This window comes from Bos indicus, chromosome 3, assembly GCF_029378745.1.
Source record: "Bos indicus isolate NIAB-ARS_2022 breed Sahiwal x Tharparkar chromosome 3, NIAB-ARS_B.indTharparkar_mat_pri_1.0, whole genome shotgun sequence".
Taxonomy (NCBI): Eukaryota; Metazoa; Chordata; class Mammalia; order Artiodactyla; family Bovidae; genus Bos; species Bos indicus.
In genome coordinates this window covers 113,320,670-113,546,356 of record NC_091762.1, presented here as the reverse complement: position 1 = coordinate 113,546,356, position 225,687 = coordinate 113,320,670, and the positions used below count along the sequence as shown (strand labels likewise).

The 225,687-nt window shown below is 46.2% G+C and overlaps 3 protein-coding genes and 1 pseudogene across 19 annotated transcripts; 1 reads left to right on the top strand and 3 right to left on the bottom strand.

The window, feature by feature from the left end:
• Positions 1-12,667: 12,667 nt before the first annotated feature.
• LOC109556924 (UDP-glucuronosyltransferase 1A9-like) lies at positions 12,668-14,302 on the bottom strand. The gene is made up of 2 exons (XM_070781983.1): positions 13,333-14,302; positions 12,668-12,676 (listed from the first exon to the last, which is right to left on the bottom strand). The coding sequence occupies exons 1-2, from the start codon at positions 14,191-14,193 to the stop codon at positions 12,668-12,670; spliced, it is 870 nt and encodes a 289-aa protein (XP_070638084.1). The 5' UTR covers positions 14,194-14,302.
• A 15,761-nt stretch (positions 14,303-30,063) lies between these two features.
• On the top strand, positions 30,064-119,582 carry USP40 (ubiquitin specific peptidase 40). 10 transcript variants are annotated; one of them, XR_011565946.1, is made up of 33 exons: positions 30,064-30,184; positions 31,273-31,487; positions 34,570-34,637; positions 36,064-36,177; positions 38,776-38,940; positions 40,643-40,789; positions 43,292-43,435; positions 45,932-46,060; positions 51,535-51,630; positions 53,527-53,634; positions 60,775-61,075; positions 63,918-63,999; positions 66,293-66,464; positions 69,545-69,629; positions 70,442-70,512; positions 71,184-71,503; positions 74,161-74,284; positions 75,622-75,679; positions 81,200-81,253; positions 82,022-82,110; positions 83,391-83,477; positions 89,326-89,362; positions 91,367-91,431; positions 95,091-95,165; positions 97,541-97,667; positions 98,338-98,432; positions 99,729-99,844; positions 103,895-103,960; positions 106,453-106,663; positions 106,811-106,906; positions 110,350-110,444; positions 110,668-111,067; positions 112,097-112,230. XR_011565946.1 is itself a non-coding variant. In XM_019957933.2 (32 exons), the coding sequence occupies exons 2-32, from the start codon at positions 31,292-31,294 to the stop codon at positions 119,030-119,032; spliced, it is 3,867 nt and encodes a 1,288-aa protein (XP_019813492.2). In that variant the 5' UTR covers positions 30,064-30,184; positions 31,273-31,291; the 3' UTR covers positions 119,033-119,582. The 10 variants fall into 10 exon arrangements, 5 of the variants coding, with proteins under 5 accessions (XP_019813492.2, XP_070643014.1, XP_019813493.2 ...); XM_019957933.2 differs by lacking the exons at positions 110,668-111,067; positions 112,097-112,230 and adding an exon at positions 118,759-119,582; XM_070786913.1 differs by lacking the exon at positions 110,668-111,067 and having other exon boundaries at positions 112,097-112,545.
• On the bottom strand, positions 55,611-55,698 carry LOC139182399 (small nucleolar RNA SNORA11; annotated as a pseudogene).
• On the bottom strand, positions 114,820-225,038 carry DGKD (diacylglycerol kinase delta). Of its 8 annotated transcripts, none has more exons than XM_070786916.1 (30): positions 224,853-225,038; positions 194,270-194,380; positions 192,369-192,449; positions 148,341-148,445; positions 146,406-146,538; positions 145,525-145,631; positions 145,041-145,166; positions 144,850-144,952; positions 144,055-144,217; positions 142,734-142,842; positions 138,960-139,099; positions 138,073-138,157; positions 137,000-137,094; positions 136,825-136,924; positions 136,459-136,738; positions 135,180-135,326; positions 134,436-134,564; positions 133,116-133,215; positions 131,731-131,841; positions 130,122-130,218; positions 129,881-129,988; positions 128,805-128,918; positions 127,819-127,953; positions 127,436-127,587; positions 126,508-126,619; positions 126,334-126,426; positions 125,380-125,499; positions 117,995-118,112; positions 116,905-117,035; positions 114,820-116,187 (listed from the first exon to the last, which is right to left on the bottom strand). In XM_070786916.1, exons 1-30 carry the CDS (start codon positions 225,006-225,008, stop codon positions 116,098-116,100), a joined length of 3,651 nt encoding a protein of 1,216 aa, XP_070643017.1. In that variant the 5' UTR covers positions 225,009-225,038; the 3' UTR covers positions 114,820-116,097. The 8 variants fall into 8 exon arrangements, 7 of the variants coding, with proteins under 7 accessions (XP_070643017.1, XP_070643018.1, XP_070643019.1 ...); XM_070786917.1 differs by having other exon boundaries at positions 133,116-133,212; XM_070786918.1 differs by lacking the exon at positions 224,853-225,038 and adding an exon at positions 196,258-196,403.
• Positions 225,039-225,687: the final 649 nt, after the last annotated feature.

The window sequence follows — 225,687 nt, the reverse complement described above, 5'->3', positions numbered from 1 at the left end:
CCTCTCTCTTTGGGGACCCCTAGACTCCCTATCAACCTGCCTAGGAAATGACTCTCTCATTCCCCCCTTTTCTTTTAGGAGAATTATGTTGCCTAGGGAAAAGGGGCGTCGTTCTCGTTCCATAACTGCTTCCAAGCTGATAAGGGGCGCTGTCCCTAAATTGGTGAGGCAACATATTCTCCTAATCCTCATATTGAGGATATCTGATCCAGGGGCCCCAAATAGTAGCTGGAGGAAGCTACAGCAGTAGCAGGAGTTTGAGCAACCATTTGTAACTTAAAAGCTTTCATGCGGCTAGAAACAAATCCAGTTATACAATTACAGATGCAGGGAGCAAACAGCAAGAACAAAACAACCGGAATTATTGTAATTAAGATAGTTGTCCACCGTGGGGAATTAGTTAACGTTTTCCAAAGTGAAGCAATTGAGGCTTCAGGAGTGTCCATGGCCCTAATCATCTTGTTCGTGTGGTTAGTAAAATGAGTGACATTCGTGCTCATATCAGGTATATATGTACAGCACTGGGTATGAATAATGGCACAAGTTCCTCCTTGTGCAGCTGTCAGAATATCTAGAGCCAATCTGTTTTGTAAAACCACCTTTCTAATTTGTGCTTGTTCAGCATTAAGAGCTGAAATAGCCTTTTGAGAATCTTGTAATGCCTGTTGAGTAAAATTAGTCAAAGCATCCACTCATAACATAACATCTGTAGTTCCCAAAGAGGGAACAAACGCTGCAGCCAAATAATCATACCAATAAAATACAGACCTTGCCCACCGAGTTCTAAGGTGGGGTAAATTAGCAGGCTTTTCTGGAAGCTCTGAAAATATAAAGCCATGAGTAAAGGCTAGACCCAGGGTGCATCTCCCTATCCAACCAGGGGGGAGCCATGCCCATAGGTAAGAGCCACATATCTAGTAAGTCCCGTTTGGAGCAAGCCAGCGCGACTGAGATATCCAGTCCCAATTCGTGCCTGGCCAGACAAAGGGAGAACCGGAACTGGGATTGGAAAACACGGGAATGATTACATTGCATGTTTCCTGAGACAAATATCCCATTTGTTTCCAATCATTGTAATTAAGTTGTTGGCTAACTTTTGGGGACGGCTCTGTTTGTTCCCAGCATATAGAGGCAGTAGATATTAAATGTCCTTTTTCAGGAGTTAGCCATGTAACCTCATCCCATATTTGATAAATGTCAGGTAAAAAACCATTAGATCTAGACCTATTTTCCTTATATGTAGCAAAATAGTCATTGAACCGAGACAATGTATAATCAAAATTAAAAGTCACATTATGTCCATAGTTAGAGTACAAAGTGTTGCACCAGTCCATTTTAGGGTTGGTAGATGTCATCAGATGAAGAAGAGGCATCGCACGTGATTGTTGTCGAAGGTATTCACAGACTTGGAGAAAGTCTTTATCTTGAAGTGGGGATGTCCACCACAGGAAGCCTTCCACTGATGAAGAGGGGAGCTCTCCGCAGACCCAGCAGTTAGACCGATTGTGGAATGCAGCATAAGAGTGAGCCCAGGACAGGAAGACATTGTCTTGAGGATCAAACTGCAGACTCAGGATTTTTGGAGTCAGCAGAAGTAGACTCACATAGATTATCAGGCCCATCCGCTGCCCTTTGTTTAACTCTAGAGCTCGGGTCAGAGCCACAAGCTCCGCTAACAGAGCACTGGTTCCCTAGGGGAGAGATTTTGCTTTCAAAACCTGTTCAGCAGTCACCACGGCGTAACCTGCTTTACGCTTTCCATCCTGAACAAAAGAACTGCCATCTGTAAATATTTCCATGTCAGGATTGTCTAATGGGGTATCCTTTAGATCTCCCGAGCTGCATAGTTTAAAGTTAGGAATTGAGAACAATCGTGATCAGGTGTTTCATTTTCCTTCTCAAGAAGGAAAGTGGCAGGATTTAAATTTCCACAAACTTTAAGCTTAGTTACTGGTCCTTCTAACAACAATGACTGATACTTAAGAAGCCTACTGTCTGTCATCCAAATATTAACCTTAGAATTTAAGATTCCACTCACATCATGAGAAGTCAGTACAGTAAGGTTTCGTCCATTAATTATTTTTAAAGCTTCAGGTGCTAATAAAGCCGCTGCCCCAATTACTCTTAGGCAGTGGGGCCACCCACAAGAAACTACATCTAATTCTCTGCTTAGATAAGCAATAGGTTGCTGGTGAGGCCCTCGGGGTTATGTCAAAACTCCCAATGCCACACCTTTTCTTTCAGTGACAAACAAATTAAATTCTGACCCTGTGGGCAAGCTCAGAGCTGGAGCTTGCAGGAGAGCAGTCTGAAGAACCTTAAAAGCCTTTTGAGTTTCTGGAGACCAAACCAGTTTGTCAGTTTGGGCCTGCTGAGTTTCAGCTATAAGTTTATATAAAGGCCAAGCAAGTTCCCCATAACCCGGAATCCAAATGCGACAGTAACCTGTGATTTCCAAAAATCCTCTCAATTGTCTTAAAGTCATAGGTAGGGGGTGATTTAGTATAGGTTTAATTCTCTCAGGGCCTATGGCCCCAGTCCCTTCTGATATGATTAGGCCCAGATATCTAACCGATTGTTGACAAAGCTGAGCCTTTTCTCTTGATGCCTTGTAACCACAGTCTGCCAGAAAGTTTAAGAAATCTTCTGAGGCTCGCGAACAAGCTTCCTCTGTCTCAGCACAGAGCAAAATATCATCTACATATTGTAACACCACTGCTTCAGAGCTATTAAAGTTTTGTAAATCTCGTGACAAACTTTGTCCGAATAAGTGAGGACTGTCACGAAATCCCTGGGGCAAAACTGTCCAGGTTAACTGAGAAGCTGGCTGCGTAGGGTCTTCAAAGGCAAATAGGAATTGACTTTCTTCCGCCAAAGGCACTGAATAGAAGGCATCCTTTAAATCAATTACTGAGAAATATTTGGCCCGTTCAGGAATTTCAGACAATAGTGTATAAGGCTTAGGCACCACGGGGTGTAAAGGAACTACAGCCTCATTTATTATTCGTAAGTCTTGAACTAGTCTCCATTTACCATTCGATTTCTTTATACCCAAAATAGGAGTGTTGCAAGGACTGTTACAGGGAATTAATAGTCTCTGCTCCTTTAAATTTTCGATGATGGGTTTTAACCCTTCCTTAACTTCAGGTTTCAGTGGATACTGCTTCTTATGTGGAAATACGTGTGGGTCTTTGAGCTTAACAACTACAGGAATAGCATTTTGTGCTCGACCCACAGATTTTCCATCAGCCCATACTCTAGGATTTACATTTTGTTCAACTAAAGGGAGAGAAAGGGAGGGCTCCATATTCATGAAAACAGAGGCATGGACCTTGCTCAGTATATCCCTTCCCAAAAGGGGTGAAGGAGATTCTGGCACAATCAGAAACTCGTGTGAAAACAGCACAGAATCCCAGATGCAAGATAAAGAATAACTGAAATAATACCTTTTGGCTTGTCCAGACAGTCCCATTACGGAAGCGGATCGGGAAGAAAGTGGGCCAGGGGCTTCAGTAAGCACAGAATAAGTTGCCCCAGTATCGAAAAGGAAATCGACGGATTGGCCCCCCACAACTATTAATACCCGGGGTTCCTCAGGTGTAATTAGGACGGGAGCTTGTGTGGGGACCCCCGGGCACCTTCAGTCCTGATTGTCTTGAAAGTCCGACCCAGGAGACCTACACCTCTGGGGGCATTCTCTCTTCCAGTGTGGTCCTTTGCAGACCGGACATGGAGCCGGGGGCGGCTTAGATGCCTGAGGGCAATCCCGCTTGAGGTGCCCCTCCTTTCCACAGCAGTAGCAAGCCCATCCCTTTTCACCTGGGCCCCTCTGGGCATTTTTCTCAGGCTGTTTAAGAACGTTTTTCATAGCCATGGCGAAGGCTTCTGCCTTTTCCTTTGTCTTTTTTTGCCTTTCTTTCTTTTCCTCATATTCCCTACCATAATAGACTGTCTGAGCCAGTTGTAACAGAGTGTCTAAAGACTGATTTGGTCCATACGCCTGCTTTAATAGCTTACGGCAGATATCTGGAGCCGACTGAGTGAGAAATCTATCCTTTAAGATCACTTTTCCCTCTTCACTTTCGGGATCAATCTCAGTGAATCTGCGAAGGCCTTCTCTCAGTCTATCTAGGAATTTACCAGGAGCTTCTTTTTCCTCCTGTTCTGTATCTGCCAATTTGCCATAGTTTAAAGGCTTAGAACGCGCCTGCCTAAGTCCCTCAAGAATACATCTAACAAAATGACTGATCCCATCTTCCTTTAGCTGTGTTGTAGTCCCAGTCTGGTTCTATAGTTGGGACCGCCTGATGCCCAGTGGGGAGGGCCGCTATCTTGTTCTCCCTCTTCCCTACTGATTCATTACCAAGCCACTCATCTCCATAAGCAACCGCTTTTCCCAAAATTCGAGTCTTTGACTCAGGAGTCAGCGTTTGTCCCAAGATATACATCACATCCTTCCAAGTGAGGTCATAAAGCAAAGTAACACCTTTAAAAGCTCTAATATATTTTTCTGGGTCCTCTAAATAGTCTCCCAGATCCTCCTTGATTCTTTGTATTTCTTGATAAGAAAAAGGCTTATTAACTCTCACAGACTATTTCTCCTGGTGGGTGTTTCATAAAGAGACAACAGCTTGTGTGGCTGTTCCTCAGTCTCTCTGGCTGCTCTGCGCATATGATCCCAGGGATAGATTGGAGAAACCTGTTTTTCCTCTTCTCTTTGTCTCCTGTCCTCCATCTCATCTCTTACTTCGATGGTCTGAGTTTCTACTGAAACCAGAGTAGTCTGAGGTCGTACTGAGACAGGAGTTGTTTGGACCTCCATGTGGGCAGTTTGAATCCCAGTTTGGAGTCCCAGGTATGGGGGCAAAGTAAGAGGACAGGAGGGAGCTGAAGGTTTCACGCCCAAATCTATACGCTTAGGACATAAGTCTGGCATATTTCGCAGACAGAAAAAGGGCAACACATATGCTACTTCTACCCATTTCCCTTGTTCCTTACAGAACCGGTCTAATTGTAGAACAGTATTATGCTTAAGAGACCCTCCAACTGGCCACCGTTCGCCGTCCTCCAATGGATACCGTGGCCATGCAGTATCACATAGGAAGACCAGGTGTGTCTTCTTTAAGCCCTGGGGATCAAATCTATCCCAGTTTTTCAGGATACAGTTCAAAGGAGTGAGGCTGGAATTGTTAGCTCCCATCTGTAAGAGAGAAAAAAGCGACCAGCGCCATTTTTCTACCGGAGGCGTCCCTCCCTGCTCTAGATGGGGGTGTAGACAGACGTTACACCAAAAGCTTTTCCTTCCTGGTCGGACTTAGTATGTCCCTTACCGACGCAGGCGCCGTACTCGTCCCTCCCGGTTCTACCACCGAGACGGGGTGGGGATGTACCAGGGGTAGACCTGATAGCATCCCTACTTGACGTCCAGCTCTTCACCCTTAACCTTGCTTGTCTCTGATGTCACCCGGGGTGAATCAGAGTAACCTTCCGGAATGCCTCCCAAGCTAAGACCGCTGTAGGAAACATTCGTTACCTGAGTGCCTGTGCACGACCCTGAGTATTTCCTGACCACAATAAGACCGACGCGAACATAAAACTGAGATGTTCTTTCCAAGCATCACCACACCAGTATAACAGCCTCTTCTGATCCACTAAGAGCTGGCATTACCAAAGGAAAAAAACCCATCGCAGTCCCAATCTGAGTAACCTTTAACCTCAGAGATGTTCTGGGAGCTAGAGCTCCATCTAGCTTCCGAACTTTCGATTCCTAGCGAGGCTAGACACTTTCTTGACTACCAATCCAAGTTTGGGACCTAAGCCACAGTACACAGTAACAGTATATATCACAAGTCCCTTGAAAGTCTATGATCCGATAGATTAGGTTAGTACTTCTAATTCCCAAGGAGTTATGAAATGGTCAAAGAGACCGAAAAGTTTGACCGAGAAAGGAGAGTTCGGTCCACACGCTTTGCCCATTTCTGGTCGGTTCCCGAAGGAGACATTGGGTGCCTCTTGGCATTGGCAGGTCGGTATAACACCCCGACAGGTTTCTGCCATAAGCCCTATGAGATCACCGTGGAACCGCAGAGCAGAGCTCCTTACTTGTTTCACGCAGGGCATGCCATTCATTCACACAAGCACACGGTAGAGTTAGTAAAGCACAGCAGAAAACGTGTTCACCAAGAGAACAAAGAACTAAAGCTCCAAGCATCCTTACCTTGTCCTGAAGGATCCCGGACGAGCCCCCAAGATGAAAGGTTGTTGTTGAATCACGCGAATACACCGGGATTCTTGGCCCCCGGAGGAGAAGAATTCAATCCGGGGCCAGAGATGAGCCTTGATCGCTCAGAGCTTTTGTGTAGTAAAGTTTTATTAAAGTATAAAGGAGATAGAGAAAGCTTCTGACATAGGCATCAGAAGGGGGCAGAAAGAGTACCCGCTTGCTAGTGTTAATAATGAGGTTATATAATCCAAAGAATGTCTGGAGGTTGTAAAGACCTCCTCCGACCTACTCCCATAATTTACATTTTAAGATAACACTGTCCTCAGGCAAGATACATCCTTGTAAAGACCAGGTCTACTCCCATAATTAACTTTTTAAAATAACAGAAGGTTGAATCCAAAGACTGTCCTTAGGCAGGATACATTATTGGTATATAATCCTAAGGAATGTGGAGAAAGAAAAAAAGTTTGTCCTTTTTTCCTCCTTGAGAATTCCAGACCCCTCTCTCTTTGGGGACCCCTAGACTCCCTATCAACTTGCCTAGGAAATGACTCTCTCAGCGACCCTGTGGACTGCAGCCTACCAGGCTCCTCCTTCCGTGGGATTTTCCAGGCAAGAGTACTGCAGTGGGGTGCCATTGCCTTCTCCGGGACTACAGTCCATAGCGTGGCAAATATTGGACACAACTGAGCGTCTAAGCACAGCATGATACAGCATCCCTGGGGAGAAGGGGGCAGATCCTGGGATGGAAGCTGAGATGTCCCTAAAATTAAATGGAGGACACCTGGCATTTTGAGTAGAGAGGAGGTGAAAAGGTCTCTGTATGTGGAGGTGGCAATGTCATGATAGAAGGAAGATGATTAGAAAGGTTGACCCTTGAATTACCTGCAGCTCATGATAAAGACGGGTTGGATCTATAAGATTTTAAAGGCCCTGCCAAGTGTTTGAGGCCTGAAAAAGACATTTACTAAGTCCAGAATCTAAAAAGTACAAAATCAAATTAATAAAAAGCTATAAAAATATAACCTCAGGTCAGTTGGTCCACTGTGTTTCAACTCATCAAGCGACATTGACAGAATATGTGATGCGGGATATGGGGGGCAATTTAATCCATTTGCTAGGCTGTGGGGTGGGGACCCCTGAAGTCAGAGTGCTGTGGGCCCAGGTCTTGGCACAGGTCCCAAAGGGTCAAGTCTGAATCACCCATGGATAGGCCGGCCTGATGTCTCTGGTGGTCACATATCTTACCATAGGGACCTTGTCTGTGACTTCCGGGGTGGGGGTGCGGGGAGTGTGTGTGGCATCAATGTGGGTGGTGGCCCCAGGAGCCAGCAGTAGTGAGGAGGGGGAGAGGGCACAGGTCACTCAGCAGCCATGACAGAGGACCACTCCGAAGAGACAGGAAACTGGACTTCCACTTCCTGCATCTGCTAGAGTAAGGAGACCTCAAAGACATGGGTGAAGGGGGAAGAACGTGCCTGGGTTTCAGCGTGAGATGCCTCATGATATTTGGGTTTGGGCTGCGGGGCTTGGCACAATCTCTCCCCACCTCTTCCTAAGGTCACTCATCCGGCAAGATCCCCCAGAGTCAGTTCTCTTTGTACCCTCTGCTCTTCAGGTGATTTTCATCATTTGTAACTGATCTATACCTGCTCCCCATTGGACAGCAGCTTCCAGCAGGCAGTCATGTTCATTTGTTGGTGCCACATCCCCAGCTCTTAACCAGGCACATAGAAGACTCTCAATCCATATCTGTTCAATGAAGGATCTTTTATGAAACCAAAAAAGTGCCAACTGCATGTTATTATGTAATACCAAAAAGCCAACAAACATCATGTCCACTGTGAGATTAGAGAGCCATGAGGGTTAAATAATCCATAGATGGTTCCCAACAAGAGGAGAACATTGGCATCTGATCATGTTTCAAAAAAAATCATTGTCCTGGGAAATACCTAGCATAACCCGTTTTGGGGTTACAGCTGTCACCAATTCTTTGCCACACACTAGGCACTCTACATGCATTATCATATTTGATCTGGAAGAGAATTCTGTGTGCTGGTGCTATTTTATCCGTGTGCGTGCGTGTGTGCTAAGTCAATTCTGTTGTATCTGACTTTTTGCGACCCTATGGACTGTAGCCCACAGGCTGCTCTGTCCATGGGATTCCCCAGGCAAGAGTACTGGAGTGGGTTGCCATTTCCTCCTCCACGGGATCTTCCCAACCCAGGGATCGAACCCATGTCTCTTACATCTCTTGCGTTGGCAGGCGGGTTCTTTACAGCTAGTATCACCTGGGAACCACAACTTACTGAGCAGGTGCAACACATACTCAGCAGCAGCTCTTCATTACCCTGAGGGCAGGGAAGAACACTGGTTTATAGCTACAGAGAAGACGGTGTGAGAGAGGGCCAGGGGAACCTGGGCTCTCCAACCACATCCTCTGTGTTCCCAGCTCTTGTTCTATGTACCTCTGGGCAAAGCTTTACTGCCTCTCTTTACTGAAAGCACCATGTCTGAGTCAGACTTTGGGATGCCCTTTCTTGTTGCCCACTGTGTGGCAGGATTCGTGATGAGAAAGTGATACAGGAAAACATGGGTGGAAGGGAGGTAGAGAAGATGGATGTAACAGAGATAGGAAGAAACAGGGTGCTGCAGGGAAGAGGGAGGCAGGAGACGGTAAAGGAGAAAGTGTTGCAGGGAAGAAGTCAGTTCCAACTGCATGTTGGAGCTGTTTCTTGGACTTGCTTTTCATTGCTTTTGTTATTATAATCATACTTCATAGCTTGCCTCAGAGAATCCTGCCCCTCTGCCTGACTGTCAAGCTAAAGTGCCTTGGTTCACCTGTCCACCTATGGATGGCAGGAAGGGGGAAATGAACACATCCCCTGCCTGAGGCTTGCCATTCTAGGAGATGTTTGCAAGATTAATGGCCTTTTTGCTTTGCTTCCTTGCCTTCCCCCCATCTCTGATCTGTAAGAGAAACTAGCATCCAGACCCTGATAAGACAGTTATTTTGAGGTGCTAGTCTGCCATCTTCTCAGCCAGCTGGCTTTCCAAATAGTCTCTTCCTTGCTGCAAACCTCATCTCTCGGATTCATTGGCCTACCGTGCAGTGATGAGCAGGGTGAGCTCAGATTCAGGAACCAGAGGGATCGTGAGTGACATCTTGAGTCACGCCTACATATCTATCAGCTGACCTCAGCTGAAGTTCTCGTGCTCTTGAAGATCTGCATTGAGTCCAACAACCACTCAGCCTTCTGCTGAGAGCCCCTGGCCCTTCCCAAGCAGAGTGCTGCCTCCCGTCTCCAGTTTGCAGCTTCTGGACTTGCCTTAAGTCTTCAGGATATTCCTTTATTTCAGATCAGACATAGGATCCCATTCCTTGGTGCCACTCACCCCACCGGAGCAACTCTAAATGCCAGGCTGTTTCATGTACCAAAACATCTATGAAGGCCAAGGGTCTCTAAGGTAGAGCTTAGGGGTCAACACAGCACAAAGAAAACCAGGCCACATAGAAAACCCTCTTGATACTGAAAGTTCTCTCAGCCACTGGCGAGCTCTCACTTGTCACATAACCCTTGACTAGTCTCCTCCGTCCCCTTTGCTAACACTGAGAAGCCTAGAAGAGTAGATGTGAATTTTTTCAGCGTTGTTTTTTTTTTTGCCTATGCTGCACAGCATGTGGAATCTTAGCTCCTGGACCAGGGATCAAACCTGTGCCCCTGCATTGGAAGCTCAGAGTCTTAACCACTGAACCACCAGCGAAGTCCATAGATTTCCATTTCTGAAAAGCAGTTTGATGGAAACCTGGGATACAGGCAAGCATTTTCACTTATCCTGTCCTGCAAGGCTCAATGTACTCGTAATGGGAGTGGCAAAAGCCTCAGGCTGACATGAAACAAGTGCCTTTCTTCCTCTTAACATAACTTTCTGGGACATTTTCACATCCTTCTACTCCAACTGTGTTTTAATTCAACCAGCAAATTTGCTCCCGGTACCAGACCAGATGCTAGAGATATAGCAACAGGAAAGGCAAATATGGTTCCTGCCTGGAGCTTACAGCACAGGGAGGTGTAACAGACGCTACAGGATTGCCAGAAAACTCATTAATTGCCGTTGGATTACCAATTTTTTAAGGGTGGTATCTGGCCCCATGAGAGCCTATAACTAGAGTGTATGACCTTACATGGGGATCATGGAGTTTCCCCCAAAAAACATCATTGAAACCAAACAAAAAAAGGCTAAGAATTTAGCTTGGCTGTGAATGGGAGAAAGAGGATTCCAGAGAGAGGAAGAGCAGGTATGAGGGCCCCAAAGTGGAATGATGTGAAAGGCTGGAAGCAGGCAGTGGGGTTGGAACATAAAAGAGGAGAAGGATATGGCTGGCAGGGCGGGCAGGGACTAGAAGACACAGAGCTTTGTCAGCTGCACCAGGGATGTCTCAGGTCCACGATTTTGAGCCAAAAGACTGGAGGTGAAAACTTGTCCAACTTCATCCCTACTTGTCACCTGGTCCAAGTTCCCTCAGGACCTTGGAAAGCCACCGCAGACACGGGAGAGCATGACTCTGCATTCAGACCAAAGTCAAAATCACTCAAAGTAGAGCAGTCAGATGGCAGTAGGCTGCCATCTGCAGTGATGCAATACCAACCACACAGTGCTACAGATGCCGTGTGCTTGTCCAAAAAGGGGAACTTGGATCGATCAAACCTACACTAAATTCCAGTTTACAGGAACGCGTTAATCACGACCACAAGACAGCCATCAGACAAACCAGAACGTGAAACATTCTACAGGACACTGATCCAGTTACTACAACAAGCAATTGCTAAACGGAAGGGGACAGTTACAGATAGTTAGAAGAAATGATCCAATGCGGGAAACACGTTTGTATCCTGATTCAAACCAATCCGCAGTTAAAAGACATTTTTTTTCCACTTTAAAAAATTCACCATCTTAATCATTTCAAAGTGCACAGGAAAAATACATGATGTCCATAAGTCTTTTCATGAAAATTTGCTTTTGTAGTTTTGCTATATCCAAGGATCTTGGTTAAAGGGTCTTCTCTGAGGTCAGAATTCTCTCTGATAATTATGCTTACTTTATGTTTGTACTTAAAAAATATATATGTTTTTAATTTATATGTACCATATTATATAGAATTTATATAATGTAAATAAATTTACAATGTATTAATTTTAAAATATCTATATATTGCCTTTCAGATATGTAAAACCTTTCAAATACATGTAATCCTTTAATAGATATAGAAAACCATTTATTTTATAGATGTATTGAGTTGGCCAAAAAGTTTATTTTGAGTTTTTTAGAAAAAGACTTTATAGAAAAACCCAAATGAACTTTTGGCCAACCCAGTATAGACATATGTAACCAAACATATAAACCCTTATATGGTTCAACATGTTTTATAATTCTTTATCTGTAATAGGTAGATATAAAATCCATATGGCTTTACATATCTCTACACCCCTCTGGGTGACCTATGAACCACAATGGACTGGGCAAGGTTTTGGGATGGTGCAGTACCCCACCCTCAGATAAAGGGTGCAGATGGTGCTGGGTGGTGCCTGGGATTGCCACAGAAGCTGGGCAAAGGGGAAAGGCCCAGCCTCTCAGAATCCTGCAGTTTGGGCCCATGGCTGACGAGAAGGACTCAGGTTATCTCCCTAATGTTTTAAATTTAAATGGATTACTACTCTGAGTAACCTTGCCTTGTACCAGTAGCATCTACTTACTCTAATATATTTCTTATTAACAAGTGATGCAGTGTTGTTTGGAGGGTGAGGAGAGCATTATAACATATTTAAAACTCACATTTTCCTGCTAGACTCCCCTCTTCTTCCTCATTTGTCTCACGGCTGACTTCACCCTGGGGAGCCCAGCAATCTTGTCTCCCACTTCAAAAGATACTGAAAAATCTGATTTTTTCAGTATCTGATTTTGTATGGCCCATGAACTAAGAATGGTTGTTACTTTTTTAAAGAGTTATAAATAATCAAAGAAGGAAGTCCTTGGCTGTCCAGTTGTTAGGACACTGAGTTTTTACTGCCAAGAGCCCTAGTCAGGGAACTAAGATCCCACAAGCTGCCCAGGCAAGAAAACAAAGACTCTGGCTTACGGAGATAAGAGCAAGAAGTCAGAAATATATGCAGGTAAAGAAATTAAGGATGTTTAATACAGTTTTGCTTATAAAAGAAAAAGTAGGGAAAACCATCAATATCTACCCGTATTGGTTAGCTGAATAAACTATGATGCATTCAAAGTAAAGAATTTTATGCGACTATTTAAAAGAGTGTGACAGGGACTTCCCTCGTGGTCCAGTGGTTAAGAATCCGCCTTTCAATGCAGGGGATGCGTGTTCCACCCCTGGTTTGGGAACTAAGATCCCACACACAGCAGAGGAACTAAGCCAGCATGCCACAACTACTTAGCCTGCGAGCCACAGACAGAGAGCCCTTGAGCGGTAATTCAAGATCCTGCATGACGCATCGAAAATACCACATGCTGCAGCTAAGACCCGATGCAGCAAAATAATAAATAAATATTTTAAAAAATAAAAAGGATGACACATTTGCGTATATACTGACTGAGAAGATGTACACAATTGGTAAGTGAAAAAAGGAAGATAAGGAATTATATGTCCTGTCTGATAGTATATTGTATTTTAATAAATGTCTATGATAAGTTACATGAGATTCATGCACTTATATAAAATAATTTCAGAAAAACTGGAAGAGATGCATACAAAACTGCTAAAAGCATTTTCCTATAGGAGGTAGCACTGGGTCAACAAAAGGGAAGTTTCATTTCTTACTGGATTTTTTTAGCATTTTTTTCAAAAACAGTATTTACAAATGCAGCCTAGAAATTATAAACAATCACATCAATCATATACACATACTTAGCAAAGAAGGAGCTTTGTAAAATTTGATAATGCACAAATAAATGAACTGGCACAAAATACTTTGTTCAACCGGAACGAAATTACAAATGCTAAGGATGTAAATGACAAACCAGTTTACTAAGGCATCTTTTTTTAAAATGTCCAAAGCCACATTAATCGTCAATATGCTAAAGAAGTAACTTACCTCTGACAGTGGCTTTTGATTCAACTGCTGACAGTTGATGCCACCAATGAAGACCATGTTGGGCATCACTGGTCTGGGATAGTCCAAAACAAAGTCATTTCGTAACAACCAAATTGATGGTTGACTGAAGAGCTCAGATGCTGTGACAGGCGTCTGGAGAATCTCAGAGGCAATTTCTTCAACATTTTTGTAAAAATAGCGGCAAAATAAACGTTCCTCTAAGTACCGGATAAGATTCCACACTCTCTGCTCAAAAGTCATGGCATCAGAGAATGCCAAAATAGCTCTCGGAACATAAGAAAGGGCCATGGGACTCTGAGTGCCTTCTTCAAAATAATGGCAGAAAACTCCCCTGGTGAAGATCACAGGTGGAAGTGAGAGATACTTGGCTATAATCAAACCACACATATCAAAAGGATCTAGAAACACTGCATCAAAAGAACTCTCTTCTAAGTATTTTACTAATTTCTTGTCCTCAAACAAGCTCTTACAACGTGAAAAAAAGTAATCAAAAATTGTGTTGGCTGAACCCATTAACATAGGAAGTAGACTCTGTGGCCGAACTTTCCACTGAAAATCAGAGAATTTCCGGAACTCAGCGTTCAAATCCTCCAGAGTGTAAGCCGTGTGATAAGTCTTTACCGTAATATTGGATGAATTGCTCAGGTGCCAATTCACCTCTGGTATGACTAGGACCACCTCATGCCCCCTTTGGGAGAGTTTCTCCACCACTGAACGCATGGTAAACCAGTGGCTCCCATCCATGGGTACCACCAGCAGCTTGCCTGCCTCGGCGAAGCCTGGTGCCAGCAGCAGACACACACACAGAGGAAAGAAGCCCGTTAACACTGCAGGAGCCATCGGGTAACTGCAGCCCAGACCAATCCAGCTGCCTGGCTTCTAAGCTCAGGTAGCATGAGCAGCAGAAGTTCAGGAATAAAAGCCGTCTCAAGAGAGGGCGTGCATTTAGACATTCATTAAAAAAAAAAAAAAAAAAAAAGTGACATTCATTGCCAATGATTTACTCAGAAGAAAGATAGTGAGTGCGGAGCATTTGCTGAAACGAAACAGGTAGTAGTATGCTTTCCAGATGAGGTAGCTTTTGATCTTTGCCATGGGCAGCAGCATTGTCCTGCAATTCCCTTTCAGAAACAGAATTCTTAAGCAATGCTTTTGGAATCTGATGACTCAGAAAGGCAAAAGGAAAGTAAATTTCAATCAAGTTGGTTTTTCAATTGGTCCCAAAGGAAAATTTGGATTTTTATCTTCAGATTACCAAAGATTCTTTGCCCAGAAAGTGATTGGCATCCCAGATTCCAAGGAAAGATCTGAAGCCCCTTGCCACTGACCTCCTCACTGGCAGTGAACTTGAGGTTGACAGGAGTCTCTACTATGACTGATGTTACTGAAATCAACTTAAAAACACAATTAAATTTATATACACATATTCGTCTGGCTAAAATTATGAACACTGACCATACTACATGTTGGTGAACACACGGAAAAGCTGGACCTCTCATAGACTGCTGGCGAGACTATACAGTATTTTGGCAGATTCTTAAAAAGATAAATATATCGAACGCCATATAACCCAGCAGATAAATATATTCAATGCCATATAACCTATCATTCATAGGTATTTATCCATGAGAAAAGAAGGCATACCATTACCAGTAAAACTGGGTGTGCCTCCTGGTAAGCGTTGAGCCAAAAGATACAACCAGGCCAAGATCATAAGAAAGAAGGATTTATTACTTGCAGCAAGTAATGAGAAAACTGGAGATTTTGCCCCAAACCGTGTCTCCCCAACAGCCAAACTGGGGAAGCTTCAAGCTAAAGGTACATGCATATTCACAAAGGGGCACGAGCAGAGAATTTAGCATAGAATTGAAGCCAAGGTCAACACTCTGAGTTGACTGATGTCAGAAGAGGTCAACATGGTTATTCCTTACTCCACGTGGTGGGGACCTTGGCTCCTTCAGAACTCAGAGATAAGTATCAGAATGTTCTGTCTACCCCTTGAGGAGGAACACGGAGTGTTTTATGGTTAAACTATTATATCTTGGCTGCTTTTCCTTTGCGCCTTCATCCCTACACTTCCCTTAATTCATTATTGACTGGGGCATTTTTGCAGAAACTAATGCCTGCGGCCAGTGATTTGTTATGTAACTGACATTGATACGTCTCTGGTCATTAATGTTCCATAACAGAAAACAAAATTCTCCAAGCCAGGCTTCAGCATTACGTGAACCATGAAATTCCAGATGTTCAAACTGGTTTTAAAAAAGGCAGAGGAAACAGAGATCAAATTTCCAACATCCGCTGGATCATTTAAAAAGCAAGAGAGTTTCAGGAAAACATCTATTTCTGCTTCATTGACTACGCCAAAGCCTCTGACCCTGTGGATCACAATAAACTGTGAAAAATTCTGAAGGAGATGGGAATACCAGACCACCTGACCTGCCTCTTGAGAAACCTATATGCAGGTCAGGAAGCAACAGTTAGAACTGGATACAGAACAACAGACTGGTTCCAAATAGGAAAAGGAGTACGTCAAGGCTGTATATTGTCACCTTGCTTATTTAACTTATATGCAGAGTACATCATGAGAAATGCTGGGCTGGAGGAAGCATAAGCTGGAATCAAGATTCCCGGGAGAAATATCAATAACCTCAGATATGCAGATGACACCACCCTTATGGCAGAAAGGGAAGAAGAACTAAAGAGCCTCTTGATGAAAGTGAAAGAGGAGAGTGAAAAAGTTGGTTTAAAGCTCAATATTCGGAAAACTAAGATCATGGCATCCAGTCCCATCACTTCATGGCAAATAGATGGGGAAACAGTGGAAACAGTGGCTGACTTTATTTTTGGTGGCTCCAAAATCACTGCAGATGGTGACTGCAGCCATGAAATTAAAAGACGCTTACTCCTTGGAAGGAAAGTTATGACCAACCTAGATAGCATATTCAAAAGCAGAGACGTTACTTTGTCAACAAAGGTACATCTAGTCAAGGCTATGGTTTTTCCAGTAGTCATGTATGGATGTGAGAGTTGGACTATAAAGAAAGCTGAGCACCGAAGAATTGATGCTTTTGAACTGTGGTGTTGGAGAAGACTCTTGAGAGTCCCTTGGACTGCAAGGAGATCCAACCAGTCCATCCTAAAGGAGATCAGTCCTGGGTGTTCATTGGAAGGACTGATGTTGAAGCTGAAATTCCAATACTTTGGCCACCTGATGCGAAGAGCTGACTCACTGGAAAAGCCCCTAATGCTGGGAAAGATTGAGGGCAGGAGGAAAAGGGGACGACAGAGGGTGAGATGGTTGGATGCCATCACTGACTCAATGGACATGAGTTTGGGTAAACTCCAGGAGTTGGTGATGGACAGGGAGGCCTGGCATGTGGTTCATGGGGTAACACAGAGTTGGACATGACTGAGCGAATGAACTGAACTGAACTGAACAGAAAACATATTACTTTGTCTCCTGTTAATCAAGTGTTTATTAATTACTGGGCTATCAATAATCATGTGTTTATTAATCAGGGCTTCCCCAATGGCTCAGACAGTAAAGAATCTGCTGGCAGTGTGCAAGACCCAGGTTCAATCCCTGGGTTGGGAAGATCCCTGGAGAAGGGAATGGCAACTGTAAGGTAAAGGAACTAGAGAAGATGAGGTTCAGAAAAAGAAGAACACTGGCACTTTACAGAAACACATCACCTTTAATGAGGCGAGAAGGGGCAGCAGTCAGATTAGTGAGCTGCTGCGCTAAGTCAAGAGAGTAGATATATATAGAAAACATATACATGTGGAGATACATCATTTTGAGGGGGTCTGTTTTTCCTCATGATTATTTTTGATTGGTTAGCTTTCAACAACTGGGGCAAGAAATTCCTGAGACCGACTGAAGACTGGGATCGGCTGGAAGCTGAATGTAATCAATCTTAACGTCCATTCCTTTCTTCAGGGGAAAAAGTTCTTTATTCTGTATAGAATGGTGGGGAGGACCTGGAGGGGAGTTTTTTACTCCAGGCTATTTTGAGAGGCAGAGACATTACTTTGCCAACAAAGGTCCATCTAGTCAAGGCTATGGTTTTTCCAGTGGCCACGTATGGATGTGAGAGTTGGACTGTGAAGAAAGCTGAGCGCCGAAGAATTGATGCTTTTGAACTGTGGTGTTGGAGAAGACTCTTGAGAGTCCCTTGGACTGCAAGGAGATCCAACCAGTCCATCCTAAAGGAGATCAGTCCTGGGTGTTCTTTGGAAGGAATGATGCTAAAGCTGAAACTCCAGTACTTTGGCCACCTCATGCAAAGAGTTGACTCGTTGGAGAAGACTCGGATGCTGGGAGGGATTGGGGGCAGGAGGAGAAGGGGACGACAGAGGATGAGATGGCTGGATGGCATCACTGACTCCATGGACGTGAGTTTGAGTGAACTCCAGGAGTTGGTGATGGACAGGGAGGCCTGGCGTGCTGCGATTCATGGGGTCGCAAAGAGTCGGACACAACTGAGCGACTGAACTGAACTGAACTGATTTTGAGCCTTGTAGCTTTCCTTCATTCCAGACCCTAAGGAATATATAAAAAGAGAAAGAGGGATAGGCGTTGTCAATGTTCAGGGCTTCTTCGTGCTGGTAAATGAGGGTCGGGGGTTAGTGGTCTGGGAGGAAGGAAGGAAGGCCTGTAGTGTTGATTTTCTATCCTAGCTGCCAGGGTCTCAAGCAGAAGAACAGTCTTGACTTGATCTTGAGAAATGGCTTGGATTCGGTTCTGGAGGAATCTCTGGAAAAGATTAAACAAACAAGGTCCAAATGTGAATAGGAGGATAATAAATATGAATGGTCTGAGAAGGGGCAAAACCCAAGGCATCCAGTTCCAATCCATCAACCATGACTGCCAGGAGTTGCTTAATCTCTGGCCAAATCGAGAGGTTTGATCTGTAAGGTTTTTTTGCAGCTCCCTGGACAACACCCAACTGGTTAACATAGAAGCAGCAAGATTTGTCCAGAAAAAGGCACAAACCTCCCTTTTCTTTAGTTAGTAGATCTAATCCCCTTCTATTTTGTAACACTACAGCCGTCAAGGAATCGAGTTGATTTTGGATAGTTATTAGACCTTGGGCTATTTCCTGGAGGCTGTCTGATAGGTCTTTAGATAGTGCCTGGTAGTTTTGGAGAAGGAAATGGCAACCCACTCTGGTGTTCTTGCCTGGAGAATCCCAGGGATGGGGGAGCTGGTGGGCTGCCGTCTATGGGGTCGCACAGAGTCGGACACAACTGAAGTGACTTAGCAATAGCAGCAGTTTTGGATGGAGGTATTTTGGCCGGCAGTTCCTGTTCCAAGTCCAGCCACTATTCCTAGTCCCACTAAGAGGGGAATGAAATGAATGGCTCATTTCATTTGCTTGCAAATGAGAGGAATAGGTAGGGGTTGATCATTGGGGGCTATAAAAATGTTCGGACTGGAATATACCAGGGTGCAGATTCTCGTCCAATTAGTAGGTAAACAGAGGTATGTAAACATCCCACACAAGAAAAACAGGCCAGGTGTCACAATACAACAGCTGAAGTTGATGGCAAAGAGGAGTCGGGGCAGGGGATGGGGTTGATCGTTCATTCAAGAATGGTCAGGGACCCTGCTAAGGTGGCCCCAGTGATGGAAGATGTGGAGGAGTGTGCTTTGGGAAACCATCCTGTAAAGGTAAAAGAGTGTCCTGTAGGACCAGAAACATTATATACAGCTTTTCCAGTGGCAAAGAGTAAAGTGGAGGTATGGTTACACATGGGTTCAGGGATTATGCCCACAGGTTGGTCATATGAACTGTTTCAGGAATTTCTAGATACACAAAAAGGAGCTGGTTGTAATAGTGTTACTCTCAGCAATAGGGCCTCTTATTGGAGGTTTTCTGTTGTAGGAGGGAAGGTCAGTGAGTAAAGATTCTAAGAGTTTGTCCAAATTCCAGATTTGGTCATTAGTGTGAAGATATTTAAGATATGGGACAAATAAAGGCTTCCCATGGTATGAGTGGTATACAGATATGTTACCAGTGGTCCAGTCAAGGATGGATGTGGGGTGGGCTGAATCTCCCAGAGATTCCAGATATGTCTCCCAGACATATCCAGCAGTCTTTAGCCAATTGTGGGTTAGAAGCATTAAGGAGAGTTGCGTTAAATTAAGGGTCCGGAATAGATAGTTGAGGTTAGGGTTTTGAAAAAGTTCTTGGGTTAGAGGAAAGAAAGAAGATAAGAAGATGTTAACCAACATTTGGGGAAGTGATTATAAGATAGACTACTATGGAGAAGAATTGGATTTCAAAAGGGTAAAAGTTATCAAAGGTTCCCTGCAGCCACAGGGTGAAGATGTAATCTTCAACGTGTTTGAATGTGGATCCTCGAGGACTCTCAGCACAGATATCAGCCAGGAGTTGTTTCAGAAATAATCGTAGCGTGAAACCAATAGATTCATCCATCGTCAGCTGGGATTGGTGGGAGCTGTGAGAATTTTAGAGTTGTAGGGCCCGTGTGAGAAACTTGATAAGGATTAGTCTGGTAAGCATTCTCATCATTGGGCTGCATAACCTTTTTCAGTTGAGTAATGTGCACCCAGGGGGTGATTTCTTTTAATTTTGCAGTGGTAAGGGTCAGCAGAATTACCATGTAGGGGGATCCTTGCCATTTAGGGGTTAGACCTGAGTGGGACTGAACTGTCATACAGACTGTCTCCTATTTGGAGGGATGAGTATGGGAGATCGGGATCTGGTTGAGGGAGTCGGTTTTTCATATGTTGCCAAAGGGCATCTCGTATCTGGGCAAGTAAGGGAAAAGGAAGGTAGGATGGCAGTTTGGGGCTGTCATGGGAGAGGGTGAGTCCTAAGGGCATTATGGGCCTCCCGTACATGGCCTCGAATGGACTGATATTTAGAGGGTTTTTTGGTAAGGCCCGGACTTTTAAGAGGGCTAAAGGGAGGAGTTTAATCCAACCTTGATGAAGTTCAATTGTTAATTTGGTCGGAGTTTCTTTTAGGACTCGGTTGGCTCTCTCAACCTTACTGGAGGACCAGGGGTGATAAGGAACGTGAAACTTCCAAGGAATTTGAAGGGTTCATGTTGTTGTCAGACTGGAGGGAGGAAGGCATTCCAAACCTGGTGAGGATTTCAGTAAGATTAAGGCGAGCCACAGTAGGGGCTCATTTGTTAGTAGTTGGGAAGTTTCAATACATCCATAAAATGTATCTACGAAGACTAGGAGGAATTTAACCCTTTTTATGGGTGGCATGTGGGTGAAATCTACCTGCCAGTCTTGTGTGGGAAGATGTCCGCGAATTTGGTGGGTGGGGAAAGGAGGGGGGCGAATGTTAGAATTAGGGTTTGTCCACTGACAAGTGGTACAAATTTGGGTCAGATTATTTAAATAAGTCACATCGTTCTTTGCTCAATAAAGTTCTGAAGGAAAGTCTTAAGTACTTTTGCAGAGGGGTGGAAAGGAGAATGTAAATGTGAAAGTAATGTGTGGGTGTTAGGCTCGTCAATCTGGGCTACAGTAAAGATAGGACTAACAGGCGGCCTGCCGCTCTGCCTGTGATCTGCTATGTTGTTATAAAAGGAGATAGGGCCATGTTACTGATGTCCCTGGCAATGTATTACAGCAGCTTGTTTTGGGAGCTGAGCCACATGGAGGAGTTCAGAAATAATGGAAGCACTGAGAATAGGTGTGCCCTTCTGAGTTAGGAATCCCTTCTCCCTCCAGATTATAATGTTAGAATGTAATATGTTATAGACCTATTTGGAGTCCCTGTAAATGTTTACCTTTTGGTCTTTGGCTAAGGTCAAAGCTTGTGTAAGAGCTATCAGTTCAGCCTACTGTGAGGATGTGTGAGCTGGGAGTGCGGCTTTGATGAGGCGGGGGGGTATAACTTTGTCAGGCTGTCCCTGGACTATAGTGTGAAAGAAAAGTGAAAGTGAAGTTGCTCAGTCGTGTCCAACTCTTTGCGACCCGTGGACTGTAGCCCACCAAACTCCTCCATCCATGGGATTCTCCAGGCAAGAATACTGGAGTGGGTTGCCATTTCCTTCTCCAGGGGATCTTCCCAACCCAGGGGTCGAACCTAGGTCTCCCACATTGCAGGCAGACTTTAACTTCTGCACCACCAGGGAAGCTGGACTATAGTGTATCCAGCCCCAAATGGGGCTTCTTTCTGGGAACTGCCATCTGTGAACCAGGGTGGGACTGTGGGGTCAACCATAGGCTGATTGGTTATATGCTCAAAGGGATTAAGTGTCATATCTAAGGTCTGAACACAGTCATGAGATAGGCGTTCTGCTTCTGGATCTGGTGTAGGGAGTAAGCTAGCAGGATTAAGAGATTTACAAGGCATAAAAGAAAAGGATGGGTCGAGGAGGTGTGCATGGAGGATCTGTAGTCCAGCAGGGGGCAGAGAAAGGAAAGCCCGGTGAGAGAGTAAATCTTTGAAGGAATGAGGAGAGTATACCTTTAAAGGAGTGTTTCGAGTTAGTTTTTGGGCTTCAGGTATTAAGAAGGTAGTTGCAGCTAAGGCCTGGAGACGAGGTGGCCATCCGAACGTGATGAGATCAAGTTGTTTGAATAAGTAAGTTAAAGGTCCCCACATGTCCCCTCGTTTTTGGCACAGAATCCCTAAGGCGTGTCCTTGTTGAGAATGTACCAAAAGGAAAAAGGCCGGAGGGTTCCCTGGGAACCCAGAAAGGACGATAGTCTATGGTGCCCTAGAGTACAGTCTGAGCTTACCTGGGCTACTGGGTCAGTGAGAATTCGTGGTGGATGGAGGGAGATCGAATGGCAAAAGGCCTCTGTCCTGGAGCTGGTTGGTCTCGCGAAAAAGAGAGTGGAAAGAAAAGAGGAAGAGAGAGAAAGAGAGAGAGAGGCCAATATTCCTCGGGGTACATGGAAAACCAATAAAGTCCTTACACAGGGCTTGTACCGCTCACGAGGGCGCAGGGGTCCTCTCGAGGAGGTCTTGAAAGCCCGGTGGCAAAGTGAGCTCAGCAGGTTTCCACGCTCAGAAGAGCTGGCCGTGGAGAATGAGAACGAGAAGGAACCCCAGGCTCCTGGGTTTCGGCACCAAAAATGTAAGGTAAGGGAACTAGAGAAGGCGAGGTTCAGAAAAAGAATGAGACCAGCACTTTACAGGAACGCATCATCTTTAATGAGGTGAGAAGGGGCAGCAGTCAGATTAGTGAGCTGCTGCGCTAAGTCAAGAGAGTAGATATATATAGAAAACAGGTATATGCAGAGATACATCGTTTTGAGGGGGTCTATTTTTCCTCATGATTATTTTTGATTAGTTAGCTTTCAACAACTGGGGCAAGGAATTCCTGAGACCGGTCAGAAACTGAGATCGTCTGGGAGCTGAACGTAATCAATCTTAATATCCATTCCTTTCTTCGGGGGAGAAAGTTCTTCATTCTGTATAGAATGGTGGGGAGGACCCGGAGGGGAGTTTTTTACTCCAGGCTATTTTGAGCCGTGTAGCTTTCCTTCAGCAACCCACTCCCTATTCCTGCCTGGAGAATCCCATGGACAGAAGAACCTGGTGGGCTACAGCCCATGGGGTTGCAAAGAGTCAGAAAAGACTGAGCAACTAACACACACATTAAATACTGAGACCTGTTCAAGTGAGACAAACATTGTAGCCAGGTTTAAGGCCAAAAATGGCTCTTCTTATGTCAAGAAAGCCATGCCTTGTTCCCTCTTTCTGGGGACGCCCTACCCTATCTACATGCAATGCTTCCTGTATTTTTAATTTTCTGTATATTATGATGTTTGGGCATCTTGAAAACCCTTCTGGCTGAGGAGAAACTACCCCCCCATGGGCTGGTCAATTCTCAGACAGCATAAGGCCCAGCTGGGAGCATGCCTTTGATATGCAGAAACAAACCAATCCAGAGCCATAAGCGGCACCATTTCCCTGCCTTCACCATCCTAGGAACAAGGACCAGGCAACCAGAGACCATCCTTATAACATAGAGCCTGTAAAAATCATTCAGATTTGCCAGTCCTAATCTGTTTGCCCTTCCCTGTCTTGTCTTTCCACAAAAACTCCAGTAATGGCCATGGCCTCCTGACCAAACCTGGTGCTTCTCCATATGGCCCTGCATGGGGTGCCATGGCCGTGTCTCTAGGACCTAAGTACAATAAACTTTGTCTGCCTGAGCCTCTCCTTATGCCTGCTAGTGGGGGCGGTGGTGGGTTTAGTCCCTAAGTCACATCGACTCTTTTGCAACCCCACAGACTGTAGCCCTAGACTCCTCAAATTCTGAGAGCCACATTTGTGCACTTTATCATGGGCCAATTTACCTCAATAAGGCTGTTAGGCATCAAGAAATTAACATGAATAGAAGCTCTACGCTCCTATTCTCGTATTTCGAAATAGTTCTGTTCTTCCTACTTGGAGCCCGCGGTGGGCAAAGTTTGACTGTGTTACAGAGGCTGCTGCATGGTCTGTAGGTGGTTGAAGACAGTGACTCTTAAACAACTTAGGTCAGGATCCCCAGCGATATTTTACATAAACACTGCAACTCAGAACAGAAGTCCCCAGTTACTTGTGGGTTTGCTGAAAATACTACATGGAAAATTCCCGAAATAAACAATTCCTAAGTTTTCAACTGCGCACCAATCTGAGCAGTGTGATGAAATCTTGTACCATCCCACTCTGTCCTGCTGGGGGATAAATCATCTGGTCAGAGAATCCATGCTGTACACACGTGTATACACTACCTGCCTATCAGTCACCTAGCAGCCAGTTTGGGTTATCAGATACACCATTGTTGTTCTGCAGTATTTATTTTCAAATAACCTTTGTGTAATAATGGCTCCAAAGTGCAAGAATAGTGATGCTGACCATTTGGATATTCTCTAACCGTGCCTCATTTACAAATAAACTTTATCATAGATACATACACAGAGGAAAGAACATCGTTCAGGGTTCCGTGCTATCCACAGTGTTAGGCACCCACTGGGGATCTTGGAACATATACTCCCCAGACAAGGGAGAACCTGCTTATTTAACTTATATGCAGAGTTCATCATGAGAAATGCTGGGCTGGAGGAAGCACAAGCTGGAATCAAGATTGCTGGGAGAAATATCAATAACCTCAGACATGCAGATGATACCACCCTTATGGCAGAAAGCAAAGAACTAAAGAGCCTCTTAATGAAAGTGAAAGAGGAGAGTGAAAAAGTTGGCTTAAAGCCCAACATTCAGAAAACTAAGATCATAGCATCTGGTCCCATCACTTCATGGCAAATAGATGGGGAGACAGTGGAAACAGTGGCTGACTTTATTTTTGGTGGCTCCAAAATCACTGCAGATGGTGACTGCAGCCATGAAATTAAAGGACGCTTACTCCTTGGAAGGAAAATTATGACCAACCTAGACAGCATATTCAAAAGCAGAGACATTACTTTGTCCACAAAGGTCCTTCTAGTTGAGGCTATGGTTTTTCCAGTGGTCATGTATGGATGTGAGAGTTGAACTATAAAGAAAGCTGAGCACCAAAGCATTGATGCTTTTGAACTGTGGTGTTGGAGAAGACTCTTGAGAGTCCCTTTGACTGCAAGGAGATCCAACTAATCCATCCTAAAGGAAATCAGTCCTGGGTGTTCATTGGTAGGACTGATGTTCAAACTGAAATTCCAATATTTTGGCCACCTGATGTGAAGAGCTGACTCATTTGAAAAGCCCCTGATGCTGGGAAAGATTGAAGGTGGGAGGAGAAGGGGACAACGGAGGATGAGATGGTTGGATGGCATCACCGACTCAATGGACATAGGTCTGGGGGACTCCGGGAGATGGTGATGGACAGGGAGGCCTGGCAGGCTGCAGTTCATGGGGTCACAAACAGTCGGACACTACTGAGTGACTGAACCGAACTGACTACACAATGGTGCATCTATGTTTCAGAAACAAAAGTTCAGCATAACAACCTTTACTCTTACTACTCTGATTTTTTTTTATTCAATCCAATCCTATCTCTTCTACATTTCTGTTTTTAAACATTCATTAATATATGGCTGCAAGTGGACTTTCTCTGGTTGCGGCAGGTGGGGGTTACTCTTCATTGCCGTGTGCGGGCTTCTCACAGAGGTGGCTTCTCTTGCGGAGAACAGGCTCCAGGTGCACAGACCGCACTGGACGTGGCTTGCAGGCAGGTTCTGTAGCTGTGGCTCCCAGGATTAACTGCTCCAGCTGCTCCGGGGCATGTGGAATCTTTCTGGACCAGGGATCAAACCCACGTTGCCTGCACTGGCAGTCAGATTCTTGACCACTGGATCACCAGGGGAGTCCTTTCTCTCTCTTTAAACGCTGATCACAATCCCCTCTGAATAGATTTTATAACTCACTAATAAGACATAAGCTTTAGTATGAAAGATTCTGGCTTATAGTATTGGGTATAGATCAATATAGTAAATATATCAAGTAACACAACGTATACAGGGAAACAAAGAATACTGATAAATAAAACTGCAAGTTTTTCAGGCCAGGGTCCTGGTTTTTTCCCTCCCTTCAACCATTTGTGGCAAAAATCCCAAAGAATGTGCAAAAGTAACCATGAGCCTCAGAATAGTTGGCCCCCAAAAATGAACGCTTTCATAAGTGAGTCCCCAAACATCTGTGGGATCTCTGGGGGACTTCTGGCTGGGGTGGGCCTCTGGGTGTGATGTCTGCATCAGCAGGCCCTGCTCACGATGCCCATGGGCAGCACCAAGGGGAAAGTGGATAGCAGAAGAGAAACTTTCACCAGGCCCAGAATCAGGAACCTTAGAGCTAGAGTTTTGAGGTCAGCTAACCTTTCAAATTGTGGTGCTGGAGAAAACTCTTGAGAGTCCCTTGGACTTCCAGGAGATCAAACCAGTCAATCCTAAATAAAGGAAATCAACCCTGAATACTCATTGGAAGCTCCTATACTGAGGCTACACGATGGGAAAAGCCAACTCATTGGAAAAGACCCTGATGCTGGGAAAGATTGAAGGCAAAAGGAGAAGGGGGTGACAGAGAATGAGATGGCATCACCGACTCAATGGACAGGAGTTTGAGCAAACTCTAGGAGATAGTGAAGGAGAAGGAAGCCCGGTGTGCTGCAGTCCAGGGAGTCACACAGAGTCGGACATGACTTCGCAACTGAACACACACAACACAACCTGGTGGGCTCCAATCCATGGACTAAAAACTCCTCACCTTCTCTCACCTGGGTCCCTCCCTCAGCTGACCAAGGAGGAAACACAGCGGTTTAGCGCCTCAGAAACTGTGCCCTGTCATGAGGAATCTGAGGGATCATATATTAATAGAATGTTGCATTCTTCTTCCTCTTGCATTGTCTCAAAAACAGTCATAACTGCTGTCAGGTAGCCTGGTAATTGGGTCTGTTTGTTTCTGGTTTATTGCACTGCCATCTCCTTTCTGAAATGCAAAAAGCTACCAATGGTGGTCTGAAGAGAGCATAGTGAAGGACAAGATGTATTTAGCATGGAGTAAGAGGGTAGTAAGTGCAGGATGTAGTTTTGAGGAAAGCAAATTAGTTACCGATTATAAATTAGGAACACTTAAAGTAAAAACTAGGAATAATCAGGTCTGCTCAAGGTTCTTTTAGTCTTCTTTGTTCTGAAGAAAGGGAAAGAAAAGAAAAATTCATTACTCTTTTTTTCCTTTTCACTGTTATAGGATCAGTGGTTAAGAGCACAGCTCCTAGAGCCAGATCAACAGGGTTCAAGTCTTGGTTTGAGATTTACTTGCTGTGTCACTTTGCAGAAACTATTTACCTCTCAGTACCTCAGTTTCCTTATCCATAAAATGGGAATGACATCACTACCCATCTCATGGGAATGTTATGAGAATTAAATGAGATAGTGTTTGGAAACCCTTTGCACCTGCCTGGCACAGAATAAATGCTCACACTTTAAAAAAGCATCATTAATCTTCCTTGAGCAGCACTTTACCTGCTAAAAACACTTGGGTGAAACTTTTATGGCCCAGAGTCTAGTCAACGGCTTTAAAGATCCAACTTCAATTCTCTGTCGAGCAAATAAAAGATTTAAATTTTCACCATAAACTAAAAAGCCACATTGTTGTTCAGTCGCTAAGTCATGTCTGACTCTCTGTAACCCCATGGACTGCAGCATGCCAGGCTTCCAAGTCCTTCACTCTCTCCCAGAGCTTGCTCAAACTCATGTCCATTGAATCGGTGATGGTATCCAACCATCTTATCCTCTGTCGTCCCATTCTCCTCCTGCCTTCAATCTTTCCCAGCATCAGGGTCTTTTTCAATGAATCGCCTCTTCGCATCAGGTGGCCAAAGTATTGGAGCTTCAGCTTCAGCATTAGTCCTTCCAATGAATATTCAGGGTTGACTTCCTTTAGGATTGACTGGTTTGATCTCCATATGTTAGTGTTATTAATGAAAATGCAACTAATATTTTTAGTGTGGACTGCTGCAGGGGCTACAGGGCAGATAGGGTTCAATCTCTGTCTTGGAGATACTGACAAAAAGAGCGTATCTGACTTTGTCAGAGACACGGGTTACAAGAGAGGAGCATATCATCCTGAAGCCTGAATGAAAGGGAAGGTCATACCTTGTTTAGAGAGCTCTGAAAATTTTAAGATGGAAATTTCAGATGGATGATTTAGAGCTTGAGATGGACTTATAATGAAGGAGGGATTTCCCGGTAGCTCAGCTGATAAAGAATCCGCCTGCAATGAGGAAGACCTGGTTTCGATCTCTGGGTTGGGAAGATCCCCTGCAGAAGAGAAAGGCTACCCACTCCAGTATTCTGGCCTGGAGAATTCCACAGACTGTATAGTCCATGGGGTCGCAAAGAGTCAGACACAACTGAGCGACTTTCACTTTCACCTTATAATGAATGGAGTGACAAGGATCTGGGAGGGTGGATGTCCCTTTCAGTGAGGACACAATTCAGGTCACAGCAGCAGAAAGGCATATGGCATATTTGGAAGCACTTTAACTGGAGAATAGTTGAGTCATAAGAAATACAGTATGAAGAGTGTTTGGACCTGGAGGAGTTTCTGCAGTAGATACCAAGGAATCACCAAAGCCTCTTTGGTAAAGAAACATAAGCTTGGGGTGAGCTTCCGATGATCTCATAGTGACATGCAGGATGGGCTGGATAAAGCAGCAGTCCACCCTAAGAGGTTGTCATCCTCAAGTGGATGAGACTTAATGAGAAAGGATCTGACAGGAAGAGAGGGAACCATGGAACAAGCATTGCCCAGGCAATACTCTGAGTCACAAATGATTTGCTTCATGCGGAAAAGATGAAATTTCAAATACAGCTCCAAGACCTGGAAATGACAGTGGTGTTAATAAACCATTCATTCATTTAACACATATCTATTAAGATCATATACTGAGCCAGTCACTGTTGAGATGGCAGGGATAGAGCTGGGCACAAGGGTGAGCTTGTATCCTCAGGAGCTAATCTTCCAGGGCTCATTCTTGAACTGAGAATGGAAATTTGAGGAATATTTACTCAAATTTGAGGAAAAGGGAAATGAAGCACAGAAGGCAAAGAAGAAACGACCAAAAGGCAGTAAGGGAAATGGCAGAATAGAGTGCCTCAGAGCCAGGGAGGACAGTCACAAAGAGGAGGCTGCCAAGAGAAATGAGACTTGAGAACCAGCAATTCCCACTGTGGTTTCCTGGGCTAGACCTTCAGCCTGCTAGCTGGTTCTCTTCCTCCAGTGCTTTCCCTCTTGACCATCCTGAACATGGCAACCACGGAAATGTCCCTCCTGTGTTCCAAACACAAATCCCTCAGGCTGGCATTCACTTCGATTCCTGCCTTGTGACTTTGTCTATCACTATTGCTGTTCTCAATCTCTGAAACCTTTAGCTTAAGTCAAAATGATTTTCTCTCCGTCTGCCTCATTCGTTCTTGGATGGAAGCTGGATCTGACAGGAGATGCCAGAAGAGCCAAAAAAAACCCAACAACAACCCTATCAAAATAGCCCACCAAACATGCTCAAGCGGGCAAAAAAGCATGATTTTGAGGTATTTTTAGTGTACCTTTGGGTATGAGGGTCTTCCCTGGTGACTCAGACAGTAAAGAATCTGCCCACAGTGCAGGAGACCCGGGTTCCATCCCTGGGTTGGGAAGATCCTCTAGAGAGGGGAATGGCAACCCAGTCCAGTATTCTTGCCTGGAGAATTCTATGGACAGAGAAGCCTAGAGGGCTGCAGTCCGTAGGCAAATAGGGTCCGACACAAAAGTTGGACACGACGGAGCGACTAACACTTTCCTCTTTCCTTTCTTGGATATGAGAGTTGGTGCAGACAAAACAAATATTGAGGACGTTATAAAGGATCAAAGTTATGTGGAACACTTTTCACTGGAGATACACTTGTAAAATGTCTTTGAAAGTACACTGCACCCTTGAAGCTCTACACAAGTATTTCCAAGGTTGAAGTAACCTAGCATTAGCCAAGCCAAAAGACAAGCGATCTTTGTATTCTCTAACTAATATGAGTTACGAACAGCAATAAATATAAAACTTTTAAAAAGCGAATGAATGAGTGGCCGCCTGATCCAGCGAACCCGCGAAACCGCCAGTAGGCTAGAAGCGAACACCGTCCATCATACCAGACGGCCGAAATCTCGGCGCAAAAGGACTACATTACCCACGAGATCCTGCGCGGCGGGCCAGCTGTCCCGCAGGGCATCCTGGGAGAAGTAGTCCCCGCGTTCCATAAATTGCCCACGCACGGAGCGGCGGGAGAACTGCATACGCCATCATGGTGGCGCCCCGTTGCTGCGCGTTGTTTCGCTTCCAGTTTTGTCCGGGGCGGGGGTCTGGGCTTTAGGCTGTAAGTGGGGTCGACGGCCGGGGGTCTCGGGAGGGACGAGGCGGGCGTAGGGACTGTGTGGGCGGCACGGCCTGAGGGGGGCGAGGCGAGAGGGTGCTCGGGCCGGCCCCGAGATGGGGTGTCCTCCTGGCGTGGGGATCTGCGGTTCCGCGCCGCGGGGACCTCTTCCGTCTCGCGCCCGTAGGCTCCGCGGTGGCTTGGAAGGACTTGAGGGCCTGGCCTCGGCTGTGGCGTGGGGGAGACCGGAATCCAGACCACGCGCTCGAGGCCACACTTTCACGTTCCATTTTTTTTGTGTGCTTTTTTTTCTGAGGAACGGATTGAAAAGAAAAATAATTTTATTTCAGCGTTTCCTGTCACTTTGGGCTAGGCCCTTTGCGTTTCTCATCTTCCAAGGAACCCTTCTCCACACTCGATGTGAGTGAGACCTTGAGCGGATGCTTGACGTCCCAGGAGCGAATATCGAGATCACTCGATAAATATTGTGAGCCTTTGAGGCCCGACGACTGAAATGGCATTTTTTTCCCCCAGTGAAACTCCGGGCTGTCCAGCTTTGGGGCCGGTATTAAATTCCTGTAGGGATTAATTTGTTCCATTTAACTTTTTTAGCTGACCCAATCTGGTACAAGGAGTGTGAGAAGCAGAGATTTGGGGAAGTGATTCACAGTCCCCAGGCTCTTGTCAACGCTCAGAATCTAGGATTGACTTTGCCACCTCAGCGGATTAGGTGTATTGATGGTTTTTTTTTTTTTCTTTTTTCACTAGTGATATCAGTATGCCTTAAAAAAAAATAGCCGTCATTTATTGTGGGCTAAACCCTATAGACTAAATGCCTTTCTTTCATTATTTGATTTTTTTTTTTAAATGACCCTGCATGACAGTTATCCCATTTTTGCATGGAACGCAGGTTAAGGAACTCACCCAAGGTCACACAGGTAGTGTGGAACTGGGATGAAAAAAATTCAGGTCTTGCTGCCTCCAAAGCCCAGACTTCTTAAGGAGCAACTTAAAATCTCCCAAGGGGGAGATGTGGGGAAATTCTGTTTTAAAAATAAAGACATTTATATAACATGTCATATTTTTTTAAGGGTAGTATTTAGTTTCACAATGTTTGGGGACCTATTTGAAGAAGATTATTCCAGTGTGTCAAATAATAATGGAAAAGGGAAGAGATTAAAGACCAAAGCTTTGGAGCCACCTGCTCCTAGAGAATTCACCAATTTAAGTGGAATCAGAAATCAGGGTGGAACCTGTTACCTCAATTCCCTTCTTCAGACTCTTCATTTCACACCTGAATTCAGAGGTATGATATGTTACATGCATTTGGCTAGTAATATGTACCCTCATCTCGACATGTAATTAATCATGCAGAATCACAAGTAGATGAATTATTTTAAATGTGTATTCCACAGTATGTGTTCATTGTTCCTATGAGGGACATAAATTGGTAATTCTCTGCAGAGTAATGTGAAGCTTAGATTATGAATATTTTCTGTATGATCACAGTAATGTTCAGTAACAAACTAAAAAGCAATGTATTTCTTTTGTAACTCCTTCCTGTAATTTAGAATATGGGGTTTCCCTGGTGGCTCAGGCGTAGAGAATCTGCCTCCCAGTGCAGGAGATGCAGGTTTGATCCCTAGCTGGGGAAGATCCCCTAGAGAAGGAAGTGGCAACTCATTCCAGTATTTTTGCCTGAGAAGTTCCATGGACAGAGGAGCCTGGGGGGCTACAGCCCATGGGGTGGCAAGAGGGTTGGACCCGACTTAGAGACTAAATAGCGTAATTTAAAATACAACGTTAAAGACAGTTTTGTCATGAGGGCCAGTCTTCATTATTGTTTCAGTATTTGTATTTTTTTATCTTCTCAAAGTAATAAACACTTAAACCACAGTTACTCAATGCAGTTATATGCTTCTCTTTGGAGTGGGGAGGTGTCATATTAATTCATACAAACTACAGTCATTTATCTGCAATTCTGAAATCCAGAAAATTCTGACAGCGTAATCTAATAATCTGAACCTGTTTGGCCTCAGACCTTGACCTGATGTGAAACTGTTTCTAGTCTTAATTATCTCACGTGGGCCATACATTTGTTACAGGAATATTAAGGTTAACATTGGTTAATAGATACTATTAGTCCCACACTCTCCTGGGGATGTAATGTTAACATACATAACCCTTTGTTCATAATAACTTTCTAAAATCTGGAAATTCTGAATTCCAGAGATACAGGGTGTTAGATTACACACCATGTGCAAGGAATAGAAACCCAGTCAAAATAGTTCAATTAACAGATTTTCTTTAAGAATCTAGGGGGAATCTCCTGGAAACCACCTATAGGAAGCTACCTTACCTCCTTGGACCCTTGATTCCTTGCCCCTGTTTTTCTCCACATGTTTGTCCCCAAATCCCTTTGCCAACTAGCTTCCTCTGTAGCGATGTCAGTCTTAACGTTCTTCTACCTTCACATGGCCTTGGAGGGTCCCAGCTACAAAGCTCCATGACTGTAGCTTAGCTCCTCACATGTCTCCGTATTCTGAGGATAGACATCCTGGCTTGTATTCCTATCTCACCCTCTTCCCACCACTACCGAATGTAGCAAAGTTTTGTGATGTTTTTTGTTGTTTCTAAGCTTACAAAGACTTCCTGCCTTCAGAGATTTAGTGTGTAATTATCATCAACCCCTTCCTAGGCCCTTCTAATGGTTTGAATTGAATTTGGGATTTAAGAGTGTCGGTTCTCATCTTGGACTCCATCCACTCCATCAGAATATCCCCCCCAATGCATTCAGTAATTCCACCGTTAAAAGTTTGCAAGATGAATAAGCAGATTCTTACAGAGGTTAAGTCTTTCCTAAGTTTTAGTATAATTGAAATTAAAAGAGCAACTTGAAGTAGATAATTAGCCTTTAAAAGAGACTATATAATTGATTAACTTTGCTGTACTGCAGAAACTAACACAACATTGTTATATAGTTGTATATAAATCAACTATACTCAATAAAAATATAAAAATAAAAAATATTTTCATAAATAATCCAAAAAGCCTGAGAAAGATGATTGTTTTGGAAGGCAAGCAGGTCGCTGAGAGTACCGCTAAGCAAGGATAGGACTGAAAACCCCAGGCTCTCCTCCAGCAAAGCAGGTGGCTGGCCAAGCACATGGGTTGACATGTGAGTGTGACTTGTGCACTTGTAAGGCTTAGCATGAATCCTGATGCTCATTGATGGGGAAGTGTAATTTGGAAAAGGGTAAGGACTGACAGAATGAAGGGAAACTTTGGAATCCTTTTTAAAGGAGCAGAACTAGCTTTGGTTCCCCTGTACTCCCAGGTCAGTGTAGCTGGGAATAGTAGGAGATGATTGTAAAAGTCTCTCTATGGTTTTTATGATTTAACATTTGTGTATACAACCTTCATATTTTTTTCTTTTCCAATTCCTGCTGGGAACTCAGGGAGAATGTAACAGTAATCAATAAGGCAGTAGTGGTTTTCAGTGCAAGACAATATCTGTTCCATCCCTTCTCCCTCAAGTAAATCAGAGTCTCCCAGTAGGAGTTCCTGTCTGAATACAGACTTCCCAACGATTCAAATGTGCCGCATTGGATGGCATTCCTAGATACTGAATTAAAAGAAAATGCTGGAGACCAGCAGTGGGTTACCAACTTTTCTTTTCCAGGTAAGCTCACTGCCATCTGCTATTACCCCTGATGCAGAAAAGATATTTTCTTACCAAAAAAGAGAAAGGCATAATCTCAGAGTTAAAGGTGCTCCTCCTTATGAAAGAATGGTTGGCATTCTCACTTGTGTCTTGTAAGTGTTGTAATCCTATTAAATATTTCCTAATTCTACTCTTGTGGCCTTTGGAACCCATTGCCATAGGCAGTCGGAAGCCACCAAAGATTTATGGTGTTGCAGGGTTTTTAATTGTATGATTTTCCTTTTACAGCTCTCTCATATTGAAACCTTAGCTTCCACTTTATAGTCCATGGTTAAAAGTAGTGTTGCTGTTGTTTAGTCACTAAGTCCTGTCCTACTCCTTCACAGCCCCGTGGACAGTAGCCCACAGGCTTCTCTGTCCATGGGATTTCCCAGGCAAGAATACTGTAGTGGGTTGCCGTTTCCTTCTCCAGGGAATCTTCCTGACCCAGGATCAAACCTGCATTTCCTGCATTGGCAGGCAGATTCTTTACCACTGAGCCACCAGGGAAGCCCCAAAATAAAGCTACCAGAAAGCAAAATGTGTGGTCTAGGGATATAAATATTGTCATAATCTTATTTCTGAATCTTTAGCTGATTTTAACTGGTTGCCTTGGCTTTCTAAAACAGTTTTCAAAAAATGAAATAATGTCATTTACATCTCTTGATTCTGCTTTTTTGTTTAGAAGCGTTATTCTCTCTTGGCCTGGAAGAGCTTGGTTCGTTAGAGGACAAGGATAAACCTGATGCAAAGGTATTAAATCCATGATTTACAGGGGATTTTTGAAATATTAAGGAGATGGTTTAAGGAAAGAATTAAATTCCTTATTCATAGAAATCAGTAATTTTATTAATTACCAAATTATAATCTTTATTTTAGAAAGCACTTTGCCCTGTACCTTACTGGTAAGGGAATTTCCCTTCCAGAGAATTGCTTTCCAATTGTAATGCTGCTATTGTTTTATAGACAGCCTCACTCTCCCCTGAGGAGATACTTGCAAATCATCCACACCAAAAACCAAAAACCACTACCAAAAAACCCACTTAATGCACTTACGTGTAGCAAGAACAAAAACAGAGACCAGTATTCTCTCAGTCTGGTATTCTGGAGATAAACTGAGGAATTGGCTTACTATAAGTGCATATCTTGGAGAAGGCAATGGCACCCCACTCCAGTCCTCTTGCCTGGAAAATCCCATGGACGGAGGAGCCTGGTAGGCTGCAGTCCATGGGGTTGCTAAGAGTCAGACACGACTGAGCGACTTCACTTTCACTTTTCACTTTCATCCATTGGAGAAGGAAATGGCAACCCGCTCCAGTGTTCTTGCCTGGAGAATCTCAGGGACGGGAGAGCCTGGTGGGCTGTCATCTCTGGGGTCGCACAGAGTCAGACATGACTGAAGCAACTCAGCAGCAGCAGCAGCAAATGAATATCTAATCATGTTCCTCCCTTGCTTAAATATCATTCAGAAATTTATCACCCCCAGACTACACTCTGTACTTATCTTAGTAAGAGTTTCATGATCAGCCCAGTGTCTCTCAAACTCTGTGTATGGCAAAGAGCCTGGTTTTTTGTTTTGTTTTGTTTTTTTCTCAATCTGTTGCAGATCAGACTTTTGTTATAAAGAAATGTTATGACAATGCAAAATTGCTGTAAAGTATCTGGCATATTCTCACTTTAGATATTAAATCCAGTCTTCAGAGCAGACTCTGAGCAGCATTCTCAGTGTCCCAGCACACACCACAGGGGCAGAATGGGTGTGGTGCCGGCAGGAAGAAAGCAAAGGCAGGGTGCACCGGCCCTGTGAGATTTTTGCGGCTGGAAAGTTTTCCATAGGGAGTATGTCTGTATTTGAGCAGTTTTGGAAAAAGGATGAAATTGTTGGAGAGTTAAAGTCCTGTCAGTCTGTGATTAATTGGGTGGTTTATTAGGGCCAGTTTGGGTTTTAATATTAATCTGTACTATGCCAAGGTAGAGAGTTCCAGGTAGCTAAGAATTGTATTGAATTAGAATTTTCAAAGAAAAATAAATGTGTTCATCCTTCACAGTATCCGTAAATTTTCTCCTGAGTGAACTAAATCGACTAGGAGATAGGAGAACACTAGTACACAGTTCTTTTAAAAATGCCCAGCCAACATTTAAAACATTTAATCTAGGAGCACGTTTGTTTCTCATTCAGGTCCGAATCATACCTTTGCAGTTACAGCGGTTGTTTGCACAACTTCTCCTCTTAGACCAGAAAGCTGTATCCACAGCCGACCTCACTGACAGCTTTGGGTGGACCAGTGATGAGGTACGAAGGTCAGCTTTCCAGGGAAATATTACCAGCAATAAAGAGTGAACACTGGCTTCATGTTATCTAGCTTCCTTTAATTTTATCTTATGGTCTCAGGATATTGTTTAAATATTTACTTCTAATACAACACAATTACAAGCCAGAAATACATTTTAGACATTTGCTGTTACTCAGGATTTTATGAATGGATGTCATTTGGGGTTGGGGAAAGGGGTTGTGGATACAGGGGAAAATGTTTATAAGAGCTGGTTTTTAATCATTTCTACCCTTTGTACAGTGTAGTTGAGATGTGATACCTGTTATGTTAATGGAATATTGCCATTTTTATAGAAAACCACTTAGCAACTTAAAAAGCTGACTAGCAGTTAATATATCTGCCTTTATGTGTTTAAATCTGGATATTCCAATTTTGAACATTTTCTTCAAGCAAAACAGTGAAATCATTCTTGGCAGGTCTTTTCATTTTCCCTGTCCTGCCTTTCTCCTGACTCGCTTCATTTTCTTCCTGTATCCTACTGTGTGTGTGGCCTTCCTCCTGGTTTTTTTTTTTTTTTTGCTTGCACTCCTAAAGGGTATTTCACTATATGCAAACACTAAACCTGTGCAGCACTAAGTGAAGATGCACACTGTCAATACTGATGAGCTGTTAGCTGTACAAAGTCAAAATCAGGTCTTCACTTTTTTATGGAATAGATGTATTTTTGCAGAGACGAAGGTATGGGAGACCACCACAGAATTTAAAGAGGCAATGATCAGAATAAGGTTATGTTGCCTTCAGAAATAAACTGTGAACTCTTGTCTTCTAACCAGTAACACTAATTAACTGGACAATGCTATGTGGTTGAAAAAGTCAGGTTTGGGCTTGGAAGTAAAATAGGGTATAATACATTCCCTTAACAGTGTATGTTACGTTTCTGGTGTAGGGCAGGTGCTTAGGGTGAATTCCTTTTTCTTTCCTTATTTTAAAGGTATTGTCTTGTCTTAAATTATTGAGATATAGTTCACATGCCCTAAGATTCACTCTTTGAAAGGGTACAAGTTCAGTGGTTTTTTAGTACATTCAGAGTTGTACAAGCATCACAAGGGTTGTACAATGGTCACTACAGTCAACTTTAGGACATTTTTTCACTACCACCAAAAGAAACCACGTACCCATTAGCAGTTCCTCCCCAGCCCTGCGTGCCCTTTCCCTGAGTCCCTGGCCACCGTTTTTCTCCTCTGTCTCTGTGGATTTGCCTCTTCTGGACACTTCACAGAAATTGTTTCATATAATACGTGAACTTTTGTAGCTAACATCTTTCATGTAAAGTTTTCAAAATTTATTCATGTTGTAGTATGTTTCAGCACTTCATTCCTTTTTATTACCAGATAATACTCTATCAGATGGATATGCCTCTGTGTTTTGGCTTCTTTTAACCTAGTCATCAGTTGATGGATTTCTCTTTGTTTAGATAAAGAGCTTCCTCTTGTTGGCTTCATCCTTCTTAAAGATGTGAAAACCTGATTGATTGATTTCTAAATGAAATCTTGTAGGAAACCCTCTCAGACTGACCTGCAGTGGTAGAGAGGTCTTGGAGACACCTTTGCCAAACTTAGGATCGTTCAGAAACAGAGCTTGAAAACTTCCGCAAACTTTCTGTCCCATCAGAGCAAGTGATATTGGAGAAATTTATATCACCTAGTATCTTGTGTGTCAGAAACTGAGAAAAAGATCTTAGGTCCCACATCTTTTTCCAGCTTTCATCCCTTTATCAGCTTCTCTTCCCATGAAATGTACCTTGAAAATCATCTTCTCAGCCCACTCCTCTGCACCCTCCATTTACTCCTCTCCCTCCTTTCTACCCTTCCAGTCACAGTCACTCACGGCGTCCACATGCCAAGTCCAGGAGACACTGCTCCACTCCCTGCAGCCCTCAGTAGTGGCGCTCACCACCCTTGCTGATGTTCCTGGCTCTTCCTCGGGCTCCTGTGCTGGTTTTTGTGTTCGCCATTCCTATATGTTGGTGTGCCCCTTGACTTTGGATTTATAAATGGTTCTCGTCCTCTTCACACACAGTTTCATACAAGGATTTCTCGGTGGCTTTCAAGTTAATCTGCAGGTTAAGGCAGATCCCATCAGAGTGTTTCTCCAGGCAGTGTGTTAGTCTTGCTTTGTTGGTCCACATGTCAAAGCAGTAAGCTCTGTTCTTCTCAAACGCTGATGATTCAGAGTGTTTACCTGTCCCTCTGATCTGTGATTTCTCTGTGCACACGCTGCCTGACTGTTCTCTGTCTGTTCTGTTCCTTCCTCTCCTCTGGCACAGCCATGTATGTGGTTTCCTGCCAAACAAATGCACTTTCCTGTTCTCGGGTGACTTGAGTTATGTGTACACACTGAACACCATCTGTTTGTTTTTTCATTTTGTAGTAAAAGTGAGAATAGGTGGTGATCTCTTAGCCTGCTCTCAGCTCATTTAGCTTAGTCATCCTTACATTTGATGGAGGCTTGCCTTTGGATTTCTAAATAAGTCTTGTGTTTTTCAACTAATATCACTTAAAATCTGTTTTTAAAATTCTGAAGCACAAAATTACATTTAAAAGTTACCTGTTTTATAGGAAATGAGGCAACATGATGTGCAGGAACTGAATCGAATTCTCTTTAGTGCTTTGGAAACTTCTTTAGTTGGAACCTCCGGCCATGACCTCATCAACCGTCTATATCACGGAACCATTGTTAACCAGATTGTTTGTAAAGAATGTAAGAATGTCAGTGAAAAGCAGGTGAATATGCAAGAGTATTTTAGTAATAAGTTAAATCATAAATTATAATTCATGTAATTAAATCTGTGATCTGTACCATATGAGGATTAATGTGCTTATTACTATAAATAACCATCACTTTTTTCCTTGTACTCTAGATGCTCCCAGATTATAAATTTATAATCCAGATTTCTCCATGTAAACTGAAAGAAGTAGATATCTTAAGATATAGCTTAAATCTTCTATTTAGCGCTCTAATATTTAGAAAGTAGATTTGGGGAATATTTACAGTAGGGACCTGTGGCACCATGAGAAAAGCCAATGTCGTCATGGGTCAGTGGTTGGAATATCGTAAAGAAAGTCACTTGGGTAATAAAAACAGAAAACACTGAGGAATGTTTAACAAATCTGTAATTATATATTGGATTTAGTTTATTGATGTCCCTCAGAAAGCTCGTTCGTACGTGTGTGCTTATGTTTAAATATTATATATATAAAGCTATCATAATCCTGTTTAAACTGGTGTAACCTTCAATTATTTGTCCTAACAGATTGTCCATTTTATGTAGTTAGAAATTTGCTTATGTAAATTTAATAATCACTGCTTGCACTACAAATCTTATATAACAAATTATTTCATCACTGAACCATTGTCCTTTAATAAAAACCTTCTTTTCTTATGGCAAGATTTATAGAAAGTTTATATGTTTGTATAAGTAAAAAATTAAATGCCATTTTCTAAGTGTTGCATTAATTGCCTTTTTGAAGTATATATATATATATATTCTATATATTTAAATGATAAAGTATTGGGCATAAAAAAGACTTTGAACCCTTATTGTGTATCATAATAGATTTGGCCAGCCTGGTTTGGAAATATTAAGATGTTATGTGTATGTGGGTTACTATATGATTGACCACTATAATGTAATGATTCACAAAGTAATTTTAAAACATAATGTACATGAAGGCACATTATAAATTAGGCATTAACTTTTCACGTATCTATCTTGTAAACTATGTATGAACGTTAGTCTTACTGCTTTGGAATTCCACCATGAACTAATTAACTAGTGCTATTTTATGATCCCCATAATCCATCAAGGTAATGCTGTTGCACAAACACACATGCAAAATTATAAATGTGCTTTCAACTTGTCAAATTGTGTCTGTTTAATATTGGAAATATGTTGTAATTCAAAGGTAATTTTAGTGGAATTAGTAGACTCACATTTTAAAAAATATCCTCCTCTTAATTTTCATGAAAATACCTTTATGTCCTGGCTGAAAATAATTTTTTTTCTTAAACTAACCCTAGCAGAAGAGGGGGAAGCAGGGTTTACAATAGAGTCCAACCATAGCCTTGCTGTGCCTGCCTGGAGACTAACATAGTACTAATGAACTGCACATACACTCTTCTCAATTCATGCGTTCAGTGGTTTATTTCCTGATAAAAATAGGTTTTATTGTATCTACAGTGAACTCGTAAATTGGCTCCTGATATATTTTAAGCTGAGTTATAATTTGCTTGAGAAAGAATAATTTATTGTTATGAATCTCACCATATCTACTTGGGAGACCTATGCCTTCATATATAGAAAAGATATATGTGTTTTAAAAAAGAATATATGTGTGATTATTCCCAGTGTATGTTTGAGTTGGTGATCTGTTTGTGAACATTTGTGGAATTGTATTTTCAATGTTATGTTCATGTATATTTCAGGAAGATTTCCTAGATCTAACAGTAGCAGTCAAAAATGTATCAGGTTTGGAAGATGCACTCTGGAACATGTATGTAGAGGAGGAAGTTTTTGACTGTGACAACTTATACCACTGTGGAAACTGTGACAGGCTGGTTAAAGCAGCAAAGGTAAAGATAGACCCCTGCCTCTTGTGAGGGTGTGCAGGTAGTCCTTGGAGCAGGAACGCCTGTCAAGTGCAGCCACCTTGTGTGAGACGTACATGAAGCTTTTAATCAGTAATAAGGATGGAAAAGACATGTCCTTACACTGTATATATTTGTATTTTAATTTTTTTTACAGTATTTTTTAAGCTTTCAACCTCACAGTTCATTCAACTTCTTTCTCTCCCGGGAAAAATTTATTTGTAGCTCAGTGTTTCTTAAATAAACCTTTTTTTTTTCCTTTGGAAGTTACTATTATGAAGAAGGCAATATATTTTTATATCTGCCAACTAGGAAGCTTGTTGAGCTTTCAGTTTTTTTGGTCTGCCACTATGAAAACAGAGAGCTTTATTTTTTGCATATGCAGTTATTGTACAATATTGATATATATGTTGATAGGTATCTTCCTTGATGCTAACAAATCTAATACGGCTTTTCCTTCTCCCCCCATTGAAAGTACCTAACTTGACAGGACTTGACAAAGTACATCAGGGTTTTTCTTCATACAACAAAGCAAAGCAAAATATAGAAGAAAAAGAAAACAAGATTTAAGCAAGTGATTTATTTTGCAACGTGGCATCAACTCAGCTGCTATTATTATGTGTAGTAGGAACTCTTTCACTGCTTGTAGATGATATGACAGGCTGTTCATTAACCTGCTAACCTTGAACTCAGTTGAACCAGTGGTTATTGAGCCCTGACTTAAAAAACTACCACAAAAGATTTATCTTTGCAGTTATTCTGTTAAGACAGAGTGATAGCACTATTCCTAGAGCTGACAATATTGAATTTTCCAACAAAGAAAATGAGGGTTGATTTAGACAGCACATGGTATTGATTTGGATCCTGGAGACTGTAGGTGAAAATGTGATAAAAACAATAAACTCCATGCCTGTAGCGTTCACAGTGGGATCTGAAACCAGGATTTGAAAACAGTTTTATATTGTTTAATATTTATTTCCATCTAGCCTTTGCCCTTTTATAAACCCAAAGAGAAAGGCTTATTTTTTGCTTACTTATTTTGTATTTCCTTGTTGGTATTACAACTACAACCTAATAAAATAAATATAAAATTTAGAGGATGGAGCATCATGGGAAAGACAAATACATGCTTAGTTCTGGTTGAACTTAATTTGCACATTGGTAAAATAAGAACCTTTTGCCAAACAAAAATAATTCTTGCATGCACCTTTTATGTCATTGGTTTAATTCATTTTCAGTGAAAATTTTTTGATTTTGATATTTTTAAAGTTGCCTTCTAGTTGCATTAGATTTACTGTATTCTAAGGTTAGGCTTGGTTGTGGTACCTAAATTAATGTATATTTTCTTGTTCTGGGCAGTCTTTCTTTTCTCGCCACATTATAGTTGAGTTGCTCACTTTTTTTAGATGCATTTTTTTTTAGCTAGTGTGAAAATCTGCCATGTTGTTAGATTGCTGCTTTTTCATTTAATTTCTTTTTCACCCACTAGATTTGTAGAATTGCTGTCTTATATATTTTTAGGAATGTTAGATATTTATGATTATGGATAATTTTATATATGGGGAAGGATTTTTTTTTGCCCCTTCACATTGCCATTAATAAGGGATTTGGGAGTCTTCCATGGTGGCTCAGATGGTAAAGTGTCTGCCTGCAATGCGGGAGACCCGGGTTTGATCCCTGGGTTGGGAAGATCTCCTGGAGAAGGAAATGGCAACCCACTCCAGTACTCTTGCCTGGAGAATCCCACGGATGGAGGAGCCTGGTAGGCCACAGTCCATGGGGTCGCAAAGAGTCAAACATGACTGAGCTACTTCACTTTCACTTCATGCCTTTAAAATAAAGAGCAGCTCAATATAGTGTTTTGTTTTAAAGCAAGGCATTAAAATAAAAAATATTTTATTATCTGCTTTTAAGGACAGTAACTAGAAAAAACCCCAGTCAATGGATCTCAGTGTTTGGGAAGTTAGAGTCCTTTTGAAAGTCTAATGAAAGCTGTGGATCTTCTCCCCAGAAAAATACACACAAATACACATAATATTTTCATATAATTTAAAGGATTCGGATCCGTTGAAACAGTCCCTAGGTCGAAGGTGAAAGAGCTCCAGCTCTTCAGTAAATAAGAGCTGTGTAAAGTCGAGTCAGTGACTGAGGGGAAAGGTGAAAGGTCAGGGCTCGGGCAGGAAAGAAGCACTCTTTGGGAGGAAGCACCCTCATCAGATAGCTTTAATTTTATTTAGGATAGCAACATTAAAACATACACGTGCACTGTAAATTTTTAGGTGTAAGCATAAGTGAGCGATGTCAACTTTTAGCACTAAAATAGATGAGTTTATGTCAAGAGCTGTATTGAATCCACAATGATTAGTTTATGTGACTTAAGGACATTTCTCTTAAAACTGTGTCATAGGTTGCCTTTTTATACCTTATGAAGTGTTATTCTTTTATATAATTCAGCTTTTAAAATTTACATTTTTTTTCTTTTGACAGTCGGCCAAATTACGTAAGCTGCCTCCCTTTCTTACAATTTCATTATTAAGATTTAATTTTGATTTTGTGAAGTGTGAACGATACAAGGAAACAAGCTGTTATACATTCCCTCTCCGGATCAATCTCAAGCCTTTTTGTGAACAGGTTTGAACTATTTTGTTTTGAAATTCTTTCTTTTCCCCTCTAAAGGAGAATGTTTTGTTGACCTGATTTGCAGTTTGCTTAGTGCAGTCTCTCAGCCTTGGCACTGTTAAAATTTGTATGCTCAGTTGCTCAGTCGTGTCCAACTCTTTGTGGATCCAAAGACTGTAGCCTGCCAGGCTCCTCTGTCCACGGAGTTTGCCAGGCAAGAACACTGGAGTGGGTTGCCATGCCCTCCTCCAGGGGATCCTCCTCATCCAGGAATCCAGCCAGCGTCTCTTATGTCTCCTGCATTGGCGGCTGGATTCTCTACCACCACACCACCTGGGCAGCCCCCGTTAATGTTTAGAATTGCGTAATTCTCTGTTGTGGTGGGATTGTGCATGTATTTTAGGATGTTAAGCAACATCCCTGGCCTCTGCCTAGTAGATGACAGTAGCATCTCCCGCTTCTGTGCCCAGAAGTGACAAAAATGTCTTCAGACTTTGCCGAATGTCTGTGTCTCCTGAGGAGAGGAAAGGTGGGTAAAATTGCTCCTGGTTGAGAACCACTAGTTTATTACAGTCCTTTTTAATTTCCAAGTATGGATTTATTTCTAGTTTGTTTTTTTTTTTCCCTTAACTCTCCTTGAGAAATCTTTGAAATGAAAGTTTAAGAATAGAATTAGAAAAGACCCTGCAATAGGAAAATTAACATTCAGTAGGATGTTCTATTTGGATCTAGTTTACTTTAGATGCAAAAATGAATTACACATTTAGAAAGCGAATGAGAAATTGGAATGTCACTAGTGTAGAATTTGTAATCCTTAAGACATGGGGAAAAAATGTTTAAAAACAAATTAATTACATAATCAGCCTACTTTATAAGCTGTTTAAAAATATTTCCTGTTCGGTTGCTATACATGCTAAGATCAGAGTGATGAGACTGATGCATTTCTTGTTAAAAACCATTCTTTATATGTTTGAGACCAGAAGATTAATTAGCCAGCTATAGAGTTTCTTTGTATCAAAGTAATCTTTTTCTAAATGGTTTTAAATCCCGGTGGACCTTCCTCAGCCTAGTTACCGAGCTTTTGGGTTTTATAATTATACTAATTTCCATTGAAAGGTTCTAATGTCTTGGCTCTGAGCCTATTACCAGCATACACAGAATAAACAGGTTTTCCAGGGTACTTTTCCCTGCTCCTATTTGCTGCCTGAAAAAAAAATTCATTTTTAAATAATTGACTTATTTCTCCCTGTCTCAGTTTTATTGAGAAATAATTGACCCACATCACTTGTATAAGTTTAAGGTGTACAGAATGATGGCTTGGTTTACAAATAATACGAAACGATTACCTCAGTAGGTTTAGTTAACTTCCATTATCAAATATAGAAAAATTTTTGTCCTTTTATAAAAAGTAGTTTGTCACATGATTTTAACATATGTTGAAATAACAAAACTGAAAAAAGCAAGACATTGAGCATCTAAGAAATTCACAGCAATTTTGCTTTTTGATTTCTATATTAATGAAAATCATTATCATCTTTGTTTACATCTCTCTTGGTTTTTGCCTGAACCAGACATTTGAAAAATGACATTTAAAAACTGCTGCTCACTTAAAAAGTATAATTTAAGAAAATAAGTTCCCTAAATAATTGACACTTCCCAAGTAGCATCACATATGCCAAGTATCTTTTAACCTAAAGTAGGTTTTGTTTTTTAATGCCCATGTAGGTGTTCATACCTGAAGTAGGAAATGGGAACACACCTCAGTATTCTTGCCTGGAAAATTCCATGGACAGACAAGCCTGGTGGGCTACAGTCAATGGGGTCACACAGTCAGACATGACTGAGCATGCATACATAGGTTTTCATAATTATACAGTTACAGAACACATTGCTTGTAGAGAAGATTGATCACACATTTGATAACTGAAAAAAAGAACTTTTCATTCCACTAAACTGCCTCTACACAAAACCAGCTAGTATTCATAATTACTAAATTCCTGTTTTATGCAGAGGACTGAAGTGTCTGGAGGGGTAATGCATAGTAGATATAGCTCTGACTTTGAGGCACATAACAGTCTTGTTAAAATATATTCAACTGCTAAAGAACTCCTTTATAAACCAGTGTAATAGGTATAATATGAGACGATTTTCTCTTGCTAAAATGCTCTCTCACTCACTGATAGGGTGATATGTCTTGTGTTATAATGTGGACTTCCATGATTTAAGCCAAAGTACATAAAAATCACATCTTGATTGAATATATGTTTTTATGTTCAACTCAGGTAGAATTTGGTTGGTGTAGTATGACTGGTATTTTCAGTCAAAGAATTACGCGTTTCAAAATTTAAAACTGATTATTCAAATTTATGTTAATTTACCCTAAATAATAATAATAATAACCAGTGATGTTTCTTACTGATTTTAATAGTTGAAATTCTTCTTTCCCTTTTCATTATATATATCTTTGTCTTATGTAAACTATAACAATGTTTATGTTCTTTCTTGTAGAGTGAATTAGATGACTTGGAATATATGTATGACCTCTTCTCAGTTATTATACACAAAGGTGGTTGCTATGGAGGACATTATCACGTGTATATTAAAGATGTCGATCATTTGGGAAACTGGCAGTTTCAAGTAAGTATAGAAATTAGTTTAAGAGTATCTTTGCAACTGTTTTCTAGCCTTATTATTTTGGTGAGGCTATTTTTTGGTCATTTCTTATATGTTCACTCTGTGGAAAACTCTTAAAGGCATTAAAAGTTAATACAGATAGAAGTTTAAATTTTTTAGACACCTCCTATTTGCTCTTCACCTAGGTTTTCCAGTTGTTAACATTTTGCCAAATTTCTGTAAGTCCATCCTCTGTATACAAACACACACACACACAGAGTTAACATCATTATTAATGCTGAACCACTTGAAGTTTCATGAGCCTCTTTACCCCTAAATTCCTCCGTGTTTATCTCCAGAGAACCAGGACATTCTCTTACATAAGCGTAGATCAAAATCAAGAACTTTAATACTGATACAATACTATTTATTATCTAATATATATTTTATAATCAGATTTAACGGGTTTCATCCAAATCCATTATAGCATTTTCTTGCCACTGTAGTGTCAAGTCCAGGAACATGCATTATATTTAATTAGCATATCTTGAAAAGTGAAAGTGTTAGGTACTCAGTCATGTCGGACTCTTTGCAACCCCATGGACTGTAACCTGCCAGACTCCTCTGTCCATGGGATTTTCCAGGCAAGAATACTGGAGTGGGTTGCCATTTCCTACTCCAGTGGATCTTTCCGACCCAGGGATCGAACGCTGTGTCTCTTGCGTCTCCTGTGTTAGCAGGCAGGTTCTTTACCATCTGAGCCACCAGGGAAGCCCTTTGGTCTCCTTTAATCAATAACCATTCCTCAGCTTTCTTTGTCTTTCATGGCACCAAACAAAGATGATCCTTCTGTATTGTCTTTGTGTTTTACAAATGAGACTTCAGTCTTCCTGAAATGCTTTGCTGTGAATGGCATGATGTTTATTCTGTCTGGGAACCCAGTTTCCCAGTACCATTTATTTAATATTCCATTCTTTCCCCACCAATCTACAATGCTAGTTCTGTTATATTAATTGTTATTTAAGTCCATGTTGGGGCTCTGTATTCTGTTTTTGTTGTTGTTGTTCCTTGTTTTCCTATTCCTAGGCAAATGCTACACTATTAATTTCCATAGCTGTATTAGTAAGTCTTGTTATCTGGTAGGGCAAGTCTCTCTATGTGTTGTTATTCTTCAGGAGTGTTTTGGTTTTTATGGTTTTCTGAACATTTCTAGAGTCACCTTGTCAATATTCTCACACATATATACACATAAAAGTAGTAGGGTTTTGAATCTACATGTGTAAATAATATACATCTTTTTGGTTTTAGAACTTCTTTAGTGTCGTCTAAAAAAAGTTATATAATTTTCTCTAGAAAATAAAGCACTCATCAGGAGTCCAGTTCCAGTTATTTGCAGTGGAAAAAATTGTAATATATTACATGCTAGCCCCAAACTCTCAACCAGTTTCCTAAAATGTAACTAAAACACCAATAATGTAAGTTCTAACCCATCATGTTAGGATGTGGCATGCTTCAAACATACCTTCCTGATTGTCAAACAATTAATACTGTGATGAATGAATAATTGCTCCACTCAAGGTAACATAGCTTCTCTGAGTGCTGTGCATGCATGTGTACATGCTTAGTCGTGTCCAACTCTTTGCAACCCCATAGGCTAGCCAGGCTCCTCTGTCTGTGGAATTTTTCGGGCAAGAATCCTGGAATGGGCTGCGATGTCCTTTTCCAAGGGATCTTCTTGACCAAGCGATTGAACCTGGGTCTCCTGCGTCTCCTGCATTGGCAGGTGGACTCTTTACCACTGAGCCGCCTGGGAAGCCCTCTGAGTGCCAGCAGTATTGAAAAATGCCATGTTCCCTTTGTTGACATTCACTTTGCTTTTCAGAACATCTCCCTGTGTTTCTGATGCTCTGTTGGTTATACGTAGAATGTACAGAGAGAGACTTATGCTTTGTAAAGTTTGGATATTTAAAGTCTAACTGTTCTGTTGGGAAAATACTGACCAGGGAGATGTTCTATGGCACTGTGTCTATTCTGTGTAGTTTTTGGACTGCTCGTAGCTGGTATATTGAAATACAGTTATCTTGTTAGTACATTGACTTTATAATCAACCATCTTGCTTTTGGAAAAAAGACAGTTTTGTTTCACTCTTTCCTATCCTTAACCTCCCATGTCTTTTATTTCTAGAACTGGGTTTTTCCAGTTTGGGGTCTAGGAAGCCATACACGCATCTCTCGAATGCATGTGCCTATTTGCCAAGACACTAGCTCGTTGGGCACATTTCAGTCAGATAGAGTGACGCACGTCTTACCTTCTCTGTCTAGTTCTGCCCTCCATGTTCCACCCTTAGTGGCTGATTCTTAACCTCTTACCTTCCTTCACACTGCTGTCTTCCAGGCCCCATGATAAGTGAATCTTACTCTCCAAGCAGCTGTTCTCCCCTGCGCCCCCCCCACTTTCAAACAATTGCATTAACTTTATTTCATTCTCTCCAGAAGATGAGGTTGAACCTTTTGTTAGATCTTTATAGAAGCTTGTGAACAGGTCTTATAAATAGTTATTATATAGTTCATTTTTTTTTCTCTTTGCCTAGTCCACTGTAGTTCCTGGTTTTCTCCTTCCACTTATGTTTCTGTGGTAGCCTTTGTTTCCGATGTTGTCCTGTGTCTCTTCAGCCTTAGAAAGTGCTCCTGCCTTCCATGCAGTTCTGCTTCTGCCTCGGGGCTGTGTCTCTGCTGTCCTCCATGCTGGCCACAGGCCCTCCTCAGTCTTGCTCAGCCAGTGTCAGATTTCAGGCACTTCTGTAGTGGGCAGGATTTATTCTCAGTCTTTTGATGCATTAAGTATTTATTTCCAGTTTCCTTTTTAAGTTTTATCATTGACATCATGCACAGAGGTAAGCTTCACACTGTGCGGTGAGGTAGCTCAAAAGGAATGATTCTTCCATATCTTCCTTTTGAGTTGTTCTCCCTTGGACATCTCTACAATTCTGTGTTCATTTCTTGGGAAATGACGGCAGCATCAGGCTCTTCTCTCAGCTCCTTTATACGACGCAAAGGGGCAGGCAGGCGCGCTTTCACTTGGCTTGGCTCTCTACACTGCTTCTCTGGTCTGAAGCTCTGGTACTTTAGCAGGGTCTTCTGAAACTTAAAGAGCAATCAGAAGATTGCTTTCTGTCTCTGCCTGTATATTTCCTAATTCATGGCTTCTGTGAAGCATCACATTTATCTTTTTTTATTATTCCACTCTTTAAGAATCACTAGCTTTTTATCTAGAGCTTTATGGTGTTCAAATAATGATGCATGCTTTAAGAGTTTCAGCTTCAGTAGGTATACCTGCTGGACACTGCTTCTCTGTTTACTACCATTATCCTGAGAGATCTCTTATGCCGAGAGACAAAGGACTCCAGATACTGTAAACACAGGCAGGTATTGTTTCTTCTACTTTCAGTTTGGTGATTTCTTCTTCCCTTGCAAGTTTCCCTGCTAGGTGCCATCTTCAAGGAACACCTTTAAATGACCTGTCTCATATAATGTTCCTTGGGTGAAAGCCAACATTTCAGTTCTCTCAGCCCAGCTAGAAGATGAGCTCTTCCTGCTTGCATGGAGGTCATTAACTATTCAGAATGTGGCCCTAGATCTAGCTATGAAGAGGAGCCTGACTTAGGCCTTCCGAAGTGGGGGGCTTTCGTTTCATTGATGGTTGATATCACTTTGAACATTTGAGGATGTGGGACAAAGGAGGCTTTTCAGTAACTTTCACGAGTCAGCCCTGGGACTGGTGCTTGTAGGACCAGCCTGTCCTCATAAGACCAAGGTTGGACACCGGCAGAGTGCAGGAGCACTCGGCCCAGGCCACATGCCCCCTGCACCAGTGTCACATCCTGGATGATGCCAGCCTACCTCTCCCCTCCTGCCATTTTTAAATCTCTTGTTTCTTAGCCATGAATGTCTTTGCATACTAAGTCACTTCAGTTGTGTCGAACTCTGTGCAACCCCATGGACTGTAGCCCGCCAAGCTCCTCTGTCCATGGGATTCTCCAGGCAAGAATACTGGAGGGGGTTGCCATTTCCTTCTCCAAGGGATCTTCCCAGCCCAGGAATTGAACCAATGTCTCATGTCTCCTACATTGACAGGCGGTTTCTTTACCACTAGGGCCACCTGGGAAACCTGTGAATGTCTTTAAACATCTTAAACACACTATTTTATTATTCTCTACCTGAAAATTGCAGTATCTGAAGACCGTGGGTCTTTGGATATCTGCTGACTCCGTTTCCTCATGATTTTGTTCTTTTAGGCTGTAGACTTGGTTGGCTGTTTTTTAAGAATATGGTTTAGGAGTGATTGGAAGCCTGAGTTAAAAGTACCCTCCATGAAAGATGTGTGTCTGACTCTACCACATGCCTGTGGTCACCTCCAACCTTTAATACCTTGAAGATAAGATCTGTGTTTTAGAGCCATGCAAATAGTATGAATTTGGGCCACAAACTCACATGAGGACCTGTTTGTGATTATAGATTTTTAGAGGGAGTGTATTTCCACCTCCATCTAGTATCAGGGGGAAAGCAAACAAGTTTCTCATTGTCCTTTGTTGAGGAGTGGGGTTTGTTTGTAGATCATGCTTATATTTAGAGCATAGCCCTTTCAGGTTTCTAGCTTTTTGCTGGGATCTATTTGTGTGGTATAATAAAAATATATACATTTGATCTTTGTCCTGGATTCCTGGCTTAGAGCTCCTTGAGATTTCCCCAGTGATAAGGTTGTCTTTTCTTGTTCATAATGATCCCCTTTCAACCATACCTGAGGTTATGCTAATGAAGTTACCTGCAGGGTGAGGGCTGGTCACCAGAGGGACCAATCACATGGTTAGAAGGTTAGAACCTTCAGCCCCTTCCCCTGACCACGGAGGGACCAGGGGCTGGAGATTGAGTTTGGTGGTGTGTGCTCATTGCTGCAGTCATGTCTGACTCTTTGCGACCCCATGTACGGCAGCCTGACAGGCTCCTCTGACCATGAGATTTCCCAGACAAGAATACAGGATGCATGCCCTCCTGCAGGAGATCTTCTTGGCCCAGGGATTGAACTCATGTCTCCTGTGTTGCAAGCAGATTCTTTTACCCCTGAGCCACCGGGGACCAATGATGGGTCACCAAGGGCCAATGATTCAGTCAGTCGTGCCTGCATAATGAAACTTAAATAAAACTCGGAAAGAAAGAGACTAAGGGAGTGTCCAGGCTGGGGATCACTGTGCTAGAAGCATTATTTACCTCACAATCCCAATTTATAGAAATGCTAGAGAGATTAGGTAATTTGTCCAGGATTATTCAACCACAGTTGAAATTCAAAGCCAGACTTCCTGATTCCAAAGCACATACAAGTTAGTATGATGTTTTTATCATCATTTCCTCATCTTGAAACCTCCAAGGCACAAACATTCCTGTTTTGCTAATTACTAAGAGATTAGTGATAGAAACTTTTTTTTTATTGTTTTCCTTCTTTAGGAGGACAAAAGTAAACCAGATGTGAATTTGGAAGATATTCAGAATAAAGAGGAGGTTGATGATCCATTGATGATTCTAAAAGCAATTTTATTACAGGTAGAGTATATGTTTATGTTTGTGTTTATGTATATATCAGCTATATGATTTAGTTGGTAGAAGTGATATTGTTACTATTCATAGTCTTTGGGGGAAATTCTCTGTCTATTGAAAAAAAATTTTATTAGAGGCTTTCTGATTATAAAAGAAATACTTATGAATGGTAGAAATTTTGAGGGGAAAAAATTGAAAGTATATAAAGAAAATAAGTTTAAACCAAATGTTTGGTTACTGTTAACACTATGATATATATTCTTTGCATTTTATTTCCTTTGTGTTTGTATAGATATGTTAGGATTGGGTTACAAGATTTCTTTGGGTATTATTATTGTTACTTTAAATAGAATTGGGATATACTATATATACTTCTTTGGAATTTACTGTTTTCTCATATTATCCTTCTAATGTCTTTAGGACCTGAAGTTATGTCCCCTTTTTCATTCTGTACTGATAATACCTCAAGTATATGACTTGTTTTTTTTTAACTTTACAATATTGTATTGGTTTTGCCATATATCAACATGTATAATATCATAAGTGTATGACTTTTAATGTTTATCACGTACCCTGTTGTAAAGATGGTAGTCTCTTTTCATTTATTCATTCATTCTTAATGAACATTTTTTTCTCAGTTTCTTTCTAGGGACCTAGGCTGAATATTGGTCTATGGCTACTGTCTTAGTCTGCTAGTTCAGTTCAGTCACTCAGTCGTGTCCAACTCTTTGCGACCCCATGAATCGCAGCACGCCAGGCTTCCCTGTCCATCACCAACTCCCAGAGTTTACTCAAACTCATGTCCATCGAGTCAGTGATGCCATCCAGCCATCTCATCCTCTGTCGTCCCCTTCTTCTCCTGCCCCCAATCCCTCCCAGCATCAGGGTCTTTTCCAGTGAGTCAGCTCTTCACATGAGGTGGCCAAAGTACTGGAGTTTCAGCTTCAGCATCAGTCCTTCCAATGAATACCCAGGACTGATCTCCTTTAGGATGGACTGGTTGGATCTCCTTGCAGTCCAAGGGACTCTCAAGAGTCTTCTCCAACACCACAGTTCAAAAGCATCAATTCTTTGGCGATCAGCTTTCTTCACAGTCCAACTCTCACATCCATACATGACCACTGGAAAAACCATAGCCTTGACTAGACGGACCTTTGTTAGCAAAGTAATGTGACATAATAAAATCCCACAGACCAGTGTCTTACTTAACAGAAATTTGCTTTCTCATAGTTCTCAGGCTGGACAAGGTGTCTGCAGATCTGGTTTCTTCTGAGGCTTCTCTGCTTGGCTCTTGCTGTGTCCTCATATGGCCTTTCCTGTGTTCATGTGCATCCCTGGTGTCTCTGTGGGTCCAAATTTCCTTTCTTATAAGGATGCTTGATTGGATAAGGGCCCACCTTAAGGCCTCATTTTAACTTAGTCATTTCTTTAACTGCCCTATCCAAATATAATCAGTTAAAATTTTGAGAGTTAGGAATTCAACATATGAATTTTTGTGGTAAGGGGACAGATTTCAGCTCAAAATAGTCACTTCTTACCCCCTTTTAGAAGTTGTTTATAATTCAGAACATTCAGAAGAGACCAGTAGTTTTTTTTTTCATGAAAGTATTTCTTCTAAAAATCCCACATAATATCAGAAATTTACCAAATCTCTAAATACACTTTGGATATTGCTCTTGAAATGTTTAAACATTACCACATAGAAAGTGGCAAAATTCAAGTTTTCTAAACTTAGGCTTAATCTATTTTAAAAAGCTTTTGATTTTTAAATAATTTTGGTTAATCCACCTACTTGTTTGGTGTTACAGGCCCATTTATTAATCCTGTTGGTCCCTTGAACTCCTAAGCATTGCACTTAAATCTTATCAGATTTTCTTAAATGACTTTTCTTTCTTTCATAAGGAGGAGAGTAATCTAATTCCCGTTGATCAGCTGGGCCAGAAACTCTTGAAGAAGATAGGAATATCTTGGAATAAGAAGTACCGAAAACAGTATGGACCACTGCGAAAGGTATTCATGACATCCTTCTAGAAAGTTCCATCCCCAAGAAAATTTATTGTGATCTTGGCAACATGAATTTCTTTGCAGAAAGAAATTTAAATTAGGTAGAAACAGAATTAATATTTTTCTTAATGGTTAAAATTCAGTTAAATGACTTAGTAATTTATCATAGAATCAAGAATTAAGAAAGAGAAGAATAGAGAATGGGCTTTTAATCACAACAGCAAAAAATGTCACCAAGTTCATATTCTTTTTTTTTTAATTAATTAATTTTAATTGGAGGATAATTACTTTACAATATTGTGGTGGTTTTTGCCATACATCAACATGAATCAGCCATGGGTACACAATGTGTCCCCTATCCTAAACCCCCGTCCCCTGTCTCTCCCCATTCTATCCCTCTGGGTTGTTCCAGAGCACCAGCTTTGAGTGCCCTGCTTCAGGCATTGAACTTGCACAGGTCATCTCTCTTACATGTGGTAATATACATATTTCAATGCTGTTCTCTCAAATCATCCCACGCTCACCTTCTCTCATAGAGTCCAAAAGTCTGGTCTTCACATCTATGTCTCTTTTGCTGCCTTGCATAGATCGTCATTACGGTCTGTCTAAATTCCATATATATACATTAATATACAGTATTGGTGTTTCTCTTTCTGACTTACTTCACTCTGTATAATAGGCTACGTTTCATCCACCTCATTAGAACTGACTCAAATGCATTCCTTTTTATAGCTGAGTAATACTCCATTGTGTATATGCAAAGTTCATATTCTAAGGCTTATCATCTTACTTACAGAAATGTCTTCTGGCATTCATCCACATTTCACTTGATCTTTCTTTGACACACAATTTTACTAAACTTGGCAGTCTGGTTTCCTCAACTGTAAGATGAGCAAAAGCTGGTAATGCCAGAATTGAGACAAAAACTTGACTGAAAACAAGCAAAGCAACAAAACACTTAGTAAACATTTGGAGCTATTTCTTGTAGAAGCAAGGTGCTTACGTGCTTCAGTCCGTGTTTAAGTTCATCTTTTAATTAGACCGCAGTTCATAAATGAAGTTATTGACCCTGAGTTCATGGACAGCCTTAGGTTTTCAATCAAAATGATTGGATCAGTGTTTCAGTATTTTACTATTAAGTATGTTATCAGCTGTACAGGGGCTTTATTGTTTTGTTTTTAAATAAAAATATTCTTCATAAGTTTGAGGAAGTTAGCTTTTACTCATAGTTGACTGGTAGTTTATCTCTTTTTTTCCTTGAAGCTAATTTGTGCTTTTATTTGCCAATATAACTTAACTACAGTGGCTTGCAAACTTTTTTGACCTAAAAAGTACATTTTACATCACAGTCCAGTAAACACAGACATACAGAATATCTATACTTATCTGTATAATAAGTTTATTGAGCAGTTTACAACAAAATTAGTAAGAAGGTACAGAAATTTCCCATATTCCCCTTCCCCACAACATGCATAGGTATTATCAACATCATTCATCAGGGTGGTTGGTTGGTTAGCTTGTTTTTCCTAAACCAAAGATGAACCCTATTGATGTGTTGTAATCACCAAAGTCCATAGTTCATCTTAGGATTCATTCTAATGAAGTAAGTAGTACTACATTCTGTTCGTTTGGAAAAAAAATGTATAATGACATATATCCATTGTAATAATGTCATACAAAGTATTTCCACTGCACTAAAAAATTGTATTCTGTGTATTCATCTCCCCTCACTTCCAGACTCCTAGCAACCACTAATCTTTTTATTGTATCCATAGTTTTGCCTTTTCCAGAATGGCATAAATAGTTGAAATCTCTCTCTCTTTCAAAGCCTTTATATTTCTGTGACCACTCATGGCCCATGCATTCATGGGCTGGACAGACTCTTAAGTAGCAAACTTCCCCACTGAATACTGCAGCTTTCCTTCCAATATTGAACCTTGTCCCACTGGTCCTGCCCAACAGCCACATGAAGTGCAGAGGACATGTAGAGAGTATTTGGTCATAGGAAGGCCACAAGTTTTATGCCCCTTGTCTCAGTGAACCCAGATTGCTTTGGGTGTGTTACAAGCAGCTGATAGTTGTATCTTGAATAGAGGTTGGAGATTATCAAATGCTGTTTGTTTACATTTATTGATGTGACCACATGGCTCTTTTCTTTTACTCTGTTAATGTAGTGAATTCTTTTGACTTTTTTCAATGTTAAAGCAAATCTCACATTTCTGGGATAAATCACATTTGATCATGACATAGTTATATGTATCTCTGTTGTTTATGTTGGGCTTCCCTTGCAGCTCAGTAAGTAAAGAGTCTGCCTGCAATGCAGGAGACCTGGGTTCAATTTCTGGGTTGGGAAGATCCCCTGGAGAAGGAAATGGCAAATATTTGGCTCATATTTTATTAAGATTTTGTGCCTATGTTTATGAGAGACATGAGTCTTTAACTTCCTTTTTTGTAGTATCTTTGTCAGGTTTTATTATCAAGAGTTACACACACACACACAAGTCACTCAGTCGTGTCCAACTCTTTGCAACCCCATGGATTGTAGCCCACCAGGCTCCTTGGTCCATGGGATTTTCCAGGCATGAATACTGGAGTGGGTTGCCGTTTCCTTTTCCATATCAGAGTTAGGGAGGACTCAAAACAAATTGGGAAATTCTCACTTTTTTATATTCTTGAAAAGAATTTTTCTGAGGTAGATTATTATTTCTTAAATGTTTGATAAAGCTAGTTAGACCTGAAATGTTTTTATGGGAAGTTTTTTATATTATAATTTTAATTTGTTTGTAGAGTTACTTACATTTTTATTACTTCTTGGATTGTCTTAGAAAATTATATTTTTAAAAGAATTTGTCCTTTTATATATGGTGTCAAATTTATTGGCATGAAGTTGTTCAGAATATCTCATATTATCTTTTTTAGTGTCTGTAGGACCTAAAGTTCTTCATTTTCATTCCTGAAATTAGAAGTTTGTGTTTGCTCACTTTTTTCATAAGACTCTTTAGGGCTTATCAAATTTTTATAAAACAGCTTTTCAAAAAACAACTTTTACCTTTATTTTCTACTTCATGAAGTTTTCAACTTCATTGATTTCTGTTTTTAGTTATTTCTTCCCTTTCACCTCTGGGATTTAATTTAATCACCCTTCTCTAGCTTCTTGGGTTGGTATCTCAGTTGTTTTTTAAAACATGCTTTTAAATCATAATTTCCTTCTAAACGCTAATTTGTGCTCCATTGCCCCATCGTGTCCGAGTTTTTGTGACCCATGGACTAGCCCGACCCGCCAGGCTCCTCCATCTGTGGGATTCTCCAGGCAAGAATACTAGAGTGGGTAACCATTGCCTTCTCCAGAGGATCTTCCTGACCCAGGGATTGAATCTAGGTCTCCTGCATTGCAGGTGGATTCTTTACCATCTGAGTCATGGTCCTTGCCTTCAAATCTACTTTGTTTGGTATTATTACCTACTTTGCACCAAGCTTTCTAATGCAAGTGTGTCTATTGTAAACAGTATGAAGTTGGTTTTTGTTGATTTTGGAAAATTGTGATTTTTAAGGAATTTAACCTCTTAAAGTGTCAAATTTGTTAGCATAAAGTTGTTTGAAATACTACCATATTATCCTTTTAATATCTGTAGGACCTATAGGACCCTATTTCATTTCTGATATTGGTAATTTGTGTTTTTTAGATTTCTTTTTCATCAGGCTTGCTAAGAGTTTATCAAGGTTATTAACCTTTTCAAAGAAACAGCTTTGTATTTGTTTTTCTCTTTTGTTCATCTGTTTTCTATCAAATAATAGAGTTTGATAGTCTCCCTTTTAATTAGAATGTTCAGTCCATTTATTTTTAATGTATCCATTTATATAGTTGAGTTGAATTCATCATCTAGCCATTTGATTTTTATTTGCCTCCTTTATTCTTTGTTCCTTTTTTTTCTTTCTTGCCTTTTGAATTAATCAAGTAATTTTTAATGTTTTATTTTTGTCTCCTCTGTTGACTTTTTGGCTGTAGTTCTTTAATTTTTTTACTGTAGGTATTGCACTATACATAAGTTAGTATTGTAATGTACAGACCAATAGTGTAACACTTCATGTACCACGTAAGAGGTTTATAGTAGTATAATTCCATTTTCCTACTCATCCTTTTCTGCTGTTGTCTTGTATCTTACCGTTATTTGTAAATACACCATGTGTTTGTATGTATGTTTCCTTTAAACATTTAAATGACTTTTAAAGACATTAATGAAAAAAATCATGTTTTATTTTACCCATTCTGGTGTTTATTGTTCCTTCTTGCATGTCCAAGTTTACACCTAATATCCTTTCCCTTCAGCCTAGAGATCTTCCTGTAGTGTTTTTCTAGGCATCTAGAACTGCGGGCAAAAATATTCTCAGTTTTTGTTTGTCTGGTATTTTTATTTTGCTTTCATTTTTTTTAATGGCATTCTTGCTGGGTGTAGAATTTTAGGTTAATAGTTTTTATTGGTTTTTTTCGGCACTTTAAAATGTCACTTTATTATGTTCTGGCTTCCTTTATTTTGACTGAGAAGTCAGTGTCACTTAAATGTAACGTGTCTTTTTTTCTGTTTACTTTTAAGATCATTTCTTTGTCTTTGGTCTTTAGCAGTTTAACAATAATGTGTCTTGGTATTGGCATTCTTTGTGTTTATTTGCTTTGTATCTCCTAAGTTTTTTTATATCTGAGGCTTGAACTCTTTCTTCAGTTTTGGCCATTTTCAATTTATTTTTCTGCTCTACTATCTCTCTCTTCTTCAAAACGTACAGTTACATACATATTGGCTATTCAGTATTTCCTCACTGGTCGTAGATATTCTTGTAGGGTTTTGTGGGGGTTTTTTTCCCCCTTGGCTCCAATTTGGGTAATTTCCATTGACCTGTCTTCTGCTGTATCCAGTCTTCTATCAAGCCCAGCCAGTGAATTTTTTTGTTTCAGTTGTCTTATTCAGCTGTAGATTTTTGACTTAGGTCTTTTAAAAATGCCTGTTTCTTTGCTGAAATTCCGCATTTGAACCTACTCTGTACATCCTTTCCTATAAATTTATGTATTTCAATAACTTTACTATTATAACATCAGGATTTTTTCTGGGTCTATATTCACTTTTTTGTCTCTTGTGAATTGACTGTCTTATCTCTTTATTATGAATCACATTGTCCTATTTCTTTGCATGCCATATACTCTTATATTGCTTGTTGGACATTGTGGAAGATGTGTTTTAGAGGCTGTGGATTGTAAGAGTTTTTCATTATAATCTAACAGACCCTTAAGTAACTTGTAATCACCTTGATCCTGTGGAACCTTCATTTGGGGCTTTGGTAGGGTGGATCTGTTATAGTTTAGCTGACAGTCGTAGGGAGTAGCTGTTAGTCCTGGGGCCTGCATGGTCCTCCCTCTTAAGGCAGAGGTTAGCAAGCATGGGCAGACTAGGGATTGCTGCCCTATTTTGTACAACCCCCACCTAAAAATTGTCTTTACACTTTCAAACAGTTAACGTTTAAAAAGATGCTCAGGTTTGCCTCTTAGCCGACAAAGCCTAAAATATTACCGTCTGGCCCTTTACAGAAAAGTTTATCAATCCCTGACCTAAGACGGGACCCTTCTAGAATCTCAGTGGAAAGCCTGAGGTGTTTGTCGTATGCCTCAGACTTAGCAGAACTTCAGCTCCATGCTCTTCCTGTCCAGCAGCAGGGGGCCTAAATCTCTGCTCATATCTTGGATCTCCCAGCTGTTGCTTTCTGCTCGGTTCCTTGGGTCTCAGACTGTACATGTGCCATTCAAAAGTCAGCCAAGGATGGGAGGAGGTTTTGATATAGGGTTACTTCTGGAATTTTCTCTTTCACTCTCCTGCCTCTCTGGCATTCTCAGATTCTGCCTCCTGAGTCCAGTAAGACTCCTGCCCTTCACTTGAATTCTCTTCTCTATTGTTCTGTGCAGCAGACTGGGAAGTGGCGGGTCAGTGCGGAGCTCACCTAGCTCGTTTCCCTTTTTGAAGGGTTATGCCCCCCTCACCCCCACTTCGTCTATTTTTGGTTCCTCTTCAAACAGTTGTTTTCTTTATTTTGCATAACGTTTATGATTTTTAATCAGTGGGGTTACTCTAAAAATAAAATTCTCTGCCATTACTGGAACTAGACTACACTGAAGTTTGAAGTTTAAAATAGTTAATCTTCAACTATGGAACAAAGAAAAAAATTGCTATATGGAAAGTATTCATTACTGAAACTATATTACTATCTGTTATATATAGTGTTAACAGTATTACCTCTGGGTCATCTGTTTGATCAGAGTATGGATTGTTACAAATTCTTCCTTTCCAAGAGAAAAATGAGAAAATCACCTTTCTCTGTTGTTCAGTGAGTTAAGAAAATGTTCCATATGCCCCCAGGTGATTTTCTGTGTTGTGCTGAGAGAAAAGGAAGAGATACAGGCCATGTAGAAATTAGGGAATGAGAGAAGAATGGAGTAGGGGTGGAAAGGTGGGGTAGGCTGGGGAAGAAAAATTTTTTTCTTCCTAATCCTTTAGCTGGAGGAATTTGAGCATCTTTGGGATTATGACTTAACCTTCAATGTTTTGATTTCTTGAGCTAGCCTGTCAGCTTCCAGGAAAGACAATACTTAATTTAGTTCATGTAAGCCTGTAATTATGACTATATCCCATAGTTTTGTCAGGATTATCTTCTATGATGCTTCATTGTGTAATTTTCTTTGTTTTGTGCTTTGGATTGCTTTAAACATTTTGAAAGTGTTTATTCTATGTAATCTGTTTCAGTAAAGACTTTTTAAAACAGCATTAAAACAGTTATTGAGATATAATTAAAACATGTTTAAGATTGTGTCATCACAGGGCATGTGCTGAGAGGCTAGGGCCTAGGGGTAGGAATGTGCAAAAAAAAAAAAAAAACAATAAAAAAGATTGTGTCATGGCAGCTTTCTCCCTGGATATAGCTATTAGACTGTTCAACAGAAAGCACTCTGATTTTTATTAAATGTTTTATTATGGCCCAAATGAAATTTTTTTCCCTCTTAAACTGGCCAGGCCAAAAAGTTGACATACACAGAAAGGAAAATTTTTTTAATCATGTCAATGAAAATTTTTTTTGTTAACCTAATGTTTGTTTTTTGTTTCTGTACAGTTTTTGCAGGTTCATTCTCAGATATTTCTGCTCAGTTCAGATGAAAATACAGTTCGTCTATTGAAGGATTCTTCTCTCCAGGCTGAGTCTGATATCCAAAGAAATGATCAACAACTTTTCAAGACACTTACTTCAGAATCCTTAACATTAAATGATAGACCCTCCTGTCCCCACTGGTTTGATATAAATGATTCCACAGTCCAACCAATCAAGGAAAAGGATATTGAACAGCAATTTCAAGGAAAAGAAAGTGCCTACATGCTGTTTTATCGAAAATCCCAGTTACAGAGACCCCCTGAAGGTACGGCAAGATAAATGTCCCTATTTGTTTAAGTTGATGACTATAGAAGATAAATATTGAGTGCTATTTGAAGTTTTGCCCTTTTAGAAGAAGGTTTACTCTTGGAATATTTTAAAATATTTTCAAGTTAACTAGAACTATACAAGAAAGACGACATTTTGTCATTTTTAAAAGATGATATGTTTCTGTTTTTTTTCACCAGGTAATAATATGAAGCCATAGTTAGATTTTCACAATGGCATTTCCTTGGGTCACATCATGTTTTCTTGTTGTGTGAGCAGGGCAGACACAATTGTTCTCCATTCAGGCTTGTCTCTACAGTTCGGGCGTGTGTTGTCATTGGGTTGCAAGTGGCCTTGGTCTTATTTTCATGTGTTCCCTTTTATTTTCTTTTTTCCTTTACCTCAAGGTAATAAGTCTTTAAGCAGTTGAAGTATCTCTGAAGCCCTCTTTGCTGAATCTTCTAAGAGAACTCATACCATGGTGGAAGTTAAACACTGAGATCCACAATGATAAATTTTAGAGCTTAAGCTACTAACATTAATTAGTCTGTAAGAATTTTTTTCAATCACTTCCCAGAATTTATGCAAAAGTGAAAAATTCTAACTAAGAAAGCTGTTTAGATTGAAACATATCTATGATTACAGATGAGGATACTGTGATCATTTTTATAAAGAATAAGAATAAAGTAGTTACTGATTTGCAATGAATCAAAGGAAATTAACTCTCTGGACCTGAAACAGTAATAATTATATAATGGTTCTATTGACCAGAAAGGTTTTTTTTCCCTGAGGGGAAAAAAATATGGTAATCATTCTGATAAAAAATATTGAAGAAAAATTAAATTCACAATTGTAGAAATATATATCAGTTTTTTCAGATGACATGTTTTTTTCACTGAATTGAACTTCAGTGTGTACATAATTAGAATATGTACTAAGTGACAGTTTTCCAATTAGCTTAGGACTTAAATAAAGATCCAGACAAAATCTTGATGGTTTTTTAGGGGGTTGAAGGGATGGAACTTGGCAAAATGCTTCTAAAGTTCACCTCAAAAGATAAATTAATGAAAACTGAAGAGAAAATGCTAAAGGAAAATTTACTCTATCAGTGTAAACATATTTATAATGTTGTAGTAATTAAGACAGTGTAGCACTAATGCAGAGGTAGACAGATCATTGAGCAATAAGCCCAGAAGCTGATCTAAGTATTTTTAGGATGTTAATCCATGAAAAGGTAGCCTTTCAGATAAATAGGGGGAAAATGAATTACTCTGTAAATACAACTGGGAAGTTGGTGAGTTGCTAATCACTTAAATTAACAGTTAGTACAAGTGATTATATTTATCCCTTTCATGAAATTATACTTCCTTTAATGTTTATGTAAAAAAGAAGCCTTCAAATGTAGGTATTTTTCTGATCTTAAGATAGAAAAGACCTTCCTTAGCTTGAAAGCAACAAAAAAAATGAAGGAAAAGTGATGCAAACCTTAACTGTGTATGTGTGTTAGTCACTTAGTTGTGACTAACGGTTGTGACACTTCGTGATCCCTTGGACTATAGCCTGCCAGACTCCTCTGGCCATGGAATTCTCCAGGCAAGAATACTGGAGTGGGTAACCATTCCCTTCTCCAGGGGATCTTCCCAACCTAGGGATTGAACCTGGTCTTCTGAATTGCAGGCAAACTCTTTACCATCTGAGCTGCCAGGGAAGCCCACATAAACCCTATTACACAATGCCAAAAGGCAAATGACAAGCTGATGGAAAACAGAAACATATATGACAGATTTATTTTCCCTGTCTGTAGAGTGCTCTTACATTTATTCCATTGTGCTCAGTAGTAAATTGGAAAAAGGATATAAATAATGTACAAAAGAAGAAATAAGAACAACCAATAAACTGCCAAAAAAAGATCTATCTAGCCCATAACCAAAAAACATGAATCATAACAGCAGTGAGTGACATTTTTCCTCCCAAATCAAGTATTTCTATTAATCTGGTTCTCAACAATTAGCACTCCCTCTACATTTGGTAGGTATATAAAGTAATACAACTGGTTTGGTTGTATGTATTTAAAAACCTTAAGCCAATAATTGTACGGATTTGTTTTGAAATAATCAGAGCTGTGTATAAAGTTTTAGTTCAAAGATACTCGTTACCCCTGTTACTTTGTAGTAATGACTAAACTGGACATCACCCGAATGTCCAACAGAAATGGATTAATTAAGCTATATATAGGATGGGCTACCATGCAGTCATTTAAAGCTTTGGAAAAATATTCACAGTGTATTAAATGAAAAAGCAAGTTATGTGTTTGTTGACTATAATCTCAGTTGCTTTAAATAGGTGTGTGTGGGGTGTGTGTGTGTGTGTGTGTGTGTGTGTGTGTACAGACACACTGTATAGAATAAACATCAGAAGTATATATAGATCCTCAAAAAAAAGAAGTATATAGATCACATTTTAGCAGTATTCCCTAGGAGGATGATTATAGGTGATATTTATTTCTTTTACATTAAAAAACATCATTTCTAGAACTTTTATTTATAATGATCATTTGGTATCAGGAAGAAAAGAGCACATGTTCTTTTTAAAAGGTATATTTAAAAAGAGTTGAAGGAATGGAATTCTCTAGCTTGGCTTAAAGAACTGTTTACCTTTTTTATGTTTTAATATTTTCAATTTATAGATGGGGAAACTAAGATCCAGAGAAAATTTGTATTCACGCAAATTGTAGAAGCTTTCCTAGCTCCCATCACGGTCCTTTATAGTTTTCCATACTTCCTTTTCAGCAACCAGATTTTATTTAGTCAGCACAAGTTAATGAAAAGTTTTGTTCACAGCTCGAGCTAACCCACGATACAAGGTTCCATGTCATTTGCTGAGTGAAATGGATGCAGCTAACATTGAACTACAAATAAAAAGGTAACTTTAAGTTACTTTTAGAATTTGAATGGTTTTTCTGGGGAGCAAAGACCTAATTGAGGTCTTAAGTATTCAGTAATAAAAATAAAAGAAGAAAAAAAGTCAACTATTTAATGCCAATGTCTTGTTATTAGCTGCTGAATTTTAATGCTGAGAGTATCTTTTACTTTGAAATCACCCTTATCTGTGAGAGTGATGAAATAATGACACTTAAATGGCCATTGTTAAGTAGGGATCAAAGTCTAAGAAAACTAGAGAAATCTGAGCACTCCATTGTACTGAATGAGTTATTTCCTTGGCACAGACAAGAGTCTGTCATGAAAATTCCCCCTCATGTGTAAGTAGTTGTGGAGAACTGGCCTGTAGTGACAGCGTTGCAGGAAGGGGGACCCCTTCCAGGGCCTGAAGCTGGGCTCTTGTCTAACACTCAGAAATGAATTGTCCAAGGAGACACATGTGCTGACAAAGCAAGAGATTTTATTGGGAAAGGGCACCCGGGTGGAGAGCAGTAGGGTAAGGGAACCCAGGAGAACTGCTCTGCCGTGTGGCTCGCAGTCTCGGGTTTTATGGTGATGGGATTAGTTTCCGGGTGGTCTTTGGCCAATCATTCTAATTCAGGGTCTTTCCTGGTGGGGCACGCATCGCTCAGCCACGATGAATGCTGGCGAGAGGGATTCTGGGAAGTGGACAGACACGTGGCGTCTCCTTTACGCCTTTCCCGAACTCTTCTGGTTGGTGGTGGCTTATTAGTTCCTATTCCTTATCAGGACCTTCTGTCATAAAACAACTCATGCAAATAGTTACCATGGTGCCTGGCCAGGGTGGGCAGTTTCGATCAGTGTGCTTCCCTTAACAACAGCACACCAGAGACAGGCAAAAGGGAGGAAATGTGGGGTCTGCAGACTGTTGGGCTTAATGTCAGTCTTGGGCGAAAACTTACAATGGATTATTAAATGGATGATTTGTGAGAACTTGTTGATCTCAACATTTTTCTTTTGAGGTCTAACCTTGGACCATGAAGAACTGGTTTTTTATTTGTTTTCTGGGTTGGTGGGTCCATAGGGTACTGGATTAGGGAAATGGATGTTCCTACAGTCTCCTTATAGACTCAAGGGGCTGCATACATAGCAGGTATGTGTTCAACATTTTTATCATTGATTTGAAGCTGAGAAAAAATAAATTGACTGAACAGCAAATTAAGATCAAAGGAAATAAATCTCAACAAAAAGCAAGGCACTAAAAAATATAAAAATTTACCAGAGTCAAATATCTGAAGTGTGAAAAATAACCAACCTCCATGGTGGTGTGGATTAGCAGTTAGTACTAAAAACAGGAACAACCCAGGGGGTTTTTAGTCAGCCAGCACTAAGCTTTATACTGTGTTCATCAAAAGCTAATGTGTCTTTGACCACATTCACAGAACTGTGCCTGAGGTACCTGAGTCATCTAGCTCTCCATTGGCTGAGCTCTGGAGTGTTTTTGGTGCAGTGCCTCACAGAAGCTCCATGGATTCAGAAATGTAGCAGATGCCAGGCTGCTGCTGAGGACATATGACCTGGAGAGAGTAGACTCCAGGGATCATGAGGCTGACTTCAGATAGTTTATGGGAGGGTCTGTGAGGTCTAGTGGAAGGAAGGAGGAAAATAGAAGTTGTAACCCCTTCATGGATCACAGCCTTGTCGTGGCGAAGGGGCTTGCGTAACTCAATGAAACTATGAGCCATGCCGTGCAGGGCCACCCAAGACGGACGGGTCATGGTGGAGAGTTCTGACGAAACGTGGTCCACTGGAGGAGGAAATGGCAAACCACTCCAGTACTCTTGCCACAGGAACCCCATGAACAGTGTGAAAAGGCAAAAGGATATGACACTGCAGGACACGCTCCCCAGGTCAGAAGGTGTCCAGTATGCTACTGGGGAAGAGTGGCGGACGATTGCTAATACCAGAAGGAATGCAGCAGGCAGGCCATAGCACTTACCACGGTTTAGGAGCATGTTTCCAGCATTTTGCTCGTAATGATAATCTCAGCATTCGAAGATTTCAAGTCTCAATATTTGTTCAGAGTAACACTGCACAGCGTACATTAAAACTATTTTCCTTGGAATTCACGGTGGCAGAGCTATTAATTGAGAAACTGAAATGTGACCTCTTGGAGCACGGAATAAAAGAATGTTAATTATAATTATTTAAGTGGAGAACTTCTTTATGTTGTAAATCAGATATTTTTGGTTTGAGATAAAACAGTATCTTTTATAAAAACATGGCATTTATGTGTTTCTTATGCCTCTTTAAAGGGCAGAATGTGATTCTACAAACAATACTATTGAGTTACATCTCCACCTCGGCCCCCATTATCATTTCTTCAATGGGGCTCTGCACCCAGTAGTGTCTCAAACAGAAAGCATGTGGGATTTGACCTTTGATAAAAGGAAAACTTTAGGAGATCTTCGACAATCAATATTTCAGGTAATTTAGCCTCACTTCCTCTTAACAGACATTAAGGTCCATCTCAAGCTGGATTTTCCTTTTTAAACTTCTGTTTAGGATTCAGCTATTTATTTTTCACAGCAGCTTAGGAAAATCCTACATCTGCCACTTGCGTGGAGTGATGGCCCAAATATCTCCCCTCACTTGTCTGTGTTTTTAAAGAGCTCTTCTTCACAGTCAAGACTCAAAGGGTCCTGTCAGCACGTTTTCAGAGAAGAAGCAAGCCTGGTGTATTTAATTTGGGGGAGAGAAAGCGTATAAGGTTGTCTGTCAGGGAAAATAAATGAAAGAATTGCTTTTTAAAAGGAGTAAAAAGATAGATAATTATGTTGCCTAAAACCAAGAGCCACTAAGCAAATAAAAGCAACTACCTTTTCTTGCTTTCATTGTGGAATAACATTTATTAACAAGATTTATAAGGGAAGGAAAATGTCTACTGAAACAAACATGGTTATAATAATGGTCTGCCAATAATTTATCCAGTTGTATTTTAATGACAACAGCAGTAGTGCTCTTTATTTTGCTTACAGTGCTTTCGTATAAATTGTATCATTTGATTCTTCAACTTCAGGAGGACAAGATAGCCCCATTTTAAAGATGAGGAAGTTGTGACTTAAAGAGATGTAATGGCTTGCCCAGGGTCAGACATTAGTTAGCAGTAGAACTCGGACTCCAGCCCTGGTTTCCCTACTGTTTCTTTTTCTTAATTTTACTTTACCCCACACTACATCCTGTCAAGGAAAAGAGCAATAGAAAATGGAAGCACTCCCCCATAGAAATAAATGAATTTATTTCTTTTCTTTATGAATTCCTTTTCTTTATGAAAAACTGTATCATCTATCAAAATTACTAGCTTTCTTCTGAGCTCCCCCTTGTACAAAGAAAAGCAGGCGTTTTATTCTTTAACTTTAGTTGATCTGAATGATATTTTAATACAGGATCAAGATTTCTAAAATCGTCTAATACTTGTGAACTTTTCCATTAAAAGTTTATTTCTGAGCCAGTCCTGACAGTGTTGATGTAGGTAGACTTGGGTAGACCCTGCTTAGGGTAACGCTTCAAGGGGAGAAGGCCTTGGTCACTGCCATGACGTTTAGGTTCATGCCAGTCGTGCCTTTTGGTGTTTTGACGTGTGCATCCCGTCCTTAGGGCTTGCCGGGTGGCGCAGTGGTAAGAGCCCACTGCCATCGCAGGAGGTGCAGGCGGCACTAGTCCACCCAGGGCGGAAGGGCCCCGGAGAAGGAGGGGCAGCCGCTCCAGTGGTGTTTAGTTAGCTCATTGTAACTGGAGGGTAATTAAAATGTCGTGGTGGGTTTTGCCATACATCGACATGAATCAGCCGTGGGTGCACATGCATCCCACCGTCCTGAGCGCCCCTCCCACCTCTCTCCCCATCCCATCCCTCTGGGTTGTCCCAGTGCACCGACTTTGTGTGCCCTGCTTCATGCATCAAACTTGCACCAGTCATCTGTTTTACGTACGGTAATATACATGTTTCAATGCTATTCTCTCTAATCATCCCACCCTCGCCTTCTCCCACAGAGTCCAAAAGACTGTTCTTTACATCTGTGTCTCTTGCTGTCTTGCATATAGGATCATCATTACCATCTTTCTGATTTATTTCACTCTGTATAATAGGCTCCAGTTTCATCCACCTCATTAGAACTGACTCAAATGTGTTCTTGTTTATAGCTGAGTAGTATTCCACTGTGTATATGGACCACAGCTTCCTTATCTATTTGTCTGCCGATGGACTTCTAGGTTGCTTCCATGTCCTAGCTATTGTAAACAGTGCTGCAGTGAACACTGGGGTACATGTGTCTCTTTCAGTTCTGGCTTCCTCAGTGTGTATGCACAGCAGTGGGATTGCTGGGTCATATGGCAGTTCTATTTCCAGATGTTTAAGGAATCTCCACACTGTTCTCCATAGTGGCTGTACCAGTTTGCATTCCCACCAACAGTGTAAGAGGGTTCCCTTTTCTCCACACCCTGTCCAGCATTTATTGTTTATAGACTTTTTGATGGCAGCCATTCTGACCAATGTGAAATGATACTTCATTGTGGTTTTGATTTGCATTTCTCTAATAATGCCACTCCAGTATTCTTGCCTGGGAAATCCCATGGACAGAGGAGCCTGGCAGGCTACAGTCCTTGGGGTCACAAAGAGTTAGATGTGACTGAGTATGTACTGTACACCCGCACACACTCTATTACCTTAGAATTAACCCACAGGCAGGAGTCTGTGTGACTGACACAGTTAAGTAATCATGTGTAAGTATGAAGTTTCTTTTTATTATTATTATTATTTGTTTATTAGTCTGGGCCAGGTCTTAGTTACAGCATGCAACCTCTTAGCTGTGGCATGTAGAATCTAGTTCCCTGATCAGGGATCAAACCTGGACCCTCTGCATTGGGAGTGCAGAGTCTTTGCCACTGAACCACCAGGGAAGTCCCTGAAATTTCTTTTTAAGAGAACTGTCTTATAATACTGTGGAGAGAGGCTGAATAGGACTGACCTTTATGAGTGATGCTGTTTTGGTGAGGTTGCCACAGTCCTTAGACTCCTAGAGCTAGAAACTTAAAAAATCCCTGCTAATCTATTGAATAAAGTGGTAGTGCCACTTTTTAAATTTACGAAGGGAGACATTCCTTTCAAGAAGCAACAATATTCACGTGTGCTGCTTCTCCCTGAATAGGGCTGATTAAACACCTAATTTTTGTTCTTTGGGACCAGGATTCCTGGGCTGGCACACAGATGAGCCTTCTGATAAAAGTGGTCTTCCAGTAAATTAAGTAGAAATGGATGTTGTTGAGAAGGTCACTGTGCTCTTTGTGTATGTCAAGGTTCTTTCATCGTTAATGGATGTGAGATTAACTGGATTTGACTAAGTTCACGATGAAAAATACCTTCTTCCCCCATTTTTGATGCTGGGTGGGCATTGTCGTATTCGTTTGTATCAGCTACATAAATTGGCACAGTGCTCTTCCTTATTTAATCTGGAAAACTAATCTCTGTGTTATTTTTCATTGTCTTCTTTTCTTTCATTCATATTCTGCAGCTGTTAGAATTTTGGGAAGGAGATATGGTTCTTAGTGTTGCAAAGTTTGTACCAGCAGGACTTCATGTCTGCCAGACACTTAATGGTAAGATAAATATTAAGACACAGCAACTTATTTAGTATATTTGCATTTTTTGTGGGGCTCATATGATTTTCTACTCTTGGCCAGTTTCCCTCTGCCTATTACTTTTCTTAGCACCTAAACAAAAATTTTAAAGCTTTGGAAATTTTTTTTATGTTACCGCAAACTTCTGAGCAAAATGGCTTGAAACTATTTAAATATTTAATACGGCTTGGTTTTTTTACACAGTTCTCAACTTCAGATTTGGTAACAAGCCAAAAGTACTTTAAGAGCTTAAAAGTACTTCCTTTAAATAATAACAAAACATTAATAGCAGTAACACCAGGAACATTTATCTTGGACTCATGGAGCCAAAGACTAAGACAAGTGTTTGTATAAATTCTCACTTGATTTCACAAAATTCTTTTATCCGCATTTCATAAATGAGAAAACTGAGCATAGAGGCTTGAAGTCCACAAGGACGTGCAGCTAATTAGTGGTGGGGTGAGGACCGTGTGACGTGTGAGTCTTCTCTGTGCTCACAGTCTCAAGTACAGCTGACCTTTTATATTGATTCTTTTTTCCTGCTATCATGCCCACAAAAATTTTGGGGAACATGCTTGCATAAAATGAAAATGAGAAAAAAAAAGTAAAAGCCTGATGGAAGGAATAAAGATAAAAATAATATCAGTATAATAGCCATAATTCCTTTTTCTTAATTTTCCTTAATGAGAATGCTTTTTCAGACAGATGTTTGTATCTCCGCTCTGTCTTTAAATATTTTTTTCTTTTTGAGGATCATAAGAACAGTTTCACTGACAATCTCATCTTCCTAGGAGATGACCTGGCACTGTGTGAAATTGAAATCACTGACGGAGAAGACATCTTTGTATGGAATGGGGTAGAGGTAAAAAAGTGTTGAAGAAATGTCCTGAGAGTTTTGGATATGTTTTAAGTTACTATGATAAAATTTTATTCAGCATATGTGACAGCACATATATTAGAAAACTGCTGAATGTCCAATAAATTCTAAGTTCAGTCCGTGCTGGTGATATGTTCAGGGATAGTTGTAGAGCATCTCCATGGGGCCAGGCTGTGTTGAAGCTAGACACAGAGGTGAGTAATCCATCTCTGTCCTTCAGGCACAAGGTGTAAGTCACTGCACTGAGCTCAGTGCCCAGGAGGGTCTGTCCAGGCTCGGGATGAGGACTCAGCAGGGCAGGACGCTATACTGAGTAGAGGTGGAGGTGACTAAGGGAGCACAGTCGAGAAAGGGGTGAGGGAGCATCTCACCCCTCCACAGACTGTCCTTGGTCCTCCTCATGTCTTTACCACCTCTGAGGACTCACATGTCTGTCTCCACTTGAGATCTGTCTCCTAAAAAGTAAACGATGGCTAAGAAAAAGCTTCAAAATCTAAAGTTGTACTTCTGATACTTCAAAGAGATTTTGTGAAAACTTTATTTCACTTGAAAAAAAAAGATGAGAATTATTCTACAAACGTCTTTTACTGCATTACTATGTTGATTTAACTTTGGCCAAATGAACTGTACTAACGGTTGACTTGATATTGTTGTAGGTTGGTGGAATCCAGATTCCAACCGGTAGCGACTGTGAACCTCTGCTTTTAAATGTTCTTCATGTAGCAACAAGCAGTGAGGGAGAGGAGTGCCAGCAGTTGATAGAATCTCCACATGTCTTTCCATCTAATGCGGAAATAGGCACTGTATTCACAGCCCTAGCAATTCCAGAGGGAGTCATCTTAATCAACAACACTGAATCTAGAGGTGGAGAGAGCTGGATCACCATTCCCAAGGAAGACTTGAAAAAGACATTCAGAGAGCAAGGCCTCAGAAACGGAAGCTCAGTTTTAATCCAGGGCTCTAATAATGGTAACAGGTAACATGCTAAAGAGAGAGAATGCTTCTTAAAGTTATTTTAGTTACAGTGCTACCTCTTAGAACTCTAAAGCTTTATGTTAATAATGATAAGAGTTAAATGTTTCTTTTTATTCCTAGACATTGTGTTTTATAAATCATAAATAGGAATGTTCTTGGTTAGGCAACCTGGAAAAAAATGATATTATAATGTGATTTCTTTTTTTTTTAATTTGGTAAATGTGGTAACTAAATAATATAGGTATAGGCTAGATATAGTGTAGGTTAGTTGGCAATAAAGCAGAATCCTATCAAATAATTCTAATTAGTACTCATCATAAGACTGAGGGCACATTCTCACAAAGAAAGTTCCCAAAATTTTTCATGAGGAGGGTATTATGACTTGTTTGCTTGTCACAAGAGTCTCAGAAGGCAGTTCAGTTTTTTGTAAGAATCTGTTTGCCATTCTCCAGCTGCCCAGGTAGGGCAATTATGTGGGGAGTTACACCCTCAATTCCTGTGAGTCACATTTGAAATTTAGAAGCACTTCCTCTGTTCATTTTTGTTACCCATGTCTGTGCCAGTACATTTCTATGATCGCTGTATCATATACCGTAAGCCCCCAGTTTCCATACATTGAAGGCTGTAGGTTATGCCCAGTGGGTCAGTTTCCTGCTTTATCAGTGCTGTGAACGCACTTAGATTACAGGCTCTGTCTTATCATGTACTAGTGGCTGTGATTCAGAGAAGCAGGGCACTGTGACCTGTGCTTATTTTGTGTATACTTACCACTCTCTTTGTAACAAGTGTTTTCCAGACACTTATGTGCCCACCTTGTTTAATTTAAACTTCTATTCTGTATTTCTTTTTAGAAAGCAATATATGTTTTTTAGGACTTGGGAAATACAGGGGGTGAAAACAGGAGCCCCAGAACAGCATCCCTGTACCATTCGTGCAGTGACCATCTCTGTCAGCTTTCTGAGCTAAAATAATTGGGGTTTTGTTTTGAAGGTTTTTTTTCTTTTAGTGTTTAAAAGAAACATAGTGACAATTTTGTAGATGAATAGTTAAATCCTGCTTTCCCCTCATGTTTGAAGTCTCTTTATACAGATCATTTCATGGCTGCTTAATAACCTATGTTGTGTTTCCCCGCCTGTGCTCCTGTGTGAGGAGTGGGCAGGGACGAGGCCTCAGGGGCCAGCTGCCTGGCTTTGTTTTTTGCTTTATCACTTACTAGTAATGTAACTATGGGCAAGTTACATCATCTCTTTCTGCTCAGATTCTTCTTCTGTAAAATGAGCATAATAATTAGCACCAGCTTCATACACCTGTAAGGACTGAAGGAGGTAAGAGCGTACACGGGTCTGCATATAGCAAGTGCTAAATAGTTTAGTGAGCACCCTTGTCATTACCCAGTTTTCATTATTTGAAAGTGGTCTTCAGGGAGCATCTTTGTGCTTTAAGCTTTGCCACATTTAGGATTGCTGACTCAAGGTGGAGTCCCATTGTGGAATAACTGAAATGAAGTGTAGAATTGTGTTTTAGGTCTCTGCTGCTGCTGCTGCTAAGTCGCTTCAGTCGTGTCCGACTCTGTGCGACCCCATAGACAGCAGCCGACTAGGTTCCTCTGTCCCTGGGATTCTCCAGGCAAGAACTCTGGAGTGGGTTGCCATTTCCTTCTCCAATGCATGAAAGTGAAAGTGAAGTCGCTCAGTTGTGCCCGACTCTTAGTGACCCCATGGACTGAAGCCTACCAGGCTCCTCCATCCATGGGATTTTCCAGGCAAGAGTACTGGAGTGGGGTGCCATTACCTTCTCCGAGTTTTCTGCTACATACTCCTAAAGAGGCCTTCTGCTGGCCCATTCAGTGCCTCTGTGAAAATTAGAGTCACTCCTTCCTCAGGAACCTTTACTATTATCTGTAGGAAAATCTTGTTAGAACAAGATACTCCACTGCCATCTGCCATCATAATAGATTTTTAACCTCTGTGATAGAAATACAAACACACAGTGTGTATGGTGTGCGTGGTCTCCATTGGACACGGTGTGTTGGCCCAGTGTCAGTCTGCGCAGTGTGCGTGCTCTCCTGCTGGTAAGCTGCTTCTGGATTCTGTGGGTGAGCTTTTGGTGTGAAAGTGAAGTCGCTCAGTCTTATCCAACTCTTTGCCACCCCATGGACTGTAGCCCACCAGGCTCCTCCATCCATGGAATTTTCTAGGCAAGAGTACTGGAGTGGGTTGCCATTTCCTTCTCCAGGGAATCTTCCTGACCCAGAGATCGAACCCAGGTCTCACATATTGCAGGTAGATGCTTTACTGTCTGAGCCACCAGCGAATCCTTTTTTCAGGCTCCCTTAGTAATTATAGTACACACGTAGAAGTTAACAACTGATAGTTCAATTACAACAGTTCTCTTTGAAAAATGTGGCAACAAATTATTTGTATAAGGCAAAGAATATTTGGAATCATGAATATAGACTCTGTAGAGTACTAACACTGCCCTAAAAAGATAGTCAACATTCAAAAGCCCAACTCAGTAGAACTTGGTCACCTTAATTAGCCACATTAAGTGGTAAATTTTGGAAGTGGTGCCTAAGGAAAAGCATGAATTTTCCAATCCTCTCTGATCCATAAAAGGACTGTGTGAACACACATTTTTAAAATGTCTTTTTACCTACAGTTTGTTGACAAAACAAGGGAAATGGATCGATACTGTGAATGAGATCAACTGGCTCCAAGTTAGAAATTTAAGCCAATTAGAATCTGAAGAGGAACAAGTTAAAATATCAGCAACTCTTAACACAGTGAGTAGACTATAAGTGTGGCTGACAATTTTTTAGTTAATAGAATTTTGTTTAAAAAGTAGTACCCTAATCTTTTGGAACAAACATCTCTGTAAATTTATAAATCTTCAGAAGTCACCTTTTTATTTGTAACATTTGATTATTGCTTATTTACCTTTGTTAGCCTTTGACACGTGTCAAGAAATTGTGCCTTTTTTCCCCGCCAAAGCCTAGAATTAGAATGTGAGAATTACCTTTTTAATTAGTTCATGGAATCTTCTGACTTTGATAACTATGAAATGGTATTTTTAAGAGTTTTTTCTGTACTTTTTAAGCCAAGTATTTGTTTTGGTTTTATGTTCTTTGGTGTTTGGATTTTACAAAGTTTATCTTAAAATTGCTCTACAGTATACTCTGCTCTATATAAAGCCAGTTGCTCTTAAAAAGGATTTTTCTTCATTTTTTTCCCATTTAAGACTGTTATACTGGTTTCCTTAAACAGAATTTCAGAAAACATCTTTTTACATTTGTGTAGTCTCTAAGATTTTTTTTCTGTAACTTCATTTTGAAAACTTAGAATGTTTTCTTTTATATAAAATTATAGTTTCTCAAGGTGCATTAATATTTGTTTGCACAGTAGTGGGGATAATATAAGGTCAGTACCACATAGCTCAAGAGACCTACCTCCTTGACCCTGAGCAGGAGGCTGATGCAGTCCTTGGTTACTGCAGGCTCTGCTCCGTCTTGGCACAGCAGAAGTGGTGGTGGGACAAGCTGGGAGAGGGGCACTGGTGGGAAAGTAGAGTCTATGATTATCTTTATCCCTAAATTTCCGCAATTTTGTGCCCTAGAGGCAATTAGCCTAAATTTTTTTAAAAAGAAAAAAAGTCTAAAATAAGATAATTTACATAGAAATTTTAAATAGTACTCTTGGATTAGTACATTTTTATATAGTTAATGCTTATTGGCCCTAAATTCATCATTCTTGACATAAAAAATTATGATTGTCTACAGTGTCTTTTGTTTGCTATCATCAGAAAGGTGAGTTGTTTTTCAATTTTTTTGCCTTTTGCTACTATTATGTCTTTAGTTTTCTAAAGTTTTCTGTAGGAGGCTTTTTCTGTTCCAGTTATTATCAATTTGGTAAAAACTTAACCAAGATCTAAGTTTTTCCCTTTGACTTTATGGGAGAATTTCAGGGAAGGGAGTAACTTTTTTTCAAGTGTGCAAAAATTGTCAAATGTCAGGTAATTAGTAACTCAGATAATCTGCATATGCACACACTGATAATCTTCATTTTCCCTTCCTCCCATTGTTTTTAACTTATACACAGTCATTAGTTTATTTCTCTATTTTAGGTGGTGTTTGATATTCGAATTAAAGCCATAAAGGAATTAAAATTATTGAAGGAACTAGGTAATCATTTATGTTTGCTTTTGGTTTAATTTAGTTTTGTTTTGATTTTTAATTGAAAAAATATGGGAGAGTATTTATACAAAAAATATGATTTAGGGAAAACTCATGCATCTACCACCCAAAATGGACAAATGTCAACATCTTGCCATGTTTGTTTTTCCTTCAGATATGACCTGAAGGAAAAGCCCTGTTGTTCTCCTCAGCCCTAACCCTCCCTCCGTCCTTCCCTCCCTCCCCAATTGCAAGCAGTATATCTGATCTGGGTGTGTATCTAGTTTCTGAATCCACATTGTACTATATATATTATACTCCATACACATATGTATGTGTACATTATATTTTTACATTTATATGTATTCTATCATAATGAATATAACATTCTGCAAATTCACTGTTTACTTGGTGTTAGGTATTCTTTTACAACTTTATTGAGGTATAATTTATATATGATAAAACATCCATTTTAAGTGTAATTCAGTGATTATTAGTAAATGTATAAAGTTGTACAACCATCACAGCAATCCAGTTTTAGAACATTTCTATCACTCCCAAAAAGATCATTCATCTCCAGGTCCCTAACAGCCATTCATCTACTTAATGTCCCTTTAGACTTGCTTTTCTGGACATTTCATGTAAATGGAAGCATATAATATATAGTCTTTTGTGACTAGCTTCTTTCACTTACATTATTTTTGAGATTCATCCATGATTTAGCAGTTTCAATAATTTGTTCGTTTTCTTGCTGACTAGTATTCCCTTGTATGGATATATCACATTTTGTTGGTTCATTACCAGTAGCTGGATATTTGGATTGTTTCCACTTCAGGGATTTTATGAATAACTCTGCTGTAAAGATTGTGTCTTTGTGTAGTCAAACGTTTTCTGTTCTCCTGGGTAGATGTACAGAATTGGAATTTCTGGATCATATGGCAGAACTGTGTTTAACTTTATAAGAAACTGCCATACTGTTTTCCAGAGTGGCTGAGGCATTTACACACCCACTGGCAATGTATCAGGGTTGCAGCTTCTTCACATCCTTGCCAGTATTTAGAATTCTTTTTTTTTTTTTTTTTGGCTGCTTTGTGTGGCTTTCAGAACCTCTATTCCCTGAGAAGTGAACGAGCTACACTATTTGATTTCAAGACTTACTCCCTAACTATAGAAATCAACAAGTGTGTATTATCATGAGAGTGGATACATAGAGCAGAGGTCAGCAAGCTATGGCCTGCAACCTGTTATTCCCATGAGTTAAGAATAGGTTTCACATTTTTAACGGGATCTTTTAAGAATATGTAACAGAGATCATATGTCGAAATGTTCTAAAGTGTTTTCAATGGAACTACACTGAAATAGCTAGAAACAGATGCAGACACATTTAGTTGACTCTCAACAAACGTGCCAAGGTATTTCCATGGGGTATTTCAGCGTACAGTGCTGCACCAGTTGGATATCCATAAATGCAAAAATAAGCCTCCAACTTTGCCTTCAGTGCAGTCGCTCAGTCGTGTGTGACTCTTTGTGACCCCATGGACTGCAGCACGCCAGGCCTCCCTGTCCATCACCAACTCCCAGAGCTCACTCAGACTCATGTCCATCGAGTCCAGCTTTGCCTTGCTTGCATCATGTAAAAAATGAACTCACATCATTTAAATTTTAAAAACTAAAACTAAAATTTTGGGGAGAAAACATAGAAAATCTTTGTTACTTTTACCATAAGGAAGAGATTTTTTTTTTAAAGATAGGACTCAGAAAGTACAAATCAGGAAGGAGAAAGCAAATTAGACTACTGCAAAATTTAAAACTTCTTCAGAAGGCATTTGAAAAGGCAAGCCACAAACTGGGAGAAAAAATTTATAAAATATGGATTTGTCAATAGACCTGCATCCAGTATACATTAAAAAAAAAAAAAAAACCTTATCACCTAATCAGAAGACAAACAGCTCAAATTGGGAAGCTGCTTTACAAAACAAACTCTACCTGTGAACACACAACAGGCACAGGAAAAGGTGCTCAGTATCATTAGCCAACAAACTGAAACCATAATGACACATCACTACACACGCAGAATGATGAAATTTTAAATCCTGAGAAAACCAAGTGATATCAAAGATGTGGAGCAACTGGAATCCCTTGCATTGCTTGTGGGAGCGTGAAATGATAGTCACTTTGGTAAAGAGTCAGCGTATTTCCTGTGAATTTAAACATTCATTTACCAGTTCTTCTGGATTTTCATCCAAGAAAAATTGAAATATAAATCTTGCAAATACTGTACATAAATGTTCATAACCCCAAACAGGAAACAATCCAGATGTTTACAAGCAGGTAAACAAATTCCAGACAAGGGGATACTATTCATCAATAAAAGAAGTGAACTACCGCCCCATGCAAAATGTGGGTGAATCTCAAAGACATCATGCCAGCCAAGAGAAGCTAGCATGAAAGAGTGGTTCTCTTAGGATTGCATTTAGAATGTGAAATTGTCAAAAAAAAAAAAACCTAAGCTGGAGTTACAGAGTCAGATCAGGACTAGAAGATGGGGGTGTTGGCTACAGAGTGACATGAGGGCATTTGGGGGTGATGCAAATTTTACCTCAATTTGCTGGTGGTTTACTGAGTGTTTTTATCAAACTCTTTGAACTGTGCACATAAACTGGATGTGTTTTACTGTAAGTAAAGTATATCTCAATAAATTTGATAAAAAATATATGGCTTCTTAAGACGAATAGTTCATTGTCTTACCGTGTCACAGACTCCCTTCCACTCTTCCTCCCCTCCAAACTGTTCTTTATACAGCAAGTGATCTCCTTAAACATAGGTGCGTCAGATCATGTCACCTCTGCTCAGAGCCCTTTGTTGTGCTCTTTGTATTTTGTAACGTGTGGCCTGTGGGCTCCTCGCCTACAGGAGCCTCCTCCTTCTGACCACTGCCTAACTCCCTCGCCCTCCCCTCATCTGCCATCACATCACACTCCACGCTCACTTTCTGGTTTTCCTGGTGCACAAGGTCTCTTCTACCCCTGCGACTTCTTAGTTCTGTAATCTCTTTGAACTCCATCCTCATTACTCTTCATCTGCTAACTTCAGTCTTTCCTTTGGTCTCCACATCGTCCCTGACTGCACAGCCTCAGTCTGTCTGCCTCATTCTAACACCTCGTCCTTTCCTTTGTGGTACTTACTCTGTAACTGCCTGTGTTTTGTGCAATGAACGTCCCATCTCCTCCATTAGATGAGGCTCTTTGCAGGCAGAGTCCATAACTGTTTTGCTTATTGTCAGTTTCTAGGACAGTGCCCAGCACATAGAAGACACATGGCATTTGTCAAAAGAAAATTAAAATTAAAAAAAAATAAAAACACCAGTGTTTTAAATGCATTTTTTAAATTGGAGAACTGTTTAACATGAGCTGTTTCAGTTATCAAGGAGATTGTATTAGGATTCTATGCTAGCTTTACATCACTGTAGTATAAGGGCTAGAACTCAGGAATCTCAAAGAGACTCTGCTCTGCTCAGATACAGTTAGACCTTCCAAGGCCCATGCCATTCGTGCCCTCTCAGAAGGCTCACTCCACTCCTTCAAATTCCTCAACTTCATATCCAACTTGGTAAGAATTCTGTTTGGAATTAAAACCTAGTGTCTTCCCACAAAGTGGGACTCTTCGCATCCTCAAAAACAGGGCACACTGGCCCTAATCCATTTACTAACTAAGCATAAAAATCACCTAACTTTTAAATCTAGGTAGTCTCTGCACAGTTCTGATATGGGTGAATTTCATTGTTTATCAGTTACCCAGCAGCATGGTTCAAATGTCAGCTGCCACCAGATACTGAGTCATCGCATTAAGTACAGACTTTGCTATAAGCTCTTTAGTCTGCAGATTACTGTGAAGTAGCAATGGCAACCCACTCCAGTACTCTTGCCTGGAAAATCCATGGACGGAGGGGCCTGGTAGGCTGCAGTCCATGGGGTCACTAGGAGTAGGACACGACTGAGCGACTTCACTTTCACTTTTCACTTTCACGCATTGGAGAAGGAAATGGCAACCCACTCCAGTGTTCTTGCCTGGAGAATTCCAGGGATGGGGAGCCTGGTGGGCTGCCGTCTATGGGGTCGCACAGAGTCGGATACGACTGAAGCGACTTTGCAGCAGCAGCAGCAGCAGCATGTACACAGTTAAGAAAGGTCTGTCTAGTCAAAGTGGTGATTTTTCCAGTAGTGTTGAGAGTTGGACTATAAAGAACGCTGAGCACTGAAGAATTGATGCTTTTGAACTGTGGTGTTGGAGAAGACTCTTGAGAGTTCCTTGGATAGCAAGGAGATCCAACCAGTCCATTCTAAAGGAAATCAGTCCTGAATATTCATTGGAAGGACTGATGCTGAAGCTGAAACTCCAGTACTTTGGCCACCTGATAAGAAGAGCTGACTCATTTGAAAAGACCCTGATGCTGGAAAAGATTGAAGGCAGGAGAAGGGGATGACGGAGGATGAGACGGTTGGATGGCATCACCGACTCAATGGACATGAGTTTGAGTAAACTCCAGGAGTTGGTGATGGACAGGGAGGCCTGACATGCTGCAGTCCATGGGGTCGCAAAGAGTCGGACACAACTGAGCGACTGAAATGAACTGAACTGAGCTGTAATCAGTGACCACTCTTTAAAGCATGTCAGTAACTGGTCAGTACGCAGCTGCTGTTCATTTCACCACATGGACAGCAAAGTGTGTAGTTTATGGTCTCCTTTTCTCCCAGTGATAAAACCAGGTGATATTTTACCAAAAAAAATAATAATAATAATTAGCCAACAACAGTGAAAGTGCAAGCAAGAAACATATATGGAGCCAATTATTGTCATTCAAGAGACTCAAGGTCTGCAGCCAGAGGAGCCAGTGAGCATGAACTCACAGAAGTGAGGAAAGTGGTCATGATGAAAAGTTATGAAAATAATCCCAGAAGAACTGATGCCAGCACAAAACTTTATGTTAAAGGAGCTCTTGGAGATATTTCACGAAATTGAAACTACTAAGCATAAAATACTGGAAGTTGATCCAGACTTAGTATCACTCAGGGGCAAAGAAGATGCTCATCCTGTCCTTCGAGCTGTACGAGAAGAAAGCAGGCCCCGTTTAAGCGATTCTTGATCTGTTTTTTGCAAAGGAAACATTCTAGTTCTCCATGTCTGTAGTGTTTTAAATTGGAGTGTAAATATTAGTTTTACTATTTTTTTCATTTCAGTGTACATATATAACTGACAGTTTTAATGTTTTGACAGAAATTTTTAAAAGTCACAGTGTGATCGTAATTTTTCTAATTAAGATTTCTCTGCACAGTTTGACCTTGCACAAGGGTCCTTATGGTTCTGTGCTGCTGCGCAAAGGGAAGATTGCCTGTACGTGGTTTTTTGTTGCTGGGTTTTTTTTTTTTTGTCTCTTGTTTGTGTTTTTCAACTTCTTGCTAATTAACACAGTAGAGTATTTTTTATTTTTTTGTTTGTTTGCTGCACTAACCAGCATCTTTTTATTTATAGCTGAGAACAGCTGTTTGAGGCCTATTGATAGAAATGGGAAACTGCTTTGTCCAGGTAAATCTTTTTGTTAGCCTTCAAAAGCTGGCACATAATCATGCCATCTATCTTTGCCAACATGTTTACTTTAAACAGTGACTTCTAATACCTAATATTCTGAAGGTACCTTTTATAAACTGGTTTATAAACCATACTGTCATCCAGGTGTCTTCCTTATGAATTACAGAAAATCTTACCCCAAATTTCAGTCACCTCTGTTTTCTAAAGTAAAACATCTTTCTTCTTGATTAACTGATGCTCATTTTAGTCATGGTTTTGATCTAGTTACATCTTTCCAGGTTTATTATCAAAGTTTTTGTTTTGCTAATTTTATTGTGACACCAGTTATCATTGTAACCAGAGACTTGATTCTTAACCTCTGTAATGTATCTTGTCATTAGACTTAATTTACTCAAACTGTTCATGGTAGTCATCACAACAGCTTTAAACTTGAAAGAAGCTAATCCATCATTCATGAATCAATTCACAATATTACATAATCCTTGTAACCAACAGCTTTCTGGTTTTTGTTAAGTATGAATCTAGAACATTCATAGCTGCCTCTTACTTCTTAGCACTGTTGTACAGATAACAAGAATAATGTGTTCTAGAGTGAGAAAATCTGAAATCAAACAACTAGAATATATATAATCCTTTTGCATGGAGGACAACTCAGTTTTCTTCTTTAACATTCTTGATTTTCAAAGAAAGATTATCTCAGTGTATTCTTTTGCCCAAAGAGGTAGGAATTAGTAACATTTGCCACATTATCAAAATTCTTTATAGTGCCAGACAGATGCACTCTGAAGGAAGCAGGACTGAAGATGGGGAGTTCACTGGGACTGTGTCCTGGAAAAGCACCAACTTCCTCTCAGGTAAAAGGAGGTCACCCAACAGACCAAAACCCACCTTCCCATGATCGGAAGCCCTTAATTGCAAAATTCTTTCCTTAACTACGTAATACTGTTTTTCTTAAAAATTTTTCCTTTTCCTTAGATTATACCTTTTATCTATAGGAATATATCCATATAGTTAGTTCTCTGTGTTTAAATCAAAAATGTTACATCAAAGTATATTCATAAAATTGTTTTCCTGTGAAAATTTTGTGGTTAAGGGGGATCTTTAAAGTTGAATGGCCTCTAGTTTCAACCACCATAATTCATAAAAATTCACCCCTTTCCTCCTACATTTTAATATCTGGGAGATTTAGTGCATCTCACAGTCAGTGGCTTCCTACAGCTCTAGCTGGTGCTGTGCTTGCTTTCTTAGTGGTACATAAAATAATAAGTAACAACCAGCAGTATTTTAGATTTAATGAAATACAGTGTACTGATTTTGAGTTTAATTACTGCCTTCCATAATAGACTCACAGCAGCTTTTTTCTTATCAGTGTTCATTTTATGTATAAAATACTATCAGACTGACCTTTGCCAGAAAGAAGCCCTGCCTACTTAATAAACTTTCATTACAGTCCAGAAGGCATAGTGATGTCCTTACTGTTAGGACTCTGTATCGGGGTAAGCTGAACTCATATATCAAGATCCCCCTGGCTCCTGGATCCCTGTAATGGAACTAATCCACTTCATTAGTTTCCCAACCACCCCCGACCCTTTAATTTGTTCTTCCCCAAACTCTAGCAAATAGTAGTACATGACAAGCTCAGAGAATGAGAAACATGACAAGTGAATTGCATTAGAAAGGAAAAATAAGGCTGTAAGAAACTGAACAGACGAGATCAGGTTTACATTTTTTTCTTTGGGTTTCTGGGAGTTGAAGTATATGGGGCCTCTGGACAGAAAATAAGATCACAAATTAAGGACTCGGAAAAAACACAGTTAATGCTTACAGTGTACAATAATTGCAAATCTCCTTGAGGAATGACTAAGAAAGAGATGGAGATTATAGTGGAATAAATATCCGTGAGAGATGTTTATTAGGAGTAAAAACATTGGTGATAAAGAATCTTACTTTTCTAGGCAGTCAAGATTATTGTTTAAATTATAACTTTACTCAATATAAGACTTGTTTTTACATAATTTGAGATTTTTATTAATGTTTTATGATCATTGGCCTTTCTCTTTTGGAAATAAATTATATATTTATAGAATTTTAAAATTCAAATTAAATTGTGTTTATACCTTTGTTTCAATCTTAGCTGTTCCTGTTTTTTGCTTTGGGGAGTGATGTTCACCCTGGGACAGAGATGGAGATCATAGTAGAGGAAACAATATCTGTGAGGGATGTAAGTTATTTTACTTTGGGAGCCAGGGTCTGTGGGTGTTTGGGGTAGGCAGCAGTGGTAACCTGTATTAGGGTTTTGTGATCCTAAGGCTAGGGTTTACATAATACCCTTTAAAGAATTCTATGTACTCACTAAAGGAGTGCTTTCGTTGGCTTGAAAGTTGGTGAGCCGGCCGTGGTTTTAAAAATAAGATTATTTTTTTTCTTTTCTGACTACTGATAATACATGTTTATTGTAGAAATTTAGGATGTATAAAAATGGATTAAAAGAAAAAAATCAGAACTCCTCATTATCTCTTATCCCATTAATATTCACATTTTGGTATATTTCCTTCTGGTGATTTTACATTATGTATACACACATAATCTGACACACACAGATACGAGTGTGTGTGTGTGTGTGTGTGTGTGTGTGTGTGTGTGTGTGTGTGATAAAGCAAACAGTTACGTGGGTATCACTAAGAACAGGGACTTTCAGTATTGGAAAATGAACAGACAGATAACATCAATGTGGTTATAAATAAAGCCTGCACTCCTGAATTTTAATTAGAAGAGTCAGAATGAACCTGATGTATTTTTTCTTTAAAAAATTATTTTTCTATCGCTGTCTCCTGAAACGGCTTATAGAAACAATGAACAACCTAGTAGTAGCAGGCCCCCCAGTACCCAGACTGTGATTGCTAAACACCATTTCCAGGAAGGACTAGGGCTTCTTGGAGTAATGGCTTGTCCTGCCGCTCGGTCAGGAAAGTGTGTGAGGTACCTGGAACTCTTACCACAGCAGAAGCAGTGAAGCTAGCAGAGACTTCTGAGATTAGCAAAGAGAGTCAGGAGCCAACCTGAAGATAAGCGAGTGAACCTCAGTGGGAATAATAATGAAATCTGATTCACACATACATAAAATCCATGAGTTCATAATGATCTTTAAAAATATGCTGTTCATTGCTAACTAGTGAATGCCAGGGAACCAAAAAGGAAAGAATCAAATATTTATCCTGTTTTTCTTTTGCAAACTTTACCTCACAATAACCAAATAGATAATGAGAAGATTTTTTTAAATAGACATATCCCAGCTAATAAAATGAAGAAGAAATTTTAAACTATCACCGTTTTTCAAGTCCTAATGAATTAATGAATCTAAGCCATGATCCTGAAAAACTGCTAACAGCCCCAAGAGTAACCCAGACATTTAGAGATTCAAAGCAATACCCATGCTCTTCTTGCCAAAACATAAAACAAAACTGGACCTGAGTCCAATCAACATCTGAGTACCAGTTTGTAAGAAGTTCAGGGGACAGAGAGACCTGTTAAATGCACCTCAGGCCAGCAGTCAGCACAGTTCCCAAGTGGAAAACTCTTCTTCAGGAAATCAGTAGCAGGGTTAAAGGAGACTTAGGAGAAATAGCAGGCAGGCACAATGTATAGAATTCATATGGCCTTGATTCAAACCACAGGAACTGAAATTTGAACATTGACAGGATATTCGTTATTTAGGAATTCTATATCATAATTATTTACCAGTTACGGTTTTTTAAAGAATCTTCATCTTTTAGAGATGAGTTCTGAATATCAATAAATGAAGTGATACCTGACATGTGCTTTAAAAAAGAATCTGGGGAGCTAGACAGGGGAAATGGGGGGGGGGGTTATTGACAAACAGGACGGGCCACAGCAGGAGCTGAGGCTGGAGATGGGTACCTGAGGGTTCATTTTACAGCCCTCTGCGTAAGTTTGAAATTTTCTGTGATTAAACATATTTTTAATAATATATATTTTTTACCCTTTGCTATATGCTGTAAATATTTTCCCAGTTTTTCATTTGCCTGTTAACTTTAATGAGTTTTTTGCTGGGGGTGGCTAGCTTTAAAAACAGACTTGTTGCTGACTTACTGCCAGCATGAGGTTCTTATCACAAGAATTAGAGTCCCCGACACCCCTCCCTCCCCTGCTATCGCCTTCACCTCTCATCCGAATGGTCTCCCTGACAGGGCTTGGACTTGTGCTAAATGATTGTAAGGAGGGGTATGGGCTAATTGTGGACTGGACGCTATCAAGAGTTAGGGGCAGTTTAGTATCTTATTTATGTTCATACGTTGTAAGTGTGAAGAGGGACTGGAGATATCGTTGGTGGAAAGGCAGCAGCTTCTCAGAGGAAAAGATGGTTAGTCCTTTGTGCCTGGGGTGTGACCTTGGGTAACTTCAGTGTTTTTTCATTTCGAAGAACGTGTATGTCTGTCTTTTGTCCTGAAACCATTGTAGGCAGACCCCTTCCCCGTGCCTACCCACTCCCCTCCCCAGAGCTGAAACTGCTGTATCAGGGCTGCCAGAGGCCCCCATGTTACTGTGTCTGGTGAGCAGGTGCCAGGCATCTGCTTACTTGCTCTTTCAGCAGCGGTAACATACTTAATGACATTTGTCATTTGCCTAGAGAAGACTGCAGCTCTGTAGGTTTTCATCCCGTTTCTCAGGCCTCCCCTTCTCAGTCTGTTTCCTTTTCTCTCTGCCTTGTGAGCACCTCATGCTCAGTTCATAGATGCCTACTCATATATCCAGCTACTCCTTGGCGTCTGATTGTCATCCCAAATGATAGCACTCCCACAGTGGAGCTCCTGACCTCTCTCAAATGCACTTCACTCACATTTTCCTTTTCCGTTATGGTGGCTCCATTTTCCACTTGCTTAGGCCAAAACCTTTGAAACCATCTTTGATTCTTTTCTTTCTTTGTTCATTACCAGTTTTTCAAGAAATGCTTTTGGTTCTACCATCAGGATTTATCTGGGATCTGACCACATCTCATTCCCTCACTGCTTTCACTGCCTTCACCCCTCATCTGTATTATTCCAGCAGCTTCCTAACTGACCTCTTTGCTTCTAACCTGGCACCTCCTAGGGTACATTCTTACAAAGAAATAGAGCAATCCTTTAAAGTTAAGGTCAGTCAGTCCTCTACACACAGCCCTCCTCTGCTTTCCCATCTCACTTGGAATGAGAGCAGAGCCCCTGAGTGACCTTAAGGCCCTTGTGATCTGGCCCTTTGGTATCTTTAAAAAAAAAACAAACAGAACTTGTAACTATTACTCTCACTTGGTCTACTGCAGCCACGTTGGTTTCTGTGCTGTTCTTCAGACAGGCCTTTATACTGGTAGTTTCCTCTGTCAGAAACAGTTAAGTTAAATGCTTAATCGCTCGTTTTTCTTAAATAATAGAGGCCTTTGAGACTGTGGTTTTCTTTGAATCCAGTTTTCTTTGGCCCCATTCTATGTTGTTCCTGTCATCATTTTCTAAACAATCTTTAATTCTATAGTTGCTTTTATCTTTAATCATACAGGTAATTGTGGATTTAGTCTTACTTTTTAAACTTCACAGGTGACTAAAAGTCCTCCTTAGTTACCACCCTATTCTTGTCCTTTCCTCAGAAGTCACTTTTGCACTGGATAATGTAATCCCATCCACATCAATAGTGTACCCTCCCACACCTTTGCTGCATGTGTACCAATGTGTAGTATGTATGTACATGTAGAAATAAGAGCTTGACTTGGTTTCTTTTAAAATCATAAATGGAATCCTAGAACTTCATTTCACTTAAAATATTTTAAACATCTCTTAAAGCCAGTAAATATAAACCTCTTGTAGCCTTTAATTGTTTTAAGACCTTTTCTAGTTTATGTAAACGTTCCCCTGTCAATCCAGGGCTGTCTGGATTGTTTGCCATTTTCCTGTAAGCCAAGCAGGGCAGCGGTCATCATCCCTAGCCCTCTCCCTTCTGCTCGGTTATAGCATAAATCAAATTTTACTTACTCCTTTGCCCTAAATTTATTTAAGAATATTTTTCAGCTGAAGAAGTTGGGAGTTTTAATGACTGTTGTTGTTTTGCTCTAATGTCTGTTCATCATGTATCGTTCACTGAATTGTGCTGTGAGCTCATAGCATGCAGAGTTTTCCCCTTGTGAGTTGGTGTATGATCAGTTGCTTCTTGGATAAATAAAAGCTAATCTCCTTTTATGAGAATCAGAGTTTACTTATCTCTGCATGCTAAGTCACTTCAGTCACATCTGCCTCTTTGCAATCCTGTGAACTGTAGCACGCCAGGCTTCTCTGCTCATGGAATTTTCCAGGCAAGAATACTGGAGTGGGTTGCCACTTCCTCCTTGAGGGGATCTTCCCGGCCCAGGGATGGAACCCATGTCTCGTAGGTCTCCTGCATTGGCAGGCGGGTTCTTTACCTGGAAAGTTGCTGGGAGCCAGCACGGGAGATCCCACCCATGACAAGGTCATGTGGAAGAGCCATGATGAGCAAGGCAGATCATGACTCGAGGGACCCCCTGGATCTGCTCAAGCATCTACCCCAAAACTAGAATCTGTCTGTCTTACTATTTTGTACCTTTCACCAATTCTTCTGACATTAACAGGGGGCTATCCCCGACCACCTTTCTCTGGAAAAAGTCAACTTAGGGCTTTAGTTAATAAGTCTCTTGGGCATGATAGGAGTGTTTCAATTCAAACCCCTCTGATGGCTTTCTAGCTTGCCTGACAGTTTTATCCAGACTCTTGCAGCTACGCGTGTGATTGTTCACAGCCTCCCAACCGTTAGAGACACGGGAAGCCGAAAACATTCTAAAAATATAGAGCCTTTCGAAGAGTTAAAAACTATTAGAGTAGGGCTGGTGTAGGATTTCACTGTTGAGCCAATGCTTGCTGCCAAGTGCCCATATCCCTTATCCACTGTGCACCTGGGAGTGCATTGGTTAACATAGTTGGAATGTAAAAAAACAAGCAGCAGCCTTGGAATCAGCCACATCAGACCTTTGAGCTAATTGGTCCTTTCTTTGTTGTAACTCACTGCACCTTTGCTCCATGAGAATGTAACTCTGTTTAGCACTTTCTGAGGCTGACATAGATTAGAAATACAAAGAAAAAACACTTCAAGGGAAAATAAGTTTTCTGGTTGAGCAGCCTTTATCAAAAAAGGGTCATAAAATGTCCACAGGCCTCCAAGGCCAGAAGATAATGTACACAACATTGTTTATGGGAAAGGTATGCAGAAAAAAATCCTGGCTTCAATAAAGACAAAACAGATGTAATGTTTGGGCTGACTCTGCATGACTTTGCATCTTTCATTTCCCTCTATGTACAAGTCAAGGTATAAAAGTTCCTTTTGAAAATAAAGTTATGGGCCTCGCTCACCGAAGCTTGGTCTCCCCATGTCATTCTCTCTTTCCTTTTCTTTCTTTCTCTCTCTCTTCTTATTTCAGGATGACTCCTTGGGGCACAAGGGCTCTCTGAATTCACTTTTTTGCCTGGGCTTCTAAGACCCGATTGGGAAGGCGCCCTGCGTCTTCATCGGGGAGAGGGTGTCCTGCGTCCTCACCCCACCAAGAGGGTGCCTGCGGCCTCCATGAACAGAGCAAGTTCCATGTAAACCAAGGAAGATCAAGCCTCTTTCTATCCCCTTTTACTTTCCTTATTGCCAACGCTGTCATCCTGAGGGTACCCCTGGATCCTGCTGGGGCTGGACCCCAGCAGGAAGTCATGGTGAAAGCAACCTAATTAATCATATCTGGTCAGAAATACACTGTTAGTCCTCATAAGAAAATCATACTGCAGACCTGGAAGTGGAAGAACATATAGGTTCTGGATGTGAACACTGAAAGCTTTTTTTTTCTGCTGAGTTTGCACCTCCTTAGCCCTTAAGGAGTGCTTACCTAACCAGTTAACCATGTATGTCTTTATCTATTTGAGAGTTGTTAAATGTAATCAGACTCAGATAGTCCCAGGATCAAAAGAAAGGTGTTTCTCGTACTGTAACTCAGAAACAGAACTACAAATGAACATAATTTTTTTTCTTAACAGTGTCTGAAGATAATGCTGGACAAATGTGGCCTCACAGGTGGGTTACAGACTATGATGATGCATAAGCTTGTCCCCGTCCTTTACTTGTAATGCATTTTCTATAAGCCTAATGAAAACTTTTCAAACTTGCTTTTCTCCAGGGTTGTCAGCTATGCACATAATTCTCCTGATTCTTCTTTGCAGGCTAAAAGAAAATTAAGTGTAGGTTAGCCTCCTTCTAAGGAAGGAGCCTAGATAGGATCCAGCAGAGATACAGAAGAGATGAGGTTAAGATTTAGACCCACTGGAATTTCCTGGATCCTTTACCGATTTTTTTTTAACCTCATTAATTCAGCATTTCAGTACGTTGTGTTTGATGCCAGTATTTCTGTGTAAAGAAGGAAATATGAATGAAAAAAATAAACCCAGGATATCTTGAAGTGGCTACCCAGGTGGAGCCATGTGAGCGAGCTTGAGGCGGCATCAAGCTGGTTTCAGTAGACTGAGTGCTTGCCCTTCCTCTGCACCAGAGTAGAAGCCTGGGGCTCCATCACCTGGCAGGGACGTTTGCTTGTTCAGGCTCAGGGCACTCTTCTAGGAACTTCCTGTGTTATCTTGTTTCATCTCCACACTAGTCCTCCCAGCAGGGATCCTCACTTGTTCCCATTTCTCAGATGCAGAGAATGGCTAAACAGCTCACCCAGAGTTATACCACAAGTAGCTAGATTGCTCTGATTATCACAACTCTTGATTCCTTTCTGCCATGCTGTGCTGTGACGTAATGGTGTTCACTCTTAATTTACTGGTGTTGTTTTTTTAAACATACTTAGATTAAGTTAAATATCAATACAACTTACTGCATTTAAAGAGACTTCCCAGTTGGTGCTAGTGGTAAAGTGCCTGCTAATGCAGGTAGACCAAGAGACAGAGGTTCAATCCCTGGGTTGGGAAAATCCCCTGGAGGAGAGCATGGCAACCCACTCCAGTATTTTTGCCTGGAAAATCCCATGGACAAAGGAGCCTGGTCAGCTGCAGTTCATAGGATCGCACAGAGTCAGACACCAATGAAGCGACACCTGTGCTGCATTTAAAACTAGAAATAATGACAAAAGAGGGTCTACAGTGAAAGTGTTAGTTGCTCAGTTGTGTCCAACTCTTTGTGACCCCATGGACTATAACCCACCAGGCTCCTGTGTTCATGGAATTTTCCAGGCAAGAATACCGGAGTGGGTTGCCATCCCCTTCTCCAGCAGACCTTCCCAACCCAGGGATCGAACCTGGGTCTCCCACATTGCAGGCAGATTCTTTACCGTCTGAGCCACAAGAGGGGATTCAAAACCTGTGGCCTGTGCAGGATAAATATGAGATCTGTGTTTATTTCCTGGTCTGGAGCTTCTTTTGGTGAGTGGGGGAGTTGACTGTTACAAAACATCACTAATTTTTTAGTAACCAAGATTTTCAACTTTTACTCAGCTCCCTGTCCTCAAAAAAAAATTCTCTTCCCATTTTGTCAGTGTAATAAACATGGTGAAAATCTGAAATCTAATTAACATTCGTAAATGTTCTTTTATACCCAATTCATTAAACTGCTGTGCTGAACGAAGTTTTTTGTTAGGTTAACTGCTGATTGACAGGAACAGTTTTGTTGTACATGTTACCAGTTGCTGAGTAATGTTAGCATGTATTTACGTCCAGGACAACTTCGTGATTTTAGAAGGGATTCTATGCTTGTATGTATATCTGTTTACACTTAACGTGTGATGTAGACATGCATATGTACATGTAAATAATAAAGGTATAAATAGATGCTGCATACTAGTACCAAGTATTTTTATTTGCAGGCATATAGTACTTGGTGGAATAGACAGAAGATTGACCAAGTTGGGGCAGCAAGTTAATTTTTTTCATGCTCTGAAGAGATGATTTACTTTTAAAATTAGTCAACAATTATTAGATTATATCCCATTTGATATTCATTTATCCAGAAGGGTCATTCCTGGAAAACTCATAAACCATATTTTTCTGACTTTTTTTTTCCATCCTGATTTTGATTCCTTCCTAGGAGAAACATGGCATTTACGAAAAATGGATTGGTGCTTTGAAGCTGGGGAGCCTTTATGTGAAGAAGTAAGATTATTTCTATACATTTCATTTGTAAAGTGATTGTTTTGTGTTTTCCTAAGGATATCACCCTACTCATGTAAATAAATTCTAGAGAAAGCTTACTTTTTTTAGGATACAAGAATCCGTATGTGGATCTACTTTCATTTCTTCTCACTGTAGTTTTTTCAGGGTCAGAGGGAAAGTTTCAGCTAAGTGGGAACATATCTAACATATATATTGAGTCCTCTTTTGATGAGAGAATATGTCTCTAGTGGTAGTTCTTCATTAAGAGGCAGAGAACTACAGAGAACAAAGGACATTTAAACCAGTGAAGAATTTGAAGATATGCTCTAAATTTTGAAACCTGAATGTTTTAATCTCAGAGTTTCTTTGCAAGTTGATGATGGCAGAATTCAACTTAGCAGCCAGTCACTTAGGCTCTGCTTCAAGCTGCATCTCTAAATTCCGCCAGACACTTAGGACAAGACGTAGGAGCAAAGTTATTATAGGATGGTTGGAGTCTGGTTACTCTTCTTCCTCTTGTTTTTGATTTTTATAGAAGTATAGTTGATTTAGAGTATTAGTTTTAGGTGTACAACACAGTGATTCTGTTAAAAAAAAATATATATATATATAGTCTATTTCAGATTCTTTTCATTTGCTGGAGTGGGTTGCCACGCTCTCTCCCAGGGGATCTCCCTGACCTAGAGATTGAACCCTGTCTCTCACGTCTCCTGCATTGGCAGGCGGGTTCTTCACCACTAGCGCCACCTGGGAAGCCCTCTTTGCTGTTATAGGTTATTATAAGATATTGAGTATAATCCTTGGCTGTACAGTAGGTCCTTGTTGGTTATATATTTTATACATAGTAATGTGTATATGTTAATTTCAACATCCTAATTTATCCCTCTTCTACTTTCCCCTTTGGTAAACATAAATTTGCTTTCTTTGTATGTGAGTCTATTCTGTTGTGTAAATAAGTTCATTTGTACCATTTTTTCATGTAAGCAGTGTATATTTGTCTTTTTATCTTAGTATGATAATCTCTTAAGTCCATCCACATTGCTGCAAATAGCATTATTTCATTCTTATTTTTCGGACTAATATTCCATTGTGCGTGTGTGTGCCACATCTTCCTTATCTGTTCATATGTCAGTGGACACTCAGGTGGCTTCCATGTCTTGGCTTTTGTAAATAGTGCCACTGTGAACATTGGGGTGCATGGATCTTTGCAGATTAGAGTTTTCTCTGGATATATGCCCAGGAGTGGAATTGCTATATGGTAACTCCAGTACTTTGGCCACCTCATGTGAAGAGTTGACTCATTGGAAAAGACTCTGATGCCGGGAGGGATTGGGGGCAGGAGGAGAAGGGGACGACAGAGGATGAGATGGCTGGATGGCATCACCGACTCGATGGACATGAGTCTGAGTGAACTCCGGGAGTTGGTGATGGACAGGGAGGCCTGGCGTGCTGCGATTCATGGGGTCGCAAAGAGTCAGACACGACTGAGCAACTGAGCTGAACTCTTATTTTTAGTTTTTTAAGGACCCTCCCTACTGTTCTCCATAGTGACTGTACCAATTTAGAGTCCCCCCCAACAGTTTAGGAGGGTTCCCTTTTCTCCACACCTTCTCTAGCATTTATTATTTGTAGACTTTTTTGATGGCCCCTCTGGTGTGAGGGGATTCCCCATTGTAGTTTTGCTTTGCATTTCTCTAGTAATCAGTGATGTTGAGTGTCTTTTCATCCTGGTTAATCTCCTTATTGCCGCTCCAAGTAGCATCAGGCCTCACAGTCCAGATCTGTGGCCTCAGATGGTTGTGCTCAGTACAACCCTTTCCCCCAGGCTTTATGTGCCTGCTTTCTGTTCAGTGAGAGTCTGGCATTAGACATCAGCAGAGGCTGATTTAAAGCAGGGCTTTCCAGGGAAAGGTCTTTGCTGTGTAACAGCCAATAGAGAGTCCCCTATGAGTCCTGGCCAGGAATTTGACAGCCTAGAGTAAGAAGTGGACCTCAAAGAATTTTCAGGACATAAAGTTTGGATGGAGAAGGCAATGGCAGCCCACTCCAGTACTCTTGCCTGGAAAATCCCATGGACGGAGGAGCCTGGTAGGCAGCAGCCATGGGGTCGAGAAGAGTCAGACACGACTGAGCGACTTCACTTTCACTTTTCACTTTCATGCGTTGGAGAAGGAAATGGCAACCCATTCCAGTGTTCTTGCCTGGAGAATCCCAGGGACGGGGGAGCCACCAGGCTGCCGGTGGACTGTGGTCTTTGGGGTCGCACAGAGTCTGACACGACTGAAGCAACTTAGCAGCAAAGTTTGGATGTCAGAAGAGTTTATCTAGTCAAATATCTGCCTCATTTTCTTCTCTTACTAATTCTCAAACCAGTATCAAACAGTTTCTCTAAAAGCAAACTCATTACCTTCAGAACTGGCTCCACTTCACAGATTTGCTGTTAGTCTTTCTCATCCTAACCTTTTCCAGCCCTACATGTGGCTTACCCTCATTACCTGACGTGGGTCATGTTTGGTCCTGGCCTTCAGAGACCTGTCAGTCTTTACACTCTTGTTCAACCAATTCCATTGCTGGCCTCCTGGTTCAAACCCTGATTTTTGGTCTTTTGTTTCATTTTGGCGTTTTTTGCCTCTTGCCTGAGTTACTACAGCTGGCGTCCCTAAGCCCAGGTATTCATTTCCCACTTCATATCAATATGTCACAGGTCTGACAACTTAGGGTGATCTTTAAAAATCCTCTTCACAGAAATCTTGAGTGGCTTTTTAAAAGCAACTGACAACTCCTTTTTTTCTGTTCCACACCTCTTTGACCTGTGACCTGTTTCCCACCCAGTTTTCTTTCCTGTTACTCACCAGCGGATACCTCCCACTCTAATTAATCTAGTCTCTTAGCTCTTCCCCTTTATATAAATCATATATGCAAATCATACTGACCCTTGACTTAACGTTGGCTTTGCCTTGTTCTTCTTCTTCTTTTTTTGTGATAATTTTGTTTGTTTACTTTTTGGCTGTGCCGGGTCTTCGTTGCCGCGCAGGCTTGCCTTTCGCTCGCTGCACCGAGAGGAGGCTGTTCTTTGTTTTGGCCTGGCTGCTCTTTGCAGTGGCCTGTTCCGCTGGAGACGGGCTCTAGGGCGCATGGACCAGTAGTTGTGGCCCCTGGGCTCCGAGCGCGGGCTCAACAGCTGTGGCTCGTGGGTGGCATGTGGGGTCTTCCTGGATCAGGGATCAAACCTGTGTCTCCTGCATTAGCAGGTGGATTCTTTACCACTTTAACCACCAGGGAAGTCCTGCCATGTTCTTCTTTCCTTGAGAAATTCCTTGTTTCCTCTGACTTTTCTAAATCCAGCTCAGCTTTTAAGCTTAACTAAAATTTTATCTTCTGTAAATTAGTCTGCCATTTTTCATCTCATCCATCTTCCTTCCTTTAATCTTTTAAAGTTCTTAATTATACAGTTTTAATACATAATGATGTATTATTTTATAGTCTTAGCTTATTTCCATCTCTTCAATATCTGCTTCATTATTCATCTACTTATTTCTTGAAATGATAATAGAGGCATCACTGTTTGTTTGTTTGTTTGTTTGTTTTAAAGATTGAATGGTCTCTTTATTCCTTCCAGAAGTCGTGACAAAAAAGACTTTCACTTTCTGTGTTTCTAGGATGCAAAGCTGAAAGAGCTTATGATCTGTTCTGGAGATACTTTGCTTTTAATTGAAGGAAAACTTCCTCCTCTGGTAAGACTTTGCTCCCGAGTAGATACTTTGTAAATAGCAGTTTCTGTGTTGTGATTGCAAAGATGATATGTTGTCATCGTGTGAAAATGGGGAAATACAATCATAACGAGTATAGAGTACTTACCCCAAATTCCACCAGGTAGCTACCATACTTTACATCTTTATATATTTTCCTTCCATCAACTGTATGTACAGTTTTATTTCCTATTTTTTATATTTAATTTTTTAACTGGGCCATAAAATCTAAAAACAGTCAGTATATCCAGTGTATGACTTAGCACAATTTAATTCATCTATATAAATATCATCTATATCTCAGTTTGTTTTAAACTTTTTGTTCTTATAAATAATAATAAATATAAATCCTTCTTAAGACAATTCTAAAGATGGAATTAACAAGCCAAATCATTTTCCCAAAGAGTTGAACCAAGTTTGCAGTCCTAGTGTGGCTCTGTGAGGGGGCTCGCACCACTCCTCTGCATAGACCCTACATATGACCACTCAGAAAGGCCAATATTTAGTAGTTGTTGTTTTTATTAATGTGGACACATATAAAGAGGAAAATAAAATTACCCCAAATTCTAGCACTCAGACAATCATTTGCTTATGATTAGAAAATTCAGACAATGTAGAATGATTAATAAGTTTCTCTTATATCTTTCTCTCCAGAAAGAGCCCAATTATTTTTCCTTTCTTGTACTTCCAAGAAAAAAATTGCACCTGTTTGTATGTTGAGTGTGAATATGTCCATAGCCTTTTCAAAGTTTACATAAAGGGGATCATATTCTATGCAGTGTTTTATTCCTTGTGGTTTTCGTTTTTGTTCATTTAGTATGTCTTGAAGATCTCTTCACATCAGCACATACAGACCTACCTTTTTCTTTTTCATGACTTCAAAGAATTCTGTCATATTTTATACTGTGCTCTTTAATTTTTGAATATAAAGGATGTAAAAAGCTGGGCCAGGAAGAGGAGGCCCCATCCCCATGGGGTCTGTCCTCCTTCCACCGGCAGCCAGCTTCCCCTGTATCCTTCGAGAAGCGCATACTTTGATACACACATGTGTGTATATGGAGCATGCGTGTGCACATTCATGTATATATACATATTTCTATTTACAGCAAAGATTATAAGTTTGACAGTGTATTCTGTACCTAGCTTTCTTTGTTAATGGTTTATCCCCATATATATGCTGTATCCGTACACAAAATGTTGTCTCATTCTGTTTGATGTGTATGGAGGCTCCCATGAGTTAACCAGTACAGTTAGGTTGTTCCCAGTCTTGTGTTGATGCAAATAACACTGCCAAAAATACTGTCTATTTGCCATTTTGCACATATGTATCCATAGGATAAAGAACTGGAACTGAAATTTCTTTGTCAAAAGTTATGGCCTGCCGTAATGTACCAGTCTTCTAAAAAGGGACCTTGAGGCTGGTTCATGGTTTTTGCTGCCATAAACAATTTGCAGTGAATATCTCAGTATGCATGGGCCAGTATATCAGAAGATAAAATCCCAACCATAGAATGGCTGGGTCAGAGGGTTTGGGCATTTTAAATTTTGACAACACCAAATTACTTTCCAGAAACTTGGCAGCAGTTTATACTCCTAGCACCAATTTACAAGAGTTTAGGTTTGAACTGAATAAAAAAATGGAGTTTTTTGCTCTTATTTACATTTATTTATTTATTGCATGGAAGTTGAGTATTTATTGTCACCAATTTGATAAACAAAAAAATATTCAAATTTTAGCATGCATTTCTTGAAAAGTATGTATTTAAAAATCCATGTCTTTCTCCCCACAGTCTCATCTTCTGTTGTTGGAAATTGACCACTGTAGCACAGTTGATCTACTAAGGTTCTTTACTAACTCAAAAAAGGCAGGGGAGAGAACCAGTCAAGTTAGTAAAACTGAAATTACAGAATGTGTTTTAGGAGATGGGTTTATTTCATGTAGATGTTATGTAGGAATGCACCTTAGATCAATAGATTGTTGCTTCTCTAGAAAGTTCCTTTAGAAATTTTATAAATTAAAAACTGCATGTAACTGGTATATTGTGCTACAGTGCTCTTCCGATGCCTGAAAGTATTTTAATAGTTTGTTCTGTCAAATGTTTTGTTAGTTTGTTTATACTTTTCACTTATCGTAGTTCCTAATTTATAGAACATTAGTCCCATTCATCCTACATACTGATTTTTATGATTTTAAACTTTTAAATGTAAAAGTGGTGAATGATAATGTATGATGGTTAATACATACATCTTAAGGAAAAATCCTAAATTCAGGAACATTTTCTATACCAAGATGTTTCTCTGTGGAAGTGGAAGTTGACTTAATCTGTGTGCATCAGCAGTTCGAAATCTCCATTCCTCAGGGTTTCCTGACGGTGCCCATCTGGTGGTACCAGCCTCAGGGGCCGCTGCATCACTGGAAGGATCACCAGGACCAGACGAATTGTACCCTTTCTCAAGGCAGCGTCTGGAAAGCCAGTTCCACTCCAGGTGAGAACACAACAGAATTACAGCAGCCGGTGTGTCGTAAAGAAAAGTAAAATGACTGCTTCTGCTGAGAGGCAACAGAAATGTGTGTTTTTAAAATATACTTAAATTACAACAAAATCTATGTGTTCTGTAATTCATAGCATAATAATACCATTCTATTATTATACAGTGATTTGTATGTAACCTCTATAAAATACCATCTTGTTTTGTTTTTTTATTTTGGGGGGTTTTTTTTGGCTTTACCTTTCATTTGCCATCTGTTATTTTTATTATCTTTATTATTATGGCAATGTATTCCGTTTTTTCAAGGAATTTTTATATATTCTCTCTCAAGCTCCCCGTGGCAGTAGGAATAGCAGCCCCCTTCACTGTAACAGAACCGGACATTGAAGCTTCCTTTGCTTTCAGTGACAGCACAGTGTGAATGAAATTCCTCAGACCCATCCTGGCGCGGTCTTATGCCCACACTGCGCCCCCTGGCGGCCCGGCTGCCAGACCCCGCTTCCTCCCCATGAAGTCCTGAAAGGCTGACTCGAAGCCTGCAGATTCTGAGTTGCTTGGATAGAATTGTACTAAGCCTGTGTGCAGTATCCCAGCACAGCCTGTACTTCAGAAATATGAGCTAAGTTCATCTAAAGCTCCTGTCAGAAGTCTCACTCTGTCCTTGCAGGTGCTCCCAGTGACGCACACGCGGAAGTTTCCCTCTGGTACTTGGGAGACCTTGAAATCTCAGAAGATGCCACCTTAGGGGAGCTGAAGTCTCAGGTCAGCCTTCCTCCTACAGCGAACCCTAGTGGTGATCTGGCTGCTTCCAGTGAGATATTAATATATTCTTCTATTTCCTTTTCCCTCAATTACAGTCTGTTCTGATATGGCATGTGTTATATGCCATGTTCAGTGGTGAGTACCTCACAGGCCACACACGCACACTGCTCAGGGGGCTCCCGGGCTCGTTCCGTCACCCTGTGGCTTCCTTTCTTCCCACTCTGACAGGCATGCTGTGCTTTCATTTGACTGTCTTCTCAGTGACTTGCAGCTTATGTTCATTTTGATTTTTTTAGGGAAACATTTGTTGGAACATTTGTAAAGCATTCACTTTATTTACATTGTTTTTGCACCATTGTGATTCATGTGTTAAATGTGGTTAGCAGAAGCTGTGTTGTCAGTTGCCCAGGAGGTCAGAATCTCAGCTTTATGTTAGAATGTTAAACTAGATATTGTATTGTTTTCTTGGACATTAATATTCACAGACAGAGTGCTCTGTCCAAATGGAAGGGCTCGGTTGAATACAACTCAAAATGCCTAAGAAGCATCTTAACTCTCAGTGAACTAAAATGAACATCCTTCTTCCTCATAAAGGAAAAAGTGTAGGGGCATGTAAGTTAAATACTAGTCATTGATTGACTTCTCCTGTGTATCCTCACTGTCTGAAATACCTTCCTCAAAAAAAGCAAATGATCTTATTCTCTTAAGAACAAGAAGGAAGCAACTTTTTTTCTTTATATTGGATTAAAAGATACAAAATGACTGTTTCTAGATTAAAAAATGGATGAATATTGGCCACATCATATAATACAACCTAAGTATATGAATAGATATCCACCTACAGGATTAGTACAGTGGTTTGGGCCTAGCAGTTGGATCCAGAGATTCTGCAGTATTTCAGAATAGAAAGTCATTTCCTTGGCAGAGCAAACACTGTTGAATGATAGTAGCACAGATGGAAATTGAAGACAAGTCTTTGCTTTTATTTGAGTAGCCTCTGCTTTTGAGTTATAGTCACATAGAAATTAAAGTTTCATTTTCTAAAACATAATCATTAAAAAGGAGCTTTTGGCTCAGAAAATAGAAAGTCACTTAGCTCTCAAGGTGATTTCAGCATAGAGGAATACAGAAGTGATTCCGGATTAATTTCATTTGAGAGAGATTCCTGTGGGTTTTGGTAGATATTACCATCACTTGAGATGCTGTCTGCCTCAGATGTCATTGTGTAGCGCTTCATTTTTCCCTAAAGCAGCCTGCTCTTAGGAATGCCTTTTCAGTTGTCTGTGTCTTTTCTAGGCCATGACCTTGCCCTCCTTGGAGTCTTCCATCCCATCCCCAGCCTTCCTCAGAGCCTGGACAGTGGAAAATAAGCGCCCAGGCCGGCTCTTACGAGGCCACCAGCAGCAGCTCAAGTAGGTTTCTTGGTGAGCACTCCCTCATAGCCCATTCCAGGTCATTCACATTGTCAGGTGGACAGCGCTTGTTATCACAAACTCTGAGACAACTTCAGTTTTTCGTATTAAGTAAAAATGTAATTTTGCCTGTTTTTACTTTGCTCCAGAGACTGTGAACAAAATTTTGAGTGGTTTTTCCCCCAGCTTTATTGAGATATTAATTGATATATAACATTGTATAAAGCTTCCCTGGTGGCTCAGATGGTAAAGAATTTGCCTACAATGCAGGAGACCTGGGTTAGGAACATCCCCTGGAGAAGGGAATGGCAACCCACTCCAGTATTCTTGTCTGAGGAATTCCATGGGCAGAGGAACCTGGCAGGCAACAGTCTGTGGAGTTGCAAAGAGTTGGACATGACTGAGCAGTTTTAACTCACTAACACTATATAAGTGTATTGATTTGACAGACATATGTTGTAGAATGATTTTACCACCATAGTGTTAGCTCACACCTCCATCACATCATATAGAGTCCACATGTAAGTGATGTTATACAGCGGTGGCCCTGTCTCACTTAGCACAATGCCCTCAGTATCTATCTGTGTTATCTCAAGCCACCGGATGTCCTTTCTTAGGGCTGCATAATATTCCTTCACGCGCGCGCGCATGTGTGTGTGTGTGTGTGTGTATGCACACACCCATAAACCACACCTTTATCCAGTCTTTCAGTAAAGACACTAGGTTTTCCATATCTTGCCTGCTGCGCATAATGCTGCAATGAGCCTGGGAGTGCAGATAATCTCTTCAAAATCCTGTTTTCGTTTCCTTTGGTGAGGTACCCAGCAGTGGGATTGCTGGATCATGTGATAGTTCTTTTTTTAATTTTCTGAGGCACCTCCATACTGTTTTTCCATAGTGGCTGAACCAATTCACATTCCCACCGGCCCTGAACAAGGGCTCCCTCCCTCCACAGCCTCACCGATGCTTGTTCTCTCTTTTGTCTTTTCAATGATAAGTGTTCTGACAGGGGTGAGATGGTGTCTAATCATGGGTTTGGTTTGCGTTTCACTGATGATTAGTGATGTAGAGTACCTTTTTATGTACCTGTTGGCTATTGCTACTGCTGCTAAGTCACTTCAGTCGTGTCCGACTCTGTGCGACCCCATAGACGGCAGCCCGCCAGGCCCCACCGTCCCTGGGATTCCCCAGGCAAGAACACTGAAGTGGGTTGCCATTTCCTCCTCCAATGCATGAAAGTGAAAAGTGAAAGTGAAGTCGCTCAGTCGTGTCCGACTCTTAGCAACCCCATGGGCTGCAGCCTACCAGGCTCCTCCATCCATGGGATTTTCCAGGCAGGAGTACTGGAATGGGGTGGCATTGCCTTCTCCATGTTGGCTATTAATATGTCTTTAAAAAATTTCTGTTCACATCCTCTGCCATTTTTTAGTCAGATTGTTTGCTTTTTGCTATTGAGTTGTATGAGTTCTCAATATAATTTTAATACTAACCCCTCAGCTTTGCAAATACTTTCTCCTACTTCATAGATTGCTTTTTAAGTTTGTTGATGGTTTCCTTTGCTATGCAAAAGCTTTTTAGTCTGATGTAGTCCAACTTGTTTATTTTTGCTTTTAGTGTCAAATCCAAAAATAAATCATGCCAAAGCAGATATCAAGGAGCTTTACCCCACGGTTTTCTTTTGGGAATTTTACAATTTCAGGTCTTATGTTAAAATCTTTAATCAATTTTAAGTTGGTTTTTGCATATGGTGTAAGATAAGGATCTAGTTTCATTCTTTTGCATGAGACTGTCCAGTTCCTTGCCCCTCTCCCCGCCCCACCCAGCACCATTTATTGAAGAGACTCTTCCCCATTGTGGGTTCTTAGCTCCCATGTTATAAACTAACTGACCAGAATGCGTGTGTCCATTTCTGGGCTCTCTCTCGTGTTCCACTGATCTGTGTGTTGTTTATGCCAGTACCTCACTGTTGTGATAACTATAGGTTTATAGTAGAGTTTGAAATCAGGGGGCATGATGCCTTCAGCTTTGTTCTTTCTTAGGAAAAGATTGCTTGGGCTATTTGAGGTCTTTTGTGGGTTTATAAAAATTTTAGAACTGTTTGTATTTCTAATTGCAAAATGCTGTTGAAATTCTGACAGGATTACATTGAACTTACAGATTTGGTGGGGGGTGGCGGGTAGTGTGGACGTTTGAACAATATTCTGCCAATCCATGACCATGGAATCACTCCATTTATTTGTGTCTTCAATTTCTTTCGTCAGTGTCTTGGTAGTTTTCAGTATACAGGTCTTTCACCTCCTTGGTTAAATTTATTCCTAAGTATTTTATTTTTTTTGATGCTGTTGGGATTGTTTTCTTAATTTCTCTTTCTGATAATTGTCATTATATAAAATGCAAATGATTTTGTATATTGATTTTGTGTCCTGCAACCTTAGTGAATTCATTTATTAATGTTTTTAATCTCTCTAGTTACTTATTTATTCCTGGCTGTGCTGGGTGTCCGTTGCTTTTTGCGCAGGCTTTCTGCAGTTGTGGCTAGTGGCTGCTGCTGCTCCTGCTCGCGCGCGGGCTTCTCGGCGGCCTCGCGCCTCCTGTGGACTGCAGGCTCTAGAGCGTGGGCCCAGTAGTTGTGGCCCGCAGGCTTGGCTGCTCCAAGGTGTGTAGAGTCTTCCCGGACCAGGGATCAAACCTGTGTCCCCTGCATTGGCAGGCAGATTCTTATCCACTAGGCCACCAGGGAAGTCCGCATTTATTTAAGAAGTTTTGTTTTGTTTTTTTGGTGGAGTCTTTGGAGGTTTCTGTAAATATCATCATGTCATCCACAAACGGAGACAATTTTACTTCTTATTTTCCAATCTGGATTCCTTTTCTTTGCTAATTGCTCTGACTAGCACTTCTGCTACTGTGTTGGATATGAGTGGTATGAGCGCATCCTTGTGCTGTTCCTGATCTTAGAGGAAAAGCTTTCAGCTTTTCACTGTTGAGTATGATACTAGCTGCTGCTGCTGCTGCTGCTGCGTCGCTTCAGTCGTGTCCGACTCTCTGCGACCCCATAGACGGCAGCCAACCAGGCTTCCCGTCCCTGGGATTCTCCAGGCAAGAACACTGGAGTGGGTTGCCATTTCCTTCTCCAGTGCATGAAAGTGAAAAGTGAAAGTGAAGTTGCTCAGTCGTGTCTGACTCTAGCGACCCCATGAACTGCAGCCTACCAGGCTCCTCCGTCCATGGGATTTTCCAGGCAAAAGTACTGGAGTGGGGTGCCATTGCCTTCTCCGATGATACTAGCTATGGGCTTGTCAAATAAGACCTTTATGGTTTGAATACCCAGTTTGTTATGAATTTTTAATGTGAAAGAATGTTGAATTTTGTCAAATGCTTTCTCTGCATCTGTTGAGATGTTCATGTCCTTCATTCTGTTAACGTGGTTGTATTATATCAGTTGATTTGCAAATGTTGAGCCATCTTTGCATCCCTTGCATAAATCCCACATGATCATAGTGTATGATCCTTTTAATGTATTGTTGAATTTGTTTTGCTAGTATTTCTTTGTGAATTTTTGCAGCTATGTTCATCAGGGACATTGGCCTTTAATATCCTTTTCTTGTAATGTTATTGTCTGATTTTGATATCAAGGTAATTCTGGCCTCATAGAATGAGATTGGAAGTGTTCCCTCCTGGTTTTTTTTTTTTGAAAGAGTTTGGAAAGCACTGGTATTAAATCTTTTATCATCAGTAAAACCATCTAGTCCTCAACTCTTTTTTGTTAGGAGGTTTTTAATTGCTGATTCAATCTCCTTACTAATAATTGGTCTGTTCAGATTTTCTGTTTCTTCATGATTCCGTCTTGGTAGGTTGTATATTTCTAGGAATTTGCCATTTCTTCTCAGTTGTACAATTTGTTGGTGTATAATTTTTCATGGTAGTCTCTTAAATTTTCAGTGTTCTTATATAGTATACTATTTCACTTAAGAATACTTGAAATTGGTTTTTTAAAAAACCTTTAAAAAATTAATATGTCATTCAGTATTGTTTTGTTTCATTTGTTATCAGGGAATATAAATTGGGAAAGAGAACTGAGATCTGCTTAGAGCCCCTTCAGAAAGAAGAAAACTTGGGGTAAGACATCCTACTACACATACAAAATTACATACATGTCTGATCACAACAAGACTTCCCTGGGGGCTCAGTGATAAAGAATCCTCCTGACAGAGCAGGATACATGGGTTTGATCCCTCCGTCAGGAAGATCCCCTGGAGAAGGAAATGGCAACCCACTCCAGTATTCTGGCCTGAAGAATCCCATGGACACAGGAGCCTGGTGGGCTGCAGTCCATGGGGTCACAAGAGAGTCGGACATGACCTAGCAACTAAACAGCAACTGATCCCAATGGATAGTTTCTTTACTATTAAGTTGTTAAAATGTTAAGCATTTTTTTTCACTGCTTCTAATGAGTCTGGCAACTTAAAACAGATTATATTCTAGAAATGTGTTTGTATATCTGGTATGTAGATCTTAGAATTCATTTTTCCATAAAAACAGATTAATTTCTCAGTCAGTCCCAGTGCATACCTAACCCATAATGACCTTGAATGTAAGCAAGATGCTCGCCCCCAGCTCTTGGCAATGTCTGAAGACAGTCTGTGGTCAGACTGATAGCAGCACCCGACATGCTGCTCCTCGTGCTGATTTTTTCATCCTGATACCCCCTGATGCATACTTGCTGAATTATCCATCGTCATCTGTCTCTCCTACTAGAACGTTCGCTTTGGGAGAGCAAGCACTCTGTTTCTTGGTCATTGCTGCGTCCCCAGTACCTAGGACAGTGCCTTTGTCACAGTCAGTTTGTTTATTGAATAAAGAAGCACCCCAGAGTTGTCCGTGATCAAACATAACTATTCTTTTTTTCATTATAGGACTTTCTTGTATAAGACATTTTTGTCAGTAACACTAAATACTAAGTTCTGCCTGACATGATGATTCTCATTGCCCGCCTATATAACAAGTCTACTCTTTCAACCATATCTGACCTTCACTTAATCCCACTGTTTTATAAAAAGACATTCTTAGTACAAATTATATTACTCTAGTAGTTCCCTGGAGGGGAATTTCTGGATCAAATAGTATGGATATTAAATCATGAATTTAATGATTTATTTTAAGAGGATGGACATTTTAAACCTCTTAAAATAAATCATTAAATTCATTTCCATTAAAATCATTAAGGTATATCAATTTATGTTCCCACAAGCAGGGTTTCTAAGTATTTACTTCACCTCACTGTCAAGCCATCATTGAGTGTTGTCATTATTTAAATGTTTGCTAAATTGATAAATGAAAAATGGTTATTTTGTTTCATTTGCCTCAGTGCTTTGATCGCTAGTAAGATTGGGGCATTTGTTCAAAGGTTTGTAGGCCATTTATATTTTGTGGGTATGTGAATTGTTTCATATATATTGCCTGTTTTTAATGATGTCTTAGTAAAAAGTCTAATTTGTGTGAGCTCTTTCTATAATACAGAATATTGTATAATTTGACCCTCTGTCATTATCTGTTTGTGAGCAGTGTTTTTTTGAAGACCACGTTGTGTACTTACTTAGACCCCCTTCCCCATTGGCACTTCTGTCCTGGACCGACCTCCAGAGCACTCTTGCCCTCCCTCAGTGGGGACCCTGTCTCCTTGGGGTCCTCAGCAGCCTCTGTCTCCTCCTTGGCAACTCCTGCGTCTGCACTGACCAACCTCTGTAAGCTCTGGGACCTCAGCTCTGCTCCGTGATGCCGAAACACCTGCTCCCTCTGACAGACCCCTTCCCGACCACAGTCCCCCGCATTCAGTCCCGTCTCCTTTCAGCAGGCCTTCACTCTCCCTGTTGTCCATATCTACAGCTGCGTTTCCCTTTCTTTCAATAAAACACCAATATAATAGAAACACAGCATTAAAACTGTTCATTGTCTCGCCATCCTTAGAGTTTCCACTTCTCCTGTCTCCCAGGTCTCACCTGTAGTTTTTATTTTACGCCCTACTCTTTTTACGTTTTTAAACACACTCCACGCATCTGAATTTCCACCTGACCTGTCTGAATGTTTCTTTTCTTTCTCTTCCTCCAAGGACCTCTTATCTGTGCTCTTCTCCTGCAGAGGTTTCCTTTGCTCTTACAACTACACCATCTTCTCTCTCTTCCCAGCTCCAGGCCCTCAGTTTCTTCTCCAGCTTCATCACGGCTTGCTCTGACATCAGCACTTCCTAGGGAGTCGCCATGGCGGGGAACCTGGTCGCGTTAGGCCCCTTCCCTCTCACCACTTGGGTGTCGCCCTGCCAGCCCTTTCCATTGTCGCCAATCCTCTTTCCTATGTGCTCCCTGGAGGAACTTCCCCAACTCCACCTTCAGCCCTACCTGCTGCCTCCCCCGGGACTGTGCTATGGACTCAGAATGGGCGCTCAGCTCCATTCTGGCTCAGGAGTGAAGGAAATCAAAGTTCCCCACAAGCGTTCAGGGTTCGTTCAGGGAGAACCCCTTAGGCAAAGCAACAGAGTCAGAGGAGTAGCTTTGCCCTTCACAGCACCCCCTCCTCTGGTGGTAAATCTGACATGCGACTGTTTTCTGGCGCAGCCCCTGGGACGTGCTGCTGCGGACACAGATGCGCCTTCCTGGCAAGAGAGCCTACGGCCCGCCCGTGGACGTGCTGTGGGACACAGCCCGCGGCTGGACGGCCAGCTCCCTGAGGCAGCGAGTGGCCGATGTCTACTCACTTCCCGTGGAGAAAATTGAAATTGCCAAATACTTTCCTGACAAGTTTGCATGGCTTCCAGTGTCTAGTTGGGTAAAGTCGTGGGGCTTTCTCAAGAAAATTGAGCCTTCCTGGCATAACGAATAGATTAACTACCATTTTTCACAGACTAATAGGGTATTTACTAAGAATTTGAGGTTGAGTTTTTGTTTTAATTCAAGATGTTTAATTTTTCTGTAGAGCCAGCAAACTACCAAAAGGAAAAAGAAGAAAAAGCAAGATAATTTGCAGGGTGCACCTTATTACTTGAAAGATGGAGATACTATTGGTGTTAAGGTAAGTTTTTCGCAGTAAATTTACCACTCTGAGAAAACACCAGAATCCAATGATTGTATAGAGAAGTGTTACTTACTTCTCCCCGCCACGGCAAAACACCCTAGGAAGTGCTGATGTCAGAGCAAGCCGCAGTGAAGCTGGCAGAGAACTTAGGCAGGGAGAAGAAACTGAGGGCCTGGAGCTGGGAAGAGAGAGAAGGTGGTGTAGTTGTAAGAGCAAAGGAAACCTCTGCAGGAGAAGAGCACAGATTAGCACACTCAAGTCTTCAAAGCATCGACAGTCCCATTTTAGATAAATTGTTTCACGGAGTGAGGGGGAAACAGGGAAAACGAGACAACTCGTTTGATGAGGCCAGTGGAACCACAATACCAAAACCTTAATTTGGGTCTGACTTGAATGAAAATTCTTTTGGAGTTTTATCACCGAGTGTGGTGCTCTAGGTTTTACGCAGGGACCTGTGTTAGGTTAGGACACTTCTTTCATTCCTAGTTTACTCTTCTTTATTTTTTTAAATAATGAATGAGCACTGGATTTTTAATATTTTATTCTCTGCTTTCTCTGCCTCTGTTTAATTAGCCATAATGGTTTTTCCCCTTTAATCTGGTCATGGAGTATTACTACATAAACACACTCTCAGCACTGAGCCGTCCTTGCCTGCCTTGGACAGACCTACTGGGTTGTCATATTTTTTGTATTAAGGGCTAATGATTTAAATCCTTAATTTAAGAATTAATAATTTATTAGATTATTGATTAATAATTTGTTTTTTGACTTAGATAAGTTTTTATATTAGGGAATAAGTATTCCCTTAAATTTTTATTAAGGAATAAGTATTCCCTTAATCACCACTTCTGTTCTTCATTGTTCAATACTAAAAAATGTAACCAATGTAATATGACCTTCCACTCAACAAAGAAAAGCAAACAAACAGAAATTGAACGACAGATAAAAGAGATTCTCAAAGGAAAATATATATAACACTATTCTTAAATACACTTTTTCCACATTTGAAAGACTATACAAATAAGCCATTAGCTCTATTAAGAGAGTTCAAAAGGTTATAAGATCAGCATACATAAAATTACAAAGTACCTGGGAATACATCCAACAAAAAGATTTATAAGACCTTTCTGGAGAGTATTATAGAAATACTGAGAGACACTCTGAAGCTTCAGTTAGATACAGAATCATATCACATACCATGTTCTGGGAACAGAGGCCTCACAATGGTAAAGATACCAGCTGTAATTTCAGTATCATCACAGTGAAAAACCATGTAAATTAAAGAGCTAAGATATTTTTAAAGAACAAGATCAGGGTGTTGCCATACCAATATTAAGACTGAGTACAAAGCTGCGGTGACTAGCTTTGGGGCAGGGCAAGACTGAAATAGAGCCGTGAAACAGAATCGCTCATATAATGAAACTTGACAGGTATTTGAGGCAGCATTAAAAATGGAGTATTCAGTAACTATAGTCAGAATTTTGATTGTATTTTCATAAAGAGGATCAATTTATATAAGCTGTGGACCCCATAAAATCTCTGTCCACCTCTGCTCACACCTGTACAACAATCAACATGAAGACTTAAGTGTGAAAAGCATTTCAACCTTTAGAAGATAAGAAAATTTTTATGACTTAGGTTAAGAAGGATTTCTTTAAGAAATATAAAGCATAATCCATAAAGAAGAGGATCAGTAAATTGACTGCAGTTGACCCTTGAACAGCATGGGTTTGAAATGCCTGGGTCCACTTATATACAGATTTTTTTTTTCCCAGTAAATACACAGAGTACTACAAACTGCAGTTGGTTGAATGCACAGGTGTGGAACTGGGGATACAGAGCGCCAGCTGTGGGTCTCAAGCATCCCAGGATTTTGGTGTCTGGCATGTCCTGAAACCAGTCCACTGTGAACGCTGAGGGACAACTGTACATTTAAAGTAAAAGCTTCTTTTCATCAAAGGAAACAATGCAAAGTGAGAAGACAAGCCGCAAATAGGAAAAGATAATATATCAGGATACAAGCACTAAGGACTAGTGTATCCCAAATATGTAAAGTACTTCTGCAAGTCAGTTACCAAAAAACAAGCTTTGCCCATCTCTCCCCAGTGAGTAATGCCTGGCAGTTCTCAGAAAGCAGGTGAAAAGATAGCTTCCCAGTAACCAGGGACCTGTGAGATAAAGCCTGAGCTGCCAGGCCAGGCTCTCGGGACTCGGCGGCACCAGGAAACACCAGTGCCAAGTAAACAGCAGTTGGCAGCAGTCAGCAGAGGTGCCCGCACAGTGCACCCAGGCGCTTCCACTCCAGATAGAAACACCTGGAAACACCCGTGCGTGCCTCAGTGTGTGCGCGTGTCCATGCGTGCTCAGTCGTGTCCAATGCCTTGCAACCCCATGGACTGTAGCCCACTAGGCTCCTCTGTCCATGGGATTTTCCAGGCAAGAATACGGGGTGGGTTGCCAAAACACCCATGTGTTGGGGGAGGTGTACAGAAATGAGGATTGAAGACTAACACTGGAAAGAACTTAAATGACCCTCAGAAAGGGGATATGTGAAATGGGGGAAAAGAGTATTGATGTGGCAGTAGAGAACACAGCATTTAAAGCAGATAAACTGGAGCTCAGGTGTCACTGTGAATACACATGCAAGTGTTAAGTGTGGAAAAGTCACAGGACGGTCACTAACAAAGTAGAGAACCAGGTAGAACGCCGAGGTTTGCTGGGGGCCATGTTCCTGTGTTGTAAAGACAAAGATGGAAACAGTCGCACTGAATTTAACACAGCACTTGGCTGTCGTTGGGGAGGCTTTTCCCACCTGAGGTGGAGAAGCAGGGAGCCAGCCCCGCTGCAGACCCTCAGCTGGCATGTCAGGCATGGAAGGGCCACCGCCCCCAAGCAGCGCTTACTCCCCAGATCCCCGTGGGGCACGGAGCCGGGAATCCCGGCATCCCTAACCCGGGGCCTGGGAGGCCTGGGCATCGCCTCGCGACACAGGCTTTCCTCCTGCTCACATGTGCCCAGGCGGTCAGTAGACCCGGACAGAGAGCGGCCTGTGGGAGCGGCAAGCCTGACGGTGAATCCTCGTCTCTGACCGCCTGCGGGTCCCAGCAGGGTGGAGGGGGCCCCGGGGCGGCTCCAGGGGAGACGCTAGGAAGCCCAGTGCCAGGACGTGGCCGCGGGGCTACACTGACTGGGCGGCCTGCTGCACCTCGGGCCCCTTGCCCGCTCACTCGGGGCGCTCGGACAGTTCCCCCGAAGCTCCGTCTCGAGCTCGTCTTGCTCCTAGCTCAGTTTGTTCTCGTCAAGCACTAGACTGTTTCATGTTACTAAACTAGTTTATGTCAGTTTGGATATCCTGTAGGTTATTTTTTACATACATCTCTTAAATATGTAGGCTAGAAAGATGTCTGAAAACATTGCTCAGTAATTATTTTGACATGCAGAATCTCCTGGTTGAAGACGATGATGATTTCAGTACCGTCCAAGACGACATCGGAAGAGAAAAACTGAAAGAGGTCGCCCTGGGGAAAAGGAAAAGGTGAGTGGGGGTCCTCGGCCATGGACCAGGTTCTTGGTGCGACCTCTGGGCTCACGCGCCTGACTGCAGCGTGGAACCCTGGTCTGCAAGGCATTGTGGGAATATCTGTGACCTGTTCTCACTTGACCCTGAACGTTGGAAGTGAAATGGAGAGCCCCTCCTCGACCTGCTGGGGCCCCGGTGTCTGGGATGTGAACCCGTGCCGGTCTCTCTCTCCCCGCAGCCGGGAGGCCCTCCGTGCGCAGAGCAGCGATGTCTCTAGTGTAGAGATGCCCGCCCAGGCCCGTGGACCAGAAGCTTCTCTCTCCATCCATGTCGGGAGCTTCAGATAGCGCTGCGGGCGGGGCCAGACAGCATGGGACTTCGGCGCTCCCACTCCAGGTGCCCGGGAGCAGGCCTGCTGCTCTCTGTCCTGGGCGGACACGGACTCCAGACCCCTGCTTTGTCACCAGCAGAGGGGGCTTTGGTCTCAGGCCAGCTGACCGCGCTTCTCCCAGCCTTGTGGAGCGTCACCCGGGGCCGGCACAGACTGCCCAGCCCCCTCACCCTGCACTCGACGCCCCGCACGTCTTTACGTGAAAGGCTCTTTACGTGGAAGGCGGCTCGTTCTGCACTAACTGCAGGTGAGGGTGCGGCGGCACGTTGCTAATCTCCGCCAGAGCGCCCGTTCAAGCTCGGTCGCCCCACTTTCCTCCTCCCGCTGTCGAGGTGACGCTCTGTACCCAGTCCCCCAGGTTTTGACGGCTCATGTCACAGAAACTGGCTCCCAGATAACACCCTTCCCCTTGGGGCTGAGTTAGGTCTGTGATTTTAAAGCGTTCCTTCTTTTTCCCGGTGGGACACCCTCTGAGTCAGGTATGTGCTGCCGGGGCACTGGCCGCCCCCCCCCCCCCCCCCCCCAGCACCTGTGCTGTCCGAGGTCGGGGGTCCTCACGGCTGCGGGCCTGCTGCCTGCGGGGCCGCGTGTCTCCCCGTCCGGGGGCCCGACCGGGAGGGGGGTCACGGCAGACAGGCCTGGAAGGCTGGGGACCAGCCCTGAGCAGCCGTGATTAAAACAGGAGAGAAGGGAAATGTGGGCCAGATTCTTCCTAATTTGGCATGGCTTAGCTGTCAGTTTAAAAGGTTTAATAGATATTTATGACAAATAGAGCATGTGTATTCCTGTTGATGGATTTAGGACACTGGGGTGATTCACTGTCTCAAGCTAACTCAGTCCAAAGCAGGAATTCCTAAGAAGATAACACTTCCCAGATCTCAGTGATGCTTTATTGCAACTGTGCTGCTAAGTACAGTTATCATCTTGATTTTACACACTTTCATCAGCCTTTTTGGAGAAGGAAATGGCAACCCACTCCAGTAGTCTTGCCTGGAGAATCCCACGGACAAAGGAGCTGGGCTGGGCTACAGTCCATGGGGTCGCAGAGTCGGACACAACTGAGCGACTGACACACACATATCAGCCCTTTTATCACTGATACTGAAATAGCTCTGAACTGTTACGAGAAGAAAATGACACGTGTGGACTGGGGTCTTCGCCTGCGCCCCCGGCCTGAGGAATTGAGGGGCTGTCGCTGCGCCCCAGCTGCTCTTCCAGACGCTGACGGGACGGAGGAGTGAAATGCCGCCTTTCCTTCCTCTGCCCTCCCCCCCAGACGGCGTCAGAACCGCCGTCAGAAACCCTCCTCTCGTCTGTGTGTGCGTCATGAACTACGTGCTGGCCGGTATGGAAGCAGCTGTGTTTTAAGAAGTTGGACTTTGGCGAGTGCTTCCGGCTCTCCAGCACCAACTCCGTCTCAGGAGACCCAGGCGACTCTCCAGAGCGCCCAGTGGGCGGGGACGATGCCATAGGCTGAGCGAGGCTGGCCCCATGCCCCGTCCAGGGCTCCCTATGCCCCTTCATTCCACCGTAACCCGACAGTAAGGTAACAGCCGTAACAGCCGGAAGCCAGAGGCCTCAAGGGAGGTCACTCACCACAAGAAAAGGTCGAGGTGCCTCAGGCGTCTGCCTGGTCTCTGCTCCCCTCCTTCCACATGGAAGCGGGGCTACAGGGAGAAAGCGCTAAGATTTTGTTAAAGAAAAAATAAACTGTTGGATTTGTCACCTCCTGCCTCTGTGCTGACTGCTTCATGTTCTGGCCTTCTTCCCAAGTGAACTTCAGGTGCTAAGTCGCTGGGGTTTTGTATTAAAAAAGACCAGTACTGCTTTAGAAATAACAGAAAAAAACAGAACTGTGTTTTGGTTTTAAATAGACTCATGGGAATAATTGTATTTGAAGAAACCGGAAGTGGTCTGGTTCTCTTTTTCCTTCCAGAGAAATGCAGCTACCCACGGTGGTTGTGTTAGAGAAAACATATTTATGCAGCAGGAGGGACAGGGCACCAGAAGTCCTGAATAATCCGGAATCACGGCTTAGAGAGGTCGGCTCCCCCCAGGACAGACTTAGCGGTGAAGGAAGACGGACGGGGCCTTGCAGCCTGGCCGGATGGAGACATGGCCGCCGCGCCCGTTCTCGGTCCTGCCCCATCGGTAACAGACACCACGGGCCCCGTTGGGGGTGCTGTCTGCAGAGGAGGGGAGTGTGCCGGCAACACCCAGGGACGCGCCCAGCCCAGCTCAGGCTGCCTTGCGCGGACCCGGGCGCCCACAGCGAACCCTCGGGAATGCGGTGCCACCAGCAGCCGCCGTTACACTGTCGGCCCAAGGCCTCCTTTCAAGTGCCCATGAAAGCCCTGGGCCCGATGCCCAGTCTCAAAGCGGGTACCCGCCCGCCCTGCCACCAGCTCTAGTCCAGTGTGGGGGCTCTAAGGGCCCCCCCACCCTCAGAAGCAGCCTCTCCACCCAGAGGCCCAGGGGCTCCTGCCCGCAGCCTCGGGCTGGGGCGGGCCCAGTGGAGGGGGCGACTCGCAGTTCCGCGGCCAGCGGCCAGCGGCCAGGTGACGAATAACGTGGCCCGGAGCAAGTGTGCCAAGGGGGCGGGCACCACAGTCCAGCAGCGCTTCCAGAAAACCAGGCCGCCCTAAGCACTCACGCCCCCACGGTGACGGGACCCCCCCCCCCCCCCCACCGCCCCAGGCGGCTTTCCTCAGAGGCCCAAACAGCCCCAGCAGTGGGCCCCACGGTGGTGGTACTGGGGCCGCTTTGCATGGGTTCAGTCCCTGGTCAAGGAACTAAGATCCTACACCCCACGCGGCCAAAAAAAAAAAAACCCACAAAGGCCTGGCTCCTGCCATCCGTGTGAGAAGGACCACAGGCTCCTGAGCCCGGATGCCTGCGTGTGACTCAGGCCCTGTTTCCACATCTGTCGTGCGGGCTGGGCTTGGGGTCAGGCTGGGGACCCAAGCACAGCCCTCGAGGTGTGCTGTCCCTGCCACGTGCTGCTGGAACCAGCTGTGACCTCTCTGATCCTGTGTCCTAATCTGGAACATGTGGATAGCCACTTCGTAGGACTGAGAAGAGGAATAGGTGAGTTAATATGTGTAACGTGTATGCCAGCACCAGCATAAAGTAACAAATGTGTCAGCCAGCAGCATCGTGATCGGCCACCACTGACACGGCTCTGTTCCTTTTGCGCCCACTGCTCTAGTCATGAGTGTGTGGTCCAATTCTAGACAATGAGACCTCAGGGGAGGTCAGTGGGTGCCAGAATTTCCAAAAAGTTTCCTTTTAACTTAAAAAGAGGCAAGAGCCAACCCACCTGTTCACCCACACTTTAGCCTGGACATGGTCATGTTTGGATGTGATACCTGAAATAGTGGCAGCTATTTTGTAACCATGAGGCCTGATCCGGCGCTGGCCATGTGGGAGGAGCGTGCAAGACAAAACAAGTTCTACTAAGCAAAAAATGAGAGAGAAGAAAGCTTCTGGGGTGGCAACTACACATTCAGATCCCACACAGCCCTGTGGCACCCTGCCAGCCGTTTCCAACTCCATGATGCCAGCCCCCATCCCTCACCCAGGAAACGGGTCACAAAGTGACTTTGAGCTTGAAGAGGCAGCTCCCTTGTAATAAAGGTACTAGAACTAAAGAAAGAGGTGAGTAGGAGAGCTCCGGTTTGCAGTTTTATATAAAAGACTTAGAAGGATAGAACATTAGCTAAGATGACCTCAGGAGGCTAGGCTGAAGCTACATGTGATTAAGCCTGAGAACCTCAGTGCTTCCCAGCACCGCCACCTTGCTGAATTGATTCAACAGATCCTAGAACCCACACCATGAATAATACAATGGTATTCATTCCACTTTGCTTTTCGGCCACCACCAATTCAACCTATGTTTAGAGTGGCTGAAAAACAATTCTGAATCCAGTTTGCAAAGATTTTTTTGGCAACTGATATTTTACATCAAATCAGGAAAGAAGGATAAGAAATCTGACGATGGAAGATCAAAAACAGGCTTGTTTTATTTATACACAGAACAACTGTATTTACAACCCCAGATGTGGATATGTACATAGCAATACAGGAGGCATTTGCTTCCACGGTGGGCACTGTATAAATTAGGATCATAAATACGAGGGGAAGCCCCACCGGAGGGCACAAAACCTTTTCTCCAAGTCACCAGGGATCCTTCCCACCTCCCTCTACACTGACAGGGCCAGGAGACCCCAGGGACAGCCGCGCAGCAGGGGTGGGGACGGGACAGAAGGGCAGCCAGCCCCCCGTGCAGCGAGAGACACAGGAGGCGGCGGCGGCAGGGACGCTGCCCCGCAGACAGGCTTCATGCAACGCTCATGTTTACTCTGCTCACTCTAAGTACACTCAGAAAATGGTTTTAGGTAAACAGTGTTGCTCTAATCACGGACATTACTTTTAAACACCACGCTTCACCTAAACTGATGGCTTTCCCATGAGAGGGCGCGGAGAGCTGGAGTGGGTCCCCGCCCATGCGGTTGAGTCCTGAGAACCTCAGGCGCCCACCCCGGGGTCCCCCTCGGAAACCCGGTGCCTTCTGGCACCTGGGTTCTCGCCGCCACCCCGCTCCCAGCCCAGCGGTTCCGAGGAGCGGGACCCCTGGGGCAGGAAGGCGACAGCGCCGCCCGGCTCACCTCCGATGGCCGGAGCGCGGGCCGAGCTCAGCGCCCGGAGTCGGGCGGCAGGGGGAGCCCGCGCGCGGAGGAGCCGCCGGCAGGGCGCGCGCTGGGCGGGCCGGTCCGGAGACGGTGCCCCGCGGGCGGGCAAAGCGAGAAAGCAGCCAAGGCGGTGAGGGCGGGGTGCCGCCCGGGAAGCGCTCCCAGCTAGGCAGCCCCGCCACTCCGGGTCACTCAAGGCAGACCCCCGACACCCCTCCATGTCCCCTCGAAGCCCAGGAAGCCCCCTCCACACAGAAACACGGGCCCGCCTCGGTGCGCGAGGGGACGACAGGCCAGGCGTCCTGGGGACGGCGGGGACCCCGCGGCCCCGGAACCGGGGCTCCTCAGCCCAGGTGGTGACTACCCGGGCCGGAAAGGCCGGGGGCTCGGAGACGCGGGGCGCCCGGCGGGATCCGCGCGGGCGGGGAGCAGGCCCCGGAGGGGCGGCGCAGACGGCAGGTAGCTGTGTTGTGGGTCCGGCCCCGGGGCGCCGGGCCGGGCCGAGCGGCGGGAGTAGCACCATGAGGGGCCGCCGAGCCGGCTCAGTCGCGGGGGGCGCGGGGGACGCAGGCCGAGAAGGCGGAGGCTAGGCCTCGGCGGCGGCGGCGCCGCGGCTCAGCTCCTTGATGCCGCACAGGATCCGCTTCATGTGGCCCACCTTGGTCACGCCGAGGTCCTGCGGGGAGAGGGCGGCGCTCAGGCCCGGGCGCCCCGCAGCCCCAAGGGAGGGGGCGCGAGGGGATGCGGCCGCGATGACTGGTGCCCCCAAACCACCACCCGCGGGCAGGCGCCTCGCCTGGTTCCCTGAACTGAGTCCAGGGCACCCGGAGCAAGTGCTGGGCACCCTGGTGGTGCCTGGAGGCAGGCCAGCCACGCGGTCCTGTCCAGGTGCCCTCGGTGCCCTGGCTGGTTCCTGGGGTGCACCCGGAGGGGCCCGCAAGGCAAGCCATCCTGGGAGCCTGCAGCTGCCCTCCCCAAGCCGGGACCAGGCGCTCCACACCAGCCAGCGGGCAGCTGGGGAGGGAACCCCAGACACTAGGTACCCCTTCACCCCAACGGCTGTCGTCACAGAAGTCGAGCTGGACAAGCAGCGGGCTGCACCCCCAAGGGGTTCACAGTCCCCCCAAGGGGTTAACGTGGTTCACCGTGCAGCAAGGCTGAGCGCATGGCTCAGCAAGGCTGAGAGCCCGGCTCCCTGCGGCGTCTGCCCTGGCTCTGGCTGCGGTGGCTGAGACACCACAGCTCAGGGGCCTCCACCTGTCACCCCCCAGTCGTTGCCCCGCTGCATGAGAACAGTGAGGAGACTGCTGGCGCTGGAGCACGGCCAGGTCACGGGGGGACCCCAGGGCTGCAGGGAGCACAGGTGCACCTGCCCAGGAGGCGCGTGAAGTACCTTGAGGTCCCTCCGCTCCAGGTGCAGGAGCTCAGAGCCCCGGATGTCGTGCCGCGTGAAGATGTCCTTATACTCACAGAGACTGAGGTGCTCCAACCAGGCAGCCACCTCCTCTGTGCCCCAGAGGTGCACTGTCAGAGACGGAAAAGCACGGGCACAGTGAGTGCCCAGAGCCCAGCACCAGGCAAGCAGCGGCCAGCACCCCAACATTCCCTGGCCACAAGCACCCCAAGCAGCCCCAGCAGCAGGCACCCCAACATTCCCCAGCAAAAAGCACCCAAGTAGCCCCAGCAGCAGGCACCCACCACCCGGTCCCAGGCGCCATCCCAGGCCAGTGCAGAAAGGAGATGGGCCGCCACCCTCAGAGGGGCGTGAGCAAGGCCAGCTGGTGTCTGTTCCTGCCGGGGCCGGCAGCCTCACCCCAGGAGGGACAGGTGGGCCTGCCCGCAGCTGAGGCCAGATCCCCTCGCCCTTCTAGAGGGGTCTGTGCACTTCTGGCCTGCAGCAAGAACGGAGACTCGCAGAGATTACATGGAGTCAGAGCCACCATGATTCAAAGAACCCAATTTCTGGACCAACACGTGAAGAAAAATCAAAGGGAGCTACCCTTACTGGCAGCAAATGCCCCCGGCCTCAAATCCGGGCTTGGGGCTGCCCAGCACCTGGGAGCCTCGGCCGTCTCAGGGCCAACACTTCGCATGGAGATTCTAAGCCCCGATTCAGTGCCAAGGAGAGAAACATCGTTTAGGGTCATTTTCTGTTGATTTCCTAGCCCGTGACAGTGAGGGCCTAGGCTCCCGGGGCAGGGCCGTGATCAATGCACTGATTAATGGGGGCCAGGCAGCCCCTCAAGGAAGCAGGCACAGGGTCCAGCGTCTCTGTCTTGTCACCTCTGCTGTCTCCTCCCCACCTCACACCCACATCGAGCGCAGGCAGGCGGCTTGGGGCCTGTGCCCCAGAATCCGCACCAGGAGCAGGGTCAGGGCAGGGAGTGACATGGGTCACCCCGCAGCGTGCAGCGGGAGAGCCGGGGTGCAGCAGTGCGCGCCGGGGCCCCGGGGTGACTGGGGGAAGGGCAGGGGGCTGGTACCCGGGGCGCCCAGGCTGCAGCGCGCTGCTCTGTTCTTGTTGTTCTTCTCCTTCTTGAACTTGGTCACCAGGCGGAATTTACCGCTGCGACTGCGCTTGGAAAGATCCAGCATCACGTTCTGTGGGGGAGGGGGGAAACGGAGACAGTCAGACCCCCGTTTGCCCAGGCCTCGCCCCCACTGCAGACAGGCGCGGGGCCGCAAAAAGGCCTGTCCTCGTCCTTCTCCTTGAGTTTCAGTCTTGGACCGATCACTCATTTCTAATGCCTTTTAAAAGCGGTTTTGCAGAGATAAGCATCCATTTTCATTTTCTGGGTTTTTTTTTTTCATTTTATAACACTTATTCATCATGTGATTGAACAGCTTTGTATATATCACTTAAATATCAAGACTATTCCATCAAGACTAGTAAGTTATCGGCTGATCTCGCAGCACTGCGCCGGCAGGCTATGCTGTCAGGGTCAGGAGTATCCTAAACGAAGCTTTTCCTGCACTCTTTCCTCGCCACCTGTTCCCCGAGGCAGAATCAAGGAGGGAGGGGAGTCAGAGGGACAGGGGACAGGGTGCCGGCTCGGTAGCGCGACCCAGGGCACGGCGGAGCCATCGCAGCCCCTTCCCCCTAGGTCTGTGGACCACCTCTGTCGGTTCTCCCGGAAGCTACAGCCCGGGTCTCCGCCAGTAAAGAATTGCTGTGCACTCACAGACACGCACCTGCGTCAGTCATTTGTATAAACGTACTCACAAAAGAAACCTCCTTATTTTTCAGGTGTGCCAATTTCTCCCTGGCCCTGCCGGCCTGGATTCTGCCTCAGGATCCTGTCTGCCTGCGTCCCCAGTGTCTACTGCATCCCCGCGCTGTGTCCCCGTGCTGTCTGTGTCCCCGCAGTGTCTGCCTGCTTCCCTGGTCTCTACCTACATCCCTGCAGCGCCTACCTGAGTACCCACAGCATTTACCTACGTCCCCAAAATGCTCGGTGTGGTCAGAATGTGCAACTCTAGGACGCACTTGCAGATGTGACAGGGACGTTTGGTCACACTGAAAAATCACCGCTGGGCGTTTCCATGGAATTGCACCCACGCTGACTAGAGCTGGGCACAAGCACCTTCACACCTGGTCTGCCACGACCCTGCAGCTTCACCACACCCCTGCGTGGGCATCTTCGTGGGCTTCTTACCAAAGGCGTCTCATGTTATTTCACACAAACTGTATGTTTTATAAGGTTTCTACTAGGAAAGAGACCTCTTACGATGACATTTTCTAGTCAACGATTGTGAGCTGTTCAAGAAACTTATTTCTACACATTTTTACACTTAGCAAAATGATCACACATCCATTCTAACACGGCTGCCCCACGGAAGACCTCTAGCCCCCAGGGGACCGCCACAGCCATGGGCTTTCCTGTCCCAAGATAAGCGTCCCCTTGCGCCTCAGCGGCCTCCTGCAGGACAGGTGGGAGGCAGCTATCCTCCACAATCCAAACAAAATCCTATTCCTGACTCTGTTAATTTCTTGTTCTTAAGGCAAACATGGGTTTTATTAAATTTACTTCCAACCTTTAAAAATATGAGTATTTTCTTTCATTGGTAAGACAAGGAGACTAGTAGAATGAGGCTGATTATCCACCTGTTATTTAATCTCCACCATTTTTTGCTTTTGAAAAGCAAATTTCAGACATCAAATTATTCCACTCATAAATACTTCAGTCAGTCAGTCAGTTCAGTTGCTCAGTCGTGTCCGACTCTTTGAGACCCCATGAATCGCAGCACGCCAGGCCTCCCTGTCCATCACCAACTCCCGGAGTTCACTCAAACTCATGTCCATCGAGTAGGTGATGCCATCCAGCCATCTCATCCTCTGTTGTCCCCTTCTCCTCCTGCCCCCAATCCCTCCCAGCAGCAGGGTCTTTTCCAACGAGTCAACTCTTCGCATGAGGTGGCTAAAGTATTGGAATTTCAGCTTCAGCATCAGTCCTTCCAATGAACACCCAGGACTGATGTTTAGAATGGACTGCTTGGATCTCCTTGCAGTCCAAGGGACTCTCGAGAGTCTTCTCCAACACCACAGTTCAAAAGCATCAATTCTTCGGTGCTCAGCTTTCTTCACAGTCCAACTCTCACATCCATACGTGACTACTGGAAAAACCATAGCCTTGACTAGACGGACCTTTGTTGGCAAAGTAACGTTTCTGCTTTTGAATATGCTATCTAGGTTGGTCATAACTTTCCTTCCAAGGAGTAAGCGTCTTTTAATTTCATGGCTGCAATCACCATCTGCAGTGATTTTGGAGCCCCCAAAAATAAAGTCTGACACTGTTTCCATTGTTTCCCCATCTATTTCCCATGAACTGATGGGACCAGATGCCATAATCTTCGTTTTCTGAATGTTGAGCTTTAAGCCAACCTTTTCACTCTCCTCTTTCACTTTCATCAAGAGGCTCTTGAGCTCCTCTTCACTTTCTGCCATAAGGCGGGTAAATACCAGACCACCTGACCTGCCTCTTGAGAAACCTGTATGCAGGTCAGGAAGCAACAGTTAGAACTGGACATGGAACAACAGACTGGTTCCAAATAGGAAAAGGAGTATGTCAAGGCTGTATATTATCACCCTGCTTATTTAACTTATATGCAGAGTACATCATGAGAAACGCTGGGCTGGAGGGAGCACAAGCTGGAATCAAGACTGCCAGGAGAAATACTTCAGTACACAACTCTAAAAGATGACGCTACGCCTTTTAAAACATAATCATGGCACCAGTATCACACACGACGCCATTCACTTAGCTCTAATGAACTCATTTCCATCACATCTTCCCAACTGCTCCAAAGGTGCATCTTCATGGAGGGTCTGTCTGAATCGGGGCCCCGGCAGGGTTCACAGGGGACACCCAGCTCCTGGGCTCCGTGTCTCCTGTCCCTTCACCTGCAGAGACCAGGCGTCTGCGTAGAGGACAGGATGTCTCCCTGCTGCCTCCCGACGCAAAACGGCCCTTTAACCCTACACATTCCGGCTAGAATTCTTTTATAGAGAATTCTTTCATCAATAATTTTAAGAAAGAACTTTTATGGATCTACTGATAATATTCAATTTTGGAATCCAATGTGCTGGTTTTTAAAAAAGGAAAATGTTTGAAAGTTCTAGAGATCTGTTTCTTAACGTGAATATACTCAACACTACTTGAATTGTATGCTAAAAATGATAATGATGTAAGTTTTATGTGTTTCTTTCTTACCACAATTTAAAAAAAAAAATGAACTGAGATAATGTGCAGAGTACATCATGAGAAACGCTGGACTGGAAGAAGCACAAGCTGGAATCAAGACTGCTGGGAGAAAATCAATAACCTCAGATATGCAGATGACACCACCCTTATGGCAGAAAGTGAGGAGGAACTAAAAAGCCTCTTGATGAAAGTGAAAGTGGAGAGTGAAAAAGTTGGCTTAAAGCTCAACATTCGGAAAACTAAGATCATGGCATCCGGTTCCATCACTTCATGGGAAATAGATGGGGAAACAGTGGAAACAGTGTCAGACTTTATTTTTTTGGGCTCCAAAATCACTACAGATGGTGACTGCAGCCATGAAATTAAAAGATGCTTACTCCTTGGAAGGAAAGTTATGACCAACCTAGATAGCATATTCAAAAGCAGAGACATTACTTTGCCAACAAAGGTCCGTCTAGTCAAGGCTGTGGTTTTTCCAGTGGTCATGTATGGATGTGAGAGTTGGACTGTGAAGAAGGCTGAGCACCAAAGAATTGATGCTTTTGAACTGTGGTGTTGGAGAAGACTCTTGAGAGTCCCTTAGACTCCAAGGAGATCCACCCAGTCCATCCTAAAGGAGATCAGTCCTGGGTGTTCATTGGAAGGACTGATGCTGAAGCTGAAACTCTAATACTTTGGCCACCTCATGCGTAGAGTTGACTCATTGGAAAAGACTCTGATGCAGGGAGGGATTGGGGGCAGGAGGAGAAGGGGACGACAGAGGACGAGATGGCTGGATGGCATCACTGACTCGATGGACTGGAGTCTGAGTGAACTCCGGGAGTTGGTGATGGACAGGGAGGCCTGGTGTGCTGCAATTCATGGGGTCGCAGAGTCGGACACGACTGTGCGACTGAAGTGAACTGAGATACTGTCCATCTTTTTCTAGCTTTGACACTTTCTTATATACGGAAATTATATATTCCTTGACAAATTTTTCCTTTGGAAATAAAATTTACTTTTTCAAGTTGTTCTGTGGCTATTCTTTTTAAAATATCTTGAGATTTAAATTTGTGTAATTTAAATTTTTTTCTGAAAAATCAAAAGGCTTGCTGAGATGCTGAGACTCACTGGCGTTCCTTCATGGACGCCGGACCCTGACTGGCTGGCACACCTGCTGCTCTGGCCCCCCCATCGCTGCACTTTGTTCCCTTCCCCCAGAGTACACTTGCCAGAGCGTAGTTTATTTTGCTTTTGTTTCAAAGAACCAACTCAAAGATCTACCACTGTTTTTCCTTCTCAGATAAATGATTTTCCTATCTTTATCAGTAGAACTGTGGCAGCTCCCCATTCACAGTTCCCTTTGCCCTTCATACGTCACCTTTTTGCCCCCTGGGACGAGCCGGTCTGGAATACCAACAGATTTTTAAAATGTCCTACGGACAACAGGAAAGAAAGCAGAGTCCCCTTTACAGAGAGTAAGCGCTCTCTATAGAGAAGCACAGTGCACATTTGTGTATAAATTCTACATACACGTATTCTCTCTACTTCCTTTGTTCAGATGTTGTGATGTGGTCACTTTCACCATGATTAATCATGGACTGATAGTGAGAAGTCACACTACCAAACTGTGTTTCTGACATTTCCTATTATTTCAAGAAGTTTTAGCTTGACACATTTTATGTACATCAATTAAGATTGAAATTTGGGGGCTAATCCCTAAAAGAACATGCAGAAGACCACATGTTCCCAAACCAGCAAAGGGGATAAAAAGAACTGTGGGAAAGAGAGACTCATCAATCAAAACGGAGAAAGGAAACAAAAAGTGAGACAAACAGCACAAAAGAAGGGAAATGTGTCTGAATACGGTTAATCACAGTGAAATACGGTAATCACAGTGAAGGTAAACAGCCGGGCTCCCGTATTCACACAGCACAGCACTGAGTAAAAGCCCAGGTTCAGCAACGCTGCCCGTAAGACAGACACTCCAAATGAAGCTTGAGAGTAAAGTATGAAACAGAATATGTCAAACAAGTAGGCTTGAAAATAAAAAGAATTAGTAAAGGCCCCGTTATAATGATAAAACCCTAAATGCACCCAATAACATAGCCTCAAAAGGCATAAGGCAAAAATACACAAAACCACATACAAAACACAAGACGTCTCATTCATGGTCAGAGTGTTCAACAGTAACTGACAAGTCAAAACGACACAAAACCAAAAACAAAAACACAAAGAAAAATACCTCAGTGAGGACTTAATGATGTAAAAAACACAACTGCATACGAGGAACATTTATAAAAACTGACCATCTATTGGGCCATAAAGTTAGTGTCAATAAATTTCAAAGGACTGGTTATATACAAACAACTGCCTTTGAACATTGAAATTAAGTTAAAATAACAAAAAGAAATATTAGAAAAAAATGTCATCCATTGGCAAATAAACAACATACTTTAACTCATGTAAATGCTATATTAGCATATGATTTTATCATTACTTTAATCATAGTTTATTCAGAATCATATGGTATAGAACAATATGATGATTAGTTTTTACCAAAATAAAGTGATCTTCTATCACTTTTGCCTTAGGTATGCAATTCTATTTTTATATTAATAGTTACTTTGCATTTTTTATCATTTTCTTGAAACTGCTTTATTTTTACTCTTTCTGGGTCATAATTTTTCATTCAGTGTACAGAAGAGAAAACTGGGCTCCTGTGATCAGTATTTGGTCAGATTTTTTTTTTTAACACAACCTAAAGAATACTTTGCTTTTAAAAGGAGAAGATATATTATTTTCTAATTTTTACGCTGTTAGCTCCATCTTTACTAGTTCCTTTATTTTCTTTTACAATAGGGACGATATTTTGTTTTTGTCTTTTGTAGTGATTCAGAAAGATATAAACCTTTTCAATTTTATCAGAAACTACCTTTAAAATTTGGAGAAGAGAATGGCTACCCACTCCAGTGTTCTTGCCTGGAGAATCCCATGGACAGAGGAGCCTGGCGGGCTGCAGTCCATGGGGTCACAAAGAATCAGACACGACTGAGTGGCTAACATACACACACACACCTTTAAAACTATTTTTAAGTTTTTAAAACATAACTGATGACCTTCCTCTAATTATTAACGTCAAGAGCGTCTTTCACCTCCTTCCACCACAGGAGGCATTTAAAGCGCTCTCCCTCCTCTGTCCAAGCCCTCCTTCCCTGCTCCCCCAGCTACTGCTCACACTGCACTAATCACAGGATAGGCTGCGGCTGCATTCGTTAAAAACTTATATGTTATTCAGTAATTTTCTTTGGAACTTTTATCATATTTATAGCTAACTATCAAACACATTTTGACGAGGCTGGCCAGGGCCTCTAAACCAGAGTCCTCATTCTTAAGCTGCCAAGTTGTGCTTCTTAGCTGAGGCCCCGGTCAGTTTTCCAGGCGGGGTGGGCCCTTGTCAGCGAGCGCCCACACGTGCGTGAGGAGCTCTGCACTGCTGGCCCGTCCCCTGGCCCATGGTTCTAACAAGCGAAGCCAACAGCGGGGGGCCGGGCGTTCAGGGCCCAGCAGTGCTTCACCATGTGAACTTCCTCCCGCCACCCCTGCTCCACCCTCGGGAGGACGGCCTCGCGGGTTGGCCTCCATCCAGGTGCTGCCCCCAAACCATGCCCAGTGAGCACCTCTCCTGGGCCCATGGCTGCCTTGCCTGCTGCAGGAGGCATGGCCCCGGGGCGTAACCAGGCTCCCGATATCCCAGCTGTAAGGCCCGTGCAAGCTGTGCTCCCTAAACACACATAACAGACAAGTGTGACCGGGAGTGGAACACGGCGCCCCGACCCTGCCAACAGACGCCCAGCAATCCGCAGGTCAGCCTGGCAGCGTGCCTCCATGCTGGGGGCACACAGTGGGGCCGGGCTCAGCCTTCTCTCTACCTGCCCCCAGCTGTTCCACAGTTCTGTTTCCAAGGGCAACAGTGCCCCAGTTGTCGAGCGTCATTCTCGACAGCAATTCCCAGCTCCTTCCTACCTGCCAAAGTGGGCATTTTAACAGAGACGCGTGTTTACCGGGGGCCAGATCAGGGGCCGCAGGAGCAACACCATCTTCACCCCGAAGCCACACAGGGACTCAGACACAGAAGGGACAGCCCCACGTCCAGGATGCCATGCTGAGGCCCGAGACCCACATACCTCTTCGTCACCAGGCTCCATGGGCTGGCACAGCCAGGGCGTGTCTGCCAGCTTCCTGAGCTGTTGGTCCATCTCGGCGAGGGCAGCCGTGAGCCGCTCCTTCTGAGGGGGATCCAACTGCTGCTCCAGGGACAGAGAGATGGAGGGAGGAGACACAGCGGTTACCAGAAGGGCGGGGCCACAGGGCCCACACAGACAGGGAGCCTGGCCCAGGCCCGGGCCACTCTCAGAGAGCTCTTCTAAAAGCTTGCCAGGAAACGGAGCCACAGAGCACCCCTCAAGGGCCAAACTCGGAACCTCCGCTTATAAGTAGCACCAAGCGAGAGAATTAAAACTCTCCTTTCATAAGTAATGGGGCAAACCAAGCTCGCCTGAAAATCGCATCGGCAGGGCTTACAGGTCACCTGCCTCAGTGTCCTCGGGACCCTCTCTCTGAAGGGGGACCAGCCCGCCTGCACTGGAGCACAGAAAGTGTGTGGGGCGTAGAGGCAGCTACAGGAACGTCAGGACAGCGTGCAAGCTTGGAATGAGAGTAGAGAGTACGGACCGGACTCCTGGGGCGATTCTGCAATGACTTCACCTCCCTGACCTTCCATACCTTCGTTTCTTACAAGAAGGCTGGACGGGCACTCTTGAGGTCTGCCCTGTTCTGGCTTCTGCAATTTGACAGAAATCCAGCTGGGTGCCTCCCCGGGCCTGAGTGAGGAGGGGCGGCCAGGTCTGCATGCTGGGGACAAGGCCAGAGGCAGCTGCATACCCGTGGGGCCTGAGGACAGAGGGCTGTGCACTACACAGTGGGGTCCTGACACCCTGGAGGGGGTGTGGCATGATGGGCCAGAGGGTCTGAGCATCACTGCAGGGTCAGCGCAGGGTCCTCTGAGGAACCCCACAGTCAGGAGCCCCGCACGGAGCCGCGCTGCCTGTGTGCGTGCCGCGGGTTGGCCCCCAGCTTACCAGGGCCAGCCTGCCCCCAAGCAGCAGCTCCGTCTCGCTGCGCAGGGCTCGGACGTTATTCACCATCTCCAGGACGAGGCTGCAGCTCAGCCCCTGAGAGGAACCAGAACAGAACCATGGAGACGGCCCAAGGGCTGGCGGGTGCCGGGGGCAGGGGCGGGAGGGCGCAGGCACCTCTGCGGCTCTGGGCTTGCCGTACACTCGGTCCATGGACTTGGAGCTGGCATTGACGGCGTGGGCGAGCTCCTGCTCCACGTCCTGGTGGGACTGTGCTAGCTCCCGGATGCTGGAGAGACAGACACAGCGGCAGGCCCGTCACCTCCTGACCGATGGCGGGGGAGGCCTTAACAGGGAGATCTGAAGACAAACTTCCGAGCTTTTCCGGAGATTCACCCAAGGAGGTGAGTGCCCCAAAAAGGGATGGAGGCCTTGTGAAACCTCCAGAGTAGGAAAGAGAGGAGAAAGCCAGGAAGGGACCAGAGAGGCCCGTGGTGGGGAGCGCCAGGCCTGCACGTGGCCTCAGGAAGGGGGCGGGGAGGTGAACAGGGTCCAAAGACAGAGCCGGGCGGCCGGGGCTCCGGGGATGTGGCAGCTGTGGGCACAGGCCACCAGGCCACTGAGACCGTGCCCAGGGGCGGGGGCTGGGCACGGCAGGGGCCGGGCAGCGGGCAGAGCAGTGACTGCCATGCGGGAAGGTCCACAGTGGCTCTGGGGGCTGAGAGGAGAGGAAGCACCTTTGGCTGCCTTTTTTTTTTTTTTAATTTACATGGTGTGCTTCCTAACCGCACACCTGCTCTTCGGCGTGAAGTGAAGAAGGCAGTAAGTGCACTGTTCTTAGGAATCCAGGACGGCTTTACAGTCCAGGTAGCTGGCCCTGAAAATGCCTGGGGGCTTGAGGCTTCCATGTCCTTAAGCCCCAAGTAACGTCTACAAGACCATCAGTGACAACCGCAAAGTGCAGGGTGAGCAGAACCTGGCTGGCCAGGCTCCGTGACGGAGGAGACGGCACGGAATATACGGGAGGAGTGTCTCGATGCCCGCGGCCCCACGTGGACCTGGGGCCTCGCTGGGGGAGCTGACCGCGAAAGGAGGGGGTACCCACCTGTGGATAAGGGCGCCTGCCGCCTGCCCAAACTGGTCCATCTGGGTGGCCTCCTCCTCGGACAGGATCTCCGGGTGCAGGGAGAAGGACGGGGCCCGGGGCAGCTCGCACTTCTGCTTGTCCTCCCAGGACTTGAGGGTGTTCTCGAAGGCCTAGGACACAGGACCAGGGTTACACACCCTGCCTCGAGCGCACGTCCAACAGCCAACGCTGCTGGACACTCGTGGAAATCCCGGACGGGGACGCAGACGCCTGTTTGCTCTGGGGGAGAGGGCACGGTCCTAGGAACCCCAGCCCCACTCACTTAATCTGGGGGAGAACTATGTCAATTCCTGGAACCGAGCGCTCAGGCGCCAGGTCCCCCAGGATGGGGGCCGTCTTACCCGGTCCCTGGTGAGGGTCTGCGCGCGGTTCTTGTGGACGATGCGGATGTACCCCGGGGGCTGGACCCAGGCCTCGCCGTCCACCTGCACAGGCACGCCCTCGTCGCCCAGGATGGAGATCTTCACCGTGCGACACTGCGAACACCACCGCCCGCTGGAGCACCTCGCTGACCTCCGGGGCTTCCGGGCTCAGGGCACCCCCGCCTGGGCTCAGCTCCTGGAGCTCCAGCCCCACCCCGCCCCACCGCCCCACACCCGGGGCACCCTGCATCCCTGACCGCTGCCCTGTGGGGAACTCAGTGCTCAGATGCCAGCACCGGGCCTTGGGCGGGATCTCGTGACCACCAAAAGCTGCTGGGTCCCTGGGCACACGGGGACACACCCGAGACAGGGCCAACTCCCACCAAGGGCTCCTCTTCTCAACAGAGTGTGTTGCCGAAAGATTAAAACCGTGACATCCACACAGCCCGCAGTGAGGACAGAAGGGACTAGGGCTCAGGGCAGCATGAGCACCCATCTCTGTGCATGGCCCTCCCCACCACTCAGACAGACAGACCCTTCCCAGCCCGTCACCAGAACCTCCCAAGGGGGACCCACCCCGTCTCTCCCGAGCCGGGCCTCAGAGCAGCCTGTGAGGACACACGCTAGGCCTCGCTCCTGGACTCAAGCTGTGGCTCCTGAGAGCCGCAGGGCCGGGCTGCAGGCAGCCAGGCCCACCTCGGCTCACCCCACCATAGCAGGAGGAGCCCCCACAGAGGGCCAGGGGGGCGTTCCAGGGAGCAAGCCAGCCCTGGTTTGAAGAACATTTTTCAGAGGTCAAACACAGCAGACAAGGATGGGCTCTGGACCGGGAGGCGGCCGGGTGGCCCACTGTCCGGGGCTCTGCACCCAGATGCCCACCTGTCTCGGGAGCATGGGTCTGGGCCAGGCCTGCCTCTCCCCACCAGCACCCAGGCCCCTACCGCCTCCAGGACTGCAGCCAGTACCTGGGCGATCCGATGATGCTGCAGCTTTATGACCCGGGAGACAGCCATCTGCATGCTACCAAACACTGCGACCACCTCCAAGATCTTGTCGTCAAACGATGGGGCTGTGAAGGTCTGCAAGGGCTGGCGTCAGAGCTGACCTCTGCTCCTGGCCTGAAGACCCCCCTGCCCCCATCCCACACACACACACACACACACACACACACACACACAGCCGCCTTTCTCTGGGGACTGCTGCACTAAAAGCCAGACAGGCCCACGACAGGGAGAAGCTGCGGGGACGCTGAGGAAGGGTCTCCACTCCAGACCTGGAAAGGCAGCGGCCCGGATCGAGTGCTAAAAGCCAGCCAGGCTCACAACAGGGAGCCGCTGTGGGGACACTGCGGAGGGGCTTCCACTCCAGACCCGGAAGGCAGCAGCCTGGATCACATGGCAGGCCTGCCTGCCCCTCACACACGCGGGGCCTCGGGCACGTGTGTGTGCCCGGGGCTGACACGGGTCCGTCCCTCCAGGGTCTGCGAGAGCTGTGACCTCGAGCAGCGCGCTGACAAGCGGGACCAGCACGGGCCATGAGGGCAGTCTACGTTAGCCGCCCCAGCAGCTGCTCTGCACTAAGGGAGGGCCCCAGTCAATACCCGTCCGTGCCCCCGCAGCGTAAATTCCAAACTCCTCCCTGGCTCCTCAGACCTCTCTACGCTCCACCCAGGGTGCACGCCATTGGAGAACGTGCCCCCTCCCTGACACCAACCTGACCTGTCCAACCCCAAGACACCTTCAGGCCTCTGTGCAGATGTCCCCTCCCCCTGGACACCTTCCCAGATGACCCCCAGGGCAGGTCTGACCCAGACTCCAGGTCACACCTGTGACCACACCTGCCCTACTGGAGCAGGGGGGCTGTCTCACTCTCCACCGCACCCCCGCGGCCAGCACGAGGGCGCTGCCCCGTCCAGCCCCCAGCCTGCCCACAGAGCACCCCCAGAGCGGGAGGCTCTGCCTCAGCTCCCGGAGGGGCCACCTCTCTGGCCACTCAGTCCTCACCCGCCCAACCCCGCGCCACCCGGCACCCCCGTACGTACATCATCCTCTTTGGTGCCCCCCCAGAAGTTGGTCCCTCCGGCATAGCTGGGGATGTTGAGGACTGCGATTCCCTGCAGACTGGGGAGGGGAATGGGGCGCCCATCGCACTGTGCGGGGGGACGCGGGAGAGGAGAGGAGGAGAGAGAGAGGCGGCGTCAGGCGGGGCGTCCTCCCGGGCACCCACCGCGGGCCGCGGGGCCCCGCTGCTCAGGAGCAGGGCTGGGGGTGCCGCCCGCTCACCTCCAGTAGGACCTTCTGCTCCAGGTTCTTGTAGGTTCTGTGCAGCAGCTCTCTGGTGCCCAGGACTCCGTACCACATCATGTTCTTGGTTCGACTCCTGGGGAGGAGAGCACACGGCCGGCCGGCAGTCACCTCCTCACAGCCGATCACACCAGGCACACGTGCCCAGCAGCGACAGTGCGAGAGGAGGAGGGACATGCCTGTGACACATCCGTGTGAGACAAGCGAGAGAGACGTCCACTGACATGAAATTCTACTTTTCGAAACTAATGCTCCCAAGAAGTAAGCCTATCCTGAAAGGTAAGACATCACAGAGCCTCACAAAAAACGTGCAAATTAATTACTTTTTCCAGCTATAAAATTATGTTTGTTGTTCAGTCGCTCAGTCATGTCTGACTCTGTGACCCCACAGACTGCAGCACGCCAGGCTTCCCTGTCCTTCACCATCTCCTGGAGTTTGCACACACTCATGTCCATTGAGTCGGTGATGCCATCAGACCATCTCATCCTCTGTCGTCCCCTTCTCCTCCTGCCTTCAGTCTTTCCCAGCAGCAGGGTCTTTCCCAATGAGTCAAACTTGGGAAGTGCAGGAAAGCACAGAAGTGCACTTGTAATTCCCGTGCGTCAGCGCTGATGAGAAACGCTCCAGCGGGTCTTCTCAGTCCTTCCCAGGAACCTGACTTACAGCTGAAACAGCGGAAACCTGCACTTCACCCCACGTGGAGGGCGCCACCCCGGGTCCCGAGCACGCATGACCGCATCGGGGCTCCTCCCACCAGCGGCCGCTGACTCAACGCCTCTGATGGGTCACCTCCTGCCCACACTCCCGGGCTCTGTAACGCGCCCGGCTGTGGCCCTTGGTAAAGCACCCCTTTGCCGACCTTCCCCTACTTCTTCAAGCTAGATTTGTAGAAATGGCATCTTCTCAGTAGGTCATCTCAAAGGTGCAAACTCAGGCAAGGTTATGTCAAGATTCCAAGTTTCTAAAAAAACTATCTTCCACGAGGCCTCGCTCCTTCACCTACTTCGTTCTGCTAGATGACACGCATTCCAACAGTGCTCTCAGCTGTCTGCACTGACGAGGGCCTGGTCACGCGATGGGGCTCTGTTACGCACTGGTGGTGCGGGCGCCCCGGGGACGCCTGAGCCTTTTTCCGACACTTGAGCCCCAGGGCTCCCAGGGTTTCGAGTTCTCATGACTGGTTCTGTTTTTCCTCTGCATCGATGGCTATTCTCCCCCAAACTCCACATCAGCTCCTCTAATGGTCCCCCACCAGCTGATGGCCACCGTGGGGAAGGAGACACCAGTCGCCCTCCTCCCTCAGTTGGGGGGAGCAAGCACATAGTGATTTAGGGGGAGAGCCTGAGCACCCCTCAGGGCTGCCCCTGCTCGAGAGCCCGAGAGGTGGGCGAGCCCTGACCCCTCCTGCAGGCGACCCGCGACTGCCCGCTGCTGTGGCCACTATACACGGACACGCCTGCTTTCCAGCGAGGCGCTCAGGCTCTGGATCTGGGCTCTGCCTAAGTGCTCCGCGCTCCAGAAGAAACCCCACGGCCAGAGGGGGAACCAGAGCCCACGTCAGGACAGGCGTGCTCGGGCCGCACCCACCTGCACTTCTCCGGGTGCTCGTCACGCTTGTTGTTGAAGTCCAGGGAGATCTTCGCGTCCAGGCCGATGCCAAAGTAATTGTTCATGACACACTTCTCCGTGTAATACTCTCTGCAAAGGGGGGTTCGGGCCCATTAGAACAGCCCTGCGGACCAGCCTCTGAGGACAAAACTTAGCTTTTGGAAGGGAGGGAACAGTGTGACCAAGACGCAATTCACATACCGTAAAATCTACCCATTTAAAAGGCCGAACCCAATAATGACTTCCATGTACTCAGAGAGTCACTACAATCAACATCAGAACAGCTCGTCCCCCAAAACGAAGCCCGCACCCGTGAGCCAGGGCCCCAGCGGCACTGACGGCGTTCTGCCCTGTGGTGCTGCAGGTCTGGGCGGCTCCCAGGAACAGACTGACACGCGCAACCCTCTGCATCTGTCCCCGTCACCGAGCGCGCCTACACGCCGCAGACACTGGGCTCGTCCAGTGCAGCACCTCAGCCGGCAACAGCCCGACAGTGAGCCCCAAGGGACACGCTCCATCCGTCCATCTGCTCCCCACTGTCAGACGTCTGGGCCATTCCACTTTTGAGCCCTGACTTGTGAACACACGTACCCACGCTTCGGTGTGGCCGTGTTTCTGTTTTGTTTTTCCTGGGAGTCACCCCAGGAAGGGACCCGCCGGGCCACGTGGAAACTCTGGGTTTGGAGGCCATGCCTGCCTCTCCTGACAGCAGCCGCCCAGACACACGTGTGGGCACCTTTCCATCCCCTGCCACCAGCCCTGGCTGCCCAGAACCTGCTATCAGCTGGCTGAAAGGGAAACCTAGGGCCTTCAAAAGGCCACGTGTCCCACAATGGCTTCTATACACACAAGGACAAGCTGCACGAAAGCCCGAGCTGCCTTTAGACGCTGGGCAGAGGACAGGGCACGCAGCGGGCAGAGTCCAAACCCAGGAAAGCATCTCCCGGGGAGAGCGAGGAGGGGCGTCCAGCCTGGGACCTGTGCTCACGGGGGAGCGGCGGACCCACAAGGAAGGCAATGCGATGCGGTCAGGAGGTGGTGCCCACGTGGGGCCGCCCAGGACCCCAGAGAGGACAACCAAGAACACGGCACAGCCCGTCTTGGTCTCTGAACCTGCCGAAGCCTCAGCACGCCAGCACGTTCGGAAGCCAGAGATGCGTGAGCACGGCCACCGCCGTCCCAGAAGTTCCAGCCACCCTCAGCCCTGCAGCCTCACCCTTTCTGAGTTTTCCTTAATGGCCGACAGCAGCTGGAAAAGGTCAACCAGTCAACTCTTCATGAATTTCTCAAGTTATTTCCCAGTCAGACTTCTACGTACCAGCACTGAGCTAACAACAGGCCCGCTTGGTTTACCCCATACTCACAGGTTTTCTGGTTCAGAGTTAAAGGGATCGGCATTAATTAGCAATCGGCTGATGACTGAGCCTCCAGGCAGCGTACCAGACATCCCGGCGCGAACATCTGCTGGGGAGAGAACGGGAGCAGACCGCACTGGCTGGGGGCCCTGGATTCAAGAGGGTGATGATCACGTGTTCTTCGGAGAGCATTATCATAATGAGGTGCTTCTAAAACACCACGTAAAGATGTCCAAACTTCGACAATTAACAGTCTCAGGTCAAAAACCACTCTCCTAAACCCACACTGGCAGAACAAAAACAAACACTGGATGGTAACCTCTGACCCGTTAGAACAGAGTTTATAAAGACAGCTGTCACTAAAGCCAAGCAACTCCACCAAAGTGATCTCCGTTGCAACTAACCTTAGGGTTGGGCCAGTCACTCAACTTTTAAGGCTAAATCCATGAGGAAAAGTTGCACATCAAAGAGCCTCCAGGTGACCGGAGGCCCTGGATACCTGCCCCAATCTTCTCAAGTTTATGTCATGAACAGTAAAGCTCCGACGGAGCCCTGCTTTTGGACATTCTGCCGGACCATGCTGTCCAGTAACATCTTTGCTGCTTATCAGCCAAATCTGTCTCATCCTCTTCTCCCCAGAACTTCTAAAATTTTCTTTCTATGCAGCTGAGTCACCTAAAAACTGCCAAACCACTTACATGAGCAGCATGTGCTCAGCCTGGCGCAGGAGGCCCAGAAAGCTACCGGAAGCGAGTTATGGGAGTCCTCTCAACGCTTTCAACCCCTCGGATCACTCCTCCGTACTGAGAACACTCTGTTCTCCCTCCCGGAGCAGCAGCAGCAGGAGCTGCCCCAACATGACAACGCGATTCTGGGCTCAATGCAGGCAGGGGCGGCCTGACCCTCCTGGCGGCCAGCTGTGGGTCAAGCTGGGAACAACGGGGTGACCACTGGCTCTCCACCACCTGCTGCCGGCCCTCCCTTTTCACTCAGCCCAGCTCCTATTTATCTCTCAGGACCCAGCTCAGGCATCACCTCAACGACCTCTGTCTGGGACCCCAGACCTGGGAGCCGTCTGCCCGGTGTAACATGCCAGGGCACTGTTCACAGAGCCACAACAGAAGCCTGAGCTCCGCCTGTCCTGCCCACAGACCTGTGAACTGCTGGAGTGCAGGGGCCTGGTCTCGCTGAGCCCTCAGACCCATGCCAGGCAGAGTGACAGCTGCTGGCAGGCTAGCACCTCGCCTGCGCCCCCCCTCCCCCCGCCCCCCAGACACGCAGGCCTCTGTGGGGGGCTGGGGAGCCTGGCCAGCCCGGGGGAACACTCACTCGGGAACAAGATCTTCGTGTTCAGCGCTGGCAGGCCATCTCGGCTTCCTGACTGTGGAGGCAGAGACGCAGAACCGCCTGGTGACAAGCTCCCTTTGCTTATCAGCTTCTCGCAGGGTGACTTGGACACTGTCAGACAGGACAGAAGACAGGCCACTGAGCTTCCAGCAGGCTTTGTCAGGGAGGGGGCCCGCAGACAGGCCAAGGCAGTGAGCAGTGGCCACACGCAGCGGTCAGCCAAGGGGAGAGGCCGCAGGGCTCGGACGCCTCCCAGACATGGGCCAGTTGGGGCAGAGGGGCCGGCCCCAACCACGGTCAGGCCGGGTCTGGGCCCGGGCAGAGGGCAGTTCCGCACGGGAATGGCGGTGAGGAAACTCTGGGGCAGGCTCTCCCGGCGGCTCATAAGGCTGTGCACTGGGGAACCACTGAGGCGGGGCTGTTCCACGGCCGCTAAGGCTCCCCAGAGGGCAGTCTGTGTGGCCAGCTGCGCCTAGAGGCCCCAAGCCCTCGGTTAGGACCCGCTTGGCCAGGCGTGCAGGGAGGTTCGGAGGGAAGCACGGGCCCCAGCAGCAAGGCCCCTCCCGACCCAGGGTCCTGCTGGGCCTGCAGCAGGTAAACCACACACATCAGGTGGTTCACCAAACAGGTGGCGAGTTCGAGACTCTTCACACATCCACATGGCCACAGCAACCACGCGAGAGTCCCTCACGCTTCCAAGCATCCCAAAATAAGAGGGCCCTGTACCTCTGCGGAGGCTCCGGCCCTTGGAGGCGCTGTGGCCCTCGCCATGGCCTGCTCTGTCATCTGACTTCAGGTCCTTCTTCTCCGACTCGGAGAGGCTGAGGATGAAGCCCTCCTGCTCCTGGGTTTGGGCGTTCTGCTCGTCCACAGCTGCGCAAGGCAAGGTGGCAGCTGAGCATGTGGAGGCTGACCCGCAACTGCCGCCAGGCAGCACACGGACCGGCCTCGCCACCCTCACCCTCGTATCGGCCAAAGGCTCAGGCCCGAAGCTCCGACCCGACCCTCTGTCTCCCCGGCCCTGGCACATGGGGGCACCCGGGCACTCGTGCCAACAGGCTGGGGAGGCGGGCCAAGGCTGAAAGAGACGGGAGCGGGGGAGAGAGTGACACGTGAAGGTCTGCACAGCCTGGAGGGGCTGGGAGGAGGGAGCCGTGCCCACACCGGAGCAGGGAGCGAGGTCATGACCTCACTAGTCTCACCGCAAGGAGCAGGTTGATCTGCTCAGTGAGATGGGTCTAACGAGAGCGGAAAAGGTGCGAGATACGTTTCCAAGGGTGATGAGAGACAGACAAGAGGACAGGGAAAAACTCGCTGGGAGGGACCTCAGGGTCGGGGTGAGGTTTACAGGTCAAGGTGGTTTTACAGCCTTCTCTTTGAAGCTTAGCAAACAGAGTCAGAGAAAAGGAGCGAGGCACCGTGTGAGCCTCTGATCCTGGGCAGGTGTGTCTCTCCCGGCAGCAGCCGGTCGCAGGCAGTCAGCAGCGCAGCCTGGACACCAGGGCCTACCACCTGTCCAGGCCCCAGGCCCCTCACCCCTGAGGCCCACGCCTGCCTCAGAAACCAAGACACACGTGCGCCCCTGCCTTTCTGACCACCGCCCCGGCTCACCCGGCCTCCAACCCCGTCCCAGCCTCTCCTTCCATCCCACGGCCTCATCCGCCACCTCTGGCCTGGGCCCCTTCCCTCCTGGACACAGACCCCCAGCCCTGGGGACAGCCCCCCTCTCACTGGACAAAGCTGAGATCTGGAGAGCGACCACAGGTGAGGCCCTCACAGGGAGTGGAGCCCTGACACCAGGCAGTGCGGAGGGCCTTCCACCAGCCAGGGGTGCCCCCAAGGCGCCGGCATTTACTCAGGGTCTCTCCATCGGGCACAGGCCCCAAGGAAGGGGTGCTGGCCCACGTCAGGCGGTCCAGAGTGGCTCTGGCCTGCGTGGCGGGCCCCCGTCTCTCACCAAGAGTGCCCAGCCCTGCCCCCCAGGCCAGGGCCTGCGCCCGGCTACCTTTCTCTGTGTGCTCTATGATCTGGCGGATGGCCTTCTTCAGGCTGTTGGCCCTCAGCATGAGCTGCTCGCGAGGCCGGAATATCTGGGGCCGGGTGGGGCAGGCTGAGCCCACAGCGTGGGCCCCCGTGGAGCCGGAGCCACAGCCGCCGCCTGCCCCGTCCCCATCCTCCGCCTCCTCGGCGATGGTGGGGGGCGGCGTGGGCAGGGAGGACGAGGCCTGCGACTCGTCGTCCAGGGTCTTGAGCAGGGAGTCCAGCTTCTCCTTGAGGACAGAGCACTGGGCGGGGAACAGAGGCAGGAGTGGAGGCGTGCCACCCTGCCCCGATGCCCAACGCCCCCCGCCCCCAGGGGCCCGGGACCCACCTTCTTGGCCATGACTTCCGACTCTTCCGAGCTCTCAGTGGTCTTCTCATAAGCCTTCCCCACCCGTGCCACAAAGTCCTTCACAGTCTCACAGAGCACTCTGCGGGAAGAGACAGAGGCTTCAGAGGGTCCGTTCCGCTGGGACCCCCGGCGCCCCAGGCCACCAGGCACTCACTTGGCCGACGAGATCACCACGGAGTGCTGGTCGGAGGTCAGGATCTTGGAGAGGTGGGCTGCAACCGAGTCTTCATAGAAGAGGATCTGCTGCACCTGCAGTTGGCCCGGGGGGCAGGCGGGTGGCCGTCACTCTCAGGCCATGAGCGCTGTCCCTGCCCGCGGCCCGGCCCGCCTCCCTTCACACACAGCTGACAGATCTCACAGCTGCGTCCAGCCGTGGACCAAGGATCCTAACAGACTGCTCCGGGCTGCGCTCCTGCACCCGGCTCCTCCCGAGCGGCACGGGGCTGTGGCCAAGGCTCACCACGTTTCTGTCAAGTGGGACCCTGGCCCAGGCCCCCGTCATCCCTCAATGTCCATCACCCTCCTCACCGCCCACACCTGCCTGCAGAAGCGGGGGCTCTCCCCCTGTGTGTCAAGCCCTTTACTATCAGCCGGAGGGTCAATCTTTAGGCTTTGCCCACGTACGCGCCTGCTCTTAACTGTACGTTCTCTGCTCACAGGATAGGTCCCAGCAGCCCAGGCAGGTGTGGCCGGGAGACCAGGGTTGGCCTCCCCTGACCCTCAGGGCGGGCAGATGGCCCCTGGCACAGCCCCTCTGCCTGCTCGGCCAGGGGCTCGCCTGGAGGCCTGAGCACAGCTGTGCACCTGAGCTGCCCAGTCTCAGCAGAGTCTGGGCCCTGAGGGAAACTCTAACTCCTGAAACCCACCACAAAGTGAAAGAAGAGCTCAGCATCGAACTAGCACAGACCGACTGGGAGGGCGGGACACGGAGGAGGGGCCCAAGCGGGAGCCTGGGTGGGCGGAGTGTGGGCGGCAGGGCGCAGCCTTGAACTGAGAGGGCAGGAAGCCCTAGGAGACCATCATCGTCACCAAGGACCCCAAACCTGGGGAAGACCCCAGAAGCCCCAGATGACTCCGAGTCCTATGGGGCAGCGTCCATGGGACCCGGCCTCACCTCAGGGGGCCTGAGCCGGCAAGGGGCTAACCTGGAGCAGGGCATTTCTGGCGGGGGCCGGGGGGGCAGGGGAGGCAAAGCAGGGAGGGGCCAGGGCGAGCGCATGGCGATACCTCGGAGCCCTCGCTCAGGTCTTCAGTGACGGTGGAGGAGGAGACGGGCCGGGGTAGTTTGGTCTCGTAGGCCATGACGCTCCACCTGCACACACACAGGGGCTTAGCCAGTTGGCTCCGGCCCCAGGCCTCCCCACCTCCCCGTCTCACGGCCAGCAGTGGGGACGAGATCCTCTGACAACTTTAACTGTGTCTGTCAGCCTGTATTAAGCCCCCCCGGGCCCTGAGCTGGCTCCTCACTTAGCTGAGAACAAATGTCACAACCCGCTGGGCGGGTGTCCCCTCTGCACAGCTGAGCCGCTCGGCTGGCAGCCGGCTCAGCGCTCCGGGCGTTTCACCCTCCGGAGGCGAGGGGGCAGGAACAGCAGAGGCGGCCAAGCGCGTTCAAGACCACGCCTGCTCACGGCAGTGCGGGACCCTCTGAGCGAACGGGGCATCTCCGCAAGTCCCACGGGCTGTGGTCTGGGGGTTCACACAGGAGCTCAGAGCAGCTTGCTCAGGAAGGATGCTCAAGTATTTCTAAACACGTGGAGGGCAGTAACCCCAAACTCTGATGCTTCTGGGAACACGGGACTGCTCGACTCTGCGACCAGGAGAATGGGTAACAGACGAGGCTGCGGTGGCCGCAGGGGACAGGGCCGCCTCCCGCTCTGAGGGGCACAGGACCCAGGCCTGGCTGGTGAGACCTGGCCACCCGAGGGCACAGACCCAACCCCTTCTGCTCGTCAGCGCTTCCCTAGTCTGATCACCGGATAAAACCCATCGGAAGAAAGAAGTCCTGCTCAGAGAGGTGAAATTTTTTTTTTAACAAGTAACTGCAGAAGGCCTGCGGTTTCCCAGGGCCCCGGCTGAGCACAGTGGGCTGAGGGGCCACGCGGCACACTCACCTGTCCAGCATCTTGGTGCTGGCTCTCTCCAGCTTCTCCAGGATCTGCGGGAGCTGGGTGTCATCGTCGCAGGCCGAGCCCCAGCCCAGCACGCGAGCCAGGTCATTCCCCGTGCCGAGCGGCAGCACCCCGAGCTGGCACTGAGACAGGGTGGGGGGCGTGGCGTCAGCAGGCCGCGTCCAGCGAGCGTGTGAGGGCTGAGCTCAGACAGCGGCAGCCAGGGGTCTCCCCAGCCTGACGGACGCTCCTCCCCCCACCCGCCGACACATCTGAGACACATCTGACCGTCAGCCCTCTGTCACCTCCCACCTTCACAGCGATGACCACAGTCCCGCCCCGAGCGGCGATATCTGAGCCCCCAAGAATCGGGCTGTGACCCCTCGCCTGCTCCCTACCCACGACAGCATGTCCCCAGCGCCAAGCTCACCTCTGCCCCTGATAGCACCTGCCACAGCTGTAAGTCCCGTCCAGACAGGCACCAGGACGTCCACTGTGACCCTCAAACCACCACCCCCTCCACTCAGCCCACACCCCCTCGCCTGCCACTCCCCGGGGACCAACCCCACCCCGCTCAGGCCCTGCCAGCCACCTGGATTTCCCACCCAGAGCCTCCTGCACAATCCCCCCTCACCAGCTCAGGGCTCAGGAAGTTCCCGAGACACAGGCTGCCCAACAGCCTTCAACTGCCGAGCACAACATGTGTGTGGGGAGGGTTGCCAGTCCTCCCTACACGCGACACAGCCCGAGGTCACCTGCCCCAGCCACGAGGGAGGCCCTATACCCTGCCAGGGACAGCACGCTGGCCAAAGCAGGTGAGGCCAAGGATGCCCAGCCCTGGGCAGACAGGGCCAGAGCCGGCTTCGGGAGCCTCAAAGGAAAGGGCAGGCAGCACAGTGACAGCCCAGCAGAGCCCAGGTCCAGGGGTCTGGGAGCAGAGACCACCCCCCTCCCTGTCAAACCAGAGCTCCAAAGAGGGGGCAGCAAGGAGAGAGGAAGTCAGAGACGCAGAGGAGGAAGAAGGCGCCCAGCTGGGGCTGCTGAATCACACGACGAGTCTGGACCTTAACCGAACCCTGGAGCAGAGCAGCCCAAGTGAAGGTCTCAGGGCTGTGGGGGCGGGGGGGGGGGCGGGCAGTGGGGCAGACCTGAGAGGCTCAGGTACGGCCTGAGTAGAGCTGCCCGAGGGAAGGCTCCCAAAAGCAGTGGACAGATGGCGCCGGGGGCCAGGACAACACTGCAGCAGCACACACGGCTGTGCTGGATGCTCCGGGGCAACAGGAGAACCAGAGACAACGAGGGAGGGTTCAAGACCCCTGTCGGATCTCCGGCTCGGATGGCAGGCAGGTGAATGTTCAGACTCCAAGGAAAGGGTTGGAAGGGGGCAGGCAGGGCTGGGAATGCCAGCTTTGAGGCACCAGAGGCAGCCAAGGAGGGCCGGGGCAGCCGGGGACGTGGCCCTGGGGCTCAGCTAAGAGTCACTGGCTTTTGCGGGTGCTGAGCATGTGGAGAACCAGGTGGGGCCTGGTATCTGGAGTGGGGACTGGACGGGCGGCCAAAAGGCGAGGAGCACCGAGGGGTTCCGGGGTGACCTGACGGTCAAGGGCCACAGAGAAGCCAAAGAAGACGAACGTGCTCTGAACACAGCCGAATGCATGAGAAACTACCTTCCTGACTTGTGATAGTAAAGCTCAGTTACAATTCTGAAAGGGAAGGAACCTTAAAATTGGACCTAAGCGTACTGCTCGAACGTCACCAGCAGGGGGCAGTACTCGCTCTCCTAAGCAGTGGGCCTCCCTCTTGCTGAGCAGACTCGGACACCAGCCCTCCATCCCCTCTCTAACATTCCCGGAAATAAACACGGGCAGCAAAAGCTCCAGCCCACTTACAAAGACCACCAACTCAGCAAAGGACAAGTGACAACCGAGGGAAAACGCGGCCAACCAGGAGTTCACATCCCCAGTAATCCTCAGAAATCAGTTTTTTAAAAGGCAAATAAATACCCCAACAGAAAACTACTGTAGGTTAAAAAAATGAGGTGATTCATTTCAAAACTCATAATTAATTGAGGATATGTTTTCCTTCACCAGTATGAAGAAATAACAGTGAAACATACCGTTTTTTTAGTCTACTAAGTTGGGACAAGAGCTGTAAGATGTACGGTGCCAGCACGTGGCAAGGTTTACGAGCGACAGGTACCTACACTGGGACAGCCCTGATGCAAAGCAGTCTGGCAGTATCACCGAAATTTCAATTTGGGGGCTCTTCAAAAAAGAACATAATTGGGAAAGGGCACATGTGGTTTTTTACCAGCACAGTCTTTAGGAAGCAACCTAAGTGTCCATAAGCGCGGGGAGATGAACTAGCCCCTGGCTGGTGCAGCCGCCCACCTCCGTCGGCCGCGGAAAACCACCACAGACCTGCATTTCCTGGGGACAGAGGTGCTCACAGTGTGCCGATTTAAAATACACAACGCTACTACACGGTACACCGCGTGAGTGCTGTGAGTCCATTTAAAATCCCTCACGCGCTGTCCTGCGTGCATCCTGGTGGAGAGGCCTGAAGGACAGGGACCGAGACGCTGTGTGAGCGTGGGTGTGCGCGCTCAGGACCGAGGCGCTGTGTGAGCGTGCGTGTGCGCGCTCAGGACCGAGGCGCTGTGTGAGCGTGCGTGTGCGCGCTCAGGACCGAGGCGCTGTGTGAGCGTGCGTGTGCGCGCTCAGGACCGAGGCGCTGTGTGAGCGTGCGTGTGCGCGCTCAGGACCGAGACGCTGTGTGAGCGTGCGTGTGCGCGCTCACGACCGAGACGCTGTGTGAGCGTGCGTGTGCGCGCTCAGGACCGAGACGCTGTGTGAGCGTGGGTGTGCGTGCTCAGGACCGAGACGCTGTGTGAGCGTGCGTGTGTGCGCTCAGTCCTGTCCGACCCTCTGTGACCCCACGGACTGCAGCCCACCAGGCTCCTCTGTCCATGGGATTCTCCAGGCAAGAATATTGGAGAGGGCTGCCATTTCTTCCACCAGGGGATCTTTCTGACCCAGGGATAGAACCTGTGTCTCCTGCATTGGCAGGCGGGCTCTTTACCACCTGAGTCACCTGAGAAGCTCTACTGAAGTGCTGCTGCTGCTGCTGCTGCTGAGTCACTTCAGTCGTGTCCGACTCTGTGCGACCCCACAGACGGCAGCCCACCAGGCTCCCCCGTCCCTGGGACTCTCCAGGCAAGAACACTGGAGTGGGTTGCCATTTCCTTCTCCAATGCATAAAAGTGAAAAGTGAAAGTGAAGTCGCTCAGTCATGTCTGACTCCTAGTGACCCCATGGACTGCAGCCCACCAGGCCCCTCCATCCATGGGATTTTCCAGGCAAGAGTACCGGAGTGGGTTGCCATTGCCTTCTCCGACTGAAATGCTACCAGTGGTTAATTATTGGGAGGGGGAAGGGGTGAGGGAGCTGGCGTAGAAAATCAATCAACACTTAAAACACAGCCCTAACTCTGACCTGAAGTCCAAATATTCTTCTGACCCCGGCCGGCTCACCAGCAAGAGGCATCGAGCAGATGCCATCACTACCCAATAAGGAGCCACACCCAGATCTGCCCGCACCTGGGACCCTCCTGCACCGGAGTGTTCTTTGTGTCCGGTCCTGGGTCCCCAAAATGCCATCAGGCTTCCCTGCCCTCCCTCCGAGACCACCCCAGGGGGCGGGCAGCATCACCCGAGGTGACCCAGCCTCTGTCACACGGCTTCGCTCTCCCCTGGCCCGGGCCCTCCACCCCCAGTACCTGTTTGTGAAGGTTGAGGCTGTCGATTTCAGAAAGGACCCAACCCACACTGCCATCTCCACCACAGACCAGAATCCGGAACGTGTCAAACTTCTGGAACAAACGCAAGCTGCCAAGGAAACAGAATGTCAAGGGTGTGAGATCCGTTCTAAGGGACAGACGACAGCCAGTCGGTCCTGGGCCGGGTGCCCTCCTGTGCTCCTCTCAGCTGACCCTGAAACAGCCTGCGGGGGATTGGAGCCCCACTGCGCTCACACTGCACCCACTTGGGGCCACAGGCACCGAGAGCGAAGGCCTCCCAGCCTTGCCCCCGCCCCTCTCAGCCAGCACCCCCGTGTCACTCAGGAGCCCCAGGCTGCAGCACGCTGCCCACGTGTGTGTGACCATCCCCTGGCCCACCCTGCGCCCCTCTAGCTCCAGCTCTGTCCCCTCCCGGTGCCCCTCTGGGTCCCCCTGCTCCTCGTTGGCAGCACCCCTCCCAGGACCCCATGCCCTTGTGCTCACTCCCCAGCCTCTAGCTGGGTGGTCTCACCCTCATTCCGGCTTCAGGGACCACACAGAGGCTGATGGCCCCAAATGGCCCTAATGCTGACCCCTCGGCTCTCCTCAAAGACCACACTTGTCCACCAGAACTACCACTTGAGCATCACGTGGGCGCCTCCCAACCCACGTCTCCTTCCTCAGAGAAAGGCAGCACCACCACGACCCAGGGCCAGGCCATGCACCACCCCCTCCGCAGCACAGGCCATCGGCACTTCTCCTGGAATGCCCCAGGGGACTCAGAGCTCCTTCAAGACGCCTCTGCTCCTGCTGCCGGTGCCATCTTCCCGAAACAAGACCCCCCGGACCGTAGCCTGCCAGGCTCCTCTGTCCATGAGATTCCCAGGCAAGAATACTGGAGTGGGTAGCCATGTCCTCCTCCAGGGGATCTTCCCGACCCAGGGATCAAACCCAGGTCTCCTGCATTGCAGGTGGACTTTTTACCATCTAAGCCAGCAGGGAAGCCGTTGAAACTAAGCAGTCATTCAAAAGAATGAGGCCAACCTGTAACGCCTGACGTCAGAACACGCACACACTGCTGCCAGCTGACACCGTACAAAACGCTGCACAACGGCAGGGAACAGAGGCCACCCCTGCCTGGGGTGCACACGTGCCCTGGAAAGCTGGAAGGACACGTGACTATGAACCGTTCTGCCAGTGGGGTTTGGGAAGGATTAGTTCCCATTTAAAATTTCCTGTATCTTTGAATCTTTTTAAGTAAGCATACATTATCTTCACAGTTTTTAAACTCCAATAAAGAGATATTTTACAGGCTTCCTACCCAAGGTGTGGTCCTCCATTCATGAGGTCAAAGACCTGGGCAGGGTTCAGCAGCTGCTTGAATCTTCGCAGGAACTTCACCCCCTGGTTGTCCCCACTCTTTGAATTGACGAAGACCAACAACGGACTCGTGCAGGATGGAGGACACGTGGCCTTCCAGAAGCCTGCGTGTGAGGAGGGAAAAGGACAAAAGCAGATCTGAGGGCCACAGAAGACACCAAGGCGCTCTCAATCGCGTGCCAAGCAGACACCCCCGTGGGACATAGAACCTGCACGTACACGCCCAGGAAACCAGCAAGAGATTAATCCACAGGTTTCCACATCATCCTCCTGCGTACAGGGGAGCCGGCCTCACCTCTACAGGACTCGAAATGCCAGACGTGGCTCTCAACGTGGCAGCCGACTTCCTGAGACACGCGCCCCGCGCCCACTAGCACCTGTTACTACGCACCCTCACGGACCACCCGGTGGGGGGCTGGGAGAGCATGGGACAGGTGTCACCTACTAGATGGAGACCAGCTGACGGGCGGCCCACGCCAAGACAGAGGAGGGCCTCACGCTCAGTGCCTACTCAGTAGCCAATGGACCCGCCACGTCTGGGTAAGGAATCTGGACCGCGAGTCCAAGGTGCCCAGCAGCCTGCCATCAGGACCCTGTTCACCAGCACCTCCCCCTACAGCGGCTGGGTCCCACCACATTTCAACATCACCAACATAACCAGTTCCAGAGCTGGGAGGAGAGGGCCCGGAGAAGGCAATCCGAGGAAACGGCTGAGACAGGAGAGCACAGTACCCACCATCGGAATCGATGCTGTTGAGCGCGGTGGGCGGGATGACCGACACTTTGCACAGGCCCAGCGGGCACTTGGTCACCAGGGAGTCTTTACACGCCGTGTGAACCTGCAACAGGCACCTGCTCGTCACAGGGGGCGCCGGCCCCCTCCCGCCCCCAGAACCCTCCTGGCGCCGCCGCGGCGGGCGCTCTCACCATGGCCTTGCACCAGAGGCAGCGCCAGTCCTGAAGGCGCAGCACACTGCCGCACGTCTTGTCACACACCGTGCACTTGGCACTCACGGGCAGGTTCCCCTCCAGCCACTGGTGCGGCATGGCGATCTGCGAGCCACACAGAGACACGCACTGCGGCGGGGGGCGCCAGGGTGTCCCCGCAACCTCCACGCGAGCCAAGCTTCCTCCTCGGCAACAGTGCTCCGAAACGGCTTCGGCCGAGCCATTCTTCCCCACGAGGAGGTGGGGTGCAGTCTGCAGAGGCTGCCCACACCTCTGCTCCCCCTGCCGGGCACCCACAACTCCCAGGGACTGGACAGGGCTCGGGACGCCCGGATGCCAGGAGGACCAATGCAGAGGGAACCCTGTCCCCCTTCCCCTGGAGCAGGAGAACTGAGCCCAGGCAGGAGCCAGGGAGCCTCTCAGCCCAGCACGAGAGGGGCCACACAGGGTCCCCCAGGCGTACCCCGTCCTCGTCCTCGATGATGTCCTTCCCGATGGAGGCCAGCGTGGTCCACTTGCAGTTACTGGTCGCACGCACAGCGCAGCGCTTGTGGGCCTTGAACTTACACACTGGGAGAGGATGAGCATGTCAGTCCGGCGCTGAGGCTGCAGTCCAGGGTGAGCTGCCCTGCTCTCCTGGCCAAGGTGGGTGCAGCGTGGACGCTCAGTTCCCATCTAAGCACAGCCACCAGCCTGCATGCACATCGCTCACGGGGAGACCAGGTGGCCAGCCTGCCCAGGGTCAGCAGGCTCTCTGAGCAGGGCCAGAGAGTGAGCAGCTCGGGCTTCGTGGCCCCCACAGCACGAAGGTTTGCGTGGCCACACTTCATGCACAGAAACTGACAACACTTAAGGGTCACGTGATTTTTCTGTGTCACACCACAGTTGCCTTCTTTCGGTACTTTTCAACCTTTAAAAGTTGTGAAAGCCCTTCTTAAGGTCACCAGCTGTCTGTGATCAGGCAGCAGGTGGGCACTGGGCCTTGGGCCACGGCTCTCCTCTCCCTCTCCCACCCGAGCCCTGCACCCCTGCCCTCTGGTCTGGAAGACATGGCCCCAGACAGGGCTGCAGCTGCACTGTGGCCGCGAGACGGTTAAATCTCTTTTCCCTCTGCGTCCTTCACACTTCCTCTTTGTGTCTCGATGCTACCAATTCCCTCTTTTCACCTTGTTCCGTCACTGCAAAAAATCCTTTACCCAGACTCCTGCATGGGCACAGTAAACAAGGGCGGCCTCACACAGGCCGCTCGACGCTGCCCTGACCGCAAGTGACTATGCTTGGACCCCGAGGGCGCCTCACATCACATCCCGGGGCCCCTCCCGGCAGCGGACACACCGCCCGTACCTTCACAGGACAGTCCGTGGGACGTGACCCCGGACAGGGCCTCGCGGCACACGTTGCAGTAGGTGGGCCTTGCATGCGAGCAGGCGTACCAGTTGTGCGTCCCTGAGAAGTGGTCCATGCTGTACTGGGTGGGCTGCAGTAATGGGGGCCAAAGATGGCGAACGTGAGGCGCCCCTCTGACCTTCCCGAATGTGGTAACTTGGACGAGGTTCAACAAGAAATCAGACGGGGTCACCAGCTGACACCCCACAGGTAGAGCCATGAGCCTTAACCTTCAAGGAGCATCTGAGACAGTGAGCCGCAGACCAGACAGGCCCGCGTGGGCAACGCTGGTACTGTGCACTCGGCGGGGAGGGTGACGGGGGAGGGTGATGGGGGGAGGGTGACAGGGGGAAGGTGACGGGGTGAAAGGTGGAGGGTGACGGGGGGTGACGGGTGGAGGGTGACAGGGGGAGGGTGATGGGGGGAGGGTGATGGGGGTGACGGGCGGAGGCCAATGGGGGGTGACGGGGAGGGTGACGGGGAGGGTGATGGGGGGGTGACGGGGGGTGACAGGGGGAGGGTGATAGGCGGGTGACGGGAGAGGGTGATGGGGGGAGGGTGACGGGGGTGACGGGGAGGGTGACGGGAGGAGACCGATGGGGGGTGACAGGGGGAGGATGACGGGGGGTGATGGGGTAGGTGACGGGGTGGGTGATGGGGGGAGGCCGACGGGGTGGGTGATGGGGGGAGGCCGACGGGGGGGTGATGGGGGGAGGGTGATGGGGGGCAGGTGACGGGGGGAGGCAGACAGGGGGGTGACAGGGTTGAGGAGAGGGTGACGGGGGTAGGCCAACGGGGGGGGGGGGTGACGGGGAGGGTGACGGGAGGAGGCCGATGGGGGGTGACGGGGAGGGTGATGGGGATGACAGGGGGAGGGTGACGGGGAGGCCGACAGGGTGATGGGGGAGAGGGTGACGGGGGGAGGGTGACCGGGGGGAGGGTGACGGGGGGTAGGGTGACGGGGGTGACGGGCAGAGGGTGACGGGGGTAGGGTGACAGGGGGAAGGTGACGGGGTGAAAGGTGGAGGGTGACAGGGGGGAGGGTGACGGGGGGGAGGGTGACGGGGGGAGGGTGACGGGGGGAGGGTGATGGGGGGAGGCCAATGGGGGGTGACGGGGAGGGTGACACGGGGAGGGTGATGGGGGGGTGACGGGGAGGGTGACGGGGGGGTGACAGGCGGAGCGTGACAGGCGGGTGACGGGAGAGGGTGACGGGCGGAGGGTGACGGGGGGAGGGTGACGGGGGTGACAGGGGGAGGGTGATGGGGGTGACAGGGAGGCCGACAGGGGGGTGATGGGGGAGAGGGTGACGGGGGGGTAGGGTGACGGGGCTGACGGGCAGAGGGTGACGGGGGTAGGGTGACGGGGGGAGGCCAATGGGGGGTGACAGGGGGAGGATGACGGGGGGTGATGGGGTAGGTGACAGGGGGTGACGGGGAGAGTGATGGGGGGAGGCCGACGGGGGGTGATAGGGGGGAGGGTGATGGGGGGCAGGTGACGGGGGGAGGCCGACAGGGGGGTGACAGGGCTGAGGAGAGAGTGACGGGGGTAGGCCAACAGGGGGGGGGTGACGGGGAGGGTGATGGGGGTGACAGGGGGAGGGTGACGGGGAGGCCGACGGGGTGATGGGGGAGAGGGTGACGGGGGGAGGGTGACGGGGGGTGACGGGCAGAGGGTGACAGGGGGGAGGGTAACGGGGGGTGACGGGGGGGTGACGGGGAGGCCAATGGGGGGTGACAGGGGGAGGGTGACGGGGAGGGTGACGGGGGGAGGCTGACGGGGAGGTGATAGGGGGGAGGGTGATGGGGGGCGGGTGACGGGGGTAGGCCAACGGGGGGGGGGGGGTGACAGGGGGAGGGTGACCGGGGGGTGACAGGGGCGCTCTCCTCTCACCTCAAAGTGCTCCCTGCTCTGCACCGTCTTCAGGGCTGCAATCCAGTCTTCCATCTCCTTCCTGTTATCTGCACACAGGATGAGCTTCCTACATGGAGTGATGACCTAGAGAAACAGGAAACATGCAAGGTGTCCGTAGGCCAACAGCAGGTGCTGGCAGCTGTGGAAACTTTCCAAAATGTTCTGAAAAGTTTCAAAACTTTCACTGTATCCTTTCTTTTTTTTCATGAGGAAGTATTGTTTCATTTGGGTAGTCAATGGACCAGAATATAAAAAGATTATCCTTGGTTATTAAAAGTCAGTAACAATCTCAAATCAGAAAGACAATCAAATTTAGATACATATTCACCAAAGATCAACATAAGTGAACATTTACCAGCTATTTACTACTTAGACTGATAACCAGCCACAGGCAACTTTTTTCTCAAAGGAAAAGAAAACCAAGTTTCCATTGCTCCAAGGAGCTAAGGAGCTGACCACCCAGCACTCGAACAGTTTAGGGAAGTCTGACCCACAGTTATTGCAGGAAGTTCCTGTGCATTTCAAACATATCATACATAAATGTCCTTTTGAAAAAACCTGTTGGGACTTGCCAATGGTAAAGAATCCACCTGTCAATGCAGGAGACTCGGGTTTGATCCCTGATCTGGGAAGACCCCAGCTGCCGCAGACCAGTTAAGCCGTGAGCCACAACTATTGAGTCTGTGCTCTAGACCCTGGGAGCCACAACTCCTGAAGCCCACACACCCTCCAGCCCACGCTCTGCAACGAGAGAAGCCATTGCAAAGAGCAGCCTGCACACTAGAGAGGAGCCCCCACTCGCCACAACCAGAGAAAAGCCTGTGTAGCCACAAAGACCCAGAACAGCCAAAAATAAAGTTACTGTAAAAACCCTTTAACATGTGACAATAGAACCACCACCAGCTACTACAGTCAGGCCTGATAATTTGAAGGGAAATGAGGTCACGAACCTAAAAGCTATCAACAAAAGAAAAGTAAATCTGTGACATATAGAGACTTTATAAATAAGCAGAAAAAAGCTGTGAACTTGCATTTCACTGAAGAGGTGCAAAATGGCTAATAAAAGGATGAAAAGATGCTTAATCACTCTCGTCACTGGGGAACACAAATGAAAAGAGCACACTGTTTCTAACAGATCGGCATGGTTGTTACAGATGCTAATTCAGTCGCTGGAAAAGGTGTGAGAGGAAAGAGTGCAGAGTACACACCTTTTAGAGAGAATGTTGACAATGTCTACCAAAATTTGAAAAATCAAAACCTTTTACCTAACTTTTTTTATATTGCTATAAAACATCTACATGGTCCTAAAGTCGAGCTGACAAAATAAGGCACAGATTTTGTGTGTCCCCTCATCGTGCTTCAGAGAAGGCAATGGCACCCCACTCCAGTACTCTTGCCTGGAAAATCCCATGGACAGAGGAGCCTGGTGGGCTGCAGTCCATAGGGTCGCCAAGAGTCAGACACAACTGAGCGACTTCACTTTCACTTTTCACTTTCATGCATTGGAGAAGGAAATGGCAACCCACGCCAGTGTTCTTGCCTGGAGAATCCCAGGGACAGGGGAGCCTGGTGGGCTACCGTCTGTGGGGTCGCACAGAGTCGGACACGACTGAAGCGACTTAGCAGCAGCAGCAGCATCCTGCTTCCCTCCCTCCCCCAAAGGCAGCATTGAAAATAAATAAGGTATGGTTTATCCTCCCATTTCCTTCAAATACACGTATATATTTAATATTTTCTTTTCATAACAGTAGCATACCAGAGACATGTTTGTACACTCTGACTTTTTAATTTAATCACAATTGGCCTACAAACAGCACAGGTTTGAACTGCAAATCTCCACTCATAGGCAGATTTTTTTTTCCCCCCCACACATCGAAAATACTCCATGAGCAGCGGCTGGCTGAATCCACAGGTGCGAACCTTGGCTGGGGCAGAACCAGGGTCAAGGGAGGTCGACTATAAATGACACGTGGGTTTCCAGCTGCAGGGAGAGTCAGTGCCCCTGACCTTTGCACTGTCTGCCAAAGGTCAACTGCGGGCATCCAGGCCAGCACTCCTCAGCACCAGCCGCGGACTCTTGACTGTCTCCCCAGCTGCACAGCAGGCACTCCACCGCACTGAAATACTCGAGTCTGCTCAACCAGTCCCACTTATGGCAAGTCTCTGATACTGAAAATTCTTTGCTATTTCAATCGGCACCACAACCAACACCCTTTGCGTGGATCTTTTCATATTTTTGCTGGGGTATTCTTGGAATAAATTCCAAGAAGTATAACCACCCTGACAAAGAATAAATGCATGTGTAATTTTGCTGCTGTTGCCAAATTTCCCTCCGTGGGGGTTGCACCATTTTGCCTTCCCACCAGCAGGGCTGGGAAAATGGCTGCTTCCTCGTGGATTCACCAATAAAATCTGTTATTTAACTTCTGGATGTCTGCCCATGTTAGAGCTTTAATTTATATTAGAAAGATCCAATTTACGAACACCCAGCTTAAGTTATTAGATGATCCTGTTTCTGGCTCAAAACATTTAGAAAACAGTATTTTATAGATTATCTCCTCGGTGATTTCCATAAACTACCTACACAGCTTAATCACAGCAGGATGTAATTAGAACCAGGTCACAAACGCACAGTGCTGTTCATTCTTTCACGGCCAGGGTAACCACGATGACGCCTCGTAGGGACCAGGCGGGTGTAAGAAGTCAGCCCAGGAGAGGGCAGGGGAGATGGAAGGACAGACACTGAAGCCCAGAGCAGCAGGCTCTCCTGGCCTTGGGTGGTGGGAGCCTCTCTCTTTCCTGGAGGCTCAGTGGGCGGCCTGTGCCCCTCCCAGCAGATGCCAGCCCAGTGTCTGCTCTAGACGGGGGGCTCCCAAGGCCAGGACAGGCAAGATGCCTACCGAGCCCAAACCTGCACTGGGGGAGAGACAGACAAACCAGAAAACACGTCAGACGCTGAGAGAGCCATGAAAGAGGAAGTGGATCGGGTGCAAGGGGGCTGGTGGGTGTTCTGGACGGGGTGTCCGGGAAGGTCATGTCAGCCTGCTGACTGCTGATGGCCTGGGGTCACTGCATAAGGAATTTCCACCAGTGAGCATCTGCCTATGAAACCTCAGCAAACACTTATTATTCACTCCAGCGTGAGCTTTCATACTTGAACTTTTTATGAGCAGAATAAGTGCAGTTACAAAAAGACAATACCTTTATTTTGTATAACTCAGGGGTTATATTAGGAGTTACCATGAAACTTTCAGAAGAGAACATGAGTTTTTTTATGCCCATTCTATTTTAGGGCTTGACCAACAGATCAATGTCCAAGCATCTGGTTCTCAGCCTGCTTTTTTTTTTTTTTAAACTCCTGTGTATGTTTGAAGATGCCTCAGACAGAACCTCACCTGGCCACTGGCTATTTGGGAAATGTTTCTCTTCTGGAAAAGGGGGGATGCCAGAAGCCACCTGCCGTGGTTGTCAAGGGACTGTGCTTAGTCACTCAGTCGTGTCCGACTCTTTGTGACCCCATGGACTGTAGCCTGCCAGGCTCCTCTGTCCAAGGTGATTCTCCAGGCAAGAATACTGGAGTGGGTTGCCATGCCCTCCTTCAGGGGATCTTCCCAACCCAGGGATCAAACCCAGGTCTCCCGCACTGCAGGCGACTTCTTTACCATCTGCATCACCAGGGAAGCCCTAGAATACAGGAATGGGTAGCCTATCCCTGCTCCAGGGGATCTTCCCAACTCAGGAATCGAACCGGGTCTCCTGCATTGCAGGCGGAGTCTTCACCAGCTGAGCTATCGGGGAAGCTATCGGGGAAGCCAACGGGGCCACACGTGCTCGGGACCCAGAAGGGGCCCGACCCGTGGTGTTGAGGACATGCCCTGGTCTGAAGCCCTGCGAGATGTGTGACTTAGAGCAACTGCCACCCCTCCCTGGGTCTCCACGTACTCATCTGAACACAGAGGCCATTAAAGGAGCCGTCACGTCCTAGCACTGCTGTGGGGTGTGGGGCGGGAGGCCTCATACACAAACACTCCACCACTGTACTCGTAACAGGCCTGCCCTGGGCACAACCCAAGTGCCCTCCCTGCCTGGGTAAAGTGGATAAACCAACTGCGGTCTATTAGAACCATGGACACTGCAGAGCGAGGGGGACGGTCCACCCGGAGCCGCACAAAATAAAGCTTTACGATGCTGAAAGAAGCCACATGGCAAAAACATTTATACCTTTCATATAATTTCATTATGCATATGCAAAGCTTTTTTTTTTTTTTTTTAAGTAAAACTAACCTGAAGGGTCAGAAGCTAGCTGCCTGGGGAGAAGGGCACAAAAGAGAGCCCCTGGGAGCTGCTGACGTTCTGTTTCTTGATCTGGAACATTCACCAAGCTCTACACTGTGGGAACTCCCTGGCGGTCCAGTGGCTAGAACTCCACACTTACACTGCAGGCGCACAAGTCTGATCCCTGGCTGGGGAACTAAGATCCCACATGCTGCGAGGCATGGCCAAAAGGGAAAAAGAGAAGATAAAGCTGTATGCTGTGATCGGGGCATTCTTCCATATGAAGGCTACATTTTGGTAAAAAGAGTATAAAACTTGGAATAAAGTTAACTGCATAACTGAATCAAAAGAAAAATGGCATGGCTACCCAGACCCCTGGACAGTGTGTTTAGAAAACTAAATGTACAAGAGGGAGGCAGAAGATGGAAGGTGCAAGTAAATATGAGACACTGGCAGAACTATATTAAAACAGTGGATGGACCTTAAACACAGGAAAAAATGGTCAGCCTTACTCATAAGATAAATGCAAATTAAAATTATACGATACTTTTTTTACCTACAAGATTCACAGAGATCACAAGTTTGATAACGTGTCTCATTCACTGAGGTGTAAATAACAACTCCTAGGGGGCCTGGTCCCAGGTGGCACTAGTGGTAAAGAACCCACCTGCCATGCAGGAGACATGAGAGACGTGGGTTCGATCCCTGGGTTGGGAAGATCCACTGGAGGAGGGCATGGCAGCCCACTCCAGTATCCTTGCCTGGAGAATCCCACGGACAGCAGAGCCTGGCGGGCTACAGTCCACGGGGTCACAGAGACTCAGACACAACTGAGCAACTGAGCACACAAAATGCTGACTGGAAAGCACATACGTGGAGCACACAGGGGGAAATCTAGCAGACTTTGAAGTATATATACATCTTTGTCATAGAAAAAGTGCTCCTACAGAGATGTCTTCATGAGCCTGACACACAACACATACAAAGTTATTCATGAAAGTTCACTGTAAAGACAAAAGAACAACTCAGATACTGATCAAGGTATGACCGGCAGGAAGCTGGCACCTTCATATATCGGAGACCACACAACCCCAAATACACTGACGCTACTCACTCTTCATGTACTTACACGGAACAACCTCTAAGATATACTGTTAAATGCTCAAAGCAAGTTGCAGGCATAACATGGGTGCAGGGGAAAAAGTAACCTAGTCACCTCTGGGAGGGGACCTCTGAAGGGCTGAGAAGCTCACTTTATACCTTTTCATCGTTTTGATCTCTATACCATGTGCATGTACTAATTATAATTATTTTTAAAATAAAGCCTTACATTTACATTAATAATATATGGTAGGATTCCCAGGCGGTGCTAGTGGTAAAAAATCCGCCTGCCAATGAAGGAGACATAAGACATGTGGGTTCAATCGCTGGGTTGGGAAGATCCCCTGGAGAAGGAAATGGTAACCCATGCCAGTATTCCTGCCTGGAGAATCCCAAGGACAGAGGAGCTTGGCGGGCTACAGTCCATGGGGCTGCAGAGAGTCGGACACAACTGAGCAACCAAGCACAATAATACACGGTAGACAAAAAAAAAACAAAAAAAAAACTACTTTTTGTTTTTTCCCTTATTAATTTTTGTTTCCATCCTTTCAGACAAATGATCTTCCTGGAAATATGAGAAAATACTAGATACTCTAAATGGGTCTAAGACACCCAAGCCAGGCAAATATCTTCCAATGCCCTGGGGAGAATTAGCCGAGGACTCCTAAACCCAGGTGTGACCGACCACTGAGAAATCATGGAGAAAAAGGAGACGTGCTGGAAACACACAGACAGGATGTCTCGGTGGAGAAGGTGGACACCTGAGTTACACACACAGGAGCGGACAGGACAGGGAGGCAACCAAGAGGATGTCAGTGCCAACTCCCCGGGAAGGCACTCGGCGGTGCTGGCAAAGCTGCCGGGTGCTGACAGGTGTCTGCCTGCTCCCGCGTGCCCCCCACAGGCTGCAGGAGGCACCAGGAGGGGGACCTGAGGTCGGCCCCAAGTCCCGCAGGTAACGAGGCAGGGGCCAGGACCCCAGGTCCCCGGGCAGGCTGGTTCAGGCCGGCTCCCAACCCCAATGGTCAGTGGCTCCGCACTTGGATTCCAGGCAAGATTGCCCCGTGAGCGGTGCCAGGAACGGAGGAGCTGAATGTGGGGAAGGAGCTGGCAGTCGCCACAAGTTCTGCTCGGCTCACTGGGAACAGGCCGCGTCTGGCGCACTGCGCTTCCTTTCTGGCAGGAACGCCGGCCAGGAGGGTCAGCCCAAGGATCCTGCGGACGTTTCCCTGAGTCACCTGGCCGCGCCCCCTCCCACTCCCACCAGGTCTCCCAAGGGTTCAAAGCAGAGGGTGGAGAAATGCGATCTGGGGGACGATGATGGGCGGCCCATGATTCACCTGCAAAGGCCTGTCGAGCAGTTTGCAACCGCAGGCCTGGCTGTGCTGCTCATCCGTAAGTGAGACCTCAAATGACAAAAAGACTGCGCTCCTGTGTGCTCTGCCATGCTGCAACTAAGGCCAAACCAAACACCCTCAGCAGTAAGCCACGTGTGCCCCGGAGCCTGGGATGGGCCCGAGGCCGCAACACGCAGGGCGGCCGCCAGGACGGACACGCAGGCCGGGTCGTCAGACCTCACAGACCCAAAAACAACCACAATGACCAGCAGACCTCTGATCCGGGAAGGTGGCTAGACCTACTTTTCCTCTTCCCTCTGGTTTCTTGTTGTTCAGTCGCTAGGTCGTGGCCAACTCTTTGCAACCCCATGGACTGCAGCAAGCCAAGCTTTCCTGTCCTTCACTCTCTTGGATTTTGCTCCAACTCATGTTCATTGAGTCGGTGATACCATCCAACCATCTCACCCTCTGTTGCCCACTTCTCCTCTGGCTAGGTACAGCTAAAATCCTGAACTTAGATATAAAAAATTTTGCAAAGGGTGGAGAGAAGAGGGCCTGAGGGATGACAAGGCACTGAGTTCTCGGGGGTCTCTGTTTGCCCCTGACATCCTAGACAGGGCATTGAGGAAGCCCAGCCAGAAATACCGGTGAGGACAGAAAGAATTTAAAGCTCACCAGAAGCCCACCCTCTCCAGTCATGGCCCCAGGGAAGAGGAGCCTAACCGGGCAGAATCCACAGTAGGGGAGCAGCCAATAACCACTGGACTCCAGCCAAACGGAAACAACTGGGGCACCCACGCCCACCTCCTCAGGCAGCACTAATTAAGGCTCCAGCACCTGCCACGTGCTGTCCAGAGAAGACCAAGCAGGCAAATAAGCACAGAAAAGGGCCCCAACATCAACAGCCGTTCCAGAAATGTTGACCAAAACCACAGCATGACTATACACCTATCAGAATGGACAAAGTTAAAAAGGGACAACACCAAATGCTGGAGATGTGGAGAAACGGACCCGTGTTGTTGGCGGGGATACACGACCACTCTGGGAAACAATGTGACAGTTTCTTTAAACACCAAACATGAAGCTACAAGACAACCCAGCGATTACACTTGGGCATTTTTCCAAAGATGTGAAGACCTGTGTTCACACAAAAACCTGTCCATGAATGTTTACAGCAGCTTTGCTCATAACCACCCAAACCTGGAAAGAAGCCAGATGCCCTTGGGTGGTGAATGATTAAACCCACGGTGGTACGCCCATTCCATGGAACACCACTCCACTGTGACAGTCCAAAAAGAAACTACCACACAGCCCCCTGGGGGCATCTCCAAGGAGCTCTGCTGGGTGAGAAAAGCCAACTCTGAGAGGTTACCTGCTACCCGACCCCATTCACAGAACACTTGAGATAACAAAATCACAGACATGAACAACAGCCTGGAGGTCACCCGGGGTGAAGGCGGGCAGCGGGTGTGGCTGTAAGGGACCACCAGGGATCCCTGTGGAGACGGAGGCCTGGCTCTTGACCCACCATCGCCAGGAGGCTGTGACGTTTTGCTACAGTTTTGCAAGATGTTACCAATGAATGGAACTGGATAAAACAATGGATATCTGCATTATTTCACTTCCATGTGAATCTGAAAAGATCTCCAAAGATTTAATTAAAAATAAGTAACCACAATCAACATTTTCTAGTAACTAACATGTTTAAATGAAATGTCAAACATTCAGAACCATACTGTGTTTCTTAAGAACTGTAGTGTAAGTGGACTCAGCACAGGTTAAAAGGATACTCTTCTCTTGCTGAAGTCCTGTATTTGTAGGACTCATGAGATTCAACCTGACTTGCCAAGGAAATATGTGGACACGCCCTGGGTACACCATCTCTAAGAACGCCAAATTGGGTCCTCCCCACGTGACAGGAGGGTCACAGGGCGTGCCCTTTTCCGGTTGCGACACGTGGCCTGGTAGTCGCACCTGCACGAGTCAGAGCCCCGGAAATGGCAGGACTCGCTCCTGCACACACCATGGCTTGGGAACTCAGTGAAGCCCTATCTTATGTCAGCCACAAACCTCAGGTCCTGCCCACAAACGGCACTGCACTTCCTGGGGGACCGGCCCCAGCGCCCCTCCCACAGCAGGTGTGCTCTGGGAGCAACCAGGAACATCACCCAGACAAGCTGCCCCCAGCTCCAGATTCACAGGGCCCAGTGCCCACCAACAGGTCCACGCACATACCGAGACACCTCCTCTCGCCAACTGCCCCCCACTCCCCCTCCTCCTCTCCCCCGAGGCCTCAACCACCCCTCCCCTCCTACACCCAACCCTCATCTCCAGGCTCCAAATTCTTCCTTTCCTCTGAGAAATAAATTCAAGCAGTCCTCCATGTGAACAGACAGACAAGATGCTTGTTCCCTGGAGCTGACATTCAAATTCAGATGGGAAACCAATACTGTGATAAAGAAGTAAATTACCTAACGCAGAGTGTAGTACTGGTGGTGAATCTATGGGAATAGGAGACTGACCAGAAAAAGGAGGTCAGGGAGGGGACTGAGGTGGGCCTCACTGGAAAAGACTGGAAGGTGTGGGAGAGAAGTGCCTGAAGCAGGAGCACGGCTGCGGGCTGGGGCCAGTGAGCTGGGGCGAGGCCCCGGGGTCCCGAGCACCCTGTGGGCGCCTGTTACAGAGTTCTGGCTTTTGCTCCCAGTTAAACGGGGGGGTGCACAGAGCTTATGAGCAGAAGGCTGACCCCTGACTTGGGTTGAAAAGCATCATTCTGGTTGCTGTACTGAAAACTGGGCGTAGGAGGCAGGGCAGAAGTCAGGGAAGCCTAAGGGAAGGTGCTCAGCAACCCCATCAAGGGGCGGAAGCGGCTGGACTCTCACCCTCCCTGTGGGCCCTGACAGAGCCAGCAGGGGCCCCTGGAGCAGCCGGGGAGGTGAGTGGCCATCTCGGGATGGGGAAGGCTGCAGGCTGGCTCTGCAGCTGGCAGGGGAGGGGCAGAAGTTCAATTCTGGACGTGCTGGGGTTTGGGTATCTATCAAAATCTTGACCGTGCACAGTATTTTATCTCACCCATGAGGTTTTGTCACCTTGCCATCAGCCCAGCTACATTAAAAAAAAAAAAAAATGGTGAGTTGCTTAAAAAAATAGTTTTGCAGAACAATTTGACAATATCTCATCAAGCTAAAGACACACACACCTGGCAATTCTGCCCTTAGAAGCAAACTCGAGAGAAATGCATGCTGTGTGCCCAGCAAGACGAGCAGAAGACTGCTCCCAGCAGCACTGCCTGTAGCACTGAGATCTGGGAAAACAAGTCAGCAGTGGGATGCGTCACCCACCAATCCCCAACGCCAGCCACAAAACTAACCCTGGAGCACTGTGAGCCTCAACTCACTGTACTTGTGAAAAGTTCTGAGGCTCACATCCCGCCCCCTGGAAATTCTGGTTTAATTCTAGAGATCAGGAATCTGTCATTTTAAACCTTGAACCCCTTAACTAAAGGTGAATGAGTCCACGTGGATAAAACTGAACCATGATGCTGAGTGAGGAAAAGCAAGCTGCAGGAGATGTGTAGTGCAATACCATTTATCAAAAATGTTTAAACTGGCGCAACTATACTGTGTACTGTTTATACCAGCACTAAGGTAAAGAAAGTATCAAAAACACAAAAACAAACGACAGGTGTGGTGCCCGACCTCAGGGGAGGGAGGGAGGGAGGAACAGGACGACAAAGGGCACACAGAGGGCTCCATGAACACTCAGAGCGCCTCTTTCTCCGGCTGGGGCATGGACAGAGTTGTTCAAGTTACTTTTTGAATGCTTGAAATATTCAACAATTTTTTTAAAAGTTCAATCTCTTGGCACAAAAGTGTGCTCAAATATGCAGGCCAGAACTAGAGATGCACACTATGTTTTGTATCTGTATAGCAGTTACACTTACACAATGTGTACAATTTACTGTCCTTCCAGTTTACAGTAGAAATTTACAGTTTGCCTTGTGAGTTATAGCTTGGCCTTACAGAAGGGAATGGGTCAACCTGAAACCACGCCTGCAGACGGACTCTGCTGGTAAAACCCGGGCACCACTGGGAGCCTGAGCTTGGCAGGCGTGCGCTCCTTCTCTCGGCGCGCAGAACGCCCCCCTCTGGCGCGCGTGGCAGTCACACGCCCGCGCTTCTGCGCCTGCCATGCGTCTCACGGCAGACACAACTGTTCCTAATTTGCCTCTCAAATCTCTCATCCCAGAGTAGATATCCGAGTCCTAAAAGAGCTGGCTGAGTGTGTGAAAATAAAGTTGACGCTTTATGAAGGGAGAACGGGGGAGGCGCTGGCAGGGCCGCTCAGAAGGAAGCTTTTGGAGCCCAGCAGAGAGACTTCTCTCCCAGCACACCCCGCGCCAACCACCGGGAGCTCCCATCAGACCCAGAACCTTCCTTTGGGAGCGTTCTCAGAGCCACCGAGGAGCTCGTCCTATTGCTCAAAGGACAAGCCAGCTCCCTCAGCTCAGGACAGAGGAACGAGAGGTGCGGACAGAGGGCCACAGGGCGGGGCGGTCACGACAGACCAAGACATCTGAGGGCCACTGTCCCCCACAGGCTCGACTTCCCAGCCTCAGGGTGACCCCCGGTGACTGCTGTCAGCGTCCCCAGCTGTCTCCTGTGGTCCTCCAGCAGGAAGGACTGATCCCAAGGCCGCCACAGGTCAGGGCAGGTGAGGGGACCATGAGCGCCAAGGGCTGGCTTCCGGGCTGCTCACCCATGTGATGGCATAGTCAGGGCAGACCCCTGGGCACATGGCAGGACATCCAGCAGCCCAAGTGGACACCTGGTCAACACGTGCCTGAAGCACCATCTGACAGGACTGGGCAAAAATCCCCCGCACCTATGGTCCTAGGAATGAGGACTGGGCGCCGCTCCCCACCCCCGGGCAGACTGCCTGAGGCTCCTCTGTGCTTGGGGACCTGCGTGAAGTTTCTCCTCTGACAAAGCTCCGACAATGGAAATTCAGACAATGGAAATTCATCACCAAGATGTGTATCTGATGTGCGGGCTTTCTAACCTGGCCAGGGGGTGACCAGAGAGCGCTTCTAGCCCGTGGGTGAAGTCACACCATCAAGCCCGGGGCTTTTAAAATCCCAGCCTTCCGCTTCTAAGAAACAGAAGACACAAACCAGCCCTCTAGAGGTACTGATGACAACCTACAACTCATCCCACTTCACTTTAAATCCTTGTAACTTCTTCCCCACACAGCTTCCCACGGCCTCGTCACTCACCACTCCTGGAACTCTCACCTGCTGCTCTTCCAACTTTCAGAACGTTTGCCAACTGCTCAGAGTGGGTCAGAATCGAAGTGGCTCAGCAAAAAAAAAACAAAACTCAGGTTCTAAAGCCGATGGGCAAGAACCTGCGGGTCACTGCAGTAGACCAGAGACAGGGAGCAGCCATCAGCACGACGCAGTTCAGCCACCAACCAAAAGAAGAACTGAGGGACCGTGTCCACGGGATTAGGAACCTGGAAATACTCAGCTAAATATAGCTCCCCGGGCCGCAGGGCTGGGAAAGGTGGCCGAGAATAAGCATCTGGGCACTCGGTCATCTCTGTCACTTCCTGTTACTCACGTCCTGCTGTTCTGATGTTACCCGAGACGCTGGGCTCAACACACACATCCCCACCTGGAAGCCCCCGGAGACACAGGCCATTCACAACAGCTGGGATGTGCGTCGACAACGGACTTCCTCACACAGTGTCGTATGAAACACAAAAATAGACACCGTGGCGCAAACAAGCTCCTGGGGGGGCGCTGAGGGAAAGCAGTGGGGACACCGGCCCAGACCCCCAAGGTCCCCACCACGCCGCCCCCGGAGAGGAACTGGCCCGACGCCGACAGGACCCCTTCCTCCCCGAAGCGGCACCTTGCCTTGCGAGTGGAGGGCAGCTGCCTCGGGTCAGCATTGGGGGCACAGAGGGGTCCCCACCACCACTGCCATTCAACCTGCCCAGGGGCCCGCGGCATCCAGTGAGAGCCAGCACCTTCTGCCAGGCCCACCACCCGACCCTCCTGGGGACACTGGCCAGGGGACCACACGGGACGCCCAGGCAGGCAGCAAAGCCAAGCGGGCCACAGAGCCAAGGCACAGGGCACCTATCGGAAGGCTGAGTTTTCAAAAGAAACAAAAAGTAAAGGGAAGCAAAATGTAAAAGTTATGCCTAAAACTGAAATCTGATGAAAGTATTTCAAGTTACTCATCTATTCAGTATTTCAGCACTGCCTCACTGGCTGTGGAATGTGTTCAAAGTGAGGGAAACCTTAGAGATTAGTGGTAGCCCTGATCAGGGTGGCAGAGGCAGAGAGCTGTCGGGGGGAGGGGTGTCATCACTCACAGAGGGCACCCAGGGGTGGGGGTAGAGCGCCAGAGGCAGGAAACGGGAGACCGGCGGGCAGAACGCAAAAGACAAAACGACAAGATCTAACATGGTTCCAACAGAAGAATGTTAGAAACAGCCGAAAACTCCGAACAAAAACTGGGCAGTGGTGAAATACATATATCAGGACGCTTTGTACAATGGAACACCACTCAGTCAGTTTCTAAAAGGACGATGAAATACTAGACAAACAAACAAAAAGGGACAGTGAGAAGGTACATTTATGCATTATGTTATGAACAGGTATGTTCATAATATAACAAATGTTAAAAGGTTACAAATTAATAGGCATAACTGATTCCGCTTTTGTACACACTGTTGTTGTTGTTAAGTCACTAAGTTGTGTCCAACATTTTCGCCCACCAGGCTCCTCTGTCAATGGGATTTCCCAGGCAAGAATATTGGAGTGGGCTGTCATTTCCTTCTCCAGGGGAATCTTCCCAACCCAGGGACCCAACCCGTGTCTCCTGCATTGGCAGGTGGATTCTTTACCATTGAGCCACCAGGGAAGCCCCAAAAGTGTATGTACTCATAGTCATAGAAAAACGCCTACAATCCGTGTCTGCATCAACATCTCTGAGCCTCAGCACACCCTGGGCCCGGTATGTCTTTGTCACAGGACGGACCCCACAGAGCTGCGGGGTGTTGGCGAGCACCCACGGACACACCAGGGGCACACCCTCAACAACCGCCCCCCGCTCCTCACTGTCATGGGCCAAAACAGCTCCGACTGCCGAATGTCCTTCTGTGGGCAAACCTCTCCTTCGACTCCTGAATCCACCCCGCGCCCCCTGTGTCTGAGAACCACAGGTCTCCATAATGGTGTTTGCATCTATGATCTCAGTGATAAGACTACTGAGTGCTTTTTGTTTGTTTTGGTTATGTGTGCTTATTTATAAAGAATGGGTTATTTGCATAAAAAACTGAATAAAAGAATGATCGCAGCACTGGTAAAGCACTGCAGGTATTTTTCCTATAATGCAAAATTAAGTTGCAGAAAATTCTCATATTCTGCAAAAGTGCACAATAAAAACACTAAGTCTCCTGGGAAAGGATGAGCTGGGGAGGACCACTCAGAACCTATGCGGTGCTGCAGCCGAGCACTAAGAGCACAGCAGACAGTCCTGACGGACTTTAAAGCACAGGAGGAACTACAACAGTCAACGCAGAACCTAATGTTTCCAAAACAATGATTCGTGCAGGCAAACTGCTGCCGCTGCGTTGAGGAGCCTGCACGATGCACGGGGGCCGAGGAGCCAGCATGACACACAGAGAGGAGCCTGCACGCCACACAGAGAGGAGCCTGCACGACGCACAGGGGCCAGGCTCCGAAGAGCGACCTGCAGACCTCACACGCAGGGCCGCGTGCTTCCCAGCCGCCCGAGCCCTGCTGCTGGTGACCCGGGCTTTCTGCTGCGGGGTCAGGGCCGCGCGCCTGCCTGGCTGCCCGAGTCCCGCTGCCAGTGGCCTGGGCTTTCTGCTGCGGGGTCAGTACTCGGTTTGTTAGAGAAACACCCCACAGCAGAAAGGACCATGACTGCATCCCCCTCTTGGCCACCACACAGGAGGAACAATTAGTTCAAAAGTCATTAGTTCAAACACCTAGAACTATTATCATCCAAGTGATAATGAACTCTAAGCAAAGGGTCCTGGCAACGGATCCTGAGGGGCTGAGCGGATAGAGGGAGCGGAAGGGGCACACCTGGGCAATCTAACCTGGCAGCCACCATGTGCCACAATTTACCTGTTTCCTTTGGGACTGCCGCTGTTCAGTAGCTAAGTGGTGTCGGATTCTTTGCAACCCCACGCACTGCAGCACGCCAGGCTTCCCTGTCTTTTGCTATTTCCTGAAATTGGCTCACACTCATGTCCACTGCGTCGGGGATGCAATCCAACCATCTCGTCCTCTGGGATTATTTGATGATAAATCTGCATAAACTCAGGTGCATCCAGAGTAACCTTACAGCTAGCAACTACGGAGGGGAGGGGAGGGGAGGGGACTCATATGCAACCTCTACAGGCCAAGGTCTGCCTGCCACGCACTTCTCTCATCGAAGGTCAAGCTAGTCAGGCTGTCACACTTCTGAGAGCAAAGTGGCCTGAGGTCAGACCACCTCCTCTGCTGAGTCACCAGGGGTCTGACCTTGGGACAAAGTCTTGTGCACACCTTGACTGATGAGCTGATTTCAGGCTGTCTGTTCGTTAAGTAAACTGCGGACCAGCTACCAGGCAGCATGCCATGCAGCCAGAAAACAAACAAAACACCACGGAAATAAACAAGGTTTACAAAAAATTTATAAAAGGGCATATTTGTATTGCACTTCTGTGTTAAAGAAAAAAAAAATACATATTTAAAGGGCAGGACACACACACACAGCCCATAAAATTAGAAGTTAACATTTCAGGTTTTTTCCCTTTTCCTTCTGTTATTTTCCAAAGTGTCTACAGTAAACAGGTATTTTGTAAATTATCTATGCTTCTTTTTTTTCCTACAAAACCAACATCTGGGACAAAAATTACTAGCTGCCTACACAACTAGCATTTTCAGTTCTTCCTCACAAGTGGACTGAGCGGCTCCCGATGGCTCCGAGATAACAGAGCACACCCCCGCCCCCCGGCCCCCTGAGCTGCGGACACAACACAGGCACAAGCTGATGTGCTGGGGGAGCCTCCGGGAAAGCCCCTGGGGATGACACAGCTGCAGCCCCTGCCCGCCTGCTCCCTGCAGCCCCTGCACAGGTATCTGGCCCCTGGAAGGGGCCCCGAGACCCTGCTAACTGTGCTTTCCAAAAAGAGAAAAACAAACTTCTGCCTTATTTAAACCACTGTCACCTGGGTTTTCAGTTAAACACACCAAACCTGATCTGAATTAAGATGGCATATCCATCATCCCACAGAGAAGAAAACCAGGCACGGCGACTGAGCCTTCTTTGTGCTCCAGGTAAAGAACCTGCTTTACTTGGTTAAGAACTGAAGACTCTCCACTCAATCGGCAGCAGCATCTGGCAGGCCTGATTTAACAGAGGACAGTCAGGAAGAAATAACAGCACCACGGACCAAACATGAGACGTCAGACGGGGCTGGGCAGACTGCGGCCTGCCTCCTGTTCTTCAAATAAAGTTTTATTAGAACACAGCCACACCTGCTCTTTACGCCTCAGGCTGCGGCAAACAGCCGTAGAGACCCAACAGCCGGCAAGGCCTAAAGTCCTAGGCCCTTCAGAGAAATTTGCTAACCTCAGACATATGTCATTCCATATAGCTTAGGAGGAATATGAAGAGAACTCACTAACTATAAACAGATAAGCAAAAAGGACAAACTACACAGCTCAGGGAACTATATCCAATACCCTGTAACAGCCTATGAGAGCAAAGACCTGAAAAAGATCGCGTATGTATATATGCATAGACGAACCACTTTTGCTGGACACCTGAAACTAACAAAGCGTTATAAATCAACTGTACTTCAGGTTTAAAAAAAAAAAAGACTTTGGTGTGGCGGTGTCAAATGCAATTTGCTGCATAGAAGACGGAATTTTCACCTTGTCCCTTTTCTGACTCTGGTTCCTTCAGGGAGGGTCCTGGCTCTGTTCCCAAGGGAGTCCAGAGAGCCTGGCAGGTAGTCTTCACCCAACAGTCAATGACAGAACGGAACGCTTCCCCGAACATGAAAGGCCACCTCTGAAAACCGTGTGTGCGTCCCCAAACTTGCCAACAATTTAGGATGAAAACCTTACAAAGTGAAAACCACCACGATACTACACACTTCTGCGGTGCTCCCCTGGTGGCGCCGAACCTGCCTGCCAAGGCAGGGGACACAGGTTTGACCCCTGGTCCGGGAAGACCCACCTGCCGCGAAGCAACTAAGCCGGTGGGCCACAACTACAGAGCCCACGCGCCGCACCGACTGGAGCCCTCGAGCCTGGCTCTGCGCCTGCAGGCTGTGTGGCCCTGGGCAGCCATCCCCTACATGTGACAGGGGCTGGAACAGATGGCTGTCCAGCTGCTCTGCAAGGAGAAGCCCGTGCACCGCAACTCCAGGGCAGCCCTGTGCGCCCCAAGTGGGCAAGGCCGCGTGGAACAAGAAGGACCCAGCATAGCCGAAAACAGATAAATATAAATAAATAAATCTTTAAAAAAGAAACAAATAAAAAAACAATACATATGTCCACATGACTCCTCCAACGCATCCTCCCCTGCCCCACATGGACTCTCTCAATGCAGTCCCCACTGTGGCCTGAGGACCCCCAGGCTCTCCAACCTCACCGAGACTCAGTCTGGGGGCTAAAGAGCCTGGGGAAAAGACGACACCTCATGCTGACTGCTCTTCGGTCTTGCTCCTGGCAAAGCACTAGGCTAGCAGGAACAAGTCTTTCCAGCCCCTCCCCAACCCCCCCACCCCACCCTGGGGAGAGGGCCTCACCACTACCCACCAGGCAACGAAAGGGGTGGTAACTCCTTCCCCCAAAACTGAGTCTAAGGAAAACATCTTCAGACATGCTAACACTGCGTTAAAGAAGCCACCACCACCATGTGAAGGTTTCAGGTCTGAAGGTGTGAAGCAGGCTGGAGGAGGAGACAAGATGGGGATGGCTGGATCTGAGCTGCTGTGCCCGCAGCTCAGTCGTCACGTGGTCCTGCTTGGGTTTGGCCGGAAGGTGGGGTGCGCATGACTGGATAGCCACCAGTTCTAACTCCATGTCTCACGTGGGGGATGGCTGCCCAGAAGGGGCAGGTGGCTCCCCAGGGCCACACAGCTAGTAGGAGGCAGAGCCAGGGCCAGTTGAGACATACCCAGAAGACAGCTGGCCACACACTGTGTCCAGGGCAATCGTGGCCCATGGAGCACCCTCCTGAAGGGAGGGAAGGAGTGCCTGCCCAATCTCGGGGTCTGGGGGAATCTGTGTGCTGGCACGTGGACCCAGCGCTCTTAATTACCACGGGAGGCTGCTGCCATCCGGCCTGCGCCCAGGAAGGAGACAGGCCTCTGAGAAGCACAGCGGCTGTTCTCAGCTCCCGGTGCTGGGGGAGCCCTGGCTCCCACACCCACATCTGCTGCTGCACTGCAGGTGCACACAGACAGGGAGTGGGCACCAGCCCCCCTCCCGGATGCCAGGGACCTGAATGGAGGACACACGCCCCCTCAGAGAGGCCCAGGCCGATCTCCTGCCTCCTCGCACACCCTGCCTGACGGCCTGCACTGGGTGCAGGGCTCTCGCTGGGAGGCAGTCCATGGAAGGGCATCTCGGGCACATCCCAGCCAGGCAGGTAACCCACAGGCAAGGTAGCTTTCGGGATAACGCCCCTCACCAATAACCACGCCCCTCCTAGCTTTAACAGTTCACCCCTGTCCTCTGACCAAGCTTTCTGTACTCCTCTGGTATATCAAGTATATTTAAAAAAAAAAAAAAAATGAAAAGACATAACCCCAACCACAGGATTTAACATTTAAAAAAAAAGAAAGAAAAAGGCTGAAGATAGTTCTTCCCCCTGCAAGCCCTGACTCAGAGGGTCTGCCTACCAGGGCAGTGGACAGCTGTGGCGAGAGGGCAAGGCATGAGGGTTGGCCAAAGCCAGCTGGCCTGACTAGGGAGCCACCTCCCTCTGTCATGACACAGCTGTGACACAGTCCCACGCGGATGGAGGAGAGAGGAGATTTCCAGAGATGTCGAGGGATGGAGACAGGGCCAACAACAAACTGATCAACCCAACAGATATTTCCGGAACACCTACTTGGTGCCAGCATGACTCAGGGGGCTGGAATGAAGACAGTCAGCAAGCCCAGGACACCCCCCATCTCAAGGAGTTCACACCCCTCCCTCCAATACAGAGAAAACCCTGGGCGGAAGGAGTGAGGACGCTGTCGATGGAGACAAGAAACACAGAAGTCTGAAGGGCCTGTGTCCATTTAACAATTTATTATCAAATTTTTCAAGTTATTAATCAAAAACCTTCCCAAATAGAAAAATCCATACTGAGTTTCACTGGTCAATTCCAGCAAAAAATTAAGAAAGAAGTGGGCTTCTCTGGTGGCTCAGATGGTAAAGCATCTGCCTGCAATGTGGGAGACCTAGATTTGATCCCTGGGTCCGGAAGATCCCCTGAAGAAGGAAATGGCAACCCACTCCAGTACTCTTGCATGGAAAATTCCATGCATGGAGGAGCCTGGTAGGCTAGAGTCCATGGGGTTTGCAAAGAGTCAGACACGACTGAGTGACTTCACTAACACCAAACTGGATCAGAAAAAGAGGCAGGAACAAAGATCCCCACTGTTTGATAATGCGAGCTAAAATGTTTTATAAAACCAGCTTACTCTAAGTGCCAAACTTGACCAAAAAAAAAAAAATTACAGATCAGGATCTCTCATGGATATCTTAGATCCAAAAGTCCCTAACAATATAAAAGCAAACTGAATCTAATCATTAAGTAAAAGGATAACATATCATGAGGAAATAGGGTTTATGCCAGGAATACAAGGTTGGTTTAACATTCGAAAATCAATTTCATTTGTCTTTTTAACAAATGAAGAAGAAAATTCATATGATCACTTCAACAGATACCAAAAAAGCATCTGACAAAATTCAGCACCCATTCATAATAAAAATCCTCAACAAACAAGAAAATCCTCACACTGATGAAGGCTACCCACAAAAAGTCTACAGCTAACATACTCGACGGTGAAGTGCTAAGCTGCTGTTAATACTGGAAGAAAGGAAAGGATTTCTACTTTCACTACTTTTATTCAACATTATACTGGCAGTCTGCACTTCTGCAATGAGACAAGAAGAAGAAATATAAGGCAGCTGGAACAGAAAGAAGTCAAGCTGTCCCACTCTGTAGATGATATGACTATTTATACAGAGACTTCTGGGGAATCTACAAAACAACTCAGTTCAGTCGCTCAGCTGTGTCCGACTCTTTGCGACCCCATGAATCACAGCACACCAGGCCTCCCTGTCCATCACCAACTCCCGGAGTTCATGCAAACTCATGTCCATCGAGTCGGTGATGCCATCCAGCCATCTCATCCTCTGTCGGCCCCTTCTCCTCCTGCCCCCAATCCCTCCCAGCATCAGAGTCTTTTCCAATGAGTCAACTCTTCGCATGAGGTGGCCAAAGTATTGGAGTTTCAGCTTCAGCATCAGTCCTTCCAATGAACACCCAGGACTGATCTCCTTTAGGATGGACTGGTTGGATCTCCTTGTGACTACTAGAACTATTAAGTTATTTTCCAAGATCACAAGACCCACTGTTTGCAGCAAACAACTGGAAAATATTTCTACTTCATTTAATAGGCACAAAAAACAGACTATGTAGAAATTAATCTAAGAAAAGATATTAAAGGTATCCACAATGAAAACTATAAAATTTTGCTGGGAGAAATTAATGATCTAAATAAATACCAAGACATACGACAATCATCGGTAAACTCAGTGTTATTAAGACATGAGCTCTCTCCAAAATGAACTTACAGATTCAATACAATCTCAGTCAAGATTCCAGCAGGCCCTTTTAAAATAGAAACTGACCAGTTAATTTTTACTTATATTAAAAATGTAAAAGTTTTATAATAACCAAAGCAATTTTAAGAAAGAAAAAGAGTTAAGAGGGCTTGCCCTGATTTCAACACTTACTGTAAAGTAATAGTAATAAAATAAAGTATGGAATTAGGATAGGGGCAGACATAGATCAATGGAACAGAATAGAAAATCTGGAGATAAATTTACAAATATATAGTCAACTGACTTGACAAAGGTGTGAAGGTTAATTCAATGTGGAAAGGAAAGTCCCTTTAACAAATGCAGTTGGAACAACTGAACATCCATATGGGCGAAAAATGAACATCAACTCTTTACCTCACATTATACATTAAAATTTAACCATAAATCGTAACTGTAAAACCTAAAACTGCAAAACTTTCCGAAGAAAATCTTTGCAATGCCGCAGTAAAAAATGGTTTCTTGGATAGGACACGAGAATGAACCATAAAGAAAAAAACTGATCAACTCAATTTCACCAAAAAGACTCCACTCTTCTAAAGACGCTATTAAGAAAAAGGCAGTATGACCAGGAAAAGCATTCACAACACATATATCACAAACTAATATCCAGAATATATAAAGAGCTCTTACAACTCAGTAATAAGACAGGTCAATGCAAAAATGGACAGATGACTCTATCATACATTTCACAAAAAGACATACAAATAGTCTATAAGCACATGAAGAGATGCCGACATCACCTGTCGTCAGGGGAAGACAAACTAAAACCACAGTGAGATACTACTGTGCATCTATTAGCATGTGTAAAACAAAAGACGAGCACACCAAGTGCTGGAGAGGTGGGAGCAACCGGAACCCTCAGGCAGTGCTGGCGAGAATGTGACGTTCCAAGCACTCAGGAAACGTAACACCTACTATATGACCCAGCAATTCTGATACTTAGGCATTTACACAAGGAAAATGAAAACACAAGTCCACACAAAGATTTGTATATTAATGCTCGCGGCAGCTTTGATCACAATACCTCCAAGCTGGAAAGTGCTCGAACGGCCACCACAGGTAAACGGATCAACAAATCGGGGGTACAAATTATGATACACCCAACATGGAAAACTTCAAAACTGTTATGTTAACCAAGCCAAAGAAGCCAGACAGTAAGGGAGAAATATATACATATATATATATATATATACACACACACACACACACACACACATACATACATACATAAAATGTCATTATTCAATTAAGGAAACTTTCAGGGGGATGGAAACGTTTGTTACCCTGTGCTGTCACTTTCAACAGAGGGGGGTGTGTGTGTGTGTGTGTGTGTGTGTGTGCATGCATGCATGTGCATAACAAACTCATCAAGCTGTACCCTTTAAACAGTGCAGTTCATTGAACAGCAATTAAGATTCAACTAAGCTATAAAAAGTTTTAATGCTGATCTATCTCAGGGCACTTGACAGGGTGAACCTTTCTCTGAATGACTAGATGACCACAGAGTTCATCATCCAAGCCAGGAAATTTTCTGCAAATCAAAGTGGGTGCTAAAAATAATTAACGGCTGTTAAATCATCTACAACCGGGTGTGTCAACTGGCAGTGACAGGGAAGCCAGCACTTACAGCTTTGGGAACAACAAATACCCAATCTACTCCTTGGTGTGATTAGATAACCTCGTGCATATAGTAATCTGTAAAGCTCACTCCTCAGAGGACAGAGCGCCAAGCTGGCGACAGCCTCAAGGGTCAGCTCTCCCAGACCCTTCTTTTCCAGTCAAGGAAGCAATCCTGGTTTTTTCAGTGTCAGGGACCGCAAAGATGTCAAGGTTCCTGCCTCACGGTCAGTATCCCTTCAGTCCCTCCAAAGGTGAGGAGGGAGCCGCCTCCACTTCTGTTTTCCAAATGTCCAATCACTCTGAGTCGCCATGATTAGGCCTTTGCAGACAGAGGACAATTCAGAAGCAGAGCAGACAGTGCCCAGACACCTGCCGCTTTTCTAACGCAACTGCAGCCTGGGTGGAGGTGAGCCCGTGTGCCCCGGAGCGGTTCAGCGAAGGCAGTTCCCCGCCTTGCCCGAGCCCCTCTACTCCTGGCTGCCTCTTGAGGTTTAGCTAAACGTCCTGTAAGAACTAGGACAGCAGTTCAGGATCACGTGTTTCTTTTTGAGTTTACATTTCAAACCAGGTGCTTCGTCTGTGAAAGAAGAGGGGTTACTGAGTCAAAAACCAGCACCGCCTCCCCACCACCAAGCAGGGAATTCTCTTAACTTGATAAAAAGTTGTTTCAAGACAATAAAAAGATCCCACTACTCTATGTGCTCTGAAACAACAGATTATTCTAGAACAGAAAAGAAAGATTAAAAAAAAAATTATACCCTACAGAATGTACCATTTTCCTAACTTTCAAGAAAAAAAAAAACATACATACAGGACTCGGCTTGATCATATCCTTAGACATTTACCAAATATTTACAAAACCTAGACATTTACCTGAACATTTACTAAAGAATATCAGGTAAAGAAAGACTAAAATTATTAATTTCTTGAACAACCTAAGAAAAATCCAATGAATCTATGTTACCATCCCCACTATTTCTTTTTTCAAAGAACTCTTTGCAAAAGTCCTAGAGTCAAACTACAGTCTCTCAACTGTCCTTTGTTTCGTCTGTCACTTGTAAACAAAGACAATCAGAAGTGTTAACAATGACACACACCTATATACACAACCGTACATACACACATACCACACATATACACACACACCCCCCAACAGTATTGTGAAAACAGCTTAAATTTCATAAATGCAACTCCTACTCAATAATAACACACAGCCCAGGCAAGTAACAGCGTCCGCTTCCACCCTCAATTCTAAATATATTTGACAGACACCACAATTAGTTCCACCGCTCACCAGCCAGGCTTCCAGAAGACAGTGTTCTTTCTTGGTGCCTGCTTGGAGCAGCTGTAAGAACTAAGCGCTGAGCTCTCACGTGGAGTACCCAGCTCTTTGGACCATCGGTGTCACAGAGCAGGTGCTGCCTTCAGCAAAACCCCACACTTAGCAAACACACAGCCACCAATTTGGCTCAAAGCCGCTTCTTCCTGCTTCTTGAAACTGAGAACAGAGTGGATTATAAAGCACGGGGTTCACTAGAGTAGCTTCCGCCTGCAGCTGTTCTCCTAGCCCTGCTCCACCATCTAAGGCATGTTCTAACAATCAGAGGCACTTTATTCACTAAGCACCTACTATGTGCCAGGTGCTGCCACCCACCGCCTGGAGGTGTGAGACTGAGCTGCCCCTGCTTTTCCAACAGGAGAGTGAGGCTACAGGTGTGAGAAGCTGGGACAGCACAGCTGATGGCCGACACAGCGAGGGCGGGAGGACTGGGTCTCCCGAGCTCCATGTTCGGGCGGGGAGCAGGGCAGTGCACTCAGATGGCAGGAGCCGCTGTCCCCACACGGGCCTTCCCGTCTGGCAGGGCTTCTGCGGGACTTATGGGACAGCCCCGGCCCACAAGCACAACCTTCCCACCCCAGATCCAGGCCAGCAGTCACAGAAATTGGGAAGAGCTTTTCCATGCAAGGACATCTGCCAATTATATATATAGCTTTTCCTCTCTCTGAGCCAAACTGACTGGTGTAGGGGTTTTGCCCAGGAAATATCTGAGCTCCAAACAAGCTGGAAAGGAAAACTGATGTTGAAATCCGGATAAAGGTCACGGTTGCTCACCAAAGGAGCAGTGCCTGACCACCCTACAGGCTGACATCTGCTGGGGACAGCTGAGAGACTCGGGTCTGGGGTTTATAGGCCCCACACAGGCCTACAAAGGGACTCCCATTCATTCAACAGACTCGAATGCCGAATAGACGAGATATAAAATAACTAAAAAGACTAGATAAATCCATTACATAGCTCCTTTTTTATTTAGGGTTACCGTGTGTGCGTGCTAGGTTGCTTCAGTCATATCTGACCCTGTGTGACCCTATAGACAGTAGCCCAGCAGGCTCTTCTGTCCATGGGATTCTCCAGGTGAGAATACTGGAGTGGGTTGCCATGCCCTCCCCTTCAGGGGATCTTCCCGACCTAGGGACCGAAACTGTGTCTCTTACGTCTCCTGCATTGGTAGGCGGGTTCTTTACCACCAGCAGCGGCTGGTTATAGGGTTACCAGGTTATAACTAATTAAAAAATGAAAAGCAAAATATAAAGGAAAACCAAATGTTAATGTAAAATAAGATAATTAAATAAAGGTATGGCTGGACGGCATCACCGATGCAATGGACAAGAACTTGGCCAAACTCCAGGAGATGGTGAGGGACAGGGAGGCCTGGCATGCTGCAGTCCATGGGGCTGCAAAGCGTCAGACACGACTGGATGACTCAACAACATAAAGCTTATAGCTTTAATTACATTTGTTTTCTCTTTACATTCTATTTTTCCGGTTTTTATTAGTTATTTGCCTGATAATCTTAAGGATAATTCTTTTCTGATACCTACTCTTCAGTTGCAGATGCTATTTTTAACACTGCCTATAAAATTAACCTCATCTGAAATTCTTTGGGATTTGAATAAATCAAAATAGCTGCTAAGTGTTGGCAAGTTGAACCCTATTACTTTCCTACTAGTAGTGATGAACGGTGGTGAAGATAAAAACTAGGAAACACTTAGAGAACACTTTTTTGCCATCCCAATGATATAGATTCTATTATAGCATTACCCCTATTTCACAGATGAGAAAACTGAGTCTCAGGAGTATCTTGCCTTATGTCATAGAGCTAAAAAAGGAGAAGACCTTCATAATACACCACACAAAATACCATAAAACATTTCATCGAGAGTACTGTGGGGGAAGGAAGCTATAAATACTGACATGTAAAATCACCCCTCTCTATGTATGATCTGGTAACTCTGGCACGGTCATTTCAGGAGGGATGACGCTGTGAGTGAAGCCCACTGGATCCCTGTGCCAACAGCCATATGCTGTAGCCATATGACTAAACAGAAGGCCCAGGTCATGCTTTTCGGAAATCACATGAAATCTCAACGTGGTATTTTGCAGAGCAGCAGCCCTCTTAAACATGTATATCCTAAATGCAATTCTCATTCAATTTCTCCTGAAATTATACTGAAACCTGGAATGTCTTTTTTGTCCCATGGACCCTTCTGGCAGTCTGGAGAAGCCTATGGAGACTTCTCAGAATGTCTCTGGATGTAGAAAATGAAATACCATTGCAATGAAAATCAACTTTAATCAAATAGTCAAATCCACAGACCCCTGTGGGGAGCAAGGTCCATGAACCAAGGTAAAAAAACCTCTGCCTGCAGCACGCTGTCTTCTCTCCTCCCTCTCCCCCATCACCCAAAAGGAGTTATGGGGGTGACTGGCTGTCCAGCAGTCATCTTGGACCAGGAGAATCGATTTCTGGAGGGACCCAGATGACGCTGTGCAACCACATGCTGATCAAGGCCTGCCTCCTCTTGTGCAGGAGAATAAAACTTCACACGTTCACACCTTTCTTACTTTGACGACTTCTCTTTTAACAAGTGGATGGAGTGAGTTGAATCAGTTCAGTTCAGTTGTTCCGTCGTGTCCAACTCTTTGCGACCCCATGAATCGCAGCACTCTAGGCCTCCCTGTCCATCACCAACTCCCGGAGTTCACTCAAATTCATGTGCATCGAGTCAGTGATGCCATCCAGCCATCTCATCCTCTGTCGTCCCCTTCTCCTCCTGCCCACAATCCCTCCCAGCATCAGAGTCTTTTCCAATGAGTCAATTCTTCGCATGAGGTGGCCAAAATATTGGAGTTTCAGCTTTAGCATCATTCCTTCCAATGAACATCCAGGACTGATCTCCTTTAGGATGGACTGGTTGGATCTCCCTGCAGTCCAAGGGACTCTCAAGAGTCTTCTCCAAAACCACAGTTGAAAAGCATCAATTCTTTGGCACTCAGCTTTCTTCACAGTCCAACTCTCGCATCCATACATGACTACTGGAAAAAGCATAGCCTTGACTAGACAGACCTTTGTTGAAAAGTGGCCTCCAAAAGAATATGTCCGTGTTCTAATCTCCAGAACCTGTGACTGTGAGCTAACTTGGAAAAAAGAGTCTTTGTAAACATAATTAGGGTTCTTAGGGTGGAATCACCCTGAGTTATCTGGGTGGTCCTAACTCCAGTGACAACTGTCCTCCCAGGAGACAGAAGGGAGGACACAGTGGAAGGCGGAGAGAGTCCTGCAAAGATGGAGGGAGAGACGGGGGTGATGCCTCACTAGCCGAGGGACACCCAGAGCCGCTGGAAGCCAGACAAGGCAGGGAACAGAGTCTCCCCAAGACCACGGTCCCACCAACGCCTTGATCTCAGACTTCTGGCCTCCAGAAATACGAGAGCGTAAATTTCTGTTGTTCTAAGCCGTGTGGCAATTTGTCATAGCAGCCCCAGGAAACTAACAGAGCAGCCAAACCTACTTCTAAAATGCACCTTTATGATTTTCTAAACATTAAATACTAAGAATTAGACATATACTCCCTTTCACATATGCAGTGCTGTATATGGCGTTAAGCAGAAATAGCCCTCTAAACACGTGTATCCTAAATTTAATTCTCATTCAGCTTATACCAAAAACTCTCTTTATTTTCCATCGCCATTATTGGGCCAATCCATCTTCCTGAAATTTAAGAATAAATTAAGCGTGTCCTTCCCTTCACTCTGTTCCTACATCATGCCAACAAGCATTCCCTTCTTTCTTCCTGTCCTCTGCCCAAGCTCCATCTGCTTCCTCCAACCATCCCTCACCCCTCAGACCAGTGTGTTCTCGACTTCTCCACTGCCCTTCTCCAGGCTGTGCCGCCTGCAGAGCTCATGGTCCCAACTTTCTGCTCGTGTTTCCTCCTCCGCTAGCCCGGTCTCTGACACCAGGGTTCCCCCAGTCTGTCTGGGTTCCCCCAGTCTGTCGTCATCAAACCCAGCCCAGTCTCCTCCCTTCCTTCACTACAGGCACATGGCACGCTCGCCGGAGACTCTGCGGGTTCGGGACACAGGCAGGTTTCAGTGACGAGCCATCTAAAATAAGGTCAGCTAGGCAGAAGCTGACATACAGAAGCCCTCTTGCTCAAAAACGAACCTGTGCACCTGAACCACACCAGAATCACACGGAGCAGAGGAAGTTTTATCTTCTCAGCCTCAGGTCAGGCAACGGAGGTGAGAAAGGCCCCACAGAGGAGCGGAGGCCACCTTCAGGAACACCTGCCCCCTCTCGGGCACAGGGACTCCGCACGGAGCTGCTCCACAGGGGAGACCACAGTCGTTTTCCAAAGGTCCCTCCTGTGACCGAAGACACCTGCACTAGGATTACCCGTACCAGGAGAAACCGAAACCGCTCTACATCCCTAAACTGCAGGAGTGAGTAACACTGATCAACTATGACTCGTCTACACGATGAAACACCCACAACTAGGAGGTGGTCATCGGAGATGCTCGTCACGTGGAAGCGTTTATCTGATGAAATAATAACTGAAGCCAAAATATAAAATTACACATACGCTGACGTGTGTATAACGTATGCAAGATGCAACGTCTACCTGTGAAGAAGTCTGAAGGAGACGTGAAAGAAGAAAGCTGCTGCTGAGCTACTGCAGGATCTTTTTTTTTTCCACTTTAAATTTCCTTTAAAATCATCATTAGGACTTAAGACGGACTTCCCCGGTGGGCAGTGGCTAAGACTCTGCGCCCCCAATGCAGGGGGCCTGGGCTCGATTCCTGGTCAGAGAACTAGATCCCACAGGCTGCAACCAAGAGTTCACAAGCTGCAACTAAGAGCCAGCACAGATAGAAAGATTAAAAGAATATTTTAAAAAAATAATCAACACTTTAAGTGGCCCCGCCCCCAGGCCCGCTCATACAGCCCCTCTGCAGTAGAAGCTTCCACTCCCCAGGTAGGTGCCTGAGCTGTTTGTTTCTTCTCTCACACTGTCCTGGGCCCCCTGCTCTATGTGACACCTGTTACAGGGCACAGTCACGAGTCTGTTCACATCCAACAGCCCGGAAGCTGACTCTAAGCACAGAGAAAGCGTGTTTCCACCTCCGTCCACCCTCAGACACCCAGCAGAGTTTGCCACAAAGACCACTGAATGAAGGGAAGACAAGTCCTTCTGAAAACATGCGCCTTTTCCAATTGATTTTTATTTGATTTCAGAAATCAGGTTGCCAGGGTAAAGCCTGACTTGTCCAATTATATATCTATATTCTGCAAGGGTAAATAAAAAGTTTTCAAGCTGTCAAACCTGGCAATGCCCACACGGCAAAGGAAGCCGGCCACTCACAAAGCTGCTCACCAACCAGAGTCCAAAAGCCCCAGCTCGGGAGCCCCGAGGTCCCGTCGCTCCCACCTCCCTGTAAGTGGGTAACGGGAACCAAGGGGGGCTGGCCCACGGGACCATCTGCAATAACGGACATTTGTTCCGGGCGGCGGGGCAGGGTGGGGGTGGGGGGTTGCAAAGAACAAACAATTCCACATTCTCTCTGAGTAGAAAGGACCAAGAGACCTGCATCCCTGGCTCCGGCGTCACACAGCCGGCCTGAGCCTTGCTCGAGGACAGCAAGCTGTGAAAGGCAGCCCCGGCCTCGGGTCTAGATGCAGAGGTCGTGACCACCAGGGAGCCAGTGCTCCACTCGCCGTCACAGGACTGCGGGTCCTCAGTCCAGCTGCCCCGCAAAGTCGAGCAAAGTTTGGAAAAATCACCCACTTGTAAGTCAGCAGCAGACTCTCCGGGGAAGGTGCCCGAACTTTTTCTGAAGCTCTAAAGGGTGCTCAAGCATGGCCGCCCCGAGGGAGTGGAGGTGGCTACGTGCTCCCTCTGCCCACAATGTGAACAAGAAGGTCTCGTGGAAGAGGGTGCCCGCGCCCTACTTCTGAGGGGTGCAGTGGGTCTGCCGGGGGAGTTCAGGGAGAGGGCCACAGGCAGAGGGGCCCCAGAGACACTAGGGCAGGCAGGCGGCCATGCACAGGGTGTTCCCTGCCCACCAGAGGCAGGTCCATGCTGGGGCGAGGCTGGGAGGGACCAGAGCACCAGGCCCCCTGGACACGGCAGATAAGAAATGAGGCGGCATCAGAGGACTCACAGTGCTGTCAGAAACGGGCAGGGGATGCCTCTTTTTAATGGTGCTACATTCACATATATTCCAGTAAAACTCGTCTTTCCTCTTCAAGGTCCACTTCCGCTGCGGCCACTGCTGTGACCCTGGTGGGAATGAACAGACTGTCCCATGTCCTGGCCAGCAAGATGTGGAGTCAGCTCGATGTGGGGTCAGCTCAGAGACGCTCCACTTGAGAAACACAAGGTCACCAAACCCAAGAAAACGCTCCACAGCCGTATCGTCGACAGCAGCAACCACTTTCGTCACGTTGTGCTGACTCATCTGACCCTGCCGAAAAACACTCCACAGCCATATCGTCGACAGCAGCAACCACTTTCGTCACGTTGTGCTGACTCATCTGACCCTGCCGACACCCCCAAGCAGGTTCTGCTATCGCCCCTACTCCCCAGAAGAGGACCCCCAGGCGCGGAGCCGAGTGTGATCTGTCCGAGGTCGGCCAGCAGGTGCGAGGCTGAGCGGGCACTCGTGCCCTGCTCCCCGGGCCTCCCTGGGAGCCCGGCTCCCATGCCAGGCCCGCTGCGGGCGCTTTTGGAGATAAGGGAAGGACTGAACACAGCCCTGCCGTCTAGGGTCTCACACCTGGGGCAGAAACACAGACCCCCAACATTCAGAGTCCCCACCTCCTCCAGGACCCTGGAGTCGGGAAATCCCACATGGCACTCGATCTCCCCTGTAAATGAAGCAAACCGTAACTGCCCACGTCATAGCATGACACAGGCAGATGCCCCGGGTGCCTTCCCTGCAGCGCGGGCCCTGGCTCTCCCCTGCGAGCAGCCTCCACACCTACCCAGTCCAGACCGTGCAGGGACCCAGAGCCCCCACCCACCAGTCCTGGGACTCGGGGTACCGCTCGGGCACACCAGAGAGCCGTGGGCGGTGCTGGGGACGCGGCAGGTAGGTGGCCAGCCCCGACGGAGGTGTGGGCATGGGGAGACACCGCCCTCTCCGAGGGGGATGCCAGGTGGGGAGCCCGTGATGCCTGCGTGCCCCCGCCTGCAGTCGGCCATCCGCCTGCCCCCACGTCCACCAGCAGCTCCTGTGTCCACTTCAGACGACAGCCCTCTGTCCTACTGCCCTGAGAAAATCGTCACTAAACTGAATTCGGCTCTGACTCTGCCTCCCTCAGAGGGCCAGAGCCTCTGACAGCAGGCACAATGAAGTCGGTGTCTGAGGTGACGATTCCAAGGATGGAAGCCGCCACGCGGCCCTGGTGAGGGGCGAGCGCCTGGAGCGGCTGCAGGCAGGCACACGTCACGTGGCCGTCAGGCCGGGCAGGGCGCTCGCCACCAAGCATCCATCACTGATGGCTCAGGGCCCATCTCCCTCCATACCGTTCCTAAACCATGCAGGACAAGAGCGGTGCAGGCAACAAGCAGACCAGGGTCGAATTCCTCTGCCTGCCAGGCCCGGGTCCACATCCACCTCCCTCACCAGCCACAGAAGAGGCCGCCTGTCTGACCTCCTCACGCCCACCCTGTCCCCCCGCTTCAGCACGGCTGCAGCAGCCATGACAAAACCCACTAGCTTTACAGATCTTACTGGCTCGCAATACACGTGGCAAAGAGTCCACCACGGCCTAGAACACGCTTCGCCTCTGCCCTTGCCCGCCTTGCCACCCTCCCAGGCTCAGCTTCCCCTGGCAGGAACCGCTCTGACCCCAGACCCCTGACGCTGCTGCCCACGGCCCCCTCAGCCTCGGGTCTCCCCACGTCCCCCACGGCCACGCTCCCCCACAGGAAGGCCTCCTGACACCAGCTGCAGCCCGAGCTGTTTCCTTCTTGGCCTCTGGTCCTGACTGCCCAGCACCTGCTGCTCATCCAGGACTGTTTGGAGCATGAAGGACTCTCACTGACACCAGCGCCTGTCCACACAGGGCTCTCAGGTGAAATCAGAGGGCAAACAGAGCTGACCACCCTGGAACGACTCGCTCTGACATATAACTGTAAGCACCTACTGTGTGTCAGTGAGGGAACAGGGCCAAGCACCCTGGAGCAAGTCACTCTGACACATAACTGTGGGCACCTACTGTGTGTCAGTGAGTAAATAGGGCCGACCATCCTGGAGCAAGTCACTCTGACATGTAACTGTGGGCACCTACTGTGTGTCAGCAGTGGACAAACCAGACAAAAATCCCTTGCTCACATATGGCGTTATGTTACAGCTTTTAACAAAAGAAACAAAAGCACGTGCACTCAGAGCAGCGACTCCGGGGAGGGATGGTGGGGGCGGGGGCGGGGTGAGGCCAGAGTCTCCCAGTGCCCCACTGCTTTGGTTTGTTTCTGTTGCTTTCCAAAACTTCAAATGACTTCAAAGGAGGTGGTGACATTCCATCAAATGTTTATGAAAACAGAACCCAGGTAGAACCCAATGGTGGAACACTGACTTGAAGAAAAAAGGAAACAAAAGCACTAAACTCTAACTGCCCCACAACTCCTGGAACGCTCCACAGCTCCAGGCTACTGCAGGAAGATTATAAAAGAAGCCATCCAGGACTTGAAGACAACTAAAATCACTTGAGAGAGATCAGAGATGGGTAGATCAGGGAGGGGGGACATCTGAAGTCAATGAAAACATCTGGATATCCAAAAGCAGATGCAGGTGCTCAAAGGGCACTCTCTCCCCGCAGCACGACAAAGACGAAGTTAGACAGAAAGCGCTTTAAAATACTTTCTCTATCAAACAAGAATAAGTCAAGATAAAAACGAAGTAAAAAGAACAGAAAAGCTATGCTGGAACAGGGGTGAAGATCACACGTAGAAGCACTAAGAAATGCAATTAAATTTGTATCAAATTATACAATTTGATACATAGAATTAGAGAAAACAAATTAAAACAACGCAGAAAAGCATGACAGACACGGAAGATGAAGCGCATACACACGCACCCCTGCACGACCCCGAGGCCCCTGGTCCCTGCTGGACCCTGCAACTCATTTACCCAGCCTGCTGCTTGGAGGTGGAGCGCTTGACACCTCAGCCATCTCGCCCTGGGCCAAGCTGAGGGCACCCATGTCGCTGCTCACTCTCCACCCCCTATCCTCTGAACCAGAGGCCTGTCCTTCCTCTTCCTCTTCCACCTGGCAGCCAGAGCAAATCATTCCAATACTGCAAATCTGGGACTCTTGCCAAGAGGAACTATTCAAAGGACAGGCTGAAGGACTATGTCTCAAACCCATTCCGCACCTGTGGTCTCTCTCCCTCAGGCCTCAGCAGGCCGCACTGCTCTTCCTTCACCTCTCCGTGCAGTCTGAACCGCAGCCCCCACCGCACGACCTTCGCACATGCTAGGCCCTGGACCTAATCCATTCCAAAGCACCTACAGGCACAAGTCATTCACACGAGCACAAACTCACACACTCTGTTCAGTTGACTTTCCACTCATCACTCTTCAAGTCTCAGTTAAAACATCACCTCCTCAGGGGCAGTCTTCCCCACCGTTCTGCCAGACCAGCGGGGACCCGGCTTATCATACTTCCCACGCAGCCTTACTTCCATACGTGCTGCCAGTCTCGGCCTGTAATTAGACCTCACTGTGAGTCACTGAGCCCCCTTGAATACAAGCTTGGGGACACAGCCCTTCTCCATTTCTGCTTACCACTGGAATCTGTCACTGAGCACGGTATGTGGTCCCAGGGACCCTGCAAAGAACGACGTTGAAACAGTGAACGAATGAACGTGCAGAACTCCCAAAGAACAAGACAAAGCACATGGACCAGAAGTACAGAGAAAAGACCATTTTTCAAAGTTGGAAAACCAAAAACAGAGCCTGGAAACCAGCAGGTTCTACATATCAAGACAAATTGGTGAGCAAAAAGCAATATTGCTCAAGACAAAAAGAGAATCCTACAAGATTTCAAACAGAAAGGTACAGATATCTTCAAAGATGGAAACAACATGAAGGCTAGTTTCCAATGCCTCCCCTGCAACACCAGCAACAGAGAACAGTGTGCTGTTGGGAGGCATCCGATGAGAAATACTGTGTTCTGGCTCCTTGGTGGAAAGCAGAGCCCTTTCCATTATTTTACTTCCTTGCTCTTCAGTCCTTTCTCAATTTCTTGGTTTGAAAGGAACAACTGAGTAACTGGGGAAACAAGCACTGAGCAGCGCGCACCGTGTGGCTCAACACTCTGTCTGACACAAAGCCTGACCAAAAAATGATGCCACCATTGTGGGCTGGCCATAACCAGAGACATCATGAGAAAACCTGTGTGCTGTGAATGTGTAAAAAATAAAAAGGAAAACTTCAGCACAAATCATTACCAAAAACAAAGGTAAATGGTGCACATACCACTCACAAAAATGCAAAACAGAAGAGAGGTACCAAGAAAGCATTAACTCACAACACAGCCAGGCACGAAAACACAGCAGTCAGACGTGCAAAGCCCTGACAACCAGAAAATGCCTGATGCTCACCACTGCTAGCAGACTGTTCCACACTGAACTAAAACAAATCCCAACAATCTACTGTCTACAAGGATTAAATCTAAAATAACCCGGAAATATAAAGGTGACAGTAAGGGTGGAAGAGGGAAGCAAGTATGTCAATTAAATTGTGAACAAAGGAGAGAAAGCATGGCAGTGTCAGACAGAGAACAGGTCACGGCAAAGATTAATCACTATAAAAAAAGATACGACTTTATTAATAGATGACTACTCAGTAATGAGGATATGAACGTTTACTTACGTGCTTAAAAGAACTTCAAAAATAGAGCAGGTGAGAACTGTTAGAAATATGAGAACAAAAGGATGAATGTAACTGTCCTGAAAGAGATGAGCTCCTCATTATCAGTCTGTGGGAGATCAAGTGATAAAAGTAAGGTCCTAGGAAGACTGAGCAACAAATTTCCTAAGTTGCAATAAAGACCAAATTTTAGTCCCTATACTAAATATATTATCTTTCAGGTAAATGGGATCTAACATTTCTCACATTTCATAATGAGTGATCTTTTCTTTTTTAATTGAGGTACAGCTGATGTACAATATTACATAAGTTTCAGGTATACAACACCGTGATTCACAACTTTTGAAGGTTATACTCCATTTACAGTTATTATGAAACATCGGCCATACACTTTGTGTTGTTTGTATACAGTGAGTGACCCTAATGTCAGACACTAATAAATACCATGCCGTGCCAAGACACAGAAAAAAACAAACTAGTGCCAAGTGCCGGTTCTCGAGCGGAAGCCAGAGAGGCGGAGAAGCTGAGGAGAGCTTGTGAACAACGCCACAGGGCTGGCGGAGATGAGGGAATTCAGAGGCCAACGGAGAAGGAATAAATGCCAAGACTCCTAGGGACTAACCCACAGAAGCAGAGCAAGTGAAGACCGATCGGTCAGCCAGAAAAAGTGAAGCCCACCTTCAAATCCGATCGACCACAAACTGGATTTAAGATGACCTGCTGCTCCTGTGCCCACCAGCCAGAAGCAGAGGATTAATAAATCCGCTCTTTGGGAAGAGACCATCATCCTGAGCCTAAACCTGTCTTCACTTTTCAGACAATGTCTGTCAACCAAGATTGACAGGTATTCCAGGAAGAAACACTAAAGGAACAAAAGCAAGAAAAAAGCCAGGCAATGAAAAAAAAGACCAGAGTGGAACCAGACGTTTTGAGTTTTCAGGCATGGACTTTGAAATATGCTTAATATTTTCAATGAAATTAAGGACAAGATCGAGGAGAGGGTTTTGGCATGGAACTTGAGCCCTTTATTAAAAAATCAACTGAAAATTCTAGAGCTGAAAGAAAATAAGTGGAATTAAAAACTCAACAGACAGATTCAACAACAGACAAGAAACACCTAAGAACACAGAAGAAAGATAATAAAACATCTAGAATGAGGAAAACAGAAAATATTTTTTAAAGAGTACAAGAAACATAGAAGTCAGGGGAAAGATGTAACAAAAAAGTCCCAGAAATAAGAGGAAAAAATAATGGGTAGGAGGCAACACTTGAAGAGCTAATAACCAAGACTTCCCCAAAACTGACAAGAGAAGGGAAACACAGCTACAGATTTTAGAACTGCCAGGAACACTAAGCAAGATAAATACAGAGAACCATGCCTGGAAAAATCATAGTAAAACAGCACAGTGCCAAAGGAAAAGAAAAATCTTAAAAATAGTTGGAGGGGGAGGGGAAGAGATACATTATCATGCGAGGGAAAACAACAGGACAAGTTATTACTTTTACTAAAAATAATAGAAGCTACAGTACAACAGAATGACATTTTTAGACTCCTGAAAGAAAATGACTGCCATGCTAGAACTGTATAACAAGCAAAAACATCCTTCAGAAAGATGAAATAAACAAAACAAAAATAGAAACCAAGACCAAAGGAATATTAAAGAGAATTTTTCACAGAAGGACTATTACCCCATACGGATCACAGAAATACAGAAAGAAATGAATGGCAACAGAAAAGGCAATGTTCACTGCAAACCTAAGTGACTGCTGACTGTACAATAATGTCCTGTGAAATTTCAAATATATGTAAAATTAAGATATATGACAAACCGCAGAGAGGTGAGAGGCAACTACAGAGAAGCTTCCTTTTAAGTACCAGAAATTAAATTTCAAGAGCAAAGAAGAGTGTGCGTGTTTAGTTGCTCAGTCATGTCTAACTCTGCGACTTTATGGACTGTGGCCCGCCAGGATCCTCTGTCTATGGGATTCTCCAGGCAAGAATACTGGAGTGGGTTGCCATTTTCTGCTCCAGGGGATCGTCCAGACCCAGGGATTGAACCGGCATCTCTTGCATCTCCTGCACTGCAGGCAGATTCTTTACCTCTGAGCCACTGGCTTCCCTTAATGAAGAGTATCGAGTTCAAAGACTCTAAGATCCCTGCATTGTCTGGGAAGCACTAATCTGGATGGGAGGTTAATAAGTCAAGGACATATTTTACAATCTGCAAAATAATATCACTAAAATATGTATATGAAATAAGAGAGGGGAGAAAATGAAATAATTCATCCATTTTAGAAAGAAAGATACAAAAAATATAAAATGTGAGACAAAGAGAAAACAAGTAATAATACATGGGATTTGTACCCCAATACAAGAGTACCTAAAACTAAGTATAGATTAAACATAAACCAATGGAAGACATCACCCAATTAAATAATCCAACAGGGAATTAAAAAACCCACACAACTGTATGCTGCTTACAACCTTAAATATAAACAAAAAAAGGTTTAAACTGAAAAGATGGAAAATTCTGCCATTACTTAGGATACAACTAGTAACTGAAATAAAGGTATTGCAGCTAAAGCAACATCAAAGTAAACTTTAAGGCAAAAAACATAAAGGGGTCAATCTAGTAAGAATATAAAATAATCTTAAATTTGTATGCATTTAATAACAAGCCTGCAAATATATAAAGAAAAAATTAACAGGATGAAAGCAAAAACCAGGTAAGTCCAAAACCACAGAGAAGATTTTAATAAATCTCACTCAATAACTCAAGGACTAGCCGAAAAGCAAGTCAGAAGGTTATAAAAGATTTGAGGAAAATGATTAAATTTTTGTCCTAATCAACGTACAAGAACTACTGAGTGTAAATTCTGTTCAAATGCACATGGAACATTTGAGGAAACACATACACAGGTCAGCAGCAGACACAAAAGAATGTGAGTCCATTTACACCAACCATCTGAGACAGTCGGCACAAATCCAGCGTATCACATGCAGGACGGTGGTTCCTCTGGAGGGGGCTAGGGGACAGCTGGGCAAGATCACTTAGGGGAGCTTCCCGGGGCCTAGACACATTCCACCACTGAATCTGGGTAGTGGCTACAGATGAAGCTCTGCCCACTCACTTGTGCACTTTTTAGCTGGGAAGTCATATTTCAATTTTTAAAATTATCTACAATATACAAACTCAGTAAAGCAGAAATGCTGCTTTGACAAACTCCTTTGAAGAATTAGAGTAGTTAAAATATACCTTCAAAACAAATCTGTAAATTTTGTGATAAGGCTGGAAATAATTTCTAAATTATCTCATGTTAGATAATGCAAAGAAAAGAAGTATAAGGGGAAAACGAGAAACATTTTTCCCTGACAACTTCTGCCTATTACTAGTGTATGAAACCTAGTTTTAAAATGGGGGAGGAGGGTAGGAGGGAAGCTAAACCAAGCATAGCCAATGAGGGCAAACTTAGAGAAAGAGAAAGGGGTAACGTTGAACCCCCCCAAATACAGAGCTGACTATCCAAAAGCACACACAGAATCAGCTCATAAAGAAATTCACACACATGGCCAAAGACTGTGAGAGACATTCGACTTCACTTTGATAATCAAAGAAATAAAACAAATTCCCATTTTTATCAAAGTGGCATAGATATTATAAAATTTTAACAAATGGCATTTGTTGAAAGGATAGAAACCACTTCATGAAGTTCAACTCATACAAGTTCTAAAGGCCTTTTGGCCATAATATACCGAAAGCCTTTTAGTTTTCATAGATTAACATTAGCATGTTTAATTATCGAAAACATTTCATGCTACTGCAGAGGCTGGGATATGAAGCTAGCAAATCCCCTTTCTTCATGCTGCCATTATGCTCTCTGGCCTTCTAAGGGGTGATCCCACTTGAAGGTGAGAACGCAGAGGACTCTGTCTACTCCCCATCTTCTGAGATTTCCCGTGGCCACAGCTCCACTTTATCAAGAACCTAAAGGCACATCTGTGTCTCTAGCTGCATCCCAACTTCACTTGTTCTTAAAAAGAAGGCAAGCAGACCCCTTTCCAGCTGCAAAAGTCTCCTTGCTCCCATTTCTTCCACCAAACCTGAATAAAAATCTCTGTTGTTGTTTAATTGCTAAGTCATGTCCCACTCTGTGTGACCCCTTAGACTGCAGCCCGCCAGGCTCCTCGGTCCATGGCATTTCCCAGGCAAGAGTACAGGAGGGGTTTGCCATTTCCTTCCCCAGGGGATCTTCCCCATCCAGAGATCGACACCACCCCCGGCCCTGTCTCCTGCATTGGCAGGTAGGTTCTTTACCACTGAACCACCAGGAAAGAAAACTCTCTACTCTCCCCCAAATATTTCCTTCCATCTCCCCTGGAAGACTCTTGTCCCTCAGGTCCTTATGTCTTTATGAGACAATTCTTTGGCCATTTTAGGGGAAAATTAAAATGGAGTCTTTGTTAATGTGGAGCAAAATTTACTCATTCTTTGCCAGATACAAAAGGTTCCCATCTGTTGGCTGATTCATGATAACAGCGACTTTCACTGCCGAATTGTTTGTATCAGGCACGCAATTTTAGTTGAAGTTGTGGAATTCGGAAATTACTACTGGAATAGCTGGAAAACCAAATGAGATATTCCAGGAACTGAAGTAGCTTCTGGGCAAATACATTCATTCATTCTGCATTCACTTCCGCAAGCACATGGCACCAGGCACTGGCAAAGTCTGAGGCCAGGCCCTGCCTTCTAGGCCCTGCACGCAGATTCCTACAGGGTGCTGAATGGGAAGGGACAGGTTCAGAGTTCAGGCAGGAAATGCTGCAGAAGTCAGAAGTGGGGGAGTGCCCAGAACCTACCAGCTCTCTATGGAAGCATGCCTTGGGGAACTGGGCACCAGTCAAGTGGCTCCAAACACTCCACCATGTATCCCCAAATTCCAGACGCCCTCACAGGTTACTAAGGGCTGGGGCGGGGGTGGGGGGGGTGTCTCCTTATCTTGGAGTATTTCTGGGGAGCCTCACTATTAAGCTTTAATGTCCTTTCAGCACATGCTCAGATGAAAAGCTAGTTTTTACAGCACTCACAAAATCTAAAGTAAATGTGAAAGAAACAGTGCCTCTGCCCCGAGGGCTGGGAATCATCCACGACTGCCCCCACAGAATGAGCTCGACATCTGGGAGTCAACTATTCAGCACCCTGAACACGTGTTCCCATAGAGACAGGGTATAAACCAAGGTTCATTCTCCAACCAGGCTGACAAAGTTCCACAGGAATTCACATCGTACCAGAGCACAGTGCCATATTATTTTTATGGAGACATAATTCCTGTACAACTCAGCCTTTTACAGTATACAGCTCAGTGGTTTTCAGCATATTCATAAAGTTGTGCAACCATCACCACTATCTAATTTTAGAACATTCTGACACACACCCCCAACTAAAATCCGGTACCCATTAGCACTCCTCTGTCCAACAGCCCCTGGCCACCACTAATCTACTGTCTCTATAGATTTGACTATTGTGCATTTCATGTATATCGGATCATAAAATATGTGGTCTTTTGTGTCTGGCTTTTATACAGTATATTCTCAAGGCCCATCCAAGCTGTAACATGTATCAGTACCTCATTTACTTTTCAAAAGCCTAAAAGTTCACACTTTTTACCTCAAACAGGATTATACTTCTAAGAACTTAAGCTATGGAAATAACCAGAAATATACAAAAGGACCTATGTATAAGTGTACATTACAGTGCTATTTAATAGGAAAAAAATACAATATAGGGACTGCTTAAACTTATACATTCAAATAAGATGGAATACTATGCAACATTAATAAGCAAGACTTTGAAGGATATCATAAGAAAAGCTCATTATTAAGTGAAGAAAGTAGGTTAAAAACTAAAACCCAGTTGGTGGGAATGACACCAATTAATATATATTATTAGGTATCTTTGGGTAATAGGAATATAGATGGTTTAAACTTCCTACTTAAAAATTTTCTTCAATAACTTGACCAAAAAAGCAATTAATCTTTAATAACATTTTTCTACTGGAAGAAAAAACAACTTTTAGAATATTGCAATGTGAACAGAAATACACTCAGAGTTAAATGCAGTCCCTAATGTTTTTTAATTATTGATATATATGAAAGTAAGAAGAGTCAATTAATAAGTTATTTTTAAAAGTGAAAAGCAGAAAAGACAATAAATATAAACACAGAAACTGAATTAGGTAATAAAAAATGAATTGTTGAATAACCTAAGAACCAGTTCTCTCTTTTTGAGAACCAGTTCTCTTAAAAGCAAAAAGAAAAAATGGGACCCAATCAAACCTAAACCTACAAGTTTTTTCACAGCAAAGAAAATCATAAACAAAATGAAAAGACAACCTACAGACTAGAAGAAAATATCTGCAAATGATACAACTGACAGGGGCTTAATCTCCAAAATACACAAACAGCTCATACAACTCAGTGACAAAAAACAAGCAACCCAACTGAAAAATGGTTAGAAGACCTAAATTGACATTTCTCCCAGAAGACATACAGATGTTCAACAGGGACACTAAAAGATGCTCAAAATCACTAATTACTAGAGAAATGCAAATCAAAACTACAATAAGGTACTACCTCACACCGGTCAGAATGCCCAGCATCTAAGGGTCTACAAATGATAAATGCTGGAGAGGCTGTGGAGAAAAGAGAACTGCTGGGAGCAGTGGAAACTGATGCGGCCACTATGGCGAACATTATGAAGGTTCCTTAAAAACTGAAAGTAGTTTCCATACGATCCGGCAATCCCACTACTGGGTATCAATCTGAAAAGACTAAAAAACTGTAATTTGAAAAGAAACATGCACCCCAATGTTCGAAGCAGCACTATTTACAATAGCCAAGACAAAGAAGTAAACTAAATGTCCAACAGATGAATGGATAAAGAAGTTGAGGTGTTCCATTGCATAACAATGGAGTATTACTTGGCCAAAAAAATTGGAATAATGCCATTTGCAGCAACGTGGATGGACCTAGAGATTATCATGTAAGTGAAGTAAGTCAGAAAGAGAAAAACAAGTATAGTGTGATATTGCTTATATGTAGAATCTAAAATACGACATAAATGAACATACCTACTAAACAGAAACAGACTCACATACATGGAGACCAGACTTGTGGTTGCCAAGGGGCGGGCGTGGTGGAAGAGGGATGGATTAGGAGTTGGGATTAGCAGATGCAAACTATTATATATAAAATGAATAAACAGCAAGGTCCTATTATATAGCACAGGAAACTACATTCAATATCCTGTAATAAACCATAATGTAAAAGAATATGAAAAACATATATATCTATGTATAACTGAATCACTCTGCTGTACAGAATAATTATAAATCAACTTTATTCAAATACAATCCTTTTCAAAGTGAATAATGACAAAAAAAAACAAAAGCTGAGCAAGTAAAATGAGAAGTGCGAAAGGGAGCAACATAATGTTGTAAAGCAATTATCCTTCAAATAAAAATAAATTGAAAAAAAAAAGAAATGTGAAAGGGGACTCAACCAGAGACATATGTTTAAAGTGCAAATACATATTACTAAATTAAAAGGTGTGGAGTAAGTGGGAAAGTAAATAACAAAAATGGACTAAAGAAGTTAAAAAGTTCCTATGATCAAAAATAAACCTTTTAGGTTTATTCAGAGTCTTATTATCTCCCTGAAAACTAAGTTCTCTCAAATTTTCAAGAAATTCTAAAACCATAAAAATGTTCCAGAGCACAAAAAATCATGGAAAGTTACTAAATGAATTACTTGCACTCTGAAATCAAAACACAACAAAGGATACCTCCTACCCAAAGAATTAAGCACTCACATGCTTTCATAAAATTCTAAATCCAAAATTAGGTTGTACTATTCAACATTATCAGGAACAATTTACTATTAAGAACTGTACAAAGCGGCTTCCCTGGTGCTCCCAATGCAGGGGCCCGGGTTCAATCCTTGGTCAAGGAATTAGATCCCACATGCCACAGCTAAGACCCAGCACAGCTAAAAAAAAAAAAAGAAAAACCTCAAAGAAGTGTACAAATACTCAAACCCAAACTGATCATCTATAATAAATTATTGTTTAAAACACTCCAGTGAAATTCAACACCTATTCCTATTAAACACTCTAAAAGCCACAAATCAAAGAATAATTCATTTACATAGTTTAAAACGTCTCTCCCCAGCCAGTAAGTAAACAATAGACCAAATAAAATAAGGACTAAAATAAAAGAGGCCATCAGGCAAGTCTGACTAGTTCAATAAGCCACAAAGGAAAACCAAGAGCAGTTAATTACACCAAAATAAAATAAGTAGAAGTTTAAATGGAGGAAGGAATATCCCATTTGGAGCAACAACTTAATCAATCCATAAACAAATAAATAAAATAAAACCTGAAAGTAGCTGAAACTAACATTAACTCAAAATGTTGGATCTAAACACGAAGAAAATTATCCACCTTGACTGAGTTACAAAAGAATTTTTAAAAATTGGAAAGGAAAAAAAAAAAAGAAAAAATTGGGAAGCATACTGTATTTCTAGATAAAATTACTTAGTAACATGAAGAAAAATATTGTAAAATACTCTATTCCTGTTATTAATATTAGAGTCATACCTTACACAGTAGGTTCTAAAGTCATCCCCTGAAGCCAAAATTGTAAAGTCATACAAGAAATGCTGTATAGACATTAAAAAATATGATGAACATTTAAAGCAATCAACACGGGAAGTGATCACCATAAATTGTCAAGAGAAAAAAAAAATCAAACAGCTGTTTCATCAAAAGGATCACTGTCATCTCATGCTATATGCTGCTCAAGAGACAGACATTTAGACGTAAAGATAATCACTCTAACGTGAGCAGCTGGGCTGCTGAGGTCACATGATTTTATGCATTTAGAACTTTTGCACAAAGTACAACATAATTTCTATACATGGGGGTGGTAGGGTTAAGTTTTAAAAAGAAAACAGGTATACTAAAATATTAACATTCTGTTTTGAGGTGGCTAAATTACAGTTATTTTCTAATTGCTTCCACATTCTTTTCTGTATTTCCAAATTTTCTACAACGATCATGAAAAACAGTTCTCTGTGTACAACTGTTAAAGAAATATCAACATTCTATTTTGAGGTGGCTAAATTACGGTTATTTTCTAATTGCTTCCACATTCTTTCCTGTGTTCCCAAATTTTCTACAGCAATCCTGAAAAATGAATCTCCGTGTAAAACAGTTACAGAAACGCAAACTGCAACGTGTTTAAACAATTCGTTGGGACCCTCTCGTTCTTTTGTGCTTACATGTGCCAAATTCTCGGTTTTTCTCCAGCCTCTGTACAATTTTGAACCTTGAACTCAAAATTTATCAGGAACTGCTCCAAGCAGAGGGCAAAGGATGAAAAGTCTGAACTGCTCACACACACCCGTTCAAATTAAACAGGAAAACCACACGTGGCAGAGGAATCGAGAGGGGTGTCGTCCACAGACTCACCGTGAAGCTGTTGTTGACGTTCTTGGTGCTGGATTCAGCCACGCTGGCGTCGGTCAGGTCCACCTCATCAAATATGATCGACTGGAAAAACACAGGGGCCACAGTCAGAGGGGGCGAAGGCACACCCGGCCCCGGACTGCCCACCACTCTCCCTCGACCCCAGCCAAGCGTGTGAGAACTACATGGACCCCGAGTGACCTCACCCGACCCACTGCTGACAGCGTGCAGGGCTCACGGGGAAGCTCAAGACCTTTTCTAAGTCCAGGGAGCTCCCTAGTGACCTGCGCCAGTTAAGTCAGAAACACGTCCTCCCACGAGTTCACCCCACACCAGGGTCCAGGGTGGAGGTCCTCTGTCCCTTCGGCTTTACTTTCTCCACCTTGGCGCTTGGGGAGAAAGGTATTGGCTAAAATGAACGATTCTAGGGGAGGACAGACTGACCCAAACAGAAGGGACCCAGCCATGAAAGAAAACAAAGGCGCACGGCAGAGACAATCTGGTCCCGGAGAGAAAGAAGGGTCTAGAAGCAGGCCTGGGACACCCCCTCCCCACTCACCTCTCCCCGCCAAGTCCCCCTGTCACAGCCCCCCAGCTCCCGTTAACCTTACTGTCCCCTCTGGAGGAAACACTAGCAACTCAGAAAAGACTCAGCCTTTTAAGTAACTCCCCCCCGCCCCTTAAACTAAAATAACTATACGAGTCTTTTTTTTTAATGAAGGATGTGGTCAGAATCCTTTCTAAACAAGTTACTCGGTACAGTTTCAAATTTTAATTTACTAACTCACTAGGGATACATCTCAAAATACTAACTACTCAGATTCCAGTTTTTTATTAATAATACTAAAATATTAGCATCTGAACACAAAGAGTGGTGTTCAGAACACCAAAAACTAGGTTTGTAGACACACTAGTATCTGAAGTGTGCCACACCACAGTCGCCTAAGCCAGGCAGTGATTCAGGGGCTCTCAACAGCTCCTCTTCTGTCACTGGCGTCTGCCTGGTGATTCCAGCTATAAATCTTACAAAGATGACACATGGGAGGAAGGACCATGGCTAGAAAGCCCAGAGACAGCTTCTGTTCACACACCAAAAAGCCCAACACACTTTAAGCATATTTTTAGTTAGCTTCACAAGTATATATACTTGTCTCCAAAGTCATCAAGTTGCACACATTAAGTTTCTATACAGTGTTTATAAAAGTGTTTTGAAAAAAGAGAAAAAAGGTCTTCCCTGGTGGTTCAGTGGGTAAGAAGTTACCTGCCAATATGGGGACATGGGTTCCATCCCTGGTCTGGAAGATTGCACATGCCACGGAGCGACTAAGCCCACGGACCACAAATACCGAGCCCATATGCCACGACTAATGAAGCCGAGGGCCTAGAGCCTGTGCTCTGCAACGAGAGAAGCCCCACAACGAGAAGCCAAAGAAGCGCGATGAAGAGAAGCCCCCACTCACTGCCATCAGGAAAAGGCCCGCAAAGCAACAAAGACCCAGTGCGGCCAAATACAAAAAACAATAATAATCAATTTTTTAATGATAAAAAATATAGAAAACTTAGAGGAAAAAAATAGATATTTAGGCCAAAATAAGAGGGTTTTTAAGCCAGTGATCCTCAATCTTTCCAAAAGAACAATGGCTACTTGTAACATGGTTGCTTCTGTGACCTTTCCCTCCCCGTATCTCCCCACTGGTGACATATGACATTAAAGAAAAAGAAAATGAATTAGAAAAATCAATGTTCACAAGACATAAGACCCAGCACCCCAGAGGCTTACAAAACGCGCTCAGAATATCAGATCTAGAATCAAAGGTCTTTCCCCAGGGAGGACCCGGAGCCCAGCTTTCCCTGCAGCTTCTCGAGAGGTCTCCTCTTGCCAAGTGTCCTCCACTGAGTCTCACCTTGGCAGTCTTTGCATAGTACAGCGTCCGCCCTCGAAGCTTGAAGTATCTTCGTTTTGATCGTTGGAATGAATTGTTCTGTTTGGTCAGCATCCCCTCTTTGATGACGGTCTGGAAGCACAGAAAGGGATTCATGAGTGTGTATTTTCACGGCACCGCACGCTTATCCACTGACAGCCCAGAGCATCTGTGTGTCTCTAATGGGCCAACGGCCTAACAGAAGAACTATTTCTCATCCTCTGCGCAAACCCCGACCTATGGACAGGCTGAGTGGGCAGTGGGGACAGGATGACCCGATCCTCCAGGGGGCGATGGCCTGCCTGAGCGGCGGGGAGGCGGGGCCAGAGGCCCAGGTGTGCCCAGCACGTGCCCCGGGTGGGGGTCGGCGGAAGGGGGCGAGGGCACGCAGGACGACAGTCAGGAGCCAGGCCCCTGTTCTCCAGCCTCAGCACTGGGTAGTTCTCGGCTGTTCTTGGCCTGGCCTCCGTGCTCTCTGGCCTCCTGCCATTTCTCAGGAGCCAGCTGCCAAAACTGTCGACGTAGGTTGCTACGGGGTTCGGCGCGGCCCAGGCCTGCCCCTCCTCGGCCCTCAGCCCTGATCATGGGCCGGGCGTGTGTGTCTACCCACGCTGCAACACAGAGAGGTGCCACCAGCAATATCACTGAGACTCCTCCACCCCCAAATCTGACCAGCCTGCCACCAAAGCACTAGTGCAGAGAGAAGCATGCGGTGAAGGGCAGTCCGCTCGGCTCGGCGCACACACCCAGAACAGGGCAGGGCCTCCCCGGAGCTGCATCCTGGACGCTGAGCCCAGAGCCGCACCACTTACAAGCCAAGCGCTCAGGGTCCTGCCTGGTCACCAGACGTGCTGGACCACTCGGAGCTGCCAACAGTCAAAACTAAGCAGCAAGGCACCCTGACACCGAAGCCAGGCTCCCAACGAGTGCTCTGCCCAGCATCTCCCTGTGCAACAGAGGCAGAACGCGCAGAAACGCTGCTCAAGGACAAGGACATCGGTCCAGAGAATCTTCTCGTCGCATCACCTAACCCCATGCAGCTCTGCACTTTAGGTCACTTTTAAGTGGCTATACGAAGCACCTGGGCTCCTGTGGCCACTGAAGACGATGTAAGGCGAAATGAGACACAGAAACCCTACGTCACCCAAACACGTCAGAGGCGAGACCTGGTCACTGCTGTTTGTCTGTATGTCCCTCCGTCAGCCAGCTCCTAACGGGGGAGGCAATGGAACCTGGGAGGCACTGCTGCTCCCCACAGGCGAATGCTGGAGACAGCGCCCCCACCCCGGGCACACGCACACACATACACACACCCCCTCACACCCCACCAGCGCCTGGCCGTGCACAGGTCCACCTGAGCGCCCCGCGCTCCCGTGTCCAGCTGCTCCTCTCGATTCCCACCGCAGGACGTCCTCTCGGAGTCCCGGGGCAGGGGGGCTACACAGCTGGCTCGCGACCCCATGCTGGGTCCCTCAGGGCTGGCCCAGCAGTACAAACAGCAACCTCTCCAACACCCCAGAGGATCAACTCTGGGGGAAAGCTAGTGAGGAACCGCTGCACTTATCCTGGGGCGGGATCCCTCACTGTTGTCTCTGAGGAGGTCACCCACCGCTCTTCCAGGTCACTGAGGAGGAGAGACGAACACAGCATGACCCGACAATGCAGGAGAGACACGTGCTGGCCCATGGCGTAGAGAAAGCCTCCTGACCGAGGAGCTTCGGGCAGAAACCGGCCTGCGCTACGGGAGGACTGCCAGGTTGCGTCCGAGGATTCTTTTCAGACCCAAGTGCACGCGTGGATGCTACTTCAACATGCTCTTCAAAGACAGGCCGCTGCTTCCACGCCGCGCAGTGCAGACCCACGATGCCTGCACCACCCGCCCCACCAGGCGAGCCTCTGCTTGGGACCCCACAGCTCCTGCTCACGGACCCAGGCACCTCTCCTTGCCCCCAAACATCTTCCTTCCTTACCTCTGCAGGGGAAGCAATCACCTCCATCGCTTTCCCAAATGCAAAAAGAAAAAGGAAAAAAATTCTAAAAGACAACAAAATCACAGGCCGAGACCCAGAAAAGTTAAAAGAAGTTCTTTTTAAAGGATAAATGCCGGAGTATTCTTCTTGCATCTCCCGCTACACATGCCACACATAAAAGAAAAGCAAAATTAAAACAAATACACTCCAACACACACACACACACACACACACACATCTTTCAGAGAGCGGATGAGAGCTGCGATCTCGGGCTACCCAAGGAGAGCTGTCGTTCTATTTATAGAACAAGAGTGCTCAGAAAAAGACTCTGGTGGGTTTCAGCGGAAGGGCTGGGGAAAAGATAAAGACCAGTATTTCTTTGAAGCTTTCTCAGAAACTGCATTTCTTCTCACATTTGGTGCTCGTGAGGACTATAGATATGCTGCAGAATATTTTTAACACTCAGTCAAAAGCAATGAACTAAATAAAAGTGGTCAAGAAAAGCACACCCCTGACTAATCAGCTGTGCTTTGCATTTGGCAGCCGGTAAGTGGCACCCACAGGAAACGGCTCAGCTCACACGGCTCTGCACACCCACCAGAGCAGAGGACCAGGAGTCCAAACCCAGACCCGAGAGGCCAGGCTCTAAGCATCACTTTGTCAAGTTCTCTGCACAAGCGACAGGGCCAGTTCTGTCCTTCAAGCTGTCCAGGGCATCTCCCTCACTCTCAGGGAAAGGAAGGACTGAGCTGCAGAACACACGGGCGCTGAGGATCTGAGCAGCCAGCAGAAAGGGAGCACTGGGCCCGGCTCCAAAGGGAGGACGCCAGTCCTGGCTAGGCTCTGGGGGTGGGGGTGTGGGGGGTGGAGAACCCGGCAGGGTATTCAGCCTGTGCCAAAGCGTGGCCCTGGGTGCCACAGCCACCCGCTGACCCCTAGAGAGGTGCACAACCCACAGGCGAAGACAGCCCAGGCACCTGCCACAGGGAAGGCTCCAATCTGCAGTCATCCTGCTCAGGAGCCAGGAGCGGATAAGGCAGCTCTGGGAATGCCCTCCAAATGCACCAACCGGCAGGCGGAGACGGCGAGGGCAGGCCTACCTACGGGACTTGGTGTCCCCAATCCCAGGGAGTCGACCCCTCTGCAAAGGCAGTGGAACGCCTTCCCTCACCTCCCCTACACCCTCCCCAGACAAGCAGTGGCCACCGCTCCGCAGGCTCCAGGGACAGCTCAGACCCAGGGAGGACAGAGCACAGAGGGCACCAGGGAGGGAGCACTTGCCGCCAGGGAGGGTGGCCCAGAGCCGGTCTGAGCAGGTGGGACAGAGGGGTCCACAGCCCGTGGAGGGCTGCAGACAGAGCCCGCGAGGGCTGGTAGCTGACCGGAGCCCCACCATCTCCCTGAGGGCACACCTGTCGGTCACAGGGGCCCCGGATCAGGGGGGTGGTTTCTCAGGCTGCAGAGTTTAGACGGACGGTCTTGGCCACCATGTGGAGGGCAGGAGTTGAGACTGAAACCAGGAGGCAGGTAGAATTTTCCCTCCAGACACTCTTACAGGATGGCAGCCTGTAAGTGAGGTGCATCTGGGAGGAAGGAGTCATGGTCACAGGCATGAGAGTGTTCAGAGGACACACCACAGATGGGACGATGGGGGCGACCCCAGGGGTCTCCTGGAGGAGGACGTGCCTCGTCTTGGACACAGCGACTCTGAGGCCCGGGGACGCTGGGGGAGCCGCGCTGAGGGCCGGCGGCGAACCGTGCGATGGGGGCGTGTGAGAAGGTTCAGCGGAGATGCCTCTACGGTGTCCCTTTCGGGAACGGAGGGGAAGGAGAAAAGGCCCAGGGCACTGAGAGGCCCAGGACACCGACGTCAGGTGCAGGGAGGAGCTGGGGGTCCAAAAAGGAGGACAAGGAGGAAGTGGCACGAAGCCGAGGAGAGAAGGCACCCAGGGGGCCTCAGGGATGCCGGCTGAGGGGGGTGCAGGGGCCGGGAGGGGCTCGAGGCGGCAGCCACCAGGAGTCACCAAGGACCCACCGGGGCAGGCGCGGGACCCGACCGGGGGGACGCCAGGCCAAAGCACAGTGAAGGCCACCAGAAGGGAGGAAGCAAAGATGGCAGGCTGGTTTTTTGTTTTTTAATTTCCATATTTCTTAACTTTTTATGAGCATGGAATCATACTGTACATACCGTGCTTGAGCTTCCTATTCTTTCTGTAATCATGTGTTATCAACAGCGTTCCATATTAGTAAATGCGTCTCTGTCTGCTACAGAGTTTTTCACAGTAGTGATGAGCATAAATCATTCAACACACTCCCACTGCTCGAATGTTTAGAACGCTTCCTGCTCAGCACTGACAATAAGGCTTCAAAGACTTCTGCCGCAACTGGAGTATCTGCACATGTCCTGAGCTACTCCTTAGAACCAAGAACCAGAAAGAGAACTTGGGGGTCAAAGCTCAGATGCTCACAGGGTTGAAGGCATGACAGGTGACCACAGGCGGCGGGGGGCGGCGGGGGGACACTAGTTAGTGGACCGGCACAGGTCATCATCTAAGGGGAAGGATGCCATGGGCTCACACCTCACACACCACACGGAAATCAGCACAGAGTCAGTGCAGAAGGCGAAACTTGAAAAGCTTCAGTAGACAACACAGGACCATTTCTCTAGGACCTTAGGACTGGAAAAAAATTTCTCAAATAGGATTTTAAATACTAAACATAAACCATAAGGTCTCTAAAATCAACTTCATTCCCACCGAGAACTTCTTGGTCATGAGACACCTTACAAAGAAATGGAAGAGAGAAACCACATCAGGGAGAAGATACATGAAGTACACAGCCAGAGAGGACGTCCAGAATATTCTAAGCAGCCCTGCAAAAGGACAGCAAAGAGAGGCTACTAAACGGAAAAGCAGCAGAAAGCGTGAACCGTGGTGATGGTAAGTCGAATGATGACTAAATAAGATGCTGAACTGCAGGAGGTTGGACAGAAGAGACCCCAGGAGGGGGCATCTGAGTGCCCTACCGTGGGGGGCGGGGTCACGCACACGTGTCACCACTTCCATCACAGCCTACATTTATGTGGTGTGCAAGGAGAAAGGGACAGACCAGGCTAACGAAAGGATGGAAGTGAGATCGCAAGCAGAGCTTTGCTGATGCTGTCAATGTGTTTTCAGTGTGTTCGCAGTTTCCTGACCACCCTGCCTGAGGCAGAGGGCTGCAAGCAGGCAAGCAAACAAAGGGTGAAGAGGATAAAATAAAAGAAGATAGGGCTGAAACACTAGCCACATGTTCACTTCAGCCTCTATCTGTCCTTCAACCTTCTTCATCCTTCCAAAAAAAATAATTACACAAACCTATGTTAGGCAACACCATCCAAAATTCAAAGTCCAAAAAAAAAAAAAGTGGGGATACTAGCATAAAAAGTTAATATGCAGAAGAACTATTAAAATGTTTCTGGGGACTTCTCTGGTGGCGCAGTGGACAGGAAACCTTCTGCCAGTGCAGGAGACATGGGTTCAACCTCTGGTCAGGAAGACTCCACGTGCCGCAGAGCGATGCAGCCACAACTCCCGAGCCCACGTGCCGCAGCCACTGACGCCCGCACGCCTAGCGTCTGTGCTCCACGACAGGAGAAGCCACCGCGAGGACGAGGAGCCCTCCTCACCGCAACTAGAGAAAGACCCAGCGCAGCCAAAACAGTTCTTTTAATTTGAAACGGCTTCCTTAGGACTTCCTTGGTGGTCCAGGGGCTAAGGACTCCGAGTTCCCAATGCAGGGGCCCTGGTTCAATCCCTGGTCAGGGAACTAGATACCACACGCTGCAGCTAAGACCTACTGCAGTAAAATAAATAAATATTTTTAAAATAAATAAATAAGTGGCTTCCTAAAAAAAAAAAAAAAGTTTTTGGGACTTCCCTGTCGGTCCAGCGGTCAGGACTCTGCGTGCGTTCTCACTGCCGGGGCAACTGAGATTTCACAAGCCACGCGGTCCAGCCAAAAACATAAATAAAAATAAAATAAAATGTTTCCATGAAGAAGCTAGTAAAATGTGTTACTTTAAATTTGCACATCACTTGAAATTTTCATGAGCATCTTTATATCTATTTGCCTTCTTAATAGAACAAACACTTAAGGTCTATGAGACAGACACTAACATTCTGAGTGACAAATAAGACTCCAGGTCACTAAGGGACTGAGTAATCTGTCCAAGGTTCAACAGCCAACGACAGACCACAAAAGAAATGTCAGGCCTCCTCACTCTAATCTCAAACCTTCTTCTAGGGTTTCAGTTCAGTTCAGTTCCATAATAAACAGGAAACAATCAGAAAATAATCTGTTCACAAAGCACAGGCATGAACAACATATCCAAACATATCCAATAACCTTTAAAACAACAGGTTATTTTAAATGCTTACTGAGTGAGTGCCCACCGAATCAACTACATACATGTAACACAAGCCATTTTTACCTTTTAATCCTCACACCAACTTTGGAGGCATGTAGTAATGTTCCCATATATTTTATAGACTACGAAACTGAGGGTCAGAGAAATTAAGCAACTCACTCAAGGCCACAAAATTAAGCAACTCACTCAAGGCCACATGGCCGGTAAACAGAAGACCTGAAATTCAAACCCAGAGCCTAGGCAGCCTGGCCAAAAACATGTGTTGGCAAGTCTAGGACCCTCCATCACGAGGCTGTCTCCCACACCAGATCAGGACAGTCCCAAGGCTACGGCTGCCGCACTGCTCTTATTCACCTTCGTCACCCGGTTCCCCGCACTGAGGATCCTGAGGACACTTTCTGCAACACATCATAAAGGGCTAATATCCCGAATCTATAAAAAGGCCTTTAAAACTGAGAAAAAACTAACAACCTGATTGGAAAATAGGCAAAAAAATATGAACAGACACTTCACAAAAAAATAAAAATAAATTGAATAGCCCTCAGACACAAGAAAAGATGTTCACCCTAGCTCATAACAAGAGAAAAACAAAATGCAACTAAAATACTATTCTCACCATCAGACTGACAGAAAGAAAACTGAAAAAAGGCAGCACACTCTATGGGTGAGACTGTGAAGGAAAACAGGCTGGTTCAACTCCAGGATGAGGTGAGCCCTGAGGAGGGGAAGCCAGCACAACCCCGCAGATCAGCCGTGCACCTGCCCTCGGTCCAGCAAGCCCACTCCAAGGAACCCACCCTCACAGACACTCTGGAAAAACCATAGCATGAGGTCTGGACAAGGATTTGTGCTGTGAACTAGCACAGCAAAAGACCGAAAATAATCCAAGTGGTGGAATAAACTCTGACACATTCAGGAAACAGAGTGCTGCCCCACTGGAAGAGGGATGAGGTGGTCCTTCAACAACTATGGAATGACCTCCAGCCTACAGTCAGTGGAGGAAGGCTCAGAACAAGCATGGAGTGTGCTGCCTATGTGTCAAAGGATGTGTGAGTGCGCGCATGCAAGCAGAAATTAAACTGAAAAGCAAACGTGCACATATTATTTTTAAATTTCCAACCGGGAACAATGGAAGAATAAACCAAAATCATAAAATAATAAAAATGGCTATGTAAGGGCGAAGAGGACAGGGTAGACCAGACGGGGGAGGAAGCCAGGCCTCCCGGAAGGCACACCATCTAAAAGGACTCGCCCAGAAGGGCAGCGTCTGCGGGGCAGCAGCCCCTCGGGGAGCCCACGTCCGCGGCCTCCCTGACGGTCCCACTCCATCTGCACGGCCACCTCCTAAGGGAGGCCGTGTGGACGTCCCCGCTCCGCAGAAACGGGCAAGAAGGAGGGGCAGCACCGGCATCCGTGCCACTGCCCACTCCCCCCAGGACCCGAGTCCTCATCACCGTCTCCCTCAACCTTCACCACCCTGTGAAGGGCCACTACCCCCTTTCACTGAGGAAGAAACTGAGGCCCCGAGAGGGCCTGTATCCATACAGGAGGGACAGAGGCAGAGTTCAAACCCAGGTCCGCCTGATTTCAGGTGAAAAGAACCCACCCTTCCAGGGTGGACACATGGGCAGACACACACAGCTCAAGGCACAACCTCCTCCACGACCCACAAGGTTGGCCTCCGAACACACGTGGGGGCTCAGTATGGCGCCAAAGACTCAGCCCGCCTCTGGGAGCCGAGAGAGGAGACTCCCGCTCCCCAGGGACCTGTGGAGTGAAACGCACTTCTCCTTCCAACAAATATTTATTGAACACTTAGTGAAAGCACTGCTAGGAATACGATGATGAAAAAGACAGGACCCTACGATGATGAAAAAGACAGGACCCTTGATCTTTAAGCAAGCGACATGCTGGTAGAGAGATACTCCTACAATATAAAAGGTACCCTAAGAATTTGCGTTAAATACTCAGGAAAAAAGAAGGGCTCGGGGGTGGGACTAGATGACACAAGAAAGAGACAACACTGACAAAAGTTTGGACTGGTGATGACTTAAACTCTTCTCCCTACTCTTGTGTACGTTTGGAAATTTCCATTATGGGGGTACAGACAGGGTGCTCTGGAAGCTCAGATGTGAAGGAAGCACAATGGAGGCTGGAGCTCAAGGCCCGAGGCCACTACTGCCTGGGTCAGAAGCAGCCACGGCCCTCGTCCCAGTCTCCTGATGGGCCAGATCCCCGACGAGAAGGTGCTGCTCAGAGCAGAAGACATCTGAGCAAACAGCTCAGACACTGCCAAGTGCTACAGAGACGTCAGAACAGCACCCTAACCATCATTACTCAGCTTCCTCGTTCCTAGGCACGTGCTCAACCCCCTGCCTCCTGGCCCGTTTTCAGACCTCAGGTGGAAATAAAGTCCAGCATTAAACAGTCCAGCGCGAGGCTGATGGGCCGACTGAAAGTTCCTTTTACTTTATTTGAGGGCACTCGGAGTCCAGCCACTACTGACACCTGCCAGTAACATCCTGAGACATATCCTTCCAGCGTGCTTTCAGTGTATAAATAAAACAGAAAAGTGGGGTTATATGCTATACAAATTATTTACTAATAATCTACTTTTCCAAAAATACATTGTGACCTGATCTGATGTTATTTTCCATTTTGTTTCTCTACAACCTACTTCGACTTCATTTACTCAGATGCTTAAGGATGCTGACACGATTGTGAACATATCTAAGAAACTGACAGTGTTTCATACATCATCTCAACGTCAAGCTAAACTGTACCTTATTTATCCCGAGACCTTGAGTTCTCTGCTTACGTTAAGCTTTTTATTTTCAACAGAGGAGTTAAAAGTTTAAATCAAACATAACTACAATGTTCCATATAACATACACACTGGGATTCTGTGAAACTTAAATCCTGTGTTTCAAAAATCATGCCCTTTTGCATATCTGGCTCCTTACATTTAATCCGTTTTAGCCCAACATTTCGAGCTGTGTCTCAGGACAGGCCAGAGAAGCAACTGCGGGCAGACTCGTCTCCACCTCCCGCTCCCAGCACACAGCAGCCACCACGGGGAGACAGACGCTCTCGGCGGGAGGAACCTTCGACCGAAGGGGAGAGTGCTATGCTTTTCTGTTTTCTTTAGCACAAAATAATAATGATCACTCAAGAAAACGCAGCAAAGAAATAAAAATAATCCAGACTGCACCAGCCAGCGTGACCCCGGACGTGGGTTTGGAAGCTCTCAACTTTGCACACAGCTGAATGTCTATACATACAGGCTCTCTGCTCTCCCAGCGTCACCAAGTACCGTCCAAAGGACCACTCTCCGCCAGCTCCCGAAGGGGTGAGGAGGCCGAAAGGGGGTCCTCGCTCTCCCACCTCCCAGTGCTGTGGGCGCCTCAGCCCCGTCGTGGCAACCTCCCTGCAGTCGTGAAGGCGAGGTGAAACCACCTGGGCACCGGGCAGGGCGGACCAGTGCCAAACAGGTGTCAGCCAATGTCATTAACTCCCTGAGTTAAACCGAAAATGCTTCCGGGCCTGCAACGTTTTGTATTTAATGGTGCGATAAATGTGTTGTCCATGAAGTTTTTTTCACGTTGAAGATTAGTCCCCCGAGGCAGGGTCCCACCAGTGGAATTACCAGGGCAAGAGTATGCAGTTCCTTGGGGTTTCTCACACATGTCACCGAATCGCTTATACCCAAGTGTGCGCCAGAGGGCAAAGCAGCTACAGGTTTCTATAAACGGCAAGATCCCGGCTCATACACAATACTGGTTAAATACAAAAAGACACAGAACATATGACTAGCACACTGTTAAAAAAAAAACACTTAGGCAATTATATTTATAGACTCACACCTCAGTCTTGACAAATGTTGGACTTCATACAGTACATGAAAACTCTGAGCCACCAGAGAGAGAAGGGAGATAAAGAGCTATTTCCCAGACTTCCTTCTCACTCAGCTTCAAACACAGAAGCTATAAAACAGGATTGGATTTAATTAGGCATTTATTTCAAAGTTTTCCAAACCATAGAAGGAACTGAATTCACTCTCAACTGTGAAATGCAGAAGAGTTTCACGGCAGTAAAAATTCTGAGGCGCAGATACTTCCCGTGTAAATGTATTATACTCATCCGTAACAATAATTCTATTAAGAATCACTTTGGGACTTCCCTGGTGGTCCAGTGCTTAAGAATCCGCCTTCCAATGCAGGGGAGCCCACACACTAGGTAACCACTGAGCCCACAGGAACTACTGAGCCCGTGCGTTCCAGAGCCCGTGTTCTGCAACAGGAAAAGCCCATGTGCTGCAACAAAGACGAAGCGCAGCCAAAATTTTGAAAATTAAAGATAAATTTAAAATTTCTTAAAAAAGAAAACAATTACTACTGAAACCAGTCCAAAATGGCCAAGATAAACAACCAGTCTGCAAAAGTGCACTAGCTGGTTTTAAGTATTACAAGATATAGAGCTTGAGAAGCAGAATCCAGGTGAAAAAAAAGAAGCCCTCTTCAACCAGTGGTGCTAGGATAATTGGATACTCACAGGCAAAAGAATGAAGGTGGACCCTACCCCACACCTCATGCAAAAATTAACTCAAAATGGATCAAAGACTAAACGTAAGAGCTAAAACTAGAAAACTTACAGAAGAAAACTTGAACATAAATCTTCTTGACCTTGGATTTGGCAATGGTTTCTTAAATATGACACCAGAAGCACCAGTAAAATAAGAAAAAATAAACTAGACTTCATCAAAATTAAACTTTTATGCATAAAAGGACACCATCAAGAATGAAAAGACAAAATTCTAAATAAAATAGTAGCAACTGAATCCAACAACACATAAAAAGGATCCTACATCATGATCAAGTTGGATTCATCTCAGGTTCACAAGGATGTTTCAATATACACATGTCAATCAATGTGACTGTACCAACACCAACAAAGGGAAGATAAAAACCACATGATTGTCTCAATAGGCAGAAAAGCATTTGATAAATTTCAACATCCAATATGTTTAAAAAAAAAACTCTCACGAAAATAGATACAGAGGGAATATAACTCAACATTAAAAAAGCCATTTACAGTAAACCCACTGCCAACATAATACTCAATGGTGAAAAACTTGAAGTCTTCCCACTAAAATCTGGAATAAGACAAGGATGCACACTCTTACCACTTACACTGAACACAGCTGTGGAAGTCCTAACCACAGCAATCAGAGAAGAAAAAAAAATAAAAAGTGTCTACATTGGAAGGGGAAGAGGTGAAACTGTCATCACTCACAGATGACATGATAATACATATAGAAAATCCAAAAGAGTTCACACAAAACCTATTAGAACTGATAAATGAATTTAGCCAGGCAGCAGGATACATGATTAATACACAGAAATCTATTGCATTTCTTTACACTAACAATGAAATATCAGAAAGGACTCCACGTTTTCACTGCCAAGAGCCCAGGTTCAATCTCTGGTCAGGGAACTAAGATCCCACAAGTGATGTAGTGTGGTCAAGGAAAAAAAAAAAAACATTGTTATATTAAAGAAACGCAAACAAAGCTAAAATGAAGTACCATCTCATCCCAATCAGAATGGCCATCATCAAAAAGTCAATAATGCTGGAGAGGGTGTGAAGAAAAGGGAATCCTCCTACACTGTTGGTGGGAATGCAAATTGGTACAGCCACTGTGGAGCACAGTATGGAAGTGCTCCTTCCACAGTGCTCCTCTTTCCTTTTAGGGAAAAGATTGAAAAGTTACCCTGTGATCCAGCAATCCCACTCCTGCATATAACCAGAGGAAACAACAGTTCAGAAAGATGCATGCGCCCCAGTGTTCACAGCAGCATGTTTACAACAGCCAGGACATGGAAGCAGCCAAGTGTCCATCAACAGAGGAATGGACACACACACAGACACACACACAATGGAGTATTACTCAGCCATAAAAAGGAATGAAATAACATCATTTGCAGCAACAGGGGTGGATCTAGAGATTATCATACTAAGTGAAGTAAATCAGAAAGAAAGATCAATATCACTTGTATGTGGAATCTAAAAAAATGATACAAATGAACTTATTTACAAAACAGAAACAGACTCTCAGACACAGAAAATAGACTTATGGTCACCAAAGGGGAAGAGGAGAAGGGTAAATTTGGATCTTGGGATTAACAGATACACACTACTATATATAAAATAAACAAGGACCTACTGCACAGCACAAGGAACTATATTTAATAGCTTGTAATAACCTATAATAGAAAAGAATCTGAAAAAGTGTGTGTGTGTATACACATATATATAACTCCAGTATTCTTGGGTTTCCCTGGTGGCTTAGACAGTAAAGAATCCGTCTGCAATGTGGGAGAGTTGGGTTCGATCCCTGGGTGGGAAGATCCCTGGAGGAGGGCATGGCAACCCATCCAATACTCCTGCCTGGAGAATGCCCATGGACAGAGGCGCCTAATGGGCTACAGTCCATGGGGTCGCAAAGAGTTGGACATGACTAAGCAGCTAAGCACAGCATAAATATACAACACACACACACACATATATATATGTATGAATGACTGCTATATACCAGAAACTAACACCACATTATAAATCAACTATGCTGCTGCTGCTAAGTTGCTTCAGTCGTGTCCAACTCTGCGTGACTTCAACAAAAATTTAAAAAATAAAAAGAGTGAAGACAATCCACAGCAAGGGAGAAAATATTTGCAAATCATGTAACTGATAAGAATCTATTATCCAAAATATATAAAGAATTCTTACAACTCAACAACAAAAAGACAACCCAATTTTTAAATGGGCAAAGGACTGGAATAGACATTTCTCCAAATAAGATATGCAAACAGCAAACAGGCACATAAAAAGCTGCTTAGCATCATCAATAACTAAGGAAATGCAAGTCAAAACCGAGAGACACCACTCCACACCCGTCAGGATGGCCGTATCAAAAACAAATTTTTTAAGAAAGAAAGAGGAAGGAAGGGCAGAAAATAACAAGTATAGACAAGCGTGGAGAAACTGGAACTCTCAAACACTGCTGTTAGAAATGTAAAATGCTGCAGCCATGGTGAAAAAGTTTGGAGGTTCCTAAGCAAGATAAACACAGAACTAGCCAGCAATTCCACTCCCTAGGTCTACACCCAAAAGAACTGCAGACATTCAAAAGAATCATTCAGAGCAGCTCTCCTCGCAATAGCCAACAACTCAAACAGACATCAATAGACAAACAGATAAAACAAATGGGATATCGTTTCATAACAACGAATATTACTCGGACATAAAGAGGAATGAAGTACTCACACGAGCTAAAACATGGGGGAGCCTTGAAACATGCTGAGGGAAAGGTGCCAGACACAAAAGGCCACACACATATGCTATGATTCTGTTATAAGAGACATCCAGAACAGGCACACCTACAGAGATGGGGAGCTGGTTGGCGGGTGCCAGAGGCTGAGGAGGAAGGGGAGTGACTTCTTAATGGGGACGGGGTTTCAAAGTGGGGGATAAGAAAGTCTTAGAACTGAACTTAACGCCAATGAATTATACATTCCAAACAATAAATTTTTTTAAAAAGAAGGAAAGATAAAGAGAGGGACCCTTTCCCATCTTGCCCCCAGGACAAACAAAAGCACTGTCCATCCTGGAGGCTGAGGTGCACCTCGCCATGGTGGAGCCAGGGAGCCAGGCTCAGGAAAACCGCCACAGCCAAGGGCCCTTCACCTTCAGACACGGAAGAGCAGAGCCAGCCTGATGAGGGTGACGGCAGGCGAGCCAAAACGTCCCCGCTCAGACCGATGGGGTGGGGGGATGTCACGGACCCGGGGCCAGTCTCAATGGGACTCACGTTTCTCCCAGGGCCAAGCACTCGGCTAACAGCAGTTCCAACCTGAAGACCGGCAAACAACAGTCAAGATCATTATGTCAAAACCAAAACAAAACAAAAACAAAAACGATCATTACATCAAAACCAAAACAAAAACCAAAACCAAAAAAATGGAGGTGGGAGTTTGAAGATATACCATACAGCACATACATAAATCTGAAATTAATTATCACAGAAAACAGAGGACCATTTTAGAAAATACATGCTTCCTGTAAAAAGATTACAGGAAGACAAGGCCTCTACTGAAAATTTTTAAAAAATTTTAAAGAACAGGGAGCACCAAGAAGAACAGGATGAAACGAAAAGATAACCAGCTAAGATACAGGCCATGACCAGGACAGGGAGCAAACACAATCACACCATAGCGGAATTAAAATTCACACAGAAGGGGCTACAGGGGAAATGCATGCTGCAGAAGGCACCCTGTGTCCTGAGGGGGCACAGGGCAGAACTGAGACTGAGATGCCCACAGAAGGCTGTGGGCTCAGTGGAGAGGAGAAATCCTCATGGGCAGAGTGGTGAAGGGACAGATTCTCTTAGCTACAGAGAGTAAGAACACCCAGAAGGAACACCAAGTAAATGGAGATGCAATCATCAGAGGTAGAGAAGACAAAGCTTCCCCTCTCATTTATTAATACTGCCCAAAACAGAAAGCAAAGAGCTGCCAGTCTGACACGCTGAAGTCACCGGGGAATGCCTGTCCTAGACACAGGCGGAAGCACAGCATCACACAGGCCATCCCCTCTGCCTGCAACCCCACCTCTGGAGGGGCTCCAGCCTGATGATCCAAAGACAGGTCCTGACACCGCAAGCAAGCGCTCAGACACCAAAGGGCCAGCTGGAAGGAGCTCTCCTGGGGAAATGGGGACTTATACAACTGATTATAAATAAAAAGTTATGAATCCACAGTGGCAACTCCCCCTCTCCCAGCAGAGAGAGAGAGAAAGGGGAAAAAACTCATTTGCCTCCACTAGGGATGACTATCCTACCAAATCCTTACTTTGAAAATTAGTCATTACACAGGGAGAATCCAGCAATTACCCTGCTTTGGCAGGCAGAACTGCAGTTCCCCCCCAGCCAAAGCGGGAAGAATTTACAGAATAACCAACAGATAACTGTGGAAGAGACCACAGAAAGCTGAAGGATGGTGGCAGGTCCATTTTTCAAACTCTCTTAATAAAATTGATCCAGGCAAGTTATTATGCATAAATGCTGAAAACCATTTGGCAAAAAGGTTTTGGATAAAAGGATTATTTGCAGTGTCCAGGAATCACCTCACAAGTACCTCCTAACCACAAAGAAGGAAATTCGCATTGCCAGTAGACACATCCAGCATCTCCACAGAAACCAGAGACACAGCAGAGACCACCCGCCAGCCAGGACGCGGAGCATCCCACACCTAGGTTATCTGTCCAAAATGCCAACCCGAATAGGACTGAGTCTTCAAACTGAGTCTTACAGCAAATACAGAGCATAAAAGAACGACACAAAAAAAACCCATGAGGAAACAATCATACAAACCCAGAAACAGACTTTACAAGACAACTGCCTTGTCTCTTCCAAAAGTCAGTGTTGTGGAGGGGAGGGGCGCGGAGGGGCTGTTGAAGGCAGCTGTTCTAGATTAAGAGAATAAAGAGATCCAGCTACCAAATGCAGTGCATGAATTTTGATTGGCACCTGGTTCCCAAAAGGGAGGCTATAAAAGACATTTTTGGCTCAACTGGGGAAATCTAAAAAAGATATAGATATTAGAAGACTACAATTAATATCTTAGGTGAAATAACGGTATATAGGAAAATGTCCTTATTTTTAGGAGTCCTTATTAGTAAGAGATTAGGTGTAATAATCAATGACAGACTTTATTTTTGGGGGCTCCAAAATCACTGCAGATGGTGACTGCAGCCATAAAATTAAAAGATGTTTGCTCCTTGGAAGAAAACTTACGACCAATCTAGCTGCTAAGTCACTTCAGTCGTGTCTGACTCTGTGGGACCCCACAGACCACAGCCCACCAGGCTCCTCTGTCTCTGGGATTCTCCAGGCAAGAACACTGGAGTGGGTTGCCATTTCCTTCTCCAATGCATGAAAGTGAAAAGTGAAAGTGAAGTCGCTCAGTCGTGCCCGACTCCTAGCGACCCCATGGACTGCAGCCTACCAGGCTCCTCCGTCCATGGGATTTTCCAGGCAAGAGTACTGGAGTGGGTTGCCATTGCCTTCCCTGGTGACCAATCTAGACAGCATATTAAAAAGCAGAGACATTACTTTGCCAACAAACGCCCGCCTAGTCAAAGCTATGGTTTTTCCAGTAGTCAGGTATGGATGTGAGAGTTAGACTGTGAAAAAAGCTGAGCACCGAAGAATTGATGCTTTTAAACTGTGGTGTTGGAGAAGACTCTTGAAGAGTCCCTTGGACTGTAAGGAGATCCAACCATTCCATCCTAAAAGAGATCAGTCCTGAATATTCATTGGAAGGACTGATGCTGAAGCTGAAACTCCAATACTTTGGCCACCTGATGTGAAGAGCTGACTCATCTGAAAAGACCCTGATGCTGGGAAAGATGGAAGGTGGGAGAAGAAGGGGACGAGAGAGGATGAGATGGTTGGATGGCGTCCCCTGATGCTGGGAAAGATGGAAGGTGGGAGAAGAAGGGGACGACAGAGGATGAGATGGTTGGATGGCGTTCCCTGATGCTGGGAAAGATGGAAGGTGGGAGAAGAAGGGGACGACAGAGGATGAGATGGTTGGATGGCATCACTGACTCAATGGACATGTGTTTGAGTAAACTCCGGGAGATGTGATGGACAGGGAGGGCTCGCATGCTGCAGTCCATGGGGTCGCAAAGAGTCGGACACAACTGAGCAACTGAACTGACTGAACTGAACTGAGGTGTAATAATGGACCACATAGGAAATGAAATGTCATTTTTAGAAGATACACACGGAGCTATTTAGGGATACACTGCCAGGATGCCTACAAATGGTTTAGTAAATCATTTATTTATATTTAATACATACAGATAAAAGCATATTTGGCAGTGTTACCAATTACTGAATCTTGATACTAAGTATATTAAGTATATGCTGTATTGCTATTCTTTTTAATTTTTCCCAATCAAAAAATTAAAGAGCTTTCTTTACAAAGAAAGGTATTCTTCACAGAATATAGGGTACAACCATTACACAGGATAAGAGAAAAGAGATTTTAATAGCATGGGTAAATGCTCATAACATTAAGTGAATATTTACATATAGTTTCAAGTAAATTAAACGTATCCAGACAAAGAGTTCAGAAGGAAATTACCAAAGTGACCATAAAGCTGGTGCTGGTGGCCCTGCAGGTGCTGAAAGCACTGACTGACTTTCCTCCTTGCCCCCCGCCCAGCTCGCCCCCCGTTCTCCCACGCCGGGCCCTCCTCCTCCACTCACCCCCAGACCCGCCGGGCCCCCTCCTCTACCCCCGTTCTCCTCCGGCTCAGGCCTCCTTTCCGCATGGCTGCTGGAGGGCTGGAGGGAGCTCGGCAGAAGAGGCGCAATCCGGAAGCGAGGGGACCCAGGCAGCTTCATGGCACACCACCGAGCTGCTCTGTGTCCCGAGTCTGCGAAACTGGCACAGAGGAGAACAACAGGGTCCCGGATGCCACCGCGGCAGGGCTCAGTGGGGCCGAGTCCCCAGAGCTGGTCCTCACCCACAGCTCCTGGGCAGGCATGTGCACCACAAGCCTCCTCCTCCCCAGAGCCCACCGAGCCATCAGCGAGGCATCCCTGTCACAGCCAGCCAGTTCTCTCATCACCACTACCCCATCCCCGGCCCAAGCAACCATCATCTCGCACCACAGGGGTCAGGCCACGGAGCCGGGCGCAACACAGCCTGAGCCACAGGGTCAGAGGCCTCACCCCTTCCCAAGATCTCACAGCAACAGCGTCCCAGTATCCCAGAGCTCCCCGCGTGGTCTCCTACCCAGCTCCCAATCCCACAGCACAATCAGGGCTCCGCAACCCACGCCAGCTTTCTATCAGCCTCTTGACTTCCCCAAGCTCCTGCTGGCTACAGGGCCTCTGCACATCTCTCTGGCCAACTACCTCCTCCTCATTCTTTATCTTTTTTTTTTTTTTTAATATTTTTCAGTACAGCACAGAGAATACAGTCAATATTCCGTAATAATTTTAAATGGAGTATGTGAAAGTCACTCAGTAGTGTCTGACTCTTTGTGACCCCATGGACTATACATATATACACAGTCCGTGGAGTTCTCCAGGCCAGAATACTGGAGTGGGTAGCCTTTCCCTTCTCCAGGGGATCTTCCCAACCCAGGGATCGAACTCAAGTCTCCCGCATTGCAACCGGATTCTTTACCAGCTGAGCCACCAAGGAAGCCCAAGAATACTGGAATGGGTAGCCTATCCCTTCTCCAGGGGATCTTCCCAACCGAGGAATCAAACCAGGGTCTCCTGCATTGCAGGTGGATTCTTTACCAACTGAGCCATCAGGGAAACTGTTTAATGGAGTACAATCTATAAAAACATTGAATCACCAGGTCATACACCAGAAACTAATACAATATTGTAGATCAACTATACTTCAATTCAAAAATAATTTGGGGACTTCCCTGGGGGTCCAGTGGTTAAGACTCTGCACTTCCAATGCAGGGAGCAAGAGTTCAATCCCTGGTCAGGGAACTAAGATTCCACATGTGGCACCGCCAAAAAAAAAAAAAAAAAACTATTAAAAATATTTTTCATTAAAAATAGCAAAAATAAAATCCAAAAATATATACATTATCACAAACTGAGAACCCAACTAACCACCACCTAAGTCAAGAAACAGCACTATCGGCCCTGGGGACGCCCCCTTCTCTCAAGGACCATGCAGTCACCACCCACCTCTTCCCGCCCCACCCCTGCCCAGACTTCTCTGGGAAGCAGCTAAATGGGCAGCCTAAACACCTATCTATCCTATCTGTTCTGAACCAGATGTAAATGGAATCATACAGAATGCACTACTTGACGTCTGGCTTTTTTGGCCAGACAGTATTAATGCTGTGATTAATCCTTAAATCAGCAGGTAGCAGCAGTACACTTTCACTGATGGACAGCACTGCTGGGAAGGACACACTGTCATTCACCAGTTCTACCGCTGACAGCCACTTGGGTGGCTTCCACGTTTGAGTTGGCACAAATAATGTGCGTGAGTGCTGTGTGCTAAGTCACTTCAGTTGTGTCTGACTCTTTGCGACCCCATGGACTGCACCCCGCCAGGCTCCTCTGTCCATTGGATTCTCCAGGCAGGAATGCTGGAGTGGGCTGCCATTCCCTTCTCCAGGGCATCTTCCTGACCCAGGGATGGAACCTCGGTCTCCTGCATTGCAGGCAGAGTCCTTACCGTCTAAGCCACCAGGGAAACCAGTATCAATGATACACCAGGAATATTCTTGCACATGCCTCTTGGAGTACAAGTGCTTACATAAGCTATTAGATACATATCCAGAAGTAGAACTGCTGAAACACAGGGTATGCATGTCTTCAACTTTAAAAGTGAGTGAAGTGAAAGTTGTGTTTCACTCTTTGAGACCCCATGGGCTATACAGTCCACAGAATTCTCCAGGCCAGAATACTAGACTGGGTGGCCATTCCCTTCTCCAGGGGATCTTCCCAACCCAGGGATCAAACCCAGGTCTCCGGCATTGCAGGCAGATTCTTTACCAGCTGAGCCACAAGGGAAGCCCAAGAATACTGGAGAGGGTAGCCTATCCCTTCTCCAGCGGATCTTCCTGACCCAGGAATCGAACCAGGATCTCCTGCATTGCAGGCGTATTCTTTACCAACTGAACTATGAGGGAAGCCCAACTTTTAAAGTCAACTTTAAAAGATACTGCTAAACTATCTTCTAAAGTAGTGCTACCAACTTAATATTCCCACCAACAGTATATGAGCATTCCCTTCCCAAGATCCTTCCTAACACCTGGAAGAGACACCATATGGAAGATATATACAGGGCAAGGTATTAGGGGTGGGAAGGGGGCATATCCACGCCTTCTCTGGGTGTACCACCCTCCCGGCATATTAATGCATTCCCCAACCCAGAATCTCCCCAAATCTCCTTGTTAAAACGAGTTTTTATAACTCAAAATCTCCAGTCCCACTTGGTCCTGGGAAGTTGGACAATAAGACTGAAAGGTCTTAGGTCTAACTTATCTGGTCTTTATAAGCATAAAGTGAAAGTAAAGTTGTGTCCAACTCTGCGACTCTGCGGACTATAGCCCACCAGGCTTCTCCATCCATGGAATTTTCCAGGCGTGAGTACTGGAGTGGGTTGCCGTTTCCTTCTCCCAGGGGATCTTCCCGACCCAAGGATTGAACCCGGGTCTCCCACATTGCAGGCAGACGCTTTACCATCTGAGCCACCAGGGAATCTCCTATCAGCATAAATTCAGGTGTAAATAAATAAATTCAGGATCTTCCCCGACCCAGGGGTTCCAAGGTTGCCCACGATCAAATCCAGCCCAGCACCTATTTTTGTAAAGAACACAGCCATGCCCATGTCACCTCTAGCTGCTTTTACTCTACAATGCAGAGCTGAGTATCTGCCACAGAAAGGGTATATGGCCACAAAGCCTTAAATACTTTCTATGTGGCCCTTTAGGGAAAGCTTGCTGACATCTCTCTCTCCCCTTTCCAATTTGAGTAGGAATGAATGTTGAGTGTTTATCAAGATGTTTTTCCTGCATTTGCTACCACAGGTATTAGCCTCAGGCTGTAATCCTCCCCTTCCCTTGAGGGAACATAGCTGAGAAGTGTTATCCCTGACTTACAGGAAACCACCAGAAGGGAAAAAAACAAGAGCCCACCAGGACTGGTTAGAACAGCCAGGCCAAAGATGGCGGGAAGCCATACAAGTAAATTTTCAAATTTACTTGCATAAAGTTGTTTATAATACCTGCCTACTCTTTTTAATATCTGTAAGATTTTTGGTGACGTCCCTTTTTCATTCCTAACATTGCTTATTTGCCTTCTGTATTTTTCCTTGATTAATCCTGCTGGGGTTCATCAATTTCATCACATTTTTTTTCCTACCAAAGAATCAACTTTTGCCTTTGTTGATCCTTTCCAGTGAATGCTTTTCATTTCCTTGGATTCTGCTCTTCATTTCTGCCTTCCTTTTGAGTCTAACATGTTGCTACTTCTCTTCTAACCACCCGACACACAGCCTGGCTCCTGGATTTTCAGCAGTCTTCCTCTGGTAACAAGTACATTTAAAGCTATAAACCTCGCTCTAAACCTGACTTCAGCTGTATCCCATTAGTTACATTGATATATTTTTGCTACCTTTCAGCTAAAGATATTTTCTAGCTTTGACTCATAATGTTATTTAGAAACAAATTTCTAAATTTCCAGATACACGGGGTTTTCTTTTTATTGATTTCTAGCTTAATTCCACTATTGTTAGAGAATGCCACAGTCTATATAATTTCAGTCCTTTTTAAAGTTGTTGAGAACTGCCTGTGGCTAGAACATAGTAGACTCTGACCAATACGTCTTGGGTTTTTAAAAGAATTTCGATTCTGCAATTAACTGTTCGGTAGTGTTCTCTATACGTCCAGTAAGTCAAGTTTAGTAATTGGTTGCCCAATTTTTCTGTATTTTTACAAATTTTTGTCTGCTTACCATAACCATCTGAAACAGGTCTGTTTAAAATATTCCACTATGGGGACTTCCCTGGTGGCCCAGTGGTTAAGAGTCTGCCTTGCAGTACAGGGGACTCAGGTTTGATCCCTGGCCCGGGAACTAAGCTCCCACGTGCCACAGAGCAGCTAAGCCAGTGCGCCACAACCAGAGAGTCCATGGGCCGCAAAGCAAGATCCCACGTACCACAGCCAAGATGTGACACAGCTGAATTAAAAAAAAAAAAAAAAAAAACCCACTAGGATCATAGATTTGTTTTATGTCCATAAGCCAGTATTAATTTTTCTTCTAAAAATTTTTAAATTACACTATAGATATATACAGATTTTAAATTATATCTGAAATAAATCTTTCATCTTTTATCAGTATTACATCTTTATCTCTAATAATAAATTCTTCCTTCAAAGACTATTTTGTCTGACATTAAAACACTGTGGCAACTTTCTTTTGGTTGGTGTGTGCACGGTATTTTTTGTCCCATCCTTTGACTCTCAATCTTTTTATATCCTTTTGTTTTAAATATGTTTCTTCTAAATAACCTGGTCTGCTTTTGCTTTCTTACCTGCGACAATCTTGACTTTCAACTGAAACAATCAAGCTCACTTACATCACATGATCACTGATACACAGGGATTTAAGCCTACCCGTTCACTGTCTGCTTTCGCCCTGTTCCACTCATTCAACGTTCCCTTTTCTCCCCCCCTTTAAAAAAAAAAATTATTATTGAATTATAGTTGATTTATAGTGTTGTGTTACTCTGCTATACAGCAAAGTGATTCTGTTATAAATATTCTCTTTCATCGTGGTTTACCATGGCATATCCCTGTGCTATACAACAGGACCTTGCTGTTTATCCCCAGTACGTTGCACCTGCAAACTCCAGATTCCCAATCCTTTCCTTTCCCTTTGTCTCCTTTTCTGCCTTCTTTCAGATTTGGAATTTCTTTTATTCAATTTTTCTTGCCTTTCTGCTTAAATAGCACATCACCCTTCGCAATTTCGTGACTGCTGCACAGATTACAATATGTATTCCTGACTTGTCTAATATTAATTGGCTCTTTTTTCTTTTTCCTGAAAATTCAAGGAAAACTTTCAACAGTTTTATCCCACGTACCTTCTTTCTGACTTGCATGCCACTGCTATGTATTTTAATTCTACATATATTTTAAACCCAAAGATATTATTAATTTTAACAGGTGATCATTCAGTGTTTCCCACACTGGGCCCTTTTTGTAGCTCTTCATTCCTTGCTGAAACACTAACCTTTCACCAAGGACCATCTTCCTTTGGCCAGACACAAACAAAAACCCCACTTGACATTTCTTTCATTATCGGTCTGCGCACAAAAAAACTGACTCTGTTTATTTGAAGATGTCTTCACTTTGGCTTTATTTTCTGAAGGATCTTTTGACTGAGTAAGAATTCAGGTTAGCAGTAAGTTTCTTTCAGCACTTAAATTTCTCCTGCTTCCATGGTTTCTGTTAAGAACACAGCTGTCAACCTAACTGCTGCTCTTCTGAGGATAATCTGTCTCTAGTTGCTTTCAAGTCTCTTCTTCATCAGTAACCAGCAGTTTTATTATGAAGTGATAGGTGTGGTTTTCTTTGTGTTCACAGGGCTAGTGAATCTGTGGGTGGTGTCTTTTAATAGTTTCAGGAAGTTCTCAGGCATTATCTTTACAACTGTTGTTTCTCCCCAATTTTCTCATAAAAGACCTTTTCACTGTTATCTCTGACTCCTGCCCTATCTGCTAATTTCTCCTTTTTTTTTTTTAATGTCTCCAGGATTTCTAGTGGGTATTTTCTTTTGAGCTGTCTTCTGGGCCACTAAATTCCTCCTTCAGCCATGTCTATTCCACCCTTCCTTTGAGAATTTAACTCCGATTGTTACATTTTCCAGTTTTAGAATTTTCATTTGGTTCCTTCTTAGTTTCCAGTTCTCTGCCAAAATTCTCAATCTGGCCTTTATCTCCTTAAACATAGTAAGCACAGTTATTTTTAAATCTGTGATGTCTAGAGTCCCTGTTCATCTGTCTCTATAGCCTGCTGTTTCTGTGGGTTTTAATTCATGCGGCCTTACCCACCGTGTGTCTGTCCTTCACTGAACACGGAGCAGTGAATTTACAGACGGCTTGTGAAAATAACTGGAGGCCTGGGCGTCGCCGCCCTAAGAAGGACTGCAGCTTCTTCTGCTGAAGACAGCAGCGCTCTGACCCGACATGATGTGCATCAGGGCTGCAGCCCCCTGGAAGTCCTAATTCTAACCCTCCTTACTCCTAGGAAGCGGCTTTTCGGGATTCCAGACCAAGTGAAGAGAGTTCACCCGCCACTGCCGCCTCCTGATAGAGCCTAATTCCTCAGCTCCCGAGACATGTCTGACTGCCTCCCAGAGCTCTGCCCCACCCCCTCCCCGGCGTGCCCTTCAGAGTCGGTATATGCCCTCTGTCAGTCTCCGGGGGCTGCCCCATAACCAAGGCCCCAGACTGGGAGGCTTAAACCCAGGGCAGGAGGCTGGACGTCCGGAGGCAAGGTATCAGCAGGGCCATACTCCCTCCAAGGATCCAGGAGGGATTACATCTATTAACACAACCTCTTCTAACGACCCCACCTGGTCCCTAATTTGTGAAAACACAGCTCAAAATCGTGAGCTGTTTTCCCATGGCCATTTCCCTGTATGCGCCTTTGGGTCCAAATCTTCCTCCTCTTTCTTTTACAGAGTGAGCAGACGTTTGATTTAGAGTCCACTCATCACCTAAAGAGCCCTACAGTCACTGTGCGGTTATCCTACTAAAGTCTGTCTTCAGACTATTAGCTCTGGGAGTGTTTTTTTGCCGTTCAGGAAGGTACCCCAAGTGCCCAGCACACTGAACAAAGTTAAAGTCTCCGCTACTGGCTGAGCTAAACCAAATCTGTGAAATCAGGAAAATAACACCTAGCCCGTGGTGTGCCCACTAGGATTCAGGAAGTTACCAATTTTTTAAAAAGATATTCACTGTTAATTGTCCACCAGATACGTTTTTATTTGCTATTCTGGGTGTGAGAGATGAAGATGCACCCAGGTCAGCCTGAGCTGGCGGAGGAGGGATTCCAGGAAATAGCTACTAATCAAGATATAAAAAGTGGACAATCAGAAAGACAGAAATAATCATAATAGCAACCATTTACTGAATGCTCATAATATGCAGGCACAATACTGGATCAGTATTGCACAAAGACTATTCCATTTGATTCTATGAGTTATCATTTCTATTTCACAGACCTGAGAACTATTATTATCATTGCTACTTTGCAGATATGGAAATTGAGGCTCAGGAACGCACACATGAGGTTGACTGTCACCACTGCTGACCTGAGAACTAGTATTTCCCCATTCACAGATGAAGAAGCCAGGTCTTAAGAGGTTTAGAGACTTGATTGTGATCACGTGACTCATACGGAGGCAAGCAGGATGTGAATCAACTCCATTTGACGCCACAGTTTAAACTCAAATACTGCTACATACTAGCTTTAAAAACCCTTCCACTCCACTTCACACCCACTGCTGCTGCTGCTGCTAAGTCGCTTCAGTCGTGTCCTACTCTGTGCGACCCCATAGACGGCAACCCACCAGGCTCCCCGGTCCCTGGGATTTTCCAGGCGAGAGTACTGGAGTGGGGTGCCATCGCCTTCTGTCACACCCACTAGGACAGCTATAATAAAAAGATAAAACAATTGAGGACGTGGAGAAACTGGAACCCTCATACCTTGCTGGTAAAAATGGAAAATGGTGCAGCCACTTTGGAAAACAGTCTGGCAGTTTCTCAAAGACTAAGCACAGAACTACCACGTGACCCAGGAAATCAACTCTTAGGTCTATAAAACCAGAGAGAAACATATGTCCACACAGAAATATGTCCGTGAATGTTCACAGCAGCAGCAACCAGAATAGCCAAAAAGTAGAAACAACCCTAATGTCCATCAACTGATCAATGTGAAGAAAATGCAGCACATCCATACAATGGTATATTATTCAGCAATAAAAGAAGAAGTACTGGCACGGCCCACAGCGTGGATAAATTTTGAACACATTATACTAAGTGAAAGAAGCCAGACACAGAGTGTACATACCACATACTACATTTATACAAAATGTCCAGAATCAGCAAATCTACAAAATAGAAAGCAGACTAGCAGTCGCCTAAGGCTGAGAAAGTTGGGAGGAAATGGGGAGTGAACGCTAATGGTTATGGGTTTCTTTTGGGGGTAATGAAAATGTTCTAAAATTAACTGTGGTGATGATTACACAACCGTGAATATACTAAAAACCACTGAACTGTACACTTTAAATGAGTGAGCTATATGGTATGTGAATCTTATCTTAGTGAAGCTGTTGTGTTTTACAACTTGAATGTTTTACTTAATCTCTACTAGTCTTTATTTCACAATGGAAGAAATACTGTTTTTCAATTTGAAATCAGGAATATTTAATGCACAAAGCCAAAAATGTTAACTTAAAAAAAAAAAACTATTAAGCCCTATCTGAACAGTTACCTACTCAAATTTCAGAACACCTGACAATGTGTTAGTAAATTAATTTACCAGAGTATGAGCTCCATTTTCTATTTTTCACACTAGCTATGTAATCCTAGAAAATACTGTGTACTATGGTAGGAAATGAAAAGAAGCAATGTGTTTGCTGGGGGCAGTTAAGACATATGAAAATGTGAGACATCCATGAAACGGTAAACTAATAAATGACCATCCCAAATCTCAACTTACCGTAGCTCAAATGGTAGCTCCCTGCTGGCTCAGAGGGTAAAGCAGTTATTGCAGGCAGCTGCAATACAGGAGACCCAGGTTTGATCCCTGGGTCAGAAGCTCCCTTGGAGAAGGAAATGGCAACCCACTCCAGTACTCTTCACTGGAGAATCCCATGGACGGAGGAGCCTGGTAGGCTACAGTCCACAGGGTCGCAAAGAGTCAGACACAACTGAGCAACTTCACTTCACTTCTTCACTTTTCAAACGGTAAAGGGACTTCCCTGTAGCTCAAACAGTAAAGAATCCACCTGCAATGCAGGAGACCAGGGTTCAATCCCTGGGTCAGGAATGTACCCTGGAGAAACGAATAGCAATCCACTCCAGTATTCTTGCCCGGAGAATTCCATAGACAGAGGGCTACTGTCCTTGGGGTCGCAAAGAATCGAACATAACTGAGAAACTAACACTTAACACATATGTCATTAAGGTCTTATTCCTCAAAGTCTGGTCCATGAACCAGCAGCAGCATCACCTGAGAGGTGATAAATGCAGAATCTCAACCCCCACTGCCAGACCTACTGCATTTTATCAAGATTCCCAGGGAACCGATCTACACATGAAAATGTGAGAGGAACTGTTGTAAGATACTGCCTTTTCTTTTTCCATTAAGACAGCTCTAGCTTACAACAGGACTAATATTTCAGTGCAAAAACGACACACATACAGCTCTGGTCCTGGGCCAGCTTGTCCTCGGTTCCATTCCTCACTCTTCTGCTCTATTCCAAACTGCAGAGGGGCTGAATCCCCGTGGGCTAGGTTCCCGTGCAGAACCGGGGGTGAGTCTCCAGCCACCACCAGATGGCCCACAGTGGTCCCAGCCCCCTGGCGAGAGGTAGGTGCTTCTCGGGTCTGAAACGCGGCCTCCTCCCCAGGTCCTCTGGCTCCAGGGTGGCAGTGGTTTCCCGTTTGCTGCCTCATGGCAGGGTTGTCTCACTGCCCACTGTTTGTGTTCTCAATTGTTCACCACCTATATGACCACTCCGCTACACTGAATGAACTCTCTCTGCTTCGCATCCTTAAAGTGGGTAGATCCTTTTCTGAATTTAGAATGACACCCCATACCATTCTGGATATTTCCTCTGTGCACTACGTATAGCAGAGGAATTTTCTGAATGGCTGATCTGGAGGTTGGGAGCCACTGCACACACAGCAAACCTCACATTCCATCAATCTCTAACAACACAAAAGAAAACTCAGCTTTAAGCTGTTTGTACAGCAGATGTGGCTGCATTCACAAACGCAAGTCCTCGGGGTGTATTTTTAACACTCTACCCATCACTCCTCCTCAACCAGAACAGCTGGTATAACAGCTATTGTTTTAAGGGGGCGGGCGGGGGCGGGGAGCCTCCTGAAGCACAGAATGCTGGACAAACAGTGGAATCTCTGAGAGCTCAAATCTTACTAAGCTATAAATCTATAGGTTATAGATATACATCTATAGCTATAAATCTAAGCCATAAATGATCCACTCCATACTGGGCACACGCCACGCCCAAGGACCAAGCACCAGGAGGGAACCACTCCCACCAGTACCACTGAGGGCCCTACTTGGGAGATCTTTCCAGAAGCAGACGTGACCCATCCCTCTCACGCTCTGAATGACCCTCAGTGGCTCCCTCTTGCCTAAGGCCAAAAACCCAGCTCCAGGGCTATCGTTTCAAAATCCAGCCTGATCTGCTTTTCCAGCCTCTTCTTCATTCCTCTCCATCTGACGCACTCACCTTTGACCATTCCCAGGTGTCCCTAAACCTGTAGATGTTGTTGTTCAGTCACTCAAGCCGTGTCTGAACCTTTGTTACCCCATGGACTGTAGCCCGCCAGGCTCCTCCGTCCATGGGATTTCCCAGGCAAGAATAATACTGGAGTGGGTTGCCATTTCCTTCTCCAGGGGATCTTCCCGACCCAGGGAATGAACCTGTGTCTCCTGCACCGGCAGGTGGATTCCTCATTACTGAGCCACCTGGAGCCATTCAACTACGTGGAAAGTCCTTCTTTGCCTTAATTCCTGACGAACTCTTTCCCTCGAGATCCTGCCTCCGGGGTAGTTGGATTCTCTGTCCCCCCACAGCACTGCTACATCATCCTGTCGTGCGGACATGTGTTCATCTCCTAGAGCCTGGGAACCCCCAAATGGAGAAACTGCCTTCCATCTTGGGTTCCTGACCATAATTCAGATCCAGACCCACAGTTCCTATCACTGACACCCTGGGAAAGTCACTTAACCTCTCCACCTCCAATTGTGTAAGAAGGGCATGACACTTAGATAACCAACTTGCGGTTGGCGGGGCGGGGGGGGGGCAGTTCGAGGCGTTTGGGATGGACTTGCACACACTGCTCTATTTAAAATGGATAACCAACAAGGACCTACTGTACAGCACAGGGAACTCTGTTCCCCGTTACAGGGCAGCCTGGATGCAAGGGGAATTTGAGGAAGAATGGATACATGTCTATGTATGGCTGAGTCCCTTCCTTGTTCCCCTGTAACTATCATGACATTGTTAATCGGCTATACCCCAATACAAAATAAAAAGTTTAAAATAAAATTAAAAAAAAAAAAAAAGAGAGAGAAGGGGATGACAGATAACACCCAACACAATGGGTGCTAAATGAGTTAACCCATGTCAATTGCTGTCAAGTTAACCCAAGAAAAGTTGCTGGCACGCAGTAAGCACTGGGGAATGACTACCACTATAATTATTACTTCGACTGTTAACACCTAGAACAAAGAAGGTGTTCAGTACCTACGTGCTGAATAACTGGAGCACTTCACAATAACACACACCCAGAGGTATCAGAGGCTGAGAAAAGATGATTAAGCCAGAAATGGCTCCCACGGTAAAAGTACCAGCTGAACTCGCTGGCGGCGGAGGAAAAGCGCACCGCAGCGGGATGAGCAAGTCTGCCAGCCCGGGGCTGCCCACGGACCCCGCCTGCCCTCAGCCACCTGTCCAACCACCTGCCCGAGGAAGCCGTGCGCTAACACAACAGGGCTCACCTGTTGTAGCAACCCCCCCCCCCCCCCCCACCCAGCAGTGGGCAACGGAAACCGCGAGGGGAAAACAAAGGGTGCAACTTTACTCCTGCGGAAAGGAAATGCGTCTTTCTGCAGCTAACAATCCGAGCCCGGAGTTCTCCGTGCAGAGCGAGGTGCCAAGCGGGGTGCGCAGCCAGGGACAAGCCCCTGGTCCCCAGCTCGCCCGGGGAGGGAGAGGGAGACGGTCAGAGGACGTGCATTCCTGGCCCCTTCCCGCACGAAAAACCGCGCGAGGGGAGGGGACGGAATCCACTCCCGGTTCCAACCGCGTTTCTCGCGGTGGGGGGGAGGGGAGGGGAGGGAATCACACAGGTGAGCGCAGAGCTCCCAGCGGGAACCAGCCCCCTCGGTGCTCAGAAATTCCGTGCAGAAGCCGGGGTCGGGCTGCGCTCCTCGGCGGGGCGCAGCCTGGAGCCCCCGTTTCTGGTACGCTCGCCCCCTCAGCCTGTAAGGCCTGCCCTCCGGGTGCTCGCGGCCCACCCCGCCGAGCGCCCAGCCCGCCCGGCCCCCGCGCGGCGCCCACCTGCGCCCCCCGGCCCCGGGGTCCCCGCCGCCGCCGCCCCGCCCGGGGTGGGGGTGAACGCGCTCAGCCCGGGCGCCCAGCCCCGTTACCCGACGGAGCGCGCCCCGTGTGGGCAGCAGCGCCCGGCGGGACCCTAGGCCGGGGCCGGGCTGGGCCTGGGCAGCCGCTCCGGCCGGGCTGCGGGCCTCACGGGGCTGCCGCGGCGTTGAGGGGCGCGCGCCCGGGCCGCCGCCGCCGCCGGCTCACCTTCTGGCGGATCTGGCCCGACGTGGACACCTTGCGGATGAGCTTCTGCGGGGAGCCGGGCTCCGCCTCGGGCTCGCTGTCCGACGACTCCTCGGGCGGCGGCGGCGGAGGCGGCTGCGGCGGACCCGGCTGAGGGGCGCCCGCCGCCGCCGCCATGCTGCCCGGCCAGCGCGCGCACAGCGGGCGGGGGCGGGGCCGGGGCCGGGGGCCGGGCCGGAGCGGGGGCGGGGTCTCGGGGGCGGGGCTAGGGCCGGGGCGGGGCGGGGCCGGGCCGCGCGGTCTCCAGCTCCGCCCCCTCCGCGCCCCCTGCCGGGCGCGCGCGCGCGCGCAGGGAGGACTCGCGCAGGGCTCTCGCGCCCCTTCGTCCCCACCTGTAGTGTCGGATGCCCAGAATTTAGCGTCTGCTTGTTCTTCCTGGGACACAAATTGTGTGTTTTATTTGTTTGTTTCTGTCTTTTTTAAAGCTTTAATCTTCCCCTTCAAGAATGGAAGTGACCTGCAGGCGGCCCGGGACCGTTTCTTGTCCTGCCTTGTGTCGGCAGCATCTAAAGCTGCGCCCAGCACTTACTTGCGCCGCGAGTGGATGCGTGTATGTATACACGAATGCCAGGAAGAAAATACTAGCACGGGCCTCTGGGATACCGGGACACAGATACAAGGTTCCATCTGAGAAGGCTTCCTGCAGAAATGTTTAACGTGAGACGGAAAATATGAGCAGGGGTTATCCCTGACTGGAGAACCCTGTTCGGGTCGGGTGGGGTGAGGGAGGGGGCCAAGAGATGAGATGATGCAATGGCCTGTAGGCAAGAAAGAACACATTTCTAGGGAAAAGGGA

Excerpts from the sequence above, each read along its gene's own strand:
- LOC109556924 (XM_070781983.1), bottom strand. The coding sequence starts at position 14,193 with ATGGCTCCTGCAGTGTTAACGGGCTTCTTTCCTCTGTGTGTGTGTCTG.
- USP40 (XM_019957933.2), top strand. The coding sequence starts at position 31,292 with ATGTTTGGGGACCTATTTGAAGAAGATTATTCCAGTGTGTCAAATAAT. Across the intron at positions 53,635-60,774 it reads AGTATGGACCACTGCGAAAG|TTTTTGCAGGTTCATTCTCA; the intron begins GTATTCATGACA and ends GTTTCTGTACAG. Across the intron at positions 106,907-110,349 it reads GAGATACTATTGGTGTTAAG|AATCTCCTGGTTGAAGACGA; the intron begins GTAAGTTTTTCG and ends TTTGACATGCAG.
- DGKD (XM_070786916.1), bottom strand. The coding sequence starts at position 225,008 with ATGGCGGCGGCGGCGGGCGCCCCTCAGCCGGGTCCGCCGCAGCCGCCT. Across the intron at positions 144,218-144,849 it reads CAACAGCATCGATTCCGATG|GCTTCTGGAAGGCCACGTGT; the intron begins GTGGGTACTGTG and ends CCTCACACGCAG. Across the intron at positions 125,500-126,333 it reads TTGGGGGCAGGCTGGCCCTG|CAGTTGGATCCCCCTCAGAA; the intron begins GTAAGCTGGGGG and ends TCCCTGGAGCAG.